This window comes from Saccopteryx leptura, chromosome 3, assembly GCF_036850995.1.
Source record: "Saccopteryx leptura isolate mSacLep1 chromosome 3, mSacLep1_pri_phased_curated, whole genome shotgun sequence".
Classification (NCBI taxonomy): domain Eukaryota; kingdom Metazoa; phylum Chordata; class Mammalia; order Chiroptera; family Emballonuridae; genus Saccopteryx; species Saccopteryx leptura.
The window spans coordinates 119,458,786-119,712,169 of NC_089505.1; the positions used below are offsets into that span (position 1 = coordinate 119,458,786).

A 253,384-nucleotide genomic window follows, 5' to 3' on the forward strand; every position below is an offset into this window, starting at 1 on the left:
CTTTTTAGCTTCCCCTGACAGAGGGTATTATTTCACCTGTATGGGGACAGCACTTGCGCTAAGCTGAACAACTACTGGGGCTTGATGCTTTGCAAGCCCCGGCGGGTTGGTTTCCACCCAAACTGAAGGGAATCTATGCTGTAGGTCTGTTAAATAGTCATTTGAAACTTCTTTTTCTTCCTTGGTATCTAAGTTTAATAGACATTCCTCTGACAAAGGGCAAGTAATCATAAACCGCACCTGGCTATCAGCCTCAGTGTGAAACTCTGCAGAGTTATGACTAAAAGAGATGGTAGCCTTTAGTTTCTTTAACAAGTATCTTCCAAGTAAAGGATAAGGACAGTCTGGAATGTCCAAAAAGGAATGGATGACAGTATTGTTTACTAAATTGACAGTCCACCACAAAGTCCATGGACAAAGAATCGAATTCCCAGTAGTACCTTGTATGGGTACTTGCTCCCCTGAGAGCGGTCCGAGGGGGACAGTGAGAACAGAGTGAGAAGCTCCAGTCTCAATGAGAAAGTCTGAGGTTTGTGGGGCCTTTGATTCTAGGAGAAACTGGAGAAGATTCTCCTGGTTGTGGAACCAGAGAATGCATCAGTGGCTTTGGGAGCCCTGTGTGTTTGCTCGTCATCCAGTACAAGACTTTAGTAAAGAAACTGCCTGACCTGCGGTGGCACAGTGGGTAAACCATCGACCTAGAATGCTGAGGTCACCGGTTCAAAACTCCGGGCTTGCCTGGTCAAGGCACATATGGGAGTTGATGCTTTCTGCTCCTCCCCCTCTTCTCTCTCTCTCTCTCTCTCTCTCTCTCTCTCTCTCTCCTGTCTCTAAAATGAATAAACAAAAATTTTTTTTAAAAAAAAGAAATGACCCACTATTTTTTGGCTCCACTGTTTATTTACCATCTTCTCAAATTCAATGAGAACCTACATGTGCATGGCTATGATGGTGGCAGCCACTGGCCATATAGTGCCTTTATATACGAATGGCTTATGTAAAGCCAGTAGCCACCATTGTGGCCATTCACATGCAGGTTTGCATTGGATTCGGACAGACGGTAATGAAACAACAGAGCCAAGAACTAGTAGGCCATTGTCTTTAATTCTAGCTTGCACACGGCAGGCAAGTAAAACACACACTGGGCCTGGCCTGGGGGTAGCGCAGTGGATAGAGCGTCGGACTGGGATGCCGAGGACCCAGGTTTGAGACCCTGGGGTCACCAGCATGAGCGTGGGCTCATCTGGTTTGAGCAAAGGCTCACCAGCTTGGACCCAGGGTCGCTGGCTCGAGCAAGGGGTTACTTGGTCTGCTGAGGGCCTGTGGTCAAGGCACATATGAAAGGGCAATCAATGAACAACTGGGATATCGCAATGCGCAACGAAAAACTGATGATTGATGCTTCTCATCTCTCTGTTCCTGTCTGTCCCTGTCTGTCCCTCTCTCTGTCTCTGTAAAAACAAAACAAAACAAAACCATAAAACACATACTGGGCTCCAAAACCCACTCATTCAGTGCTCACAAAGCTACTGACTTATCTGAGTTTCCTAGAATCAAAGGTTTCTAGCTCACCAGCCTTATTCACCTCTGTTCCCCATCTCCTTCTCTCTGCACAAACTAGCTTCTTCTTCAGCACTCCGCCATCTTGGCTGCTTCTTCTGGCCTCCTTCACGTGACCTTTCTCTGCTCTCCTCTCTGCTCTCTCTTCTAATGCTAATCTCAGGAACCGAGAGAGCAAGCTACCGGTCTGCCCAACTTTATAGTGCAGAAATCAAAACCTTTAATCCAATATACAAAATAGGGAAGTCTCTAACACAAAGTCACTTATCTGAGGCATGATGGGATTGTACCACCCCACATCAAAAAGGGCAGAAAAGGTTTAGTCCTAAAACCAAGCCCCAGGCTACAAGGATCCTGCCTGCCCACAGCCCGCCCCCAACACACATTAATATCACCTGGGCAACGGGCTTCCATGTGGGCAGCGCCATCTTTAACAAAGTGAGCATAATATATTTTATCTGCCCAACAGCTTAATAAAGACAGTTAGATCTTCAAAATAAATTTTGTTTTATTAAATCTTACTTAACAAAGCCCAAACTCTAACAGGCTACAAAATTTGCCTTATGATTATTACTCTCCCCTCCTATCCCACCCCTCCCCCCACCATCTTCTTCCAGATGCGCTGGCCTTTTATTATTATTATTATTATTTTTTTTTTTACAGGGACAGAGAGAGAGTCAGATAGAGGGATAGATAGGGACAGACAGACAGGAACGGAGAGAGATAAGAAGCATCAATCATCATTTTTTTGTTGCGACACCGTAGTTGTTCATTGATTGCTTTCTCATATGTGCCATGACCGCGGGCCTTCAGCAGACTGAGTAAACCCCCGCTTGAGCCATTGACCTTGGGTCTATGCTAGTGAGCTTTTTGCTCAAGCCAGATGAGCCCGCACTCAAGCTGGCAACCCCGGGGTCTTGAACCTGGGTCCTTCCGCATCCCCGTCTGACGCTCTATCCACTGCGCCACCGCCTGGTCAGGCACACTGGCCTTTTTTAAATCTAACACCCACTCTATTTCTGCCTTGGGGCCTTTACACTTTTCTTCTGGTTTTCTCACTTCCTTCAGGAATTAACTCAAAAGACACTTTCTTGAAATCTGATTATCTGCCTGAACATGGATGAACCTTGACGGCAGTAGTGAGATTCAAATAATTTAACAACTGGTTCTCTACCCTAATGACCATTTTAAGTATAAAAAAACGATATAACAAAAGGTAGTTTATTATTCATGCATTTAATACTTAAATAAGAACAATAAAAGAGGTCAAAACTAAAAGGGAGAAACCACAGGCCAAACTAAAACCATGAAGCTGGTGTGTTCCAAAAGGAAAGTTTATTTTAAAAGCGCCCAGGTGCAAAAGGGCTCAGTGCCACAAACCAGCTCGGCTAGCAATTCCAGGTCCTGAGGGAGAACGGTGGGGGATTAAGAAAGTAGACTCACCGAGAAAAGAGGATGGTATCGGGAGGCCTCTTCAATGCTGAAGGTAATATCAGAGAGAGCAAGCCCCCCCCCACCCCCATCTTTGCGTTATTATATAGAATAGACAATTAAAGCCTTTAATCCAATATACAAATAGGGAAGTCTCTGATACAAAGCCACTCATCTGAGGCGTAAATGGAATTCCTCATAAGAGTGCACCACCTGGCCCTGGCCGGTTGGCTCAGCGGTAGAGCGTCGGCCTGGCGTGTGGGGGACCCGGGTTCGATTCCCGGCCAGGGCACATAGGAGAAGCGCCCATTTGCTTCTCCACTCCCCCCCCCCTCGTTCCTCTCTGTCTCTCTCTTCCCCTCCCGCAGCCGAGGCTCCATTGGAGCAAAGATGGCCCGGGCGCTGGGGATGGCTCCTTGGCCTCTGCCCCAGGCGCTAGAGTGGCTCTGGTCGCAACAGAGCGACGCCCCGGAGGGGCAGAGCATCGCCCCCTGGTGGGCAGAGCATCCCCCCTGGTGGGCGTGCCGGGTGGATCCCGGTCGGGCGCCTGCGGGAGTCTGTCTGACTGTCTCTCCCTGTTTCCAGCTTCAGAAAAATACAAAAAAAAAAAAACAAAAAGAGTGCACCACCCTACATCATGCAACAGTCTAGGGTGTGGAGAAAAGCTTAGTGTTGAAAAGATCTTAGTATTAAGAGAGTGGGAAAGACTCAGTCCCAAACCAAGCCTTAGTCTACAATGACCCCGCCAGACTACAGCCTGTCTCCCACAGTTCAGACCAGCAAAGGGTGTCAGCCCTGAGCTGCAGGAGGGAGCAATAGAGATAGGGGTTACTGCAGGCATTTGCTGGCATGGGATTGCCTGCACCTGGACATGCCCAGATTAGCACATTCTGGTTTGTGGCTTTGGTTACAGACTGTCTGTCTCCCTATCTCAACCCTCAGGTCCCTCATGAAGGCTTTGTCCCAAGGACATTTCTCAGAGCCTTCCCAGGGTGGGGGAGTTGCTTGAGGGAAAGGGGAGGTTGGGTGAGGGGAGATGTTTACTGAAGAAGTTGCCCTAGTGGTAAGTTGGGTGAAGGGAATTTGAGTTTTAAAGGGGCTTTGGGTTTAAAGAGCCCTGAACCGCTTGACCTGTGGTGGCGCAGTGGATAGAGCGTCGACCTGGAAATGCTGAGGTCGCCGGTTCGAAACCCTGGGCTTGCCTGGTTAAGGCACATATGGGAGTTGATGCTTCCAGCTCCTCCCCTCCTTCTCTCTCTCTCTCTCTCTCTAAAATGAAATTTAAAAAAAGCACCTCTTACCTAAGAGTGTGCCTTAAAAAATAATTAATTAATTTAAAAATAAATAAATAAAGAGCCCTAAACCTAACAACAACTAGACTGTTATAATAAGGTGACCAATCATCCTCCCTTAGGGAGAACAGTCCTTCTTTTGTAAGGTCTATCCTCCCTTGAAAAGTGTCCTCCTACATGTTTGATACTGTTACAAGATAATACATTGACAAAAAATATTCATTTAATGACCTGACCAGGTGTTGGCACAGTAGATAGAGCATCAGATTGGGATGCTATGACCCAGGTTGGAGACCCCGAGGTCACGAGCTTGAGCACGGGCTCATCTGGTTTGAGGAAAAGCTCACCAGCTTGGACCCAAGGTCGCTGGCTCAAGCAAGGGGTTACTCGGTCTGCTGAAGGCCCATGGTCGAGGCACATATAAGAAAGCAATCAATGAACAACTAAGGTGTCGCAATGTGCAACGAAAAACTAATGATTGATGCTTCTCATCTCTCCGTTCCTGTCTGTCTGCCCCTGTCTATCTCTCTCTCTGTCTCTCTAAAAAATAAATAAATAAATAAATAAATAATAAAATAAAAAAAAATATTCATTCAATGAAAAAGTACTCATTTAGATAATATCTATAATAAATATCAAAAAGTTGGTCACCTTAGTTATAAGAGTTTTAGAATATTAATAAAAAAATTAAATAATACCAGACAAAAACAATAAAACTGGTATTTAAGATATTTCCATATTGTTTCTTCATTGGTGTCCTCACTTGCAATTTTTTTCACCTATGGACAGAATGAACATTATTACTACTGGAGCTTGGAATACGTTGTTGTGCAGATGAACATTAAAAAAGAGTAAGGAGCCTGACTAGGTGGTGGCGCAGTAGAAAGAACGTCGGACTGGGATGCAGAGGACCCAGGTTCGAGACCCCGAGGTCGCCAGCTTGAGCGCGGGCTCATCTGGTTTGAGCAAAAGCTCACCAGCTTGGACCTAAGGTTGCTGGCTCGAGCAAGGGGTTACTCAGTCTGCTGAAGGCCCGCGGTCAAGGCACATATGAGAAAGCAATCACTGAACAACTAAGGTGTTGCAATGTGCAATGAAAAACTAATGATTGATGCTTCTCATCTCTCTGTTCCTGTCTGTCTGTCCCTGTCTATCCCTCTCTCACTCTCTGTCTCTGTAAAATAAAATAAATAAATAAATAAATAAATAAATAAATAAATAAATAAATAAAATATTTTTAAAAAAGAAGAGTAAGGAGTGTAAATTAGTGATTTCCACAGTGGGAGGCTGCCCAGGCACCCACCTTAGAGAGATCCCTGATTACAAGCGCCATTTTAACAACCAGTTCGCCAAACTCAACAGAATTTAGGTCTTGGTTTTGCTGAATCCCACCACTGCTTGAAGACATTATTCTAAGTGAAATAAGCCAATCACAAAGAACACTAACTGTTTTCACTTATATGAGGTACCTTTCTAGAGTAGTCAACACCATAGAGACAGAAAGTAGAATAGTTGTTGCCAGGGTCTTGGGGTAAGGGAGAGTGCGGAGTTATCATTTCATTAAGGTGACCAACTTTTTTACAATGAAAAGGAAGACAAAAATAAATTGAAAAAAACAATATTGTAAATAAAAGAAACATTTTATTCATTGCAACAATAATACACTATAATATGATAAATGTATAATAAAAACATTTGTAATATTTTATATTGTAATTATGCTTAGAGCCTTTTTTTTTTTTTTACAGAGACAGAGAGAGTCAGAGAGAGGGATAGATAGAGACAGACAGGAATGGAGAGAGATGAGAAGCATCAATCAGTTTTTCGTTGTGACACCTTAGTTGTTCATTGATTGCTTTCTCATATGTGCCTTGACCGCGGGCCTTCAGCAGACCGAGTAACCCCTTGCTTGAGCCAGCGACCTTGGGTCCAAGCTGGTGAGCTTTTGCTCAAACCAGGTGAGCCTGTGCTCAAGTTGGCGACCTTGGGGTCTCGAACCTGAGTCTTCCGCATCCCAGTCCGATGCTCTATCCACTGTGCCACCGCCTGGTCAGGCCAGCCTATTAATTTTTAATAATAATTGTAAGAAATGAATGTTTTTCCATTGAATGAATATTTCTTATCAGTGTATCATCTTGTAACAATATATTGAAAATATCTAAACAGGAAATATTCTTCATATTGAATTTTACAGCAAGTGCTGCAGCTAGAGTATCAACATTCAATCTCGATTTCTCACTTGTCCAAAAATCATTAGCAATTGAAAACACTCTTTCAACTGCTGCATTAGTTCCAGGGCAGCACAATGTAAATTGAACAAGAATAAATTTTCACACGGAATATGTTCATTTTTGAAATGGCTGAATATTTCCACTCATCTTTTATCAATTCTGACGTGTTCATTTTCCCATTGTATTAATTTTTCAGAATTTAAATACACATTGTCTTCTAATTTCTTCAAAGAGACAATTGTCATCTATTTTTTTTCTTTTTTTCTTTTTTATTTATTCATTTTTACAGATTTTTATTTATTTATTTATTTTTAATTTTTTACAGAGACAGAGAGTGAGTCAGAGAGAGGGATAGACAGGGACAGAGAGAGATGAGAGGCATCAATCATTAGTTTTTCATTGCGCGTTGCAACACCTTATCGTTCATTGATTGCTTTCTCATATGTGCCTTGACCGCGAGCCTTCAGCAGACCGAGTAGCCCCTTGCTGGATCCAGCGACCCTGGGTTCAAGCTGGTGGGCTTTTGCTCAAACCAGATGAGCCCGCGCTCAAGCTGGCGACCTCGGGGTCTCGAACCTGGGTCCTCTGCATCCCAGTCCGACGCTCTATCCACTGCGCCACCGCCTGGTCAGGCTATTTATTCATTTTTAGAGAGGAGAGAGAGAGGGAGAGAGAGAGAGAGACAGAGAGAGAAAAGAGAGACAGAGAGAGAGAAGGAGGGAGGAGCTGGAAGCATCAACTCCCATATAGCAGGCAAGCCCAGGGGTTTGAACCGGCGACCTCAGCATTTCCAGGTTGACGCTTTATCCACTGCGCCACCACAGGTCAGGCTGTCATCTATTTTGATGTCTGGAATTTCTAGATAGACACTCAAGACAAGATTCAATATCTGTCCGATATACTTGCAATGAAATTAAAAAAACACTATTGAAAACTGTTATTTCCCGTGATGTTTGTTTCAGACCATTCTTCGATATATTGAAAACTTGTGTGGTAAAAATTCTGTACTTCTTTGATAAACTTTTCTGTTATGCCGGGATTTGATTCCTCTAAGTCTGACAATTTTCTTTTTATAATTAAAGGAAAAAAATTTTCTTCAAAATGAGGTTTATATTGAAGGATAAAGTCATTCAAAATAAGACTAACTTCCACCGATGAAATGTGTTCACCTTCACCTTCAATCTTTTGAATTGTTTTGTGAAAAATAGATGCTTGATTATATACAAAATACATTAATATCTCAGATATTTTATTACTGAAAAATGATTCCAGGATTTTAGGACATTTGTCTAAACTTAAATATATAAATGGAGAGGCTCAAATAATTGTAGAACACGCTCTATAGCAAGTGTTAGAGGAAGCCATCTAACTTTTGAATACCCTGAAAGTTTTTTGTATTCAACATTTGCTTCTTCACAAAATTGTTTAAAAGTAACAACATGAATGGTAAAATGACTAAAATGCAAATAAATTGTAGTTATTATTACTTCTACATCAATTGGCATGGCACATGATGCTGTGTTGATTGCATTTGACAAAATATGTGCATTACAACTTATTGCTAGTATTTTCTTTTGGAGTAACTCTTGCAGTTTTACATACACATTATTCACCCCTTTGCGTCTTCGCCCACCAAAATTTGTATTTGTATTATCAGCCATTAGTGCAACAACTTTGGATTTCAAATTGTTTTCATTTATTACTCTGTATAGATGGTTTGACAAAATTTCAGAAGTTTCGCCCTCAATGGATTCTAAATTTAAAATTTTTACTTGAATGCCCTTGATAACATTAAAGTATCTTACTATTATTGGATACAATTTAATTTTATTATGATTTGATGCATCAGATAAAATCATTACAAATGCTGCAGTTTCCAAGTCCTCTGTAAGTATTTTGTCACAGTAATTTTTAAATACAGTACTGATTTCAAAATAGCCTTGCATTTTGTCCTGGCACATGCAAATTTTGCATTGTGAAACTTTTTCAATAATTTAGTTGTACAATCCATACTACGAAAACTCTTATTGTGAATTATGGTATGAAATGCAAATGTTCCCTCCATTGCAGCCAACCGTTTTTTCATCTTCAGAATAATTTGAAGTTTAAAAAAAACCTGTTACTTTACAACTGAAAGCTGATGCATCTAGTGATTGCTTATGTTTGTTGGTGGTCAAGTGTTCCGTTATCGCTTCGCTGCTCTGCTCCCAACTGCAATACAATATTCTCCACTGCAAATATTGCAGAAAACAATGGTATCTTTCTTTGATATGAGGAACGGAAATTCCTTTTCAATTTGTCATTGAAATGGCATTTTCTCTTTTTTGACTTTCCATCCCTTAAATGAAATTAAAAATAAAATATAGAACTACATGAACGATGCAAGCACATTAGGAACTGAAAATGTTACATCATGGTAGGCGAATTTTCTGGAAGCTAAATTAAACAAAACCACTAATTTGGAGTGATATTTGGGTGTATTTATCATTTTCTAATTAAAAAACATGTTTTATGCAACTACTTAAAATGCATTATTAATAGGTATGGTTTAAGGTTAGATTTCCACTTTAAAACTCGAATTTTGGGAAAATACTTGTAAATAAAATTATACATAGTTGGAAATTATTAAATAGATAATGAATTAATAAAACGTGAGTTGTGCTTACCTGTCTATGATTGAATATTCCCTGAGAAAGAAATAATTGGTGAGTCTACAATGTTGTATGTGCCATGTCGTGTTTCAGTAAGAAGTACACAAAGCCATTTGCACAATCGGTATATTGCCCTCTCTCTCAAGGTCTCCCGAGCTGAATGTTGCATGCGTCTCATAATTGTGTCTTGCTGCACTGTACTAATCCTTGACGAATTGTCATGTCAAGTACAAATAGGATGGACGCAATGGATGGACTCTGCATTGATCGGATACAGTGGTACTTTGAGATACAAATTTAATTCATTCTGTAACCGAGCTCATAAGTCAGTCAACTTGTATATCAAACTGCCAATACTGGACCCGTGTGCCAACGCGCCAACTAGTGGCAGCTTCCCGAATCACAACTTGTATCTCGGAATTTCGCTCGAATCTCAAACAAAAATACGGACGAGTCGCAGCTCATATCTTAAAATTTTTTTTGGTATGTTGGTCTGTTCATATCTCAAGGTACCACTGTACAGACATTTACAGATTAGTCTTCCAATATCAAAAAGGAGAACATGTAGGAGGACACTTTTCAAGGGAGGACAGAACTTATAAAAGAAGGACTGTCCTCCCTAGAAGAGGACGATTGGTCACCTTAATTTCATGGGTACAGTTTCAGGTGGGGGAGATGAGGTCAGTGGTTGGATGACGGTGCTGTTAGCGCAACACTAGGAATGTACTTAATACCACTGACCTGTACACATAAAAATGGCTAAAACGGAAAATACTGTTATGTGTATTTTACCACCACAACAAAAAAATAAGTCACCCTTCACTGTGAGGTCTTCCGAGCCACATTTCGTAAAATGTTTACGCGTGAGCAGCTTGGGAGAAGGACGGAGTCACAGACAGGGAGAGCAAGGACAACGCCAGGAAGGCGAGAGCTTCCGGGGAGCTCGGGTGGAAAGGAAAGGGGAGGGAATTTGGAAAGGGCGGGGCCTGGGAGCCGCGGAGCCCGACGCGGAGTCTGACCCGCAGGAGTTCCCAGGCATTTTTGCTATCTGCCCCAGCAGGAGAGCACTCACAGCCAGGATCCGAGGCCCCATCTTTCAAACGTTTCACAGGGTCCTGACCTCAAGGGGACAGGGGTACTATGTTGTTCACTGCCAGATGCCAGCAGGGCTTCAGGAGATTGAGTCTGGCCAAGAAAAAGATCAACATCTACGACCACTTCTACCACCAACTGACCTCTTTATAGACCAGTCTGTGACCTGGGTCAAGATCCAGCACAGTGCCCTTGCAGGACAATGGTGCTCTTGCATCCCGGCCAAGAGGAGTCAGGGGATCTGTTTCAGTTCCTCCTGCCTAGGGCACTTGGTGGAAACCACTTTGGCTGGAGTAAAGGCCTGGAGGTACTAGAGGACCCACTAGAAGCTCACTTAGGACCCTGACCGTGAAAGCCTATTCTATCTTGAGGCCCTGATAATGACAGACTATTCCTCCCCAGCCCTCACAGAGCCCTATTTCCAGGTCCCCTTCCCCCTGAATTTACCTCCCAGTGCCTTCCCAGTGCTCAGGCCTAGGGAATAGCACTACTGTGCCTGTTATTCTGGGTGCTACTACAGCTCCTCTTCTTGTGACATGCCCCTCCACCTCCTGCCCCCACAGAACCAGGCCAGTTTCATAGGCTAAAACCTGGACCCCTTGCCAGGCTGCAGCATGTACTATCTCATTTAATCAAACAACCCTATAAAGTACTATTATTGTTGCCATTTTTACAGATCAGGATAGGCTCAGAGAAGATAAACAACTCAGTTCAAGTCATAAAGCTAGTGAGTGTTGAAGGTAGATTTCAAACCCAGATCTGCCTGGTTGGAAACCATGTTCTCAAATTATCTGGTCTGCAGAGAAGTACCAACTGCCTTTTGCTTTTCACCACCATTGACCAGCTTCTGGGTACTGACTGTCCTTCTGGCTGCAGGCCTAAACCCCCAGCCAAACTTGTTTTTTGTTGGTGTTTTTTTAAAGCCTCATCCTGCAATCACATCCTTTTCTCTCTTGCCAATGAAACTCAACTATAAGTTATTACATCAGGCTGCCTGACAATGAGTCTCTTTTGCAGTGACTGGGACCAAGTCATCCATCTCAAATGCTTCCCAAACCTTATGTTCCATTGCTCCTTTGAGGGCTTGGTTCACATGCCTCACTGACTTTTTACTTATTTCATTTGCACTTCTTGCAATACCTTTCCCAAACCACTCAAGAACACCAAATTAAGCCTAACCAGGCGTTGGCTCAGTGGATAGAGCATCGGACTGGGACGCAGAGGACCCAGGTTTGAAACCCCGAGGTCACCAGCTTGAGCCCGGGCTCATCTGGTTTGAGCAAGGCTCATCAGCTTGAGCCCAAGGTTGCTGGCTTGAGCATGAGGCCACTTGGTCTGCTGTAGCCCCCCACCCCCACCCCGTCAAGGCACATATAAGAAAGCAATCAATAAACAACTAAAGTGCCGCAATGAAGAGTTGATGCTTCTCATTTCTTTCCCTTCTGGTGTGTCTGTCCCTCTCTCTCTCTCCCTCTCTCCTTCTCTCTCTCTCTCTCTCTCCCTCTCTCTCTCATACACACACACACACACACACACACACACACACACACACACACAAAAGAACACCAGCTTAAGTCCCAGAAGACTGCTAATGTCCTCAATCCAGTTATTTCCCACAATTATGGTTCTCAATGCCAGAAACACCCCCAGTAAGCTCCTCTGGCCCAATACTCAGTCCAGAAGCTGTAAAGAACAAGGAAAGTGTGTGGTCTACTCTTAATAAGATTCAGAAGGGGAGAAAGGACACCAGCACAGCTCTTTCAGGCCCTGAACCATCAGTTTTTTCCTCCAAATCTTTTTTTTTTCCTGTATTTTTCTGAAGTTGGAAACCGGGAGGCAGTCAGACAGACTCCCGCATGAGCCTGACCGGGATCCATCCGGCATGCCCACCAGGGGGCGATGCTCTGCCCATCTGGGGCGTTGCTCTGCTGCAACCAGAGCCATTCTAGCGCCTGAGGCAGAGGCCACAGAGCCACCCCCAGCGCCCGGGCTAACTTTGCTCCAATGGAGCCTTGGCTGCGGGAGGGGAAGAGAGAGACAGAGAGGAAGGAGAGGGGGAGGGGTAAAGAAGCAGATGGGCGCTTCTCCTATGTGCCCTGGCTGAGAATCGAACCCAGGACTTCTGCACGCCAGGCCGACGCTCTACCACTGAGCCAACCGGCCAGGGCCTTCCTCCAAATCTTGTTTGGGAATAGGAGGTAAAAAGATGTTGAGAGAAGAGGGCTAATGAAAGAGACAGGCGCAGCATAGAGATTTCCCAAGAGAAAGAAGAGGTGTAGAAGTCATATATTAATAGATGGTCTATCTTCTTATAATATCAATTTCTCTGGGCTATTTTGGGAAGGGAATGAAAATATGAACCTAAAACATTTTTAAGTATCTTAAAATATTTTTAAAGTTTTAAAGGAACATTAGGATATAATAGCAAAATTCTCCAGAATTTTTAAGCTCAAACATAAAATTGCTTTAAAAAAATCACTTACGCCCTGGCCGGTTGGCTCAGAGGTAGAGCGTCGGCCTGGCGTGCGAGAGTCCCGGGTTCGATTCCCGGCCAGGGCACACAGGAGAAGCGCCCATCTGCTTCTCCACCCCTCCTCCTCTCCTTCCTCTCTGTCTCTCTCTTCCCCTCCCGCAGCCAAGGCTCCACTGGAGCAAAGTTTGCCCGGGCACTGAGGATGGCTCCGTGGCCTCTGCCTCAGCCACTAGAATGGCTCTGATTGCAGCAGAACGACGCCCCAGATGGGCAGAGCATCGCCCCCTGGTGGGCATGCCGGGTGGATCCCGGTCGGGCGCATGCGGGAGTCTGTTTGCCTCTCCGTTTCCAACTTTGGAAAAATACAAAAACAAAAACAAACAAACAAAAAAAACAAAAAAACACTTGCTTGTGGGGGAGAATTTTGGCTCCTCCCCCACCTGGGGCTAATTCCCTTCTATCTGAGGTTAGGGGATGAGAGCCCAACTCCTGGCACCGACTGAAGGCAGCTATTGTGACTTTGGAAGGCCGGGGAAGGGAGGCTCAGTGTCCAAGGGTATGACCCAGCCCGAGGCTCTGGGAAGGCGCAGCCCTACGTTCGCGCTGTACCTTCGGCTATAGCCTCTGGGGTGGGAGCGTGGAGTTTCAGTGGTGGCGTCACTGTCTCTGCCCCGTCTCTCCCGCTCCGCCCAGCACAGGCTCCGCGTGGTTTTCTAGTCACCGCGCAGACCCAGTGGTCCCGAGGTATCTTCACAGTGGGGTGGCTCGGCAGAGAGAGCCGCAAGCCTTCAAATGGTAGGCCTGTGACTTCTCCCCGGAAAAGTGCCAGGAACACGCCCCGCGGGCAAAATTGGACTCCACCGGCTTCCGACGACAAGCTAGGGATGGAGAGTCCGGAAGTCCTGAATGACAAGTGACCGGGCTCAAGGGCAGGACAATCCCGACCACCATGGCCGCTTCCGCCCGCCGTCTGTGCCATATCGCTTTCCACGTACCCGCGGGGCAGCCCCTTGCTCAGGATCTGCAGCGCTTCTTCGGCTTTCAGCCCTTGGCCACGCGGGAGGCAGACGGCTGGCGGCAGCTGGCCCTGCGCAGCGGCGATGCGGTCTTTTTAGTGAATGAAGGTGCCGGAACCCGGGAGCCGCTCTACGGCCTGGATCCGCGTTATGCCGTGCCCACCGCCACCAATCTGTGCTTTGATGTGACGGACGCGGGCAGAGCTGCCAGGACACTGGAGGCGCGGGGCTGCTGCGTGCTAGTGCCCCCTGTTAGCGTGCGGGATGCGCAGGGTGCTGCCACTTACACTGTAGTCAGATCTCCGGCTGGCAACCTCAGCCTGACGCTGCTGGAGCGCACCGACTACCGCGGACCCTTCCTACCTGGCTTCCAGCCCCTGTACTCCAAAACCGGCCCGGGCTGGATCAGCCATGTGGACCATCTGACCCTGGCCTGCACCCGTGGCAGCTCCCCCACACTGATGCGCTGGTTCCACGACTGTCTAGGCTTTTACCACCTACCACTGAGCCCAGGGGAGGATCCAGACCTGGGTCTTGAGGTGACAGTAGGGTCTGGGCGAGGGGGCCTAAGGCTCACTGCCCTGCAGACCCCATCCTGCAGTACTGTTCCCACCCTCGTGCTAGCCGAATCCCTGCTAGGGGCCGCCAGTGGACAGGACCAGGTGGAGCAGTTCCTGGCCCAGCACAGAGGGCCAGGCCTACAGCATGTGGGACTATACACACAAAACATAATAGAAGCCACTGAAGGGGTGACAGCGGCTGGAGGCCAGCTCCTGACTCCTCCTGAAGCTTACTACCAGCAGCCAGGCAAGGAAAATCAGATCCTAGCCGCAGGGCTTGAGCCCAGCCGGCTGGCCCAACAGGGAATCCTGCTAGATGGCGATAAAGACAAATTTTTGCTTCAAGTCTTCACCAAGTCTCTCTTTGCAGAGGACACTTTCTTCCTGGAGCTTATTCAGAGGCAGGGGGCCACAGGCTTTGGCCAGGGCAACATCCGAGCCCTGTGGCAGTCTGTGGAGGAGCAAGCTGCCAGGAGTCAGGAAGCCTGTGGATAGCTGGAGCTGGCAGCCATCTATCCTGGAGGTCTGGGAAGTCCAGCACAGGGTCTACAGAGAAACACCTAGAGGCCCAGAGTGAAAGGCTTTGTTTCTAGGGGCCGGGTGTGGCCTCCATCTCATCAATATCTGCCAGCAGTTGAACCTCTCATTGGGGTCCAAAGAGGTGGGTTTGTTTTTAACTATAAAACGTTTGTTACATAGACTACATCTAATATATTGTAAGTGGAAGATATAAAGAATAAAGAAGTGTTTCTCCTTTAGGAAATAGAACATAACCAATACTCTTGAAGACTTTTGTGTCCTTTTCTGACCCCATTTCCCTGTACCCACTTTTAATTTTAGGATTATTAACCCCTTGCTCTTCTGTATTGGGATACAGAATATATTCCAAATAATTTCTTGAGATAGGAATTTAAGGCAAAACAAGCCCTCCCCTGTGCTTCCCTCCTCTATAGGGAGCAGCCATGGCAGAAGGGGCAAGACCAAGCCAAACCATCTGCTCTCGAGCAGAGCAGTACACCTGCTCCAGAACTGACCATAGATCTGGATGAAAGTGTAGGGTGCCAACCACTGGGAGGGGCTCCCTACAGCTGCCTTCTCTCCTGGGTACAGAGGGAGGGCAGATTATTCTGGACAGAACCCACCCCACCTCCATCTGCCCAGGGCTGGCTGGGAGCTCAACCAGCGGAAGTCAAGACTAAGCAGGACTTTACCACTTTCTAGGACCCTCAGAGGTGAGGAAGAAGGGAGCTAGGGAGAGAATAGAAAGTCTCCAAAACAACTAAAAAAATAAGGACTTTATTTTTTATTTTTTTACAGAGAGAGAGTCGAAGAGAGGGATAGACAGGGACAGACAGGCAGGAACAACGAGAGATGAGAAGCATCAATTATCAGTTCTTCGTGGCGACACCTTAGCTGTTCATTGATTACTCTCTCATATGTATCCTGACCGTGGGCCTTCAGCAGACCGAGCAACACCTTGCTCAAGCCAGCGACCCTGGGTCCAAACTGGTGAGCCTTGCTCAAACCAGATGAACCCGCGCTCAAACTGGCGACCTTGGGGTCTCAAATCTGGGTCCTCCACATACCAGCTCGACGCTCTATCCACTGCGCCACCACCCAGTCAGGCAATAAGCACTTTATTAAACAACAGGATTCTCAAGGGGTGGGGGTTTCCAGGTGTCACTGGCCCACACTGTTGAGTGTAGGTGCACCAGTCGGGATGTGGGGCCGAAAGAAACAATCCAGGACTTGCTGGCCTGGGCTGGGTTTTTTCCGGCTGGATGGCACAGACGCCTGGGATCTTTTGGGACTCTGTTCAGAAGCAAAAGAAGGCACTGCCCTAGCCGGTTGGCTCAGTGGTAGAGCGTCGGCCTGGCGTGCAGAGGTCCCGGGTTCGATTCCCGGCCAGGGCACACAGGAGAAGCACCCATTTGCTTCTCCACCCCTCCCGCTCTCCTTCCTCTCTGTCTCTCTCTTCCCCTCCCGCAGCCGAGGCTCCATTGGAGCAAAGATGGCCCGGGCGCTGGGGATGGCTCCTTGGCCTCTGCCCCAGGCGCTAGAGTGGCTCTGGTCGCAACAGAGCGACACCCCTGGTGGGCGTGCCGGGTGGATCCCGGTCGGGCGCATGCGGGAGTCTGTCTGACTGTCTCTCCCGGTTTCCAGCTTCAGAAAAATACAAAAAAAAAAAGAAGGCACTGAGGGAGCTGCAAAAATATTCTTTCACCCCGAGCCACTGATCTAGCTCAGGCTCTAGCCTGACTGTAGTAAAGCTTCCAGTCTATCTCCAGGATCTGCCTCTTCAATCAGCTCTCTAAAAGGTAGTCTTGCACAATCTTCCACAAATATAAATCTGACTCTTCTCGCCACCTACAGTGCTTCAGTGGCCTGAAGTCCATGGCCCTGCTGACTGCTCCAGCTAAATCAAATGCTCAGAGTTCCTCACGCACTGCAGATTGTACTGTGTCCACCATTACAGTACTCTTGGGCCTGGAGAATATCCTTATTGGTGATTCCCTTCCCAAACCTAGAGAAAACGAATCATTTCTAGGACCCAGATTACCAGCCACTTCTTTCAAGCAGCTTTTTCTGATCGTTGCCTCCCAGACAAACTTAGAGCTCTACACTCATATCCCAAAAAATCTAGTACAAACATTTCACACATCTGACAGTACTATCTCTATCACTTGCTCTTGTCCCTTCTCAACCTGGACCCCAGACTATAAGGTCTTCAGGTCAACAATTCCTCTCCTCCTAGTAAAACCTGGAGCAGACAGTGTTCACCCAAACATGTATCACTTAACTCACTGAAAACATGGATTCAGGCCTAGGGAGAGAGGCTGGGTGAGGGCCAGGGGACTCACCTTGCAGGTCCTTGGCTGTTGGCCCTCATACACACGGAACACCTAGAAGGGGAGAATGCAGGGCTGGAATCTCCCCCAAAGGGCCAGAGCCCTGCGTTTGTCCTGAACTTCATGTTGCAGCACTTTGGTTTAATATAGCTTCCTTCCCCCCCACCCTACACCCACCCCCTCCGTTTACATAATCATAGGTTTATGCAGAACGTGTAGGAAACAACAAAGACAACACAGATAGTGCCTTTTTCATGGCGGTGGAGACAGCTGCGGTGTGAAACTCTTCCCGGGTCAGCCAGCGAGCACCAGGCGGTGTGGTCACAGGGGCCTGCCCTTCCAGGGCCAGACCGTATACTTGATAGGTCAGCTTGATGTGAGAGAAGGTGTGGACCACCTGGAGGGAGAACCAAGGGGCTGAAACAGGCCTGTGGATGTGGCCCCAAAAGCCATCATTCCTGGCCCCTCCCTGCTCACTCACCTGCCCAAGGTGCTGCAGGCGTGTGGCTGGGAGGGGCCCAGCCCAACTGTGCAGTTCCTGCAGCAGGGCCTGGCGCTGACACTGCCCTGAGGGCTCCACAGTCACAGACGGAAACTCCCACAATCCTGCCAGCAGACCTGAGACAGGTCAGCCAGAGGTCAGTCAGGCCTTAGTTGTTGGCTCCTCCATTTCTCCCCCTTTGCTCATGCCTCTGGCCTCCACTCCCAGGACCCAGTACCTGAGTTGGGCCTCTGCACCAGCAGAATTCGGGCACCCCCAAGGGCCCTGGGCTGCTCCAGAACACAGGTGGCAGAGCACTCTTCCCTGGGGGGCCTGCGGCTGGCCTTTCTAGGAAAGTTGGCCACTCCCAGGGCCAGGTCCCAAGGCTCTGTAGGAGGTGCACACAACTGGCACTGTCCAGTGCTGGGAGCTGGGAACAGAGATCCCCAAGCCCCGCTCAGGCCAGGTAGGCTTAGGGGCCAAGCCCAGAGAGCAGGCATCGGCCGAGCTCCGCAGACTCTTACTCAGGTTGTAGGATGAACTGAATGAGGTTTCCACAGGCAGCTCCTTGACAGTGCTGGGAAGGGCTGGGGCTGGGGTGGGCACTCACCACACTCCTCCACGTCAGGACTGCCTGGCAGGTTCTGTGAGGCTACAAGCTGTGCCCGCTCCACCTGAGAGACACAGCCAACGATGTCATGGGGCAGGGGCTACTTACTCCCTAGGCCCGATTGTCCCTTCCCCAGATGGCTCACCCTCTGGTGTGCCTGGCATAGGCTCTGCACAGGGCACTGGCTGCAGAATGGGTGCTGCGGGGTGCATACTGTGGCCCCCAGCTCCATGATTGCTTGGTTAAAATCTCCTGGCCGGGCTGGGTCAACCAGCTGCTGGGCTAGGCTCCTATCAGAAAGGAACATTTCTGTGAGCCAAAGACCCTTTGGAGGCACCCTTCCCAGTATCCCACATTACCCACCATCCTACCAGAGCTGCTGGGAGACAAGGGCACTACTGGGATCAGCACCAATGACTCGGACACGACACAGCACTCGCACGACATTGCCATCCACCACACCGGCTGCCTGGCAGAGAGGAGTCCAGGAGTCAGCCTGGTCTGGGAGGAAAGTGGCCATGCACAAAATGGGGGTGGGCTGTGGGCTCACCTGGCCAAAGGCAATGGAAGCAATGGCTCCAGCTGTGTACCGCCCTACACCAGGCAGGAGCCGCTGCAAGCTTTCTGCTGTACGTGGCATGCGTCCCCCTAGCTCCTCTACCACCTGATTGGGGTGGGACAGTTTGAGGTTAGGAGACACCTGAAGCCCTGGGGATTCCACTCTCTCTACCACCCCCTTACCTTCCGAGCTCCCTCCTGCAGCCTCCGGCCTCGAGAGTAATACCCCAGGCCAGCCCAGAGCTGGTTCACCTCCTGTGGGTGGAGTCAGGTCAGAGAGACCGTGGTCTGTCCTCTGTTGTCCCCACTTCCCCCTATCCTAGGATGGGTCTCACCTCCAGAGAAGCACTGGCCAGATCCTGCAATGTTGGCCACTTCTATAGCCAGAAGGTAGGCAAAAAAAGAAGAGGTCAAGGGTGAGAAAGGCAGAACAAGCCTATGCCCCCTCCCCAAAGGACAGGTTCTCCTCTGGGATCTAGCCCATGACCCTCCCCTTCCTTCCCTGAAGTCACCTGCATCCATTTGGTATAATAGTCGATCACCGTGGCAACCTGGGTCTGCTGCAGCATGACCTCTGAGACCCACACTGGGGGAGAGGGGTTGGCTTGAGGGCACTGCTGACCTGACCTGCTCCTAGCCCATAACCCCTGACCCTAGACCTGAGGGCACCCAGGCAAAGCAGCTCTGCTCTCAGGAGAGGTACTCACCAGCATATGCCCGCCTGTCCAGGTCCACCTCACCCTCTGCCTGCAATCCCAGATGGGGAGTTAGTGTGGAGACAGCTGGGCACTAGCCTCCCACCCACTGTCCCTGTCCTTCGCCTGCCTACCAGCCTTCTCCATGGTAGGTCCCGCTTCTCTCGGTCGTACCAGCTCAGCAGACTCTCCCGGAAGACTGTAACCTCAGCTGTATCTCTGAATTGATGGTACGGGGAGACAGAGGTCTGCAATACCACCTTCTCCTGCCGCTTGGCCAGGCCTGCTGGGTGCTCAGGAAACTCAGGAGCTGTGCCTGCACAAGCTGTGCACCAGGGACCTGGGGCACTGCAGCCTGGTTTCAGTCTGGTCCCACTCAGGGCTTCCCCACCTCCAACCCCTTCCTTAAGCCTTGGATCTGGAGTCAGACCAGAATTTTCTACTTGTGTAGCCTTAGCCAAGTTTCCAGCCTTAATTTTCCCGGAGTAGTACTGCTGGCTTCTTGTCTCTGGGTCACAATGAAAATCCAGCAGCTTCAGCCAAGCATGACATGTACCTGTGTAGAGCTTTCCCACTTACAAAATACCTTCAGGCTGATAAACTCTTTAGATCCCACAAAAGCCACATGAGGAAGACTACAGCTCTATATCACTAATAAGAAAGCAGCCATTCAGAACAATTATCCCAAAGTCACACAGTAAAGTCAGAATGAGATCCTTAATTAGTCCCTTATGCCTTGATATATACCAGGGGTCCCCAAACTACGGCCCGCGGGCCACATGCGGCCCCCAGAGGCCATTTATCCGGCCCCCGCCGCACTTCTGGAAGGGGCACCTCTTTCATTGGTGGTCAGTGAGAGGAGCATAGTTCCCACGGAAATACTGGTCAGTTTGTTGATTTAAATTTATTTGTTCTTTATTTTAAATATTGTATTTGTTCCCGTTTTGGTTTTTTACTTTAAAATAAGATATGTGCAGTGTGCATAGGGATTTGTTCATAGTTTTTTTTTTATAGTCCGGCCCTCCAACGGTCTGAGGGACAGTGAACTGGCCCCCTGTGTAAAAAGCTTGGGGACCCCTGATATATACCATGCTCCCTTCCTAGCCCAAGTCTGCCACCTTTTCATGGCCAACAAAACTAGCCTGTGTTTCTGACTAGGCCCAGGCTCCTCACCATCAGGGACAGAAGGCTTGGCCTGGCCGCTGCTGAGGGCATGCTTCTCTCTTCCCCCCTGGCTGGAGGCCTGCTTCCTGTGCCGACTTCCCACGGCTGCTCGTGGCTTCTTCATGATGGCCTAGAACACAAGGGCCCAGCCACAGTAGTCAGTCAAAATGAGGCTGAATCTTGAGCTACCTCCTTCCCTATGCCATTCACATGGATATTTACTTTTTCTCAAGAACTCTCCAGACACTCATGGGTTTGCTCTTGATGGGCGGTGACACTAAGGTCTGACCAGTAGTGCTGAGTTTCCCCAAACCTCAGAGGGACCAGCATTAGTATAGTCCTGGAGATATACTCTAAACAAGAGGCCAGAGCTAGGCTGGGTCAAGGATCAAAGCCTCCTGTGTAGGAGCACCTGCGTATTCCTAATGCTTATTGTGACCGTGTGTGTGAACAGAAGTTCTTTAGTTGTGTCTAGGAACACAGGCAGTAGGTAGGAGGTTTATTTGCTTAGAGATGAAGCACATTTTCAATGAAATGGTCTTTAATGGTCAACAAGTCCAAACCTTGGGAAATGAAAGCCTGGGTCTTCCAGTGGCTTATAGAAACTTTGGGAAAATCACTTCTCCCTCAGCATCACCATCTGTAGAAGAGGATGTTTGGACTAGATGATCTGTGTGAGGTTCTTTTTTCCCATGTCTTGCAGGGACTATTTGTTACCGCTGGAGGAGTTCAGTTCCTTTAATATCCCATCAGGCTCCATACTATTGTTTCCCTGGTGCCCTAGAAACCACAAGTGGCAGGAGCCTATACGCCCCAGAGCCTGTAAATAATGCCCCACACTAGGGCTCCCAATATGTCCCACTTCCTTTGGACCACAACTCCCAACCTGCCCCACAAAACAGAGCAATGAGCTCCAGACTACATCTCCCGACATGCCCCCACCTACCCTGACTAGGCTCCCAACACTCCACGCTTTTGCAGCCCGAGCCACGGTGCAAACTGAGACTTGAACTCTCCGTGTAGCTACGAGAAAGAAGAAACCAAGGATCAGAGAGGGAAAAAAAAATGCAGATGTCAAGTCAGAGGGGAAGAGAGATGAGCATTTTTTATTTGTAATCTTTTTCTGATCTAGAAAATCAGAGCTGGCCATTAGCAATGAGAAAATGCACCTGGTTGATCTTCACTGCTCCCTTACTGTATTTCTAGCTGCCTTTTCTCTGGTAGCAAATGTAGCTAAGCAGTTGGTGCTTTATCAGATTTCTCACTCAATCTCCTGATGATTCCATGAAGTATGGTCTATTACTACTTCCATTTTGGTTATTAAGAAACTGAGGCTTATAGAGATTAAATAACTTGTCCAATCAAACCCAAAAGTTTTGCTTCCAGAACCTATATTCTCGCACTTTGCTATACTGCTGAGCCTCTGGTTCAAACTCTCCTCAAACTTTTGACTTTATCTCCTTTTCATCAAAACAGCTTGCTTCCTTCTTGAGGAAAAAAAAAAAAGAATGCACAAACTTACTTCCTTCTGCTCTCTTCTTCTATGAAAGAGTGGTCCCTGCTCCTAAATTGTCTGAGCTCAGGGTCTTGCTATTTCAATCCCCTCAAGACCCACTCCCCTCCCCTTCACAGCCACATTTCCTTCACCAAACTCACGCCCATAATTAATTCTACAATCCATTCTCCATAGGGTAAAGCAATGTTTTAAGCCAGGGGTCAGGAACCTATGGCTCGTGAGCCAGATGTGGCTCTTTTGATGGCTGCATCTGGCTCGCAGACAAATCTTTAACATTAAAAATATAAAACACTCTCATATATTACAATCCATTCATTTCCTACCACTCATGTTCATGGTTGCGGGTTGCTGGAGCCAATCACAGCTGTCCTCCAGGACAACACCAAATATTTTTTTTTTTACACCAAATTTTTATTGGATAATGCTTAATGTACATGAGTCGTTGTATGACTCTTATGGAATTACATTTTAAAATATGTGGCGTTCATGGCTCTCTCAGCCAAAAAGGTTCCTGACCCCTGTTTTAAGACATAAGTATATCACTTTCTTACTTAAAACCTTCAATAGCTTCCCCCTAACTTGCTGAACAGATATTTATGGAGTGCCCAGTATATGTCAAGCACTTTTAGGTACTTGAACACTTCACTAAATAAAACATCAAAGGTTCCTGCCCTCACAGGGTTTATAATCTAATGGGGGCAGACAAATAATGTTAGCTGATAAATGCTAGCATAAAGAGAAAAAGTACACAGGAGACGGGGACAAGAAAAGAGGATAGGTACAGGAACAGACTGATGTTCTTCTCTCCCTCTTCCTTTCTAGCTAAAGTCAATAAATACAAAATTTAAAAAAAAAAGATTTTCTTATTGCTCACCCTGTTAAATTTAATTTTCTAAATAAAATTTTTTTTTAATTATAAAAAAAAAAGTCCTGGCCAGATAGCTCGGTTGGTTAGCATCATCCCAAAGTGCAGAGGTTGCTGGTTCGATCCCCGGTCAGGGCACATTCAGGAACAGATCAATGATCCTGTCTCTCTCTTTCCCTTTCTTTCTAAAATTAAAAAAAAAAAAGAAAGAAAGAAAGAAAGAAAGAAAAGGGGAGGGATGAAATGCTGCAATTTTAAAGAACGTGGTCATGGCCTGACCAGGAAGTGGTGAAGTGAATAGAGCGTTGGACTGGGACGCAGAGGACCCAGGTTTAAAACCCCAAGGTCTGGCCCTGGCTGGTTGGCTTAGCGGTAGAGCGTCGGCCTGGCGTGCAGGGGACCCGGGTTCGATTCCCGGCCAGGGCACATAGGAGAAGCGCCCATTTGCTTCTCCACCCCCCCCCCTCCTTCCTCTCTGTCTCTCTCTTCCCCTCCTGCAGCCAAGGCTCCATTGGAGCAAAGATGGCCTGGGCGCTGGGGATGGCTCCTTGACCTCTGCCGCAGGCGCTAGAGTGGCTCTGGTCACGGCAGAGCAACGCCCTGGAGGGGCAGAGCATCGCCCCTGGTGGGCGTGCCGGGTGGATCCCGGTCGGGCGCATGCGGGAGTCTGTCTGACTGTCTCTCCCCGTTTCCAACTTCAGAAAAATACAAAAATAATAAAAAATTAAAAAAAAATAAAACCCCAAGGTCGCCTGACCTGTGGTGGCACAGTGGATAAAGCGTCGACCTAGAAATGCTGAGGTCGCTGGTTCGAAACCCTGGGCTTGCCTGGTCAAGGCACATATGGGAGTTAATGCTTCCTGCTCCTCCCCCTTCTCTCTCTCTCCCTCTCTGTCTCCTCTCTAAAAATGAATAAAGAGCGCAGGCTTGCCGGCTTGAGTGTGGGATTGTAGACATGACCCCATGGTTGTTGGCTTGAGCCCAAAGGTCAATGGCTTGAGCAAGGGGTCACTCACTCTGCTGTAGCCCCCCCCCCCCATCAAGGCACATATGAGAAAGCAATCAATGAACTAAGGAGCCGCAACAAAGAATTGATCCGGCCTGACCGGGCGGTGGCGCAGTGGATAGAGCGTCGGACTGGGATGCGGAAGGACCCAGGTTCGAGACCCCGAGGTCGCCAGCTTGAGCGCGGGCTCATCTGGCTTGAGCAAAGAGCTCGCCAGCTTGGACCCAAGGTCGCTGGCTCCAGCAGGGGGTTACTCGGTCTGCTGAAGGCCCGCGGTCAAGGCACGTGTGAGAAAGCAATCAATGAACTAAGAAGTCGCAACGCGCAACAAGAAACTGATGATTGATGCTTCTCATCTCTCTCCGTTCCTGTCTGTCTGTCCCTGTTTATCTCTGCCTCTGTAAAAAAAAAAAAAAGAATTGATCCGTCTCATCTCTCCTCCTTCCTGTCTCTCTGTCCCTATCTATCTCTCTCTGTGTCTGTCACACACACACACACACACACACACACACACACACACACACAAGAGTGTGGTCATGGTGGGCCTTAATAAAGTGATATTTGACCAATGACTTCAAGCAATTAAAGAAATTAGCCATGTGGATACCTGTGGGAAAGGTATACTAAGGAGCTAGTGCAAAGGCTCTGAGGATGGTGCCTGCTGTGTTTGCAGAACAGTAAGGAGGAAGCAAGTGTGGTTAGAACAGAAAAAGGAGGGGGTGAGGAGTAGGAAATAAGATCAGAGAGGTAAAGATGGGGAGGCATGGGATCACAAAGTAGGCCACTAGAGGGCTTTTATTAAATTTTAAATTGATTTTAGAGAGAGAATCATCGATTTGTTGTCCTACTCATCACGCACTCTGTGGTTGATTCTTGTATGTGCCAAGTGGGACCAAACCCACAACCTTGGTGCATCCAACCAACCGAGCTACCAGGCCAGGGCAGCCACTGGAGGGCTTTGGCTGTCACACCCATTGCCCTCAAAAGCCAATCCTCTTAATATAGCCTTGTAGGCTCCGGCCTCACCCCCAGATCGTTATACTCCAGCCATGTTTGCCTGAAATAGATGCTTCAATACCCCAAGTGTGTGTCCACCTTGAGGCCTCACCCAATCCATTTCCTCTGCTTAGACAGCGCTTCAACTATGCTTTACTTAACATCTACTCATTCTTCAGGTCTTGACTTAAATGTCCAAATCAGGTCCCCCAGTCTTATCCTCTTGTGTACTTCTCCCTTGATACTCTTACACCAACTGCAATTTCGCATTTATTTGTAATTCTCTGATCAGCGTCCGCTTTCCTGACTTGACTATAAAAGACTATGAGAGCAAGTACTGGGTCTCTTTTGTTGACTGTTGTGTCCCCTAGAATGAGAAGTGCTAAGTAAGTTGTACACAGTAAATACTTGTTATGTTCATTAATGGGATGAGGGGATTTTCCTTCTTTTTAGAAAAAGAGAAATCTAAACAATCCTCAATAATGATTTAAACGACTCAGAGAGAAAGGTTGAAAATTCACTAGAAGCCGTGAATAACCAAGGAGAAGGGTTGAGACTCCTTGGTGGCTCGAGAGGATGGAAAAGGGCTGGCCCCTCTGGTAGGGAAACCTCTCTCACAGTAGCAGGAGTCACGTCCAATCACCCATAGGTCAACTGTACCTCCAACTGCTTACAATTTGTCCCTTCCTAATCGTCCCTACTGCTGGATCCTTGATCCAAGTCCTTATTATCATCTTCCTGGATTATTTCAAAAGATTCCCTGTCAGAGGGCCGCTCTAACCCCTCTGCAGCCTCGCCTCATACTCCCTCCCCGTCTCTGGAACGCAGTAAGTTCCATTCTTCCAGGGAACTTGCCCTTTCCTAGAATGTCCAGCTTTGCCTGACATTCTCCTGTCTTTGCCTCACTCCTACGCGCGCTTTAAGCTTAGCTCTGGCAGCACCACCTCCTCTGGGGACACCGATCCGTTTCCCGGAGCCGTGTCCCTAAAGACCGCGCAATACCCAAGCCCACGTTCCCGCTGGCTGCACGCGAAGAATTACCTGCCACTCTGTCCCGCGCCCGGCTACCCAATGGTTCCATGGGTACGGCTCCGGCCAATCCGGGCCGCAGGCCTCACGCGATAGCCAATAGGCTCCCATAACGCTCCGAACCCACTCCTCCGCGCCAGACCCGGGAGCTCTGAACGGAAATCCGACCCGTCAGCGACTTCCGGAGGCGAGGGCCTGCACCCCCGCCCCTGACAGAGAAGTCGCGCCAGGAGACAAAGCGGAACTATCTCTTACCCGCAGAGAGGGACGCGCGGTGTCATGGCCGCAGGCGGTGACGATGGCGCAGCCTCAGTTCCAGCGGTTTCTGACGGTGAGTGGCTTTTCAGGGGCTGCCTTAAAAGCCTGTGCGCTCCGGGGGTGGGGAAGGCCTCGGGCTTACCGTGCTAGAAACCGACCTCAAGTTTGGACTAGCTTCTTCCTTCCGAACCTGCCATGAGGAGACTACAAGTCCCGGTTTGCACCGCTGCTCGGGCCGCTAAAGCCTGGAGTGTTGGGAGCCTAGTCAGGGTAGGTGGGGGCATGTCGGGAGATGTAGTCTGGAGCTCATTGCTCTGTTTTGTGGGGCAGGTTGGGAGTTGTGGTCCAAAGGAAGTGGGACATATTGGGAGCCCTAGTGTGGGGCATTATTTACAGGCTCTGGGGCCTACAGGCTCCTGCCACTTATGGCTGCTAGGGCACCAGGGAAACAATAGTATGAAGCCTGATGGGATATTAAAGGAACTGAACTCCTCCAGCGGTAACAAATAGTCCCTGCAAGACATGGGAAAAAAGAACCTCACACAGATCATCTAGTCCAAACGACCTCTTCTACAGATGGGGATGCTGAGGGAGAAGTGATTTTCCCAAACTCTCAGATAAGCCACTGGAAGACCCAGCCTTTCTCTACCCAAATTCAGGGCACCGTTGCTCCAAGACCTGTGGGTAGAGCACGCTGATACAGAGGCTTGAGGGGAAAGCTGCTGTTTCTTGCCATCATGTAAAACGCCCCCAAACCATGGCCTAGCTTGGTGTCCTTTCCTGCAGCCCTTGCCTGAGCATTAATATCCATTGTCCTGTGTTCCTTACGCAGGTGGTGTCAGCAAAAGCACAAAATCTGGGGAGGAGCTAGTAGTCCAGGTTCCAGTGGTGGATGTGCAAAGTGACAACTTTAAGGAGATATGGCCATCCCTTCTGCTGGCCATAAAGACAGCTAGCTTCGTGGCTGTGGACACGGTGAGCGTTAGGAACGGGGAGTCAGGTGGTTGTGAAATGGCTAGTTCTGGGGACTTAACTCTCCTTTTACTCACCTATAGGAACTGAGTGGCCTTGGGGACAGGAAGAGTTTGTTAAACCAGTAAGTATAAGCCATGATCTCTTTATTTCCAGCTTTGACTGGGGTTAGGGTTGGGGCAGACCTTAACCCTGGAGTGGAGGTCACAGTCCTGGGTGATTTTGGGTCCTTCATGAAGCTAACTCCCAGATACAGCCACCTTGAAATCCAACCCCAAGGTGCATCGAGGAACGCTACAAGGCTGTGTGTCATGCTGCGAGGACCCGTTCTATCCTGTCCTTGGGCCTCGCCTGCTTCAAGCAGCAGCCAGACAAGGTATGGGCTTATTTTACCCCCTTCCCAGGTTTGTGGCTGGGGGAAGGCAGAGAGCTGACATCCGAGCAACATCATGTGTGAGGTTTTGATGTAACAGACCCTCTTTCTCTCCCAGGGTGAACATTCATACCTGACCCAGGTGTTCAATCTGACCTTGCTCTGCATGGAAGAGTATGTCATAGAACCAAAGTCTGTGCAGTTCCTAGTACAGCATGGCTTCAACTTCAACAAGCAGTATGCCCAGGGTATCCCGTACCACAAGGGCAATGACAAGGTAAGCCTCCAGCCTTGAGACTACCCTTTCTGTGACTTCATTTTCTTTCTACTTTAGGCTGGATGCATGGGGAGGATCTGCTTCTTAGGGAGAATGAAAAATCACTGTGTCAGGGCTGGGGAAACAAGACTAATACATGGGTGAATGGCACTGGGTTAGGCAGGGAGGGAGAACTTTCTAGGTTGGGGAATTTAGGATAAGTATCTTGTAAATGAGGCTCCCTAGAGGACTCTGTCCTTCCCGATGACCCCTTTCTTTCTACCCAGGGTGATGAGAGCCAGAGCCAGTCAGTGAGGACACTGTTCCTAGAGCTAATCCGGGCCCGCCGACCCCTGATTCTACACAATGGTCTCATAGACTTGGTGTTCCTGTACCAGAATTTCTATGCACACCTGCCTGAGAGCTTGGGAACCTTCACTACTGACCTGTGTGATATGTTCCCGGCTGGCATTTATGACACCAAATATGCTGCTGAGTTTCATGCCCGCTTTGTGGCCTCCTACCTAGAATATGCCTTTCGGAAATGGTGAGAGACTGGTTGAGGGAAAGGGTGAGGCCTAGTATAAACCAATTTCATTCATTTAAGATATTTATTGAGTACCTACATGTGCCAGGCACTGTTTTAGGTGCTGATGATTCAGCAGTGAACAAAACAGACAAATACCCCTGTTCTCATGGAGCTTATATACTAGTGGACCGATACCCTCTTGCGCTGTTACAGTGAGCGGGAAAATGGGAAGCAGCAGGCCGCTGGCAGCCCACACCTTATTCTGGAGTTCTGCAACTATCCTTCTAGCATGAGGGCCCATATAGACTATCGCTGCTGTATGCCCCTTGCAACCCACCGTCCTCATTCTGCCAGTGTCTGTGATAACTTCTCGGTAAGACCACCCACCCATTTCCTGGGGGAGGGGAGATTCTGATACCTGAAACCCCTTTCTAAGCCTCTTTCCTACCTCTAGGCCTATGGCTGGTGCCCTCTGGGATCACAGTGTCCTCGGTCCCACAATATTGACCTTATCATTGACACTGATGAAGCTGCTGTGGAGGATAAGCGGCGGCGGCGGCGACGAAAGGAAAGACGGCGGAGGGCTCTGTTGGGCCCGTCTGGGAAACGGACCTCTGGGGAAGCTGGGGATGGTCCTCCCACTAAGCAGGTCTGTGGGGATGTCCTCAAGGCTGATGAAATTGAGCAGGAGGTGGCTAAGGATGGGGATGTCCTCAAGGCTGATGAAATTGAGCAGGAGGTGGCTAAGGATGAGACTAGCAACCAGCCTGTCTCTGACCAAGTTCACATAAAAGACTTGGAGGTGGGACTTGAAGCTACAAGGCCTGAAACAGCTGACGTGGCTACCTTAGAAGCACCAGGGAGTCAAGCCAGTCCTAAGCCAGCGCCTGGAGACGGATTGCATCGGGCTGGTTTTGATGCCTTTATGACAGGTTATGTAATGGCCTACGTGGGAGTGAGCCAAAGACCTCAACCCTGTAGCTCTGGACCATGGCTCCCTGAATGCCACAACAAGATATACCTGAGTGGCAAAGCTGTACCCCTCACAGTGGCCAAGAGCCAGTTCTCCCGTTCCTCCAAGGCCCACAACCAGAAGATGAAGCTGGCTTGGGGCAGCAGCTGACCTAACTATATCTAGCACCGAGAGCCCAAGGAGAGAAGATGAGGGGTCTGGGTCCCTCTGGCCTGTGAATGTCCTACTCCTAACTACTTCCAGTTGGGGAGGAGGGACTCCTTACAGGGATACTACTGCATTGCTCCTGGACCTTCTCTACCCCAGAGGCTGAGGAAGGATGGCACAGGAAGGCTGACCAGCATCTGTAACACCAACTTTATTTTCAAATCTGAAAGTGTCTTGGGAAAGTTTTACCAAAAAAAATCATCAGAAACAAGTTATGAAAATATTTGACCAGCTTCGTCTTTGGTTATTTCTTATTGCGGCTCTATAAGGACAGACGGTTCCCGTAGCTCCAGCCATAGTGGGAAGGGAAGAAAATCAGTCCCATTATAAACCGTTTAACCAACTGGGTATATCACATGTTGACAAATACATAGAGCAGGCCCTAGGGCCTACAAAACCAGCCCCACTCCCAACCACAAGGTTGAAAGTCTTATAGGGCAGGACATTAAGATTCCTTCATAAATATGAAAATAGATTAATCAACTGGAAAAGATCTTTGAATAGGTTAGCTAAGAGCCATGACCACCACGCTGCCTTGCCCTCCCCTTGCATAGAAATGTAGTGACGTGGTCTGACTGTGCAATAAGTGCAAACAGCAATTATTCAAGTGTCTTAGACATACTGGCAAGAAGTACCCCGGGCTTCAGGTCTGAGAAATAGTCGTGCCCTTTACAGCCTCCTGGTTAGCTCCATCCAGTATCTTCTAGTCCTCAGGAAAGGGCAAGAGACAGACCTGGGGTGGAAGAAGAACCTGGGGTAATAGCTGCCTGCCAGTTTGAACTAGAATTAGGAGTCCTCTGGTCCTGTCTGCAGAAGTCCATTGGGGGGTCAGGTGGGAGCCAGGGCTCCTTGCTGGATTTCAGAGGCTTGGTATCAGCTGTTGACCCTAACTAGGAAGGCCTCTCACTGCTGTCTCCCCTCTCATATACAGCCATTGGTCACTGGGAGCCATAGTTAAGCCTGACTCTATCTCGCCTGCCTCCTGTGGGCGCCAGGGAAGAGTCAAGGCAGTGCACCAAGGAGGCCCTGTGGCTTCAGCTGAAGGTCCATCCCCAAGGTGAGCCAGGAATTAATCCTCTCACCCATCCTGCTCTCCCTGGGTTTTCAGACCTGTGCCTGAGACAGAGAATGGAGCCAAGCTTCTTGGCCTTTCTTCTTCTACCTCCATCTCCTCAGAGGCACCTGCAAGGCATGGAGCAGCCCCTTGAGGCCTAGGCCCAAAACCATTTTCTTCCTGGGGACTGGAGCAGTCCATGGCTTCATGGGCTGGAGCAGCTGGTAGGGCAGATGCTCGGAATGGCGGGATCTCTCTTACTTTGTACTTGAGACTACTGAGACGTGGTAGGGGCCCATCAGACAGTGATTCTTCTCGGCCTACAAATGGGCAGGCCTCTTGATGCAAGAACTCTGGTGAACCAGGCAAAGAACGCCACCGCCGAGCAGGTGGGGCCAAGGGTTCTTGCCAGTCAGCCACAGGCAAAGTTCCAGGTCCTGGTGCATCCAGGTCAAATACCAGGGAGATAACAGACTTGCTGGGCAGGTCAAAGAACTTGATCTTGCCACCTTTGAGGTCCTGGCGAGCAGTGAAAGGGTTGATTTTGGGGGTGCGGGCAGCAGCACCTCGTGGCCGGTAGTAGGGGTCCAGGACATTCACTGTACGTGGGGGTTTACGGGAGAAGATGTCTGACTGGCTTCGAGATAGCCAGATAGTACGTCTTGGGCGTGGAGACTTGGGAGGGATCTTGTCATCTAGTGAGCTCAGTCGCTTCACCCCAGGTCCTTTCTCCAAGAGTCCTGAAGAACAGTATATCAAGTCAGGGTTACTTTGACTAATCATAACAAATAGAAGCAGTGCACAAAATGTTCTTACTTGGGAAAACAGAGTAGCTACTGTTGTCCCCATTTCACCAGTGAGAAAACACTCAAAAAAAGAAGGTTCTATACCAAATCACACTTTTTTTTTTTTTAATGTTTATTGGTTTTAGTGAGAAGACGGGAGAGAGAGTGAGACAGGTACATCGATCTGCTCTGTATGTGCCCTGACAGGATTGAACCACCAACCTCTGTGCTTCCGAACGATGCTCTAACCAACTAAGCTATCCAGCCAGGGCACAACTCCTGGAGTTCAGTACTGATTTAATCTCTTACCCTTGGCTATGGGTTGCAGCTTCCTGTCCCTCTCCAGCTCTTCCTCTTCTAAGCGGCTCAGAATTTCCTCCAAGGTCTTCCCAATCTCCACAAAGGATGGGCGCAGTTTGGGGTCCATCTGTAGACATCCACAGCAGCCATTAGCCCTGCCCTATTACCTCTCACCCCAGAGATAGCATTTCAGTCTGTTTCTAGCATCTTTTAAGACTCAGATGTGCAGCTAAGAGATCTTTTCTGAAGACCATGAGGATGATTCCCAGAGCTAAGGTCAAGGGCTGTTGTGTAATACCCTCCCCTATCTCTGCACCCTTCCTGTGTCATCCCTTTATTTGGCAGAGAACCCTCCAAAAGGGTATGCTCACATTGGTTTGTTCTAATCTTTCTTCAGTTCTGCTGCTAATGTGTTTCTCAGCACTACCTAGACAAAACCCAGCTACTCCTTGGTCCTAACAGGTAGGTCCAGCCCCAGACCTGTAAAAAATGAAACCTAACAAGAGCCTTTCTCATCAGCCTTAGGACCATCTGAATCCACAGTCTAACAACCGACCAGAGCTCCACCAATATCCTAGGCAAGGGGTGGTGGGTCTTCCCAGCAGGCTGAGGATCGGATATTACAAAGCAATTTTCCTTTCCTTGGTCTAGGGTTCTGGAGAGCCTGGCAGGCCCAGAGAAGGAGATGTGGGCACTGTCATTCATCGGTGAAAATAAGGCCCCTCAAGAGGCTATTAGCAGCCATTCCCTACAGTTCTAACCAGGTGAACCCAGCCCCTGACCAAAGCCGAGTCCAGGGGAGACACTCACATTACAGCAGTTGAAGGTAAGCTGCAAAAAGTCTGGGGGACAGTCTCCCACCATGTGCTGGAAAGCGTCATAGTCCAGCCCAAAGTTCTGTGGATAGGGGAGGGAACAGAGGACAAGGGTAGACAGGTCATTAATCCCTCCCTCCGTCCTGGCCTGCTCAGAAGAGGCTGAGAATTGCCCCGAGAAGCAGCCACACAGACTAAGTTCCAGAAACTCCACCCCAAGAGCAAAACAGTTCCACAGCCTCAAAAGCAGCCCCACCTCAGTGGCACTGATCCTCGTGCCTGCAGCTCACCTCTGTGCGCGGAAGATAGTCCGGATCTGCCTGGATGCGAGCGATGATCTCACAGAGGATGATCCCATAAGAGAACACGTCCGCCTGGTGGGTAGTGAGACCTCAGTTTCCCTCACTGGAGTGAGACGTGGGGTTTCTGCCCCTCGTGTCCACCAGCCCAGGCCTGGGTCCTACTGCCCACATTTCATTCAATTCATTCACTGGGTAGCCAGGTACCTGCCCTGCTCTGAACATAAAGGGTGATCCTAGATGCTGCTAAAGATAGATTCTAAGAACAATGAAGCCTTGGGGTCCCCAGACTCACCTTCTCATTGTAGGTCTCACCTCGGAGAACTTCAGGTGCCATCCAGAAGGGTGAGCCCACCACAGCCAGCTTCTCACTCCCCATGCTGTGGGGTGAGATGATACAGAAAATGAGCTTGCCACTGGCTGGTACAATGGGATATGTGAATATTGGGAATTTTCTCCTGAACTAGAATAAGCTTGTGATTTCATCACACCCTCTCCTGCCCAGTTCTAGCCTGGGCACAGACTAGAACTAACCAAAATTTAGGAAGCCGAAGTTGAGCTGTGACCAAGTCCTGGTCTCTAGGGAGGAAGCTGTAGTTCTCCTTTTGCTGCAGTTCCCTCTGTCACCCCAGCAACCATTAAAGGCTACCCACCTGACATCAGGGATCTTCTCAGCCAGGCCAAAGTCAGCTACCACTGCAGAGTAACCGTTTTCGTCCCTCTTTATCAGGCAATTCTAGGATTCCCAAAGAAGAAGACAGTGTGGCTCAGCAGTGGGGCCAAGCGGCCCTAAAATTACCACCACCCCTCCTTGCCACGGGGCACCTTGCTCCTTGGAACCATACTCAGACTGACCCCAGTGGTTGGACTTCGGGGCTCTGGCAGCCATGTGAGATGAGTTAGGTTTGGATCTTGGGTGGCTGCTCTAGGATTCATATCATGCTCCAAATACGTACCTTTGCTTTCTATGTACTAGGCATGGTTCTAGCGCCAGAGATAACTCAATGACCAGAAACTCTTGTTCTCTTGGAACTATCTAGTGGAGGAAGACAGACTTTCAGACCCCTGGCCTCCCTTCCTCTCCTCAGAATATAGAGACCAAAAGCCAGGCCTGATCTTGCCAAGAAATGTAAGCACAGGACAAGTACCCAAGCTTATACTAACTTTCACTGCCCACAGGATCACAGATAACCTACTCTCTGGTATTCAAAGTCAATGAATGATCTGGCTCTAAACCTGGCTTATGCCCCCATTTGCTCCCCTCTGTCGCTGGTGCCCCTACGCACACATCTTCATCCAGACTTGCCCACAGACATGCTTGACTTGTGAAACCTGAACAGGCCCTTCAAGCCTTTGCCTTTGTCTATACTGTTCCCTTCCATTTGGAATGTTCTCCCAGTCCTTTTCACCTCAGAAAATTTCATGTGTTTTAAGGCAAGGTTCCTCCCAGCTCTCATCTTTATTTCTTTCATCACAACCCCTTTAACTCCTCCTCTATGCCACTTCCTCTTGCAGTTTAGCAGGCTGTCAGGTGCTCAGGAGCAACTGCTGGTTCTTCACAGTCTTCAGCTCATAAGAGAGGCTTAGGTCATACTCACTGAACAAACTCTACTGTCTCCAGAATAAAGGATGAACACAAACAGCTTGTAAATAAATACAAAGCAGCAAAGACCTCTCCCCACACAGCTGCATTCAAAAAAGCCCTGCACCACTCTGGCTCAGGAGCCACCTTGCTCTACCCTACTTCCTCCAGAGGCAGCGGAGAGTAGGGATCCTTGGCTCACAGAGACATTTCTGGGGCCAGCAAGACCCTATCTGACCCAGACCCACACCCCTCCTCCTCACCAGCCTTGGCATCCAGTTGCCAAGGCATTGCCAAGTCACCTGCTTACTCCACATTAGGTACAGATTAGTCCCTTCCTCTGGCCTTGACATGATCACACTATTCTCTTTTTCCCTGAACTAGAATAAGCTTGTGATTTCACCACACCCTCTCCTGCCCAGGATCCCAGGCAGACATCCATTGTCTCTGGCTTTCAATCAGGACCGTCCTGGTACTTGACCTGATATTAACCTTCCCATCAGTCCTGCTGGCTCAGCATCCTCCGAGCTCCTTGACTTTGAAGGGCTTTGGGGCCCTAGGCCCACTTGGTTATTAGTCAAAGTCCAGGCTTAGGGCACTGGCCTATGAGGCAGTGGCAGCTCAGATCTGTTAACTATTTTTCTCCTCTCCTCCTATTTCACTAACAACTCAGGCTCCTGGTCCCAAGGTTAAGTGTAAAGTCCTATTTATGATTTGCTTTATAGCCCTCAGAAACAATCTTGTTAAATTCAGCTTGGGAGCAGCAAGTAAGGAACACAGAATGGCTACAGTGCACTGCCTCGTTCATGAAAGCTGCTCAGTTTCTGCTCCGTCTTCACATTCAGGGAAACCTGCTCATTCACTGCAAACCACCCACTCGGGAGTAAATGACTTCACAGTAGCTTCTCTGAGCAGCTGAGAAATGGCTAAGTCGGGAATGACTAGAGCCCCACAACATGGGGCAAGGTGGCATCTGCCTCTGAATTGAACTGTGACCGCTGGTCCTCTTAAAGTATATCCATAGCCAATAACTGGGCATTAAAGCCAAAGACGAAGATGGGATACTGAAGACCAAAAGAGCCAAACTTTAGGGGTCTGTCTCTGAGGTGATAAGGAAAACAGGGAGGAACCCTAACCAGAATTCACCCCTGTAGAGCTTTCCAACAAACTCCTGAGCCTGTCCTTAACAGGGCCCAGGCTAGTGAGGTTTGTCTGGCAACACTTTCTGTTTTTACTTCCTTGTCCCTCGTTCATTCTTCACTGGCTTCTTACTGGAAGTATTACCATGGAAAATCCCAATGAGTTCCATGGCATTAAGCTAAATAGAATTAGTGCTTACATTACTTGATCTTTCTGCTGTTAACATTGCTGATTACATCTATCAGTGTTTTCAGGTATCATTCAGGAATTGTATTAATACTAAGCATGCGAAGAACAATCACTTTTGGTCGTGGAGCTAACAGATTAGCTATTAGAGGCTAGTTGGAGCTATTCCCATTCCTTTTTGATTCTTTCCTCCTGGTTTCTATAACAACTACAATTCTGATTTCCTTCTCTGCTTTTGTCTAGTCTGTAGACTTCAGTGCAGGCTCTTTTTCCCATCCAGTGAGGATGATACTCTTGGGGTTCCACCTTAGGCCTACAGCTCTTGTGCTCTTTTGTGGCGGCCATTCCACATTTCTTTCTTTCTTTTTTTTTAATTATTAAGTGAGAGGTGGGAAGGCAGAGAGACAGACTCCCACATGTGCCCTGACTGGGGTCTACCCAACAAGCCCACTAGGGAGCGATATTCTGCCCATCTGGGGCTTTTGCTCCATTGCTTGGCAAAAGAGCTATTTTAGCGCCTCAGGCAAGGCCATGGTGCCATCCTCAGCACCGGAAGCTAATTTGTTCAGATGAGCCATGCCTTGAGGGGAAAAGAGAAAGGAGCAGGGGAAAGGGGGGGAAAGAGGGGAAGTGGAGAAGCAGACAGTCGCTCCTCTTTGTATACCCTGGCTGGGAATCAAACCTGGGACTTCCCACGCCGGCTGATGCTCTACCACTGAGCCAACCATCCAAGGCCCCACACTTCTTTTCTAAAAACCACCTTTGTGCTGATGATTCCTAAATGTCTATGCTCAGCTCTGACCTTGATCCTTACGCTGCAGATTTGCACAGCCCATCTATTTCTGGACATATCCTGGATTACTCATATTGAACTCTATACATGGAAACCTGACCTCAACATTTTCTTCCAAAAGCGAAAACTCTAGTTGTAAGTTCCATCCAGTTTGCTAAGCTAGAAACTTAAGTGTTAGTCAAATAAGTTTGTAAATATGATATATATATATTTGATGTTTGCTTGCCTATAGTTTGCATTGGGTGTGGGAGACAGGCTGTAGGCTGGCAAGGTCCTTATAGCCTAAGGCTTGGTTTTAAGACTAAGCCTTTCCCACCCTTTTAATACTAAGATCTTCTCAAAACTGAGCTTTCCCCCATACCCCTGACTGTTGCATGATGTGGGATGGTGCACTCTTATGAGGAATCCCGTTTATGATTCAGATGAGTGGCTTTGTATCAGAGACTTCCTTATTTGTATATTGGCTTAAAGGCTTTAATTTCTACACTATAAAATGAGGCAGACCGGGGGCACTCTTGCTCAGATACTGCCATCAGCATTGCAGAGGAGAGGCAGCCAAGATGGCAGAGTGCTAAAGGAGAAGCCAGTTTGTGCAGAGTTTGTGCAGGAGAAGGAGATGGGGAACAGAGGTGAATAAGGCTGGTGAGGTAGAAACCTTTAATTCTAGGAAACTCAGATGAGTCAGTCAGTGGCTTTGGGAGCCCTGGATGGAAAGGGAAGTGTTTCCTCACTGTGTGTATTTCTCTCCCGCCAGGTACGAGCTAGGACTAAAGCTAATGGCCCACCAGTTCTTGGCTCCGTTGTTTCATTACCGTCTGTCTGAATCAAATGTGAACCTGCATGGGCCCAGCGGCTGTGATGGTGGCTGCAGCTACTGGCCTTACACTAAGATATATCGTATGTTTTTATTCTTACTCCAACTAATTTCAGCTTCTAGATGTTTTTCAGGTCATTCCCTCCCTCTTCATCCTTACTACCTCTGCTCAAGTCCCGGTCTTCATCATTCCTCCCCTGAATATTGCCATACTCTTCCAACTGGACTCTGTGGCTTGATCCAGGCTTGATCTCCATAATCCACCTTCCTCATTCCTGCCAGCATGATCTTTGTAAAATGCAAATCTAACTGTGTTACTGCCCTATTTAAAAGCCAGCAATAGCCTGACCTATGCAGTGAATAGAGTGTTGACCTGGAATGCTGAGGCCACCAGTTCAAAATTTCCGGCTTGCACGGTCAAGACACATAATGAGAAGCAACTACAAGATGGTGCTTCCCGCTCCTATACCCCTTCTCTCTCTCTCTCTCCCCTCTCTCTAAACTGAATAAATAAAATATTTTTTAAAAAAGCCAGCAATAACATATAATTCCATTTATATGAAATGTCCAGAATAAGCAAATCCATAAAAACTAAAAATAGATTAGTGGTTGCCAAGGGCTAACTGGAGAGGGGACTAGGATAAGAGGTTTTCTATTTAGAGTGATAAAAAGTTCTGAAATTAGTGGTGATAATTGAATATACTAAAAAAACCACTGAAATGTATACTTTGAGAGGGTGAATTTTATTTTATGTGAAAGCATATCTCAAAAAAGCTGTTGCCTGACCTGTGGTGGCGCAGTGGATAAAGCGTCGACCTGGAAATGCTGAGGTCGCCGGTTCGAAACCCTGGGCTTGCCTGGTCAAGGCACATATGGGAGTTGATGCTTCCAGCTCCTCCCCCCCTTCTCTCTCTCTGTCTCTCTCTCCTCTCTCTCCCTTCTATCTCTCTCTCTCTCCCTCTCTCCCTCTCTCTCTCTCCTCTCTAAAAATGAATAAAATAAAAAAATAAAAAAAATTTAAAAAGCTGTTATTTTTTTAAAAGCCAACAATAGTTTTTATTTCCTATCTACACTGCTCACAAAAACTAGGGGATATTTTATCACTTCATATTCATTTTGAAATATCCCCTAATTTTTGTAAGCACTATAAAATCCAAGTTTGTGTAATATGATCAGACTCCTCTCTTTTTAACTCTGAGCCCCTACCATTTCAACTTCACAGTCTGCACATCATACTGTTTATGCCTCTATGCCTTTGTCTATGCAATTCCTTTTGGTCTGGTCTGGAATATCACACACACACACACACACACACACACACACACACACACTACTTACTCAATAGAATTCAACTTTCTGCCTGACCAGGCGGTGGCGCAGTGGATAGAGTGTTGGACTGGGATGCGGAAGACTCAGGTTCGAGACCCCGAGGTCTCCAGCTTGAGCGCGGGCTCATCTGGTTTGAGCAAAAGCTCACCAGCTTGGACCCAAGGTCGCTGGCTCCAGCAAGGGGTTACTCGGCCTGCTGTAGCCCACGGTCAAGGCACATATGAGAAAGCAATCAATGAACAACTAAGGTGTTGCAGCGCGCAATGAAAAACTAATGATTTGACGCTTCTCATCTCTCTTCGTTCCTGTCTGTCTGTCCCTGTCTATCCCTCTCTCTGACTCACTCTCTGTCTCTGTTATAATTAATTAATTAATTTTTAAAAAGTGAAGATAAAATAAAAACTTATTAGAATTCAACTTTCAAGATTCAGCTTGGTCATCATCTCTTCCAAGAAAGAAACTTTCTCGATACCCTCAGGTTGGGTTCAATTATATCCTTTTTCAAAACATCCTATGCTTTCTCTTCTCTCTAATCTTAGCATTTCTCATATTATAATGAAGTATCTGCCTTCCTATAAGTATAGACTGTAAACTATAGACTATCAGCTTTAGGAAAGCAGGGATGTCTTAAGAGGAAAATGGCCTGGAAAATATGTCCTAGCCCTTCAACTAAGGGAAAGATTGCCTACTTCTGTCTGTGTGGTCCCCTAGAAATTATAAAACACTTTTCACAAACACAATCCAATGCTTCTTCAAAACAATACCTTCAGGTGGGCATATGAGATTTTTACATTTAAGATGAGAAAAGTGAAGCTTTCAACTATAAGTGGTAAAAACCCCAGGTCTCCTTAGCCCTGGCCAGTTGGCTCAGTGGTAGAGCGTTGGCCTGGCATGTGGAAGTCCTGGGTTCAATTCCCAGTCAGGGCCCAGGCTAGTGAGGTTTGTCTGGCAACGCTTTCTGTTTTTACTTCCTTGTCCCTCATTCATTCTTCACTGGCTTCTTACTGGAAGTATGATCATGGAAAATCCCAATGAGTTCCATGGCGTTAAGCTAAATAGAATTAGTGCTTACATTACTTAATCTTTCTGCTGTTGACATTGCTGATTACATCTATCAGTGTTTTTAGGTATTCAGAAGCGCCCATCTGCTTCTCCACCCTTCCCCCTCTCCTTCCTCTCTATCTCTCTCTTCCCCTCCCGCAGCCAAGGCTCCACTGGAGCAAAGTTGACCCTGGGCGCTGAGGACAGCTCCATGGCCTCTGCCTCAGGTGCTAGAATGGCTCCAGCCTCAACAGAGCAACATCCCAGATGGGCAGAGCATTGCCCCTGGTGGGTATGTCGTGTGGATCCCGGTCAGGCGCATGCAGGGATCTGATGGCCTCTCTGCTTCTAACTTCAGAAAAATTAAAAATTAAAAAAACACCCCCATAAAAGAACAATCCAGGTCTCCCATTCTAAAGGGCTCTCTCTACCTGACGATTTTGGACTCTCCAGAGGAACAGGCTGAAAAGCTTCCTACTGAAGACAGCAAGGCCATGGCAGGAGCAATGTAGTCTTAAGATAGCCGCAGTACCGGGGCCCAGGGAGGAGGGAGCACTGTTTGTGTCAGCAATACAACAAGACCCCTTCTTTTGGGATGCTAGCGCCTACCTCCAGTTGGGTTAATCCAAGGGTGTCTAGTGTAATGATTGCATGTCTCACCTACCTTGGACATGGCCCCTGTACAGACTATAGAGTATGAAGCTCAGACCACTGTGGAGTTCTGAAAAAGCCAGACCAATTTTCAGGTTGTGTGGGAAGCAAGGTCCATTACAGAAAGAATGAAAAATACTTTATTCAAAAGTATCTTTGTGTAGAGTAAGCAGCAGACATAATCTTAGACTTCCCTGAGGTGAGAGGTGACCTTTTCAGGTTCAAAATGGAGCCCAGGCATTGTTGCTGCCTGGTTCCTGTTCCTCTTTGTCCTCATACCTATTACCTATATATTTTCCTCTTCAGAGGCAGAGAAGGATCCCACTCATCTCTGTATCTCTAACCTAGCACAGACACTCAGAAAGAGCTTAGCAAAAGTTTGTTATGTGAAAGTTTGGACTATGACTCAAGCAACTGGACTTCTTTCAAAAGCATATGTCAGCCTGACCAGGCGGTGGCGCAGTGGATAGAGCGTCAAACTGGGATGCGGAGGACCCAGGTTCAAGACCCGCGAACTGGCTAGCTTGAACGCGGGCTCATCTGGCTTGAGCAAAGAGCTTACCAGCTTGGACCCAAGGTCGCTGGCTTGAGCAAGGGGTCACTCGGTCTGCTGAAGGCCCGCAGTCAAGGCACATATGAGAAAGCAATCAGTGAACAACTAAGATGTCACAATGCGCAACGAAAAACTAATGATTGATGCTTCTCATCTCTCCGTTCCTGTCTGTCTGTCCCTGTCTATCCCTCTCTATGACTCTCTCTCTCTCTGTCCCTGTAAAAAAAAAAAAAAAAAAGCATATGTCAAAGGCATACATAATCAAACATTCACTCTCCATAGTGGAGACTGAGCTGACAACAGACTCACAGGGTTAGTGACGAATGCATTTCTGGAGCCAACACAAATCCTTCAGAAATGGGCCAGAGTAGAGTAGACACCCAAGAGCACTGCCTGAGATCTCCTAGAACAACTGCGTGGTCGATATTGGTACTGAATAAAACCAACACAGCACAGGGAGATCGGAGGCTGATCTGCCCGCCTAAATGCCCCAGAGACTGTTAAAGACTCTTAGAAGAGGACCTGGTTTGCTGTCCCATCCCTTGCCCTCCATCCTACCATGTGCTCCCTTATCTTTACCATATCTCTTATGTACTAATCTGCTCACATATCTGTCTCCTCAACTAGTCTAAAAGCCCAAAGATGGTACAGAGTAGGTTTCAGTAATCTATGTCCCCAATACTATATCCTCTAATAACAGCACAGTATAAATGTTTCCCAAAAGCTATTGATGAATCTCATTAGAAAACATGACTACAGGGTGCCCTAACAGATACTCAGTACACCCTCCAGCACTCAACTGTGTTCCTAATTTATGCTCTCTTCAGTCTCTGAAAATGGGCATTTTCTGTTCCTAGCTGTTGTGTAGTACAGTCTAAGGCCATACTTGGGTAGGCTTTTTATTCTGATGAATTCACCAGAGCGGCTTCTTTGGAGTCAATTAAAAAAACACATCTATACAAAAACCAACAAACTAAGAATAGAGGTACAATTCATAATTCATACTCCTAGGGGTAACCAAACACAGTGGTACTTGCCTGATCCTGTGCAGTAATGGTAATAAGCAGAAACAAACTGCTCTCTCTGCTGCCCCTAAGAGCCAGGCCTTATGTGCAGTTGTACTAGCTACTCCTACAGTTACAGGTAAAGCCTGTGTGTGGTTATTGCCACTTTTTGATGGAGCTCATGAACTGAATATTTTTAAAGCCACATTACTTCCCCCTTCCTTCTAAGTTAACTGTCAGCATCATCACTGCACAAAGTTATATCAGGCTATTTCTTAGAAGTAATTACAAAATTAGACTGAAAAGCTGTCTCTGATAGACTTCTCACTCTTGAAAGCAGTAACACAGTAACCACTGACCTGTGACTCCTGCAAAGACAATACTACTTTCAGGAGGCACTCTGATAGGAAACTAGGGATCTTCTTTGCCTCAACCCAAAGGCTCAGGATCATTTGGAAAAAAAGCATCTGCTTCTCTGTCCTGGTTTACCCACCTGGAATGTGTTCCCACTTCTTTAAATCCCTCTTGTGAACTGTTTTTTATTGTTGTTGTTTTTGTGTTTTTGGTTTGTTTTAGTGAGAAAGAGACAGGAAGGGAGAGAGATGAGAAGCATCAACTTGTTGCAGCACTTAAGTTGTTCATTGTTTGCTTTCTCATATGTGCCTTGATGGGGGGGAGGCCTCCAGCTGAGCCACTGACCCCACGCACAAGCTGGCAACCCTGCACTCAAGCTGGATGAGCCTGTGTTTAAGCCAGCAACCTTGTGTTTTGAACCTGAGTCCTCAGTGTCCCAGATTGACACTCTACCCACTGCACTACCACCTGGTCACGCTGTTGTTTGGTTTTTTTCAGAGCTATGAGCTCTGGCCTGAGAAGTCCAGACTGATTGCTCCTGTGAGGTCAAGGACAGAATCTATTTTACAGACTGGGAACCTTGAGGCCCCAAGGGCATCTGAAGTCATTTGGAGGGATGGAACAAAACCGGGTCTGGGTCTCAAAATCTCAGCTCTCAAGCAGATATTTTGGCCTCTGTGCTATCAAGCAAATTTTCTGAAAGAGATCCAGGAAGCCCCTCTTCTGACAGGCTCTGTGCTAGGTGTGAGATACAACACAATAAAACAAATAATATGAAATAAACCTTCTATTGTACTTAAAGAAATTAAACTCAGACCCAAGGCTGGCAATGGGAGATAATTTGGAAACCTCAAAGCCCTATTCAGACCCTTTAGCCTTATTTCTCCCTGAGGCTTCTCATTCTTACGTCATTGTAACCACAATACAGGTCTTTTGGATGGGGCTGCTCTGGCTTAGGTGTGGACTCACTACCTTCTCCCTAATCCCTGCAACACAGTTACAATGAAGCTAAAACATTCAGACAAAAGGTCAGAGATAATAAAAGGGCAACAAACATAATCTCTCCTATTGGATGGTCTGTCTGGCTTGTAAAGTTCCTGTTTATCTTCAATTTGAGATTTCCTAAAATGCACATCCTAGCTTGTCTCCAGTTTTCAAAGTCATTTGTTTTTCCCTTGAGGCATCCTCAATACCTCCTTAAAGTTCAGACCCAAGCAAGCACAGCCAAGTGAGACAGTTCTTTCTCCTGAGTTCCTAATTTCTTGTTTCAAGCCACTGGCAGGCACCGAGAATGTCTACTCCCTCTTAGGAAAACCAAAACTACCCTATAGTTCCAAAAAAGTTATAGTCATTTTTACAACACAATAAGCCCAGAAAGAACCACACTTGGACAGGATCAAAATGGGACAAAATGCTATGGGAGCACAGAGGAGAATATTATGAGCTCTTAGAACTCAATGGGGAAGCTTTCCTCCAGAAAGCCTAGTGATATTTCTTTTCTCTGAAAACCTATTCAAACTGTGGCTGAACACTCAATTGTAAAATGCTGTGGACTGTTTCTTAATTATTTCCCAACAGGACTGTAATATCTCTAGGTCAGAAATTGTCCTTTTCTCATATTCCTTCATCCAGGGTGCCAGGCACAGGATATACTCATGTAGGTATGAAGGAAATATCTGTATGATACTTTGTCATGATCTCTCTCCACCCTGGAGGAAATGATGCTCTCTAAGTAGGAATCAAAGATTTGATTTTGGCTGCATGCCCAAGGTGAGACTAGGCTATCAATATAAGGCAGTATCTTAGTTGACATGACTCCACCCATTTGCCTGGAACAATTGCAGTTTTTCTAGTCTTGACTTTCTAAAACATTATAGGAGATGAGAAAAGGCTGATGAAGGGAAAAGATACCATCTTCCCCAACTGTCCAGTCCTTGCAGGTATTGACAAAGATAAAGGCCGCCTCACAACCAGGTCTCAGCTGGTCACCACATTCCACTGCCAGGCTTAATGCTCCTTCATTAACAGTGCAGCTGACTCACATGGCCCTGCCACATGCAGAGGCCCTACCATCCCCTCCCCCAGAGCTATTTTCTGTGCAATAGTTTATAAACCAATGGCTAGGGTCCTTCAGGGACATTACTACTGTTTGGAACACCAGAATCTAGTGTGAGGTAGCCAGAAACTGACTTCTCTAGTCCTTATTGGCTCTGAGAGTACAGCCTACTTTTGTTCCCTTTTCAAACTTTTTCTTTTTTTACAGGGACAGAGAGAGAGTCAGATAGAGGGATAGATAGAGACAGACAGACAGGAACGGAGAGAGATGAGAAGCATCAATCATCAGTTTTTCGTTGCGACACCATAGTTGTTCATTGATTGCTTTCTCATATGTGCCATGACCGCGGGCCTTCAGCAGACCGAGTAACCCCCTGCTCGAGCCAGTGACCTTGGGTCCATGCTAGTGAGCTTTTTTGCTCAAGCCAGATGAGCCCACGCTCAAGCTGGCTATCCCGGGGTCTCGAACCTGGGTCCTTCCACATCCCAGTCCAACGCTCTATCCACTGTGCCACCATCTGGTCAGGCTCAAACTTTTTCTTTTAACAGACTTCCTTACCCTTCATCCACGACAGAAGAGGTATAGGAGTATACATACACATGTATGCACGTATGTGTATGTACATGTGTATATGTTGAGGATGAGGGATAAAATGACAGCTATTCTTGGGCAGGTGCAAAACTCCCATATACCTCCCTAGAAGACTTTAAATCAGCTCTTGGACAGAAGTGATATTAGATGACTTATACATCCCACATCAATGATCAAACAGTATTATTTATATAAGCTTTGTCCCTGTGGCATCCTGGGCCACTTGGCCCTGAGGTGCCTGCCTGTAGCATGGCCAACTTCCTCTAAGAGCAACTCTTTTCTAATCTGGTCACGCAGCAATTTGGACAGCAAGAGAATACTACAGAGACCAGCTGACACCAAAGAGGAACTGGCAGAAACTCAATCACACAGACAGAAAATGGGTCAGTACATTATGGCCCTCAAAACCTACACTCAAGTAACTAAAAATCACTAACTCCTGCAGTCAGTTAAGAGCTACTTCCTGGAGGCCATGCAGGAGAACAGTAAAAGACCGGCTCCCACATGTCTTAACTGCTGTCATCGTGTTGAGCAAGAACCTCTTAACCCTCCTCATACCAACTGCTCCTACAATACATATATTCAGGAGATTAAAGTAAAGCATGAAGGTTCCCAGGAGATATGTGTTGCCTGGCTCAACAATGAGTTACCTGCCAAGATTGGTTTTCTAAGGGCTAGCTAAACAGAGGATTAAGTTGTATCCTCTGTGATTAAATGTCAAATCTATAAGAGAGCTCCATCATTTCAAAGCTTATTAATGATTGATTTCTTTCTTACTACATCTTTCTTGGTGATGGAGAACAATATCTCAAAGAGTTGCGCAAGCAAAGCCTTTGTACCTTAGATGTGAGGTCCCGATGGAAAATGCCTTTGAAGTGAAGGTAGCTGAGGCCCACTGCTATGTCATACGCCAGTTTCACCCTCACAGTCCAGGGCAAATGCAGGTTACTGTCTAGCAACTGTTCCAGGTTTCCAGAGTTGATATACTGCAAAACAGAAGGAAAACCCAGCTACCATTTGTCAGGAATATTGGGCTGGTGGTGAAACCACTGGAGAGTAAGTGCTTTGTTTGTTACTTTAAATGACTAAGGGCTTATTCTGCACCTGGACACTATGGTAGGTGCTACACACAAAGATACCTTTCTTTAAGGAGACCACACTCTATTAAGGTTTATAGAAAAACAATATCACTTGGTAAATGCTAAAATATAGCTTTGTACATGTACAACAGCACTGTGCAGCACCAAGAATAGTTACTTAGGCAATCTGAACATATCACAGAAAGCTGCACAAGGAACTAAGGAGTCAAACATAGAACCTAGGGGAGCAGGAAAGATAGTCCACACAAAGGGAGCAGCATATGCAAAGATATAGGTTAACTGCATGGTGCATAAAGAAAACTAATTTACTCAACATGGCCAGAAGAGGCAGGTGAGGCTGATATGCTTTGTTAAGATATATAAGCTTTACCTTGTCTGTAGGGAACAAAAGAAAGCCTTTTAAGCAGAAGAGTAACATGATCATATTTCCTTTTTAAAGAAAATATTGTTTTAGCGATGTTATAATAGATGGATTAGAGAAGATAACCTGGAGAAGGGGAAATAGGGTACAGTGGTAGGCAAACTCATCAGTCAACAGAGCCAAATATCAACAGTACGACGATTGAAATTTCTTTTGAGAGCCAAATTTTTGAAACTTAAACTATATAGGTAGGTACATTCCTTATCGAGGTAGCACTCGCATGTGGTCTTTTGTGGAAGAGCCACACTCAAGGGATCAAAGAGCCGCGTGTGGCTTGGGAGCCGCAGTTTGCCGACCAGGGGATAGAATATTATTGCAATGATTCTGGTGAGAGAAGAGTGTTAAGTGCCGAGCTAAGGCAATAGGGGAGGCAATGTAACAGAGCAAGATTCAAGATACGCTTAGATGGCAGAGTCAAAAACAATTTGATTAGTATCTGGATGGGGGAGATGAGGGCAATAAAAAGCTACAAGTTGATTCCAAGCTATTGGTCCCAGGATGCCATTATGAAATACCAGGAATAAAGGGAGAGAAGCTGGTTCTCAGAAGAAGAGGCAATGTTAAAAGACAGCAAGTTCAGCCTGAACATGTTGAGTTTAAAGGTTTCTGGGACAACGAAGGTGGAGATGTCCTATAGAGAGTTGTTTAAAGTTCCAGAACAAAGTCTGGGCTAGAGACTAACATTTAGGATGCAATAACATTGAGCTGAAGTAGTCACTGAGGTCAAGGAATGTATGAAATTGCCCAGGTGTTAACATGTAAGGTGGGAAACTACCATTTAAATGAGCAGGCAGAAAAGGAAATAAGCAAGAATATCAATCATCATAGAAGTCAAAGAAAGAGAATATGCCAGCCCTGGCCAGATGGTTCAATGGGTAGAGCACTGGCCTGGCGTGTGGTGTCCCAGGTTCTATACCCAGTCAGGACACACATGAGAAGCGACCATTTGCTTCTCTTCTCCTCCTTCTCCCCCTTCTCTCTCTTTTCCCCTCTCCAGCCAGTGGATTGATTGGTTTGGCCTTAGGCACTGAGGATAGCTTGGTTGATTGGAACATTGGCCCCAGATGGGGGTTGCCAAGTGGATCCTGGTCGGGGCTCATGTGGAAGTCTGTCTTACTATCTCCCCTCTTCTCACTTAAAAAAAAGAATATTCCAGCCTGACCAGGCAGTGGCGCTGTGGATAGAGCGTTGGACTGGGATGCGAAAGACCCAGGTTCGAGACCCCGAGGTTATCAGCTCGAGCATGGGCTCATCTGGTTTGAGCAAAGGCTCACCAGCTTGAGCCCAAGGTCGCTGGCTCAAGCAAGGGGTTACTTGGTTACTCAGTCTGCTGAAGGCCCACGGTCGAGGCACATATGAGAAAGCAATCAATGAACAACTAAGGTGTTGCAATGGGCAACGAAAACTAATGATTGATGCTTCTCATCTCTCCGTTCCTGTCTGTCTGTCCCTGTCTATCCCTCTCTCTGACTCTCTCTGTGTCTCTGTGAAAAAAAAAAAAAAAAAAAAAAAAAAAAAAAAAATTCCAAAGAGGAAAAGACCAAAAGTATCAATGCTATAGATCAAGTAAGATGAGCATTAAAAGTATCTACTGGCCTGACCTGTGGTGGCACAGTGGATAGAATGTTGACCTGGAATGCTAAGGTTGCCTGTTATTATGAGTTGATTCCCACACCTCTGCCTCTGACCCCCATCTCTCTCCTCTCTTTAAAATCAATAAATAAAATCTTTAAAAAAAAAAAAAAAAGAGGGAGGGAGGGAGGAAAACGGTGTCTACTCGCCTGACCTGTGGTGGCGCAGTGGATAAAGCGTCGACCTGGAAATGCTGAGGTCGCCGGTTCGAAACCCTGGGCTTGCCTGGTCAAGGCACATATGGGAGTTGATGCTTCCAGCTCCTCCCCCCCTTCTCTCTCTCTGTCTCTCCCTCTCCTCTCTAAAATGAATAAAAAAAAAAGAAAAGAAAAACAAAAAACGGTGTCTACTGAATTTGTAACGAGGAAGGTCACTGGCAGCCATGACCAGATCAGTTTCAGTAAAGTAGTAAAGACCAGAGTAAGAGCAAGGTGAACTGAGAAGTGAGTAGGAGATAAAGCTATGGAGAAATTATGTGAAGATGTACTCTTTTGAGAAATTTGGCTATCATTCCCATGAAGGGCTGCTTTGCTTTAAAAACAAAAAAGAGAGCAAATAAGCATATTTATTTAGAGATGATAATAATAACAGCAGCTAATATTTATTTAGAAAGTGCTTACGTACTTTGTGCCAGGCACTATTCTAGGAACTTTACATTAATAACCTCATTTAATCTGCACATACCCTGTTAGGAATCCTCATTTTACAAAAGGCATTTAGAGGTTAAGAAACTTAGGGGCTGGCCAATTGGCTCAGTGGTAAAACGTTGGCCCAGTGTGTGGAAGTCCCAGGTTTGGAAGCGACCATCTGCTTCTCCACCTTTCCACTTGCCCTTCTTTCTCTCTCTCTCTCATTCTCTCTTGTCCTCCCACAGCCATGGCTCAATTGGTTTGAGGGAGTTGGCCTCAGGTGCTAAAAAAAAAACCCCAAATAGCTTGGTTGCTGAGCAATGGAGCAAGTGCCCCAGGTGGGCAGAACATCACCCCCTAGTGGGCTTGCAGGGTGGATCCTGGTCAGGGTGCATGCGGGAGTCTATCTCTCTGCCTACCCTTACTCTCACTAAAAAAAAAAAAAAAAAGAGAAAAAGAAAAGAAGCTTGAGCAAGGTTATCCAATTATTAAGAAGCAGACCCTGTGTTCAAACCGAGGCGTTGTGACTCCAGCATCCATGCTCTTTACCAATTACGTTACACTGGAGAGTTAGAGGCTGCAGCATCTGAGCCACAGAGCCTCATGCAGACCAGGAGCTCAAAGTTTTTTCCCAATTAGGTTAATGAATTTATTCAAACTTTACATGATGTACTATTATCTCCCTCCTCCTTCCAAGGGAGAAAAAGGGGCAAATTCCTGTAAGCCTAAAATGTTAATACCTATTATGGAAGATATTATTGGATCTACAAAAGACTAGGGAACCTAATGGGATAGGAGGCAAGAGGTCTGTCTCCTGTTTAGTCCAATTCTGTCTCTTAATATAGTAGTCATTTACCTTTGAACAAATCAACTAATAAGGCTACCATACTGTTTTCCACCTATAAAGTAGATATGAATGATAATCTCTGATCCATGTAACTCACAATGTTATTGTGGGAATCTAATAAAAATATATGAAAGTGCTTAGAAAAAATTTAAATGCCATGTAACTTGAGATTTTTCTGTTGTGGTAACAAGCACCAAAAAGAACCAGTTGGGGGCAGCACGATACAGCACTTCAGATCCTTGGACAAGGTGGAGAATGGCTAAAAGTATACCTAACTTCTCAAAAGGGAAACCTGTCAATCTGCCTCATCCTGTTTGATAATCCATCTTTGGAAATCTCAAAAGGAGGCATAATGATGGCATTAACACAGTGCCTTCGTTTCTTCCTTCCAGTTCAATCTGTCCACGACTCACATATGAAGTACTCATTTGCTAAAAAGAAACTGAACCTGCAAATGCCAAGCTATATGGGAGCAATAAAGCTGAAACCTAATCATGGAGACAGATTTCTTTAGCTCTCAAAGTCAGAAAGATCTGAAGGGGTGGTGGTTCACTCCTTTGGCATGGTGACAATGTGAAAGTACTTTGGTGGGGCTGATAAGTCTCTGGGCCTTCAGAAACCACAATGTCTCAATGTCTCAAGATCTTTTGCATCTATGAAGAAAGGAAGTTTGAGATCTGCCAGCAAGGAAGATTTCTAGGTTGCTACATACTCTGTGTGCCCATTAGTTGGAACATTCACTTGCCCATAAACAACGCCCAGTGCAGACTCAGCTGGTGTGTCCTCTGAACAAATCCCTCTGCGGAAAGTGGAGGCAAGAGCAACTGTACTAGCACGTTCAGCTTTCTGGGATGAGGATAACAGCTGATTTGCTTTCTTTTTCTTCCAGACCACTCCCTTGGGCAGCCCTACAAAACAACCTAGGGCACTGGCAATACATTTACATAACTTATAAGAGAGAGTTTTTACATTTTCTATTTCTTGTTGTTCTTTTAAACTTTCAAGTTCAGAATACTATAATAGCCAATCAAATGTGTAACAGGAATTTCTTTTTTTTTTTCCCAGGGACAGAGAAAGAGACAGAGACAGGGACAGACAGACAGGTACCGAGAGAGATGAGAAGTATCAATCATCAGTTTTTCGTTGTGACACCTTAGTTGTTCATTGATTGCTTTCTCATATGTGTCTTGACCGTGGGCCTTCAGCACACCGAGTAACCCCTTGCTTGAGCCAGCAACCTTGGGTTCAAGCTGGTGAGCTTTTTTTGCTCACGCCAGATGAGCCCGTGCTCAAGCTGGCGACCTTGGGGTCTCGAACCTGGGTCCTCTGCATCCCAGTCTGACACTCTATCCACTGCGCCACCGCCTGGTCAGGCGGTAACAGGAATTTCAATATCCATTAGTAACTGTTCCCCAACTTTACCTACACCAAAATCTGTCCATCCCCTTCATGATCTAATAAAATATTACAAGAGTTTCTGCCATTTCATTTGTGTTTGTGATACTTGATTTCATTAAACTCTTTTCCTAGAAGGCACTCAATATATAAATGTATGTTGGTGACTAATCAATATTATATGTGCTATAAATCATAGGCCAACACCCTTTTAAAAGGGTACAGAGCAGTGGATACTCAGTTCTACACTCAGGAATATCAATTCAAGTTATTTCTACAAATGTGTATTGAGTAATCCTCACCCTCCTGCCACACCCATATAAAAGTAACACCCAGTCTATTTACATCAATATTATATCCCCCGGTGATTAGAAGAGTGCCTAGCACATAGTAAATATGGGTATATAAAGATGACTAACATATTATACTTTAAAGAAGTCCAGTAAAAGACATATAAGTAAGTAAATAATATGAATAGGCCTTTAACAGAGGTAAATATTAGGCAGTATGAAAGTAGAAACTGACTCGGCCTAAGGAGTTTGGAAAGTTCCAGAGAGGAAGTAACTTCTGAGTTGGATTCTAGAAGATAGTTGTCTAGGCTGAGAGTATGGTTCTTTCTATAAATCTCCTCTAGGCTCTGGTGGTACCAACTCAGGCAGAGATCGACACAAACATGTCCACACACAGCATACTCTGGAGCAGCACGAAGTAATACCCACCACTCACTACACCCAGAGCTCCTGTGCTCAAGTCTTGATCATTCTAGTCAGCTACAGTAGCCTCACCTGATCATTACCAGTAAGAAGAGTAAGACAGAACGGCTGCTTTTTTTTTTCCTTTGAATTATCAGTGTACTGATATCTGCAACCAGACAAGCTTATCCCTTAACAGTGGTTCAAACCCATATTCAGAGAGACTCTGAAGAAAATATGAACTGTAAAATACCTTTTTGAAAAATCTAACCAATTGGACTGGAGATGGAGCACTTACCCAAGGCAAATAAATGTGCTGCCACCAAACTAACTAACAAGATCATTAGTTGTCACCTAATCAATACAGTTGTCCTGAGGGAGACCCGTCCATCAAACAGTAAAAACCTACTATGTGAAAACACAAAGTGGGGCCCATCTCTGCCCTTAATTCACAGGCTAGTAGAGAGAACACATAATCAACAAGTCTTTTTCACACAAGACAGTAATATGATCAGATATGCTACATAGAAATATCATTCGAACAGTAATATATATGGGAAGGTCAGTAATTGAGACTTGGCGAATAGTTAGGAGGCTTCAGGTGGGAAGTAATAAAGGCCTGAATAAGACAATGGCAGCAAGAATGGAAAGGAGGTTAATATAGAGACATCTCAGAGGTAGAATCAAATCAAAGGCCAGTAATAATTAAAAGAGAGAAGGTATACAAAGTATGTCCAGTTGCTTACCTCATAGTACACAACTCATTCCCCCACTATCAATTCTTATCATTATCATTCCTTCCCTGGGTTACTCCATTAGCTTTCTAACTAGTCTTCTGGTCTCCTTCACACATCTTGAACACACTTAGCCCTCATTCCAATCCATTTTACATAATACAGCCAAGATAATCCTTCTGAAAATGACAACCTGAAGCACTCACCTGTTATAATTTTTCAATGAGCCCTTGGCCCGTTGGCTTAGTCAAACTGTGGCTCACAAGCCACATGCAGCTCTTTGGCCCCTTGAATGTGGCTCTTCCACAAAATACCACGTGCGGGCACTACCTTAATAAGGAATGTACCTACCTATATAGCTTAAGTTTAAAAAATTTGGCTCTCAAAAGAAATTTAAATAGTTGTACTGTTGATATTTGGCTCTGTTGACTAATGAGTTTGCTGACCACTGGCTTAGTGGTAGAGCGTCAGCCCAAGCAAAACCCGGCATGTGGAAGTCCCGGGTTCGATTCCTGGTCAGGTCACACAGGAGAAGCAAGCCACTGCTTCTCCACCCTCCCTTTCCCTCTCCCCCTCCTCTCTCTCTACCTTTTTTTTTTTTCTCTCTCTCTCTCTCTCCCTCCCTCTCTCCCGCAGCCATGGCTCAAATGGCTCCAGCAAGTTGGCCCCAGGAGCTAAAGATGGCTCCATGGCCTCGCCTCAGGTGCTAAAATAGCTCAGTTGGCGACCAACAAAGCAAGCCCTAGATAAGCAGAGCATTACCCCAAAGGGGGCTTGCCCGGTGGATCCCTGATCGGGGTGCTAGCATGAATCTGTCTCTTTGCCTCCCCACCTCCCATGCAATAAAAAAAAAATTCAGTGATGCCCTATTACTCTTAGGATAATAAAACCTACAATCAGCATGGCAAACAAACATTACTCCTGTTTATAAAGGTTTCGTTCCCTGCTTACCTGCCATTTGTACACATTGCCAATCCCTTTACTTGGATTACCCTTCCCCCACCTAGGCCTGGCTAATCACTCATTGTTGAAGATTTATTTCCAGTCCATGAATGCTCATATGCAGGATTGGGAGTAAAAAAGACATGCTATGCAAAAGGAACACAAATATAAAATGCAGGGAGTAGCACTTTTTTTTCTGTATAAAGTATAAGTAGGGAAGAAGGGATAAAGGGAGGGTACTACAACAGTCCACAGGAGAGATGACCAAATGCCTTATATATAGTGCTATTTTAGGCATGAAAAAGTTAGAATATGCAGAGGCAGAATCTAAAGAATTTAGTAACTGACCTGTGGTGGCACAATGGATAGGGCGTCAACCTGGAATGCTGAGGTTGCCTGTTGAAAACCTTGGGGTTACCTGGTCAAGGCACACATGGGAAGCAACTGCAAATTGATGTGTCCCCCCTCCCACTTTCTCCTCCTCTCTACTCTCTCTAAAATGAATAAAATAAAATAAAGAATTTAGCAAATGAGTGGTAGTTATGAGGACTGAGGAAAAAAGGAGTCAAAGGCAACTCAGAGATCCCAAACTGAGGTGTTCAGAATCAATGAGAAGAGATCCTGTAACTTTATATGCCATCAGTAAGTCGGAAACCAGCATCAGTGCCGAACAGCCAAATCAGTGGCTAGCTGAACCTCTGTTCTTTGGATGGGCCCTCTGCAGAGCAGGGCCTGGGGCCCGACCTACTTTCCACTGAAGCCCAACAATGCCATTGTGCTGGCCACTGTATGTTTGTTGGTCGGCTCCAAACACAAAGGCTAGCAGACACCCCATCCTGCTGGCTTGGTTTAAAGAAGAAAAGAAAGCTTTGTTACTGCCCTGGGTAATTCCAGGACAGGCATCCCAAGAGCACCCTGTGGGAGGCTTGTGCTCCAAAGGAGCCTCCTGTTCTCAGCTCGAGGTTCCACAGCCACTACAAGCATATTACATCTGCCAAGGCCCAAGTTTGCGACAGTTCAGCCTCCACTTCAGGAGGTCCACCAGTGCCTGCCTGACTGAAGCAGTCAGTAGTAATAAAGTGACTCAAGAGAAAAGAAACCCAAAATATGTTTCAGAATATTTAAATGTTTCACTCTCTCTGCTTTCATATATGCTCACCTATTGTCCAGAATCCTCTTCTTCCCTTTCATAGCTTTGCTAATTCTTATTCATCCTTGCCTGAGTCTCTTATTTTGGAAAGCATTTCATGATATCCCATCCCACACTTTGTGCCACCTTAGACCCCTGTATATATTTCTACTATTGCTTATCACATTGTACTATAACCTGGATGGCAGAGACCAGGTGTTTCTCAACTTTGTTAACCCAGTATTCAGTAAAGTGAACAATAAATTGTTGAATGAACAAATGAATAAGTACATTTTAATATATGGGGCAGGTTTTAACTTCCCTCTTTTATTGGAAACCCTCCCAAAGCAGTCATTAATGTAATTTAAGATCAAAAAGAGAAATATGCTTTTAGAAGAATTTTCTAATACCATGCAAAATAATGCCTACTATATGACAGACACTAAGACACTATAGCACTGGATATAAAATGTGATATAAAACAGTGTGTTTGGCCATTCAGTGATACGAAATTCTGAAAATCTTTTTTTTTTTTTCTTTAAGTGAAAAAGAGAGACAGACAGACAGGGATAGACAGACAGGAAGGGAGAAAGATGAGAAGCATCAACTCTTTGTTGTGGCCCCTTAGTTGTTCATTGATTGCTTTCTCATATTTGTCTAGATGGGGGAGGCTCCAGCCAAGCCAATGACCCCTTGCGCAAGCCAGCGACCTTTGGGCTCAAGCCAGAAACACCATAGGGTCATGTCTATGATCCCACACTCAAGCAAGCGACCCTGTGCTCAAGCCAGATGAGCCCAAGCTCAAGCCGGCAACCTCAGGGTTTCAAACCTGTGTCCTCAGCTTCCCAGGCTGATGCTCTTTATCCACTGTGCCACTGTCTGGTCAGGCCTGAGAATCCATTTACCATCATTATCAGCAAACTCCTTAAAATGGTCAGAATTACATGTACCTAAAAAATATAACTGAGATCTTCTTTTGGAAATCAAAGAAGATATTTCTTTTTTTTCTTTCTTTTCTTTTCCTTTTTTTTTTTTTTTTAAGCGAGAGAGAGGGACAGATAGGGATAGACAAGAAGGGAGAGAGATGAGAAGCATCAATTCTTCATTGTGGCATGTTAGCATGTTAGTTGTTCATTGATTGCTTAAAGAAGATATTTTATCAGCAACTGAAAGTCAAGTAAAAGAGGCCATAAAGATATCTTTCCGCATTTCCCTCACATTTTCCATAGATAGCCACTTACTATAAATCCACTCACCAGTTTAAAGAACACAGGCTTGGCCTGGCCTGTGGTGGTGCCGTGGATAGAGCATCAATCTGTAATGCTGAGGTCACTGGTTCAAAACCCTGGGCTTGCCCGGTCAAGGCACATACAACAAGCAATGAACAATTAAATTGAAGCAAACTATGAGCTGATACTTCTTATTCCACCCCCCTCTGTAAAATCAATAAATAAAACATTAAAAAAAAAAAAAAGACATGTTTGTTAACATATCTGAAGTAATACAAGTGTTTTTCTATGTAGGTAAGCAACTATAAACATTAAAACAATGTTTACCCACAGATTCAAAAAAGTATGATTAAGCTTCCCCCATAGATTTTTAACTCTTACATTAAACATCTCATAATCAAAATCAAATTTGTTTAAATAAAATAAACATTAAAAAGACAATCTGTAGAACAAATCTTTTCAAAGAAATAAACTAAGATAAGAAGACTGTTCCCTTTCTCCATGAAGCTCTACCAGCAATCAAGGGTCTCAGACATAATTTAAGATCAGGCTAGGGCTCCTGACCACTCCATTCAGTCTGCTTTCCTACTGAATATTCATAATAACTCTACCAGTGACAAGACATGCTATTAGGTCCATGTTTTAAAAGCATTCTTCCCTCCAGCTTGCTACCTCACATCTACTACAACCTCTCACTCTCCAGACCCAGACAAGAACCTTTGACATTCACCTGGTAACTGAGCTCTGAATGAATGGAGCTCAAAGCAATCTGTTAAGGAAGACAAAGAACCCTGCTCTCCCACCAGCTAGGAGGAGCAGGGGCTTAACAATGGACAAAATAAACATGAAAACGAAAGAAGTTATGTTTCTAATTAAGGTGACTTATATTAAAGGAAACTTGGTTCTCAGAAAGAACAGATTTGAGGTCTGGTGTACACATTAAGTATCTACAGCTTCAAAGAAAAAGGGAGAGCCTTTTCTTTTCCTTAATTTCAGACCGTCTCAAGTGTCAGAATAATGTGCCCTCTTCAATGAGAGAGTAAATGAGAAAAATCAGCCCTGGCCAGAAGCTCAGTTGGTTAGAGCATACTCCCGAAGCACAGAGGCTGCCGGTTCAATCCCCAGTCAAGGCACATACAGGAACAGATGTTCCTATTTCTATCCTGCTCTCTCCCTTCCTCTCTCTAAATATTCAATTAGATAAAACATTTTTAAAAAGAAAAAAAGAGAAAAATCAAATGTATAATCTCTTCTTTTTCTTTTTTTTAAAGATTTTATTTATTGACTTTGTTAGGTCAGGCAGGAAGCATCAACACATAGTGGTTGCTTCTCGTATGTACCTTGACCAGGCAAGCCTAGCATTTCGAACCAGCGACCTCAGGGTTCCAGGTCAACACTTTATCCACTACACCAGCACAGGCCAGGCCAGATGGTTAATCTTGAGGGAAGTAAGTCTAGATTTATTTCACTGACTTGTTCAAAATATCATCCCTCTGTCAGCCACTGGGATGCTATCAGAAACAACTAATGTTGGTCTAAGGCCAACTCTATTTTCTTTTTCTTTTTCTTTTTTTCCTGAAGTTAGAAGCAGGGAGGCAGTCAGATGGACTCCCACATGTGCCTGACCAGGATACACCCGGCATGCCCACCAGAGGGCTATGTTCTGCTCATCTGGGGCATTGCTCCACTAAGGCTGGAGCCATTCCAGCGCCTGAAGCAGAGGCCATAGAGCTGTCCTCAGCGCCTGGGCCAACCTTACTCCAATGGAGCCTTGGCTGCGGGAGGGGAAGAGAGAGACAGAGAGGAAGGAGAGGGGGAGGGGTGGAGAAGCAGATGGGCGCTTCTCCTGTGTGCCCTGACTGGGGATCAAACCTGGGACTTCCACACGCTGGGCCTACGCTCTATTGCTGAGCCAATCGGCCAGGGCTTTTTTGTTTTTTTTTAAGAGAGAGACAGAGGCAGGGAGAAAGACAGAGACAGAATCCTGTCTGTACCCTGACCAGGGATTGAACCGGCAACCACTGCGCTTCTGGGCGATGCTCGAATCAACTGAACTATCTTCTCAGGGCTAAGGTCAACTTTCAATTCAAGCAAAGCGGCAGACCTAGATATGATGTCACTCAGAAGAGTTTTGGAAATTCTAAATAGTAAAAAATTTTTCTAAAGGACGAGAAACAGAGAATAACCATAACACTGAATTCTGAACCCCTTTCCAAATAAATTCAGAAGGTCCTTACATACAATTAATTTCTTTTTTTAAAAGTACAGTAATTGGCCCTGGCCGGTTGGCTCAGCGGTAGAGCGTCGGCTTGGCATGCGGGGGACCCGGGTTCGATTCCCCGCCAGGGCACATAGGAGAAGCGCCCATTTGCTTCAAAAAAAAAAAAAAAAGTACAGTAATTAATTTCTTTTAATTTACTGATGAGAGAGGGAGAAAGAGAGAGACTGATTTGTTGTTCTACTTATTTATGCATTCATTGGTTGATTCTTATATGTGTGCTGACCAGGTATTGAACCCACAACCTTGGTGTAGTAGGATGATGCTTTAACCAACTAAATCTACACAGCCAAGACCCTGGCCGGTTGGCTCAGCGGTAGGGCGTCGGCCTGGCGTGCGGGGGGACCCAGGTTCGATTCCCGGCCAGGGCACATAGGAGAGGCGCCCATTTGCTTCTCCACACCCCCTCCCTCCTTCCTCTCTCTCTCTTCTCCTCCCGCAGCCAAGGCTCCATTGGAGCAAAGATGGCCTGGGCGCTGGGGATGGCTCCTTGGCCTCTGCCCCAGGCGTTGGAGTGGCTCTGGTTGCGGCAGAGCGACGCCCTGGAGGGGCAGAGCATCGCCCCCTGATGGGCGGAGTGTCGCCCCTGGTGGGCGTGCCGGGTGGATCCCGTTCGGGCGCATGCGGGAGTCTGTCTGACTGTCTCTCCCCGTTTCCAGCTTCAGAAATAAATAAATAAATAAATCTACATAGCCAAGGCTCAAAATTAATTTCATTTAATAAGTTCACTGAGAATAGGTGCAATGCCATACATAGATAAGGTGCCTGGCATTATAGGCCCCAATAAATACTTGTTAAATAAATTAAGTACCCTAATCATTACATGTCTCTAATCTACATATAGGGATCTCTTCTCTTCTCCACTCTCCAGGAATCAGTTCTCATCAGCTAACTCAGTTTCTGGAGCTTGCGGTCTTGCCCAAGGAAGAGCTTTAAAGATGCAATGGTATGCTATTCTTGAAAAGTTCAGACTGAGTCTAGTCTTATACAATGAAGAGACTACAGACAGTCCCCAACTTACAAGGGTTCAACTAGCAATTTTTCAATTTCGTAATGGCGCAAAAGCAATATACATTCAGTAGAAATCGTACTTTGAATTTGATCTTTTCCCAGGCTAGCGATATGCAGTGCAATACTCTCACATGGCAGTGGTTGTGAACCACAGCTCCCAGTCAGGCACACAATCAGGAGGGTCAACAACTGATACTCTACAGTGTACTGTGTTACCAGCATTTTTTGGATATTGTTTCCTGAGCAACTTTAAGGTAGGCTAGAATAAATTATCACATTCAGTAGGTTAAGTATATTAAATGCATTTTTGACAATGATATTTTTAGCTTAACCCCATCATAAGTTGAGGAGTATCTGTATGCCAATTACAGTGTTATGTTCAAAATTTTTTCCCCAGGCAGTAAACACACAGCTGAGGGAGGCAAAGTATTCCAGCTGTGTTCTCCAAGTTTTCCACATCTCAGTAAATGGTACCACCACTTACCTAGGAACTGGGTATCATTTGATTACTGACTCTTTTTTCTTTTTTTTTAAGTGAGAAAGAGAGAGAAACAGACAGGACAGACAGGAAGGGAGAGAAATGAGAAGCATCAAGTTGTGGCACTTTAGTTCACTGATTGCTTTCTCATACGTGCTTTGACTGGGGGTCTCCAGCTGAGCCAATGACCCCTTGCTCAAGCCAGTGACCTTGGGCTCATACCAGCAACCTTGGGCTCAAGCCAGTGACCCCACACTCAAGCTGGTGAGCTCGCGCTCAAGCCAGATGAGCCTATGCTCAAGCCAGTGACCTCAAGGTTTCGAACCTAGGTCCTCAGCATCCCAGGTCAACGCTCTATCTACTATGCCACCGTCTGGTCAGGTCTGACTCTCCTTCTTATCAAAGTCACCACCCAAGACCTTGTGTTTCTATCTCCAAAACCGACCTTTAAACGTCTTCACAGATACCACTCCAGTTCAAGTTACCTAAACCTCTCACATAGTCTTTAATGTAAGTTTCTCCTTACTGGTCTCCTAGCCCCCACTTTTGTCCCTCTACAATCTATTCTCCACAGAGCAGCCAAAGTGCTATTTTTAAAATGCAAATTGTGCCTGACTGGTGTGGTGCTCACCAGCTTGAGCACAGGGTCACTGGCTTGAGCCCAAGGACACTAACTTGAGCTAAGGGTCACTGGCTTGGCTTTAGCCAATTGGTCAAGGCACTTATAAGAAGCAATCAATGCACAACTAAAGTGAAAGCAACTATGAGTTGATGCTTCTCACCCTCTCTCTTGCTTTCTATTTCTCTCACTTACTCTCTGTCTTTCTCTCTCTCTCTCAAAACACACACACACAACAGACAATGGTCCCAGTTCTCATGGAACTGATACACGGGAGACAACCATAAACAAGCATTCAAACAAACAAAGAATTATATGTTATAAAATCCTGGCCGGATAGCTTAGTTGGTTAAAGCATCGTCTCATAGCGCAGAGGTTGCTCGTTCGATCCCCAGTCAGGGTGCATACAGGAATAGATCGATGTTCCTATCTTTCTCTCTCTCCCATTCTCCTTTCCTCTCTCTAAAATCAATACAATAATAAACATTTTTTTAAAAAGTAAAAGTATTAAAAAAAAAGAATTATAGTGTTATGCTACAATAAAAAAGGAAAGGGTGCTATTCAAGAGTATAATAAGTGAAGTCTCGATCTAGACGGGGTGGGGGGGGTATTTATTAGGAAAAGCCACTACAATGAAGTGAAAATTTAAACTAAGATTTGAAAATTGAGGAGTTAAGTAAAAACTGCAAAAACTGCTTTTCAAGTATTATTTAATCTAAGTCTCAGTTTCTTTTTACATAACACAGCAATAATAATGGCTATATCTTAGAGCAGGGGTTGGGAACCATTTTGGCTGAGAGAGCCATGAACGTCACATATTTTAAAATGTAATTCCGTGAGAGCCATACAATATGTTTAACACTAAATACAAGTAAATGTGTGCATTTTATGTAAGACCAACACTTTTAAAGTACAATAAGTCTCTGAATTCTTTTTAATAACGTTGTTATGCTGTTGCTAACCAATGATGAATAAAGTACTTCTTACCATTAATGCGACTTCTGGTGCTGCATGGTTTTGCTGATGGCTTTGTAGTCTGGTTGATACATGGTGAGGTTAAGCTACATGCAGGTGTTGAGACTTCCATCATTAAACGTGATCAAAGGTTGGTCTTAACATGTGAGAAAGACTGCTCCCATGCATACGTAGAGCCAAACATTGTCAGTACAGCAATACTCACATGCTGCAGTGTGTGGTATGTGAAGGGAAGCGCGTTCCAAGTTTTGACAATCAGCTGGTCCGCGGGTTGAAGTTTTTTCATTTCTCCCTACTTGTGTTTGCTCGCCAACTCTACTTGCTGTCGTGCAAGTCTTTCCAAATCTTCAGTGACTTGAACTTATTCACCCACATGTCTGAGGCCTTCAGGTCAGCAGCTTGTAGCTCAAAATCTCTGACGGAGACACCGGGGATGTAACTCAGGTCGGCACTGTCCACTGCACACTTATGTGGATGGGTGATGAACTTAAAAAGACGAGCGCGCTCAGGACATTTTCCGAAGCGCGCTTTGAATGACTGCAGGAGATTAGATGTGAAGCCTGCTAGCTGCTGGAATCAAGATGTTGAGCAGGGTCACTTGCTGTGCATGCATCTTTAAATTCTCTCAGTTTTTCAAAGTGTAGTAAACGACCTGTTTCAATGTTGGCGATGAAGAATTCCAGCTTGTTTTCAAATGCAAACACTGCTTGTTGAAGGGATAAGACTGTATTTCCAACACCTTGCATTTTCACATTGAGCTGGTTCAGATGTTCAGTCATGTCCACGAGATAGAACTTCAGGAGCCACTCAGTATTAGCTAACTCAGGATGCTTGACGTTTTTCATTTCAAGAAAAGTCCGGATTTCGCTCAGACAAGCTGCAAAACGGCTGAGCACCTTCCCTCTTGACAACAAACGCACATTGCTGTGCAGAAGCAGACCAGGATAATTATTCCCAACTTCATCCATCAGTGTTTTAAACTTGCAATCATTTAAAGTTTGGGCAACAATAAAGTTGACCACCCGAATGACCAGCAACATCACCTCACCAAGCTGCTTGCCACACATCTGAGCACAAAGCGCCTCCTGATGTAGGATGCAGTGAAAACTTAGAATGGGTCTCTTTTCATGTTCACAAAGAAGCGCTACGAATCCTCTGTTTTCCCCCACCATGTACAGAGCACCATCAGCACACACGAAATAAGTTTATCCATCTGTAGATTTTTTTCTTTAGCGACCTCAATGAAAGACTTGAATAAATCCTCTTCTCTTGTTGTCTCTTTCATAGGCAAAACAGCAAGACTTTCCTCATGCAGTGTGTCACCGACAGCATACCTTGCAATCACGCTGAACTGGGATGAGTGGCTTACGTCTGTTGACTCATCCAAAGAGAGAGAAAAGAATGGTGCTGCATTTATGTCCTTCACTTGTGTTGCCTCAATTTGATTTGCCATCATGATGGTACGATCGTGAACAGTTCTTGCCGACAGAGGCATATTTTTTATTCGTTTGATTATCTTGTCTTTATCTGAAAAGTCATCAAAAAGTTCATTGGCAACATCGAGCATGAATGTTTTGGCATACTCCCCATCTGTGAATGGCTTTGTTTCTCACAATTGCTAAAGCACCAGCAAAGCTAGCCGAATTCCAGTCACCTTGTTGGGTCCAAACACGGAGTTGCTGCTGACTAGCTTGCACTCTGCACAGTAGCTCTTTTTTTTATTTTTTTATACAGGGACAGAGAGAGAGTCAGAGAGAGGGATGGATGGGGACAGACAGACAGGAAGGGAGAGGGATGAGAAGCATCAATCATCAGATTTTCGTTGCAACACCTTAGTTGTTCATTGATTGCTTTCTCATATGTGCCTTGACCGTGGGCCTTCAGCAGACCAAGTAACCTCTTGCTCGAGCCAGCGACCCTGGGTCCAAGCGGTGAGCTTTTTATTTGCTCAAGCCAGATGAGCCTGCGCTCAAGCTGGCGACCTCAGGGTCTCGAACCTGGGTCCTCGGCATCCCAGTCCAAAGCTCTATCCACTGCGCCACCCCCTGGTCAGACTGCACAGTAGCTCTTGACATGCTTTCTTCCTGCTGTCCCCCCGCTGGATATTTCGAGCAAATGTAGTATGGCATGTGTCAAAGTGCCATTTTATATTTGACCGTTTCATCGATGCAATTTTATTATTGCATATTAGACACACTGCAGAACCTGCTCTCTCCACAAAGGCAAATTCCTCTGTCCATTCCTGCTGAAAAGTATGATACTCCTCATCTTTTTTTCTTTTAGCCATCTTCTTCATCAAAAGGGTTTCTGCAATTAGCTAGCGGACTACTTGATTAAAAGGAGGGAAGTTTACTTCCTGACCTCACAACGACTTGTGTACATTATGCATTATCCAATAAAAATTTGGTGTTGTCCCAGAGGACAGCTGTGATTGGCTCCAGCCACCCGCAACCATGAACATGAGTGGTAGGAAATGAATGGATTGTAATACATGAGAATGTTTTATATTTTTAATGTTTTTATTACTTTTTATTAAAGATTTGTCTGCGAGCCAGATGCAGCCATCAAAAGAGTCACATCTGGTCGCGAGCCATAGGTTCCCGACCCCTGTCTCAGAGGCTTAACATAATGATGAAAATAGAAAATGCACTTAACAGTCTAGAAATATGAGTTATTTCTTTAATGAGTACATATGATTTGATAACCAGAAAGAAAGTTTTTTTAGTGTCCTTGATACTGCCAAGTATAATAAATTAATGGTTAAAAAACATGAACATTTTTTACATGAAATATTTTTTTCATCCAAACATCTTAGTTGACTTAAAGTCTTATCAGGTAAGTAACGCATCTATTATTTTATTTGTATTTCCAAAAGTCCAATGCAGTTCTGTTCCTTCTGGGTGTACCTGAAATACATGTTTGACTAGTTGGATAGAAAATAAGCTATTGAACAAGTTAGTTACAAAGTCAAAGGATGACTGTGCAAGAGGTCTTACAATTGAACAGTGCAAAAGGCCATTTAGAAATGATCCCATTCATAAGACAAGAGTTCCAGCCATTCATATAGCTAAAATGTGTTAGAAAATTTACCTCTACTTCACTTTTTAGATGGCAAAAATGTTTACTTCCTTTCCTCCCTATTTAATTATCCAGCCAATACCCATAAAGTGTCTTTTAAACATAAGGTACTACCAAAAGATTAAAAGTACATAAGTAAGATACTATCCCTGATTAGAAGTGTACAAGTGAGTAAGACATTATCCCCGCCATCAGCAACAAATTGGTTTTACAAAGCACTTTCATAGTAGCCTCATTTGAACCTTTTAGCATTTTTAGACATTCTTGTCATCTTTTTTAATAAATGAAAAAACCAAGCCTAGAGAATTCAAATAACTTTTTATGGTTATTCAACTACTAATGGATTTGCACCTAAGCTGTTTGACCCTGATGTCTGGGTTCCTTCTATTCTAGAAGCTTACGCTTGTATAGGGAAACTAAAGCAAAAATAATTTAATGCACAGCAGAATATGTAATAAGAAAGGTAGAGAAAAACTATATAGGAAAATAAGGTCAGTGGAGGGAAACATTACAACCAAGTAAGGAAGGAGGGAAGCACAGTAGTAGCAGAGAAAAAAAATCAGAAAAGGTTTTATGGAGAAATAAGTGGACTTTGAGCCAAATCTTAAAGGGAGAGACTGTTTCTATAGGACAAAGGAAAAGAGTATACGCCAAGCTGAAGAAATACCATAAGAAGACAGGAAAACACAGACCATGTTTAATAAACACATAAAAACCAGTTTGCCTGAATTATAGAGTACTTGTTAAAGAAGAGGAGAACTGGGAGAAAAAAGGCAGAATGGTTCTAGAGAATAGAGGACCAGGATACCAGGCCAAGAGTTCATTCTACATTCCATGTTTTAACCCTAGTACTAGATCAAAATAACCTATGGAGCTTTGTGCATTTGTGGGGTTTTAAATTTTTTTTTTTAATTTTATTTATTCATTTTTATTGGAGAGAGAGAGAGAGAGAGAGAGAGAGAGAGAGAGAGAGAGAGAGAGTGGAGGAGGAGGAGAAAGAGAGGGAGAGAAGAGGGAAGGAGCAGGAAGCATCAACTCCCATATGTGCCTCGACCAGGCAAGCCCAGGGTTTCGAACCGGTGACCTCAACATTGCAGGTCAACGCTTTATCCACTGTGCCACCACAGGTCAGGCTGTGCATTTGTTTTTAAATACTACAAATGTCTGGGCCTCACCGAAGACTTTAGTTCATTCAATAGGTGTGAGGCCCTGGCATCTATACTTTCTAAACAGCTCCTGAACTATTCTGATAAGCAACTAAGGTTATTAGCCTGCACTGTAATCAATGAGAAAATCACTGAAGATTCTGAGCCAGAAAATGCCACTAATTTATTCAATCAACAAATATGGTAAGCAGTTATAGTTTGTCAGGCACTGTGCAGGAACCAATGGATACCGATATAAATAAAACAGTCAAAAAATTTAAAATCTGCATAACATACACAAACAGTGAATTAAAATCAATGATAGCCTAACCTGTGGTGGCGCAGTGGATACAGCATCAACCTGGAATGCTGAGGTTGCCAATTCAAAATACTGGGCTTGCTCAGTCAAGACACATACAAGTAGCAACTACTACTACAAGTTGATGCTTCTCGCTCTTCCTCCATCCCTTCCTCTCTCTCCTTTCTCTTAAAAAAATTTTTTTTTAAATCAGTAAATAAAATCAATGCTAAATATTACAACAAATACTATTGTATGATGGGAGCACACAGGAGAGTTACCTAACTAATCCTGGGAGATCATAAAAGGCTTCCCAGAGTAAGTAATATCTAACTAAACTGGGTCCTGAAGGTTAAGAAGGACTTGGCTAAGCCAATGGGAGATGGAGAGGTTGTGTTCTAGGCAGAGGGAAGAGCTGGTGTAGAGGCCCAAAGGTGGAAAGGGTCATGTCCTATTTGTGGAATTAATATAGTACAGCTGTAGTACTCAGCTGAGACAGGAGCAAAGAGGTCAGAGAAGTATAGACATAGTGTTTTGACTTTACCCTGAGGACTTTACCCGGAGGACAATGAGCAGTCATAAAAGGGTTTAGGCAGGGAGAAATAAAATTAGATTTGTATAAATACTGTGATGTTGGTATAAAGACAAATAGACCAATGGAATAGAATAGAAAGCCCAGAAATAAACCCTCATGTATTAAGGGGGAAAGGACAGTCTCTGTAACAAATAAGAAATGCTAATCAAAACCACAATGAGATACCACCTTATATCTATTAGGATGACTACTGGGAAAAAAAAACAACAGAAAATAACAAGTGTTGCTGAGGATATGGAGAAATTGGAACCCTTGTGCACTACTGGTGGGATTGTAAAATGGTACAAAAAAACAGTACAGTGTTTCTTCAGAAAATAAAAAATATAACTACCATATCAAGCAATCCCACTCTGGGTATATATCTAAAACAACTGAAAGCAGGGTCTCAAAGAGATATATGTTCAACCCAAATGTCCATCAAAAATGACTGGATAAGTAGAATGTGGTATAATATTATTCAGGAAGAAAATCTTGCCACATGTTACAATATGGAGGAGCCTTTAGAACATTATGGTAAGTGAAATAAGCCAGTCACAAAAAGACAAATACTATATGATTCCACTTCTCTGAGGTACCTAGAGTCATCAAAATCACAGGAATAGAAGGTAGAATAGGAGTCCCCAGGTACTGGAGGGTGGGGGGGAAATGGGGAGCTTTTTAATAGGTGTTGAGGTTTTTCTTAGATTTTTATTTATTGGTTTTTAGAGATAGGGAGAATGAGAAAGAAAGAGAAAGAAGGAAGAAGTGGGAAGCATCAACTTGTAGTAGTTGCTTCCTATATGTGCCTTGACCGGGCAAGCTCAGGGATTCAAACCAGCAACCTCCGAGTTCCAGGTCAACACTTTATCCACTGCGCCACCACAGATCAGGTCAGATATTGAGTTTTAATTTTGCAAGATGAAAAAGATCTAGATATCTATTACACAACAACATAAACACATTGAATACTATTAAATTGTACAATTAAAATGGTTAAGAAGGTTTACAAAATAGACTTGTATTTTAAAAGGACCATCCTAGCTGGCAATATGGACAACATGGATTTAAGACAGCAGTTCTCAACCTGTGGGTCGCAACCCCAGCGGGGGTCTAACGACCAAAACACAGGGGTCGCCTAAAGCCATCGGAAAATACATATTTATTATACAATACATTTTTAAATAAAATATGTATTTCCGATAAAATAAAATATGTATTTCCAATACATTTTTAAATAAAATATGTATTTCCAATAAAATAAAATATGTATTTCCGATACATTTTGTTTGTTTGTTTGTTTTTTGGGTTTTTTTTGTATTTTTCTGAAGCTGGAAACGGAGAGAGACAGTCAGACAGACTCCCGCATGCGCCCGACCGGGATCCACCTGGCACGGCCGCCAGGGGCGATGCTCTGCCCACCAGGGGCGATGCTCTGCCCCTCCGGGGCGTCGCTCTGCCGCGACCAGAGCCGCTCTAGCGCCTGGGGCAGAGGCCAAGGAGCCATTTCCAGCGCCCGGGCTGTCCCTGCTCCAATGGAGCCTTGGCTGCGGGAGGGGAAGAGAGAGACAGAGAGTTAGGAGGGGGTGTGGAGAAGCAAATGGGCGCTTCTCCTATGTGCCCTGGCCGGGAATCGAACCCGGGTCCCCCACACGCCAGGCCGACACTCTACTGCTGAGCCAACCAGCCAGGGCCCCGATACATTTTTAAATAAAATCTGTATTTCTGATAAAATAAAATATGTATTTCCGATACATTTTTAAATAAAATATGTATTTCCGATGGCTTTAGGTGACCTCTGTGTTTTGGTCGTTCGACCCCTGCCGGGGTCACAACCCACAGGTTGAGAACCGCTGATTTAAGGTGAGGAACAGGACAATAGGGAGACTGACTAATTATAAATTTGTGGCAAGAGATGGTAATGACAGAAGGAAATAGCGAAAAGATAAATAGAATTACCCTGGCCAGGTAGCTCAGTTGATTAGAGCATCATCCAATATGACAAGGTTGCAGGTTCTATCCCCCATCAGTGTACATACAAGAATCAACCAGACTGACCAGGTGGTGGCACAGTAGATAGAGTGTCGGCCTAACACACTGAGGACCCAGGTTTGAAAATCCAAGATCACTGATTTAAGTACAGGTTCATCCGGCTTGAGTGCACGCTCACCAGCTTGAGCATGGTGTTGTCGGCCTAAGCATGGGATCACAGACATGACCCCATGGTTTCTGGCTTGAGCCAAAAGGTCACTAGCTTGAAACCCAAGGTGGCTGGCTTGAGGAAGGGGTCACTGGCTGAGCTGGAGCCCCCTAGTCAAGGCACATATGAGAAAGCAATCAATGAACAACTAAGGTGCTGCAACTATCACTTGATGCTTCTTATCTCTCTCCCTTCCTGTCTGTCCCTGTCCCTCTCCATGTACCTGCTAAAAAAAAAAAAATCAACCAATGAATGCATAAATAAGTTGAACAACAAAGTGATCTGTCTCTCTCCCCCCTTTTCTTCTTTATCTAAAATTGATAAGTAAAAATTAAAAGCCCTAGCCAGGTATCTCAGTTGCTTGGAGCATTATCCCAATATTCCAAGGTTGTAGCTTTGATCCCCCGACAGCCCACATACAAGAATCAATCAATGAATACATAAATAAGCGGAATAGTAAATCAATGTTTCTCTCTCTCTCTCCCACCCTCTCTTTAAAAAAAAAAAAAAAAAAAGACTGATTTTAAAGAGAGGAAGGGAGAGAGGAAGGGCCCTGACCCAGGATAAATCAGCAACCTCTGCACTTTAGGATGATGCTCTAACCAACTGAGCTGAGCCATCCGGCTATTGTCCTTCCTCTCTTAAAATCAAGCAATAAATAAAAATTTTAATTTCAAAAAAAGAAAGAGGAATAGATTCAAGATAGTAAGGAGGTAAAATGGACAGGACATTGTGATAAGATGTAAATATAGGAGAGGTCAGGGATGAAGGAAAACAGAACTATTATTTACAGAGAAGCTAAGCACTATACTAATATTTTTGCAAGATATTAATTACTCCCTTGACACAAAGTGTCTGCTTAATTTGCTGAGTAGCAAACAGACACAAGCAGTTACAATGGGAAGGTGAAATGTGAATGTGATTCACTGATCTAAGAATCTACTATCTTAAAAAAAAAAAAAAGAATTCACTACCTAAGCAAACAATGGTGACCATGATAACACGATGAACATAAAGAGCAAGTAAATACAAAAAGTACAGACAGTGATTATGTTATCAGGTATAATAAAAATGCACTTAAAAGTAGTAAAAATGGCCTGGACAGGGGTGGCTCAGTGGATAGACCTTGACCTGGAGTTTTGTGGTTTCCAGTTGGAAACCTAAGGTTGCCAACTGGTGCCTGGGGCTATCAGTTTGATTCCAGGGTTCAATCCCTCCCTGGTCAAGGCATGTATGAGAGGTAATCAATGGATACACAACTAAAGTGGAGCAATGACTTAATGCTTCTCTCTCTCTCTCTCTTTCTCTCCTTTTCTCCCTTTCTCTTTTCTCTCTGTCTCCTTTTCCCTTACTCTCTCTGTCTTTCTCTCTCAAAAAAAAAGAAATGTAGTAAAAATGTGTGAGAGGTATATTGAGAGACCACCCTCCTTCTATTGTTCTACTTGCTACAGAATCCAAAGGAGAAATAGCTCTCAAGAGCCAACACAGACCCAATTCCTGTGAATGATAACACTTTTCTGTTTTAGTTTTTTTAAAGATTTTATTTATTCATTTTAGATAGATGAGAGAGAGAGAGAGAGAAAAGGGTGGGAAATGGGGGAAAGTGAAAACCCTCAATTTGTAGTTGCTTCCTGTATGTGCCTTGACCAGGTAAGCCTGGGGTTTTGAACCGGTGACCACAGCATTCCAGGCTGATGCTTTATCCACTGTACCACCACTGGTCAGGCTGATAGCACTTTTCAAGTTAAGAAAAATACAAAGTTGTCAAAACTTCTATTAGAAACAGGATTAGCCTAAACTCAAAAAGAGTTCTATGAATTCAACTGTCAGACTAGTTTCACAATCATGGAAAGGATTAGGAGAAATATTAGCTAGAAATCCCTGAAGTATTTGTAAATCCTTCTGCTATTTATCACTACCAACGCTGAAAAGATTCATCAAATAGATGGCCAAAACAACTGATAACCTAAACATAAAAGGCCTGTCAAAACGAGAAGCAACATGCATTTCCTTGAGGTTTAAAAAAAAAGAAGAAAAGAATGGGTATTCGAGAAGCACTTAGGCAGAAATCCAAATAGTGTTCCAAAAAGGGTATTTAAGAGAAAGGTAAAGGGAACATTACATCAATAGAAAAAAAGGTATTTCTATCGGTGTGCATAAGCTGACACCGTGATGCTAATTCTAAACAATGCTAATTTTCAGTCCAGTAGCCATCAGTCAAGAGTTATAATATCTGCTTTCTTGTTATCTTTGCAAACAGTTCTTCTGGACTCAAGGTTGCTTTAGGCCCAGTCCAAAGGTTATTTTGCCCTGTTTTAACATTCCAAAGGTTTAAGGGTTTGAGTCATAAGACATGCAAGGCAGCTCCCGAATGGCAGCTCAGGCTCCATTTGTATATATATGCACATATGTATGCACATTCCACAATCTTCAAAGAGGCAGGTGTCATTGTGGCTAACAGTTAAACTGCTGGAAGCTCAAGTATTGGGAAGAATTATTCATTTATTTATCCATTTATCTATTCACCCAATTAATATTTATCGTATGCCTTTATGTGCCAGTTAAGAAGACTTAGCACTAACAAAATGGCTAAGCCCAAAGAGCTTAAAGTCTAGTAAACACAATTATAGTCAGACAGAACTTGATTCAAATCCCAGCTTCACTGCTTAGCTGAGGTTTTAGATAATGTCTTTCTGAGCCCTCAGATATCTTCTCATCTGTAAAACAGAAAAAAATACCACCTATTTCAAACTAAACCTGTTCAGAACTGACCTCTTGGTCTTCTCCCATCATGTACTTCCTAAAGTCTTTCCCATATCCATTAACAGCAACTCTATCCTTAAGGTGTTCAGGCCCAAAACCTCCGAGTTATCCTTGACTTCTGGCATCTTCTTACACCCCCACACTGAATGCATCAGGAAAGCCTGTTTTCTCTACTTTCAAAATAGATCCAGAACCACCAACTCCACTACTACCACTCTGGTCCAAGTTACCGCTGCACATCTCTTACCTTTTTCACACAGTTTTTATTTATTGCACAGACTCTATTGCAATAGTCTCTTAACTAGTCTTCTTGCTTTCACCCTTGCCAATATGTATTTATAGGAATACTTTTAGCTATTTTTACAGGTATAAATGAAATAAGCAAATTTCTAATTGTGAAAGACTTGAAATGTGACATTTCACACTATTTTTTACTTCGGCTCTTTATACAGGGCTAATTCAGCTTTCTCAGAGCTAAAGCCTATACTAAACAATCAACTATAAACACATCCTAAACATATACAGTTGACCCTTGAACAATACAGAGGTTATGGGAGCCAACTCCTCTGTGCAATCGAAAATCCATAAGTAACTTTTGACTCCCCAAAAATTTAATTACTAATAACCTACTGTTGACTGGAAGCCTTATTCATAACAACTGTTGATTAACATATATTTTGTATGTTAAATATATATTACATACTGTATTCTTATAATGCAATAAGCGAAAGAAATGTTATTTTAAAACATAAGGCAAGGAAAATAGATTTACAGTATTTAATCTTAAAATTCTGTGTATAGCCTGACCAGTGGTGGCACAGTAAATAGAGTGTTGACCTGCGACGCTGAGGCCCCACGTTTGAAACCTTGAGGTTGCTGACTTAAGCGCAGGCTCATCCAGTTTGAGCACAGGCTCACCAGCTTGAGCATGGGGTTGCAGGTTTGAGCATAGAATCATTGACATGATCCCATGGTTGCTGGCTTGAGCTTGAAGATCACTGGCTTGAAGCCCAAACCCAAGGTTGCTGGCTTGAGCAAAGGGTCACTGGCTTGCTCCCAACAAGAAACATATGAGAAGGATTCTAAAGTGCCACAACTATGCATTGATGCTTCTTATCTCTCTCCCTGTCTCTCTCTCTCTCTCTCTCTCTCTCGTTCACTAAAATAAATAAATAAATAAATAGATAGATAGATAGATAGATAGATAGATAGATAGATAGATAAAATAAAATTCTATGTATAAGTTTAAATCTGTGTTGTTCAGGGGCCTCCTGTATTATGGGCACAGCCAAACAGGGCATTATTATAGGCCCTGTGTGACTTTGTAGGTCAGAAATGTAGGAGACTGAGCTCTATTAGAGAACCTGGGATTAGACATAACTTCAAAAGTAGGAGGGAAAACAGAAGAAAGTGCATTCTAGGTCCTAGAAGGTACATCTAAAGTCAGCATGTGTAGAAGGTAGCAAAAAGACCCACCTAACTAAAGGGAAGGATTTGTACTCTGAAATCAGATTAGATAGAGTCTAGAATGCTAAAACAGAAGATTTTTCTTTTTTCTTTTTTTTGAGTGAGAGAGACAGGAAGGGAGAGAGAGGTTGCGAAGCATCAACTTGTAATTGCTTTCATTTTAGTTATGCATTGATTGCTTCTAATACATGCCTTCACCAGGGCTGAACCAGTGCCCCTTTGCTCAAGCCAGCAACCTTGGGCTTTTCATGCCAGTGACCTTGGGCTTCACTGGCAAGCTTTGGGAGCATGTGGACAATTCCCCCAACTCAAGTTAGCAACCCTGCACTGATGAGTCTGCACTCAAAGCCAGCAACCTCGGGGTTTCAAACTGGTGACTTCAGCATTGTAGGTTTATGCTTTATCCACTGTGCCACCACCAGTCAGATAAGACAAAAGTTTTAAACAGAATGATCACATTATCAAAGTATACCTAGAAGATTATTTGAGTAGCAGCATATCCAACTGAAGCAAAGAAAGACTAGAGATACGAAAACCTGCCACAAAGTATTTGTAGGAATCCAGCCATGAAATAAGATTGTTGTTGTAGGAATGAAGAGAAAAAATAATCACATTGTCTTGATATGCCAAGGTTGCAGATCTGATCCCTGATTAGGGCACATTCAAGAATCAACCAACGAGCCCTGGCCAGAGGCACAGTGGATAAAGTAACGTCCAGGAGCACCAAGGTCACTGGTTTGATCCTGGGGTTGCTGGCTTGACCTCAAGGTCACTGAATGGAGCGCCAGTTAGCACATATGAGAAGCAATCAACAGGTACACAACTAAGTGAAACAACAAGTTGATGCTTCTTTCTCTTTCTCTCTCTCTCTCTCCCTCCCCTCTTCTCTCTTTTTCCCCCTCCCCTCTTCTTGCTAAAAAAAAAATTATTCAATCAATGAATGCATAAATAAGTAGAACAAGTCAACGTTTCCCTCTGTCCTCCTTCCTCTCTCTCTTTAAAATCAATAAATAAAAATTTTAAAACATCACTTTTTTATTTTCTTTAATTTTGTGACAGAGAGAGACAGACAGAGAGAGGTCAGATAGGGACGGACAGACAGACAGACAGGAAGGGAGAGAGATGAGAAGCATCAAGTCTTTGTTGAGGCTCCTGTAAAAAGTCTAACACTATCCTGAAATCACCACGCTCTGGGAAGCTCAGGCCATATGGAGATGACATAAGAAATGAGACACTATGTAGTAAAAAAGAGGGGCACAGGAGCACCCTGGCACCAGACAGGTGAATGAAGTAGCCATCTTGGAAGTGGATCCTCCAGCTCAGCCCCCCCAGCTGACACATGTAGATCAAACATTCAGCAAAGCCCTTCCAAACCTTCCTGACCTACAAAATCACAAGCAAAATAAAATGACTGTTAAGCCCCTAAATTTTAGGGTACTTTGTTCTGCAGCAGTAGAATGGGGAACAGCCTCTTTTTTATCCTGATAAGCCCAGAGTTTAGCAGAATGCTTTGTCTACAGCAGATTGGCTTAAAGTAGTAGGTATAAAGTGAATCTCTTTCTTCTCTTGTAGATGCTAATTCACATCTTTATCATTTCCCTACCCTCACCATTTCTTTAGGAAGTCCCGAGTCACAGAGTCCATCGTTGTTAGTACCTTTAGGATGTCCTCTTAATTACCATGTGGTAGTAACAGCCACCCCAAATCCACCCCATGCTTGAAAGAAAGGTATGCCTATGCTGCCAAAGTTTACCGAAGGCAGGCACCAGACGATTTCACATCTGCCTCAAGGTAAATAAGGCCAAGAGAAGAGTCTGCACTTGCACTAGGCCACACAAAAACAAGAAAAGAAGCAGGCACAAGTAATGGCAATATCATAGCACACCAAGAAACTGGAATCGGGGTCTGGCTGCTCAATTTTATAAATAATGCATGAGGTTGGTCACTGAACCCACAGAGTTTCCTTTCATTGTAAGCTCTCTGATTATATAAGGCTTCTTATGGGTCTGAAAACAACAACTGAGAAACAACACGTATCAACTCACATATGGAATTTCCAAAGTAACTATTCTTTAATAAAGAAAAGAGGTATATAATGGGGTTAGAAATGGTTAGTAAGAAGAAGATGAGGGCTATGTGAATAAAAATTCTCTTCAGTTGCCTTGCAGGGCCGATTCATTCCCTCACGAGCTAAAAGCATTTCTTTCCATACCAAGTATCTTTGCCAGACTGAGAAGACATTGCTGTAAAGAGGCTACATCACTTCGATAGGCCAAGTAATTGCTGTGCTTATACTTGGGAGGTTCTCAGTGCCACAGTGGAAAAACACAATACTTTCTCCATTGCAAAAAAGGCAAGAGAGCCCCCCCAAAATCCTAACTGCCAAGCAATTCTTTTGTTGACTCCTTTGACCAGAGAGTATTATTACTTGAGACCCCTACCCCACAACCTTACACCCTACTCATTCCCCAAATTCCCAGTCTTCTAAGCACTGAGAGTTTCTACACAATGAAGTTCCCCAGTTTAATTATGAAGATATTTTTCCCTCTGTACCTTTCTTAATAAGCTTAAAAAGAATAGCGTTATGCCTGCAGAGGCTCAGTGAATAAAGCATCGACCTGGCACACTATATATAGGTCATGGGTTCAACCCCCATCCCCAGATCAGAGCACGTACAAGAAGCAATCAATGAGTGCACAACTAAATGGAACAATTAAGTGAAACAAGTTGATGCTTCTCTCTCTCTCTCTCTCTCTCTCTTTCAAATCAATGGGAAAAGAACTGTGTTATGAGATAACACATAATCTGTCCAGAAGTATCTCTCTCTTCCTTCTTTCTTTCACCCACACCCTCCATCTTATATATGGAAGAGAAAACATACAGCATGTAAGTTGGTAGCAGCTATTTTTTTATTATGAATGACAGTCAACCTTAGGATGAAGCTGACAATGTAAAGACAGAGCAAAGAAATAGAAAAAAGTGAGGTCTCTGGATAACGTCTGTTTAGCTGCTGACTCAAACCAACTCTTAACCTAATAAACTGGAAATCAGGTATATGAGTCTTATTGTTTAAAGCCATTTAACTATTTTCTGTTACTTGCACCCAAACACATTCTAACATACCAAATAGCCAGCAAATAACCCAAAATATATATCAAGTTAGTCAGACTCAAATACACATACTACACATATAAGAACCTGTGCTTAGCACTGTGAGAAATACATAAATGAATTAAGGACAGCATTATAGCCTTTGAAGTCAGATGGACCTAGATCCAAATCCTACTTAGGGAAAGTCACCTAATTTCTCTAAGCCTTAGTTTTCTTGCCTATGAAATGGAGGAAATTGGACTACAGAATTGTGAGAATTATGCTAATATACAAAAGCACCAAGTATACCACTTAACTTATAATAGGTGTCTAATAACTGGTAGTTATGATTTTTGAAATGAGAGAAAGTCTTTAACCTCAAGTAGGGTAGAAAAGACAAATAATTATGATTTAAATATTGGCATATTTATAGGGTATAAACGAGTGTGACAATGGTTCCAATTCTTCCCCCCTTACTGAATCCATACCCTTTGACATGTAACTTCTCTCCCAGTGTAAACTCAAGCATATAACTTGCTTTATCCCATGGGATGCTAGCCAAGCAAATATGAACATAAGCAGAATAATGAAAAGCACCTGAGCAAATGGGCTGCATACTTTTGCTATTTTGGAATCATCTTTAAAAGTAGAGGCCCAAATCAATGAACTAAAATGCCGCAATTACAAGTTGATGCTTCTCATCTGTCTCCTTTCCCATCTTTCTCACTAAAAAAAAGAAAAATGAAAAAAAAAGTACATGCCCAGGCTAACCCACTGGTCCCAGAAGGAAAGATGAAAAACAGCTGGAGCAAAGTGCCCCAGTAAAGCTCAGTCTACAACCCGCTGATGCATGAGTCAGACCAACTAACTGCCCAAGCGGGCCCAGCTCAGCTCTGCTGTATCCTGCAGATTTATGAGAAATAAATGTTTATTGCTGTATGATTTTGAGTTTTGTGGTTGGATATTATATAGCTATAGCTAACTGATATATAGGATTATAAAACTGTCTTTAAAAACTGAAGATTTCTACTTCCTTTATATTCGTGAAAGACAAGTTCTTCTGATTCAAAGACATACTTAAGGAGCATTCCTATTCAAAAAAATATGAATTCTTAATTCAACTAATTAAACTTAAAAAAAAGGTTCTGTCCTATCTTTTGTCAAACTGTGTTATCTTTAATAAATATTTGTTTGCTTAAAAACTCAGAAGTCTACTCTGACTGTTAGTGGCACAGTGGATAGAATATCAACTTGGGATACTGAGACCCCAGGTTTAAAATCCCAAGGTTGCAGACTTCAGCGCAGGCTCATCCAGCTTGAGCGCAGACTTGTCAACTTGAGCGCAGATTCATCAATGTGATCCCAAGGTCACTGGCTTGAGACCAAAGGCCACAGGCTTGAAGCCCAAGGTCAGTGGTTTGAGCAAGGGGTCACTGACTCAGCTTGAGCCCCAGTCAAGGCACATATGAGAAGCAATCAATGAACAACTCAAGTGTCACAACTATAAGTTGATGCTTCTCATTTCTCTCCCTTCCTGTCTTTCTCTCTCTCTCAAAAAAACAAAAAAACAAAACAAAACCCTCAAAAAAGAGGAAAAAACCTCAGGAGTCTATCCATACTACAGCTGTTTTAAAAAAATACAACTAAGTGTCTGATTGCCCAAGTTCAACTAACGTCTACAATTCCAAAGAAGACTGGAAGTGATTCAAGCACAGAATAGTCCAGATTACTACTGGATGTGGGAAATATTCTTCCTAATAATGTCAATATTTTACAAACATTAACAAAATCTATGCTGTCTACTGTAATTATTGACAAACTGTTTAAGAGAAATAAGGAACAGTGCTCACATTACTGTAGAGAGCAGACATAGCACCAATCAATTATAATCCTTAGTGAAACCAACAACTGTGCTAACAAGTCAAAATTATAAGGCAATTAAGTGTAGTAGTTCCCAGAGATCTATGACATTATGGTCTTTGTTGATCGCCTTCTGAAAATGCCCAAGATTATTTGGGTATTTGGGCTTCGTGACCATCAGCCTATTAACATCATAATAAATAGTTCTAATATCATAAGCTATGTCAATAACTCATTAATGACACTAGAAATATACCCTCTTTCACAAAACACCCACCATATGTTGCATGTGGCTATAAACAAGCTAAAAAGCAACAGAAAACACTTAAGTGCAACATGGCCAAGGAATGCTATATTAAGATCATTTCTGTCATTTCCATTTTACCCCACTTCTAAATTTGTGACATGATCATAAATATTAAAGTATGTTCTTTGTCAGCAAAACCAATATACAAGCCCTTCCAATGAACTCACATTTCAGAGAACAGAGAGTATATCAAATAATTATACAATTATATGAGTTAAGAGTCCTGGCAGATAGAAGGTTTAAGAGAAGAGAGTTGTCTTTGAAGAATTTATAGATTCATTGCTGGGAAAAGAAATATACAGAAAATGTTTCTTTTTTTATGTTTATTTTATTGTTTTGTTTTGTTTTTTGTATTTTTCTGAAGCTGGAAATGGGGAGAGACAGTCAGACAGACTCCCACATACGCCCGACCGGGATCCACCCGGCACGCCCACCAGGGGCGAAGCTCTGCCCACCAGGGGGCGATGCTCTGCCCCTCCGGGGCATCGCTCTGCCGCGACCAGAGCCACTCTAGCGCCTGGGGCAGAGGCCAAGGAGCCATCCCCAGCGCCCGGGCCATCTTTGTTCCAATGGAGCCTTGGCTACGGGAGGGGAAGAGAGAGACAGAGAGGAAGGAGGGGGGGCGGTGGAGAAGCAAATGGGCGCTTCTCCTATGTGCCCTGGCCGGGAATCAACCCGGGTCCCCCACACGCCAAGCCGACGCTCTACCGCTGAGCCAACCGGCCAGGGCCATGTTTATTTTATTGACTTTAGAGAGTGGAAGGGAGAGAGCAGGAGAGAGACAGGAACATCTATTCCTGCACATGTCCTGACCTGGACCAAACTGCTAATACCTGCGTTACAGAATGACACTCCAACCAAGTGAGTCATCAAACCAGGGTAGAAAATGTTTCTTGATTTGGGATGGTTATGGGTGTGTTCATTTATAAAAATTTAGTGAGATGTACACTTTTGATGTGTGCTTTTTCTATTATGCTTTTCTGCAATAAAACATTTTTTAGCCCTGGCCAGCTGGCTCAGTGGTAGAGTGTCAGCCTGGCGTATAGAAGTCCTGCATTCAATTCCCAGCCAGGGCACACAGGAGAAGCGCCCATCTGCTTCTCCACTCTTCCCCCTCTCCTTCCTCTCTATCTCTCTCTTCCCCTCCCACACCCAAGGCTCCACTGGAGCAAGGTTGGCCTAGGCACAGAGGATGGCTCCATGGCCTCTGCCTCAGGTGCTAGGATGGCTCCAGTTGCAGTGAAGCAACACCTCAGATGGGCAAAGCATCATCCCCTGGTGGGCATGCCGGGTGGGTCACAGTTGGGCACATGCAAGAGTCTGTCTCTCTGCTTCCTCACTTCTCACTTCAGAAAAATAAAAAATAAAATATAATTTTTTAAAAAACCTTTAATGACACTACAACAGTATAGAAGTAAGTACCAAATCAAGGAGTTCAAGAGGTACTAGTCACTATTAATAATAAAAGCTATGGCCCTGGCCAGTTGGCTCAGCAGTAGAGCGTTGGCCCAGCATGTGGAAGTCCAGGGTTCAATTCCCAGTCAGGGCACACAGGAGAAGCGCCCATCTGCTTCTCCACCCTTCTCCCTCTCTCTCTCTTCCACTCCCGCAGCCAAGGCTCCATTGGAGCAAAGTTGCCCCGGGCACTGAGGATGGCTCCATGGCCACAACAGAGCGACGCCCCAGATGGGCACAGCATCGCCCCCTGGTGGGCATGCTGGGTGAATCCCAGTTGGGCACATGAGGGAGTCTGTCTGACTGCCTCCCAGCTTCTAACTTCCGAAAAATACAAAAAAAAAAAAAAAGGCTATGGCCCTGGCTAGCTGGCTCAGTGGATAGAGCACTGGCCTGGTGTGCAGACATCCTGAGTTCAATACCCAGTCAGGGCACACATGAGAAGCACCCATTTGTTTCTCTTCCCCTCCCCTCCCCCTTCTCTCTTCAGCCAGTGGCTCGATTAGAGTTTACTTTGCTCCAATCGATTGGCCAATTTTCCTCCAATGGAGCCTTGGGTGCAGGAGGGGAAGAGAGAGATAGAGAGAAAGGAAAGGGGGAAGAGTGGAGAAGCAGATAGGCGCGTCTCCTGTGTGCCCTGACCAGGAACTGAACCCAGGACTTCCACAGGCCAGGCTGACGCTCTACCACTGAGCCAGCTGGCCAGAGCTAAAAAATGTTTTATTGCAGAAAAGCATAATAGAAAAAGCACACATCAAAAGTGTACATCTCACTAAATTTTTATAAATGAACACACCTGTAACCGGCATCCCATATAAAGGTGCTTAGGATAGCTCAATTGACTCAAGTATCAGCCCCAATCGGGAATTGCCAGGTAGATTGGTTCAGGTGCATGCGGGAGTCTGTCTCTCTCTCTCTCTCTCTCTCTCTCCTCCTCTCAGTTAAAAATAATAATAATGATGATGATAATGAAAGCTATAAGAGATAAAATGTATTTAGCACTCTGGCTGGGTAGCTCAGTTAGTCTTAATACACCAACACTGCGGGTTCAATCTCCAGTCAGGGCACATATAAGAATCAACCAATGAATGCACAAGTGGAACAACAAATTGATGTTTCTCTCTCTCTCTCTCTCTTCTCTCTCTCTTTCCCCACCCCTCTAAAATCCATCAGTAAATTAAAAAATTTTTTTAAAGTATTTAGCAATTACTATCTATATGTCAAGCCCTGTGTTAAATAAGCATTTTACATTTGATCTTCACATTCCTGTGAGGTCATCATCATTTTAGCAGCAGAAGCATTTGCCACAGTTAATTATTCCCTTCTCCTTGAAACTACTTCTTCTTTACCATTCCAGGTTTTCTTCCTACTTCGCTGGCCACTCTTTATCTTTTTTTTTTTTTTACAGAGACAGAGAGAGAGTCAGAGAGAGGGATACGTAGGGACAGACAGACAGACAGGAACGGAGAGAGATGAAAAGCATCAATCACTAGTTTTTTGTTGTGACACCTCAGTTGTTCATTGATTGCTTTCTCATATGTGCCTTAACTGTGGGGCTACAGCAGACTGAGCAACCCCTTGCTCGAGCCAGGGACCTTGAGTCCAAGCTGGTGAGCTTTGCTCAAAGCATATGAGCCCGCACTCAAGCTGGTGACCTTGGGGTCTTGAACCTGGGTCCTCCGCATCTCAGTCGGAGACTCTATCCACTGTGCCACTACCTGGGTCAGGTGCTAGCCATTCTTTAATCTGCCCTTCTCCCAGACTTCAAATTGAAATACTCTTAGCTACTGGTCCTCTTCTCTACCAAGACTCCCCAGGGCAGGTACTGTTATTATTATTTCCATTTTACATATGAAAACATTGAGGTAAAGAGATGTTGAAACCTAAACAATCAAGTCTTCAGAGCCCAAGCTCTTAACCACCTCACTATTCCACCTTTTTTGGCCTTCCTTATAAAAGGCAGCACATAGCTACACATAGTTCTGGTGCCCTCAGTAACGGAGAAGAGAGATAGAGAGAAGCACATGGGATCTTGCTTTACAAGATATAAAAGACTAATAGCAGGCATCAAGCTAGCAGGAAACCAATAGTCTTCCTAATTCTGTTAAACAATTTTCCTTCCTAAGTTTCTTCACTTTGTATATTGGTACTTTCTTCTCAAGAGGGAATGTGAAAACATTCTAGAACAGATTCTAAAATCTAGATGCTCATTAGAATAATCTGGGGAGCTTTTATGAATACATATGGACCCTATGCAGATATACTAAACCTAAAAGACTCTAGCAATCTGTGTTTCTAAGAAGCACCAAGCAAATTCTTTTATTTTATTTTATTTTTTAGCGAGAAAGATGGAGGGGGGGGGATAAGAAGCATCAACTGTAGTTCTGTTACTTTAGTTGTACATTGACTGCTTTTCATACATGCCTTGACCAGGGGGCTCAAACTGAGCCAGTGACCCCTTGTTCAAGCCAGCAACGTTGGGCTTCAAGCCAGCAACCATGGGGTCATGGCTATGATCCTGCACTCAAGCTGGTGAGCCTGCGCTCAAGCTAGATGAGTCTGTGCTCAAGTTGGCAGCCTTGGGGTTTCAAACTTGGGACCTCAGTGTCCCAAGTTGACATTCTATATCTACTGTGCCACCACCAGTCAGGCCACCCAAACAAATTCTGAAGCTGATAATTCAGTACCTGAATTTGGGAAGCCTTTGTTCTAGAGAAGGTCTGCAATGACTATCACATATTTAGCTGCCTAGAAGAGATGAGAATGGAGATGTAAACTGATTTCAAGGAGTAATGAGACCAATCAGGAAACTAGAGCAGTGACAGTGGTATTCTAGATCAGGACACCAAATGTTTCACAGTAGTCTGGGAATTTGTTGCCATGATAGAGTCTGCAACAAGCGAAGCCATCCCTTAGCTTAGGAGCAAGAACCAAATTAACATTTGAGCACTCATATTCTCAGAGTATTTACAAAGTATTATGAGGGAATCCAAGAGTATTAGGAGATATGGTCATTATTCCCAGGAAACAGAAGAAAGCATTGTTAACCCTGCCATTTTTGTATAAACATAATTGCATACACAATCACTATGAACCATAAATTGCTGAAACTAAGGCAAAGAAGTCAGTCACCTTTTACACATTTATTGAAGTCTTACCTCTGTAAGTGCATGCAATTGTCCTTGATGTACACATACACCCATGAACCTATAAAACAAAAGCTTTTTTTAAAAACAAATGAAAAGGACATAAACATAATTCCCATATAGAGAAACTACACAGTTTATTTACCTATGCATTTGAAACAATCTAATATCTGTGGAATCTCCTGGGCTCTTGTACAACCCTATAGACTCTCAAACTTTGATACCAGGCTGGTAAATTTCTAAGTTTACATGAAACATCTAGTTGTGGCAAGACCTAGAGGTAAAAAAGCACTTAACCCCCACAGAGGTGGGGGTTAAGCCTTAAAAACAGGATTGTATAATGAAAAAAGCACCAAACTGGAAGTGAAAAAACCACACCTGATGCTGGTTTCAGCTCTGCCACACTATCTGACTACATGCTCACCACCCTCACCACCCATCCCAAAGAAGCCACTAACCCTAACTGTATTTGGGGCTCAGTTTCCTCAGCTTGAAAGTAAGCAGGTTGGACTACCCAATCCGAAGGTCTGTTATATACAAACTAGGGGGAAATAGTGCATAGCCCACATTTACTAAATGACAAAGAACTAACTTCCTTAACATAAAAAACTGTTTCAAATATGTAATAAAAAAGAAGCCAGTAGAGCCTGACCAGGCAGTGGCGCAGTGGATAGAGTGTCAAACTGGGATGCAGAGGACCCAGGTTCAAAGCCCCAAGGTCACAGGCTTGAGCATAGGCTCAACTGGCTTGAGCAAGTGCTCACCAGCTTGAGCACGGGGTCACTGTCTTGAGTGTGGGATCATAGACATGACCCCATGGTCACTGGCTTGAGCCCAAGGTCGCTGGCTTGAAGCCCAAGGTCACTCTCTCTGCTGTAGCCCCCAGGTCAAGGCACATATGAGAAAGCAATCAATGAACAACTAAGGAGACTAAGGAGCCACAACAAAAATTGATGCTTCTCATCTCTCTCCCTTCCTGCCTGTCTGTCCCTATCTGTCCCTCTCTCTGTCTCTGTCTCTGTCACCAAAAAAAGAACTTAGTAGAAAAATAAGCAAATGATATGTACATAATTCACAGAAAAATAAGTATAAATGACTAATAAAAATATAAAAATGTGCTTGAATTCACTCATAAATAAATGCACATTAAAACAAGGACATACTGCTTTTTAAATCTATCAAATGAACAAAGATTAAGATTAATAATGAGCCTGACCTGTGGTGGCGCAGTGGATAAAGTGTCAACCTGGAATGCTGAGGTCACCTGTTCGAAACCCCTGGCTTGCCTGGTCAAGGCACATGTGGGAGTTGATGCTTCCTGCTTCTTCCCCATTCTCTCTCTCTCTCTTTCTCTCTCTCTCTCTCTCTCTCTCTCTTTCTCTCTCCCTCCCCTCTCTAAAATGAATTTTTAAAAAAAGATTAATAATGCCACCTGACCCATGGTGGCACAGTGGATAGAACATTCACCTGGGACACTGAGGTCCCGGCTGTGAAACCCCAAGGTTACTGGCTTGAGCATGGGCTTGTCTAGCTAAAGTGCAGGATCACTGACATGATCCCACGGTTGTTGGCCTGAGCAAGGGCTCACTGACTTGGGCTGGAGTCCACAGGCACATATGAGAAAAAAATTAATGAACAACTAAAGTGTTGCAACTACAAGATGATACTTTTCATCTCTCTCCCTTTCTCTCTCTCTCTCACACACACACACACAAAAGTTTCATAATGCCCTGAAGGTGAGAAAACATAAAACAGGAAACGTTTAGTCCTTAATCTTTTTTTTTTTTTTAGTGAGAGAAGGGGAGGCAGAGAGACAGACTCACACATGTGCCCTGAATAGGATCCACCCAGCAAGCCCACTAGGGGATGATGCTCTGGCCATCTGGGGTCATTCTCCTTTGCAACCAGAGCCATTTTTTTAGTGCCTGAGGCGAAAACCATGAAGCCATTCTCAGCACCCAAGGCCAACTCACTCAAGCCAATCGAGCCATGGCTACAGGAGGGAGAGTCAGAGAGGGAAGGAGAGAGAGAGAGAGAGAGAAGAAGAAGGAGGAAGGGTGGAGAAGCAGATGGTTATTTCTCCCATGTGCCCTGACCGGGAATCAAACCAGGGACATCCAGATGCTGAGCTGATGCTCTACCACTGAGCCAACTGACCAGGGCCAGCACAACTTTTTAAAATGATAATTCATCATATTTAGCAAAAATTTTCATTGCTCCAAAATTTCCATTTCCAGGAATTTATCTTACAAATATACTCAAACTGGGTGAGAAAAATACATGTAAAAGGACATCTACTTCACCAGGATATATGAATTAAAGACCTACCAATAAAAAACTTGTTAAGTATTTGTGATATATTTCTAGACTAGAAAACTATACAGCCATTAAAAAGAATGAAGGAGGCCCTGGCCGGTTGGCTCAGCGGTAGAGCGTCGGCCTGGCGTGCGGGGGACCCAGGTTCGATTCCCGGCCAGGGCACATAGGAGAAGCGCCCATTTGCTTCTCCACCCCTCCCCCACTTCCTTCCTCTCTGTCTCTCTCTTCCCCTCCTGCAGCCAAGGCTCCATTGGAGCAAAGATGGCCCGAGCGCTGGGGATGGCTCCTTGGCCTCTGCCCCAGGCGCTAGAGTGGCTCTGGTCGCGGCAGAGCGACGCCCCGGAGGGGCAGAGCATCGCCCCCTGGTGGGCAGAGCGTCGCCCATGGTGGGCGTGCCGGGTGGATCCCGGTCGGGCGCATGCAGGAGTCTGTCTGTCTCTCCCCGTTTCCAGCTTCAGAAGAAAAAAAAAAAAAGAATGAAGGAGATCTTTATGCATTGATACGGGAAGGTACCCAAAATATACTGTAAAATGAAAATATCTCAAGTTACAAATCCCAGTGCGTAAAAAAAAGTTTGTATATTAATCAAAAATGTCTAAAAACATTAATAAGTGGTATTGCGGGGGTAAAAAGTGACTTTATTTTTAAGTGCACACACATATTATAGTTGAAGTATTTTTCAACTAACAGGTTATATTTATATATAAAAATTTTTAATAAAAACCATAAATAGCCTGACCAGGCAGTAGCGCAGTGGACAGAGCGTCAGACAGGGATGCAGAGGACTCAGGTTCGAGACCCCGAGGTCGCCAGCTTGAGCAGGCTCATCTGGTTTGAGCAAAAGCTCACCAGCTTGGACCCAAGGTCGCGGGCTCGAGCAAGGGGTTACTCGGTCTGCTGACGGCCCGCGGTCAAGGCACATATGAGAAAGCAATCAATGAACAACTAAGGTGTTGCAACGCACAACGAAAAACTAATGATTGATGCTTCTCATCTCTCCGTTCCTGTCTGTCTGTCCCTGTCTATCCCTCCCTCTGACTCTCTCTCTGTCTCTGTAAAGAAAAAAAAACAAAGGAAAAAAACCCATAAATAGATTATTATGACTGACGATCATAAAGTGGGAAAAAACAAATGTCATAAAGCCTGTGACAATCAGAATTTGGGTTGCCAAGAAGGAAGTCTCACTGATAATACCTATAAGCCTCAGTAACTTCTAGTTTAGAAAAGTAAAGAAAAGGCCCTGGCCAAGCGGTGGCGCAGTGGATAGAGTGTCGGACTGGGATGTGGAGGACCCAGGTTTGAAACCCTGAGGTCACCAGCTTGAGTGCAGGCTCATCTGCTTTGAGCAAGGCTCACCAGCTTGAGCCTAAGGTCGTTGGCTTGAGCAAAGGGTTACTCAGTCTGCTGTAGCCCACGGGTCAAGGCACATATGAGAAAGCAATCAATGAACAATTAAGGTGCCGCAATGAAGAATTGATGCTTCTCATCTCTCTCCCGTCCTGTCTGTCTGTCCCTATCTGTCCTTCTCTCTGTCTCTGTAACAAAAACAAAAGAAAGGAAGGAAGGGAAGGCAGAGAGACAGACTCACACATGTGCGAGGGGAGGGGAGGGGAGGGGAGGGGAGGGGAGGGGAGGGGAGGGGAGGGGAGGGGAGGGGAGGGGAGGGGAGGGGAGGGGAGGGGAGGGGAGGGGAGAGGGAAAAAGGAAGAGACTGCAAATAAGAATGTTGGCACAGCACGGGCTGTGCTGGAAAGGACCATAACGTTCCATGAAGCCAAAATTCAGGACATGTTCTTTCCTGTGATCACAGCACCTAACAAAGCCTAGCAAATAGTATGCACATTCAGTAAACAATTATTGAGTGAAAAGGAACTGAAGGAGAGAGAATGCCTGGTCATCTGTAAGAGCGGAGTTTTAAAGACATGCTGCTTCAACCAAAATTACTAATGTGAAAATTTCAGAGTTTCTCAAACAGGCAGTTTCTGAACTACTGGTTTTTTCTAAGTGCATCCAGAGACTTGATGGGAACCTGAGAAAGGAAGACCCTGGGGAAAGATCTAGACAGTACTGAAAATAGGTTGCAGGTTCCAATGACTAGTTGAAACTTACCTCTGACTTGGGAAGAAATGATAAGAGTGGTTAAAGGGGCTCTGAAATTAGAGAGTGTGGGTTCAAACCTCACCTCCACCCTTTACTTAGCAAGCATTAGTTTCCCTCTCTGTAAAATAGGATAATATCCCACATCACTCCTTTGTAACTTTCCTTACTGAGGAAAATTCAGAGTTTTCTTTATCTCTAAATTTCTAGTACCTAGTATAGCATCTGGCACACAATAAGCAAGCTCTCAGTTATGATTTGTTGAATGGCATGAGTAATTTTTACAACCTGAAAACTTAAGTTCAAGCTCCTCCCTGAGTTGAAAGATATTACTTACTGAAGCTTATCCTTCCGGAATCAGCTAAAATTTCTTCTCTGTAACAACCTCCTGGATATCCTCATCATTAATCTTGTCTCTTCCTCTCTCTCCCTCTCCTTCTCCCTCCACACCCTATACTGCTAGCACTTTTCACCCTTCTTTGAAAGACTTCTAATTAGCATAAGCAAAGTGGTCCAGGGTCTACAGTCAGACTGCTCTAATTTGAATCCTGGCTCTGCTACTTACTGTATTTCCCCATGTATAAGACACTTCCATGTATACGATGCACCTTAATTTTGGGGCCCAAAACTTGAAAATAAAAAGCATTAAATAAAGTTATTGAACTCAAGTTTTATTCATCATAAAATTCATACAACTCCTCATCCGCACAAAAAAGCAGGAAATGCAAGTTAAAAAACTACAACCACTGTATAAGACGCACCAGCTTTTAGATCCCAAATTTTTCAGAAAAGGGTGTGTCTTATACATGGGAAAATATAATAACTGATGACTTCTGTGTATTTCAGTTTCTTCACATGCAAAAGGATATATTAATATTATCTAACTTATATGGTTACTGTGAAAATGAAATGAGATAACTTGGGCTCCTGGAACATAATAAGCACTAGAAAATGTTAGCTATTCTTCCTCTTTTAACATTCTGACTCCCTCTCCAGACTGTAATATAAGAAAGGTTTTTAAGAGTACAGATCTCATCTCATCTGTTTCTATATACAGTGCCTGAAACACAATGCTTTGTACATAAGATGCTAAACAAGCATTTCTTGAAGGAAAAAGAACCATAATCAAGTTAGCTTCACAATATAAATTTATTTTATAAGAACACAAACTTAGAGGCAAGTACAAGGCTGGGAAGCCAAGAGGTATTTATTTTATTAAGTAAATCATTTATATAGAAGCTAGGCAGTAGGTTCTACTAGCAAAACAATGCTACTTTCTCAAGTAATGGGTCTCCTAGAAGCTGAAAAGACCTGGCTTCAGTGTGATACACCCCTGCTTCCCTTTCCTTCAGACCCATGGTCACTATAACTACATCATCACAGAGGTATCACAGACAGAACATTCAAAGAGGCACTGGCTTCATGTGACAATTTCCTGTCTGCCTTTTTCCACACCCCGTACTCACATCACCACATCGCAGTGGTATCACACAACTCTACTTCTATATTAAGCTTTTTTGCCTGACCTCTTCAACCTCATTTCCTTTTCCCCCCACCACATCCAAAGAGGTGTCACAGAGTTAGCAAGCTGAGACAGGCATTAGTTTTACCTTGAAAAGGGAGCTTGAGTAAAATTAATCATTCCAGTTGCTATACACAGAATATACTTTAAAAGGAAAATATTACTCATGCTTAACAGGGAAGTGCTCTAAGCCTAGAAAAGCATTTAATATTAAGTTTTCACTAAAGTTTTTATTGCTAATTATATCAAACTTTAAGTTGTGGATAAAACCTCAAACTTTTTTGGTATAAGACAGGACCTAAAAAAATCACATCTTAAATGATTTTTTTTTAACAGAGACAGAGAGAGAGTCAGAGAGAGGGATAGATAGAGACAGACAGACAGGAACGGAGAATGATGAGAAGCATCAATCATTAGTTTTTCATTGCGACACCTTAGTTGTTCATTGATTGCCCTCTCATATGTGCCTTGACCGCGGGCCTTCAGCAGACCGAGTAACCCCTTGCTTGAGCCAGTGACCTTGAGTCCAAGCTAGTGAGCTTTGCTCAAACCAGATGAGCCCGCACTCAAGCTGGTGACCTTGGGATCTCAAACCTGTGTCCTCTGCATCCCAGTCTGACGCTCTATCCACTGCGCCACCACCTGGTGAGGCCTAAATGATTCTTATTCCCCACTACCACCACCCGAAGTCATGTCAGCTAGAATTACTTAGTTCAAAAAGGGAGCACTTATTTTTTTTTAAGTGAGAAGAGGGGAGATAGACTCCCACATGCGTCTCAGCTGGGATCCACCCAGAAACCCCATCTAGGGCTGATGCTCGAGTACTGAGCTATTTTTAGTGCCCGAGGCTGACATGTGCTCAGACCAACCAAGCTATCCTCAGCACCCAGGACCATACTTGAACTAATGGAGTCAATGGTTATGGGAGGGGAAGAAAGAAAGAAGGGGGAGAGGAAGGAGGAGAGAAATAGATGGTCACTTCTCCTGGTGCCTTGAGCAGGAATCGAATCCAGGACATTCATATGCCAGGCCAATGCTCTATCCACTGAGCCCCCAGCCAGGACAAGGAGCACTTTCTTTTTTTTTTTTTTTTTTTCATTTTTCCGAAGCTGGAAACGGGAGGCAGTCAGACAGACTCCCGCATGCGCCCGACCGGGATCCACCCGGCATGCCCACCAGGGGGCGATGCTTCGCCCCTCTGGGGTGTCGCTCTGTTGCGTCCAGAGCCATTCTAGTGCCTGAGGCAGAGGCCACAGAGCCATCCCCAGCACCCGGGCCATCTTTGCTCCAATGGAGCCTCGCTGCGGGAGGGGAAGAGAGAGACAGAGAGGAAGGAGAGGGGGAGGGGTGAATAAGCAAATGGGCGCCTCTCCTGTGTGCCCTGGCCGGGAATCAAACCCGGGACTTCTGCATGCCAGGCCGACGCTCTACCGCTGAGCCAACCGGCCAGGGCCAAGGAGCACTTTCTTAATGCATATGCTTGAGAGGAAGTGATTATTCAACTTTGTTGATTTTAATTTCATATTACACACACATACACACATTCATGCTGATGAATAGGGAAAGTTGCTTTTGTTTTTTAGGTGCTCCATAAATTTTATTGTGGAAACAAATCACTTAGGAATCATGTAAATCGCAGACTCTGATTCTATAGGTTGGAGGTGGGGTGAATGGGTCTGAGTGTGAATTCTAATAAGCTCCCCGATGATACTGATGTTATTTTGTCCGTGGGCCATCCATTGAGCAACAAGGCTCAGTTTATACAAAAGACAGCTCATCTCTAAAGTTAGTAAGACTATAACAGGAAACTGTATGACAGTATCAACTCTGATACTACTACTAAATTCAGCTTTGACCAGAGACTTAATTTGCCTCAGTCTTTCCTGAAGCATGATTTACCATTTCCCATAAAATGTTATTACCATGCTTTTCCACATATTCACCTTTTCTCAGGCTGATCCCACCAGCTAGACTGCCCCTCCCCCCTTATTTCCACATAGAATCTACTCATCCTCAAAGCCCAGTTCAAATGCTTCCCTTCCTACAAACAAATTTGGTTCCCTTCTAAACTAACACGCTTCCAAACCACCAAGGCACTCCATCTACACCACTCTCCCATAGCATCACAATTTCCTACCTTTGACTATGTGTTTCTTAGATTTTATTTTATTGATTTTTAGAGAGAGGGAGAGAGAAAGACAGGAACATCAATCTGTTCCTGTTTGTGCCCGACCAGGGATAGAACCAACAACCTCTGTGCTTTGGGATGATGTTCTAACCAAGCTATTTGGCCAGGGTCTTTGACTATGTTCTATTGCCTTATATCTCCACCACTAGACCATAAGCTTCTTAACAGCATTCTCTTGCTTGGCATACAACAGTATATAACACTTGCTGAGTAAATTTAAAACAACTCTGACCACCAAAAATTATTCAGCCTTGGCTGGTTGCACAGTGGATAGAGCATCGTCCTGGAGCCATGGTTGCCAGTTGGATCCTAGTGTCACCTGCTCAATCCTGCCAGTGCCAGCTAGCTCAACCCCGATGTTACTGGGTCGAGCCCCGGTCAGGGCGCGTATGAGAAGCAATCAATGGGGCCTGACCAGGTGGTGGCGCAGTGGATAAAGCGCTGGACTGGGACATGGAGGACCCAGGTTCAAAACCCCGAGGTCACTGGCTTGAGTGTGGAATCATAGACATGACCCCACGGTTACTGGCTTGAGCCCAAAGGTCACTGGCTTGAGTAAGGGGCCACTTGCTCTGCTGTAGCCCCCCAGTCAAGGCACATATGAGAAAGCAATCAGTGAACAACTAAGATGCTGCAACAAAGAATTGATGCTTCTCATCTCTCTCCCTTCCTGTCTGTCCCTATCTGTCCCTCTGACTCTCTGTCAAAAAAAAAAAAAAAGAAGCAATCAATGGGTGCACAACTAAGTGGAACAATGAGCTGATGCTCTTCTATCTCTTTTTCTCTTCCTCCACACTCCCTTTCTCTCGCAAAAATCAATGAAAAAAAAATTATTCAGTGCCTGCCAAATGCCAGGCATTGGTAATGCTTATTATGATTATGGTACCAACTATCTCTTGAGGAGCACTTATTATGCAAGCATTATTCTAAACACTTTACATTATATTCATTTAATTCTCACAACAACCCAGTGAAATAGTACTTTTATTATCCCAATCATATTGATAAAGAAACTCAAGAGAAATTAAGTAACTTGCCCAGAGTCATACAGCTGGTAAGTGATACAGCCAGGAATCAAACCTAAAGAGTGGGTTCCAGTGTCTGTGCTCTTAATCACAGTGTTGTATTATCTCTTCATATAGTTATAAAAGGGATATAAAAATGAACAAAATGAAATCCCTTTCCTTAGAAGCTATTGGTTACTCAAAAACTTCCTGTTGCAGCTCATAGCTCCTGATCAAAGTCCAAATTCCTGAGCATGTTATTCAAGAGTCTGAATGGTCTGACTCAAGTCTCTCTTCCTTATCTACTATTACATCCACCTGCATTCTCCATGGTTTAGTTATATAATCTGCCACTCCTAAATATGTTCTGAATTCCATATTGTTACTAGAGTAAGTCTGTTTGGAATTCCTTTTTTCAAAGCTCTACCAATCCTTAAAAACTCAGTTCAAGAATATCTCTATTTTGTTCATCAGCAAAGGGAGGGGTGGCAATGGGGACGGAAAGAGACTTTGCTTGGGGCAGAGCGTGCACAATGCAGTGTGCAGATGGTGTTATATTGAGTTGTACACTTGAAACCAGTATGGTTTTGTGAACTAATGTCATCCCAATAAATTCAATTTTAAAAAAAGAAAGAAAAGAAATCACCTAAGCATATAAAAATAAATAAGTAATTTTAAAATCTGGCTTCTGCCTGACCAATGGTGGCACAGTGGGTAAAGGGGATAAAGCATCGACCTGGAACACCGAGGTTGTTGGTTCAAAATCCCAAGGTTGCTGGCTCTGAGCACAGGGTCATCGGTGCAGGGTCGCTGGCTTGAACAGGGGATCATCCAGACGATCCCAAAGCTCTCCAGCTTGAGCCCAAAGGCTGCTGGCATAAAGCCAAGGTCGCTGGCTTGAGCAAGGGGACACAGGCATGCCTCAGTCAAGGCACATGTAAGAAGCTCAATATACAACTAATGGGAAAGCAACTATGAGTTGATGGCTTCTCACTCTCTCTTCCTGTCTCTCTCTCTCAAAAAAAAAAAGGCTTCTTACACTCAGTAAAAAAAGAATATCTCCAAATAATAATAACAGCACCAAACATTTATATACCATTTAGTATGCCAGGCGTGGCCACATTATTTTTTTGTTTTTATTTTAGTGAGAGACAGAGAGAGAGAAACAGACAGACAGAGACAGACAGGAAAGGAGAGAAAGATGAGAAGCATGAACTCGTAGTTGTGGCACTTCAGTTGATCATTGATTGCTTTCTTATATGTGCCTTGACCGGGGTGGGGGACTCCAGCTGAACCAGTGACCCCTTGCTCAAGCCAGAGATCTTGGGCTAAAACCAGTGACCATGGGGTTATGTCTATGATCCCAACTTGAAGCTGGCAACCTCAGGGTTTCAAATCTGTGTCTTCAGCGTCCTAGGTCAATGTCCTATCCATTGTGCCACCACCTGGTCAGGCCTAAGTCATTTAATTCTTAAAATGGTTCTTGGAGGAGAGATAGAATAATTCCTATCTTAGAGACATAATTTCAAATATTTCTCTTTCTAATGAAAAATTAATCTTTCTCTTCCCTTTACATTTATATCACTCCATATAAACCTCTGTTGTAACACTTATCAGGCCTGCCTTCTACATCAAGTTTTATCTATGTCTGTTTCTTCCACTAAATTAAAAGGTTCTTGAGGGCAGGTTGCTTCCCTTTTCCACCTGAAGTAGACTACATGTCTATTAACAGTTGGTTAGGACCACAATACTGAGTTCTGGCCAGTGGTAGAGGGACAGAAGTGATTACGTCATCTCTAGCCCTGTCCCATAAAAACCTCAACACTATTCTCCACACTTTATTCTTTCATCTGCCAGCAACACCGCCTTGTTCATTGTTAGTGCTCAGTAAATATTTAGTGAATTCAATTAAAACGTAAAATTCTTATTCCAGGGCAGGACTTTCTTTGGGCCCTCTTGTTAGTTACCAACCTCCAAAATGGGAAATGAGCAAGATTATTTTATGAGAAGAAAATTAGAATTTTTACTTGTTTTTATATAAAGAAGAAATTCTTAAAATAGGAGAAATTGAGTTTTACTAATATTTAATATGAATTAATAGTAGCACCTAGGAATGTGTTTAAAAATATTTTCTGGCCTTGGCCAGGTAGCTCAATGAATAGAGCATCAGGCAGGCATACAGACATACTGGGTTTGAGCCCTGGTCAGGGCACACATGAGAAGCAACCATCTGCTTCTGTTCCCCTTACTCTCACCTTCTCTATCTCTTCCCCTCTACAGCCAGTGGCTCCTCGATTGGTTCGAGCATCAGCCCCGGGCACAGAGGATAATTCGGTTGATTTGAACATAGGTCTCAGATGGGGGTTGCCGGGTAGATCCCTGTTGGATCCCAATTGGGGTGCATGTGGGAGTATGTCTATCTCCCCTCCTTTCATTTAAAAAATATATATATATATATTCCTAATGGGCCCTGGCTGGGTAGCTCAGTTGGAGCACTGTCCCGAAGGAAGCACAGAGGTTGGTGGTTTGATCCCTGGTCAGGGCACATACAGGAACAGATCAATGTCCCTGTCTCTCTCTCCCTTCCTCTCTCTTTAAATCAATAAAGTAAAAAAAAATTTAATTAAAAAAATGTATTTTCCAAATGGGACACTATGTTAGGCAGAAGATGTACAAAGATGTCTATGTCCTAATTCTCAGAACCTGTGAATATGTTATATTGCAAGGGGAATTAATTAAAACTGCAGATGGAATTAAGACTGTTAATCAGCTGATTTTCCCCCCTTTTTACTGAAAAGGTTTCACATGCACAGTTCTACAACACATCATCTGGACACGATTTTGTGTGTTCACCACTGCAAGTCAAATCTCCGTCCATCATCACCATTTATCCCCCATACCCTCCCCTCCATCTCCCCCTACCCCCCACCCCCAGCAATTACCACACTTGTCCATATCCAGTTTTTCTTTCCGAGTTTTTGTGGTTTTTTTGTATTTTTCTGAAGCTGGAAACGGGGAGAGACAGTCAGACAGACTCCCGCATGCGCCTGACTGGGATCCACCGGGCACGCCCACCAGGGGCAACGCTCTGCCCACCAGGGGGCGATGCTCTGCCCCTCCGGGGCGTCGCTCTGCCGCGACCAGAGCCACTCCAGCGCCTGGGGCAGAGGCCAAGGAGCCATCCCCAGCGCCCAGGCCATCTTTGCTCCAATGGAGCCTCGGCTGCGGGAGGGGAAGAGAGAGACAGAGAGGAAGGAGGGGGGGGGTGGAGAAGCAAATGGGCGCTTCTCCTATGTGCCCTGGCTGGGAATCGAACCCGGGTCCCCCGCACGCCAGGCCAACGCTCTACCGCTGAGCCAACCGGCCAGGGCCCTTTCTGAGTTTTTTATTCAATGTCTCACCTACCCAACAGCTGTCAGCCTGCTCTCTACCTGATTCTGTCTCTATTTTGCTTGTTAGTTAGTTCATTTTGTTCATTAGACTCCACATATGAGTGAAATCATATGGTACTATCTTTCTCTGACTGACTTATTTCACTTAGAAAAATGCTTTCCAGACCCTGGCCAATTGACTCAGTGGTAGAACACTGCCTGGCGTGCCAAACTCCTGGGTTCAATTCCTGGCCGGGGCACACAGGAGAAGCGCCCATCTGCTTCTCCACCCCTCCCCCTCTCCTTCCTCTCTCTGTCTCTCTCTTCCCCTCCCGCAGCCAAGGCTCCATTGGAGCAAAGTTGGTCCAGGAGCTGAGGATGGCTCCATGGCCTCTGCCTCAGGTGCTTAGAATGGCTCCGGTTGAAACGGAGCAACACCCCAGATGGGCAGAGCATCGCTCCCTAGTGGGCATGCGGGTGGATCCTGGTCAGGCACATACAGGAGTCTGTCTCTCTGCCTCCCCACTCTCACTTCAGAAAAATACAAAATAAATTAAAAATTAAAAAAATAATAATGCTCTCCAGGTCCAGGTCATCCATGCTGTCACAAAGGGTAAGATTTTCTTCTTTTTTTTTTTACTTTTATTTATTGATGTGAGAGAGAGAGAGAGAGAGAGAGCAAGAACCATCAACTCGCCTGACCTCTGGTGGCGCAGTGGATAACGTGTTGACCTGGAATGCTGAGGTCGCCGGTTCAAAACCCTGGGCTTGTCTGGTCAAGGCATGTATGGGAGTTGATGCTTCTTGCTCCTACCCCTACACTCTCTCTCTTTCTTTCTCTCTCTCTCTCTATAAAAATGAATGAATAAAATCTTTAAAAAAAAAAAAAAAAAAAGAACCATCAACTCATAGTTGCTTCACTTTAAGTTGTTTATTGGCTGCTTCTGAAATGTGCCTTGACCAGGCAAGCCCAGGGCTTTGAACCAGTGACCTTCAGTGTTGCAGGTTGCCACTCTATTCACTATACTACCACCAGTCAGACACATTTCTTTCTTTTTTAAGGCTGAGTAATGTTCCACTGTGTAAATGTACCATAGTTTTGTTTTTTTGGAGAGGAGGGAGGAAAAAAGAAAGGAGAGAGAGAGAGAAGGGGGAGAAGGAGCAGGAAGCATTCACTCCCATATGTGCCTCGATTGGGCAAGCCAAAGGTTTCGAACTGGCGACCTCAGCATTCCAGGTCGACACTTTTATCCACTGTGCCACCACAGCTCAAGCTACCATAGCTTTTTTATCCACTCATCTATGATGAACACTTGGACTACTTCTGAATCTTGGCTATTGTAAATAAGACTGCAATGAACAAAAGTGTGCGTATATTCTTTCAAATTAATGTTTTGGCTTTCTTCAGATAAATTCCCAGAAGTAGAATCACTGAATCATAAGGTAGTTCTATTTTTAATTTTCTGAGGTTACTCCATTCTGCTTTCCACAGTGGTTGCACTAATCTGCATTCCCACCAACAATGCATGAGAGTTCGCTTTTCTCCACACTCTCACCAGCACTTGTTATTTGTTGATTTATTGATGATAGCCATCCTGAAGGTGTGAGGTGATATAACATTGTGGTTTTAATTTGCATTTCTCTGGCGATTAGTGATGTTAAACAATTTTTCATATCTCTACTGGTCATCTGTATGTCCTCTTTGAAGAAGTGTCTATTCAGGTCCTTCACCCATTTTTTAATTGGATTGTTTCTGGGGTTTCTTTTTTTTTTGGTGTTCAGCTGACTTTAAAATAGGGAGATTATCCTGGATTATCAAGGTAGGTACAAATAGAATCAAAATGGTCCTCAAAGGTGGAATAGGGAGGCAGAAGAGTCAGTGTCAGAGGGATACAATGAGAAAAAGATTGAATCAGTCATTGTCAGTTTTGAAGATGGAAGAGGGGTACAAGCTAGGGAATGCAAGGAACACTAGCTGAGAAAAGTGAGGAAACTGACTCTCCCCAAACCCTCTCAAATCTTGATTTTACCCCAGTAAGACCCAAGTCAGATTTCTGACCTATAGACTTGTAAAATAATAATTTTGTGTTGTTTTAAGCCAGTTGTGGTATTTGATATGGCAGCCACAGAAAATTAATAGAGACATAATCAAAAAATATATGAGTCACTATCCTATGTCAAAATGTTCACAAATCTTGGATAGATTTTGGGCTTCATGCCTTTCTAACCAAGCATAAGGAAAATAATATTATGTTCCTTTGTGGTATTTACCTCTGGTCAGTCAAATATTTATTGAGCGCACAGTTCCATATATAAAGCTCAGAGCTAAACATTAAAGTTTAAATGCTGTCCCTCCTCATACGTTTATTATGTAAACAGAAAAGTGAGGAAGAGGTATGACAGCAGTTTAAAACATACCTAGCTTTTCTCATTCTGGAGAGAAAAAAAAATGATACTACCGCCTGACCAGGTGGTGGTGCATCGGCCTGGGACGCAAAGGACCCAGTTTTGAAACCCCAAGATCACTGGCTTGAGCTTGGGCTCGCTGGCTTGAGCCCAAAGGTTGCTGGCATGAAGCCCAAGATTGCTGGCTTCAGCTGAAGGTTACTGGCTTGAGCAAGTGGTCACTGGCTCAGCTGGAGCCCCCCTCCCCCTGTGAAGACACATGCAAGAAAGCAATGAACAACTAAGGTGCCACAATGAAGAATTGATGCTTATCTCTCTCCCTTCCTGTCTGTCTGTTCCTGTCTATCCCACCCACCCCCTCACTAAAAAAAAACTAAAAAAACCCCCCAAAAATGATAGATTACTGTCACACTTGGATTACTTCAATACTGCATAACAGAACTGAGTAAGAGTTCTGTGGCCATTATATCACAGCTGTCAAGAAAATTACTACTACCTGACCAGGCAGTGGTGCAGTGGATAGAGCATTGGGCTAGGATGCAGAGGACCCAGGTTCGAAACCCCGAGGTTGCCGACTTGAGCACAGGCTCACCAGCTTGAGCACAGGGTTGCTGGCTTAAGCAAGGGGTCACTTGCTCCACTGTAGCCCTCCGGTCAATGTACATATGAGAAAGCAATCAATGAATAACTAAGGTGATGCAACGAAGAATTAATGCTTCTCATCTCTCTCCCTTCCTGTCTGTCAGTCCCTCTCTCTCTGACTCTCTATCTCTGTCAAAAAAAAAAAGAAAATAAAATTATTACTGATTGCTTACCTACAATATACCTAGAAACTGTGCTGGGTGTTTTATATGTATTACCTGAGATGAAATTACCCCCATTTTATCATCTAGGACAGTGGTCAGCAAACTCATTAGTCAACAGAGCCAAATATCAACGGTACAACTATTGAAATTTATTTTGAGAGCCAAATTTTTGAAACTTAAACTATATAGGTAGGTACATTCCTTATCAAAGTAGCGCCCGCGTGTGGTATTTTGTGGAAGAGCCACACTCAAGGGGCCAAAGAGCTGCATGTGGCTCATGAGCCGCGGTTTGCTGACCAGGGATCCGGGAAAATGAGGTTGAGAGCATTTAGTGACTTGACAAAGGTTGGAGAGGGTCCCAGAATCTGGATCTGTTGGGCTCCAAAGCCCATATTTTGTTCTGTGACAATGGGTATGGAAGAAAAAAGGCCAGTGGTTCAATAATAACTTCATTTTTTTTCCATAAAGAAAACCTGCCTAGCCTGACCAGATGGTGGAGCAGTGGAGAGAGCACTGACCTGGGACGCTGAGGACCCAGCTTTGAAACCCTAAGGTCGCCAGCTTGAGCATGGGCTCATCCAGCTTGAGCGTGTGAGCTCACCAGCTTGAGCATGGGGTTGTTGGCTTGAGCCTGGGATCACAGACATAACCCCATGGCACTGGCTTGAAGCCTAAGGTCATACTGGTTTAGGCCCAAAGTCACTGGATTGAGCAAGGGGTTACTGGCTCAGCTAGAGCCCTCAGGCACATATGAGAAGCAATCAATGAACAACTAAACCGCTGTAACTACAAGTTGAGGCTTCTCATCTCTCTCCCTTCCAGTCTGTCTGGGGAAGGAAGAAAGGAGAAAAGAAGGAAGGAAGGAAGGAAGGAAGGAAGGGAGGGAGAGAGGGAGGGAGGGAGGGAGGGAGGGAGGGAGGGAGGGAGGGAGGGAAGAAAAGAACTGCCTATCTGTAAGAACCATACATATTGCAGGAGTCTTTGGACTTGTACTAATCTTTCCATAAAAAATGCCTGACTCCAAAGTTATGGTAAAAAAACAATTAAGAGGCCTGAAATAAGAAAATATTAAAATATGAGCATGATTTGGCCCTGGCCGGTTGGCTCAGAGGTAGAGCGTCGGCCCGGTGTGTGGAAGTTCTGGGTTCAATTCCCGGCCAGGGCACACAGGAAAAGCATCCATCTGCTTCTCCACTCTTCCCCCTCTCCTTTCTTTCTCTCTATCTCTCTCTCTCTTCCCCTCCCGCAGCCAAGGCTCCATTGGAGCAAAGTTGTCCCAGGCGCTGAGGACGGCTCCATGGCCTCCCCCTCAGGCACTAGAATGGCTCCAAGCCGCAATGGAGCAATGCCCCAGATGGACAGAGCATCGCCCCCTGGTGGGAATGCTGGGTGGATCCCAGTCGGGCACATGTGGAAGTCTGTCTGACTGCCTCCCCACTTCTAACTTTGGAAAAATACAAAAAAATAAAAAATAAAAATATAAGCATGATTTTTATATTAATGTTTTCTAAAAGGCATACATCTGAGACCATTTTTTAAAAAAAATTATTTCCAGAAGTTATGATATATTTTTATTTGATTTCCTCCCATAATTTTGGAAGGAAAGGTCCTATAACATACACTACCAGATTCAACTAAGCTTTAACATGTGGCACTAGAAGGAACTGCTTTGCATTTTACTCTCAAATAAAGCAAAGATACCACCCCTCTCTTGGAGTAGAAAAATTACCAATAACCTAAAAGGAGAAGAGAGAGCAATGGCTCAGATCTCAAGTCCCAAGAGAGCTATGAATCTAGGCCCATTAAAAAAGCAATAATATCCTTGGGTAAGGTCTGCTGCGGTTGAAACGTGTTTTAGAGATATTACACCATGGAAAGCTGATTGTGCTAGGTCCTAGATGTGACGACTCCTAGGAAAAACTCAACTGAACGGACATTAACCACCAGAGCCTCACATCAGGTGACACTAAACAGAGCTGGTTCAGTCTGGCTTTCTCTTTTCTGTCCCTGGTTTTTATGGTCCAAATTTAAGACAGCTAAAGGCAGAATAAATATTGCTCAGCAATCAACTGATCATGTCAATAGTACTACATATAATAAAAAGAGGACCAATCAAGTTTGTAGTCTAATTTTACTTTTTTTTTAAATGAAACAAAATAAAAATCTAACATTTTAAATTAGATCTGCTTGCTTATATATATTAAACCAGTTTAATAAATACAAAAATATCTTAGATTTCTGGAATATCCTCTATCTTGAATAACCTGAAGGTAAACTGTTCATTCTGTATTTTTTCTTTCCACAGAAAATTTTAGACCTTGTTACTCAAAACTGCCATGCAAGCAGCAAAATACCAGGCAGAACTCCTGACAAAGGCAGAACTATTAATACATATATATCCAGTGGCTTCAAATGTTCCTGAAATAATTTTTATTTTACTGCATTTTTTTAATTGCTTGATTTTAGAGAGAGGGAGAGAGAGCGAGAGAAGCATTCATTTGTTGCTCCACTTAGTTGTGCATTCATTGTTCACTTTCCAACACCAATGTTTTCAGCTTTTTTACACTTGGGACCAGTGAAAATAAAAAAATTATTTTGGGGGCCACTAAGGCAGAAATCACCCTAAATATAAGTGAATTCAAGTAAGATCATTGGGTCTATAATCTTCATGCAACATTGGAGTGGTTAACTCTTTTGTGGACCGGCACGAAATTTCTGGCAAATGGGTCCATACCGGGGGTTGAAAAACACATGACGTGCCCCGACCAGAAATCAAACCCACAACCTTGTCATTTCTGGACGATATTCTAACCAATTGAGCTAACCAGCCAGGGCTCCAAAATGCTCTTTAAAAAGAACACCCAGAAAGTTTATATTCTAAGCATAGTGCCAGAAAAGGGTTAAGATTAAGTAGGGAATATAAAAAATAACATCATGGTCCCATATTCAGAGATTTCAAAATAAAGGAGTTCACAGACAAATTATAATAATGGATAACATTTATTGTGCACTTACAATGTGTCACACTGTTCTAAATACTTTATACAAATTTACTTCATTTAACCCTTATAAAAACATTATGTGGTAGGTACTATTATTTTTTTAAGATTTTATTTATTGATTTGTAGAGAGAAGAGGGGGGGGAAGATGGGGTGAATGAGAGTGGGAAGCATCAACTTGTAGTTGCTTCTCATATGTGCCCTTGGATTTCAAACCAGCAACCTAAGCATTCCAGGTTGATACCCTATCCACTGCTACCACAGGTCAGGCTGGCAGGTATTATTACTATGTCCATTTTACATTTTTATCAACTGAAGAGAGATTAAGTGGCTTGCCCAAGGTCACACAACTAGCAAATAGCAGAGTCAAGGTGGGATCCTTACCTTAAGTTTTATGCTTATACAGACTCAATATATGATGCTTAAGATGATTATAATATATATTAACAATAAAAGTACTAACAGTTAAGTCTGGCCTATGGTGGTGCAGAGAACAAAACTTCGACCTGGAATGCTGAGGTCACTGGTTTGAAACTCTGGGCTTGCCTGGTCAAGGCACTTACTTATGACAAGCAACGAATGAACAACTAAAGTGAAGCAACTATGAGTAGATACTTCTTGCTCCACCCCCGCCCCTGTGAAATCAATAAATAGAATTTTTTAAAGTGGTTTCATTTGTCATATTTTTTAACTTCCAAGAATCTTTGTGGTTCTCTAATTATCCCCATTTTAGAGTTGCTTCATAGGTGTAGTATCTTCTCTTTATCTCCTAGAAAAAAAATAATTATAAGGTGTTTTGGTGGTTACTTTTTAAAATTTTCTTGTTACTTGGGGCTATTCAATTTCTCTAAATCCACCAATTTCCTGGAAGGTAGCGGGGGTGCAGGTGGGCCGGGGAGGATTCCTGAGAGCTAAGTGATAAAGACTAGAAGTACTGACAGCCTCAATAGGCCGTATGCAGACTCTCTTTATACTCGCCTCTTCTCAGTAAAGCACTCCTTCCCAATCTTGTCACATTACATGCTTACCTAGTAAAGAGTACTTCTGGTTCAATTTTTCTCCAGAATTAAAACTCACTGTAATAGGATGGATGAGAGTTAACTTATTAGCTGCAATGATTGGGGATAGTGACCTCTAAGCCCGATTTCCCCCTTAAAAGACTGAATAGTCCTATTTTTGAACTATGCCTGATACCCATCTTCAGTTCCTACGCTTTTGTAGGTTTCTATGGTGCAAAATGACTTACTTCAAATTGATACCCTTTCTATAGATACTGTTTTATAGACACTGGAAATATAGTAGTGAAAAAGATAAAGTTCAAGGAATTCACCCTATACTGAAGGCTACAAACAATAAATAAAAAAATAAATGAACAAGATATTTTCAGAAATGATATGAGCTAAGAAGACAAAGCAGAGGAAAGGGATAAATAGTGATATGAATGGCTATTTTAGGCAGATTGGTCAACAAAGGTCTCTTTGAAGAGGAATTATCTCAGAAAAAGCATGTCATATGATTCTGGGATAAAGACAGTATAGAGCCGGACTAGCGGTGGTGCAGTGGATGGAGCGTCGGACTGGGATGTGGAGGACCCAGGTTCGAGACCCCAAGGTCGCCAGCTTGAGCGCGGGCTCATCTGGCTTGAGCAAAAAGCTCACCAGCTTGGACCCAAGGTCACTGGCTCGAGCAAGCGGTTACTCATCTGCTGAAGGCCTGAGGTCAAGGCACATACGAGAAAGCAATCAATGAACAACTAAGGTGTCGCAACAAAAAACTGATGATTGATGCTTCTCATCTCTCTCTCCGTTCCTGTCTGTCTATCCCTATCTATCCCTCTCTCTGACTCTTTCTCTGTCCCTGTTAAAAAAAAAAAAAAAAAAGACAGTATAGGCAAAGGGGAAATTAAGTACAAAATCATAATATGGGAAAGAGGTTGGTGTAGTTGAGAAACAAAAGGCCAGCAAGGAGGTTAAAATGGTGTAATATAAAGGAAGAGTGATCAGAAATAAGGTCAGAGAGAGACAGGTAGATCAAATCATTCATTTAAGGTCTTGTAATGTCGCCTGACCTGTGGTGGCGCAGTGGATAAAGCGTCAACCTGGAACACTGAGGTCGCCGGTTCAAAACCCTGGGCTTGCCCAGTCAAGGCACATATGGGAGTTGAATCTTCCTGCTCCTCCCCCCCCTTCTCTCTCTCTCTCTCTAAAAATAAATAAAATAAATAAATAAGGTCTTGTATGTCAAAGCCCAGAATTTGTATTTTACTTGAAGGGCGACAAAAAGTCACAGAAGAAAATTCAGCAGCGGGGATGGTATGACCTGATTTACCTTTTTAAAGTTCAATCTGGCTATTTGGGGTAAGGAGGGAATCTAGGAGGTCAATGAGGAGGGTGGGCCTACGATCACAGCTGTGGAGATGACAAAAACTAGTCAGACCAAGGACATATTTTAAAGATAATGTTGAACTCATGACAGTTTAAAATACAGTGTGAAGAAAAGATATGAAGAATAACACTTAGGTTTTTATTTTATTTTGTTTTATTTTTAGTATGTGCGCATCCATAAAAGAGAGACAGAAAGGGAGAGAGATAAGCATCAACTCCTGGTTGCATTACTTTAGTTGCTTATTGATTGCTTCTCATATGGGCCTTGCCCAAGGTCCTCAAGCCAAGCCAGTGATCCCTTGCTCAAGCTAGTGACCATGGGCGCAAGCCAAAGACCTTGGGCTTCAAGCCAGCAACCTTCAGGCTCAACCCAATAAATATGGAATCATGTAGATGATCCCACGCTCAAGCCAATGACCCCGCACTCAAGCTGGTAAGCCTGTGCTCAAGCTGGATGAGCCCATGCTCAAACTAACAACTTCAGGGTTTCAAACCTGGGCCCTCTACATCCCAGGTCAATGCTCTATCCACTGAACCACCACTGGTCAGGCAACTCTTAAGTTTTTAGTCTAAGTCTAAGTAACAGATAAATGATGGTTTCCAATTGCTGAGAAAAATGATTAGTAGTAGTCCATAACAAGTACTCAATAAATGGTTGCCACTGTTTATATTAAAAATCATTTTCTAAAAAATAAAAAATAGCCTGCCCTGTGGTGGCGCAGTGGATAAAGTATTGACCTGGAACACTGAGGTCGCTGGTTGGAATCCCTGGGCTTGCTCTGTCAAGGCACATACAGGAAACAAGTACTATGAATAGATGCTTCCTGCTTCTCGTCCCTCTCTCTCACTTTCCCCTTCCTTTTTTCTCTCTCTCTCCCCACCTCTCCCAAAATCAATCAATAAAAATAATCCCCAAAATAAGTCATTTTCCATTACATGTCAATTATATTTTATTAACATTCTTTATAATTATTTAGCTTCTGAGGTGGTACTACTCCACTACCTATAGACAATGACAGAAATATTAGTGAAGCTTATTCCATGTTTTATTTAAAAATTTTTCTGGTTATATGAAATTAGAACTTAGACTCAAGTCCTAAGTCATTACACTTTTTTTTTTGTCATTAGACTTTCTACCTTGGTACAGAGAGGAGAAAAAATGTTAAGACCCCTTAAAAATAGTGCTAGTGCTATAAAATTGGCATTGAGGACTATACAGACTCTTTCACCTAGTTACTCAGTAGAATTACAATGATAAAATCAGAAAGATCCACTTTAGCCCATCATTTTTATTAAAAAAATTTTAATCCATCCTTTTTAAAAACTTTCCACTTACTATAGAACACACACATATATGAGATAATATATTTTTTAAACCTGATCATTTAAAAATTATTCAACGCTAATTCAATTCTAACCATTGATTTGGTCTATTTCCTAGTTTAAAAGGAATAACCAAAGGTCAAATAACTTATCCAAGAGAACACAATTAGTAAATCATGGAGTTGGTTAGGCACATAAGAGGAATGGTGTAAGGTAGGGCTGGAAAAACAGATCAGACTTTAACTGTGAGTCTCAAGACTCAATTCTGAAATCAATGGAGGCCACAAAAATTTCTTAAATAAATTTTACAGCCTAATCAGGCAGTGGCACAGTGGACAGAGCATCAGCCTGGGATGCTGAGGACCCAGGTTCAAAGCCCCAAGGTTGCCAGTTTGAGCACTGAGTTGCCGGCTTGAGCGTAGGATCATACATATGACCCTATGGTCACTGGCTTGAGCAAAGGGGTCACTGGCTCAGCACACATATGGTCCAGGCACATATGAGAAAGCAACCAATGAACAACTAGGTGCCATAACTACGAGTTGATGCTTCTCATCTTTCTCTCTTCTTGTCTGTCCCTCTCTCTCTAAACAAAAACAAACAAAAAAAAAGTAAAGAAAAAGTACAGCAAATAAATTTTAGAAACAAAATAGAAACAGCACAGATACATACAACAGTCTGACAGCTGTCAGAGGTAAGGGGGGGTTAAGGTGAGGTGAAAAAAGGTGAAGGAATTAAGCAGAAAATATATATAAATACATGTATGACACACAGACATGGACAACAGTATGGTGACAACCAGAGGGAAAGGGGGTGGGGGGAAGTGGAAGTGAGCAAAGGGGGGATAAACGAGGATGGAAAGAGACTTAACTTTGGGTGGTGAGCGCCCAATGCAATATGCAGATGATGTTTTCATTTTTAATGTATTGATTTTAGAGAGAATGGAGGAAGAGAAGGGGAAGGTAAAAGAGAGAGAGAAACATCTATCTGTGCCTGTATGTGTCCTGACCAGAGATCGAACTGGCAACCTTTATGCATTAGGACAATGTCTAACCACCAAAGCTATCTGGCCAGGACTGCAGATGATGTTTCATTGAGTTGTACACTTAAAACCTGTATGATATAATGAACCAATGTCATGCCAATAAATTCAATTAAATAATAAAAAATAAATAAAATATATTACAGTAAATAAATAATAAGTAAATAAAACAGAGGCAGAACTCAGATGAACATATCTATAGACTTAAAACACTGCCACCTGAGCATAACTATTCTCCCCAGACCCAAGACTTGGGCACCATAAAATGTACATCCTGTGCTCCCAGGCTAAAAAGTAGTCGATGCCAAGCATATTTCACTTACTTCCTATATATACCAAAATGTGTAGTGGGATATTTTCTAGATCCTCTGCATATCATAAATAAAATATCTAAAGTTAAATAAAAAGAAAGGAAGTTTACAATTAGAGCTGTGTATCAGAAAGAGCAAGAGAGGTTGGGGGGAGATAGAGAAAATAATTCACTACAGGCAAAAGTGAAGAGAGCTGAACTGATGGATGTATAAGGAACAGATGCAAAAGGCTTTGAAGATTTAGAATCAAGAGCTTAGTTTCTGATTAAAAGCAAGAAATAAAAGAAATAACTAAATATGGTTGAGGGATTTTCAAAATGAGTAACTGAAAGATAGCAATCTTAATAACTGAGATTAGGAAAATATAGTGCTATATCTTCATAGAATTAGCTGATACTAGTCTGTTTCCTATATGTACAGTTTGCTTACTAAGGAGACAACAGCCCGCTACTTCGATTGTTTTCATCATGACATTACTGGCACGGGACTGGACTGAGTATGAGTAGCTCCAAATAAATATTTGGAGAATTGAAAGCATATTCTCTATTTTAACAAAATGACAATCAGCCCGGCCTGTGGTGGTGCAATGGATAAAGCATCGACCTGGAATGCTGAGGTTGCCGGTTTGAAACCCTGGGCTTGCCTGGTCAAGGCACATATGGGAACTGATACTTCTTGCTCCTCCCCTGCCTCACTTTCTGCTCTAAAGTGAATAAATAAAATCTTAAAAAAAAACCAAAATGCAGCGGTAGAGCGTCGGCCTAGCGTGCGGAGGACCCGGGTTCGATTCCCGGCCAGGGCACACAGGAGAAGCGCCCATTTGCTTCTCCACCCCTCCGCCGCGCTTTCCTCTCTGTCTCTCTCTTCCCCTCCCGCAGCCAAGGCTCCATTGGAGCAAAGATGGCCCGGGCGCTGGGGATGGCTCTGTGGCCTCTGCCCCAGGCGCTAGAGTGGCTCTGGTCGCAATATGGCGACGCCCAGGATGGGCAGAGCATCGCCCCCTGGTGGGCAGAGCGTCGTGCCGGGTGGATCCCGGTCGGGCGCATGCGGGAGTCTGTCTGACTGTCTCTCCCCGTTTCCAGCTTCAGAAAAATGAAAAAAAAAAAAAAAAAAAAAAAAAAAAACCAAAATGACAATCATAGTGTTGTAAATGAATTTTGAGATAAAAATTCTGAACAAAAATTAGTAGATAAAAAAAAATAAATTCAGACTGTGGCCTTAAAAAAGTAAGCATGAGAATGTGAATGAGGAGTCTAAAAGAAATATTAAATTTCTCATGGCATGAAGAATAACAAAGAGGTATGAGAACAAATCTTAGTACAAGTCCTCAGAATGGCCATTGGGGAGTGGAAGTGAGCAGGGCATGGAGTTGGGTTACAGATCTTGAGCACAAGACTTCCTGGCATAAACAACCTTATTCACAAGAGGACCAAATAATCAGTCCCTGCACTCAACAAAGTACTTTATTGTTCCTTTTTTTTACTGATAACTTTGGCCAACTGATGATAAATCAACACCAATCTTAACTGTATCCATGTACTGAAATATACATATATAGATACACAAATAAAATATATACACCTACCGCTTCTATGACTTACCAAGCTCATTCTTTTTCTTCCAACTAGAAATCTTAGGAGGGAGAAAGATAAAAGGAAAAGAGGAAGTAGAGAGGTTGGGGTCAAGAAAAAGACAGAAATAAAAATGTGAAAGTTCAACTCACTCCCTCCTGCTGGGCACAAAACAGCTGTGCCAGCAGAGAACCAAAGCGTGCGCAGAGGATTAGATACCCAGCAGTGAGCACTTTATGCAGATAGCCTTTGTCTCCAAGTGGGACTTTCCAAATCACTAATTCAGTGATTTTCTATCTTTCTTTGCTTTTAAGCAGGGGAATCCTTTCTTCAAAACTTTTATATAGCCTGACCAGACAGTGGTGCAGTGGATAGAGTGTCGGACTGGGATGCGGAGGACCCAGGTTCAAGACCCCGAGGTCGCCAGCTTGAGCGCGGGTTCATCTGGTTTGAGCAAAAGCTCACCAGCTTGAACCAAGGTCGCTGGCTCAAGCAAGGGGTCACTCGGTCTGCTGAAGGCCCACGGTCAAGGCACATATGAGAAAGCAATCAGTGAATAACTAAGGCAGAGGTCCCCAAACTTTTAACACAGGGGGCCAGTTCACTGTCCCTCAGACCGTTGGAGGGCCGGACTATAAAAAAAGCTATGAACAAATCCCTATGCACACTGCACATATCTTATTTTAAAGTAAAAAAACGGGAACAAATAAAATATTTAAAATAAAGAGCAAGTAAATTTAAATCAACAAACTGACCAGTATTTCAATGGGAACTATGCTCCTCTCACTGACCACCAATGAAAGAGGTACCCCTTCTGGAAGTGAGGCGAGGGCCGGATAAATGGCCTCAGGGGGCTGCATGCGGCCTGCGGGGCCATAGTTTGGGGACCCCTGAGCTAAGGTGTTGCTACAAAAAACTGATGATTGATGCTTCTCATCTCTCTCTCCGTTCCTGTCTGTCTGTCCCTATCTACCCAACTCTCTGTCTCTGTAAAAAAAAAAACTTTTATATAGAAGTTCAATATAAAACAGATGAAAGTAGAGATACTCAAGCTAGAAAAAGAGAGCTGCAAGCCTCAACTGCTCATCCTGGGGTTGGCCCTGAGGAGGCACAGCTGCAAAAATCCTAGGGTTCCAAGAGACAGATTCTTCCTCATTTAAATCTAATCATCTCAATTTGAGGGAAAACTTTAGTTCATACTTCTCAGTTTCTGCACCTATAAAAAGAACTTATAGTATTTACAGCTTGAAAACAGACTATGAGCCATGTTAACAAATAGTCACAAAAATGTTTAATTGTGGCCTGACCTGTAGTGGCACAGTGGATAAAACGTTGACCTGGAATGCTGAGGTTGCCGGTTCAAAACCCTGGGCTTGCCTGGTCAAGGCACATATGGGAGTTGATGCTTCCTGCTCCTCCCCTTGTTCTCTCTATCTCCTCCCCCCTCCAATAAAAATGGATAAATAAATCTTTAAAAAAATGTTTAATTGTAAAAAATACAAAGTATTAGTAAATTTCTAAGACAACTAGAAAAGCATTTAGAAAATAACTTCCAAGAATTTTGAGACTGGAACATAGTCATGCTTAGATTAATATTTATGACATCCTAGGGAAGTATAATATATATTCCTATGTTCTAGTACTCCTCTAAGAAAAGCCAACAGCAAAAAGGATGCTGCTTGCTTTAGGCCATTCGTAGGATAATTTCCTTTCACTATGTTCAAAATACACAATTAAAATGAAGAGACAAGAACACAGAAGATATAAACAACTAGAAGCTTCTTTTTTTTTTTTTTTCTGAAGCCAGAAACGGGGAGAGACAGTTAGACAGACTCCCGCATGTACCCGACCGGGATCCACCCGGCACGCCCACCAGGGGGCGACGCTTTGCCCACCAGGGGGCGATGCTCTGCCCCTCCGGGGCGTCGCTGTGTTGCGACCAGAGCCACTCTAGTGCCTGGGGCACAGGCCAAGGAGCCATCCCCAGCGCCCGGGCCATCTTTGCTCCAATGGAGCCTCGCTGCGGGAGGGGAAGAGAGAGACAGAGAGGAAGGAGAGGGGAAGGGGTGGAGAAGCAGATGGGCGCTTCTCCTGTGTGCCCTGGCCGGGAATCGAACCCGAGACTTCTGCACGCCAGGCCGACGCTCTACCACTGAGCCAACTGGCCAGGGCCGTAGAAGCTTCTTTTTAAGAGTAATCTATTCCCAGCCTTTTAACCACAGTATATGTGAGACAGGTGGCTTATGCAGAACAAAAGAAGTCACCATTAGCCTGACCAGGTGGTGGGAAAGTGGAAAGAGTGTCGAACTGGGGTTCAGAGGACCCAGGTTCAAAATCCTAAGGTTGCGAGCATGAGCGCGAGCTCATCGGGCTTGAGGGCAGGCTCACCAGCTTGAGTGCAGGGTCACTGGCTTAAGTGTGGGATCATAGACATGACCCATGGTCTCTGGCTTGAGACCAAAGGTTGCTGGCTTGAAGCTCAAGATCGCTGGCTTGAGTCCAAGGTCGCTGGCTTGAGCAAGGGGTCACTTTCTCTGCTGTAGCCCCATGGTCAAAGCACATATAAAAAAGCAATAAAAGAACAACTAAAGTACCACAATGAAGAACTGATGCTTCTCATCTCTTTTCCTTCCTGTCTGTCCCTATCTGTCCCTCTCCCTGTCACACACACATACACACAAAAGTAGTCACCATTAGAGTACAAAACCAATATGGTTAAAATTAAAATAATTTTCATGTATTATGAACGTACTCACTATGAATTATAAAAGATCTATAGGCTTTACATACATTATCTCATTTGCTGGCTTATTGTGAATATCAAGGTAGAGTTAACACTAGTTTTTATATATTAGAGAACTTAGCTGAGTACAAGAATATTAACTCTTGTAAGTTAAAAGGGAGGGTGTATCATTCTTGAGCAATGGGACCAAAAAAATTGGCTAAGAAAGTAGATCAAGGAGATACCAGAACAGTAATGGTATCATTGGCCTCATCACACCATGTTTCTAGGCTGGAATACATATATTTAGCAAAACAAGAGCAAAGATGTAGGTAGACTCTAACCCAATATTGTCATATACAGCACTGGTCCCCAACCTTTTTTGGGTCACGGACCAGTTTAATGTCAGAAAATATTTTCATGTACAGGCCTTTAGGGTGGGACGGATAAATGTATCACGTGACCGAGACAAGCGTCAAGAGTGAGTCTTAGATGGATGTAACAGAGGAAATCTGGTCATATTTTAAAAATAAAACATCGTTCAGACTTAAATATAAATAAAACGGAAATAATGTAAGTTATTTATTCTTTCTCTGCAGACCGGAACCAAATGGCCCACAGACCAGTACCGGTCCGTGGCCGGGGGTTTGGGGACCACTGATATACAGGAGCCACTAGATTCATGTGGTGATTTAAATCAAATCAAATAAAAAAATTAGTGCCTTGTTCATTCCAGCTATATTTCAATTCTCATTAGCCATATGTGGCTATTAGAGAGCATGATAAAAAAAATATTTCTATCACAGCCCTGGACAGTTAGCTTAGTCAATTAGACTGTTATCCTAAACACCAAGGTTGCAGGTTCAATCCCTGGTCAGGGTACATTAAGGAAGCAACTAACAGATATACAACTAAGTGAAAGAACAAATGAATGCTTCCCTCTCTCCCTTCCTCGCACTGTCTCTCTAAAATCAACCAATAAATAATAAAAGAAATATTTCCATCACTGCGGAAAGTTCTTTTTTTTTTTTTTTGTATTTTTCTGAAGCTGGAAACGGGGAGAGACAGACAGACTCCCGCATGCGCCCGACCGGGATCCACCCGGCACACCCACCAGGGGCGACGCTCTGCCCACCAGGGGGCGATGCTCTGCCCCTCCAGGGCGTCGCTCTGCAGCGACCAGAGCCACTCTAGCGCCTGGGACAGAGGCCAAGGAGCCATCCCCAGCGCCGGGGCCATCTCTGCTCCAATGGAGCCTTGGCTGCGGGAGGGGAAGAGAGAGACAGAGAGGAAGGAGTGGGGGGGAGAAGCAAATGGGCGCTTCTCCTATGTGCCCTGGCCAGGAATCAAACCCGGGTACCCCGCACGCCAGGCCAATGCTCTACCGCTGAGCCAACCGGCCAGGGCCGGAAAGTTCTTTTTTTTTTTTTGGACAGAGACAGAGTCAGAGAGAGGGACAGCAGGGACAGACAGACAGGTAGGGAGAGAGATGAGAAGCATCAATTCTTCATTGCGGCATCTTAGTTGTTCATTGATTGCTTTCTCATATGTGCCTTAACCAGGGGGCTACAAAAGAGCAAGTGATCCCTTGCTCAAGCCTTGAGTTCAAACCATCAACCTTGGGCTTCAAGCCAGCAACCACTGGTCTCAAGCCAGAGACTATGGGGTCATGTCCATGATCCTCTGCTCAAGCCAGAATCCCATGCTCAAGCTGGTAAGCCCACATTCAAGCCAGCGACCTCGGAGTTTCAAGCCTGGGTCCTCCATGTCCCAGTCTGACAGTCCATCCACTACACTACCACCTGGTCAGGCAATACAGAAAGTTCTATTCACCAGCATTACTCTAGCATAAATATATTAAGAACAATAGCAGACACATAACAAACATTTGATGAGTGAATGAATGATAAAAGATAGACAGGTGGCCCTGGCCGGTTGGCTCAGCGGTAGAGCGTCGGCCTGGCGTGCAGGGGACCCAGGTTCGATTCCCAGCCAGGGCACATAGGAGAAGCGCCCATTTGCTTCTCCACCTCCCCCCCTTCCTCTCTGTCTCTCTCTTCCCCTCCCGCAGCCAAGGCTCCATTGGAGCAAAAGATGGCCCAGGTGCTGGGGATGGCTCCTTGGCCTCTGCCCCAGGTGCTAGAGTGGCTCTGGTCGCGGCAGAGCGACGCCCCGGAGGGGCAGAGCATCGCCCCCTGGTGGGCAGAGCGTCGCCCCCTGGTGGGCGTGCCAGGTGGATCCCGGTCGGGCGCATGTGGGAGTCTGTCTGACTGTCTCTCCCTGTTTCCAGCTTCAGAAAAATACAAAAAAAAAAAAAAAGATAGACAGGTTTCAGACACATCTCCCAGGAAGAAATACAAATGGCCAACAGATATATGAAAAGATGCTTATCTTCATTAGTTATTAGAGAAATGCAAATCAAAACTACAATGAGATACCACCTCACACCTGTTAGATTAGCTATTATCAACAAGACAGGTAATAGCAAATGTTGGAAAGGCTGTGGAGAAAAAGGAACCCTCATTCACTGTTGGTGGGAATGTAAAGTAGTACAACCATTATGGAAGAAAGTATGGTGGTTCCTCAAAAAATTAAGAATAGAGCTACCATATAACCCAGCAATCCCTTTACTAGGTATATACCCCCAAAACTCAAAAACATTGGTACGTAAAGACATGCAACTCCATATTCATTGCATTGTTCACAGTGGGCAAGACATGGAAACAACCAAAAAGCCCTTCAATAGATAATTGGATAAAGAAGATGTGGTACATATATACTATGGAATACTACTCAGCCATAAAAATGATGACATCGGATCATTTACAACTACATGGATGGACCTCGATAACATTATACTGAGTGAAATAAGTAAATCAGAAAAAACTAAGAACTATATGATTCCATACATAGGTGGGACACAAAAATGAGACTCAGAGAGATGGACAAGAGTGTGGTGGTTACCAGAGGGAGGGGAAGGGAAGAGAGGAAAGGGGTAGAGTGAGGGGAGGGGCACAAAATAACCAAATAGAAGGTGATAGAAGACAATTTGACTTTGGGTGATGGGTAGGCAACATAATCAAATGTCAAAATAACCTGGAGATGTTTTCTCTGAATCTATGTACCCTAATTAATCAATGTCACCCCATTAAAATTAATTTAAAAAATAGATAGACAGGTTTCAATGGGCCATTTAAAGAACTAGCCACGCCTGACCTGTTGTGGTGAAGTGGGTAAAAGCGTTGACCTGGAACGCTGAGGTCGCTGGTTCAAAACTCCAGGCTTGCCTGGTCAAAGCACATATGGGAGTTGATGCTTTCTGCTCCTCCCCCCTTCTCTCTCTCTGTCTCTCTCTTTCTGTTTCCTCTCTCTAAAAATGAATAAAAAATCTAAAATAGTTTAAAAAAATAAAGAAATAGCCACAGGAAAAGAAAAGATGATAATAATAACTAATATTTATTTAATGGGTACTTAAAACAAGCCAGGTACTATTCTATGTGCTTTAAATGTACTCATTTAATTAATGCTCAATAACAATTCTATGAGGTATTCATTGTTATTACCCCCATTCTACAGATATGAAAACTAAGGAAAGGGAGGTTAAATAATTTTCCAAAAATCCAGGCAACTTGATTTAGAATCTAAAGCCTTCATTTCTAATCATTATACTATACTACTTCTATCACTTCTCGGCCTTTTGGCTAAGATCAAGTGTACACTATACTACTTCTATTATAATAATTATTATTTTTTAATTTTGCTGTGATGGAATAAAATTTATTTAAAGTCAGTCTTCTCATACATTCCCAAGTCAAGTTCACAGTCAAGACAGTAAGAAAAGGCCTAATCAGGCGGTGGTAATCCCGAGGTTGCCAGCTTGAGCGCAGGCTCATCAGGTTTGAGCAAGGCTCACCAGCTTGGACCCAAGGTTGCTGGCTTGAGCTTCTCATCTCTCTCCCTTCCTGTCTGTCTCTCTCTGTCACTGTCACACACACACAAAAAAAAAGACAGTAAGAAAAGAAGTGATGAAATAAAAAAAAAATACTGGCAGGAAATACACAAAATGGTAATATTAGTTTGATTCCTAGGTGCTGAGCTTAAGGGCAATTTTTTTTCTTGTTTTTGCTAACTCTATTTCCTAAATGTTCTATAGTATGATATATCACTTTTACAATAGTAATAAAAACCATAAAAATATTATTTTTAAAGATGAAAATATGATCATCTTAAAAATTCCTAAGATTATCAAATCAAGACTCCTCCAAATCACTCTCAAACATTGTAGAGGCCCCCTAACTAATCTCTTAGCCACCAGTCTCCCCAACACCAAACAGCCATTTTGAGTTTGCCATAAGTTACCCTCTACTATGGTAGTCCTTGCTCAGACTCTAATACATAGAGCATTAAATATAATCTTGGCTTTATGCAGAGTATTTCTGAATAATTTGGTCCAATTCATCCTTTCCACCTTTATCTACCAATTCTACCCTATCAAATCCTCAGCTCTCCTAGACCTAGGAGAAGCATGGTAAAAAAATCCAGGTCTCAGAGTCAAAACCCTTAGCCAACACATAATCTCTTGGTCTCAGTTCCTTCCATGGAGAATACTTGTGAAGATTAAATCTTTAAATAGGTAATGACAGACCGAGCAAGTCAGTCTCATACTATTCATCACCAGAACGCTGCAGCCCGGTGTAAACAGTTTTAACTTTCTCGGGAAGCAGTATGGCAGATTGGGAAATTCTGTCCAAGGGGTCCTATACTGCCCCTTCATTTGGAGTTAATCCTCAAGGACCCCTACCAGGACAACTTTGGCAGATGGATGTTACTCATATACCTTCATTTGGCAAACAGTCGTATGTCCACATTACAGTGGATACATATTCTGGATCTATAGTAACCTCTGTCAGAACAGGAGAGGCTGCTAAGCATGTTATAGCTCATTGTCTGTATGCATTGTTCTATTATTGGATTTCCTAAACTGGCTAAACTGAAAATGCTCCTGCATATGGAGCAAAAGCATTTACTGTATTTTGTCATGCTTACAATCTTTAAAGTTAAGGTATTATTAAAGTGTACTCAGCAAACATTTTAAGGTCAATTTAAAAAAAAAAATTTAAAAGGGGGTAGTCATATCTTGGAATTCCTACGGGTCTACCATATCATGCTTTTTACTTAAAAAAAAAAAAAAAATTTACATTTCTTTTGAATGCTGATGAACAGGAGATGCCAAATCTTTTTCGCCTGCAAACTACTACCTTCTTTACTTGATCCAGCTAATAACACTGTTTTGTCTTTTTCCAAATAGCTCCAGATATATGGAAAAGATTTATATAGGTGGATGGGGATCCTCAAACCCCCCAGCGAGATCTTCTGAGCATGGCTTTTAAGATACCTAGAGGCAGAAAAAGCCCAATAGAGATCAGGGGAACTACCAGCTTTTAGGATACACCCTTAAAGGCTCCAACGCCCCAAAGGGGTCTCATAGGATGCCATCTGGGTCCTGCTTCAATAGTGGAAAGGAAGGTCATTGAGCTAAAGCCTGCCAGACTGACATGCCTCTGCTGTGAGAAAACAGGGACACTGGAAGGTAGGCTTCCCTCTCGCTCCTCTAAGGGAGAGTTCAGTCTCTTCCAGCCCTGCTCCAGCCACCTATGACCTAACCTTGCCCAGAAAGCTGGGGTTTGCCACTGAAGGCTGAAGGTGCCCAGGGCCGTCGGCCCCATCTACGACACTGTGGACGAGCCTAGGGTATTTCTTCCAAGAAGCAGGTAAACTGATCTCATTTGCACAAGGGCCACTTAACTATGTTTTGCCTGAATAGTCACGTTTTTTATTCTTCCCTCAAAGATCTCTGTTGTGGGTGTTGATAGTCCTATTTTCTGCTGCTTTGTTTAATATAGAGTGTTTCCTCTATCCCTCCTACCTCAATGCCCCACTCATATATCAGGCTGGGACCTACTCCTAATTTAGAGCTCTCTTTCCCCCTTTTGCCAACTTCTATTATGAATCTACCTTTGCCACCCAGCTTAGTGTATCCCAAGGTTCTCTTTACCATGACACAGTCGCAGAGCTCCAGGGAAAAGCAACCTGCTCTCATCTCTCCAAGCAGAGGAGAACAGAAACTCCATATCCACGCATGCTGCAAATGGCTTTTCCAGTCTACCTGAATCATTACCAGCTAGAAGGAGCGGTCATTGGGACTTGGACATGAGCTGCAAAGTATAAAATGGTAACAACAATTTCAATGCCATGCGGACTTTTCCTGGATGTGGACTTTTCCTGGACTCCTGCTCCCTGTGACAGCTCCTAACAGACTGAACTGTGGTTGGGTTGCATTTTTCAGGGATTTGGCATGGTGATGGGGCCAACTTGGACTTGGTGAACATGTTAAGGACACTACTCTTTTATGGATTCTTGCTATATTGGCCAAGAGTTTGCTTAAAGGCTTTTAATCACTGTAAAAAAAAATAGAAGACTGGATAAAGAAGATGGGGCACATATACACCATGGTATACTATTCAGCTAGAAGAAATGATGACATCGGATCACTTACAGCAGAATGGTGGAATCTTGATAACATTATGCGGAGTGAAATAAGTGACTCAGAAAAAAAACAAGAACTGCAGGATTCCTTACATTGGTGGGACATAAAAGCGAGACTAAGAGACATGGACAGGAGTGTGGTGGTTACGGGGGGTGGGGGGAGGGAAGGAGGGAGAGGGGGAGGGGGAGGGGTACAGAGAGAACTGGATGGAGGGTGGCGGAGGACGATCTCTCTTCGGGTGATGGGTATGCAACAGAACTAAATGACAAGACAACCTGGAAATGTTTTCTTTGAATATATGTACCCTGATTTATTGATGTCACCCCATTAAAATAAATATTTATAAAAAAAATCTTTAAATAGGTAAAACATCCACACACAACAAGCCTTCAATAAGTGATAGTTTTGCATTATTATTATTAGCCAGTGGATTTTTAATTAACTGATTCCTCAAAAAGCTTTGTACTTTTACCTCTGTGCTTTATTACTATTTTGCTCCTTTCTGAGTTCCTTCCCTACCTTCTAAAATCTTATTAAAATTCAAGTTCCAGTCGAGTCAACCTCTTCCAAGAAAGCTTTCCTGATTCTACCAAGCTATTATTATCTCTCACTCCTATGCAATTCTATAGCACTTAGAGTTACCCAAGTGGTGGGGTCCTCGCTGATTTTATTAATTCTCTTTTCATGTATATGAGTCCTAGGTCTCCAATTAGGGTGCAAATTCCTTGTCATGAGACATTGCCTTTATATTTCACTTTTATACCTTTCTGATGTCTGACATATCACCAGGCATATACTAGATGCTCAAAAACATGATGATCTGATTTTTGGATTGGGAAGAAAGTAATCAGAATAAAAATACTGGCTGAACATTTTTTGTAGTGGACTAGGAAGCCAATAATTCTACATAAAGAAAGAAAGTTTCAAGTAAGCAGTATAATCTAATTTCATAATTTATTACCACTGACCAAATATGTAAATCATACATACTCAAGCTATCTGATTTCTCTGTGGTCCAAAATAAATATTAGCAATAAGTGACACTAAGTAAATAGCACTTTTAACTTTTAGAGTCTTACACATAAACTATACTTAAATATGTATTGACTTAAATTGTCTTATTTGGTTTTGCAGGGGTTCAGAACAAGTCACCTCAAGAAATGCCTCTGTGGTATGTAAATTATTTTGAGCTAAAGGCAACCTAGACCCTGTACACTCAAGACAAACTTCTGCCCTACTACTCCCCCCCTTAAACTACCTAGAATAATTTGAATTAGGGGCCTTGCCCATAATAAGAGATTATCAGAGGCCTAACCTGTGGTGGTGCAGTGGATAAGGCATCGACCTGGAATGCTGAAGTCTCCAGTTTGAAACCTTGGGCTTGCCTGGTCAGAGTACATATGGGAGTTGGGGCTTCCTGCTCCTCCCTTCTCTCTCTCACTCTCTCTCTCTCTCCTCTCTAAAAAAATGAAGAAAGTCTTTAAAAAAAAAAAAAAAGAGCCCCTTACGTTGTTAAAAAAAAAAGAAAGAGAGCCTGACCAGGCGGTGGCACAGTGGATAGAGCGTTGGACTGGGATGTGGAAGGACCCAGGTTCGAGACCCCGAGGTTGCCAGCTTGAGCACGGGCTCATCTGGCTTGAGCAAAAAAAAGCTCACCAGCTTGGACCCAGGGCCCCTGGCTCCAGCAAGGGGTTACTCAGTCTGCTGAAGGCCCACAGTCAAGGCACATATGAGAAAGCAATCAATGAACAACTAAGAAGTCACAACGCGCAACAAAAAACTAATGATTGATGCTTCTCATCTCTCCGTTCCTGTCTGTCTATCCCTCTCTCTGACTCTGTCTCAAAAAAACCCCCCCCCAAAAAAAAACAAAACAAAAAAAAAGAGATTATCAGAGATAAATTTTTTTGTCCTATCTATATGGCAGGGCAAACTACTAATTACTGAACATCTGTTCTTCTTATGTTCCTGCAGTGACCTTCTGAAGCCCCAAGGTGCCTTGCCTTATCCTTAAATCAAAATGTCATATACAGGGGGACCTCGGGTTACAATACAGTTCCATTCCTACAACAGTGACGTAACCCGAATTTTGGTGTAAGTCAAAACACACCCTAGTCAAAGTTACTTACCTAATAGTTGTAAAATCATAATTACAACATAAAAACACAACTAAGCCACAGAAAAAGGAAAAGGACATAAATATACTGTACTGTACTGTAGTAACAGAAGAAATGACAAAAAATGAGTAAGCCGAAACACTCATGTCTCAATTGTTTAAAGTTTTTATGGGAATGAGCACCATACACTTGAAATATCATCTGTCGAGACTGTCATAACCCTCAGACACCCGTTTATGTCATTTTCTTGTCTGTCTCTGAACCTCTCGTGTATGTGGGGGTCTTTGTCTCATGTATGTGGAGTTCCCATGCACACATATGTAATTAAATTTAATTATTTTCTCTTGTTAATCTGTCTCATATGTAGATTTAATTATTATACCAGCCAAAAGAACCTGGGAGCATAAAGGAAAGTCTCTACAACTCCCCCATAGTTTCACTGGGAAACATACTTACCTCGCTAAAAAAAAAAAAAAAAAAAATCAAGATAATTACGATAAGGAAGATACAGCTACTGATTACTAGAAAGTGATGATTACATAAGCTTATTATATATAAAAATAATTCTCCCTGACTTGGCCAGTGGCTCAGTGGATGAAGCATGACCCAGTGTGCCAGAGGTCATGGGTTCGAACCCAGTCAGGGCACGTACAAGAAGCAATCAATGAGTATACAACTAAATGGAACTAAGTGAAACAAGTTAATGCTTCTCTCTGTCTCTCTGTCTCTCTCTCTCTCTGTCTCTCTCTCTCTCTCTCCTTTCCCCTTCTCTCCCTTTCTCTCTCAAATCAATGAAAAAACAATAAAAAAATAATTCTCCTTTAAAAAGGTAAACTATATTATTTCAAGTGAGAGCTAAAAGTTAAGGGTAGACAGCATGGAGTATAAGTTAATTTTTATTTTCCTTCCCTGATTTAATTACAACTCCTCATAAAGCAATTAAGAAGATTAAATAACCGTATAAAGACTAAAATCTTTTCTCTTTCATAAATTACTAATTCAGCAGTAGGAAACAACTGTTCTAATGAGCTGCTACTAAGAGTAAATAAATTTGAGAGACAGAAGGAAGCTGCTTTACTAAATGAAGTTAATTACCAGAAATTAAGTCTCAATAGGTAGAAAAAGGCCTATAGTACAGCTAAACCGCGACACGACAGACTCAGCAGGGAATCCTGAATCCCTCTTTTTAGCTGTTAATGCTATTCTAATAAGTTTCCAATAATGTTTCAAATCTCTCACTGACCCCCATTAGGAAAGAAAAGCCATTACCTAAGGATGTTGGGATGGGAGAGTCTATTCATAAGCTGCACCTCCTTGAGCATATTTGCCCGGTTACTGCTCAATGTGTTCATCTTAAGAGCCATCACCTGACCAGAAGCTCGGTGGCGCACCTAGGAAATAAAATAGAACAAGAAAAGTCTCAAGAGCAGCAGGCATATACGAGGTCAAATTCTCCACATGCAGAACATGCCAAAGGTATTTTAGTGCCAGTTTCAATAAAATAGATATGGTGGGGGATGTTTTCCTGTAAACTCTGTGATTATATTAGAGTGTCACTTTCATTAATAAAGATGAATTTAGCCAGACCAGGTGGCTGCGCAGTGGGTAGAGCGTTGGCCTGGGATGCTGAGAACCCAGGTTTGAAACCCCAAGGTCACTGGCTTGAGCACGTGCTCATCCGGCTTGAGTGTGGGCTCGCCAGCTTAAGCACAGAGTTGCCTGCTTGAGCAAGAGGTCACTGGCTCAGCTGGAGTCCCTCAGTCAAGGCACATATGAGAAAGCAATCAATGAAAAATTAAGGTGCCACAACTATGCATATCGGGTTGATGCTCCAACCAACTGAGCTATCTGGCCAGTGCCTGAAGGTGACACAACTATGAGTTGATGCTACTCATCTCTCTCCTTTCCAGTCTGTTTTTTCCTGTCTGTCTGTTTCTGTCTCCCTCTCTCTTTCTCACTCACTCTCTCTGTCACACACACACACACACACACACACACACACACACACAAATAAATTTATTCCATCCAAGACCAAAGTTGTTTCATTAAGCTGGCCAGGAAAACATTGTTAATAATGTTTTTATTATTATTTTATTATTATATATAAAAAGCCTGTCTTTTTATTCTCCTCTTCTTTTCCAAGTGATAGGAGAGACAGAGAGACAGATTCCTGCATGCACTCCAACCAGGATTCACTCAGCAACCCTCGTCTGACACTGATGCTCTGCCCATCTGGAGCCATGCTCCCAATGGAGCTATTTTTAGTGCCTGAGGCAGAGGTTCCTCGGATCTATCCTCAGCACCCACACCGATGCACTCGAACCAATTGAGCCATGGCTATGGGAGAGGAAGAGAAGGTGAGAGAGAGAAGGGAGAGGAGGAGGGGTGGAGAAGCAGATGGTTGCTTCTCCTGTGTGCCCTGACCGGGACTTCCACATGCCGGGCTGATGCTCTACCACTGAACCAACAAAGCCATTTCCTTCCTTCTTTCCCTCCCTCTTTCTCTCCCTCCCTCTTTTGCTTCTTCCCTCCCTCCCTCCCTTCCTTTCCTTCCCTTCCTTCCCTCCCTTCCTCTTCCCCCCTCCCTTCCTTCCCTCTTTTCTTTCTTTCTTTCCTTCCTTTCTTTCTCTCTTTTTGTTTAATACCTTACAGAAAATGAGAGAAATTTATTAGGCTGGAAAAAGTCCCTTTTGTGGAATTTTAAGTGTCCACAGAGAAGATATATGCACAACCCTTAAATAACAATGAACAATAAAACTATCTCTACAGGACACTAAAGACTCATACTAAAAATCTCTCCCAAGCACTATTAAAAAAATACCTATCTAGAGCGTCGGCCTAGCGTGCGGAGGACCCGGGTTCGATTCCCGGCCAGGGCACACAGGAGAAGCGCCCATCTGCTTCTCCACCCCTCCGCCGCGCTTTCCTCTCTGTCTCTCTCTTCCCCTCCCGCAGCCAAGGCTCCATTGGAGCAAAGATGGCCCGGGCGCTGGGGATGGCTCTGTGGCCTCTGCCTCAGGCGCTAGAGTGGCTCTGGTCGCAACATGGCGACACCCAGGATGGGCAGAGCATCGCCCCCTGGTGGGCAGAGCGTCGCCCCCTGGTGGGCGTGCCGGGTGGATCCCGGTCGGGTGCATGCGGGAGTCTGTCTGACTGTCTCTCCCTGTTTCCAGCTTCAGAAAAATGAAAAAAAAAAAAAAAAATACCTATCTATAAGGAAAAAAAGCATTTTGTGTTAAATATAGAAAGAAGTTGGTGAACCTTTCAAAGCTAATATTATAGTAACCCAACCCAAGGTACTTTATAAATAATTTATTCACACTCAAGTCAGATACAAAAAACATGACCATACAATATAACTACTACCCACAAACACAGAGGAAAGTTTACTTTTAAAACATTCACCCGAGTGACGTCAGAGAAATGGTGCCATAAGGAGCGATACCGATAAATCTCCCAAAAAATTCAACAAGATCTTCAACCAGAGACAGAAAAATCTATCCTTGGAGCCTCCAGCAGTTCCACACTAAACGCAAAGTACTATCAACAAAACCACCCTCAGATGCCATTAAGGAAAAGGAAATCGAATATCATGGATACAAAAGACAGAGAGGTAGCACAGATAAATGAGGAAAAATCTATGGAGAAAAAATTTAATATATTAGAAACCTTGGAGCTAAATGACAGAGAATTTAAAATAGAAATCCTAAAAATACTCAGAGATATACAAGAAAACACAGAAAGGCAATTTAGGGAGCTCAGAAAACAACTCAACGAACACAAAGAATATATTACCAAGGAAATTAAAACTATAAAAACAAATCAAGCAGAGATAAAAAACTCAATTCATAAGCTGAAAAACGAGGTAATAAGCTTATCTAATAGAACAGGCCAGATAGAAGGTAGGATTAGTGAAATCGAAGACAAGAAACTTGAGGCACAACAGAGAGAAGAAGAAAGAGACTCAAAAATTAAAAAAAAATGAGAAAGCCCTACAGGAACTGTCTGACTCCATCAAAAAGAATAACATAAGACTAATAGGTATATCAGAGGGAGAAGAGAGAGAAAATGGAATGGAGAATATATTCAAATATATAATAGATGAGAACTTTCCAAGCCTGTGGAAAGAACTAAAGCCTCAAATTCAAGAAGCAAACAGAACTCCGAGTTTTCTTAACCCCAACAAACCTACTCCAAGACACATCATAATGAAATTGGCACAAACCAACGACAAAGAAAAAATTCTCAAGGCAGCCAGGGAAAAGAAGAATACAACATATAAAGGAAGGCCCATTAGATTATTATCGGATTTCTCAACAGAAACTCTACAAGCTAGAAGAGAGTGGACCCCAATATTTAAAGTCCTGAAAGAGAAGAACTTTCAGCCAAGAATACTATACCCATCAAAGCTATCCTTTAAATACAAAGGAGAAATAAAAACATTCACAGATGCAGAAAAGATGAGGGAATTTATCATCAGAAAACCCCCACTCCAGGAATTACTAAAGGGGGTTTTCCAACCAGATACAAAGAACAAAACAAAACAAAACCACAAGTAAAAGCTCCACCAAGAAAACAATAAAACCTTCCAGTCTACCTGAATCATTACCAGCTAGAAGCAGCGGTCATTGGGACTTGGACATGAGCTGCAAAGTATAAAATGGTGACAACAATTCCAGTGCCATGAGGACTTTTCCTGGATGTGGACTTTTCCTGGACTCCTGCTCCCTGTGACAGCTCCTAACAGACTGAACTGTGGTTGGGTTGCATTTTTCAGGAATTTGGCATGGTGATGGGGCCAACTTGGACTTGGTGAACATGTTAAGGACACTACTCTTTTATGGATTCTTGCTATATTGGCCAAGAGTTTGCTTAAAGGCTTTTAATCACTGTAAAAAAAAATAGAGGACTGGATAAAGAGGATGGGGCACATATACGCCATGGTATACTATTCAGCTAGAAGAAATGATGACATCAGATCACTTACAGCAGAATGGTGGAATCTTGATAACGGTATGCGGAGTGAAATAAGTGAATCAGAAAAAAACAAGAACTGCAGGATTCCATACACTGGTGGGACATAAAAACGAGACTAAGAGACATGGACAGGAGTAGGGTGGTTATGGGGGGTGGGGGGAGGGAATGAGGGAGAGGGGGAGGGGTACAAAGAAAACTGGATAGAGGGTGATGGAGGACGATCTCTCTTTGGGTGATGGGTATGCAACAGAACTAAATGACAAGATAACCTGGAAATGTTTTCTTTGAAAAAAAAAAGAAAGAAAGAAAACAATAAAACCAAATTTAAACTGTGACAACAAAAAAAAGAAAGAAAGGGGGGGGAGAGGATGGAAATTAACAGTAGCAAAGAACGATGGAGTAAAGAAGCACTCAAAAGAAACTGCATTACAATGAACAGGGTAGAAAACCTTTTCATTACTTAATGGTAACCACCCTTGAAAAAACCACCACAGAAGTACATGACTTAAAAAGGATAGCAACAGAGGAAAGAAGTATGGAATACAAATAAACCAAAACAAAGGATAGAAAAACAAAAGAGAAGAATCAAACAAGACACAAAACTGACAGAAAGCAATGTATAAAATGGCAATAGGGAACCCACAAGTGTCAATAGTTACACTAAATGTAAACGGATTAAACTCACCAATAAAAAGGCACAGAGTAGCAGAATGGATTAAAAAAGAAAATCCAACTGTATGCTGCCTACAAGAAACACATCTAAGCAACAAGGATAAAAACAAATTCAAAGTGAAAGGCTGGAAAACAATATTCCAAGCAAATAACATCCAAATAAAAGCAGGCATAGCAATACTCATATCTGATAATGCTGACTACAAGACAGCAAAAGTACTCAGAGACAAAAATGGTCATTTCATAATGATTAAGGGGACGCTGAATCAAGAAGACATAACAATTCTTAATATATAAGCACCAAACCAAGGAGCACCAAAATATATAAGATAGCTACTTATTGACCTTAAAAAAAAACCTGACAAAAATACAATCATACTTGGAGACCTCAATACACCGCTGACGGCTCTAGATCGTTCATCCAAACAGAGAATCAATAAAGATATATTGGCCTTAAACAAAAGACTAGAGCAACTGGATATGATAGACATCTACAGGACATTTCATCTTAATGTGACAGAGTATACATTTTTCTCCAGTGCACATGGATCATTCTTAAGAATTGACCATATGTTGGGCCACAAAAATAACATCAGCAAATTCAGAAAAATCGAAGTTGTATCGAGCATATTTTCTGATCATAAAGCCTTGAGACTAGAATTCAACTGCAAAAAAGGGGGAAAACCCCACAAAACTATGGAAACTAAACAACATACTTCTAAAAAATGAATGGGTCAAAGAAGAAATAAGTGCAGAGATCAAAAGATATATACAGACAAATGAAAATGACAATACAACATATCAGAATCTATGGGATGCAGCAAAAGCAGTGATAAGAGGGAAGTTCATATCACTTCAGGCCTCTATGAACAAACAAGAGAGAGCCCAAGTGAACCATTTAACTTCACACCTTAAGGAACTGGAAAAAGAAGAACAAAGACAACCCAAAACCAGCTGAAGAAAGGAGATAATAAAAATCAGAGCAGAAATAAATGAAATAGAGAACAGAAAAACTATAGAAAAAATTAATACAAGGAGCTGGTTCTTTGAAAAGATCAACAAAATTGACAAACCCTTGGCAAGACTTACCAAGGAAAAAAGAGAAAGGACTCATATAAACAAAATCCAAAATGAAAGAGGAGAAATCACCACGGATATCATAGATATACAAAGAATTATTGTAGAATACTATGAAAAACTTTATGCCACTAAATTCAACAATCTATTATAGAAGAAATGGATAAATTCCTAGAACAATACAACCTTTCTAGACTGAGTCAAGAAGCAGCAGAAAGCCTAAACAGACACATTAGTAGGGAAGAAATAGAAAAAACTATTAAAAACCTCCCCAAAAATAAAAGTCCAGGCCCAGACGATTATACTAGTGAATTCTATCAAACATTCAAAGAAGACTTGGTTCCTATTCTACTCAAAGTCTTCCAAAAAATTGAAGAAGCAATACTTCCAAACACATTTTATGAGGCCAACATAACCCTCATACTGAAACAGGGCAAGGACAGCACAAAAAAAGAAAACTACAGACCAATATCTCTAATGAATACAGATGCTAAAATACTAAACAAAATACTAGCAAATTGAATACAACAACATATTAAAAAAATAATACATCATGATCAAGTGGGATTCATCCCAGAATCTCAAGGATGGTTCAACATACGTAAAACGGTTAACATAATACACCATATCAACAAAAGAGAGAACAAAAACCACATGATCTTATCAATAGATGCAGAAAAGGCATTCGATAAAATACAACACAATTTTATGTTTAAGACTCTTAACAAAATGGGTATAGAAGGAAAATATCTCAACATGATAACGGCCATATATGATAAACCATCAGCTAACATCATATTAAATGGCACTAAACTGAAGGCTTTCCCCCTTAAATCAGGAACAAGACAGGGTTGTCCACTCTTATTTAATGTGGTGCTAGAGGTTCTAGCCAGAGCAATCAGACAAGACAAAGAAATGAAAGGCATCCATATAGGAAAAGAAGAAGTAAAGGTATCACTTTTTGCAGATGACATGATCCTATACATCGAAAACCCCAAAGAATCTACAAAAAGACAACTAGAAACTAAGCCAATACAGTAAGGTCGCAGGATACAAAATTAACATACAAAAGTCCATAGCCTTTCTATATGCCAACAATGAAACATTTGAGAACGAACTCAAAAAAATAATCCCCTTCACGACTGCAACAAAAAAAAATAAATACCTAGGAATAAACATAACAAAGAATGTAAAGGACCTATATAATGAAAACTACAAAGCATTGTTAAGGGAAATCGAAAAAGATACAATGAGATGGAAGAATATTCCTTGTTCTTGGATAGGAAGAATAAATATAATCAAGATGGCCATATTGGCCCTGGCCGGTTGGCTCAGCGGTAGAGCATCGGCCTGGCGTGCGGGGGACCCAGGTTTGATTCCCGGCCAGGACACATAGGAGAAGTGCCCATTTGCTTCTCCACCCCCTCCCTCCTTCCTCTCTGTCTCTCTCTTCCCCTCCCGCAGCCAAGGCTCCATTGGAGCAAAGATGGCCCGGACGCTGGGGATGGCTCCTTGGCCTCTGCCCCAGGCGCTAGAGTGGCTCTGGTCGCAGCAGAGCGAAGCCCTGGAGGGGCAGAGCATTGCCCCCTGGTGGGCAGAGCGTCGCCCCCTGGTGGGCGTGCCGGGTGGATCCTGGTCGGGCACATGCGGGAGTCTGTCTGTCTCTCCCCATTTCCAGCTTCAGAATAAAAAAAAAAAAAAAAAAAAGATGGCCATATTACCCAAAGCAATATACAAATTTAATGCAATTCCCATCAAAATTCCAATGACATTTTTTAAAGAAATGGAACAAAAAATCATCAGATTTATATGGAACTATAAAAAACCCCGAATAGCCAAAGCAATCCTAAAGAAAAAGAATGAAGCTGGAGGCATTACAATACCTGACTTCAAACTATATCATAGAGCCACGACAACAAAAACAGCATGGTATTGGCAGAAAAATAGACATTCAGACCAATGGAACAGAATAGAAAGTCCAGAAATAAAACCAAATATATATGGTCAAATAATTTTTGATAAAGGGGCCAACACACAATGGAGAAAAGAAAGCCTCTTCAACAAATGGTGCTGGGAAAACTGGAAAGCTACATGCAAAAGAATGAAACTTGACTATAGTTTGTCCCCTTGTACTAAAATTAATTCAAAATGGATCAAAGACCTAAATATAAGACCTAAAACAATAAAGTACATAGAAGAAGACATAAGTTCTAAACTCATGGACCTTGGTTTTAAAGAGCATTTTATGAATTTGACTCCAAAGGCAAGGGAAGTGAAGGCAAAAATAAATGAATGGGACTACATCAGACTAAGAAGTTTTTGCTCAGCAAGAGAAACTGACAACAAAATAAACAGACAGCCAACTAAGTGGGAAATGATATTTTCAAACAACAGCTCAGATAAGGACCTAATATCCAAAATATACAAAGAACTCATAAAACTCAACAACAAACAAACAAACAATCCAATAAAAAAATGGGAAGAGGACATGAACAGACACTTCTCCCAGGAAGAAATACAAACGGCCAACAGATATATGAAAAGATGCTCATCTTCATTAGTTATTAGAGAAATGCAAATCAAAACTGCAATGAGATTCCACCTCACACCTGTTAGATTAGCTATTATTAACAAGACAGGTAATAGCAAATGTTGAAGAGGCTGTGGAGAAAAAGGAACCCTCATTCACTGTTGGTGGGAATGTAAAGTAGTACAACCATTATGGAAGAAAGTATGGTGGTTCCTCAAAAAACTGAAAATAGAACTACCTTATGACCCAGCAATCCCTCTACTGGGTATATACCCAAAAAACTCAGAAACATTGATACGTAAAGACACATGCAGCCCCATGTTCATTGCAGCATTGTTCACAGTGGCCAAGACATGGAAACAACCAAAAAGCCCTTCAATAGAAGACTGGATGAAGAAGATGTGGCACATATACACTATGGAATACTACTCAGCCATAAGAAATGATGACTTCGGATCATTTACAACAAAATGGTGGGATCTTGATAACATTATACGGGGTGAAATAAGTAAATCAGAAAAAAACAAGAACTGCATTATTCCATACGTAGGTGGGACATAAAAACAAGTCTAAGAGACATTGACAAGAGTGTGGTGGTTAGGGGGGGGGAGGAGCACAAAGAAAACTAGATAGAAGGTGACAGAAGACAATCTGACTTTGGGTGATGGGTATGCAACATAATTGATCAAGATAACCTGGACATGTTTTCTTTGAACATATGTACCCTGATTTATTGATGTCACCCTAGTAAAATTAATAAAAATTAAAAATTTTTTAAAAAGCAGAAAAATAAATAAATAAATAAATAAATAAATAAATAAAACATTCATCCTTTGGCCCTGGCTGCTTGTCTCAGTGGTAGAGCATCGGTCTGGTGTGCATTAGTCCCAGGCACACAGGAGAAGCGCCCATCTGCTTCTCCACCCCTCCCCCTCTCCTTCCTCTCTGTCTCTCTCTTCCCCTCCCACAGCCAAGGCTCCATTGGAGCAAAGTTGGTCCAGGCACTGAGGATGGCACCATGGCCTCTGCCTCAGGCACTAGAATGGCTCTGGTTGCAACAGAGCAACGCCCCAGATGGGCAGAGCATCGCCCCCTGGTGGGCATGCCGGGTGGATCCCGGCTGGGCGCATGTAGGAGTCTGTCTGACTGCCTCCCCATTTCCAGCTTCAGAAAAACACACACACACACACACACACACACATACACACACAAAATTCATCCTTTATAGAATTCAATTTATTTTACATGAAAAAATGTTTCATAATTTCAATCCATATTTCACAGGTTTCAAAACCCACAATTCTTTATTTACAACAAGTAATTACGTTTTTTCTCTCTAAATGTGGTCTTAGTAGTAGCAAAACAAAACTATCAGAAAAAGTAGGTTGTCTTTCCCAAAAGAAGCTCAATTTTTTTTTTTTTTTTTTGTATTTTTCTGAAGCTGGAAACGGGGAGAGACAGACAGACTCCCGCATGTGCCCGACCGGGATCCACCCGGCACGCCCACCAGGGGGCAACGCTCTGCCCACCAGGGGGCGATGCTCTGCCACTCCGGGGCATCGCTCTGTCGCGACCAGAGCCACTCTAGCGCCTGGGGCAGAGGCCAAGGAGCCATCCCCAGCGCCCGGGCCAACTTTGCTCCAATGGAGCCTCGCTGCGGGAGGGGAAGAGAGAGACAGAGAGGAAGGAGAGGGGGAGGGGTGGAGAAGCAGATGGGCGCTTCTCCTGTGTGCCCTGGCCAGGAATCGAACCCGGGACTTCTGCAAGCCAGGCCGACGCTCTACCACTGAGCCAACCGGCCAGGGCTCAATTATTATTTTTGTTTTGTTGTTGTTTTTGTTTTGTGCATTAGTGAAAAAGAGGGACAGACAGGAAGGGAGAGAGATAAGAAACAACTCATAGTTGCGGCATCGTAGTTGTTCATTGATTGCTTTCTCTTATGTGCCTTGACTGGGGCAATCCAGCTGAGCCAATGACCCCACGCTCAATCCAACAACCTTGGGCTCAAGCCAGCAACCATGGGATCATGTCCATAATCCCACACTCAAGCCGGCAACTCCATGCTCAAACTGGTGAGCCAGTGCTCAAGCTAGTGACCTTGGGGTTTTGAACCTGGGTTGTCAGCATCCCAGGCCAATTCTCTATCCACTGTGCCACAGCCTCTTCAGGCTAGAAGCTCAATTATTCACTAAGATGTGTGTTTCCTATTGAGAAATTATGAATAAGGCAATAGAAAAATGAAGTACTAAGGACCTAATTACTCTCTAGTTTAAAATTTTCAGATCTTGCGCAACAGGGACTAACTATGCAAAAATGTCATCATCCTATGGACTTTAAGAGTATTATTTCAGTATGTTACACTTGATTAAGTGGAAATTCCAACAAAAGACATGACAATCTACTTAACTCTTCAATCTCCAAAAATTCCTTGAATTGACAATAGCCCAGAAGTTTAGCATATCTACTTATACAGGACAGACATCTCAGCTTATAGTAAAATTCAAAGAAACAATGTTTCAGAAAGTCCAGACAGAAGAGGGAGGAGGAAGGAAAACACTGAGAGCCACAGCAACCCTGATCAAAAAACTGAGGCAGAACATTGGCTGTCTCTCCCCTCTTCTAGATCACTTAGTGAGATTTGGAACCCAACTCTCTTCCTAGTGCATCAATGATTCTGTTGTCATGTACCTCGTGATTGATAAAAGAGAACTGGCTTTCCTTTTCAGATCCTGCATGGATAAGTTAAAAGAGACATTTATATACAAAGAACACACTGACAGTATTTTTCCAACTCTATTTACAGAAGACATTTGTGTTTTAATAAGAGCTCTCCATTCTGAAAGTCAATCTTTTTTCCATCAACTGAAAACTATCACTCTGCATTTTTAACAAAATGTCTGCCTTTAAGAAAGTCTGATAGTAAAATAGAGTGTGAAATTCAAGGATAAACAATCTGTGTTTCACACTAATCAGAAATAACCCTACCCTACTTCCTTAGACAAGTGGACAAGATGATGACCATGCTCATAACTCATTGTATTTTGCCTCTCATTTCTATATAATATTTTTCTCCTTTCTTCTAGCTCCTCAAATTTTACTTATCTTTCAAGTTACACTCAAATATCCCATCCTTGCTGAAGTCTTCTTTGACTCTCTCTGGAAATTATTTGTGGCGTCCTTCTTTATACTACCTCAGAACAACATTTGTAATACCAGTATACCACTTATCACATAGTTTTGTATATAAATATCTCCTTACTAGGCTATAAAGCATCTTGAGACCAGGAAGTATATTATATTCATTCTTGTCTTACAATGCCTTGAGAGCCTGGCACATCACAAGGGCACAGTGAAAATAACAGCAACAACAGTTAAATGACATTTCTAATATAATTTTTAAGGACCAGTGAATCATTTTATATAGGTGATTTCTTTGGGGTGGGCGGTAAGGAAAAGAGTGCTTTTCTTTTTTGCTTTTTATTTCTTCTTCTTTTTTTTTTCTTTTTTTTTTTTTGGTGGCAGTAGTTGGGGGAAGAATGGAAACAGAAAAGTAGTGTAAGATTCAGTCAAAAATTTCTAAAATAGCCTAACCAGGCAGTGGCGCAGTGGATAGAGCATCGGACTAGGATGCAGAGGACCCAGGTTCGAGACCCCAAGGTCCCCAGCTTGAATGCGGACTCATCTGGCTTGAGCAAAGCTCACCAGCTTGGACCCAAGGTCGCTGGCTTGAGCAAGGGGTTACTCGGTCTGCTAAAGGGCCATGGTCAAGGCACATATGAGAAAGCAATCAATGAACTAAGGTGTCACAACGAAAAACTAATGATTGATGCTTCTCATCTCCCTCCGTTCCTATCTGTCCCTATCTATCCCTCTCTCTGACTCTCTCTCTGTCTCTGTAAAAAGATAAATAAATAAAAAATAAAAAACTAAAAAATTAAATTTAAAAAATTTATAAAAAAATCTAAAATTAAAAAAATATTTCTCTGAACTTTACCACTTAAAAAAGGACAAACAATAAACTATATGGGTAATCAGATAAGAAAGAGAATAAAGATTCAAATATAGAACAAGAGGTATTTATTTATATAGATATTGATGGATGAGTACTTAGAGGAAAATATAATGAGATTTAGTAAAATCTCAAAGGATTAAAAGATTTAAATAGTTTTTTGTTTTTTATTGTTGTTTTTTCTTTTTAGTGAGAGAAAGAGAATAAAGAAGAAAGGGAGTCAGAAAGGGAGATGAGAAGCATCAACTCATAGTTGCAGCACTTTAATTGCTAATTGATTGCTTCTCATGTATGCCTTGACTGAGGGAGCTCCAGCTGAGCCAGTGACCTTGGGCTCAAGCTAGAGACTTTGGGCTTCAAACCAAACCAGTGACCACTGGATCATGTCGATGATTCCATGCTCAAGCCAGCAACCCCACACTCAAGCTGGATGAGCCCACGCTCAAGCCAGCAAACTCAGGGTTTTGACCCTGGGACTATAGCATCCCAGATCAACGCTCTATCTACTGCACCACAACCATTCAGACTGGAGAGATTTTTTTAAAGTTCATAATAGACTACAAGTGGTAAAGAAAGAAAAAACTATCATCAAATAAAGAGGTCCACAAAATATGGAGAACCTGGCCTGATCTGTGATGGCACAGTGCATAAAGCATTGACCTGGAACGCTGAGGTTGCCGGTTCAAAACCCCAGGTTTGCCTGGTCAAGGCACATATGGGAGTTGATGGTTCTTGCTCCTTTCCCTGCCCTTCTCTCCTTTTCTCTCTCTCCCCCCCCCCCACCTCTCTGAAATGAATAAATAAAACATATATATAATACAAAATATGGAAAACAAAATATGGATAACCTGCCTAAATGCAGGAGGATCTTCATTTCAAGTTATCAAAACCACAAAAATTGATTAGTCCTCAAATCTGCTTAGATTCTCAGAGTAAAGGAAAGATCTAGTTCTGCTTAAATATGTCCTCTAAACACAGATCATTGTTACTATTAATAGGAGGATTTCCAAGAGATTGATATATTTTTTTAACTGATTGATTTTAGAGAGACAAAGAGAAGGGAGAAAGAAAAGCATTTATTTTTTGTTTTACTTAGTTGTGCACTCATTGGTCGCTTCCCATGTGTGCCCTGAACAGGGATTGAACCTGCAACCTGGTGTTTCTGGACAATACTCTAACCAACTGAGCTAATGGACCAAGGCTGAGATTGATATCTTTAAATATTTTTTAAATAAAGTTAAGGCCTGACCGGTGGTGGCACAGTGGATAAAGCATTGACCTGGAACGCTGAGGTCGCTGGTTCAAAACCCTGGGCTTGCCTGGTTAAGGCATATATAGGAGTTGATGCTTCCTGCTCTTCCCCCTTTCTCTATCTCTCTCCTCTCTGAATAAATAAATAAGTAAAGAAAAAATTAAAAAAAAATAAAATAAAATAAAGGTAAGACCTCGAAAAATTAATAACAGAATTGCCATATGATGCAGTGATTTTACTTCTGGTTTATACTCAAAAGAATTGAAAGCAGGGTCTCAAAAAAAATTTTATACACCTATGTTCATAGCAGCATTATTCACAACAGTCAAAGGTAGAAGCAACCTAAGTGTCCATCAACAGATGAATGGATAAATAAAATGTGGTATATACATACAATGGAATATTACTCAGCCTTAAAAAAAAGGAAAGAAATTCTACAATATGGATGAACTTCAAAGATATGCTAAGTGAAATAAGCCAGTCACAAAAGACAAATACCGTATGATTCCACTTATATGAGGTACCTAGGATAGTCAAATTCATACAGCCAGAATGTAGAATGGTTTTTGCCAAGTGCTATGGGGAGGGTAGGAATTTGCAGTTGTTTAATGGGTACACAGAGTTTTAGCATTGCAAGAAGAGTTTTGGAGACTGCTAGCACAAAGATGTGAACTGAATTGTACACTTAAAAATGGTTGAGATAAGCCTGACCAGGTGGTGATGTAGTGGATAGAGCATTGGACTGGGACACGGAGGACCCAGGTTCGAAACCCCAAGGTCGCCAGCCTAAGCATAGGCTCGCCAGCTTAAACGTGGGGTCACTGGCTTCAGCGTGGGATAATAGACATGACCCCATGGTCGCTGGCTTGAGCTCAAAGGTTACTGGCTTGAAGTCCAAGGTCGCTGGCTTGAGCAAGGGGTCACTCGCTCTGCTGTAGCCCCCAAGTCAAGGCACATATGAAAAAGTAATCAATGAACAACTAAGGTGCCACAACGAAGACTTGATGCTTCTCATCTCTCTCCCTTCTTGTCTGTCCCTATCTATCCCTCTCTCTCTCTCCCTGTCTCTGTCCAAAAAAAAAATGGTTAAGATATAAATTTTATGTTAGGTAAATTTTACCATAATTATGAAAGAAGGATTGAAGGAAAGAGCAGAGCAGTCAAAAAGTCACAGTGAGTATACAGTAAACTGGTATAGCAATATTAATATTAAGCAAACAGAGTTTAAAACAGTAGTTTTCAACTGAGGCTATACCACCTCCTTTTGAAGGTGTTTTAAAGTTTTCAAGTGAAACATTTTGGGTATAACAATGAGTAGGGGCAAGGATGTTGCTGATCAGAGACATTAGACATCCTGCTAGGTACAGGACAGTATTGCAGAAGGCAGTATTGGCCCATGTGCTGTGTAAAATTCATATGTCTTGCTAGACATTCAGGTAAATGAAGAACATATTTATTATTACCCGAGCTTAGATTCTAACTCCATTTTACATAAAAACAGAATCATCCTGCATGGTTTTAACATATACTGAATTTTCTAGGCTGAATGCGATGGCCTTACAAATTGAGGAAAATTTGCTTATTGGTTTTGTTTAGAACATCATTAAGAATTGATGAACATTTCAGAAAACTAGACAGCCAATGGAATGCTCTTCCTGGTATGTGAATACCAACTCAACATATATGTATCAGAATCTATTTATAGTTTTTATATTATGGTGATTTAGCCTTTTTTTCAAAATATCAAATATAAGGAAAAAATTTATTTTTGCTCTGCCCATAAAGTTATCAATGTGCCTACTCTGCCAGCTTTTTCCCTAACAAAAGAATGAGACATTTCAGATTAAATGAACATTTTACAAGGAAACACTAATAATGTTGGCAAAGATAGATCATATCTCCTTGTTTTCCCTCCGTCAACCTATAATCTGTCTTGGCGTGCTATCCCTGTTTCAGTTGAGTTTGCTTCCCTTTTCTCCCTTATCACATCCAAACGAGTCAGGTTGGTTGTTACACTTTTATTTCAATATTGACTGGTATTTCTAATCTTTAATTTTTCTTCATGCATGGAGTGGCTTCTGATTGTGTCCTCTTAAATCTAAAATTAGTATCTGACTACTTCATTATGTTTTCTAGAATGGTCAGGCCCCAAATTTTGCATATTGAAATCTTTATTTTTAACTAACTTAATTTTCTTTTATCATAGAGTTAGGGTATCATTGTGATGTTTTATACTTATGAGCAACAGTAACCTTAATTACCTATTAATTTCATTTCAAGGTCATTAAAAGTTATGTTTTTAAAAAATTTGTTAATAGCTTTTCATGAAGATGGTACCAAAAGCAAAGGAAGGCCCTGCCACTCCCAAAGTGAAAGGCAAAGCAAAGGCTTTCAAGATCAAGAAAGCAGGGCTGAGAGGAGTCCACAGCCACAAAAAAACAAAATCTGCACAACACCCACCTTCCCGTAGCCCAAGACACAGCAGCTCTGAAGGCAGCCCAAAGATCCTCGGAAGAGCGACCCCAGGAGAAGTAAGATAGACACTATTCCCCCTGACTACTGAGTCAGCCATGAAGAAGACAGGAGACAACAACACATTTGTGTTCATTTGTGGATGTCAAGGCCAACAAGCACAAGATCAAACAGGATGTGAAGCAGCACTATGAAACTGATGCTGCCAAAGTCAAAACCTGATCAGGCCTGATGTAGAAAAGAAGGCATATATTCAGCTAGCTTCTGACTGTGATGCTTTCAATGTTGCCAACAAAACTAAGGTCACCTAAACTGAGTCCAGCTGGCTAATTCTAAATATAAAGATTTTTTTTCACCATAAAAAATTCTTATAATAGCAATAATATAGGGAACATTTATAGCACTTGCTACATACTAGGTTCTGCTGTGTAACTGCTTTATATATATTAACTCATTTAACCCTCAAAATAATTCTATGAGATAGGTATTGTTAATACCCCCCCATTTCACAGCAATGGAAACTGAGACACAGAGGGTTTAAATGACTTTCGCAAGATCATACATCTAGCAAATAGCAGAGCCATAATTTGAACCTAGATAATGCAAAGAACACTGGACCTAAATGGTTGAGACTAATCTAAGGGGAAAAGCATTGTGTGCAAACTACATAATAATTACTATGCCAAGAAATAATAATCATTACCCTGGCCAGGTACCTCAGTTGGTTGGAGCATCATCCTGATAAGCCAAGGTTGCAGGTCCAATCACTCGTCAGGGCATATACAAGAGTCAACCAATGAATGCATAACTAAGTGGAACAATAAATCAATGTTTCTCTCTCTCCCTTCTCTCTCTCTCTAAAAATCAATAAATAATAATAAAAGTGTTTTTAAAAGAAAGAAATATTCGATTCCCGGCCAGGGCACACAGGAGAAGCGCCCATTTGCTTCTCCACCCCTCCGCCGCGCTTTCCTCTCTGTCTCTCTCTTCCCCTCCCGCAGCCAAGGCTCCATTGGAGCAAAGATGGCCCGGGCGCTGGGGATGGCTCCTCGGCCTCTGCCCCATGCGCTAGAGTGGCTCTGGTCGCAATATGGCGACGCCCAGGATGGGCAGAGCATCGCCCCCTGGTGGGCAGAGCGCCGCCCCATGGTGGGCGTGCCGGGTGGATCCCGGTCGGGCGCATGCGGGAGTCTGTCTGACTGTGTCTCTCCCTGTTTCCAGCTTCAGAAAAATGAAAAAAAAAAAAAAAAAAAAAGAAAGAAATATCATGGTCTTATATGTATCTAACAACTTAGCTTTGTAATATATCCAACAAAAACTGACAAAAATTAAGGCAAATTTGCCAAATCTGTAATCTCCCTGGGATATCTTAACCTACCTCTTAAGAGAGTAAAAGTTCAAGCAGACAAGAAATGAGTATGGATATGGTACATATTAACAAAATTGACATGCTTGATCTAATCCTGTCCCCAACAAAGACAGGTTTTTGTTTTTTGTTTCTCAAGTCTACATGAAAAAACTTAGCAAAATACATGGGTACTCCAACATAAAGAAATTATCAAAGAATTAATGTAGTTCAAAAACCATATTCCTAGACTACTATGAAATAAAATTAGAAATCAACAATAAAAAGATAATTAGCCTGACTGGTGGTGGTACAATGGATAGAGCCTTGACCTGAGACACTGAGTCACTGGCTTGAGCAACTCAACATGATCCTATAGTCACTGGCTGAGCAAGGGGTCACTGGCTCAGCTTGAGCCTAAAGGTCGCTGGGTTGAAGCCCAAGGCACATATAAGAATCAATAAATGAGGCCCTGGCCGGTTGGCTCAGTGGTAGAGCGTCGGCCTGGCGTGCGAGAGTCCAGGGTTCGATTCCCTGCCAGGGCACACAGGAGAAGCGCCCATCTGCTTCTCCATCCCTCCCCCTCTCCTTCCTCTCTGTCTCTCTCTTACCCTCCCGCAGCCAAGGCTCCACTGGAGCAAAGTTGGCCCGGGCGCTGAGGATGGCTCTATGGCCTCTGCCTCAGGCGCTAGAATGGCCCTGGTCGCAACAGAGCAACGCCCCAGATGGGCAGAGCATCGCCCCCTGGTGGGCATACTGGGTGGATCCCGGCCGGGCGCATGCAGGAGTCTGTCTGACTGCCTCCCCGTTTCCAGCTTCAGAAAAATACAAAAAATAAAATAAAATAAAATAAATGAACGACTAAAGTGATGCAACTATGAGTTGTTGCTTCTCATCTCTCTTCCTTCCAATTTATCTTTGTCTCTCTCTCAAAAGAAAGATAATTAAAAACAAGAATAGTAGATAATACTAATTATTCATCCAACATCTTTTTTTTTTAATTCAGTGAGAGGAGGAGAGGCAGAGACAGACTCCCACATGTGCCCCAACACCTGGCAAGCCCATTAGGGGGTGATGCTCTGCCCATCTGGGGTACTACTCCATCACTCAGTAACTAAGCTCTTATTAACGCCTGAGGTGGAGGCCATGGAACCATCCTCAGCGCCTGGGGCTCACTGGTTCCAATCGAGCCAGGGCTGCAGAAGGGGAAGAGAGAGAGAAAAGCGAGATGGGGGAGAGGTGGAGAAGCAGATGAGCACTTCTCCTGTGTGCCCTAATCAGGAATTGAACCCAAGCCACATCCACATGCCAGACCCATACTGTACTACTGTGCCAACTGGCCACAGCCTACCCAACATCTTAGATGGTAATGTTCTCAGCTAAAACATTCAATCTGGAAATCTTCCTTGTATCTAGGGTAGGCCAGGTAACTGAGTTCTAGTAAGGAGATCAAAAGTGTGAATTGCTTGCTGGGGATTCTGAGAATGGTACTGTTGTTCTGATGATATTATCCTTTATCCTTCCACTTTTTTATAGACGGAAGCAAAGATGTGTGGTGCTTGCAATAAAAGCAACTATTTTTGAAACCAAAAGGACAAAAGCCACACACTACAGAGGAAGCTAGAAGAAGACTGGGTTGTTGATGACTTCCTCAAGCAGATACACAGCAAAAGAATTTCTCAAGATTTCTTGAGAAAAATTGATCCCTTATTTGAATAAACCACTATGTTCACGTTTCTGTTACATATTGCCAAAGACGATCCTAACTGATCTGCAAAGGATTAAAAAATGAGTTACAGTTCAAATAAAAATGCTAGAAACAAGAAAGTATAATGAAGATAAAAGTGAAAACTAACGAAAGAGAGCCTAACCAGGCAGTGGCTCAGTGGATAGTGTTGATCTAGGATGCTGAGGACTCCACGTTTGAGACCTCAAGGTCGCCGGCTTAAGCATGGGCTCACGAGCTTGAGCGTGGGATCACTGGCTTGAGTGTGGGATCATAGTCATGACCCCATGGTTGCTGGCTTGAGCCTAAAGGTCGCTGGGTTGAAGCCCAAGGTCAATGGCTTGAGCAAGGGGTCACTGGCTCAGCTGAAGCCCCCTGGTCAAGGCACATAAGAGAAAGCAATCAATGAACAACTAAGGTGCCACAACTATAAGTTGATGCTTCTCATCTCTTTCCCTGTCTGTCTGTCCCTGTCTGTCCTCTCTCTCCTTCACTTAAAAAAAAGTAATGAAATATAAAACAATGAAACAAACAATAGAGAGGATTAACAAAGCAAAAGCTGAACTGGGGGAGGAAAAAGACTAATAAAATGAAGAAACAAAGTTCCAGTGACTCTGGATCAAAAAAATACCTTTATTTTTCTGGTCCCTGTCTACCATTCAAGATTCATCACAGGCTTGCTTTACATGTACCCATCAGGCTTGAAACAAACCCAGTTTCTCACCATTCCTAAAATATTCCATGTTCATATTTCTCTGTTCCTCCACACATGCTTTTCCTCCTGCTTGAAATGCCCTTTCCCTGCTTGTCCACCTGATATACTCCCTATTCCTTCAAGAAAACTCAAGGGGGACCGTCTCTGGGAAGCCTTCTCTGAATCTTTCAAATAAGGTTTGTACTGGTGTCCAGTATTATATTCCTTTGCACTTCAAGCATACTTTCCACATTTATGAACTATGTATTGACCAATTTCAGACTCTTGCTAAAGGCTCAACTTTAGCAAATACTGTGTTTTAAATCCATTTCCTGTCTTCCACCCTAAGCAAAGAGCTCTTTTAAGAGCTCAAATTTTATTCATTTCTGTATCCTTAGTATCTAACTCAAAGTTCTACACCTAAGGAGCATTAACTAAACATCAGTTGAGTAAATAAATAAATGATTAAGATAGCAAATAATCCCAATGTTTATTGCATGCTGAAACAGAAGTACCAGCAGAGTGCTATGAGATTACAAACAGGAAGCAACCAACCTTCTCACTCTCCTCACTGCAAAACACACTCTAGAATCAGCTTTTTGTAATAACTTTCACATGCTTTCACATGTATCATATTTACAGAAATACTTCTATGTACAGAGTGAGTCCAAGTGCTTCCAGTTTTTGTTTTTCCAGCTGGATTACCAATTAAAGTAAAGGATCTTGGGAGATATTTTTGCATAGCAATGTGCACACAGTAACATTTGCTACCTGATAAATTATCCCTTGGTGTAAGCTAGTGCTGACTTCAGCCCACAGAGACATCTGCAAAATTCTTTACTAATTAGCAGCCTAACTTTCCACATCAGTTCTGGAAGAAATATCAAACATACTGAATAAGGCCAAGAGCTACAATCATACATTGTTATGTGTGAACCTTAAGTATACATGTAATACAAATACAGAGCTTCTTTTAAAACACATTTCACACACCCCAAACCTGAACCTCCCCATGGGAGTTCCCTCCTGTACCTCAAACACTTTGCAAAACCAGATAAATGCAACAAGAAAAACAATAGGAAATTTAGCAAGAAGCTGTTTTGACAGACAATAGAATATGTAACAAAGACCATTTTCAAGGTGCAGAGTTCTATGAAGCATTGGACTGCTATCATCCTCTTTCTGCCAGGCTTTTCAAAGCTAAACTCCATGAAAAGGGGTGGTGGGAGATGACGAGGGAAGTTCTATTTCCTCTTTATTCTTTCTTTTGTAAACCTCTGTAATATGGTATCAGCCCCTTGGAATTTGTGTTTGGTAAATGTGGCAGCTTCCCTGACCTTTAGGAACCTATTTCTGACTGCTGCTTGTCTCTTTTTGTTTTCTTCCCTGTACTGTCCCCAAATAAAGGTACTTCTCAAGACTTAATCCTTGCTGCTCTGGTCTTCTCTGTCTGCACTTTCCTTGACTGTTTTTGACATTGAAAACATTTTCCTGATGGTTAAAAATATGCTCAATTCCTACATAACACTGCTTTCATCCCAGAGTAATATTGTACAATTAAGAGTTTTTCTCTATAGTCATTCTTCCTTAATACCATTCTTGATTTTAAGGGTTACCTTAATTCTCTGACTACCTGGGGCAGTTTAATTCTAAAGTGGCTGGTTTAATATGAAGAAACAGACAAGCAGACAAACACACACACACACACACACACACACACACACACACACACACACCACGTCGTTTCGTGGATGTATTGGAGTTGGGTTGGTTCAGCTCACACCAAGAACTCACTATTTGTTTTCCAAATGGCCTGGGTATAAACTGACTTCTCAGTCAGAGCAAAAACTGAAAACTGGTATGTCAGAAATGCCTGATAGACCTGACCAGGCAGTGGCACAGTGGATAGAGTATCAGACTGGGATGCGGAGGACCCAGGTTCGAGACCCCAAGGTCGCCAGTTTGAGCGCGGGCTCATCTGGTTTGAGCAAAGCTCACCAGCTTGGACCCAAGGTCGCTGGCTTGAGCAAGAGGTCACTCGGTTTGCTGAAGGCCCACGGTCAAGGCACATATGTGAGAAAGCAATCAATGAACAACTAAGGTGTCGCAATGAAAAATTTATGATTGATGTTTCTCATCTCTCTCCGTTCCTATCTGTCTGTCCCTATCTATCCCTCTCTCTGACTCTCACTCTTGTCTCTAAAAAAAAAAAAAAAAAAAAAAAAAAGAAATGCCTAATAGGCTTTCTCATAACCCTCACCCCCAAATAAAACATGTACTACCTCACATCTTCCTCACTGTCCAGTTCTTAGACATCTTACAAAAGCTTCCTTTATACACCTCCAAAACATACTCTTTTTTGACTCAGTAGTTAACAAAACATGCAGGTATTAATTACATCTTGTTAGAACAGGACCACCTGGTATTGATGAAAATACTTCTTACATTGAGGTCTCAAAGAAGCATATAGAGATGGACAAACACAACCATGAAGTAAAAACAGACAAGTAGAGAAAAATCCCTGAGTATTTGTAAATCCAGGCTGTAACATGACCACGTTTTAAAGAAAAAAGATTCACTCTCTTATAAACTTCACAAGTTATAGTTTGAGAAGCTAAAAAATTAGTTGAGATACTGAGATCACCTGTGGCAACACTAGAATTTTGAGACCCAGGATCTTATTTCTTAAAGCAGACAAGGCTACCAAAGAACAAAAAACCTTTACCTTCCCAAGCACAAAAATAAAACATCCCAGAACAAAATACCATTCACATACTGAAATGTTCCTCTTACTTTCCTTATACTACAACTGTTAACACTGCTACAGATTAGAGTTTGCATGACAAACTCTATGGCACTAAATAATAAATGTATAACAATGAAGGTGAATAAATCAATTTTTCAGGACCAAACAGATGGCAGATATCTGGCTCTTTTGGATTATAAGTTTATCATTTCTTACAAAAAAAATACCAAGGGGAGAAAGTAGAAACTTAAGCTTTTATATTATATAAATATATATACATATACACACACACTTTATTTATATATATCCTATATTTTTGGAAAATATATAGTATACACATGCTATATTCAAAAATATAGTTAAAGAATGTAAAAGTTAAAATAATCTATTTATACTGAATCAAAATTAGATGTACTGTTTTATTTATCAATTAGGTAGATAGAAATTCAAATTCTAGATGTACTATTTACTTACTGTGATATATTTGGCAAGATACTAAACATTTCTGGTACATTTTTTTTATTAAGTGAGAGGTAGGGAGGCAGAGACAGACTCCCACATGCGCCCCAACCAGGATCCACCCAGCAAGCCCACACAGGGCGATGCTCTGCCCATATAGGGCCACTGCTTCATTGTGTGGCAACTGAGCTATTTTAAGGCCTGAGGTGTGGCCATAGAGTCATCTTCAGCACCTGGGGCCAACTTGCTCAAACCATTCAAGCCATGGCTGCAGGAGAGGAAGGAGGGGGTGGAGAAGCAGATGGTCACTTCTCCTGTGTGTCCTGACCAGGGATACTAAACATTTTTGAACCTCAGTTTCATTTTAATAATGGAAGTGTAACTACTTACAGGATTGTTGTGGTAATATAAAAAGATAAAATGTATTTCTCTTCTGATAAAAGTCTGTACATGGTATATAGGAGGTATAAAAAGGAACAATCACACTATGAAAAATATAATGGTAAGACAGAAGGCATCATATTTCACATAGCCATTAAAAATGAAATTACAGCCTGACCAGGCAGTGGCGCAGTGGATAGAGCGTCAGACTGGGATGCCGAGGACCCAGGTTCGAGACCCCAAGGTCGCCAACTTGAGCGCGGGCTCATCTGGTTTGAGCAAAAGTTCACCAGCTTGGACCCAAGGTCGCTGGCCTTGAGCAAGGGGTTAGTTGGTCTGCTGAAGGTCCGTGGACAAGACACATATGACAGCAATCAATGAACAACTAAGGTGTCGCAATGAGCAACAAAAAACTAATGATTGATGCTTCTCATCTCTCCATTCCTGTCTGTCTGTCCCCGTCTAACCCTCTCTCTGACTCTCTGTCTCTGTAAAAAAAAAAAAAAAAAAATGAAATTACATCAGCCCTGGCCAGGTAGCTACTAGCTCAGTTGGTTAGAACACCATCACAATATACCAAGGTTGTGGGTTTGATTCCTGGTCAGGGCACATACAAGAAGCAACCAATGCAAGCACAACTAAGTAGAACAACAAATTGATATACCCCCTTAAAATAAATAAGGAGGCCTGGCCGGTTGGCTCAGTGGTAGAGCGTCGGTCTGGTGTGCAGGAGTCCCAGTTTCGATTACCAGCCAGGGCACACAGGAGAAGCGCCCATCTGCTTCTCCACCCTTCCCCCTCTCCTTCCTCTCTGTCTCTCTCTTCCCCTCCCGCAGCCAAAGCTACATTGGAGCAAAGTTGGCCCAGGCGCTGAGGATGGCTCCATGGCCTCTGCCTCAAGCGCTACAATGGCTCTGGTTGCAACAGAGCAACGCCCCAGATGGGCAGAGCATCACCCCCTGGTGGGCATGCCGGGTGGATCCCAGTCGGGCGCATGCAGGAGTCTGACTCCCTCCCTGTTTCCAACTTCAGAAAAATACAAAAAATAATAATAATAAATAAATAAGGAAATAATTATTTTTTAATTCAGTGAGATGAGAGGAGGCAAACAGATTCCCACATGCACCTCGACCAGGATCCACCTGGCAAGCCCACCAGGGGGCTATGCTCTGCCCATCTGGGGCGTTGCTCCATTGCTCAGCAACCCAGCTCTTCTTAGCTCCTGAGGCAGAGGCCCTGGAGCCATCCTCAGTGCCCAGGGCCAACTCACTCCAATAGAGCCATGGCTGCAGGAGAGGAAGAGGAAGGGAGAGGGGGAAAGAGAGAGAGAGAGAGAGAGAAAAAAAAAGAGAATGAAAGAGAGAGGCTGGGAGGGGTGTAGAAAAGCAGATGGGCACTTTTCCTGACCGGGAATCGAGCCTGGGACATCCACACACCGAGCTGACACTCTACCACTAAGCCAACCTGTCAGGGCCAAAACAAAATTTTTTTTTAATGAAATAATATCCAGAATGAATGGGCTGATGTACATCAAATTTGAACTGTTAGATTAACACTGATACAGAGAAAATAACATCAAAGATATAAACTGTTTGCTTGATGGACTAGGTATTGTACAAGATGCTCTATATATTTCATTTGATACTTCCAACACTACAAGGTAGGCATTGTTATACAGGGTACAGTGAAAAGAACAAACTTTGTACTCATCTCAGGTTAAAATTTCATCAAGTCTCTCTCTTTCACTCACTAACACAGATACACATACACATACTGATTCTCTTACCTCTCTTGCTACTCCTATTCAGGCTCTTTTATCAGCTCTTCCTTCCTCTACTCAACCCTTAAATACTGGAGTTCCTTAATGTTTGGTCCCACACCTGCTTTTATTCTATTTACAGTCCCTGTATAATCTCATTCATACCCATGGCTTTCATTACTTTATGTTAATGGCTCTTAAATCAACATTTCAGGGTCATGTCTGTCTTCTGAACTCCATATCTTTATGAACTACATATTGATCATTTCTATGTATAGGTCTCATAAGCACCTCACACTCTAATCCAAATCTAAAATTATCAAATGTGCTCCTCCTTCAGGGTTCAAACATCCAGCTGCTAGTAATTAAAATAATCTTTGGCCTGACCAGGCGGTGGTGCAGTGGATAGAGCGTCGGACTGGGATGCAGAGGACCCAGGTTCGAGACCCCGAGGTCGCCAGCTTGAGCGCGGGCTCATCTGGTTTGAGGAAAAGCCCACCAGCTTGAACCCAAGGTCGCTGGCTCCAGCAAGGGGTTACTTGGTCTGGTGAAGGCCCGCGGTCAAGGCACGTATGAGAGAGCAATCAATGAACAACTAAGGTGTTGCAATGCGCAATGAAAAACTAATGATTGATGCTTCTCATCTCTCTCCGTTCCTGTCTGTCTGTCCCTGTCTATCCCTCTCTCTGACTCTCTCTCTGTCTCTGTAATAAATAAATAAATAAATAAAAATTTTTTTAAAGTCTAAAATTCTAATAATAATAATCTTTGATTCCTCCTTCCTTTCACTATCACCTCCAACCATACATCAAATGCTATAATAATACCTTCTAAATACCTCAATATTTTATAAGCATACTTAAGTTCATTTCACTCTTCTCCATCCTCATTGCCAACACACACACTTCCACCACAAATTACACATCATCTTCTTGGACCATTGCTAAACTGAATCTAGTCTTATCTTCTCCAATTGATTGGATAACTTGTAGTCAGAGTAATCTTTTTATTATAATTCATATTAGAATATATTACAGCCTTGTTTAAAAGCAAGTCTCTTAAAAGAAAGTCCAAAATCCTCATCCTTGAAGACCTCTACAGATGAGGCTCTGAATAAATCCCTGCTTACCTCTGCAACATCGTTTCAGCTCTTACCAATCTCCTCTTGATCCTCTCTGCACTAGCCATTATAGACTTCTTTCAGATCCTCAACTGCACCTCAAACTTCACTCATCTAGGCCTGTGAACAGACTGTTCCTTCTCCTTTGGAATGCTCATCTCTAACCAACTCCTTCACTTAGCTAATTTCTTCAAAGTCTCAATTCAAACCTCACTTTCTCAAGAAAATCATCCTCCCTCTCCAAATTAGATTACAGCTTTTTCAAACTCCCACTGCAATCTGTATGTGGCAACAGATTCTAGGTTGACCCTCATGCTGTCCATGTCATTGTGTGGTCCTTTCCCCTTGAACCTGGGTAGGACTTGTGACTTACTTCTAATCAATACAACATGGCAAAGGTAACCATAATCTAAATTTAAAACGTTAAAAAGAATTATCTTCTACTTAAATCTAATGATGTTATACAAGACTGTAACCCACCTTGTTAGAAAAACTCACTTGCTGGCTTTGAAAAAGCAAGCTGCCATTGGAAAGGGACACATGGCAAGGAACTGAAAGCAGCCACTAACGAGAACCTGAGGCCCTCAGTTCAGCAGTCTGCAAGAAAACAAATGCTACCAACAACCACATAAGCTTAGTAGCACATCCTTAGCCAGTTGAACCTCAGTAAGATGGTAGCCCCAGATGACACCTTATTGTAGTTTTGTGAAATCCTGAAGCAGGACCCAGGTAAGTAATACCTGTACTCTTGAACCATAGAAACAGATATAATAAATATCTTTTAAACCACTGCACTGTGGTAATACCGTTATGTACCAATAGGTAACTATTGTTTTGGGGGTTTTTTTGTTTGTTTTTTAGCAAGAGAGAGACAGGAAGGGAGAGAGAGGAGAAGCATCAATGTTTCATTGCAGCACCTTAGTTGTTCATTGATTGCTTCACATATGTGCCTTGACCAGGGGGCTCCAGCCATGCCAATGATCCCTGCTCAAGCCAGTAACCTTGGGCTTCAAGCCATTGACCTTTGGCTCAAGCCAGCAATCACGGGGGTCATGTCTATGATCCCACACTCAAGCCAGTAACCCCGTGCTCAGGCTGGTAAGCCCAGGCTCAAGCTGGTGACCTCAGGGTTTTGTACTTGGGTCCTCTGCATCCCAGGCCAATGCTCTATCCACTGCACCACCACCTGGTCAGGCAGAAAATTCTAAAAAAAGAAATCCACACCACAGAAACTATTAGAACTAATAAAAGAGCTCAGCAAGGTTACAGGATACAATATAAATATATAAAAATCAACTATATTTTTCTATACCAGCTACAATCAATCTGAAAATGAAATTAAGGAAATAATTCCACCTACAACAAAAGTGCTACAAATTGCTACCCCTAGAATTCAGAGTAGCCGGGGCATTCTGCTTACATAAAGTTCTCTTCTGAGGCAAAAAGGTTGCACCTCTGCTTGCGTTTTTCCAAGCAGTATGGCCTGCTGTCACTTTGGAGAACACCAACTGGCTTTGGCCTAACATTGGCATTCTTTACCCAGCATGATCTTAGCTATTGCCTCCTTCCAACACTCCCACTGCTGAAGTAAAAGAAAGAATCCTCCCAAAGCAAAGATCATTCTCTCAGTTTCTTGTACAAACCCTTTCATTATAGTCTCTTTTGTTTCAAAATGTTTTTTCCTTTTTCAAAACCTAAAAAGAGAAAGAAAAAAAACCCTCTATTTACAATAGCATCAAACTTAACAGATACAACAGAACTCTTAAGAGAAAAACATTGGGGAAAATCTTCGTAACCCTGAAGTTGGCAACAATTTCATGGCTATGACACCAAAAGCACAAACAACAATAGAAAAAAATAGATAAACTGGACTCCATCAAAAAAAGAGATAAGGCCCTGGCCGGTTGGCTCAGCAGTAGAGCATTGGCCTGGCGTGCGGGGGACCCGGGTTTGATTCCCGGCCAGGGCACATAAGAGAAGCGCCCATTTGCTTCTCTACCCCCCCTCCTCTCTGTCTCTCTCTTACCCTCCTGCAGCCAAGGCTCCATTGGAGCAAAGATGGCCCGGGCGCTGGGGATGGCTCCTTGGCCTCTGCCCCAGGCGCTAGAGTGGCTCTGGTCGTGGCAGAGCGACGCCCCTGAGGGGCAGAGCATCGCCCCCTGGTGGGCAGAGCGTCGCCCCTGGTGGGCGTGCCGGGTGGATCCCAGTCAGGCACATGCAGGAGTCTGTCTGACTGTCTCTCCCCGTTTCCAGCTTCAGAAAAATACAAAAAAAAAAAAAGAGAGATAAACCAGACTTCATCAAAATAAGAACTTTTGTGCATCAAAAAACACTATATAGCCTGACCAGGAGGTGGCGCAGTGGATGGAGCGTCGGACTGGGATGCAGAGGACCCAGGTTCAAGACCCCGAGGTAGCCAGCTTGAGTGAGAACTCATCTGGTTTGAGCAAAGCTCACCAGCTTGGACCCAAGGTCGCTGGCTTGAGCAAGGGGTCACTAGGTCTGCTGAAGGCCCGTGGTCAAGGCACATATGAGAAATCAATCAATGAACAACTAAGGTGTCACAACGAAAAACTGATGATTGATGCTTCTCATCTCTCTCCATTTCTGTCTGTCTGTCCCTATCTATCCCTCTCTCTGTCTCTGTAAAACAAAAAAACAAACAAACAAACTATATAAAGAACTACATCTAAACAAAAAGAAACAACCCAATTCAATAATGAGCAAGAGATTTCTGGTCAAGATGGCGGCATAGGTAATCATAGTACTTGTATCCTCCCACAACCACATCAAAATTACAACTACACTACAGAACCATCATTCAGAATTGTCTGAAATATAGCTGAATGGAAGTCCTACAACTAGAGAATGAAGAAAAGACAAGCAGGAGGAGTGGAGACACAGAACAAGATAGTCCCATACCAACGTGTAATGGTTAAAAACCGGGAAGGCTATCTCAGCTGAGAAGATCCCCCCCCCCCCCCGAGAGTGACAAATCCCAGCCCCACACACACCAGGCCTGCCTACTCAAGGTTTCCAGTTCCAGGAAGAGAAGTCCCCACAATTTCTGGCTGTAAAAACCAACTGAGACTGTGGCTGAGTGAGATGGAGAGCTGTGGGAGTCCCAGGCAATGCCTCTTCTTTTTTTTTTTTCCAGGCAGTAACTCTTCATTTTTTTTCCAGGCAATGACCCTTAAAGAGCCCACATATAGACTTATTCAAATTCACTCCCTCTAAGCTCCAGCACTGGGGCAACAGCTTGAAAGAAACCAGGAACATATGGGGAGGAACTAGATTGTCTGGGATCAGGGCAGGAACTTGGGGCAGCTTTCCGCCAGTTAAAGGTGCTGGCAGAGGCCATTGATCCTTTTCTGAGACACCCCCTCCCACACAGAGCTGGCAGGCCAGTGCCATATCGGAGTCTCCATCAACCTAGCTCACACTGTTTGCCCAGCCCAGGTGATTCCGAGATGCCGCCCTGCCCAACTTGCATGCCCACCCAAGCCATTTCTAGTGGTTTTTCCATACAACTGGCCTCACTTGCCTCATGCTTCAGACTTTCCTAAAATCTCTCAAACAAGCAGCATCTGGCCTCTGTTTACCCTGTACCTCTTGCTAAGTTGCCCCAGGCCTGTCACTAGTGGCAGCTGGCATTGGTTCAGTAGCTAGGCCTCTCCTGGTCACCTCCAAGCCCAGCACCAGTAACAGCCATTGGCACATTGCTCTGTAGCTCATGCTGGGTGGCCCCAGCAGAGTATACTTGGTGAACGCCAAAGCCCCACTGAAGCAAGTCCTGCTCTGTATGGTTGACTCCTGCGCAGCAGCATCTCCACTGTGGGTGTACCTGGTCTTCACAGCTGACTGGCCTGGGGAATCAATGCCTCCAGTGACACCAACAGCAATCAACACTCAACTACAGCAGAACAGTGCATACAGCCCACAGAGAGGCACACCTATAGTATCCAGTTAGGGTGACTGGGGAGGCTGTGTCACTGGTCCCTACAGAACACCTATTACACAAGGCCATTCTACCAAATCTGGGGGACATAGCAGCTCTACCTAACATAGAAACAAACATAGGAAAACAGTCAAAATGCAGAGACAAAGAAACATGTCCCAAATGAAGGAACAGGAAAAATCTCCAGAAAAAGAATGAAACAAAATGGAGGCAAGCAGACTATCAGAGAGTTCAAAACAATGGTTATAAGAATGTGCAAGGAACTTAGCAGAGACATAGAAACCATAAAGAAGATCAAGTCAGAAATGAAGGATACACAAACTGAAATGAAGAATGATCTACAGGAAATCAACAGTAGAGTAGATGAAACCAAAAATCAAATCAGTGATTAGGAATATAAGGAGACAAAAAACACAATCAGAACAGCAAAAGAATAAAGAATCCAAAAAAAAATGGATTTACTGTTAGGAATCTCTGAAACAACTTCAAGCATACCAACATTCACATCATGGGGGTGTCAAAAGAAGAAGAAGAGAGCAAGAAATTCAAAACTTATTGGAGAAAATAATAACAGAAAATTTACCTAACCTGATTAAGGAAATAGACATACAAGTTCAGGAAGCACAGAGAGTTCCAGACAAGATGAACCCAAAGAGGTCCACACCATAATTAAAATGCAAAAGAGTAAAGACAAAGAGAGAGGATCTTAAAAGCAGCAAGAGAAAGCAGTTAGTTAACTACAAGGGAGCTCCCATAAGACTCTCAGCTGATTCTCCAACAGAAACTTTGCAGGCCAGAAGGAGGAGGCAAGAAATATTCAAAGTGATGAAAAGGATGAACCTACAACCAAGATTCCTCTACCCAGAAAAACTGTCATTGAGAATCGATGGTCATATAAAGAGCTTCCTAGACAAGAAAAAGCAAAAGGAATTCATCACCACCAAACCAGCATTATGTTAAAGGGTCTTCTTAAGAAGAAGCAGCAGCCCTGGTCAGATAGCTCGGTCAGTTAGAGCATCATCCTTAAGTGCAGAGGTTGCCAGTTCAATCCCCAGTCAGGGCATATACAGAAATAGCTCAATGTTTCTATCTCTCTCTCTCTCTCTCTCTTTATCCTCCCCTTCCTCTCATGCTGAAATCAACTTAAAAAAAAAAAAAGGTCAAAAGTATGAACAATAAAATGCAATAAATACAGCCTGACCAGGCAGTGGTGCAGTGGATAGAGTGTTGGACTGGGATGCAGAGGACCCAGGTTCAAGACCCCAAGGTTGCCAGTTTGAGCATGGGCTCATCTGGTTTGAGCAAAGCTCATCAGCTTGGACCCAAGGCTGCTGACTTGAGCAGGGGTTACTTGGTCTGCTGTAGCCCCACGGTCAAATCACATATGAGAAAGCAATCAATGAACAACTAAGGTGTCGCAACAAAAAACTAATGATTGATGCTTCTCATCTCTCTCCATTCCTGTCTGTCTGTCCCTATCTATCCCTCTCTCTGATTCTCTCTCTGTCTCTGTAAAACAAAAATGCAATAAATACATATTTATGAACAAATAATCTAAAAACAAAATAAACAAGCAGACAGAAACAGACCCAAGCAGACTCATTGATACAGAGAACATTTTGACAGTTGCCAGATAGGAGGCGGGTTGGGTGAAAAAAGTGAAGGGAAAAAGGTGAAGTACAAAATGATTGTTAATGAATAGTCATAGAGATGTAAAGTACAGCAGAAGGAATATAGTCAATAATCTAATAACTATGTATGGTGTCAGATGGGTAAGAGAGTTATTAGAATGATCACTTAGTAAATTATATAATGTCTACTCACTGAGTTGTACACCTGAAACTAATATAATATTGCTGTCAACTGTAATTGAAAAATAAAAAAAATGATTCTTAAAAAATGGGCAAAGAACTTGAATAGACATTTCTCTAAAGAAGATACAGAAATGTCCAGTAAGCACTGAAAAAATGCTCAACATCACTACTCACTAGGGAAATGTAAATCAAAACCAAAATGAGATCAATAGGATGGTTATAATAATTTCAAAAAGAAGAAAAAAAGAAAGAAAGGTGTTGGAGAGGTTGTACAGAGAAATTAATGAGCACAGGGTTTCTTTTTAGGATGATAAAAAATGTTCTAAAATTAGAAGGTAATAGATGCACAACCTTGTATACTAAAAATCATGAATTGTATTTTTAAAAAGAATTTTATGGTTTGTAATTTTTTTTCTCAGTAAAATTGTTATATAAAGAGGAAAAATTACATTGATACTTTTCTCTAGAATGGTACTCCAGGTTTTATAGTTTTAACAATATACACTAAAATACAGTTATCTCTGCCTGACCTGTGGTGGCACAATGGATAGAGCGCTGACCTGAAACACTGAGGTCCCAGGTTTGAAACCACAAAATAGCAGGCTAGAGTACAGGTTTACCAGCTTGAGCAAGGTGGGGAGAAGCATCACCGGCTTGAGTGTGGAATCATTGACAGGGTCTCAAGGTCACTCACTGGCTTGAGTCCAAGGTTGCTGGCTTAAGCAAGGGGTCACTGACTCAGCTGGAGCCCCCCAGTCAAGGTACATATGAGAAAGCAATCAATGAACAACTAAGGTGCTGCAATGAAGAACTGATGCTTTTCATCTCTCCTCCTTTACTGTCTGTCCCTGTCTCTCTCTCTCCCACTAAAAAAAAAGAGAGAGAACTTTTATGTTCAAAACTTTCTACTTCTACCATTCTAATCTGTAGAACAATGACATTAATTGCAATCTAAAACACACAATGCCCAACAACAATTTAAAAATTTTTTGAGGTCCTAAGACATTTACAATCCAAAAACATAGCCCAAGTTTAACCAATGAAATTACCAGGTTAACTAATTTTAAAAATGCACTGTGCCTCTGACAGTCACAATCAAAAGGAGCCTAAGTTCCTTTCAAACCAACTGCTAGAACAGATCTTTTAACACCTAAACAATTACATAGACTACTTAAGACAAGATAATTTTTAAAATAATTTTTGGGGCCCTGGCCAGTTGGCTCAGTGACAGCACATCGGCCTGGCATGTGGATGTCTCGGGTTCGATTTCCAGTCAGGGCACACAGGAGAAGCGCCCATCTGCTTCTTCACCCCTCCCCCTCTCGCTTCTCTTTCTTTCTCTCTCTCTCTCTCTCTCTCTCTCTCTCTCTCTTCCCCTCCTGCAGCCATGGCTCAACTGAAGCAAGTTGGCCTGGGCACTGAGGATGGCTCCACAGTATCTGCCTCAGGCCTAAGAAGAGCTTCCTTGCTGAGCAACAGAGCAACACCCCAGATGGCCAGAGCATCACCCCCTAGTAGGCTTGCCGGGTGGATCCTTGTCGGGGCGCATGCAGGAGTCTGTCTCTGCCTCCCCTTCTCTCACTGAATTTAAAAAAAACAAAAAACAAAAAACCGAACTCAATGAAAAATAGTGTACATTGAACAGAAAACATGAGTAATATCTATATTAAGGATGAATAACTAGAAGGTCCTAAATTCTAAACTTAATTATTTTAAAGAAATATAAACAAAAAGCAGCATAAATCCACATTTCTCAATGTGAAGTCATCTATCAACCAGTCTTTATCTATCTAAGGCAACTAAAAGTCCTTAAGTTATCTGCTTAATTTATATCTCCTACATCGGAAGTCAAATATTTCCTTTTATTACCATGAATATACTTTTTATTTAACCTGACCTTTAAAGATCTGTAATCATCTGTACTTTGTAATCAAAGATAAAAACTAACCATCACCCAGCTGTGTACTATAGTTATCAGACCAGAGATTGGCTAACTTTTTCTGTAAAGGGGTTAGATAGTAAATATCTTAGGCTTTGAGGGCCATACAGTCACTGTTGCAACTACTCAACTCTGTCACTGTAGCACAAACATACATTAACAAATGAGTGTGGGTGTGTTCCGATAAAACTTTATTTACAAAAACAAAGGGCAGGCTAAATTTGGTACAAGGCTATAGTTTGCCAAACCTTATATCAGACTATTACATGTAAGAAGAAATAAAAATATCTATTCCTTTCTTTTCCAAAGATAACGTTCTCACCACAATATTAACTAATTACTTCCTAAAATACAATTAAATAGCTTTCTCCTATTTGGTAATGGGCATTCACAGTGAAATAATACTAGATTCTACTGCTTTTAATGAGGAACAAGAGCTAACTATAAGAATCAGGTTCAGGACTGTGATTTGTACTATAAACACTGCACAAAAAGCCTGAGCCAAGAAATAAAAACAAAGCCTTTAAGATCAGATCCAGAACCTGTATGATCTAAACAGAGGCAAATGTGAGACCACTATACAACCTAGAACACAAGAACCCCAAGGAGAAAAATTTCTCCTGATGATAGGTTTTCAATTAAAAAAATTACAAATCACAGGAGAAATGAAAAATCATGAAAAGAACCAGCAGACCAAACAGCAATAAGACCCACACTTCAAGTAACTAATATGAAAGGGACTTAAAATAAACACACAAAAAACTTATAATGGTCAAAACTCACTCATGTCTAGGCAAGTATATTAGAAAACCTATCAAATATAATTTCCTAGTAAAAATAATCTACCAAAATTGACTTAGAATAAACAATAATCTAAATAAGCCAATTACTCTAGAAGAATAAAAAAAGTTTTCAAAGTAACTGACCAGCATTTCACAAGGGAATTATCAAATACTTTAGAAATAAATTATTCCAATATTATTTCAATTATTTCAAAGCACTGGGAAGAAAAAAAATTTCCAAATTATTTTTTATGAGGCAAGCATAACATTGTTACCAAAACCTAACAATGAAAGCATAAAAGAAAAAACCTACACACCATTCTCACAAATATCAAGGCTAAAACACCTCAGCTAAAAGAAGTTAGCAGCACATTAAAGAATCGCCCAACCAGGCAGTGGCGCAGTAGATTGTGTCAGCCTGGGACACTAAGGACCCAGGTTCAATACCTGAGGTCACCGACTTGAGCTTTGGATCATAGACAGGACCCCATGGTACCTGGCTTGAGCCCAAAGGTTGCTGGCTTGAAGCCCAAGGTCACTGGCTTGAAGCCAAATCGCTGGCTTGAGCTAGGGGTCACTGGCTCAGTTGGAGCACCCTAGTCAAGGCACATATGAGAAAGCAATAAATGAACAACTAAAGTGAAACAACTATGAGTTGATACTTCTCACTCCCCGTCCCTCTCTCTCCTCTCTCTGTAAAATCAATAAATAAAATCTTTAAAATAAAAAATAATACATTAGGAATGCTAAGATGGCTCACTATTAGAATACCTACTAATATAATTTACTTTACTAAGAAATCAAAATAAAAAAACACTTTTATCACCATATATATTCAAGTTTCCCAGAGAAATAGAACTAAAAGGATATATACAGATAGAAAGAGATTTATTATAAGAATTTGGCTCACACAATTATGAATACTGACAAGTCCCAAGATTTACAGTTAGCAAGCTCGAGACCCAGGAGCCCAAAGGTATAGTTCTAGTCTGAGTTCAAAGCCCTGAGAACCAGGAGAGCCAATGGTGTAAGTTTCAGCCCAAAAGTTGGCAGGCTTAAGGCCCAAGAAGGGCCAATATTTCAGTTCCAACCAAAAGGCAGAAGCAGAATGATGTCCCATCTCAAGCAAATAGGCAGAAGTTCCCTCATAATCATAGAAGGGTCAAGCCTTTTTGTTATATTCAGGCCTTCAAATGATTGGATGAGGGCAACCCACATTAGGGAGGGCAATCTGCTTTACCTAGTCTACTGACTCTAATGTTAATCTAATCAACCCAATCTTTCTGACATCCACAATAATGTTTGACCAAACATCTAGGCACTCCATACCCCAGCCAAGTTGACATATAAAATGAACCATCATCCCATCGATTCTGAAAGGACATATAGTAGAATTTTTTTTTTTTTTGTATTTTTCTGAAGCTGGAAACGGGGAGAGACAGACAGACTCCCGCATGCGCCCGACCGGGATCCACCCGGCACGCCCACCAGGGACAACGCTCTGCCCACCAGGGGGCGATGCTCTGCCCCTCTGGGGCGTCGCTCTGTTGCGACCAGAGCCACTCTAGCGCCTAGGGCAGAGGCCAAGGAGCCATCCCCAGCGCCCGGGCCATCTTTGCTCCAATGGAGCCTTGGCTGCGGGAGGGGAAGAGAGAGACAGAGAGGAAGGAGAGGGGGAGGGGCGGAGAAGCAGATGGGCGCCTCTCCTGTGTGCCCTGGCCGGGAATCGAACCCGGGACCTCTACACGCCAGGCCGACGCTCTACCACTGAGCCAACCGGCCAGGGCCAAGTAGAATTTAACATCTATTCTTCATAACAATAAACCTTAAAAGAGCAGATATTTTTGCAAGAATTTGAAAACCTGATAAAATAAAAGATATCTATTTCAGCCCCCAAATCATACCATGTTTAATTAGAGAACACCACTAGTATTCCCAGTCAGGAACAAGAAAAAGATGTCAAATAGCATTATTATTTAACATTTTAGGAAGTATTAGTCAAGAAATTTGTTGAAAAAATATAAGTAAGGTGTAAAAATGGGAAATAAATTTATCATCATTCATAGCTGATATGATAATATACCACTGAAAGCAAATCAAATAAACTGAAAAATTTACTATAAATATTTTAAAAATTCAGTATGCCAGCTGCATCAAATATCAATATATAAAAATTAATATTAACAGAAACAACAGAAAATAAAATGGAAGCAGAGTTCCCATTTACAACTGCAACAGAAAAGAGAAAAATCTAAGAATAAACATTGCAAGAAATGTGCAAGAAACATATATTTTTCTTTTTAATTTTTAATGTCTAACAAGGGACACAAAATACTTGAATAGATGTAAAGGAATGCCATGTGCTTAAAATAAACACTCAGTATAATAAAGATATCAAATCTCCCTAAATTAATCTATAAATTTAATGTCAATAGAAATGGCAATAATTACATTTTTGGAAACTGGCAAACTCATTTTAAAATTCACATAAAAAATAAGGAAGAAACATCAAGAAAATTCTGAAAAGAAAAAAAGAAAAGAGCCTGGCCTGTAGTGGTGCAGTGGATAGAACAATGACCTGGAATGCTGAGGTTGCTGGTTTGAAACCCTGGGCTTGCCTGGTCAAGGCACATACAAGAAGCAACCAATGAACAGCTAGAATGAAGCAACTACTTCTCATCCCCTCACACACACCCTCTGTAAAATAAAATAATAAAATCTTTAAAAAACATTCTGGCCTGACCTGTGGTGGCGCAGTGGATATAGCGTCGACCTGGAAATGCTGAGGTCGCCGGTTCAAAACCCTGGGCTTGCCTAATCAAGGCACATATGGGAGTTGATGCTTCCAGCTCCTCCCCCCTTCTCCCTCTCTCTGTCTCTCTCTCCTCTCTGTCTCTCTCTCCTTTCTAAAAATGAATAAATAAAATAAAAATAAATTTTAAAAAAAAAGTTTTAAAAAATAAAAAAATAAAAATAAAAAAAAAACATTCTGAAAAGGAAGAATAATAATGGGTAACTAGACTAACCATATATTAAAATAAAGCCACAATGATTAAATTATAACAGTGTATACTGGTATATGAATAGACAGGTCAATGCAATAGAATAAAGTCTAGAAACAGACTAAAATACTTAGAAAAATTCAGTATGGAATAAAGATAACATTTCCAGTCAGTGAGAAAAATACTAACTATATAACAAATGTTACTAATACAAATGAGCAGCCACCTAAAAAATAAATTCCAGGGGGACTAAATATCTAAATATAAGTAGCAAAATCTTAAAGTAATTTTAAAATGATCATTTTATTTATAATACAGGAGTGTAGAGAGCCTTTCTAAATAATAAAAAAAAACAGAAGTCAGAAATGAAAAGATTAAAACAATAAACAATTAAATGAACTATTTCTACATTGCAAAAATAGTTACAAGTTAGTTTTAAAAACATTACAAGCTTGAAAAATATGTATAATCATGGTATAGATATAAAGGAGTCCTATAAATCATTACTATACAACAAAAATAACCTTATAGAAAAAGGGGAACTATGTGCCATGTAGAATTCCAGGCAGTGAGATAAAGCAGTGCACAAATTGATAAACACAAAGAAAAATCCCTGCTTTCACTGAACTTACACTCTAGTGGTCTTCAATCTTGAAGTAGGTAAATAAATAAATAATAGCTAATTGATATAAATATACACACATTTACACCATCACAAACACATATACAGACATAATATATAGTTGCTTATCCATGCACAGAATTCTCTCCAGAAGGATACATAAGAAACTGTTAAACACTGGTTGCCTCCAGGGAGGAAAACTGCATCAGAAGAAAGTAAATAGGCCCTGGCCAATAGGTTCAATAGTAGAGCTTCAGCCTGGCTGCAGAAGTCCCTGGTTTGATTCCCAGTCAGGGAACATAGGAGAAGTGGCCATCTGCTTCTCACCCCTCCCCCTTCTCTCTCTCTCTCTCTTTCTCTCCTGCAGCCATGGCTTGAATGGTTTGAGCAAGTTGGACCTGAGCACTGAGGATGGCTACATAGCGTCACCTCAGGTGCTAAATAAAACAGCTCAATTGCCTATCAATGGAGCAGTGACACCAGATGGGCAGAGTATTGACCCCTAGTGGGCTTGCTGTATGGATCCAGGTAGGGTGCATGTGGGAATCTGTCTCTCTGCCTCCCCGCCTGTAACATAATAAAAAAAAAAAGGAAGAAAAAGAAAGTAAATAATTTTTCACTGAATAACCTTTTATACCTTTTAAGTTTGTATCATGATTTTTTAAAAAGATTTTATTTATTCACTTCTAAGAGAGGGGAAAGAGAGAGGAAAAAAAGGGGGTGGGAGGAGCAGGAAGCATCAATTCCCATATGTGCCTTGACCAGGCAAGCCCAGGTTTTCAAACCGGCAACCTCAGCATTCCAGGTTGATGCTTTATCCACTGCACTACCAGAGGTCAGGCAGTACCATGTGATTTTAAAAGAAAATTCAGCCTGACCAGGCAGTGGCACAGTAGATAGAGCGTTGGCCTGAGGCACTGAAGACATAGGTCTGAAACTCTGAGGTCACTGGCTTGAGCTTGGGCTCATCCAGCTTGAGTGTGGGCTCATCCAGCTTGAGTGTGGGCTCACCAGCATAAGTGCAGGGTTGCCAGCTTGAGTGTAGGATCACCAGCTTGAGTGTGGGGTTGTCAGCTTGGGTGTGGGATCATAGTTATAACCCCATGGCCGCTAGCTTGAGCTCAAAGGTTTCTGGCTTGAATCCAAAGGTCGCTGGCTGGAACCCAAGGTCACTGGCTTGAGCAAGGGTCACACACTCAGCTGGAGCCCCCCGGTCAAGGCACATATGAGAAAGGAATCAGTGAACAACTAAAGTGCTGCAACTATGAGTTGATGCTTCTCATCTCTCTCTCCCTTCCTGTCTGTCCGTTTGTCTCTCTCTCACTTGCTTGTTAAAAAAAAAAAATGCAAATTCAATTAGCCTGGCCTATAGTGGTGTACTGGATAAAGTGTCAACCTAGAATGCTGAGGTTGCAGGTTTAAAACCCTGGTTTGCTCGGTCAAGGCACATACAACAAGCAGTCAATGAGTAACTAAAGTGAAGCAACTATGAGGTGATACTTTGTGCTCTACGTCCACTCTCCCTCCTCTCTCTGTAAAATTAATTTTTTAAAAATCTTTAAAAAAAAAAAGTACCCTGGCCAGGTGGTGGTACAACCAATAGAGCGTTAGCCTGGTACGATGAGGACCCAGGTCCAAAACTAACGTTGCCGGCTTGAGCATGGGCTCAACTGGCTTGAGTGCAGGATTACCAGCATGGGATCATAGACATGACGCCATGGTCACTGGCTTGAGCCCAAAGGTCGCTGGCTTGAAGCCCAAGGTCCCTGGCTTGAGCAAGGGGCCACTGGCTTGGCTGGAGCCCCCTGGTCAAGGCACATAGGAGAAAGCAATCAATTAACTAAGGTGCTACAACTATGAGTTGATGCTTCTCATCTCTCTCTCATCCTGTCTGTCTGTCCCTGTCTGTCCCCCCCATTCTCTCACTAAAAAAAAAAAAAAATTGTTACACTTTAATTGGCAACAAGCACATCTTTTTTTAATTATTAATTTTAGGGAGAGAGGAAGGGAGAGAAGAGAGAGAGAGAGAGAGAACATCGATTTGCTGCTCCACATTGGATACTTCTTGTATATGTCCTGATTGGGAATCAAACCTGCAACCTTGGTCTATAGGGATGATGCTCTAACCAGCGGAACTATCTGGCCAGGGTGCAACAAGTGCATCTTATAACCAATAGTATCTTAAATTCAATGAAATATGTCATAGAAGCATAGTAGAAACATAGCATAATATTTTCAAAACCTTGCATTGGGAAGGCTCTCAAATTATTATCAGGGCCCTGGCCAGTTGGCTCAGTGGTAGAGTGTCGGCTGGTATGTGGATGTCCTAGGTTCAATTCCTGGTCAGGACACACAAAAGAAACCATCTGCTTTTCCCCCTTCCCCTTCCTCCTCTATCTCTATCTCTCTTTCTTCTCTTCTCACACATCAGTCCCAGGCACTGAGGGTCCATCTCAGGCACTAAAACTAGCTCAGCTGTGAGCATGGCCCCAGATGGGCAAAGTATTGGCCCCATATAGAGGTGGCCAGGTGGATCCCATCCAGGGGACACGTGGGAGTCTGTATCTCTATCTCCCCTCCTCTCACTTGGAAAAGAAGAAGGAAAGAAAAAAAAATAAGAGCCTGACAAGGCAGTAGTACAGTGGATAGAGTGACAGACTGGGACACAGAGGACCCAGGTTAGAAACCCTGAGGTTGCTGGCTTGAGCGCTGGCTCACCAGCTTGAGTGCAGGGTTGCTGGCTCGAGTGTGGGATCATAGACATGACCCCATGGTCACTGGCTTGAGTCCAAAGGTCACTGGCTTGAAGCCCAAGGTCGCTGGCTTGAGCCCAAGGTCCCTGGCTTGAGCAAGGGGTCACTCACTCTGCTTTACCCCCAGGGTCAAGGCACATAGAAGAAAGCAGTCAATGAACAACTAAGGAGCCACAAAAAAGAATTGATGCTTCTCATCTCTCTACTTTCCTGTCTATCTGTCCCTCTCTCTGTCTCTCTCTCTGTCTCTGTCACACACACACACACACAAAAATTATTATCAGGATTGATAAAGAACTACAAAAAAAATTAACACAATAATAAAATACAAGTAAAAATATAAGCAAATTATATAAATGACCAATAAACAAAAAATTTATCATTGGTAGTTGGAGCACACAAATTAAAATGAGTCAATAACCCTGGCACATATAATCAACTGATTTTCAACAGGATGCCAAGACCATTCAATGGGGAAAAAAGAGTCTTTTCAACAAAAGGTGATGGGAAAACTAAATATTCACGTGCAAAAGAATGAAGTTAGACCCTTACCAGTGGTCGGCAAACTTATTAGTCAACAGAGCCAAATATCAACAGTACAACAATTGAAATTTCTTTTGAGAGCCAAATTTTTGAAACTTAAACTATATAGGTAGGTACATTCCTTACTGAGGTAGCGCCCACACGTGGTATTTTGTGAAGGAGCCGCATTCAAGGGGCCAAAGAGCCACATGTGGCTCGCAAGCCGCAATTTGCCAACCACTGCCTTATACCATTTATAAAAATAAACTTAACTAAAACTGTAAAACTCTTAGAATGAAACATTAAGAAAAATCTTCATAATATTGAATTTACCATAATTTCTGGGATATGACAACAAAAGAAAAAATAGATATATTGAACTTAATTAGAGTTAAAAACTTGTACGCATCAAAGGAACTATCAAGAAGGTGAAAAGACAACTGATAGACTAGGAGAAAATATTCTCAAATCATATCTGACAAGGGATCTATATACCTTATATACAAATAAAACTTAATTCAATAATGGGCAAATGACTTGAATAGGCATTTCTCCAAAATTACACAAAAAGCCAATAAGCACATGAAAATTTGCTCAACATCACTAGTCATTAGAGAAATATAAATCAAAGACAAATGAGGTATCACTTCGCACCTATCAAGATTGCTACTATTATAAAAGAAAAATAACACCCTGGCCCAGTAACTCAGTTGGTTAGAGCATTGTCCTGATACACCAAGGTTGTGGGTTTGATCCGGGTCAGGGCACATACAAGAATCAACCAATGGCCTGACCAGGTGGTGGCACAGTGGATAGAGCATAGGACTGGGATGCAGATGACCCAGGTTCAAGACCCCGAGGTCGCCAGCTTGAGCGCGGGCTCATCTGGTTTGAGCAAAGCTCACCAGCTTGGACCCAAAGTCGCTGGCTTGAGCAAGGGGTTACTCGGTCTGCTGAAGGCCCACAGTCAAGGCACATATAAGAAAGCAGTCAGCCTGACCAGGCGGTGGTGCAGGGGATAGAGCGTCGGACTGGGATGCAGAGGACCCGGGTTTGAGACCCCGAGGTCGCCAGCTTGAGTGCGGGCTCATCTGGTTTGAGGAAAAGCCCACCAGCTTGAACCCAAGGTCGCTGGCTCCAGCAAGGGGTTACTCAGTCTGCTGAAGGCCCGTGGTCAAGGCACGTATGAGAGAGCAACCAATGAACAACTAAGGTGTTGCAATGCGCAATGAAAAACTAATTATTAATGCTTCTCATCTCTTTCCGTTCCTGTCTGTCTGTCCCTCCTATCTATCCCTCTCTCTGACTCTCTCTCTGTCTTTGTAAAAAATAAATAAAAATTAAAAAAAGAAAGAAGTCAATGAACAACTAAAGTGTCGCAACGAAACTGATGATTGATGCTTCTCATCTCTCTCCGTTCCTGTGTGTCCCTATCTATCCCTCTCTCTGACTCTCTGTCTCTGTAAAAAAAAAAAAAGAATCAACCAATGAATGCATCAGTAAGTGAAATAACAAACCTATCTCTCTTTCCCTTCCTCCCTCTCTCTAATAACCAATTAAAAAAAACAAAAAAAAAGAGATTCTCATGTTTAAAAATAAAATTTTAAATAGAAAGAAAAATAACATGTGTTGGTTAGAATATGGAGACATTGGAACCCTTGTGCATTGCTAGTAGGAATATAAAATGATACAGCCACTGTGGAAAATAGCGTGATGGTCTCTTAAAAAGTTAAACATAAACTAAGTGAAATAAGGCAGTCACAAAAAGGCAAATACTACATGATTTCATTTATATACGGTATCTAGAGTAGTCAAGATTCACAGAAACAGAAAGTAGAATAGTAGTTGCCAGGATCTAAGGGAAACAAAGGTGAATTGTTTAATGGGTTTAGAGTTTCAGTTTTGCAAGATTAAAAAGTTCTAGAGTTAGTAACACAATAATGTGAATATATTGATACTTAACGTTACTTAACTGTTCACTTAAAAATGGTTGATACTTGCCCTGGCCGGTTGGCTCAGCGGTAGAGCGTCGGCCTGGCGTGCGGGGGACCCAGGTTTGATTCCCGGCCAGGGCACATAGGAGAAGCGCCCATTTGCTTCTCCACCCCCCCCCCCCTTCCTCTCTGTCTCTCTCTTGCCCTCCCGCAGCCGAGGCTCCATTGGAGCAAAGATGGACTGGGCGCTGGGGATGGCTCCTTGGCCTTTGCCCCAGGCGCTAAAGTGGCTCTGGTCGCGGCAAAGCGACGCCCTGGAGGGGCACAACATCACCCCCTGGTGGGCAGAGCGTCACCCCTGGTGGGCTTGCTGGGTGGATCCCGGTTGGGCGCATGCTGGAGTCTGTCTGACTGTCTCTCCCCGTTTCCAGCTTCAGAAAAATACAAAAAAAAAAAAAAAATGGTTGATACTTAACGTTACTTAACTGTTCACTTAAAAACGGTTAAGACAGCCTGACCAGGTGGGGGCGCAAGGGGATAGAGCGTCAGACTGGGATGCCGAGGACCCAGGTTCGAGACCCCGAGGTTGCCAGCTTGAGCAAAAAGCTCACCAGCTTAGACCCAAGGTCGCTGGCTCGAGCAAGGGGTTACTCGGTCTGCTGAAGGCCCGCGGTCAAGGCACATATGAGAAAGCAGTCAATGAACAACTAAGGTGTCGCAACGAAAAACTGATGATTGATGCTTCTCATCTCTCTCCATTCCTGTCTGTCTGTCCCTATCTATCCCTCTCTCTGACACTTTCTGTCTCTGTAAAAAAAAAAAAGAATGGTTAAGACAGTAAATTTTATATGTATACTTTATCATTACTTTTTTTAAAGTTCAACATATAATTACTATATAACTGAATAATTCCACCTATTGGTAAATATGCAAAAAATAGAAAGCCTGACCAGGTGGTGGCACAGTTGACAGAGTGTTGGCCTGGGGCACTGAGGACCCAGGTTCAAAACCCTGAGGTCACTGGCTTGAGCATGGGCTCACCAGTTTGAGCACGTAATCATAGACATGACCCTATGGTTGCTGGCTTAAGACCAAAGGTCACTGGCTTGAAGCCCAAGGTCACTGGTTTGAGCAAGGGATCACTGGCTGGAGCCCCCCCGGTCAAGGCACATACAAGAAAGCAATCAATGAACTAAAGGTGCCACAACTATGAGTTGATGCTTCTCATCTCTCTCCCTTCCTATTTGTCTCTCTCTCTGAAAAAAAAAAAAAAAAAAAAACCACAACCAGGGACTCAAACAAATACTTGTACACCAAAGTTCATGCAGTCATTATTCACAATAACCAAAAGGTAGAAACAACCCAATTGTTTATTAACAGATAAATGGATAACTAAAATGTGATATACACACACAATGGAATAATATAATATTCATCTATGAAAAAGAATGAAATTCTGATATATTCTACAACATGGATGTAATTTGAGAACATTCTAAGTGAAATTAGACACAAAACGACAAATATCGTATGATTCCACTAATATGAGGTACCTAGAATAGGCAAATTCATAGAGACAGAAAATAAAACAGTTAAGAGGGGCTGAGGGTAGGAGAAGAAAGAGCTGTTGTTTGAAGAGTACAAATTTTCTATTTGAAATGATGAAAAAGTTCTGGAAACAGATAATGCAGAACACTGTAAATGTACTCTATACCACTGAACTATACACATGGTTAAAATGCTACATTTGTATCACATATATTTTGCCATATTAAAAAAAGAGAAAGAGAGTTGCTGGTGATGGCACAGTGGATAGAGTGTTGACCTGGGACACTAAGGTCCCAGGTTCAAAACCCCAAGGTCGCCGGCTTGAACATGGATTTATCCAGCTTGAGTGCAGGTTTACCAGCTTGAGCATGGGGATGCTGGTTTGAGCATAGGATCATTAACATGATCCCATGGTCACTGGCTTGAGCCCAATGGTCGCTGGTTGAAGCCCAAGGTCACCTGCTTGAGTCCAGGGTCACTGGCTCAGCTGGTGTTCCCCAGTCAAGGCACATATGAAAAAGCAATCAATGAACAACTAAAAAGTGACACAACTAGGAATTTATGCTTCTCATCTCTCTCCATTCCTGTCTCTGTCTCTCAAAAAAAATAAAGTAAAAATAAAAACTTTATAAAGAAAGAGAGAACAGAAGAAAAGAAAAAGGAAATGGTGAGTAGAGATAATTCTGTGGAGGTATTTGAGTATATGACATGAGTGTAGCAACAAGAGACGATTTTCTCTCCTTTAAAGAAAAAATCTTTTTAAGGTGAGAAAAGTAACAGAATGTTTACATACTGATAGAAGAAATTATTTAATACAGAGTGAAATATGAATTAGGAAAAGGGAGAATTTTTTAGGTAATGTCTTTGAGTAGGCAAATGGAAATAGGATATACCATACAAATAGAAATATGGCTTAGATTAGATCATGGATAGTTCATCCATAGTGACAGGTATAAAGACCAAGTAAGTGGGTAGAGATGTGGGTGAGCCGTGTGTGGTAATGTGAAGCTGTGGAAGTTCTCTTCAGCTTGCTTCAGTTTTCTCATGAATTAGAAAGCAAGCTCATCACTGAGAATGAGAACTGGAGAAGTTCTAAGAGTTTGATGAGAGAAAAAAAGTATGAAATAATCTTCTAGGCGAGTAAATGAACTAGGGAAATATGATTGCTTGGGAGAATTAAAGGCTCAATTTTATTAAAAGTAAGCAAACAAACACTGTATGTTGTGGTATGTGTATATATATCTTCATATATATATAAATTTTCATATATGTATATAAGATGTACGTTTAATATATGCATAAGCACAGAAAAGGGTCCAAAGGACACATACCAAATTTTTAATGTTACTTACTACTGGGGAGATAGATAGATAGATAGATAGATAGATAGATGAGCAGGGGAAGAGAGAAGTGGAAGAAATTCCTACATTATTTGGATTTTTGACAAGCATGCATTATTTTATAACTAAAACAATAAAATGTGTCACAAGTTAATAAATAGCTTGAGGCCTATGTCCTAATTAAATACAACTATCAATTCTGCAATGATGCTGACCATCAACAAGACAATGAGAAAAGCTGAGGCATCACTCACCTTGAACACTTCAGAGAAGAAACCAGACCCTATTTTTTCACAGGTGAAGTCATCTAAACGTGTCAGTCTGGAAAAGGCACTTATAAGAGCTCGATATGAAGATGGCCAAACCCTTCCCACCTGGGTCATATTCCCATCACTTCCACCACCTCCATCAAAATCTTCAAGACGCTCGACACGTGGAGGAAATCCTGCAATTGAATTTCGTTTGCTCCGATCCATAGTTGCAATAGTCACTTTTTCCTTCTTTTAAGAAGGAACTCCACACATAATAAATTTTTGTTGAGCTTCGTTTCTCTTCCAGTTTGACACTAAATAAAGAGATAAGAAAGATACTTCATTAAAATCATTAATAAATAAATACATATAAACTAATAAACATCAATGTAAAAATATTTCTTCTTCACATTCTAGTTTCTGATTTTCAGAACTAAAAAATACCTTATGACTTTACCTTCAAAAAACACTGATATATTTAAAAATCAAGATGTATTCAGTCTTTAACATGAACAGAATACTATAAAGATCACCAATTACATTCTAAAAATAAAGTAACAATGATAGTATCTCTCATTCAATGAACACTACCTAGGAAACACAGTATAAAAGCCAAAAAGGCCCTTGCCAGGTAGCTCAGTTAATTACAGCATTATCCTGATACACCAAGGTTATGGGTTCTATCCCCGATCAGGGCACATACAGGATTCAAACAATAAGTGCAGTAATAAGTGAACCAGAAGTAAATGTCTCTCTCCCTCTCTCTCTCTCATTTTTTTTTCTTCTTTTCCAAGTGAGAGGAGGGGAAATAGTGAAACAGACTCCTACATGTGCCCCAACCGGGATCTACCTGGCAACTCCCGTCTGGGGCCAATTCTCTGCCCATCTGGGGCCATATTCACAACCAAGCTAGTTTTAGTGCCTGAGGCAGAGGCTCCACAGAGCCATCCTCAGCGCTTGGGGCTGATGAACTCAAACCAGTTGAGCCATGGCTGTGGGAGAAGAAGAGAGAGGAGAGTGGCAGGGGTGGAGAAGCAGATGGTCACTTTTCCTGTGTGCCCTGGCCAGGAATCAAACCTGGGACAACCACACACTGGGCCAATGCTCTACCACTGAGCAACTGATCAGGACCTCAAATCAATTTTTTTAAGCCAAAAATATGTTATTTGATTCTCAAATAATCCATGACATAAGGATTATTCATTTCACAGAGCAGTCAAGTAATCATATAGTCACTAAATGGCAGAGATAATGTAAAAATGCAAGACTATCTGGTTCGCCTGACCAGGCAGTGGCGCAGTGGATAGAGCCTCAAACTGGAATGCGGAAGACCCAGGTTCAAAACCTTGCAGTCGCCAGCTCGTGCGTGGGTTCATCTGGTTTGAGCAAGGCTCACCAGCTTGAGCCCAAGGTTGCTGGCTTGAGCAAGGGGTCACTCAGTCTGCTGTAGCCCCCCGGCCAAGGCACATATATGAAAGCAATCAATGAACAACTAAGGAACTGCAACGAAGAATTGATGCTTCTCATCTCTCTCCTTTCCTGTCTGTCTGTCCCTATCTGTCCCTCTCTCTTATCTCTATCACGAAAAAAAAAAAAAAAAAAAAGACTATCTGGTTCAAAAGCCCGTGCTCCTATAAATGCCCTGCATAGCCTCACATAATTTTTCTTTTTTTTTTTTTTTTAGATTTTATTTATTCATTTTAGAGACAGGAGACAGAGAGAGAGAAAGGGGGAGGAGCAGAAAGCATCAACTCCCATATGTGCCTTGACTAGGCAAGCCCAGGGTTTTGAACCAGTAACCTCAGCATTCCAGGTCGACGCTTTACCCATTGCACCACCACAGGTCAGGTTCTATTCATTTTTTTTAAATTATTGATTGATTTTAGTGAGAGAGGAAGGGAGGGAGAGAGGGAGAGAGGCAGGAACATCATTCCTGTAGGTGCCCTGACCAGAGATCAAACTGGCAACTTCTGTACTTCAGGATGATGCTCTAACCAACCAAGCTATCCAGCCAGAACTAATTTTCTCTTCATTTGAAAAATTATTAAGTCTAAATATATAAAACAAATATGACAATGATTTTTTACTATAAAATTATATAATTTTAAAAGAAGAAAACTATATTCAAAAGCCACTTTAAAAAAAAATCAGTGTTGGCTATTGTATCAGTGAGTAAAGCTTTGACCTAGTATACAGACATCCCAGGTTTGATCCCTGGTCAGGGCACACATGAGAAGTGAACATCTGCTTTTCTTCCCCTCCCGCTCCCCCTTATTGAACGTTGGCCCCAGCAACTGAGGATAACTCAGTTGGTCCAAGCGTTGGCCTCAGGTGCTGAAGATAGCTTGGTTGATTCAAGCATCAGCCCCAGACAGGGGTTGCTGGGTGGATACTGGTTGGGGCACATGCAGGAGTCTGTCTCTCTATCTCCCCTTCTCTTACTTAAAAAAAAATGCAGTGCTGATTAAACAGCACAGTCCAGCCTGACCTGTGGTGGCGTAGTGGATAACGCGTCGACCTGGAAATGCTGAGGTAGCCGGTTCGAAACCCTGGGCTTGCCTGTTCAAGGCACATATAGGAGTTGATGCTACCAGCTCCTCCCCCCTTCTCTCTCTGTCTCTTTCTCTCCCTCTCTCTCTCCTCTCTAAAAATGAATTAAAAAGAAAAAGAAAAAGAAATATTTAAACAGCACAGTCCAGCAGAAGTGACTGTAGAAGTCTCTGCCCTATCTGTACATAAGTAAGAATGAAAACACAAGCCTACTTTTTCTTTTAGCCTATCTCTCCCTGCTTCTATTTTTTCCATGAGAATTTATTTTAAGGGTCTTATGCAAAGTACAACAATGTGACTCTTCAATTAGTGAAATGCTTTCATAAATGTGGCAAATACATAATCCAGACTACCTTTACCATCTCCAACCAGGGAGAATAATGTCAGGGCTCCCAAGGCCATCCTTACAATATGACCCTAATTCTAGCAATAGCCAGATGTTGGTACCACTCTACCCAATATGAACCAATCACAGTTGCATTCCTAGCAATTGGAATTTTTTTTTTTTTTTATTCATTTTAGAGAGGAGAGAGAAAGGGAGAGATAGACAGAGAGGCAGAGAGAGAGGACAGAGAGACAGAGAGAGAAGGTGGGAGGAGCTGGAAGCATCAACTCTCATATGTGTCTTGACCAGGCAAGCCCAGGGTTTCGAACCGGCAACCTCAGCATTTCCAGGTCGACGCTTTATCCACTGCACCACCACAGGTCAGGCTAGCAATTGGAATTTGAATTAAGATATTCCAGCCTCAGTCTGACTGCTTTCTAAAAAGGAAGTCATGTCAACTCAGGAGTGTTGGCCATGGCCATTTTGTATCATGCCGCCTAGAAGACAGAAAAAGACAAAAGTCTGAGGCCAATTTGCAAAGGAAAAAAAAAAAACAAAAAAAAAAAAACAAAGAGAGAACTTGATTTTCCTAATGTACACTAGGCCCAGATTCCTGAGTCCCAACTGCATCTTGGCTTAAGGCCAAATTGCATCCTGGTTTAAAATAATTTTTCAAATGAAAAGACACCTGTATCTTCAAAAAGAGATTATATTTGCTTAAGCTATACTGAACACAAAATTAGGGGATACTTTAAAAGTGAATATGAAGCGATAGAGTATCCCCTAATTTTTGTGAGCAGCATAGTTTCACCAGAGCTTTCAGAGAAGGAAGAATAATCTGAGTTCCCAAAGAGTGAAGCCTTTAAGTGCCACTACTGAACCTCTGCCAAAGAGTGGCAACAGATCATTGGCTCAAAAATTTAGGACTACAAGATCAAAAAATATTTTAGTTTTACAATCAATAGTAGAGACCATAAAGTTTCAGTCCTTCATTTGATACTTGAGAAAACAAGGTTCAGAGAGTGGAAATAATTTGCCCATAATTATATGCTATTTACTAATAAAGATAGACTTGGAACCAAGGATAGTGCATTTCTAAAAGTGTGCCTACTAATCATCTGCTTCAAAATTACCCAAGGATCTTGTTTAAAACTCTGATTCGTGGGTCTCAACCTTGACCTACTAAATCAGAATCTCTTGGAGTGAGACCTGGAAATTTTACCAAGCTCCCCAGTGATTCTTAAGTGCACTAAAGAGTTGAAGATACTCTACAGTCAGGGAAGGGAAGGGAATTTTACAAGCATTTTTTCATTTATTCCTCAAAACATATCATCAAGGTGTGATCCCCATTTTACAGGGGAAAAAATGCAGGCTCAGGAGGTTAAGTAACTTGCCTAAGGATACAGAGAGGGTAGAACCAGAACCAAGGTCCATCCAACACCAAAGCTCAAGCTTTTCCCATATTATTAGGGATCCCCAAAAATTAGGGGATCAGGGAACGTGCAGATACTCCAGTACTTTCAGCCTTTTGTATAGTGCCTTTTCACCAATAACATAAAAGTTGGTTTTGCATCTTATTTGCATAATCGAACAACTTTCTTTGACTTGTCATTTGCTTTTCTGATGTTCTTAATAATAAAAAAAATCAACGAAAAACTGATGATTGATGCTTCTCATCTCTCTCCGTTCCTGTCTGTCCCTATCTATCCCTCTCTCTGACTCTCTCTCTGTCTCTGTAAAAAAAAAAAAAAAAAAAAAAATCAAATGCTTCTTTTTTTTATCGCTTCATATTCATTTTGAAATATCCCCTAATGTTTGTGAGCATGTATTTAGTTCAGTGTTTTCCCACTATGAGAGTTGTAAGAAATTAAGGTAGTTATCTGGGTAGAAAGGAGGACCAGGACCGAGTACAGAGGAAAGTCAAGCTACTTGTAATTTGGATAGAGGTAGAAGAGAAGGGAAAAAAAACCTTAACTTTAGGAAAATAAAATACAAGATACTGAAAAGTTAAAATAATATATAAAACATAGTAGCCTCCTAAATTAAACAATTTCATAGGCTTGCCATCCATTGACTTTTCCATTTTTTAGATAAATTTCATTTTGTGAATAAAAAAATTTTTTTTTAATTTATTGATTTCAGTGAGAGAAGAAGAAAGAGAAAGAAAGACAGGAACATCAACCTGCTCCTGTATGCCCTCAATCAGGATTCAACTGGCAACCTCTGCAATTCGGGATGATATTCTACCCAAGCAAACTATCCAGCTAGGGCTGACTTTTTTTTTTCTTTTTTTCAAGACAGAGAAAAACAGGAGAGAGAGTGAGAAGCATCAATTCATAGTTAATTGACTTTAGTTGTTCACTGATTGCTTCTCGTACATGCCTTGACAGGGGGGCTCAAGCAGAGTCAGTCAGTGACTCCTTGCTCAAGCCAGTGACCTTGGGGTTCATGTCAGTGATCCTGCACTCAAGCCAGTGACCCTGTACTCAACTTAGCAAGCCCATGCCCAAGCTGGCAACTTCAGGGTTTCCAATCAGGGACCTCAGAGTTCCAAGTTGACGCTATATCCGCTGCACAACCACTAGTCAGGCAAGATAAATTTCATTTTGAATGAAATACATTGTTAACCTCCACAGGGACATCAGGAATAGACTCTGACCTGGGGTTGACAGATTCCATTCTCTACAGTCTATACTAAGGGAACTGCTCATTCCAACTGAGCTGGTTTAGGTGGAGTCTATTACAAGTATGCTTTCTCTAATCTTTATGACAACCTTGCAAGGTATGTATTATCATCTCCAATTTAAAGAGGGAGAAATTAAGACACTAAGAGTTTAAATCACTTGCCCAAATTCAAACACCAAATGACAAAACCAAGGATTCAAAGTCAATAGTTTTAAACCCAAAAACTTCTCACTATGAAGTTTTTGTATGGTATATAACTCTTCCATACACAGCTAAATTTCTGTGAAAAGTGATTTGAATCTTAGCTAAATAGAATGCTACTATTATCCTCCACCTTACCTTCTTCACACTGGACTAAAGAGTATACAGATGACAGCTCCACCAGCCTCTGGAGCAAACAGCCTTCAGTCATTCAATAACATTCATAGACATAAAAATTAATATTGGGGTGGTTTTTTTTTTAAGTGAGACCGACAGACAGACAGACAGACAGATAGGAAGGGAGAGAGATGAGAAGCATCAACTCGTAGTTGTGGCATTTCAGTTGTTCATCGATTGTTTTCTCATATGAGCTTTGACCAGAGGGGCTCCAGCCAAGCCAGTTACCCCTTGCTCAAGCCAGAGACCTTGAGCTCAAGCCAGCAACCTTGGGGTTTCAAACCTGGGTCCTCAGCGTCCCAGGTCGATGCTCTATGCACTGCAACACCACCAATCAGGCACTTCTTACTTTTTCATTTCACAGGAACAAAATAGATGAAACTTCACAATAGTGTAGATACAAATAAAATCTTGCAGTGCCCTGAACAGCTATCAACCAACAGGTAGCAGATATAGCAAAGTATTAGCCAGCAGCCAAAATCCTTCAATACCCATACAAATATGAAATCATGTGTGCACAAAGTTGAAAATGAATTCCACAAAGTGGGGAAAAGGGATTTATGAGAATTCTGTGGACTTATACACCCTGTGCATAAACAGTACAGAAAGAATGGAAACATGATATCCTAATCATATTTTGCTTTCTCTCAATAATCATAAAAAGGCCTAGCTAATCTGAAATTATTTGTTATAGATTAGATATAGCCACATCTCTTTTTGGCCTTTTAGCTAAGATCAAATGTGGCCTGACCAGGTGGTGGCACAGTGGACAGAGCATCAAACTGGGATGCAGAGGACCCAGGTTCAAAACCCCAAGGTTGCGGGCTTGAGTGTGGGCTCATCTGGCTTGAGCGCAGGCTCACCAGCTTGAGCACAGGGTCGCTGACTTGAGCATGGAATAATAGACATGACCTCATGGTCGCTGGCTTGAGCCCAAAGGTTGCAGGTTTGAGCAAGGGGTCACTTGCTCTGCTGTAGCCCCCTAGTCAAGGCACATATGAGAAAGCAATCAATGAAGAACTAAGGAGCCACAACGAAGAACTGATGCTTCTCATTTCTCTCCCTTCCTGTCTGTCTGTTCCTCTCTCTGTCTCTCTTTCTGTCTCTGTCACTAAAAAAAAAAAAAGATCAAATGTGAAGATATAGCCCAGAAAATCAGCCATCTTTCAGCATAGGAATACTGACAAGTATTTCAGCTCTGTGTATCAAGACACAACCACATGGCACATCTACATGACAGGTCTGCTCAGTTGCTATCCTTTCTTTTTTTTTTTTTTTTTTTTTTAGATAAGAGAGAGATAAAAGGCAGGAAGGAGCAGGAAGCATCAACTCCCAGATGTGCCTTGACCAGGCAAGTCCAGGGTTTTGAACCAGCGACCTCAGCATTACAGGTGGACGCTTTACTCATTGCGCCACACAGGTCAAGCTCAGCTGCTATCCTTTCTATGGACCAACATAGCAAATACAGACACATTTCAGGATGACTGCCTAATTAAAAATAAAAGCTATACTGCTGAACTTGCCATTCTACTATGAAATAATGAGTTGCAGTTTCCATTCAAACCAAAGGCAAGCTAACATAAAAACTGGCATCCCTATTTAATTGGCCACAAATATACACAATGGCATATATTAGTGACAGATAGAGCAAAAGCCAGGTCTTAAAACTGTATTATCTCTTTTAGATCTGTATTATCTCTTTTAGATAGGCATCTTATTTGCTGTTATAACTACACTAGACCAGACCCTCGGTCATGACATAAAACAAACTTATATTGTAAGCATTTGGAGGTCCACTAGTCCAATCTTTTGGTCAATTAAGAAATCCTCTCTATTAATGGATGCAAATGTTAACCGGGTTCCCACTAGGTACAAAGCATTATGATAGGTACTGTTATTTATTGAGCATTTACAATATAAGCCACACACTTTTCCAAGTGCTTTATATTTAATATTCATAAAAATCCTAAAAAATATACTGTTACTATATGTTTTACAAATGTGAAAAAAAAAGATGAAGGAAGTAGTTAACTTGTCCAAGCTCTCTCAGACAAGAAGTGGTAGAGCCAGAATTCAAATCCAGACAATACTCTTTTTTTTTTTAGAAATATAATGGGCAGACATTGATCAATAACAGTACATAGGTTTCAGGTAAACATTTCTAAAGCATTTGAACTGCTAATTATGTTATGTACCCATAACCCAAACCAGATACTACTCTTTTTTTTTAAATATTTTTATTTATTAATTTTAGAGAGGGGAGAGAGAGAGAGAAGGGGGGAGGAGTAGGAAGCATCAACTCCCATATGTGCCTTGACCTGGCAAGCTCAGGGTTTCAAACCGGCAACCTCAGAGTTCCAAGTCAATGCTTTATCCACTGTGCCACCACAGGTCAGGCCAGACCAGGGGTCTCAAACTCAACTCAGCATGTGGGCCGCAGAGCAAGATCACAGCCGTTCGGCAAATACAAGTAGGCCCCTAGGCTTACTTAATTTTATCCAAAATATTTTGAACTTCGTGGATTAGTCTGCGGGCCGCACAAAATTGTTCGGCGGGCCACATGCGGCCTGCGGGCCGCGAGTTTGAGACCCCTGGGCCAGACACTACACTTAATCACTATACTAACACAGTACTGTCTCTCTCGGAGAAGGATATAGAAAACCAAATGAAACATTACTCCACCCTTCCAAGAAGCTTAGCCTCATGGGGAAGACATATGTACATCTATGAGTACAATTCAGTGTGATAATTGCTAGTGACAGATTAGAAGTAAGGAGGGTGGTGACCCTGGCTGGATAGCTAAATTGGTTAGAGCATTGTTCCAATATGCCAAGGTTAGGGATTCAATCTCTGGTCAGGGCACATACAAGAATCAACCAATGAGTGCATAAATAAATGGAACAACAAATCAACATTTCTCTCTCTCCCCCTTCCTGTCTCTTAAAAAAATAAATAAATAAAAAGTAAGAAGGGCTTAATTAAGGCACTGGCAGTAAGACAAAGACGTAGAAAAAAAGTGAGCAAAATGCCCAGGCCAGATAACTGGGTTGTTTAAAGCATCATCCTGAATCATGGAACTTGGCCATTCAATCCTAGGTCAGGGAACATACAGGAATGGATCAATGTTCCTGTCTGTCTATCTGTTTGTCTCTCTCTCTTTCCTCTCAACCCTTTCTCTCTCTCTTAAAAAAAAAAAATCACTAAATAAAAAAAACTTTTACTAGCCCTGGCCAGTTGGTTCAATGGATAGAGAGCATCAGCCCAGCATGCAGAGGTCTATCCCAGGTCAGAGCACACATGAGAAGTGACCATCTGTTTCTTTCCCGTTCCCTCTCTCCCTTCTCTCTCTTCCCCTCTCATAGTCAGTGGCTCAGTTGGTCCAAGCATCAGCTTCAGGCGCTGAGGATAGCTTGGCTGATTCAAGCATTGGCCCCCATGGGGGTTGACGGTTGGATCCCAGTTGGGGCACATGCAGGAGTCTCTCTACCACCCCTCTCCTCATTTAAAAAAACAAACTAACACCTTTTGTTTTTTTAAAAAAAGAAAGTGAACCTGACTAGGTGATGGCAGAGTGGATAGAGCATTGGCCTGGGACACTCAGAATCCAGGCTTGAAACCCAGAGGTGGCCAGCTTGAGCACAGGCTCACCAGCTTGAGTGTGGGGTCACCAGCTTGAGCATGGGGTCACCAGCTTGAGTATGGATCATAGACATGATCCCATGATCACTGGCTTGAGCCCAAGGTCGTTGGCTCGAGCAAGGGGTCACTGGCTCGCCTGGAGTCCCCCAGTCAAGGCACATGTGAGAAAGCAATCAATAAACAACTAAGGTGCTGCAACTACAAGTTGATGCTTCTCATCTCTCTCTCCCTTCCTGTCTGTCCCTGTCTGCCCCCCCCCCCCCCCGTCTGTGCACACACACAGACAAAAAAAATGAGCAAATGGATATAGTAGGTACAAGAAGTACCTATGATGATTCCCAGTTTAACTAGAATCCTTCCTGTGTTTCTGGTTTGGGTGATTGGGGAAATGACTAGGTATTCACCAAAAGGTAAAAATTTATAAAGAGACAGTAACTTCTTTGCTGATCTTCTGAGTGAGGTGCCGGAATAAAAACCAAGTAACAACATTTAGAAAGCAGCTGAGAGACACCACACTTGAAGCTCAGGAGAAAAGATTAAGACTAAAGATGCAGATTTGAAAATCATTAGCATTTATACATATTCTAAAGAGTTTCTCAAAGTAGAAAATATAAATAATAGGTAATATTTACTGAGCTGTTACTATGTGCCAAAGCCAAGCCTCCTCATTATGTCCTTAGGTGAGATCAGATAAGAGGCCAAGAGAACATCAACATACACACAACAAAAAAGAAACAACAGAGATAAGAATAAACCAAGAGAAAGTATGTCACACAAACTAAAGGTGGAAACAATGAATACATCAAATGCTACAAAATATCAATAGTCAAATATAATAAAGTGTCTACTGCAGGGGTCCCCAAACTTTTTACACAGGGGCCAGTTCACTGGCCCTCAGACCGTTGGAGGGCCGGACTAAAAAAACTATGAAAATCTCTATGCACACCACACACATCTTATTTTAAAGTAAAAGAAAACAAAACAGGAACAAATACAATATTTAAAATAGAGAACAAGTAAATTTAAATCAACAAGCTGACCAGTATTTCAATGGCAACTATGGGCCTGCTTTTGGCTAATGAGATGGTCAATGTCCCATTCCATATTTGTCACTGCTAGCCGCAACAAATGATGCAAGTGTTCATCGGTTAGTCTAGATAGGGTTGGACATTTTAAATTTTTCATCCTAGAAATGTCTGTTTGCAGACATAAGTGCTGCCAAAAATTGTTGACATTTTAAGAGCATGGTTCCTGATATTAGGATATGTCTCTGATGAGAGAGAGGCATAGAAATTAGGCAAGTTGTTTGACTTGAATGCGTCTTTCAGAGAGTCACAATTCTGCAGTTCAGCCAGTTTCATTTGGTAAATTGAATCCACATTTTCAATGTCAATAGAAAATGGGTTACGGAAAAGCTGAATGTCCTGTTCATGGAGATGAAGCTCTTTAAATCTAAATTGGAACTTCTTTTGCAACTTTTCCAGTGAATCCACACATACTTCTTTTGGGAATGCAATCAGGGTTTTTCCGCTAACAGATTTTGAGTTAAGGGGAGATGGCAGAAATTTTCCTCCTTCACTTGTTTAATAAGGAGGCCTAATTTTACTTCAAATGCTTTTACATGTGATTGCATATCACAGATGAGCTTCCCTTTTCCTTGAAGTTGCACATTGAAACTGTTGAGTAGCTCTGTTACATCTGTCAGAAAGGCGAGGTGCCATTTCCATTCTGCATCATTGAGCTCTGGTACTTCTTTGTTTTTTGAAAGCATAAAAGCTGTAATCTGTGGAAGTAAGTCATAGAAATGTCTCAAAACTCTCCCTCGACTCAGCCAACGGACTTCGGTGTAGTACAGAACATCTTCATAGGCCACATTTAGCTCAGACAGAAATTCCTGAAATTGCCTGTGGTTTAGTGCATTAGTTCTAATGAAGTTAACACAACGTACCACAATTTTCATAACAGAGTCCCACTTCAGTGATTTACTACATAACGCTTGTTGGTGGATGAGGCAGTGTATGACTATTGGATGAGAATGGTTAAGTTTGTCCATCTCTAGGTTAATGCGCTTTCTTAGGCCCCACCATACTAGGCGCACCATCAGTTGTCACACTGGATAGTTTAGCCCAGTCCAGCTCCAAATCCTTCACAGTTTGGGAAACCTTTTCATAGATATCCTCTCCCGTAGTTGTTCCTTTGATGCTTTGCAGTGCAGCAAGCTCTTCTGTGACTTCGAAATTGTCATTCATCCCACGAATAAAAATTAGAAGTTGTGCAGAATCATGAACATCATTGCTCTCGTCGAGTGCCAAGGAAAAATAAGAGAGTTTTCTCGCAGAGTTTTGCAAATGCTGATGCAAATTGTCCCCCATTTCTTCAATCCTTCGTGTTATTGTAGATCCTGAAAGACTAATTGTACTAAATAAGTCTGCCTTTTCTGGATACATCTCTTTGGCAACAGAAAGAAGGCACTCTTTAACAAATTCTCCCTCCACGAATGGTCTGCCAGCGCACGCTATTAGCTTGGCAACTTGAAAACTTGCTCGCAGTGATGAAATATTTAGCTGCTTCTGCTTCACAAAAGTATTTTGCTGAGTTGACAATAAATTTTTCAGTTTTAATATTTTATCTTTTCTCACATCTCCAACCAAACAATCATATTTATCTTTATGTTGAGTTTGATAGTGTTGACGCAAATTATACTCTTTGAACAGACACTATATTCTGACATATCAAACACACAGCTCTTTCCTTGTACTGCATGAAAAAGTAATCATAAGTCCACTGTTCTTTGAATATCCTACACTCTGAGTCAATTTTTCTCTTTCTTGACGTCATTGTTTCCTAGGGATTCCAAATTGATAATAGTTAAATACCAATATATATATGCTCTCTGCCCCTCCATATAGGTCCCATGCTCTCTGCCCTTCATGTAGGTCCAGGCCTCTGCCTCCCATGTAGGTCCAGGTTTCTGCCCACAATGTAGGTCCATGCCCTTTGCCCCCCATGTAGGTCCAGGCCTCTGCCCTCATGTAGATCCAGGTCTCTGCCTCCCATGTAGGTCCATGCCCTCTGCCCCTCATGTAGGTCCATGCCCTCTGCCCCCTATGTAGGTCCATGCCCTCTGTCCCCATATAGGTCCAGGTCTCTGCCCCCCATGTAGATCTAGGTCTCTGCCCCTCATGTAGGTCCAGTTCTCTGCCTCCCATGTAGGTCCAGGTCTCTGCCTCCCATGTAGGTCCAGGTCTCTGCCCCCCATGTAGATCCAGGTCTCTGCCTCCCATGTAGGTTCAGGTCTCTGCCCACAATGTAGGTCCATTTTTAAAATCCAATTAAAAATAAATAAAAAATATACTTACCTAGTGCGGCAGCCGCTGCCGCGCTGTGGACCCGGCGCCTCGGTCTTCAGTCTGTCAGGCCTAGATACGCACATTGCGCGCTACAACGTCGCGACGTGATCATCTAGGTAGGCCAGCGAGCGCCGAGTGCAATACAGGAAAGAGAGTTCCTGTATAGCAGCGGGCGCATTATTTCAATTGTAAGCGCCAGTGCGCTTACAATTGAAATGAATCAGGGAACCAGCTGAATCCCCATAAGTGTGACGGGGGCCGGGTAAAAGGCCGTCGCGGGCCGCATACGGCCCGCGGGCCGTAGTTTGGGGACCCCTGGTCTACTGGATTAGACATTACAGAGACCTGAATCAGTTCAGCCTACTATACCACTACACTTACTACACAAAAGAGTTCACTAATTCCTCCAGCAGCCCAAGTTTTGAATGTTACAAAGCTTTTTCTTTCCAAGGAAACAAAAACATAGGAAAAGCACGGTATTATGTTCAAATTCTGATTCTGAAGGCGAATTAAGAGTTATAACAATTAGCTTGACCAGGCAGTGGTGCAGTGGATACAGTATCGGCCTGAAACACAGGGGACCCAGGCTCAAAACCCTGAGGTTGCCGGCTTGAGCATGGGCTCACCAGTTTGAGCACAGGGTCACCGACTTAAGCATGAAATTGTGGACATGACCCCATGGTCGTTGACTTGAGCTCAAAGGTTACTGGCTTGAAGCCCAAGGTTGCTGGCTAAAGCACAAGGTCACTGGTTTGAGCCCAAAGTCGCTGGCTTGAGCAAGGGGTCACTGGCTCAGCTACAGCCCCCGGGCCAAGGCACATATGAGAAAGCAATCAATGAATAACTAAGGTGCCACAACTATGAGTTGATTCTTCTCATCTCTCTCCCTTCCTGTCTGTCCTCCTCCTTCTCTCCCTCCCCCCTCTCTCTCTTTCAATCACGCGTACACATGTACACGCACGCTAAACAAAAATAAGAGCAAGTTATAATAATTACATATAATAAAGATATTTGATTGGATCCTAATTTAAACAAATAGGTACACAAAGGACAACTGGGGAAATCTTAACAAGGCTTACTATTAGAGGATAGTAGAAAATTATTATTAATTTTGTTAAATGTAATAATAATAAGATTGTATAAGACTTATTTGGAGGCCCTGCCCTAGTAGCTCAGTTGGTTAGAGCATTGTCCCAACATGCCAGGGTTGCAGGTTCAACCCCTGGTCAGGGCACATACAGGAATCAAGCAATGACAGCATGAATAAGTAGAACAAATCAATGTTTCTCCCTCTCATTTTCTCTCGGCCTTCCTCTATCTAAAATCCAATAAGTAAACAAGTTTTAAACACACTTATTTGGAGGCACATATAGAAACACAGGTAAGCCTGACCTGTAGAGGTGCAGTGGATAGTGTCAACCTAGGGTGCTGAGGTCCCACGTTCGAAACCCCAAGGTTGCCAGCAAGAGTGCAGGGTCAGGGTCATTGGCTTCAGCGTGGGATCATCTGATCCCATGGTCACTGGCTTGAAGCCCAAGGTCGCTGGCTTGCGCAAGGGGTCACTGGCTCGGCTGGAGCCCCTAGTCAAGACACATATCAGAAGTAATCGATGAAAAACTAAAGTGCTGCAACTACAAGTTGATGCTTCTCATGTTTTTCCTTTCCTGTTTCTCTCTCTCGCTCCCCTTCTTTCTCTCCCTTTCTCACTAAAAAAAAAAATAATAATAATAATAAATAGAAAAAAACTGGAAATAATCCAGATGTCCATCAATAGGAATAGGTTAAATTAATTGTAGTACATCTATATATAATTTAACATTATATAGTCATTAAAGGAATAAGGTAAATTACATGCATACTAACATGAAAAGATGTCCAAATTTCACTTTTTTTATGTTTTTTTTATTAGATTTAATGCAGTGACATTATAAATCAGGGTATATATGTTGAGAGAAAACATCTCCAGATTATTTTGACATTTGATTGTGCTGTATACCCCTCACCCAAAGTCAAATTGTCTTCTGTCACCTTCTATCTGGTTTTCTTTGTGCCCCTCCCCTCCCCACCCCCTCTCTCCTTCCTCGCCCCATCCCCCCTCCCCCACCCCTCTACCCCCATTGCCATCACATTCTTGTTCATGTCTCTGAGTCTCATTTTTATGTCCCATCTATATATGGATTCATATAGTTCTTAGTTTTTTCTGATTTACTTATTTCACTCCGTATAATGTTATCAAGGTCCATCCATGTTATTGTAAATGATCCGATGTCATCATTTCTTATGGCTGAGTAGTATTCCATAGTATATATGTACCAAAGCTTTTTAATCCACTCGTCCTCTGATGGACATTTGGGCTGTTTCCAGATCTTCGCTATTGTGAACAATGCTGCCACAAACATGGGGGTGCATTTCTCCTTTTGGAGCCATTCTATGGTGTTCTTGGGGTATATTCCTAAAAGTGAAATAGCTGGGTCAAAAGGCAGTTCGATTTTCAGTTTTTTGAGGAATCTCCATACTGTTTTCCACAGTGGCTGCACCAGTCTGCATTCCCACCAGCAGTGCAGGAGGGTTCCCTTTTCTCCACATCCTCGCCAGCACTTATTCTGTGTTGTTTTGTTGATGAGCGCCATTCTGACTGGTGTGAAGTGATATCTCATTGTGGTTTTAATTTGCATTTCTCTAATGATTAGTGATGTTGAGCATTTTTTCATATGCCTACTGGCCATCTGTGTGTCCTCTTTGGAAAAGTGTCTATTCATTTCTTTTTCCCATTTTTGATTGGATTGTTTGTCTTCCTGGTGTTGAGATTTACAAGTTCTTTATAAATTTTGGTTATTAACCCCTTATCAGACGTATTGTCAAATATGTTCTCCCATTGTGTAGTTTGTCTTTTTATTCTGTTCTTGTTGTCTTTAGCTGTGCAAAAGCTTTTTAGTTTGATACAGTCCCATTTGTTTATCCTGTCTTTTATTTCACTTCCCCGTGGAGATAAATCAGCAAATATATTGCTCCGAGAGATGTCGGAGAGCTTACAGACTATGTTTTCTTCTAAGATGCTTATGGTTTCACGGCCTACATTTAAGTCTTTTATCCATTTTGAGTTTATTTTTGTGAGTGGTGTAAGCTGGTGATCTAGTTTCATTTTTTTGCAGGTAGCTGTCCAATTTTCCCAACACCATTTGTTAAAGAGGCTGTCTTTACTCCATTGTATTTCCTTACCTCCTTTGTCAAATATTAGTTGTCCATAGAGCTGTGGGTTTATTTCTGGGTTCTCTGTTCTGTTCTATTGATCTATATGCCTGTTCTTATGCCAGTACCAGGCTGTTTTGAGTACAATGGCCTTGTAGTATAACTTGATATCAGGAAGTGTGATACCTCCCACTTTATTCTTCTTTTTTAAGATTGCTGAGGCTATTCGTGTTCTTTTTAGGTTCCATATAAATTTTTGTAATGTGTGAACTATATCTTTGAAGTATGTCATTGGTATTTTAATTGGTATTGCATTGAATTTATAGATTGCTTTGGGTAATAGACATTTTAATGATGTTTATTCTTCCTAACCATGAGCACGATATATGCTTCCACTTGTTTGTATCTTCCTTGATTTCTTTTATCAATGTTTTATAATTTTCCAAGTACAAGTCTTTAGTCTCCTTGGTTAAGTTTACTCCTAGGTACTTTCCAAATTTCACTTTTAAGTGACAACAGCAAGTTGTGAAATAGAATGCATAGTGTGATTTTTCTAATTTTTAAAATATAATATTAGTATACTGTATACCTAGGAAATAATGCAGAAAAATATACTACATATAGTACTAAGCTGTAATCTTGGAGGAGGTAATTATAAGAAACACTCATGTTTTATTGAATACATTTCTGTAAGTTGCTTTTTATAATGAGCATGTATTACTCTTGTTTAAAAAATGAAAATTAAAAAGGTTAGAACTAAAATCCATCCTTTCATCCCTTCCTTAATAGTAGCTTAAACAACAAAAGATAAAACTTATGATACATGTTAATGAAGAGAAGGGCAAACGATGTAAAATTAAGTAATTACTGATTATACTTACATGTAATTATGCATTGGAAAAAATAAAATAATTATACCAAAGTCATAACTTATTTTGGAGTAGTAGGATTATGACTTATTCTTTACTCTTATTCTAACCTTTCTATAATGTTATACTGCTCCTACAATTATAAAATAGACTTCAATTTATTGACATAATAAATGTAGCAAAGTGCAATTTTTTTTTTTTTTTCTGAAGCTGGAAACGGGGAGAGACAGTCAGACAGACTCCCGCATGCGCCCGACCGGGATCCACCGGGCACACCCACTAGGGGCGATGCTCTGCCCACCAGGGGGCGACGCTCTGCCGCGACCAGAGCCACTCTAGCGCCTGGGGCAGAGGCCAAGGAGCCATCCCCAGCGCCCAGGCTATCTTTGCTCCAATGGAGCCTCGGCTGCGGGAGGGGAAGAGAGAGACAGAGAGGAAGGGGGGGGTGGAGAAGCAAATGGGCGCCTCTCCTATGTGCCCTGGCCAGGAATCGAACCCGGGTCCCCCGCACACCAGGCCGACGCTCTACCGCTGAGCCAACCGGCCAGGGCCGCAAAGTGCATATTATTTCACAATTAATGTACAATGAACCTGGGTCTTTTATTTATTTATTTATTTTAGATTTTATTTCTTCATTTTGGAGAGAGTAGAGAGAGAGAATTGGGGGAGGAGCAGGAAACATCAACTCCCATTTGTGCCTTGACCAGGCAAGCCCAGGGTTTCAAACCACCGACTCAGCGTTCTAGGTTGATGCTTTATCCACTCCACCACAGGTCAGGAGAACCTGAGTCTCTTAAATTGTTCAATTTTGAATGTACAAAAATACAAATACAAAAGATGTAGTCATTGCCCTGGCCAGATAGCTTGGTTGGTTAGAGTTTTATCCTAAAGCACAGAGATTGCCGGTTTGATCTCTGGTCAGGGCACATACAAGAATGAATCAATGTTTCTGTTTCGCTCTCTCTCTCTCTCTCTCCCTTCATCTCTCACTAAAATAAAATAAAAAATTTTAATTAGGAAAAAGATGTAGTCATTAAACTGTGTTCATACTAACTACATCATATTACCTGGCATTTCTTTTTTTATTTATCATTATTTTTAGCAAGACAGACAGCAACAGAGATGATGTGTTAATTATTCATTGTGGCACTTTAGTTGTTTGATTGCTTTCTCACATGTGCCTTGACTGGGGGACTCCAGCTGAGCCAGTGACGCCTTGCTCAAGCCAGCGACCTTGGGCTTAAGCCAGTGACCTTTGGCCTCAAGCCAGCAACCACGAGGTCATATCTACTATCCCACACCTAGGCCAGCAACCCTGTACTCAAGCCACCAACCTCAGGGTTTCGAACCTTGGTCCTCTGCATCCTAGGCCTATGCTCTATCCACTGTGCCACCACCTGATCAGGCTACCTGGCATTTCTTTAAATTTCTCATAAGGGTTTACTTCCTTGAAATATTTCCTTTCTGATTTAAGTTCAGAAAAAAATCCAGTTCCAGTTAAAAATGTACTCACTAATGTAATTATGAAGCTTTAAGGGGACTTATAATTTTCTTAAACTTGTTGTGAAGCTTCAACAAGACCAGAGCTTGTCTCTCGCTGGTTAGCTCATTCAGTTATAGCATCGTTCCAAAACGACAAGGTTGCAGGTTCAATCCCTAGTCAGGGTACATACAGGAAGCAACCAATGAATGCACAACTAAGTGGAATAACAAATCAATGCCACTTTCTCTCTCCATCTATCTCTCTCTCTAAAATCAATAAAAAATAAGTTTGCTGTTAATTCTAGCTAAATTTTCATACCCTGCTAAGAATACCTTTAAAAAAAATACAGGGCTTTAGCATGCTAGAATCTGAAGAGAAAGCATATAACTAGGTATTAAAAAAGCCATTTTCAGCTTGACCTGTGGTGGTACAATAGATAAAGTGTCAACTTGGAATGCTGAGGTCGCTTGTTCAAAACCCTGGACTGGCCTGGGCAAGGCACAAATGGGAGTGATGTTTCCAGCTCCTCCCCCCTTCTCTCTCTCTCTCTCTCTCTCTCTAAAAAGAAAGAAAATGAAAGAAAGAAAGAAAGAAAGAAAGAAAGAAAGAAAGAAAGAAAGAAAGAAAGAAAGAAAAAAAGAAGCAAAGGCATTTTTACATAAGGGTATTTTCATGAGTCTTTATAAATATATTTCTTTTCAAATAAAAGGTAATTTTTCAGTCCAAAATTTTATTCCTATTTAAATACAATTGTCTTTGATAATATTTCTACTATTTCATAGGCATGAAAGATTTCAACATCATTTCAGACTAGCTAGAAGGAAGCAAACTGTAACCTGTAACAGTTCACATAACACATAAGACAGTTAAAAATCTTTGACATGTGTTGCATATAAAATTCCTTAAGCTTAGCCCTGGCCGGTTGGCTCAGCGGTAGAGCGTCGGCCTGGTGTGCGGGGGACCCGGGTTCGATTCCCAGCTAGGGCACATAGGAGAAGCGCCCATCTGCTTCTCCACCCCCTCCCCCTCCTTCCTCTCTGTCTCTCTCTTCCCCTCCCGCAGCCAAGGCTCCATTGGAGCAAAGATGGCCCGGGCGCTGGGGATGGCTCCTTGGCCTCTGCCCCAGGTGCTAGAGTGGCTCTGGTCGCGGCAAAGCGACGCCCCAGAGGGGCAGAGCATCGCCCACTGGTGGGCAGAGCGTCACCCCTGGTGGGCGTGTCAGGTGGATCCCGGGCAGGCGCATGCTGGAGTCTGTCTGACTGTCTCTCCCCGTTTCCAGCTTCAGAAAAATACAAAAAAAAAAAAAAAAATTCCTTAAGCTTAGCCCTGGCCAGTTGGCTCAGTGGATAAAGTGTCGGCCCAGTGTATGGATATTCCAGGTTCAATTCCCAGTCAGGGCACACATGAGAAGTGACCACTTGCTTCTCTCCTCCTCCTTCTCCCCCTTCTTTCCCTCTTCTCCTCCCACAGCCAGTTTGGTTTGACCATTAGCCCCACACGGAGTTGCTGGGTAAATCCCAGTCAGGGCACATGCAGAAGTCTGTTCACTATCTCACCTCCTATCACTTAAAAAAAAAAAAAAGAAAATTCCTTAGCTAGGCATTCAAATACTATGCTCTACTAAAACTGGCCTAATCATTATCCCCTAGACTTAACCCACCTTTTGAGTATAGCCTTCCCTTGCAATCTCACCTTAGGTCATGTTCCCCTCATTCTAGCTGTTGTATTCAGTGTCTTCTTGGTCTTGATTTCATCTCCACTCTCACACATTTTTCAATCTATTCTCCAAGGTGAGTAAACTTTTGAGAACTCTTTATGTGTGGTACAAGGCTCTTTTTTATTTGGCCCCTATTCACATGTCTACCCTTATCAATCTGTATACCTTTACCCACAGACACAATTTGCTCCAAACATAGAGAACTATTTGTAGAGCCTTACTCACACCACTTCAATACCTATGTATGTAATATTCTTTCTCCCTGGAATTTTCTTTTGTGTTTTTATTTTTTTTTATTTTGTTTATTTATTTATTTTAACTGAGCACTTTTTTTTTTTTTTTTTTTTTTTCTTTTCTGAAGCTGGAAATGGGGAGAGACAGTCAGACAGACTCCCGCATACGCCCGACCGGGATCCACCCGGCACGCCCACCAGGGGCAACGCTCTGCCGCAACCAGAGCCACTCTAGCGCCTGGGGCAGAGGCCAAGGAGCCATCCCCAGCGCCCGGGCCATCTTTGCTCCAATGGAGCCTTGGCTGTGGGAGGGGAAGAGAGAGACAGAGAGGAAGGAGGGGGGGGTGGAGAAGCAAATGGGCGCTTCTCCTATGTGCCCTGGCCGGGAATCGAACCCGGGTCCTCCGCACGCCAGGCCGACGCTCTACCGCTGAGCCAACCGGCCAGGGCCTATTTATTTATTTTGAGAAAGAAACATCTATCTGTTTTTCCACTTATCCATGCATTCATTAGTTGATTCTTTTTTTTTTTTTTTAATTAGTTGATTCTTGTATGTGACCCTGGCCGGGATTGAACCCATAACCATAGTGTATGGGGACAACGCTCTACCCAACTGTGCTACCCAATAGGGGCTGAAATTTTCTTTTCTTTTTTTTAAATTTATTTTTCATTTACAGTTAACATACATTATATTAGTTTCTGGCATACAACATAGTGATTAGACAGTTATAATGCCTTACAAAGTGATCACTCTGGTAAGTCTAGTACCTATCTGGCACAATACTGGTATGTTCTTTCTGACCTCTTCTGCATGGCTCTGTTAGTAACCATCTTGGGTGAGAAGTGTCCTCTGACCTCTTCTTCTATGCTTAGGTTATGCCTTACACAAACTTCTGTTACTACAATTATCACACAGTAGTTTAACTGTTGCTTATCTCTCCCTTTTACTGAACTCTGATCTCCATGAGGGCTTAGACTCAAACTTATCTCCAAATAAAATGTGACACACAAAGTTTAATACTACTCTATGAATCACAATTTACAGTGGAGAAAAAAAACAGGACAATGAGATCCACAGTTTCTATGTAAAAACATATTCAATCTTTCATTCACTCAGTCAACACACATTTATTTAGGGACCACGCACTATGCCAAGCCTTAGAGAGCTGGTGATGACAATGCAGACATATATACAAAAAGAATATAATCCAAAATGTTAACATTGGCTATTCACTCTTTGAATCTTGGGAAGATTTGAAAAAGTATTATCTTCTCCTTTATTATTATTAAGAGAGAGGTAGGGAGGCAAACAGACTCCAGCATGCACCCCGACAGGGACCCACCCAGCAAGCCCCACTATGGGGCAATGCTCTGCCCATCTGGGGCCATTGCTCTGTTGTTTGGCAACTGAGATGTTCTAGCGCCTGAAGTGAGGCCACGGTGCCATCCTCAGAACCCAGGGCCAACCTGCTTGAATGAGCCATGGCTGCAGAAGGGGGAGAGAGAGAGAGAGAAAGGGGAGGGGTGGAGAAGCAGATGGTCACTTCTCCTGTGTGCCCTGACTGAGAATCGAACCCAGGACTTCCATACGCCAGGTCAACACTACCGCTGAGCCAACCAGCCAGGGCTCCTCTGTGTGTGTGTGTGTGTGTGTGTGTGTGTGTGTGTGTGTGTGTGTGTGTGTGGCAGAGACAGAGAGTCAGATAGGGACAGACAGACAGGAAAGGAGAGAGAAAAGAAACATCAATACTTCGTTGCAGTTCCTTAGTTGTTTACTGATTGATTTCTCATATGTGCCTTGACGGGGGGGGGGGGGGGGGGGCCTACAGCAGACCGAGTTACCCCTTGCTCAAGCCAGCGACCTTGGGCCCAAGCTGGTGAGCCTTGCTCAAACTGATGAGCCCGCACTCAAGCTGGCGACCTCAGGGTCTCGAATCTGGGTCCTCTGCATCCCAGTCCGACACTCTATACACTGCGCCACCACCTGGTCAGGCTTTTATTATTATTTTTGTTTATTTTATTGATTTTAGAGAGAGAAGAAGGGAGAGCAGGAGAGAGAGACAAGAACATCAATCTGTTCTTGTATGTGCCCTGACTGAGGATCAAACCAGAAACCTCTGAGCTTTGGACAATGCTTTAACCAAGTGAACTATACAGCCAGGGCTCTTCTCCTTTAAAATCATCTCTTTTCCAGGCTCTGGCAGGTTAGCTCACTCGATTAGAGCATTGTCCTGAAACAACAAGGTTGTGGCACATTCAGGAAGCAATCAATGAATGCACAACTGGCCCTGGCCATTGGCTCAGTAGTCGAGTGTCGGCACAGCATGTGGATGTCCTAGGTCCAATTCCTGATCAGGGCACACAGGAAAAGTGCCCATCTTCTTCTCCCCCCTCCCCCCTCTCACTTCTCTCTCTCTCTCTCTCTCTCTCTCTCTCTCTCTCCCTCCTGCAGCCATGGCTCAGTTGGAGCAAGCTGGTCCCTGGTGCTGAGGATGGCTCCATGGCCTCCACCTCAGGTACTAAAGAGATCAGCTGCTGAGCAATGGAGCAATGCCCCAGATGGGCAGAGCAGCAGCCCCTAGTGGGCATGCTGGGTGGATCCCAGATGGGACACATACCAAAGTCTGTCTCTCTGCCTCCCCTCCTCTCACTGAATAAAAAAAATAAAAATAAATTAAATAAAATAAATGAATGCACAACTAATTGGAGCAAGGAATGAATGCTTCTCTCATTCTCTCTCTCCCTTCCTCTGTCTCTCTAAACTAAAAATCATCTCTATTTCCCAATTCTTCTTTAATCAACAGGCATTAATTTTATAATCACAACAAAAATGCCCTGGCTGGTGAGCTCAGTTGGTTAGAGCATTGGTCCAGACATGACAAGGTTGCAGGTTCAATCCCCAGTCAGGGCACATATAAGAATCAAACAATGACAGCATGAATAAGTGGAGCAAGTCAATGTTTCTTTATCTCTCTGTCTCTCTCCCTTCCTTCCCCTCTAAAAAGTAATTTTAAAAATGTAAGGGGACCTCCCAAATTACAAATTTCTACCCATCATTACAAATACAATACTCAAAGTAAATAATGTGTATTTTAATGAACCATGGCTAACCTGAGAGCAAAACAATTTTTGGGAACTTTTAGTCAGATTCTAATTATACCTAATACAAAGAACAACAAGACTAAAGATGCAAAAATACTTCACGATTTCCATAGTCCCTACTTTTGAAAAAGATCCCGCCTGGCCTGTGGTGGCGCAGTGGATAAATCCTAGACCTGAAACACTGAGGTCGCTGGATCAAAACCCCTGGCTTGCCCTGTCAAGGCACATATGAGAAGCAACTACTATAGGTTGATGCTTCCCGCTCCTGCCCCCCACCTTTCTCGCTCTCTCTTTCTCTCTCTCTCTCCCCTTTCTCTAAAATCAATAAATAAAAATTTAAAACGAAAAAAAAAAAAGAAAAAGATCCCATGGAAATTGTTCAAGAAAACACTATCACAAGATCAATAACATCCTAGTTTTCCACACTACAGAAAGAAAATGACGTCATTCTATCACATTTAATGTATAAGGAGATAACAGCCTTTATACAACTTGTTCAGAAGACAAATTAATAAATAACACCATATTGCATCTGTATAATGACTTACAGTTTACAGTTAACAAAGCACTTTGACCTTCACAATTAACTTTTCTTGTTCCTATTGGGCAGATATAAAAAAATAAGGATTGGCCCTGGCCGGTTGGCTCAGCGGTAGAGCGTCGGCCTGGCGTGCGGGGGACCCGGGTTCGATTCCCAGCCAGGACACACAGGAGAGGCACCCATCTGCTTCTCCACCCCTCCCCTTCTCCTTCCTCTCTGTCTCTCTCTTCCCCTCCCGCAGCCAAGGCTCCATTGGAGCAAAGATGGCCCAGGCGCTGGGGATGGCTCCTTGGCCTCTGCCCCAGGCGCTAGAGTGGCTCTGGTCGCGGCAGAGCGACCCCCGGAAGGGCAGAGCATCGCCCCCTAGTGGGCAGAGCCTTGCCCCTGGTGGGCGTGCCGGGTGGATCCCGGTCGGGCGCATGCGGGAGTCTGTCTGTCTCTCCCCATTTCCAGCTTCAGAAAAATACAAAAAAAAAAAAAAAAAAAGGATTCAAATAAGGATTCAAACCTTCTTATGACTCAAAATTCAAAAGGTATAAAGAAAGGAAAAGATTGAGAAGGTTGTCTACATAAATCTCTAAAAGTTCTACATGGGAATAAAATTAAAATAGCCAGAAGACTATTAAAATGGAAAAATATTTTGCCATACCACGGACAAAAAATATATCTTATATGAAAGATACTTATATATCATATATAGAGACACCTAGAAATGAATAGGAAAGAGCCTGGCCAGGAGGTGAAGCAGTGGATAGAGCATAGGCCTGGGACGCAGAGGACCCAGGTTCGAAACCCCAAGGTTGAAGACTTGAGCATGGACTCTTCCAGTTTGAGCACGGGCTCACCAACTTGAGCAGGGCGTCGCCAGCATGAGCATGGGGGTTGCCAGCTTGAGCACAGGGTCGCCAGCTTGAGTACAGGATCAACAACTTGAACACATGGTCACTGGCTTGAGTGTAGGCCTATAGACATGACCCCATGGTCGCTGGCTTGAGCCTAAAGGTCACTGGATTGAGCAAGGGGTCAATGGCTAAGCTGGAGCCCCCTGGTCAAGACACATATGAGAAAGCAATCAATGAACAACTAAAGTGCCTCAACAAAGAATTAATGCTTTTTATCTCTTTCCCATCCCGTCTGCCTGTCCCTGTATGTCCTACTCTTTGTCTCTCTGTCTCTGTCCCTCACTAAAAAAAAAAATGAAAGAGAACTCAACATAAAAAGATAGTTAAACTTAACATAATTTTTAAAACTACTCTGAGGTATCATTTTTATCTGTAAGACTGGCAAAATTTAAAGTTTAATAACAGTAAAGAATAACATTAACAACACTGATTCTGAAGCCACAGTGCTTAATTTAAATTTCTGCCACATTAGCTATGTGATTTGGGTAAGTCACTTAAATTCTCTATTTCTCAATTTTTCATCTGAAAAATGGAGATAACAGTAGTACCTACCTCAAAGAAATGTTAAGGGGTGAATGTATATTGAAACAATCACTAGGGAAAGCAATTTGGCAATATTTCAGTTATATATATATCCTTTGACTTAGAAAGCACATTTTCTGCAAATTTATCACCCTTGCACACATGTAAAATGACTCCTCTTTAAGAGTCTTCATTATAGCCTAACCAGGCGGTGGCACAGTGAATAGAGAGTCAGACTGGGACGTGGAGGACCCAAGTTCGTGACCCCGAGGTTGCCAGCTTGAGTGCAGGTTAATCGGGTTTGAGCAAAGCTCACCAGGTGAGCTTGGGCCCAATATCGCTGGCTTGAGCAAGGGGTTACTCGGCAAGGCACATATGAAAAAGATATCAATGAACAATTAAAGTGCCACAACGGGCCCTGGCCGGTTGGCTCAGCGGTAGAGCGTCAGCCTGGCGTGCGGGGGACCCGGGTTCGATTCTCGGACAGGGCACATAGGAGAAGCGCCCATTTGCTTCTCCACCCCCCCCCCTTCCTCTCTGTCTCTCTCTTCCCCTCCTGCAGCCAAGGCTCCATTGGAGCAAAGATGGCCCGGGCGCTGGGGATGGCTCCTTGGCCTCTGCCCCAGGCGCTAGAGTGGCTCTGGTCGGGGCAGAGCGATGCCCCGGAGGGGCAGAGCATCGCCCCCTGGTGGGCAGAGCGTCTTGCCGGGTGGATCCCAGTCGGGCGCATGCGGGAGTCTGTCTGACTGTCTCTCCCCGTTTCCAGCTTCAGAAAAATAAAAAAATAAAATAAAATAAAATAAAATAAATTAAATAAAGTGCCACAACGAAAAATTAATGCTTCTTGACTCTCTCCTTTCCTGTCTGTCTGTCCCTATCTATCCCTCTCTCTGACTCCCTCTCTGTCTCTGTTAAAAAAAGAAAATCTGGGCCTGACCTGTGGTGGTGCAGTGGATAGAGTGTCGACCTGGAAATGCTGAGGTCACCAGTTCGGAGCCCTGGGCTTGCCTGGTCAAGGCACATATGGGAGTTGATGCTTCCGGTTCCTCCCCCCTGTCTCTCTCTTCTCTCTCTCTCTCTCTCCCCTCTCTAAAATGAGTAAATAAAAAAATTTTAAAAAAAAATCTTCATTATAAAATTGCTTATAATATCAAAAGACTAAAAATAATATAATAAGAAAATAGTTAAATTATGATACATGCATCCAATGGAATACTGTGTAGGTGTTTTTTAAAGCAGAAGATCTTTCTATACTAATTTAGAAAGGTTTCTAAGATATATGAAGTGAAAAAGCATATGGTAGTTAGAAAGAGAGAAGGTGCAGAATGGGGGGAGCTGTGGGCTAACTTTTGCATGAAAATTGAAAAAAATAAGGCAATATGTCAGCATTTGCCCAAATAAAGTCCAAAAGAATATAAAGAAACTAGTAAAAGTGGTTGGGAGTTAGCTTGGAACTAGGTAATTGGGAGACAGGCATAGGAGTGACACTTCCACCATTTATATAAAACATAAATATGCAAGTATTTATTTAACCATTTGAATGTGTTACCTAGCCAAAGATAAAAAACAAACAAACTAGCCTGACCAGGTGGTGGCACAGTGGATAGAGCATAGGACTGAGACACAGAGGACCCAGGTTTGAAACCCCGAGGTTGCCTGCTTGAGCGAGGGCTCATCAGCTTGAGTGCTGGGTCGCTGGCTTGAGCGTGGGATCATAAACATGACCCTATGGTCGCTGGCTTGACCCCAAGGTTGCTGGCTTGAAGCCCAAGGTCCCAGACTTGAGAAAGGGGTCATTAGCTATGCTGTGCCCCCCCCCCTTGTCAAGGCACATATGAGAAAGCAATCAATGAACAACTTAGGAGACTAAGGCGCCGCAATGAAGAATTGATACTTCTCATCTCTCTCCATTCCTGCCTGTCTGTCCCTATCTGTCCCTCTCTCTGACTCTATGTCAAAACAAAAACAAAACAAAAAAAAAAACAACAACTAAAGCTTAGAGAGGCTAATAAATTTGCCTTCCATCATATAGGTAACAAGAGTTGATTATAGTTAGGATTTCCACTGCTTTTCCTTGTATGATACTGATTTTCTGAAATTTTCAGAAATGGAAGACTTAAAAATTATCACAAGTAGACTCTTCTCTGAAACACCCATTCCCTCTTGATGCTCAGCAAAAATAATCCAGTGAAGTCATCTCTATATGATGACTTGGAAAATAATATACTGTATTTCCCCATGTATAGGACACACCCTTTTTTGAAAAATTTGGGGTCTAAAAACTGGGTGCATCTTATACAGTGGCTGTACATTTTTTTTACTCACATTTCCCACTTTTTCACGCTTTTTTTTTTGCACTCATTGTTGAAGACAGTGATTTGTCATCAGACACAGATGAGGACAAGCTAATGGATGGGAGTTTCAACAGTGATGAGTTGTATGAATTTTATGGTGAATAAAATTGAATTCAATAACTTTATATGATACATTTTTTTCTTCAAATTTCAGGCCCCCAAAATTAAGATGCGTCTTATACATGGGAGCATTTTATACTTGGAGAATACAATAATACTCATTGTTGGTCTGAAACATTCACTATCATCCACACTATACAATGTCATTTACTGAAAGGAGACAAAAATTTTCATAAAAGTCTTTCTCATAGGTTTTAAATTCCAATACAACTCTCATTTGGCAGAATAATAAAGTATACATCAATAAGAATATGTCTATAAACACTTCCATGAATTGTACAACACTAAACGTAACTATAAACACTTTCACACAGGGAAAAAAGCATTAAAGCAAGTCAGCTTTCTAGTCTAAATAAGACAGAGAATTAGTACATTTAAATATATATTTCTGTTTACAATTAGCATAAGTACAAAGTGTTATTGGGGATCCTTGAATGGTGAATCCCTGCCTCGCCTCACAAAACATATACTTTTAAACAGAATTAAACAGGCTCATCATGTGCCAAATACAAAGGATTAGTGTTTGAGATCATCCCAATATACACCTGTATGAGAGAATAATACATCACACAACCAGGGCACCAAGTATCTGAGGATCTTGACATTAAGTTACAAACAGTTATATATCTACATCACCTAGTACTACTTTCTAATCTGTACCACGGAACTTCCAACTCAATTCTAAGCCCCTTAAATCTGAACAGCCCCACCTATAGGACCCAATATCTCCTCTGTTTCATTTACTGCTCATACTGGGTAACTATGACATTCATACTAAAGACATATTCAACATATTTAGCCCCTTTACCCCCCACTATTTCAATAAACTACCGTGTTTCCCTGAAAATAAGACAGTGGCTTATATTAATTTTTGCTCCTAAAGATGCGCTAGGTCTTATTTTCAGGGGATGTCTTATATTTCCATGAACAAGAATTCACATTATTGTTGAACAAAAAAATCAACATTTATTAATATACATGTCATCACAAACATCAGCATAACCAGTCAAACTCTGAATTCTATCAAAAATTTCTTTTTTTGGCCCTGGTCGGCCTGGCGTGCAGGAGTCCCGGGTTCGATTCCCGGCCGGGGCACACAGGGGAAGTGCCCATCTGCTTCTCCACCCCTCCCCCTCTCCTTCCTCTCTGTCTCTCTCTTCCCCTCCCGCAGCTGAGGCTCCATTGGAGCAAAAGATGGCCCGGGCACTGGGGATGGCTCCTTGGCCTCTGCCCCAGGTGCTAGGGTGGCTCCGGTCACGACAGAGCATCGCCCCCTGGTGGGCGTGCCGGGTGGATCCCGGTCGGGCGCATGCGGGAGTCTGTCTGACTGCCTCCCAGTTTCCAGCTTCAGAAAAATACAAAAAAAAAGGGGGGGGGGTTTTATATATATTTTAATTTTTTTTAATTCATTTTAGAGAGGAGAGGGAGAGACAGAGAGAGAGAGAGAGAGAGAAAGAGAGAGAGAGGAGAGACAAAGAGAGAGAGAAGGGGGAGAGGAGCAGGAAGCATCAACTCCCATATGTGCCTTGACCAGGCAAGCCCAGGGTTTCGAACTGGCGACCTCAGCATTTCCAGGTCGATGCTTTTATCCACTGCGCCACCACAGGTCAGGCCAATCAAGAATTTCTTGTGAGCCTGACCTGTGGTGGCGCAGTGGGATAAGGCATCGACCTGGAACACTGAGGTCGCCAGTTCAAAACCTTGGGCTTGCCTGGTCAAGGCACATATGGGAGTTGATGCTTCCTGCTCCTCCCCCTTCTCTCTCTCTCTCTCTCTCTCTCACACACACACACACACACACTCCTCTCTAAAAATCAATAAATAAAATATTTAAAAAAAAAAAAAAAAAGAATTTCTTGTGACTCTATTTCCATGTACAACAATCTACTCGTTTCCCTAACAATAAGACAGTGTCTTATATTAATTTTTGCTCCCAAAGATGCACTAGGTCTTATTTTCAGGGAAGGGCTTATATTTCTAAGCTTGAAAAAAATTGCACAAGTTCTTTTTTATTTTCAGGGGATGTCTTATTTTCGGGGAAACAAGGTATACCTCCATTCCCCTTAAACAGCACTCAGACAGTTACACCCTGTTTTTTCTTACCTTGAAATATTGAACTCTCAGCTTTCCCATTCTGTTTCATAGAAAACCTGGTCTTCAATCACATTTCTGTTTGTGTCCTTATTCTCTAAGTACACCAGCCCCTCTAAAGGTTTTACTCAGGGTCCATCTTATCTCCCACACTATCACTAACAGTATAAAACTACTCTCCTTTTTATCTTTTTTTCTTGTAAATTCCAATTCTGGATTAACCCAACAACCTTTTTCTTGCTCTCCTGCTCATAGGCTGCTGGAGATAGGGTAAAATCCATGCTAGTGAGCCCCATTACAAATATATTATTTCTAATTTTAACTGGGCCCTCAATATGGTCAGCAATCGTTTTTTAAAACTCCTTAATCTAGCCTGACCAGGCAGTGGCACAGTGGATAGAGCGTCGGACTGGGATGCAGAGGACCCGGGTTCGAGACCCCAAAGTCGCCAGCTTGAGTGCGGGCTCATCTGGTTTGAGGAAAAGCCCACCAGCTTGAACCCACGGTCTCTGGCTCCAGCAAGGGGTTACTCGGTCTGCTGAAGGCCTGCAGTCAAGGCACATATGAGAGAGCAGTCAATGAACAACTAAGGCGTTGCAACGCGCAATGAAAAACTAATGATTGATGCTTCTCATCTCTCTCTGTTCCTGTCTGTCTGTCCCTGTCTATCCCTCTCTCTGACTCACTTTCTGGTTCTGTAAAAAATAAATAAATAAATAAATAAAAATTAAAACTCCTTAATCTAGCCTGACCCGTGGTGGCACAGTGGATGGGGTGCTGACCTACAATGCTGAGGTCTCCAGTTCGAAACCCTGGGTTTGCCCGTTCAAGGTACATACGAGAAGCAATCAATGAACAGCTAGAGTGAAGCAACTACTTCTCATCCCCATCCTTCCTTTGTAACATCAATAATAAAAAAATAAAAATAATAAATAATAAAAAAATCTAAAAAAACAACAAAAAAACTCCTTAATCTATTCCTCTCTCATTTTCCATTGAAGATTTCCATGGCTATAATCATAATACTCAACCCAGAAACTTGTCATATCTGTCTCCAGAGATAACTGATTTCACAGATAATTGATCACACCAAGAAGATAAGACCTGGCCTGACCTGTGGTGGCGCAGTGGATAAAGCATCGACCTGGAACACTGAGATTGCTGGTTCGAAACCTTGGGCTTGCCTGGTCAAGGCACATATGGGAGTTGATGCTTCCTGCTCCTCCCCCCTTCTCTCTCTTTCTCTCTAAAATGAATAAATAACTTTTTTTTACAAAAGAAGATAAGGGCCTGACCAGGCGATGGCGCAGTGGATAGAGCATCCGACTGGGACGTGGAGGAACCAGGTTCGAGACCATGAGGTCGCCAGCTTGAGCGCGGGCTCATCTGGTTTGAGCAAAGCTCACCAGCTTGGACCCAAGGTCACTGGCTCGAGCAAGGGGTTGCTTGGTCTGCTGAAGGCCCACGGTCAAGGCACATATGAGAAAGCAATCAAAGAACAACTAAGGTGTCACAATGAAAAACTGATGATTGATGCTTCTTATCTCCGTTCCTGTCTGTCTGTCCCTATCTGTCCCTCTTTCGACTCTGTCTCTGTAAAATTAAAAAATTAAAAAATTAAAAATAAAAAAAAAAGAAGATAAGGCCTGACCTGTGGTGGCACAATGGATATAGTGCTGACCTAGATTGCAGAGGTTGCCAAGTTTGGAATTCTGGACATGCCTGCTCAAGGCATATATGGGAACCAACTACTATGAGTTGATGCTTCTCACTTCTCTCTCCCCTCTATCTAAAAAAAATCAATAAATAGCCTGACCTGTGGTGGTGCAGTGGATAAAGCGTCGACCTGGAAATGCTGAGGTCGCCAGTTCGAAACCCTGGGCTTGTCTGGCCAAGGCACATACATATGGGAGTTGATGCTTCCAGCTCCTCCCCCCTTCTCTCTCTCTGTCTCTCTCTCCTCTCTAAAATGAATAAATAAAATAAAATAAAAATGTTTTTAAAATTAAACAAAAAAATCAATAAATAAAATTTTAAAAATAATAAAAAGATAAGGCCATCTGTCAAACTCCCTCACCTTCTTTCCCTTCTATCACATCATTATCTACCTTGACTTCTACTCTTTTGGTATCAAATAATGAAATGCCTGGCCCTGGCCAGTTTGCTCAGTGGTAGAACATTGGCCCAGGTAGTGGATGTACCAGATTCAATTTCCAGTCCAGTCAGGACACACAGGAAAAGTGACCATCTGCTTCTCCACCCCTCCCCCTTTTGCTTCTCTCTTTTTCTCCTTTATCTTTTCCTCTCCTCCTGCAGCCATGGCTCAATTGGAGTAAGCTGGCCTCTGGTGCTAAGGATAGCCCCATGGCCTCCATCTCAGATGCTAAAAAATGGCTCCAGCTACAATGGAGCAAGGGCCCCAAATAAGCAGAGCATCACTCCCTAGTGGGCTTGCCAGGTGAATCTCAGGGCGCATGGGGAGTCTGTCTCTGACTCCCCATCTTCTCATTAAATAAAAAATAAAAATAGTCCTGACCTGTGGTGGCACAGTGGATAAAGCGTCGACCTGGAAATGCTGAGGTCGCCGGTTTGAAACCCTGGGCTTGCCTGGTCAAGGCACATATGGGAGTTGATGCTTCCAGCTCCTCCCCCCCCTTCTCTCTCTCTCTCTCTCCTCTCTAAAATGAATAAATAAAATAAAAATTTATAAATAAATAAATAAATAAAAATAATGAAATGCCTGCCTAATCTGTGGTGGCATAGTGGATAAAGCATTGACCTCGAATGCTTAAGTTGCTGGTTCGAAACCCTGGGCTTGCCCAGTCAAGGCACATACAGGAAGCAACTACTACAAGTAGATGCTTCCTGCTTCTCCCACCTCCACCCCTCCCCTCTATCTAAAAAAAATTTTTTTAATCAATAAATTAAAGTTTTTAAAAAAAATTTGTAAAGAAATTTTACTCACTGCCTCCCACTTACTCTTCAATCCATTATGATCTGACTACTGCTATCATTGCCATCATCATGCTAACTAAAGTGCCTTTCAAAGGAAACAAGTGATCTCCTAATTGTTAAATTCAAGTTTCTTCCTAATTCTCATTCCACTTGACCTCTAGAGTACCTGACACTGATGGTTACTCCCTCCCTTCTTGAAACTCTCTTCCTTTGGCTGCTTATTATAATGCCATTCTGTTCTAGTTCTTGTCCCATTCTTTTAAACCTCTCTTTCTCAGTGTCTGTTACCCTTCAAACAATAATGTTCCTTCTGATCCACAGCCCTTCTCTTCTTTCAGTATTTCCATCCATACTAAGGCTTCAAATATCATGCATATATTCTGTGCTGATTCCTCAAATTTACGTATTCAGTTCTAACCTTTCTCCCAATTTTCAGATCAAAGTTTCCAACTACACACAATGATATCTGAAAAACACCTCATACTGAATTTGTCCAAAACCACATTCATTACTTTCCCTCAAAATTGTTTATAGTCCACACTTCAATTAACACTACCAATCCATCCCACCAGCCAAGTAATTCTGTCAAATCGATTTTGAAACCTCATAAAATTGCACACCATTCTCTTCATTTTCCTACTACTATTCCAGTTCATTCCCTCTGATATGATTAGCACACTAGTTTCCTGCCTACCTAGGCTTTCTGTCTCCACACTGTCCTCATTTTAAATTCTTCCTCCACATTGTTATCAGAGATAATCAATCATACCAAACTCCTGCTTACAAAACAGTCAATGGCTCCCACACCTACAGAATAAAGTCCAAATTTTTCAGCAAGGTTTTCTGAAGTATAAGTTGAAAACTTTAAAATCAGACAAGCCTGCCCCAACCTGGTAGCTTAGTTGGTCAGAGCATCACTCAGATACACAAAGGTTGCCAGTTCAATCACCAGTCAGGGCACATACAAGAATCAACCAATGAATGTGTAAATAAGTGGAACAACAAAAATCTCTTTCAAATCAACAAATAATTTTTTTTTTAATCAGACCAATCTGATTTTCATTTCTAGCTAAGTCTGAATACTGGCTTAGTCCAGAGTCTTCAAAGTGAAGGGTAACAGGATGAGGAGGGAAAAGGAGAGATGCCGAGAAGAGGAATGACGGGGAAAAAGAGATGGAAGCAGTAGTGTCTGGGGAGAGGGAAGTATCTTTCAAGGGTAGAAATGGATGTTTTCGAGGTTAGAGTATGTTTGAGGGGAAGTAAAGTGAAGGAGACCAGCTCGGAGAGAGGAGAGTGTAACTGAGCCGAGGAGGCTCTCAGTGTCAAGTTGTAGGTCTCAGAAACAGTTCTCCGAGGAAATAAAGGATTCCTGAGTCTCTGAACTGAGGAAAGTCCCTGAGAGGACCAAGGCCAGATCCATGAAATGAAGGAACTTCTAATCGGTTCCAGGCCTCCGGGGCTGCGAGGACTGAGGGCTTGGTGTGGAGGTAGTCCTGGGACCTTGAAAGAAATGAAAAGGGAAAGGGACGGGGTCCAGGAGTGCCCCCAACCTCTGAGGGGAGCACCTCTGGGAAGAGAAGAGGTCCCGTCGGGGCCGAGAGACGCGAGCGCCAATGCTCCAAAGCCGAAGCGGGCGTAGCAGCCGCGCGCGGGCCGGGGTGCCCGGGATTTGCGCCCCACGCGCTCTCTTGGCGTTACCTGATGCGGGACTGAGCAGCCAGAGAGTTGCCTGAGCGAGCGGGAGAGGGAAGCAGCGGCAAAGAGGGAACATAGTAGCCCTCAGAGCTCGGAGGCAGCAACGGCTCTTAGCCTGCGGAGGCGGTGGGGGTCCCTCGCGCAGTAGCCGGCGATTCCGCGGAACTAGCAGAGGCGGAGGACAAGGACTCTACTGCCATGGCCCCACAGTCGGGGCGGCTCCCCCCGCCGGTTTGGCAGGGCAGGATAACCTGGCCCGCGAGCCAAAGAGGGCAGATGAAAGATCCGCTGGGCTCTTCAGCAGCCAGCGACTGAAACGACTGCCCAGCCGGCCAGAGGAGCTGAAGGCGGGGCTTCAGGTGGCCACGCCCCTCTCAAGCCCTCCCTCACAACAGCCAATCAACAGTCAACCCTTAATCAACGAGCCTTATGGAATTGCCCAATTAGCGTCAGTATTGCCACGTGGTGTAAGGTTGGGCATCATGGGTGTCTAGAAAGCCAATCAACAGCCCTAGGCGCCAACTCGGAGAACGAAGGGAACCAATAGAAAGAAAGTGGAGGTAAAAACAGAAGAGGCTGTGTATTGGGAGGAGGAACCGAAACGGAGGAACCAAAGCGGAGGAAATACACCTGGGGGAAACCCAAGTCCTGGAACCTCGCAGAAGGCGGGACAGTAAACACAAAATGGACCAATCAAAATTCCAAACAGGTAAGCGAGTGGTAATTGACAAACCCAAAAGAAGATGGATTCGACTGGCGCGGCTTTTGGGTTGGTAAAGTTATAGCTGAGTAAGATTGAGTAAGGAAAAGTCAGTAAGAACGCAGTGTCCTCAGTATAGTGTTGGGAAAATACTGTTACATAAACAATTACTGTACTAATGATTTGATATACTATAGTAACAGCAGCTGGTTATTCACTTAGTAGCCATCACCATTATCAGATTGACTCTGCTTGTATCAATGCTTATATTCAAGTAACCCTTAATAGTGTCTCGTTCACTTCATCTCTCACATAGGCATTTTATCATCTCACATCACAAAAAGGGTGAGTACAATACAATATTTTGAGATCACATTCATATTTTAATTACAGTATGTCATAATTGTCCTATTTTATTATTAGTTCTTAATCTTTTACTGTGCCTAATTTATAAATTAAGCTTAATTATAAGTATGTATGTATAAGAAAAAACATAGTATTTATAGAATTCAGTACTTGCCGTGGTCCCAGCCATCTCTCAGTCTTGGAACATATTCCCCATGGGTATGGGAAGACTACTGTAGTTGGAGTACAGATGGTGTGCATTTCCAGTAACAATAAAGTTGTCTTTTGTTTGTTTGTTTTTTAAGTGAGAGGAGGGGAGATAGACTCCCACATGCGTCCCAACCAGGATCCATGTGGCAACCCCCATCTGGGGGCAAATCAACTGAATTTCCTCAGTGCCAAGGCTGACACTTGACCAATCAAGTCACTGGCTGTAAGAGGAGAGAGGGAGAGGAAGAGAAGCAGATGGTCACTTCTTATGTGTGCCCTGTACAGGGATCAAACCTGGGATGTCTACATACCAGGCCAACGCTCTATCCACTATGCAAACCAGCTAGGGCCACAATCAAGTTTTAAAAGGATGTGTAGTAGGCCTGACCGTAGTGGCACAATGGATAAAGGAACAACTTGGAATGCTGAGGTCACCAGTTCAAAAACCCCAGGGTTGTCCAGTCCAGGAGCATACAAGAAGCAACTACTATGAGTTTATGCTTCCCTCTTTCCTCTCTCCAGTCTCTAAAATCAATAAATAAGATCTTTAAAAAAAAATGTAGCCTGACCTGTGGTGGCACAGTGGATAATGCATTGACCTGGAATGATGAGGTCACCAGTTTGAAACCCTGGGCTTGCCTGGTCAAGGCACATATAGGAGTTGATGCTTCCAGCTCCTCCCCCTTTCTCTCTCTCTCTCTTTCTCCTCTCTCTCTAAAAATGAATAAATTTTTAAAAGGATGTGTAGGCCCTGGCCGGTTGGCTCAGCGGTAGAGCGTCGGCCTGGAGTGCAGGAGTCCCGGGTTCAATTCCCGGCCAGGGCACACAGAAGAAGCGCCCATCTACTTCTCCACCCCTCCCCCTCTCTTTCCTCTCTGTCTCTCTTTTCCCCTCCTGCAGCCAAGGCTGCATTGGAGCAAAGTTGGCCCGGGCGCTGAGGATGGTTCCATGGCCTCTGCCTTAGGCATTAGAATGGCTCTGATTGCAACAGAGCGACACCCCAGATGGGCAGAGCATCGCCCCCTGGTGGGCGTGCCGGGTGGATCCCCGTCGGGTGCATGCGGGAGTCTGCCTGCCTCCCCGTTTCTAACTTCAGAAAAATACAAAAAAAAAATTGCTGTTTCTCTCTCCTTCTTTCCCCCTTTATTATTTTTTTAAGCCAGTCAAATCTTCTTTCCCCCTTTAAAAAAAGAAAAAAATATATTAAAAAGATGTGTAGTAGGAGATAAGAGTAGAAAGATAAGAGTTTAAATATAGGTTGGGCTTCAGTGACAAATTTGTCCTTTGTTTTTTATTCTGTGTATAATAGATTTCTGAGCAGAAAAGAAGCCTTAACAGGACCCTTAATTGTTAGCTCACAGGATCTCTGAAGGGCAAAAGGAGCACCCTAGCCCAGTCCCTTTGGCCCAAAGCCTTTTCTTTCTGTTATCAATCTTCTGGAATCACCTGACCAGGCAGTGGTGCAATGGATAGAGCGTCAGACTGGGACACAGAGGACCCAGGTTCTAAACACCAATATCTCCGGCTTGAGCATGGGCTCACCAGCTTGAGCGCAGGGTCGCTGGCTTGAGCATGGGATCATAGACATGACCCCATGGTTGCTGGCTTGAGCAAGGGGTCACTCACTCTGCTGTAGCCACCCCCTTCCCGTCAAGGCACATATGAAAAAGCAATTAATGAACAACTAAGGTGCCGCAACAAAGAATTGATGCTTCTCATCTCTCTCCTTTCCTGCCTGTCTGTCCTTCTCTCTGTCTCTGTCTCTGTCGCTTAAAGAAAAAGAAAATCTTCTGGAAACAAAGTCATGTGCTGCCACCTGGTGACAGTTCAAATACCACTGTTCAATATTACTATTAAATGTTCCTGCTGTTAGACCTCTGGTACCCTTGCAAACCCTATCTCCCACAGGGCCTGCTGCAAAGTAGTTGATAAATAAGTAGTACACTGATAGCAAGTAGAATTGAATAACGCCACCATGCCAGATGTATCAAAAGATTTAAAAATCAAGCCTGGCCAGGCAGTGGCAAAGTGGATAGAGCATCGGACTGGGATGTGGAGGACCCGTGTTCGAAACGCCAAGGTCTCCGGCTTGAGTGCAGGCTCATCTGGTTTGAGCACATCTCACCAGCTTGAGCCCAAGGTCACTGGCTTGAGCAAGGGGTCACTCGGTCTGCTGTAGCCCCTAGTCAAGGCACATAAGAGAAAGCAATCAATGAAAAACTAAGGTGCCGCAATGAAGAATTAATGCTTCTCATCTCTCTCCCTTCCTGTCTGTCCCTCTCTGTCTCTCTCACAAAAAAATAAAAATAAAAAAAAGAAATTAAAAATCAGGATTTCCTTACACCTGGTTTAGCAAAAAGATGAGCCTTGCCTAACCTGTGGTGGCGCAGTGGATAAAGCGTCGACCTGGAAATGCTGAGGTCGCCGGTTCGAAACCCTGGGCTTGCCTGGTCAGGGCACATATGGGAGTTGATGCTTCCAGCTCCTCCCCCCCTTCTCTCTCTCTCTCTCTCCCTCTCCTCTCTAAAATGAATAAATAAAAAAAAATTGCCCTGGCCGGTTGGCTCAGCGGTAGAGCGTTGGCCTAGCGTGCGGAGGACCTGGGTTCGATTCCCGGCCAGGGCACACAGGAGAAGCGCCCATTTGCTTCTCCACCCCTACGCCGCGCCTTCCTCTCTGTCTCTCTTCCCCTCCCGCAGCCAAGGCTCCATTGGAGCAAAGATGGCCCGGGCGCTGGGGATGGCTCTGTGGCCTCTGCCTCAGGCGCTAGAGTGGCTCTGGTCGCAACATGGCGACGCCCAGGATGGGCAGAGCACCGCCCCCTGGTGGGCAGAGCTTCGCCCCATGGTGGGCGTGCCGGGTGGATCCCGGTCGGGCGCATGCGGGAGTCTGTCTGACTGTCTCTCCCTGTTTCCAGCTTCAGAAAGAAAAAAAAAAAAAATTAAAAAAATTAAAAAAAGATGAGCCTTGATGGGAAGTTCTTTGCTTGTGTTTTGAACAGGTTCTATTTCACAAAGACCTGATCTCTATCATTCCACTCTCAGCAACCTCCCTAATGCTGACGGGTAAGAACCAAGGATTGCCTTATTCAGGTGTCAAAGACCACTCTTCATGACCTGTCTGCTTGTTATGCCAGGGCCTTGAATGCTCCCCATAAAGGAAGTAATTCCTGATATCAGCCTTTTATGATGCTTTTATTTCAGATAACTGTCTCCTCTTCCCAGCTGGACTGAGCTAAGAGCTGTGGCCTCTACATGAACCCACTGCCCATTTTAGCACAGGATAAATATATATCAGGACTGGTATATATTATGCTCAATAAACATATACTAGGTGGATGAATGGCATTATCTTTTGGCTATATTTAGCAATGGAAGAGATCTCATGAGACCTCAGTGATGCTGTTGCTTCTCAGGAAATTCTGGACTACACTGTCTAGAATACAAAGCACAGCTAAGGAGAAAGTAATGCTTCCCTTAGTCTACCTAGGAAGATATATTTTCCAGAGATCAACCAAATGGTGGAAGGATCAGAGCCAATAGCCACAATGCACTTTTTAATTAGGAAATATCAGAGTGCATCACTCCTAGTATTTTTTTTATCTTTTTTTAAAATTTTTATTTTATTTATTCATTTTAGAGAGAAAGAGAGCGAGAGAGAGAGAGAAAGAGAGGAGCAGGAAGCATCAACTCCCATATGTGCCTTGACCAAGCAAGCCCAGGGTTTCGAACCAGCAACCTCAGCATTCCAGTTCGATGCTTTATCCACTGCGCCACCACAGGTCAGGCCCTAGTAAGCATAAGTACTGAATCATTCAATATATTTCAGTTTAAATAAATATATATATACGTGTGTGTGTATGTATTCACTAAGCTATAATGTAAACTATTTCTTACTGGAGGTCATACTCAAAAAATTCTAAAAGCCACTGAATTAGAGGCAGAGAAACTGAAAGAACAGTGACCAGGGAGTAGACTGCTATGGAAATGTAGGCTGGATTGCTAAGGATGAGGAGGTGTGGAAGGGCTAGAGTGAGCCTCAAAAGCAGAAACTAGAGACCAGGAGATAAAGCCTCCTATTGCCAAGGTCCAGGGCCCGCCAGAATGTCTCACCCTCCTCTGCATCCACAACAGTGCTGTCCCAGAACATTGTCCTACCTCATTCTACTTGCCAGAATGGGAGTAGTTCTCACCCCAAGTTCCACTAAAGACAGCATTTAAGCTCAGAATGTACAAGTATAAATGTCTACGAACTTGGATTTCAGAGAGAAATGTGGCAGGAAGCACTTATGTTATAGAAAGAAGAAATGGTACAGCTGTGTCTATCCCACATGGGTGCTGATTCACAGGAAAACACATCAGGGAGGGTCAAACCATTTTACTGCAGTTGGTGGGAAAGTGGACAGGCAATGATAAGCCTCAGTAGAGAGGGCAGATGCCAACTGATCAAGAGGGGAGGCGCAGGGAGTCCAGAAACAGGGTCCTCCTGGAGAGGAAGGCGAGCAAAGAAGACTTTATCCTACTACTCTTACAAGGTGATGCAAGAGTATCTTGGGGCCTTTAAATGACAGGTCCTCCTGCTCAAGGCTCTGGGCTTGCAGCTGAAAGTAGCTGGGTTCCAGGTTAGAAAGGTGCTCTTCTGGAAATCTAAGAGGAGAGAGAAAAGAGAAGATAAACCATCAGCAAGCACTGTGATACACAGAACTAGGCCCTGGACCTGTCTGATGGGGAGGGACATACAGGCCTCACCTGGGATAAGTAGCAACAGAGGTCGATGGATTCACTAAGAAAAAGGCAGAGACTCCATTCTACCTAGTGCCAAATTATCAGGCAGGTGGCAATCGGGCAACATTTAGATTCAGCCTCCCCAGAACTGGGATCCCTGCCCTTACCCCTCACCTAACTTCCTTAAAAGTTTTCAGCTACTGTTATTGTCCTGATGACTGACTTCAGAGCTAAATGAAGAGTCATGGCAAACATGGCGGCCAGGGGTAGCTTAGACTGGAGGATGTGAACAGAGGTTCTGAAAAGGGAAACAGAATTAGAGGCAGAAATGGTGATAGAAGGTCAAAGGGGCCCTTCAAGCATAGAACTGTCCTCCTTCCTGAGACACGAACTCCCCTTTTATCCTCCAAACATTATAAAGATACCTCAGTGACTTCATATCAAGTAAAGAATGCCCAGGCCTGACCAAGCGGTGGTACAGTGGATAGAGCGTCGGACTGAAACGCGGAGGACCCAGGTTCAAGACCCCGAGGTCACCAGCTTGAGCGTGGGCTCATCTGGCTTGAGCAAAAAGCTCACCAGAATGGACCCAAGGTCACTGGCTTAAGCAAGGGGTTACTTGGTCTGCTGAAGGCCCGCGGTCAAGGCACATATGAGAGAGCAATCAATGAACAACTAAGGTGTCACAAGGGCAACAAAAACTGATGAGATGATTGGTGCTTCTCATTTCTCTCCGTTCCTGTCTGTCTGTCCCTATTCTATTTATCCCTCTCTCTGACCCCCTCTGTGTCCCTGTAAAAAAAAAAAAAAAAAAAGAATGCCCAGTATTGTCTTTATGGGCTATAACTCAGATACTCATACTGCCCCTACTGGCCCATATGAAATACAGGAGAGCTGAACTTTGGTCCCCAGTGCCTGGCCTCTGTGAGACAAACCCCTTCCACTGCCACAGGCACCCATACCCCCTGACCTGAGGAGGTCATGCTCCTGCTGGGCATCTTAGGCCTCTGTCCTAGGATCCTTGGCCTCTGTCCTGGCAGCCTCTTTGCCCACCTGGCCTTTCTGCAGCTGCTCCAATTCTGCCAGATTATGGTCCCAGGTAGAACCAAACTTTGCTCTCTCCAAAAGAAACCCCTCAACCCATAACTGGCCTCTTCAGCACACTTGGAACCCTCAGTAGGCAAGAATAGTTTCTCATGGCCTGGAGTAGAGTTTCTCATGGCCAGGAAGAAGAGCTTTGAAGGGAGGTAGAGTCATCACAGAGAAGAGAAAGAGATAGGGGTGAGAGAGGGTATCCTGGCCTGCCTGCACAACAGGATAGACAGAGAAAGGAAAGGGCCTCCACAGGGAGATATTAAGGGATAGATCCAATCCTGGCCCTACCTTTCAGCTGAGGGCCTGAGCTTGCCACCTCTCAGCCTTCTGTTTCAGCATCAGCTCCTGATGCTGAGCTGCAGATGAGAGAAAATGTAAAAGGCTATTCTCCAACTTCTTTCCTTCACCCTCCCTGCCTTTTGTCTATTTTGGTGCTGAAAACTGAAACAGAAGCATTCTAGTCCAGCTGACAGGAAGCTTCCCAGCTGACTAGGGAAAGTAGACATACCTTTGGAGGCAAGACAAAAAAAAATAATAAAAAAATAATAATAATAAATAGCCTGACCAGGTGCTGGCACAGTGGATAAAATGTCAGACTGGAGCGCAGAGGACCCAGGTTCGAAACCCCAAGGTCGCCGCTTGAGCACAGGCTCACCAGCTTGAGTCCAAAGGTCACTGGCCTGAAGCCCAAGGTTGCTGGCTTGAACAAGGGGTCACTCACTCTGCTGGAGCCCCTGGTCAAAGCACATAGGAGAAAGCAATCAATGAACAATTAAGGTGCCACACAAAGAATTGATGCTTCTCATCTCTCTCCCTTCCTCTCTATCCCTATCTGTCCCTCTCTTTGACTCTCTCTCTGTCTCTGTCAAAAAAAAAAAGAAAAAAGAAAAAAAATACTTGGCCAGAATTCTGAGTAGCTCAAGTTCCTAGAGCTATGGTCACTTACTGGGAGAACCAGAAGGCTTTCCAGAAAATGGGACAGGTGAACTCATTCCCTCCCCCAGTCTTTTACTCACTTAGCTGGTCCCACATCAACTTCAGTTCCTCCCTGAGAATCTCTGACTCCTCCCGCAGAGGTTGCCTCCTGCAAGGATAATAGCAATGTCATTCTAAAGTCAGTAAGCCCAGAGGAGGCTACCAGAGTACCGGGAGTTCAAGGACCTTACTCTTGCTTCCCATCACTTGACAATCACTTACTCATTCTGCAGCTCTTGGTGAAGGCCACTGGCAAGCACTACATTTTTGTGGTCCTTGTATTGATATTTGGGCTTGGGCCTGTTCCTGCACCTGGCTTCAAAGGCCCTGCAGTTCTCTTCTCAGCCTGTCCAGGTTTGCTCCAGAAAAAGAGCCTTCTGCTCTGGGCCTCGCTGCAGCAACCTTAGTGATGCTATAATGGGACAAGTTGGGAGTCAGCCCCTCTAAAAGCTTCACACATGGGCCTAGGGATTCCACTTATGAATCAAGATACAAATGCACACAACAGGTGTTCAACAAAATTGTTTGCATATATGAGGCTTTGTGTATGAAGAAAATAACTGGCCAGATCCTTCCAGGGCACAGATTTGGGACTTCTGCTGCTGTTGCTCTTCCAGTAGGCCCTGCACAGCTTGCCTTAGTGCCCTGATCACCTACCCAGGCAGAAAACCACAGTTACTATATAAGGGGCTCCCCAAACCCCTGGTATCCTCGTCTCACACAAACACCACACATACACACCTAGGATTCCGAGCCTCTCCTGAGTCTGGGATCGAAGCTGGGATCTGAGAATAGTAACTTCCTCCTCAGCCCAACTCAGCCTCTCTGGAACAATAGGAGTCTTTGGAGCCCAAATCAGCTGAGTTTGGGCTCCTGATTGGGGAAGAAAATGATCAGAGGGAATCCCGGTCCCAGTCAGGTCTCCTGCTGAGGAAATAAAGAGGGAACAAGTGCAAGAGTTAGTGGGGTGGAAGGTGTAGGAGGGAACAGATGTTTAATAGTTAGACACTTGAAAGGAATAGTGGATGGTAAAGGTACTGGAAAAGGAAGATCCTGAAAGACATCTTCCTAAAAGGGGAAAAGAGATCCTGAAAGTGGGTAGATAGATAAAGGGACAATATTTACCTGCAGCAGGGATGCAAAGGGATACAACCTCTGCAACAAAAGAAACAAGCGTATGTTTCTTGAGAACTGTCTGGGTCCTTTAACCCAGTGGTCCCCAACCTTTTTTGGGCCACGGACCCGTTTAATGTCAGAAAATATTTTCACGGACCAGCCTTTAGGGTGGGACGGATAAATGTATCAGGTGACCGAGACAAGCGTCAAGAGTGAATCTTAGACAGATGTAACAGAGGGAATCTGGTCATTTTTTAAAAATAAAACATCGTTCAGACTTTATAAATATAAATAAAACGGAAATAATCTAAGTTATTTATTCTTTCTCTGCGGACCGGTACCAAATGGCCCACGGACTGGTACCGGTCCGCGGCCCGGGGGCTGGGGACCACTGCTTTAACCTACATTCCCAAACCAGGGGCCTCACTTCCCTTTACCTTAATCCTAGCCACATTTCAGTCAGTAGCATTGAGAAGCTAGTCGAGCTGCTCAGACCAGCTTAGGCTCTTATTCATAGCCTGCAGGAAAAGTCTTATCCCCCTGGCGTCATTTGCTCTTGCTCTCTCAGCACAAGACAACCTACCTACGGCCTAGGGAAGGCCACAATAACAGACTGAAAGAAGGAATCCTAGGGTAAGAATGCAATATCAGACAAAATCTGCGCCTTTGAGACTAGTCAGAGAAGAGGCGTTCTTGGGAACTGGGGGAAAGCGGGATACCCTGACATGCACATATCAGGAGGGAGCTGAAGGTGCCAAATCTTTGTCAAGACCTCCGAAGACACAGGATACTCTAACGCCATCACGCCGAACCTAAGCTACTACTGCCGCCATCGTGTTCAAAACCCCCTAGTGTCCAGGAAAGTTCTATTTCAGACTAGATGTCGCAGGGCTACTTGGGAAACTGAGTTCGCTTCCCACTGGGACAACCCGCGATGGAGGCTGCCGAACTACGTTTCCCTAAAGGCAATATGTGCATTCACACCTCCACCGTGGAGCTTGCCGGGAAACCGAGTCTTTCTGATTATATAGTGGTTGTTTCCGAAAACAAACTAAACTACATATCCCAGGATGCATCGCGCAAAGTCAACCGTGACACATGCGGGTCCCATATGTTCTTGGGAAATGGAGTCCAAGCTACCCTGAAAATTAATAGCACCCGTTAATTTTGAGACTCCATTCCCCAAGAAGCTCAGCGTGTAGCATGCAGTATGGAGTCGAAAGTCGCAGAGCTGAAGCAGAAGATTGAGGACACGTTGTGCCCTTTTGGCTTCGAGGTTTACCCTTTCCAGGTTGGTTCTCTCTCCTGCGGTGCTAGGCGAGGTGTATGATTGGGGCTACCGGCGGTGTGAGGCCCGGAAGCCTTCTTATCCTTCCCGAGCTCCTCTGGTCTCGTGTCCGTCTGACCTAGCGGGACAGAGTGTCAATGAGAGCTTGGGAAGGTAGGATCTGTTCCAATTTTTCCTTTTGTCCCCGTATAATGCCAGACTGATAAATGGGAGACATCATATGTTCCAGTAACCTGTGGTTCTGTCACTTACATAATTTAGGGGAAGAAAGGCACCCTTGAGGTCAGAGTTACTTTGGAAGCTTCCTAGAGAAGTTAGGAGAGGGAAAGGCCTGAAAGGTTTGCATGGCTAGGAATTAGGTCATGTAACAAGAGAAGGGCGCGTGACCAGGCGGTGGCGCAGTGGCTAGAGTGTCCGACTGGGATGCGGAGGTCCCATGTTTGAGACTCTGAGGTCTCCAGCTTGAGCGCGGGCTCATCTGGTTTGAGCAAAGCTCACCAGCTTGGACCCAAGGTCGCTGGGTTGAGCAAGGGGTCACTCGGTCTGCTGAAGGCCCACGGCCAAGGCACATATGAGAAAGCAATCAATGAACAACTAAAGTGTCGCAACGAAAAACTGATGACTGATGCTTCTCATCTCCTTTTCTGTCTGTCCCTATCTATCCCTCTCTCTGACTCTGTTAAAAAAAAAAAAAAAAGCCTGACCTGTGGTGGCACAGTAGATAAAGCGTCGACCTGGAAATGCTGAGGTTGCCGGTTCGAAACCCTGGGCTTGCCTGGTCAAGGCACATATGGGAGTTGATGCTTCCAGCTCCTCCCCCCCTGTCTCTCTCTCTCTCTGACTCCCTCTCTCTCCTCTCTAAAATGAATAAATAATAAAAAAAAAATTAAAAAAAAAAAAAAAAGGCCCTGGCCGGTTGGCTCAGTGGTAGAGCGTTGGCCTCGCGTGCAGAAGTCCCGGGTTCGATTCCCGCCAGAGCACACAGGAGAAGCACCCATCTGCTTCTCCACCCCTCCCCCTCTCCTTCCTCTCTGTCTCTCTCTTCCCCTCCTGCAGCCAAGGCTCCATTGGAGCAAAGATGGCCCGGGCGCTGGGGATGGCTCCTTGGCCTCTGCCCCAGGCACTGGAGTGGCTCTGGTGGCGGCAGAGCGAGGCCCCAGAGGGGCAGAGCATCGCCCCCTGGTGGGCAGAGCGTCGCCCCTGGTGGGAGTGCCGGGTGGATCCCGGTTGGGTGCATGCTGGAGTCTGTCTGACTGTCTCTCCCCATTTCTAGCTTCAGAAAAAAAAAAAAAAAAAAGAGAAGAGCATTCTTGGTGTTGAACAAACAACTGGTTGCTTTTGTCCCTCCACCAACAGAATAATAATTCATGATGTTGCCAATCACCAGCTCTGAACTGGGAATAGCAAGTCTGCACCTAACTGACAAAAGTCTGGCACCACCACCTTAGATACAAAGCTAAATCAACTCAGCTTGAGCCCTTTGCCTGATGCTTAAGAGACAGCCCACTCTCTCCTCTAACACTAAGTGGGCCACAGCAGTGCTGGGAGAGGATTTAGAGTAGTTTGAGAGAGAGAGGACTTTGCAGAAAAAATGGAGTTGAGTTTTATATGAAAAGATAGATTGGAACAGCTTGAGTAAAGGCGTGGAGGTGATGGGTAGCAAGTATGAGGGACAATAAGGATGCCTATCTGGTGGGTCAGGTCGACTCAGGCAGTTAGTTAGAGTTATTATACTGAAGCCCTGCTGGTCATTCTAGGCTCCTACTTCTCTCACCTTCCCATCCCCACACCCAATCAGCCACCAGAACCTTTAGGAATCTGTCTCCTGAATCTCCCAAATCCAACCCTTCCATCTAATACATCTGTGTTCTGGTCCAGGACATTTCTCATTTGGACTTCCTGCAGTAGTCTCCTTGCTGTCATTTTGCCTCCAATCCACCCTCCACACTGCAGCCAGATTGACCTTTCTAAAAACTGATCATGTTAGTTTACTCAAATCTTCGATGGCCCTTCATTATTACCAAATTAGACCTATATTTCTTAGGTTGGTGGTTAAGGCTAGTCACAACCTCACTACTACTGATCTTTTTAGCCGTCTCTCTCTGCTCCCCTCTATACACCCTTCACTTCTCTCAAACTGGACAGTTTGCTATTCTCCAAATATGCCCTGTACTTTTTGCCTTTAGGCTGTCACCTCCATTTAGAGGGTCGTCAAACTTTTTATAAAAACCGCCCACTTTTGCAGTGCTGGTCAACATGGTCCCTACCGCCCACTAGTGGGCGGTCCAGCTTTCATGGTGGGCCAATCACAGCGCTGTTTGGTTGCGCGGTAGGGACCAGGTTGACCAGCAATGCAAAAGTGGGCGGTTTTTTATAAAAAGTTTGAAGACCCCCTCCGAGACTTAAAAGACTCAGCTTCCAAGAAGCCTTTTTTAATTTCAGAGAACCTTCACCTGGCCCTGTCATTGTGCCAATCTCAGTATATTTTTTTGTTTCTAACTGTTCATGAATTCTCTGCCTCTCCATTCTAAACACCCTGTCAAATTCAGAAAAGTCCCTCATCACAGAGCATCAGCAGAAATTCAATGTTTGAATAAATGAGATCGATGCTGGGGCAAGATATGAGGCTTTGAATGCCAGGTTAAGGTATGAATTTTCGCCTGACCTGTGGTGGCACAGTGGAAAAAACCTCAACCTGGAACACTGAGGTTGCCAGTTTGAAACCCTGAGCTTGCCTGGTCAAGGTACATATGGGATTTGGTAGTTCCTGCTCCTCCCCTCTTCTCTCTCTCCTCTCTAAAGTGAATAAATAAAATCTTTAAAAAAAAAAAAAAAAAAAGTAAGAATTTTCTCTGTTCCAGGTGGCATGGTACAATGCACTCCTGCCCACAGCTTTCCACCTGCCCCTGCCGGGACCTACCCTGGCCTTCCTAGTACTCAGCACACCTGCCATGTTTGACCGGGCCCTCAAACCCTTCCTGCATGGCTGTCAACTCCAACCACTGACTGACCCTGTGGACCAGTGTGTGGCCTACCACCTGGGTCGCGTTAGAGAGGTGAGCAACATTCATATCCTCTCCCAGCTCCCAAACCTGCAACTGCTGTGAATTCCTCCAAGCTCATTGAAGGATCTAGCTAGGAGCCACTTCCCAAGTAGGATGATAACCTAAAGCCAATCTTGACATTGTGATCTCTCCCCATTCTGCCCTCTCAATCCAGGCTCAGCCACCTTCCTCTAGCAGCCCCCAAGGTCTGAAATCAACCTCTCACCCTCACTGATGGGCAATCAGATCACACTTCCTTGACCTCCAAATGAAACAGGAATAAGCCCAACAACCCCCAGGCATCTCTCACCTGTCTTTGCCCTAGACCTAAAAGCTTTATACTGTCTTTGGGACCTTTTGAAGACAAAATATTTCCCCACCACACTCACATTTACATACTTACATACATACATACACATACACTGGGACTCTGGAGGGCACGGCCAAGTTATCCTTCATAATGGAGGTTTCTGAGCAAGACCTTCAAGCATGGGCCCTCCTGGACAGAGTATCATTTTCTTCACACTGGAGCCCCTTCACCCGAAGTTTATGATTTCCCTTCAAACAACTTCTAAGGACAGGACCTTTGTTAACACAAATTAGGGCCAAGACAAGGTCATGATTCCTCTCATGCTGAAAGGAGCCTCTATCCTGTCCTGTATCCCAGAGCCTACCAGAGCTGCAGATGGATGTCATCGCTGACTACGAGGTACATCCCAACCGGCGCCCGAAGATTCTGGCCCAGACAGCAGCCCATGTGGCAGGGGCTGCTTACTACTACCAACGACAGGATGTAGAGGCTGACCCCTGGGGGACCCAGGTCAGAGGGCAAGTATGACTAGAAACAAAAAATGGTAAAGGCCCATCAGATACCGTGTCTCAGATTCCTCCACCTCCCATGGTAAAGGAGTTTGTAGACCTAATCCAGGAAAGGGGTGTTCCCTTCCCAGGGTGGACCTTTCTTAAATCCACCTGGAAATATATCATGTTTGAGAACCCAGTGTGTTCATAAGACTGTTACAGAATGGAGAGGTGAGTGGTGAGACTTTGAAGTTGAAGCTCAGCTTAAGAAACCCTCACTTGACCAGGCAGTGGCGCAGTGAACAGAGTGTAGGACTGGGATATAAAGGACCCAGGTTCAAATCCCCAAGGTTGCCGCCTTGAGCATGGAGCCACTGGCTTGAAGCACAAGATCACTGGCTTGAACAAGGTGTCACTCACTCTGCTATAGCCCCCTGGTCAGGGCACATATGAGAAATCAATCAACTAAGGTGCCGCAACAAAGAACTGATGTTTCTCATCTCTCTCCCTTCCTGTCTGTCCATATCCGTCCCTGTCACCAAAAAAAGAAAAAAGAAAACCCTTCATCATAGCCAGAGTGAGCCCATAAAAAGGGTCGCCCAGGTAGAATGGGAGAGCAAAGCTACAAGAGTGACAGAGGAGAGGCTCACATGTGGAATCAGTGTCCAGTGATTAAGAAATAAGTGAATATGCCTGACCTGTGGTGGCGCAGTGGATAAAGTGTCGACCTGGAAATGCTGAGGTCGCCGGTTCGAAACCCTGGGCTTGCCTGGTCAAGGCACATATGGGAGTTGATGCTTCCAGCTCCTCCCCCCCTTCTCTGTCGCTCCTCTCTCTCGCTCTGTCTCCCTCTCTTCTCTAAAATGAATAAATAAATTTAAAAAAAAAGAAATAAGTGAGACTAGCTGTGGAAATGGTAGTTCAACTTGGTGCCAAACATAGTGTCCATAACCTTGCTTTTCTTTACTCTCCTCAGCATATATCAGGTGTATGCATACATCCCCGATTTGGGGGCTGGTTTGCCATCCGAGGGGTAGTGCTGCTGCCAGGAATAGAAGTGCCAGATTTGCCACCCACTAAACCCATTGACTGTGTACCAACAAGAACTGAGCGAATCACCCTGCTTGAAGGCTTCAATTTTCATTGGCGTGACTGGACTTACCGGGACATTGTGACACCCCAGGAGCGCTATTCAGAAGAGCAGAAGGCGTACTTTTCCACTCCACCTACCCAACGTTTGGCCTTGTTGGGCTTGGCCCAACCATCAGAAGAACCTAGTTCCACATCCTCTGAGCTTCTCTTTACCACACTCATACCCAAGAGGCCTAAGAACCCCAGCAGAGCCCCAGGGTGGCTCCACCCCAGAGTCTCACCGCCTGTGTCCCCTGGCCCTTGATACCCTCCCTCTCTTGTGGGATCCCCATTTACACCAATAGTACTTGCTAAGACATATTGGGCTTTGGTAAAACAAAGGCTTTATTTTGGGTAGAAGAGGATTACTTTCTTTTTTATTTATTCATCTTAGAGAGAAGGAGGGGGAGGAGCAGGAAGCACCAACTCTCATATGTGCCTTGACAGGCAAGCCTGGGGTTTTAAAACTGCGACCTCAGTATTCCAGGTCTACGCTTTATCCACTGCACCACCACAGGTCAGGCCAACAGGATTACTTTTGTGTTTTTCGTTTTTTTTACAGAGCCAGAGAGAGTGATAGATAGGAACGGAGAGATGAGAAGCATCAATCATCAGTTTTTCGTTGCAACACCTTAGTTGTTTATTGTTTCTCATATGTGCCTTGACCTTGACCGTGGGCCTTCAGCAGACGGGGCAACCCCTTGCTCAAACCAGCGACCTTGGGTCCAAGCTGGTGAGCCTGCTCAAACCAGATGAGCCCACGCCCAAGCTGGCAACCTCAGTCTCGAACCTGGGTCCTCCGCATCCCAGTCCAACACTCTATCCACTGCGCCACCGCTTGGTCAGGCCAAGAGGATTCCTTTTGATAAAATTATAGTAGAGATCGGCCCTGGCCAGTTGGCTCAGTGGTAGAGCGTCGGCCTGGCGTGCCAAAGTCCCGGGTTCAATTCCCGGCCAGGGCACACAGGAGCAGCACCCATCTGTCTCTCCACCCCTCACCCTCTCCTTCCTCTCTCTCTTCCCCTCCCGCAGCCAAGGCTCCATTGGAGCAAAGATGGCCCGGGTGCTGAGGATGGCTCTGTGGCCTCTGCCTCAGGCACTAGAATGGCTCTGGATGCAACAGAGCAACGCCCCAGATGGGCAGATTATGACCCCCTGGTGGGCTTGCCAGGTGGATCCCGGTCCAACTTGAGAAAAATACAAACAAAAAAAAAATTATAGAGATCTTCAATGAAGATAGCCATTATTGCCTGTTAGTATTTCTTGGCAGTGCCCCAACAATCTCCTAAGTAATGGTATAAATAAGTAAAATGTCTCATACTGGTGTGGAGACTGAATACTTACAAACCCGTTAAGCATTTGTTGTTTTTTAAGCATGGAAAGACGTACTGGAAGAGCCATGAGAAGCATTAAATCAGTTGTGGCACTTTTAGTTGTTCATTTGATTGCCTTTTATACATCTTGATGGGGGTGGGCATTCCAGGCAAGCTAGCTACCACAAGTTAGTACATCCATGCTCAAGCCAGCAACCTTGGGGTTTTGAACCTGGGTCCTCTGCATCCCAGGTTGATGGTCTATTCACTCTATCCCCACCTGGTCAGGCAAGAATTTCTTAAAGTGCCTAGCATACAGTAAGCAGTGTCAGCTTGTACTGAAGGCCTGGGAATTCTGTACTGCTGCTCACAGGCCATGCTGTCTGAACACTGGAGGGATAGGTAAGCTGGAGTAGCTGAAAAATATTTATACAAGTGTATGGTAGGTCACCATAGTAAAATATATCCTTAGTTCTGTTATCTGTCCTAAAAGGCCTCTGAAGAAGCCTAAACCTCTATTAGTTACCTTCCATCAGGACAATATGAATGAGGGCCCCCAAAAAAGGACTGCCCTCAAATCAAGGCTAGAATCCAGGGAAGGTAAAATGTTTTAAATACTATGCTTTTCATTCCAAAGGTTCTCTCCTACAAACAGCCCTGTGCTTTTTTCCTTCCCCATGCCCCTTTTTTTGGCAGAGACAGTGTGATAAAGGATAGACAAGGGAGATGTGAAGCATCAATTCTTTGTTGCACTTTAGTTCATTGATTATTCTCATTATTGCCTTGATGGGGGGGGGGGGGGGTACAGCAGATTGAATGACCCCTTGCTCAAGACGTGACCTCAGGGTTTCAAACCTGGGACCTCTGCATCCCAGTCCAACGTCATATCCACTGTGCCATTGCCTGGTCAGGCTCTTCTCCCCTTTGGTGCCAAAGGTACAGAGCCACTAAGTGACTTTTTTTAAGTGAGAGAGAGTGCGCCCCCCACACACACACACAGAGGCAGACAGACAGGAAGGGATAAAGATTAGAAGCGTCAAGTCATACTTGCAGCACCTTAAGTGTTCATTGATTTCTTTCTCTTATGTGCCTAGACAGGGGGGCTCCAGTTGAGTCAATGTCCCCTTGCTCAAGCCAGCAACCATGGAATCATGTCTATGATCCCCCACTCAAGCCAGTGACCTCAGGGTTTCGAACCAGAGTCCTTAGCATCCCAGGCCAACGCTCGCTCTACTACATTACCACCTGGTCAGGCTAATTCTGATCTTTTACAGAATCAGTAGCAAGCTTTTATTAGACAAAGCAAATATTCAGCCCTCCCTATAATGTAAAGCATAAATGTCCAAGTAATAAATGTCACTGGGACCTTAACCTACAATGCAGCCTATAACAGAAACTCAAGTATAGCTTGGCCAACACACCACACCAGGTCTTGATCTCCTTTTCAAATACAGTCAAATAAAATGTTAACAACTTGGCTGACCTGTGGTGGCACAATGAATAGGGTATTGACCTGGGAACACTGAGGTTGCCAGTTCAAAGCCCCAGGCTTGCCAGGTCAAGACACATACAAGAAACAACTATGCATTGCTTCTCTCCTTACCTTTCTCTAAAATAAATAAATAAAAGACTCTTTTTTTTAGTATTTTTGTTTTAAATTTTTATTTATTGATTTCAGCAAGGGGGGAGGGAGGGAGAGGGACAGAAGTATCAAGCTGTTCTTTTATGTGTCCTGACCAGGATTTTTATGTCCTCAAGTGCAAACAGGCAACCTTTGCACTTGAGGACATAAAAATCTTTAACAAAACATTTTAAGTATTAACACCTTGGTTCAGTTCCACTCCCTGTGTCTACTTGCATTTTTCCTCTAATTTCCTGATTCTGAGGCAGCTCTCAATTCTCATTTTCTCATAGGGAAGGAAAGAAAAGAATAAATCAAGGCTTCTGCCCCCAAAAATGAAGAAACAACAAGATTTCAGTTCAAGTTTAATAGAAACTACAGAAGATCAAAAGCAATGCCCCAACTACTCTGCATCAGTTGGCCTGCTCCATAAGTTCACACAATTTACTCCAGAGGAAGAAAGGCTGGCCTCCCCAAACCCAGCAGGAAAGGCTAGTACTGTCACATACCACATCTGGGCTAAGTTTAAGATCTTGTGCTTTATGCATGACAACAGTAAGAAAGGTTTTGTTCTCATGGCTATACACTGCCACATGACCCAAAATGGCCTGGTGCTCACTTCTGCTTAGAGAAATATTCTTTGCTCTTCTGGACATCAGGCTTGATGGTATCACTGCCAGGTTTCCAGCCAGCTGGACACACTGCAAGAGAAAGTTATCAGTAATTAATAATAATTGGCTCAGTGGTGAGCTCCAACCTTTCCATGGACAAATGGTTGCCTCAAAACCAAATCTGTGCCTGTCCAGGTAGTAGCGCATTGGACTGGGATGCGGAGGACCCAGGTTCAAAACCCCAAGGTTGCTGGCTTGAGCGTGGGCTCATCTGGTTTGAGCAAGGGGGTCACTTACTCTGCTGGACAGTCAAGGCACATATGAGTAAGCAATCAATGAACAACTAAGGTGCCCCAATAAAGAATTGGTGCTTTAAAAAAAAAAAAAAAAGATGGTGCTTCTCATCTCTCCCTTCCTGTCTGTCTGTACCTATCTGTCCCTCTCTGGCGCGCGCGCGCGCACACACACACACACACACAAACAAATCTGAGCCCTAAAAAGTCTGAAACACTCAAGCACCTAACAACATGCAATTTAATTCTCACATAGCCCTATTTCTATTACACCTAATTTATTCATTTAGCATCGGATACGTAATTTTAAAATATTAAGCAACAGGCCCTGGATGGCTGGCTCAGTGGTAGAGCGTCGGCCTGGCGTGCAGGAGTCCCAGGTTCAATTCCCGGCCAAGGCACACAGGAGAAGCGCCCATCTGCTTCTCCACCCTTCCCCCTCTCCTTCTCTCTGTCTCTCTTCCCCTCCCGCAGCCAAGTCTCCACTGGAGCAAAGTTGGCCCGAGCACTGAGGATGGCTCTGTGGCCTCTGCCTCAGGCACTAGAATGGCTCTGATTGCGGCAGAGCGATGCCCCAGATGGGCAGAGAATCGCCCATTGGTGGGCGTGCCGGGTGGATCCTGGTCAGGCGCATGTGGGAGGCAGACTCCTGGTTTCCAACTTCAGAAAAATACAAACGAACAAACAAAAAAACAACTCGGCCCTGGCCGGTTGGCTCAGCGGTAGAGCATCGGCCTGGCGTGCGGGGGACCCGGGTTCGATTCCCGGCCAGGGCACATAGGAGAAGCGCCCATTTGCTTCTCCACCCCCCCCCTCTCCTTCCTCTCTGTCTCTCTCTTCCCCTCCCGCAGCCAAGGCTCCATTGGAGCAAAGATGGCCCGGGCGCTGGGGATGGCTCCTTGGCCTCTGCCCCAGGCGCTAGAGTGGCTCTGGTCACGGATAAGAGTGACGCCCCGGAGGGGCAGAGCATCGCCCCCTGGTGGGCAGAGCGTAGCCCCTGGTGGGCGTGCCGGGTGAATCCCGGTCGGGCGCATGCGGGAGTCTGTCTGACTGTCTCTCCCCATTTCCAGCTTCAGAAAAATACAAAAAACAAAACAAAACAAAACAAAAAACTCAACTCTTAGTTGGGCTTAGGTTGTCACATTTCAGCAACAGCTGCACTTGGGGAGTTGGGGAGTCAAAAAGCTACAGTGTTACAAACTCAAAAGCTGGGAACAACTAGTTCAGTACTTGCAATCAGAATACTTTAGAAGTACTAGTGCCAGAACAGTGAGAAAAGGGCCTACATTCTTAGCAAATGATAGGTTAAAAACTGTTAGGTTTGAGTCCAGGACTCCTTACAAATATTCTCAACTATCCAGGTTGAACTTTAGGCGACCTGATGGTAAGGCAGTTACCACAGCTCTCCACCTGAGCAACCCGATTGATGCATTAACCTCCACCTGACCCTTAAACATTCTGTCAGCTAGTCACCCCCCCTTTCCCTTACTGAACATTCTGTTGCTTGCCCATTAATCACGATGCCCTCCACTGTTTAAACCTTCCATTGTTTAACCGCCACAGGTCACAGAAGTTTTCCCCATGCAGTGAGAAATACAGCCAAACTCAATCCTACATAGGCTGAAGTTTTTCATCCTCTTGCTGCTGACGCCACTAGGGTCACAGCCCATCTGTTTGCAGATACAGGGGGTCCTTAGGTTACAACAGTCACAACATGTTTCAAGTTTCTAACACTCCCATAAAAACTGAGACGTATTCTGGCTCGCATCACACTTACCGACATGGGTGAACTAGTTTGGATGCATGGGGCGGAAGAATACACAGTATTCTTTTTCTGTGGGTAGTTGTGTTTTTATGTTCTACATTATGATTTTACAACTGTGTTAAGATACGTAAGTGACTTAGGCAAGAGTTTGTTTCAACTTACACCAAAATTTGGGTTACATCACTGACACAGGAACGAAACTGTGTTGTAACACAAGGACAACCCGCATATAAATAAATTTCTGATAAAACTCTCAGGATTTGTGCGCCCCTTTTTCGGCAACCTAAACAAAAACCTTAAATTTAATCTGCTCAGTCAAATTTAGATTTTACAAGGTCAACTCACAAATATATTATCTTTGATCTTGAAACTTCTAAATGAAGAAACTTGATTTTTCATCCAAAGCTCCCTAAGCCCTAACTTCTCAAATACTTTTATTTTGAAAAATTTTTGTGCCTGATCATGTAATGGCACAGTGGATAGAGCATCAAACTGGGATGCAGAGGACTCAGGGACAAACCCCGAGGTCGCCAACTTGAGCACGAACTCATCCGGCTCGAACAAGGGGTCACTCACTCTGCTATAGCCCCCCAGGTCAAGGAACATATGAGAAAGCAATCAATGAAAAACTAAGGTGCCACAGGCCCTGGCCGGTTGGCTCAGCGGTAGAGCGTCGGCCTGGCGTGCGGGGGACCCGGATTCGATTCCCGGCCAGGGCACACAGGAGAAGCGCCCATTTGCTTCTCCACCCCCCCTCCTTCCTCTCTGTCTCTCTCTTCCCCTCCCGCAGCCAAGGCTCCATTGGAGCAAAGATGGCCCAGGCGCTGGGGATGGCTCCTTGGCCCCTGCCCCAGGTGCTAGAGTGGCTCTGGTCGCGGCAGAGCGACACCCCGGAGGGGCAGAGCATCGCCCCCTGTTGGGCATGCCGGGTGGTTCCCGGTCAGGCGCATGCGGGAGTCTGTCTGACTGTCTCTCCCCTTTTCCAGCTTCAGAAAAATAAAAATAAAAAATAAAAAACTAAGGTGCCACAACGAAGAACTGATGCTTCTCATCTCTCTCCCTACTTGCCTTGTCTCTATCTGCCCCTCCCTGACTCTGTCAAAAAAAAAAATATATATATATATATATATATATATTTTTTTTTGTAAAGCCTGACCAGGCGGTAGCAAAGTGGATAGAGTGTCAGCCTGGGATGCTAAGGACTCAAGTTCAAAACCCCAGGCTTGCCTGGTCCAGGAACATATGGGAAATGATGCTTCCTGCTCCTACCCCTCTTCTTTATCTCTATCTCTTTTTCTCTCCGCCCTTTTTAAAATTAACACTTTTTTAAAAAAAATTAAAACACCTTGTAGAAGTCCTGGGTTTAATTCTTGGCCAAGGCACACAGAAGTGCCCATCTGTATCCTGCAGCCAAGGCTGCATGGGAGCAAAAGTTGGCCCAGGCACTGAGGATGGGTCCATGGCCTCCATCTCAGGTGCTAGAATGACTCCGGTTGCAATAGAGCAACGCCCCAGATGGGCAGAGCATCCACCCCTAGTGGGCATGCTGGGTGGATCCCAGTAGGGCACATGCAGGAGTCTCTCTGCCACCCTGCTTCTCACTTCTGAAAAATACAAAAACTAAAATAAAATAAAAAATTAAAATACTCTAATTTTTTTTTTTTTTGCATTTCTCCGAAGCAAAAAACGGGGAGAGACAGCCAGACAGACTCCCGCATGCGCCCGACCGGGATCCACCCGGCACGCCCACCAGGGGGCGATGCTCTGCCCATCCGGGGCGTCACTCTTTCGCGACCAGAGCCACTCTAGCACCTGGGCCAGAGGCCAAGGAGCCATCCCCAGCGCCCGGGGCCATCTTTGCTCCAATGGAGCCTCGGCTGCGGGAGGGGAAGAGAGAGAGAAGAAGGAGAAGGGGAGGGGTGGGGAAGCAGATGGGAGCTTTTCCTGTGTGCCCTGGCCGGGAATTGAACCCGGGACTTCTGCACGCCAGGCCGACGCTCTACCACTGAGCCAACCAGCCAGGGCTAAAAAGAATTTTGTAATTAAACTTATTGGGGTGATACTGGTTAACCCTCAAATATAAAATATAATTTTCAAAGATAGAAATAAATTAGCTGTAACTTCACCAATAGAGGCATAGTAGATAAAGCCTTGACCTAGAATGCCAAGGGTGCCCCTTCAAAACCCTGGGCTTCCCTGGCAGGTTGGCTCAGTGGTAGAGCGTCGGCCTGGCATGCGGAAGTCCCGGGTTCAATTCCCGGCCAGGGCACACAGGAAGAGGTGCCCATCTGCTTCTCCATCCCTCCCCCTCCCTCTCCTTCCTCTCTCTCTCTTCCCCTCCCGCAGCCGAAGCTCCATTGGAGCAAAAGATGGCCCGGGCGCTGGGGATGGCTCTGCGGCCTCTGCCCCAGGCGCTAGAGTGGCTCTGGTCGCGAAAGAGTGACGCCCCGGATGGGCAGAACATCGCCCCCTGGTGGGCGTGCCAGGTGGATCCCGGTCAGGCACATGCGGGAGTCTGTCTGACTGCCTCCCCGTTTCCAGCTTCAGAAAAATACAAATAATAATAATAATAATAAAATTTAAAAAAAAAACAAAAACAAAACCCAAAACCCTGGGCTTGCCCAGTTAAGGGACTTACAATAAGCAACTACTATGAGTTGATGCTTCTCCCTTCTACCCTCCTACTGTACCTTTCACTCTTTGTTTCTTTCTCTCCAGTCTCTCTAAAATCAATGAATAAAATCTTTTGAAAAAGGTATTAGCTGTATCTACCTACTGCTTTCAGGTAAGCTGTCTTAATCCTACTTTATTTTTCAAATTTCAAAACTGGTTCTATATTACTTTTTTTTTTTTTAGTGAGAGAGTAAGAGAGGGACAAACAGAAAAAAGAGAGATGAGAAGCATCAATTCTTTGTTGCAGCGCCTTAGTTGTTTATTGATTGCTTTCTCAACTGTGAGAGGGGGGAGGGGGGTACAGCTGAGTCAGTGACCCCTTGCTCAAGCCAACTACCTCAGGCTTTTAAACCTGGGTCCTCAGCATACCAGGCCAACACTCTATCCACTGCAACACTGCCTGGTCAGGCTATTACCTTCATGTTATAAAACCCCAATAAAACACATATGAACTAGAGGGACTCTTCTCCCAATAAACATCTGTCAAGAAGAGCATGCTTTATATCTAGATTCTCGCCTGACCAGGCGGTGGCACAGTGGATAGAGCGTCAGACTGGGATGCGGAAGACCCAGGTTCGAGACCCCAAGGTCGCCAGCTTGAACGTGGGCTCATCTGGTTTGAGCAAAAATTCACCAGCTTGGACCCAAGGTCGCTGGCTCAAGCAAGGGGTTACTCGGTCCGCTGAAGGCCCATGGTCAAGGCACATATGAGAAAGCAATCAATGAACAACTAAGGTGTCGCAATATGCAATGAAAAACTGATTGATGCTTCTCATCTCTCCATTCCTGTCTGTCCCTGTCTATCCCTCACTCTAACTCTGTCTCTGTAAAAAAATAAAAAAATATATATATCTAGATTCTCAACCTTTTGTTTTACCATCATACACCTATGAGATCCTGCTACACTCATTTAAAAGGTTAAATGTGCAACAGTGAGTAATTTTAAATGAGCAGAGCAGAAGCTGGGAATGTACAGTTGGAATTAAAAGCCTTTATATTCTTTCTCCTCCCTGAACTTTCCCATTATCCAACCCACTATAATCCAGGGACTTTAATTTCTTTTTTTTCCTAAGTGAGAGGAGATAAAGAGACAAACTCCCGCATGCACCCTGACCTCGATCCACCTGGCAATGCCTCTTTCTGAAGCCAATGCCCTGCCCACCTGGAGCCAAGTTCACAATTGAACACCTGAGGCAGAGGCTCCAGGGAGTCATCCTGAGCACCAGAAATCAACTGAGCCAAGGCTGTGGGGAGGGAGAGAGAGGGGGGAGAGAAAGAGGGAGAAAAAGAAAAGGATGGAGAGGGGGAGAGGTAGGAGAGGGGAAGGAGAGGAAGGGAGAGCGCACCAGGAGAGGCAGGGGGGAGAAACAGATGATCCCCTCTTCTGTGTGCCCTGACCCATCCCCCCAAGACTTCCACAGGGCACGTCGACACTCGACCAAACTGGCCAAAGCCGGGACTTCAATTTCTTCAAGAGACATAATCAGTCCTTTTTGTTTGGTATACAGTCGTCCATTGCCATTCGCAGTTCCCTTTTCACTGTATCACTGTATCGCAGATTTTTATATTATATATATCTAATTTTGTATCACAGATTTTTTGCTATATAAGTATTTTTACAAATTTATTATTTTAACTATTTTTGCAGTAAAATAAGCATTTTCTAGCCTGAAAAATTGAAAACAATATCCCTTCCTGTCTGTATGTCCCTATCTGGTCCCTCTCTGACTCTGTTTCTGCCACACACAAAAAAAAAAAAATTAAAAGAATATTACTGTATATTCACTGGTGAGTACGCATATAGAATTTTATATGTTGTTAAAATTACGTAGGTTTAAGAGTGTAGAAAGTGTTTAAGAGCATAGGAAGTGTTTATAAGAGTGGAAAGGAAGTGTTTATAAGAGAGGAAAAGGTTAGTAACAGTGTGGGAAAGGTTTATAGAAGTGTGGGGAAGGTTTATAAAGCCTTAAAATATATATAAATAATAAAGTAAACATAAGGTTGCTACTTCGCAGATTTTTGCCTATAATGGGGGGTTCTGGAATCTAACCCCCACAACAGACAACGGACTACTGTATTGTTCCTAACACCAGTCCCACCCTACCAACATTCCGGTGTCTTATCTCCAAGCAAACTGAATTACCTTCCCCATGTTTGTCAGTGAACTGGAAAGCCTGAACTAGTCTCAGAGTCTCATCCACAGAGCGGCCAACAGGAAGGTCGTTTACGGTGATCTGGCGAAGAATACCTTTATCATCAATTATAAAGAGGCCCCTGGGGAAAAGAAATTGAAAGTTTGAGAAAGAAGTAGTACACATTTAAAATCTGCTGTGTTAGAGGCCTTCGCCAATAGCTTATTTGGTTCAAGCATCATCCCAATGCACCGAGGTATGGATATGATCCCCCATTAGGGCACTTTCACAGATCATCCAATAGATGCATAAATAGATGGAACAGCATATCAATGGTTCTCTCCCACCTCCTTCTCTCTCTCTGAAATCAATAAAAAAAATTTATTGGTAGCACAGTGGATAATCATCAACCTGGAACGCTAGGTTACCAATTCAAAATCCTGGACTTGCCCAGTCAAGGCACATTCCAGTAGCAGTTAAGAATTGTTGCTTCCTAATACCTCCCCCTACCACCTAGCTCTCTCTCTTTCCTCTAAAATCAATATGTAAAATCTTTTTCCATTTTTATTTCTTTTTCTTAAGTGAGAAGCAGGGAGGCTGAGAAACAGACTCCTTCATGCACCCTGACCAGGATCCACCCGGGAAGCCCACTGGGGGCAATACTCTGCCCATCTGGGGCCATTGCTCACCAACAAGCTATTTTAGTGCCTGAGGAGAGGCCATGGAGCCATCCTCAGCACTCGGGGTCAACTTGTTCCAAACAAGCCATGGCTGCAGGAGGGAAAGGGAAAGAGAGAGAGAAGGGAAAAGGGAGAAAGTAAAGGGTGAAGAAGCAGATGAGCACTTCTCCTGTGTGCCCTGGCCAGGAATCAAACCAAAGACATCGACACACCAGGCTGATGCTCTATCACTAAGCCAATTGGCCACGGCAAATAAATAAAATTTTAAAATAATAAATTTTTTTTTTCTCTTTAAACCAGTGGTTCTCAACCTGTGGGTCATGACCCTGGCAGGGGTCGAACGACCAAAACACAGGGGTCGCCTAAAGCCATCGGAAAATACATATTTATTATACTTTTTTTTTTTTTTTTAACAGAGACAGAGTGAGTCAGAGACAGGGACAGACAGACAGGAATGAAGAGAGACCAGAAGTATCAATCATTAGTTTTTCATTGCGCGTTGCAACACCTTAGTTGTTCACTGATTGCTTTCTCATATGTGCCTTGACCGCGGACCTTCAGCAGACTGAGTAGCCCCTTGTTGGAGCCAGCGACCTTGGGACCAAGCCGGTGGGCTTTTGCTCAAACCAGATGAGCCCGCGCTCAAGCTGGCGACCTTGGGGGGTCTCGAACCTGGGTCCTCTGCATCCCAGTCCGTCGCTCTTTCCACTGCGCCACCGCCTGGCCAGGTTATACAATACATTTTTAAATAAAATATGTATTTCCCAGCTTGAGTGCAGGCTCATCTGATTTGAGCAAAGCTCACCAGCTTGGACCCAAGGTCGCTGGCTTGAGCAAGGGGTTACTCGATCTACTTAAGGCCCACAGTCAAGGCACATATGAGAAAGCAATCAATGAACAACTAAGGTGTCACAACGAAAAACTGATGAGTGATGCTTCTCATCTCTCTCCGTTTCTGTCTGTCTGTCCCTATCTATCCCCCTCTCTGACTCAGTGTCTCTGTAAAAACAAAAAAAAACAAAAAAAAAACAGCCCTGGCTGATTGGCTCAGTAGTAGAGCGTCGGCCTGGCATGCAGAAGTCCCGGGTTCAATTCCCGGCCAGGGCACAAAGGAAAAGCGCCCACCTGCTTCTCCACCCCTCCCCCTCTCCTTCCTCTCTGTCTCTCTCTTCCCCTCCTGCAGCGAGGCTCCATTGGAGCAAAGATGGCCTGGGCACTGGGGATGGCTCCTTGGCCTCTGCCCCAGGCGCTGGAGTGGCTCTGTTCGCAACAGAGCAATGCCCTGAAGGGGCAGAGCATCGCCCCTGGTGGGCGTGCCGGGTGGATCCCGGTCGGGCGCATGCAGGAGTCTGTCTGTCTCTCCCCGTTTCCAGCTTCAGAAAAATACAAAAAAAAAAACAAAACAAAGTGAGACCATGATGCTGTATACCTTAAACTTAATGGAATGTATGTCAGTAATGTAATTATTTCTGAATAAAACTGAAAACAATCCTGGCCAGATAGCTCAGTTAGTTAGAGCACAATCCCAAAGTGCAAGAAGTTGCTGGTTCAATCCTTGTCAGGGCACATACAGAAATAGATGGGATGTTTCTGTCTGTCTGTCTCTCTCTCATTAAAATAAACAAAAATTTTTAAAAAATCTATCAATAAATTTTTCAGTGGTAAAAGAAAAAATAAATGAAATGAGAAAGGAGTATGTATAGATCAGGGCTCTCTCTACCTTTTTCTCTAAAAAAAGGCCCTCAGCCAATCATATCTTTCCCAATGGATGGCAGTGTCCCATCTTCTATCCCCCCAACCCCGCCTATCACACAGGTATATACCTGAATGAGATGCCTTCATCAGCCTTTAAGACCCCATAGTCCTGAGCAATGGTACGCTTGGGGTCTGACACCAGGGGAATGTTCATGGGTCCCAGTCCTCCTTGTTTCCTGGGTGTGTTGATCCTATAGCAAAAGGCACATATAAATCATAAACTTTCAAACTTTGTATCTATACCCTGCCCCCTTTCCAACATTCCTAACCTCACTTCCCCCAAAACTTCAAACTTTTCCCAGCAGTAATGTGAATGGCTAAGGACAGTTAAGGTCACCAGGGTATATTCAGCTGAAACCCGAGTGCTTCTCCTCTGCTCCCACGTAATAAAGCAACAGGAGGAAGTAGAGCCTTTGCATTCCCTTCCATAAGACAGAAGCCGCCTGACCTGTGGTGGCGCAGTGGATAGAGCATTGACCTGGAATGCTGAGGTCCCCGGTTCAAGGCCCTGCACTTGCCCTGTCAAGGCACGTATGGGAGTTGATGCTTCCTGCTCCTCCCCCTTCTCTCTCTCTCTCTCTCTCTCCCCCTCCCTCCCTCCCCCCCTGCCCTTCTCTAAAATGAATAAATATCTTTAAAACAAAAAATTAAAAAAAAAAAAAAGACAGAAGCCAATACTTGAGGAAGTCTATTGAAAAAACCTCCAAGTCCCAGTTGTTGCTTCAAAACTCCACATGTGAAATGGAACAACAGATTTACCATGCCAGGTGACAGAAGTGAGAATCCACAGAAGCACCAATCACTTGGCAGTTGAGTTTCTTAAATTCTTCTGCCCTATCACTGAAAGCAACGATCTCCGTGGGGCACACAAAGGTAAAGTCAAGAGGATAAAAGAAGAATACCACATATTTCCCTGGAAGGGAAAAAACAAACTCCAAGTTAGCCTTTGAAACAGACATCCCTGCTTTCCAAAGAAAAAACTAAACAATTTTTCCTATAGAAAGAGAGGCCTTTTTAAGTTAATGCCAGAAATAGTAATTCCTAGATGCCAAGATGCTCACAGATGTCTCCAAGAGCTGCTTTCAGAACCTCTTGCAGCAGGAGGACCTGCATGAAAAAAGGTTCATTCCAGTTCATGCTTTATTTTTCTGCCTCATTAGCTGTCAACCACAGAACAGTGTTCAATATAAATCTGAACAGGGGGCCTGATCGAGCAGTGATGCAGTGGATAGAGCGCCGGACTGGGACACAGAAGACCCAAGTTTGAAACTTTGAGGTCACCAGCTTGAGCGTGGGATCATAGACATGACCCTATGGTCGCTGACTTGAGTAACGGGTCACTTGCTCTGCTGGAGCCCTCCAGTCAAGGCACATATGAGAAAGCAATCAATGAACAACTAAGGTGCTGTAACGAAGAATTGATGTTTCTCATCTCTCTCCCTTCCTGTCTATCTGTCCCTATCTGCCCCTGTCTCTCTTACTAAAAAAAATAAAAAATTTAACAGGGTAGTTAAAATTAGCACAGACAGCCCTCGCCAGTTGGCTCAGTGGTAGAGCATCGGCCTGGCGTGCAGGAGTCCCGGGTTCGATTCGCGGCCAGGGCACACAGGAGAAGCGCCCATCTGCTTCTCCATCCCTCCCCCTCTCCTTCCTCTCTGTCTCTCTCTTCTCCTCCTGCAGCCAAGGCTCCACTGGAGCAAAGTTGGCCCGGGCGCTGAGGATGGCTCTATGGCAGGGGTCTCAAACTCGCGGCCCGCAGACTAATCCACGAAGTTCAAAATATTTTGGATAAAATTAAGTAAGCCCGTGGATTAGTCTGCGGGCCGCGAGTTTGAGACCCCTGCTCTATGGCCTCTGCCTCAGGCGCTGGAATGGCTCTGGTTGCAACAGAGCGATGCCCCAGATGAGCAGAGAATCGCCCCCTGGTGGGCATGCCGGGTGGATCCCGGTCGGGCGCATGCGGGAGTCTGTCTGACTGCCTCCCCGTTTCCAACTTCAGAAAAATACAAAAAAATAAAATAAAATTAGCACAGACACCACATTCTGCATGAAGAAAAGCAAGAATGCAGTTATCTTTCATTCTGGCCAGGTAGCTCCGTTGTTTAAAGCATCACCCCAATAATCAAAAGGGCCTGACCGGGTAGTGGCGCAGTGGATAGTGTTGGACTGGGATGCAGAGGACCCAGGTTCGAGACCCCAAGGTCACCAGCTTGAGTGCGGGCTCATCTAGTTTGAGCAAAAGCTCACCAACTTGGACCCAAGGTTGCTGGCTTGAGCAAGGGTCTGCTGAAGGCCCTCAGTCAAGGCACATATGAGAAAGCAATCAATGAACAACTAAGGTGTCGCAAGGAAAAACTGATGATTGATGCTTCTCATCTCTCTCCGTTCCTGTCTGTCTGTCCCTCTCTCTGTAAAAAAAAATGATTGCAGTTATTTACTGGCTAGCCCAATGCCAATGCTTACAATCAGTGCCTAATAAAAGCTGAAATGCTGCAGGGTAGTAAGAGACCAACAAGGAAAATCAGAGTCTTTGCACTTCTTTCACAATGAACCACAGTAATATAATGAGTAAGGTTTAGTGATCACCTGAATCATCACGAACAAGTTCCTAAGAAGCCTGATAAGAAAAAAGTTAAATAGTAGACAATCCAAAAGTCCTGATGAAACAGGACTTTTAATTGGAATTTTACTGAAGTCCCTTAGATTACCAACTGAGTAGATCTTCAACTGGCCAGGTAGCCTCTCACACTTAACAGGCTGAGCTATTGGAACAGTTCCAAGTACTCACTTCCAGGCAGCAGCAATGTTTGAGAATCAAAGTAAATTGCTCCTCAGACATTCACTTTGAAAATTACATTCACATCTTGGCCAGTTAGCTCAGTCAGTTAAGAGCATCATCCCGAAACAAGATTGTGGGTTCAATCCCCAGGGCACACACAGGAAATATCCAAAAAATTGCACTACTGAATGAAAAATCAAATGCTTCCCTTCCTCCCCTTTCTCCCTCTCTCTCTCTCTCTCTCTCTAAAAATTAGTAAAAATTAAGCCCCAGCCAGAGAGCTTGGTTGGAGTCAGCCCAGAGTACAAAGGTTGCCCGTTCAATTCCTCAGTCAGGGTATATATAGGAGCAGTCTGATGTTTCTTTTTCCAAAAAAAAAAAAAAAATTTTTTTACAATCACTAGAAAATCCAACCTCTCCAGGGCTTTGCCTGACAAGCACTTTGAAGCCTCAGCAGATCAAACCCCAAAGGCAAAGAGAGGTCCTGCCTTTACCCTTGGGCCAGGATCATTCCAACCAACAAACGTGTTAGGAAACCTAGTCACATGTTTACCCAAAAGCTGACTCCAGAGCTGATTACTACATATCACTAAAAAAAACTATAATTGCCTGACCAGGCGGTGGCACAGTGATAGAGCGTCAGACTGAGTTGTGGAGGACCCAGGTTCGAGACTCCAAGGTCGCCAGCTTGAGTGCGGGCTCATCTGGTTTGAGCAAGGCTCACCAGCTTGAGCCCAAGGTCGCTGGCTCAAGCAAGGGGTCACTTGGTCTGCTGTAGTTCCCCCCCCCCCCCCCCCCCGTCAAGGCATATATGAGAAATCAATCAATGAACTACTAAGGAGCCTCAACGAAGAATTGATGTTTCTCATCTCTCCCTTCCTGTCTGTCCCTATCTGACCCTCTCTGTCTCTGCCACTATACACACACAAAAAAAGCTATAGACATGAGTTTCAGATTTACACTGTAAGTAATCTATATGTTCAATTGTCCCAGAAGACCCAGCTGCTCCCAACTGCAACGTTCAAAAGAGCAGTATTATAACTTCACAAGTGCCTTATCAGTGGTGGCACAGTGCATAGAGCGTCAACCTGGAATTCTGAGGTTGCTGGTTCGAAATCCAAGGCTTGCCTAGTCATGGCACATACAGAAAGCAACTACTATGAGTTGATGCTTCCTGCCCCTCCCCTTTTGCTCTCTCTCCTCTCTCTAAAATTAATAAGGTCTTTAAAATAAAAAGTATTTGACAAGTGTCTGCATGAAGCTATAACAGAAAGCAGAGCTGTTCTAATGGCAACATCAACTCTCCTCTGGGGGCAACAAGTCAAGGGACTGTGCCTAAACCCTTTGCCTAATAATACAGTAGCTATGACGCATACTTCATAAACTGAACAAGCAGTGTCACAGCTCCAAACACAAGATCTGAGAAGTTATTTTGCTAACAGCTTAAAGTAATACTCATTTATCAGCACACAGTACAGTTTTGTAGGTCAGAGGTTTTCCACAGCATGGCTGGGTTCCTTGCTCCGGTATCACAAGGCTGAAATCAATGTGTCAGCCAAGCTGAGTTCTTGTCTAAAGGCTCTGGAGAAAAATTCATGTCCAAACTCATTCTATTTGTTGGCAGAATGCAATTCCTTTTGACTGTAAAACAAAGTCCTGGCTTCCTTGCTGACTATCAGCTGGGGGCTGCTCTTAGCATCTAGATGTTACCGGTGTGCTTGCCACCTTCAAGTCAGAAAGGTCCATCAAATCCTTTATATGCCTCAGACTTCTGATTTTCCCTTCTGTTCAAGCTCTGAAACTTGAAATTATTGAGACTATCTTCAGTAATACAATTGATGAGTACTGAGAAAAAAACTGAGCTAATATGTTCAGGCATAATGAAGCATGTGCTTTCTCCAAAAGCAATCTAGACCTAAGGTAACTATCCTGTGAAAACTGTTGATAATGACATGAAAGCAACAGTCTACCACCTTAAATACCTTGACCCAGGAGACATAAATCATTTTACAATCAAACATACAGATATAAAAATCAAACAAGCCATCCCTAGATAAAAAAATAACTGCATTTCAATGAACCTAATGTAATTTCTCTTACCTCTGTATTCAGATAGGCTGATATCTTTGAACTGACCATCTGGCATCACAGCTGTGGCTTTGAAGTTGGGGGCAGGGTATCCAATTTTAGCATTTCCTGAAGACATCTTGCTATCAGCTGGAAAAGATGAAAGAGGAAATGAATTTGAAATAAGTCTTTTTCTTTTCTAAATGTATTTGTTGATTTTTGAGAGAAGGGATAGAGGGAGAGATAAAAAACTTCTATATCTGTGTTTTTATGTGCCCTGACAGGGAAATCAAACCAGCTACCACTGCATATTGAGAACAATGCTCTAACCAACTGAGCAATCCTGACAGAGCAAGTCTTCCTTTCCTAGATACCCAGCACTCCTCTTCTACTTAGACTTAGCTATAGAATAATGTCTGGTGGCCCTGAATATATACATTAATTTTGATATTAGTAAGAAGCAGCCTGACCAGGCGGTGGCGCAGAGGATAGAGCGTCAGACTGAGATGGAGAGGACCCAGGTTCGAGACCCCGAGCTCACCAGCTTGAGCACGGGCTCATCTGGTTTGAGCAAAAGCTCACCAGCTTGGACTCAAGGTCGCTGGCTCCAGCAAGGAGTTACTCGGTCTGCTGAAGGCCCGCTGTCAAAGCACATATGAGAAAACAATCAATGAACAACTAAGGTGCTGCAATGCAAAATGAAAATCTGATGATTGAGGCTTCTCATCTCTCCATTCCTGTCTGTCTGTCCCTGTCTATCCCTCTCTCTGACTCTATCTCTGTCCCTGAAAAAAATTTTTTTTAAAAAACCCCAGCAATTTCTTTGTAAATTGAAGTAACCTCTATTACTTTTAAAGAACCATTCATCTATGCAATGGCACCTGCACTTTATTTTCATTATGCAGAAGCAGGAAAGGGGGGAGGAGACTATCAAACCTAACCCCAAATGCACAATGCAAGAGTGCCTGACACCCAAAAGCTGGTAATGTTGCCCTTTCCCTTGACTACACCTGCATCTGTATTCATAATGTGGGGAGCACACTTGATATTCTCCAGGTAGATCTGCCAAGCACACCCAACTGGCTGGTTAGCTTAGTTGATTAGAGTCATCACAAAACACCAAGGTTGACGGTTTGATCCCCACTCAGCATGTAGGGGAAGCAACCAATGAGCACACAACTAAGTGGAACAGCAAATGAATGCTTCTCTCTCTAAAATCTATCAATTAAAAAAAAAAAAAAGAGTTAAGAGGCAAGACCAGGACTCTGCAACCGCTCAGTTTCAAAACATTAGGCACTGTGTACCCATTTAGAAGTCCTTTCAGCCTGACCTGTGGTGGCGCAGTGGATAAAGCGTCAACCTGGAAATGCTGAGGTCGCCGGTTCGAAACCCTGGGCTTGCCTGGTCAAGGCACATATGGGAGTTGATGTTTCCGGCTCTTCCCCCCTTCTCTCTGTCTCTCTTTCCTCTCTCTTTCTCTCTCTCTCTCTCCTCTCTAAAAATGAATAAAATTTAAAAAATTTTAAAAAATTTGTGTAAAAAAAAAAAAGTCCTTTCAAAAATGGGTCTAGCCTGACCATGCTGTGGGTACTGGGACACAGGGGACCCAGGTTTGAAACCCTGATGTCTCCGGTTTGAGCACAGGCTCACCAGCTTGAGTGCAGGGTCGCTGGCTTTGAGCATGGGATCAAAGACATGACCCCATCTATGGTCGCTGGCTTGAGCCCAAAGGTCACTGGCTTGAACAAGGGGTCACTCATTCCGCTGTAGTCCCCACACCCCGTCAAGGCACATATTAAGAAAGCAATCAATGAACAACTAAGGTGCCACAAGCGAAGACTTGATGCTTCTCATCTCTCTCCCTCCTATCTGTCCCTCTCTTTGTCGCTCAAAAATAAATAAATAAATAAATAAATGGGTCTATGACCTCGGGGCCAAAATCCGAGGCAATGAGTCAAGTTATTGGCAAAAAGCAGCAGATACATCAGATTCACCCAGTTCAACAATAAGAAGTTCAGATTTAGATGCATCAGTTTGAAAGCTCCAAAAAGCTAATTTTCATTAAGTTTTTGGTTTCTGTTCATACTACCACAATGGAAAGAAACCTTGTGAGCACTGATCTCTAACTTTTTACTCTAAATACCTTTAGTAACAACCACAATAATAAAAACCACCAGTACGGGGCATTGCAACTTGATGACCAAATACAGGTGTAACCCTAACACAAATAGACTTGTTCAAACCTGCTATTCCTACCGGCTCCCCTGTCCACTAAAGCCCAACCCTTCCGGGAAAAACCTGCTGGACTTCCACACCATGTGAGTCTCCCTCAGGAGATCTAACCAAGAACTTCACGGCCCCAAAACCCATCTAAGGTACCCTCCTGCCACTGCCACTCCTATCATCACCCCCACGCTAGAACTTCAGAAAGAACTAGCAGAAAAGAGAAGTCTTCAATGAGGGTATTTGGGATCACCAAAACCACCACTGTGCAGATGGCAAAATAAAGGCAGGAAAAGGAATCTTTTTCTTTATAGTTTTAGATTAGGTTTTATTCATAAACTACACAAAGTGACATCATTATCCTACAAGAACTGCCAAACAGAACTATCACCTGCTCTGTAGACTAATCCCAGCAGGTTTTTACACTATCAAATTTGGTATTTAAATCCACATTAAAAATGTTACTGTATCACAGGTCTTCATTACCATGTCAGAAAATCCTGACATTTCTTCAAAAATAATTCATTCTGATAAAGACAACATCAATATCTTAAGCACATGAACAGACACTATTTGTTCTATTAAATTGAAAAGTCACTGGTCATGCAAACCATGTCAAATCTCAACTTTATCTGACTTTACCATTCCACTGGGGTTATCAAAAACCAGTCAGAACAAGTAAAGCTTTTTGACAGCAAAACTATTCCTCAACCAATACTGCATATCTGAGTCATTTTCCAGGAAGATTAACTGGGGTTAGGATATTGACAGATCTTCTGAGAAGTGTGTGTGTCTGTCTCTCTCGTCTTCCATCTTCCTCATTAAGGTGACCAATTTTTTGACAATGAAAAGGACAAAAATAAATTGAAAATATCGTAAATGAAAGAAACACTTTATTCATTGCAACAATAACTATAAAACGATAAATGCATAATAAAAACATTTGTAATATTTTATATTATAATTATGCTTACATGCCTATTAATTTTTAATAGTAATTGTAAGAAAAAAGTACTCATTTAGATACACGTCACATCACACACAATGGATCAACTCTGCATCGATCATATACATTTACAGACTAGTCTTCCTATATCAAAAAGGAGGACATGTACCACACCTTTCAGGGGAGGACAAAACTTACAAAAGGACTGTCCTCCCTAAAGGAGGACAATTGGTCACCTAATCATTATGTTTAAACTGCTAATCTTGCAAATAGGGAACAGAGTCTTAATCTACAAAGCTTCACAGCTAAGGACCAGGAACAGCCTTTACCTCTACCACATGACGGCTGGGTGGCCTCGGGTAAGTTTCCAGGTCTTTCTAGAAGCTTCTCGAACCGTCTGGCAGGAGACTAATCGGAGGGACAACATCCACCCCAACCCCCACCCCACCGCCACCGCCACTTCCAGCCTGCCCCTACAAGCCAATAAGCGCCCTCTGTCTGGGTTGCCTGGGGGGAGAGGAGCCTCGAGCCGACCTTAGCCCCGGGGTTCACTCATACTCCCGGGGGGGGGGGGGGGGGGGCACGTGAAAGTGCGCGAACCGCCTGACCACTCTAAGGCGGCCGGTCCCGGTCCACCACCGCGACTTACGCCTGGGAAGGAGGAAAAGGCGACCAGCCGGAGGTGGGAAGCTAGGCTTAGCTAGGCAGCAATGCCCAAATACTCACCAGCTCAGTAACACAAAAAGAAGATCAGGAAGAAGCCTCACAAAGCGCGCGTTCGGGCGAGGCGCTACCTTTATAGCCTATAGGGCTCTCGCGAGAGTCAGAGCGGGTCGGGGGTGCGCGAGGAGGAGGAGAGAGGAGGGGGATCTGGCCCGAGCCCCGCCCGGAACCAACGCACCCAGCGGGAATGACTCGGCGCTTTTCTTCGCTAGGGGTGGGCTGGGTTGCTGAACGTCCGAAGCCCCACACTCGCTACCCACGATTCTGGTCGGAGAGTAAGGCACACTGTTGATCGACTCCAAACCCCAACGCCTCGGCTACCCGGGATCTCTTAGAGAACTGGGTGGAGGGGGTGCACGCCTTGAAATCACAACCCAAACCAGGGTAGGGGGTCCTCGCTGCTGTCCACGTAGGATCACATTTAACCACACCGAGCCCAGCAAGCGATCGAATCAAATATTCCCATTGGGTCCCTAGGTTCTCTGCCTGAGTGCTAATACCCAGTACCCTTCAGTGGACTTAGCCTCGTTCATCATTCTATTAATAATTACGGGATTTCTGCTTTCCGTTTCCTATCCCATTCCTTCCACTGTGCCTGAAGGGAAGCTTTTTGAAATCTGAGCGAGTCACTCCTTTGATTTGTGGTTTAAAAAACTGGGTCAAACCTGACCAGTGGCGGCGCAGTGGATAGAGCCTCCACCTGGGACGCTGAGGTCCCAGGTTTGAAACGTAGAGGTAGCAGGCTTGAGAGTAGGGTCATCCACATAATCCCATGGTGGCTGGCTTGAAGCACAAGGTCGCTGGTTTGAGCAAGGTTTGACTGGCTCAGCTGGAGCGCCCCCCCCCCCCCCAAAGCACCTATAAAAAGCAATAAACAACTGAAGTGCTGCCACCAGGAGTTGATGCTTCTCATCATTCTCCCTTCCTCTCTCCTCTCAAAAATAAAAAAAAATAAAAATTTAAAAATAACTGGGTCAATTCCCTGAATTAAAACTCCTCACTGTCATTCTATGTGTGGCCTTCAGGCAATAGTCTTAATTCCTTAGCCTTTTCTTGTAAAATGGGAATACCATTACTTCTTTGTTAAACTCATCTATGTCGCTTATTTAGCACAGTACCCAGTTCTTACTACCCATTAGAAATGTTAGCTATTATTACTATAATTCTTTTACAGTATTTTATTTTATTTTATTTTTTAGTGAAAGGAGGGGAGGAAAAAAGAGACTCCCACATGCGCTTTACCGGGGTCCACCCCGCAAGCCCACTAGGGGCAATGTTCTGCCCAACTTCCACCCTTTCTCCATTGCAACCTGAGCCATTTTTTAGTGCCTGAGGCGAAGACCAGGAAGCCATCCTCAGTGCCCCAGGCTAAATCGCTCCAATGGAGGCATGGCTGCAGGAGTGGAAGAGGGAGCGAGAGAGAGGATAAGCAAGAAGGGTAGGGTTGGAGAGGCAGATTAGCACTCCTACTGTGTGCCCTGGCAGGGAATCAAACCCAGAAAATCCACACAACAGGACGATGCTCTACCACTGAACCAACCAGCCAGGGCCTACAGGTTTTTTTGTTTTTAATTTTTATTCATTTTAGAGAGGAGAGAGAGAGAAGGGGGAGGAACAGGAAGCATCAACTCCCAACTGTGCCTTGACCAGGCAAGCCCAGGCTTTCAAACTGGAGACCTCAGCTACAGTTGTTGTTTTTTTAATTGATTGATTTTAAAGAGACAGGACAGAGAGGGAAAAAGACGAGAGAGAGAGAGAGAGAGAGAGAGAGAGAGAGAGAGAGAGAGAGATTGATTTGTTCCACTTAGTTGTGATTCACTGGTCGTTTCTGTTAGGTTTGGGTCCAGAACCCCTTTAAATGCAAACTCCCCTCACTCAACCTCCCACTAGGGCAACTTCCTCATTAAGTATCTTCCTCATCTGACCTCCCCTCCCTTTAAGCTGAGGAGGGAGCAAGCCTCCCTTCTGCTTTGAGAGGGGAGAAACCAAAAGAATACAAGGGTAAGGAGCCAGCAAGGATAACTGAGTCAGCCAGTCATAAATTAACTGTATCTCATAGTTCTTTAAACGGTTGCTTAGAGCCACTTGCAACACAAAGCAAGAAAAGCAGGAAGCAGGATCTGTATGTAGCTCCAACCAGTAATCTGGAAACCTCTTCTCCCTTGCTGACCCCACTGAAACTCCTCCTCCCCTCTGCTTGAGTCCTTGGGAAACCTTAAACAAAGGAATCGTGTGCCCATTGCTTGGATACTATAAAGGTATTTAACCTGTAAGAAAATGTAATTCGAGGAGCTTGTGCTTTGGGTGCTACTATCCTCACGTGCTCCCTCAGCTACTAATAAATTCTTCTTCGTCTATTAAATTGTCTGAGTATTCTGTCCTCTCTTGGCTGTTGTTTCCTGCATCAAAGCAAATATCCTCATCCCAGGAGGATCTGGGAAGTGTCCTTGGGGCAGAGCATTCAGTAGAAGCCTGAGGGTTGGAAAAACAGAAACAGTCTGTGACCAAGGCCATAAACCAGGATATGCTGATCTGAGCAGGTCCAAGTGCACCAACCCCCATGCCCCCATGCCAGCAGTTACCTGCAGTAGTCCCTGTATCAGACACCCCCTGCCTGCAGCTCTCCATTGATACCACTAAGGTCTGAGCCCATCTGTTTGCAGATGTATAAACTTAGAAAACTCATCAGGGGCCCTGGCTGGATTGTTCAGTTGGTTAGAGCATCAACCCCATACACAAAGGTTGTGGGTTCGATCCTTGGTCAGGGCACATACAGGAACAGATTGATGTTTCTGTCTGTCTTTCTCTAAGATCAATAAATAAAAATATATTTTAAAAATAGAAACGGCCTGGCCTGACCTGTGGTGGTGCAGTGGATAAAGCATCGACCTGGAAATGCTGAGGTCGCCAGTTCGAAACCCTGGGCTTGCCTGGTCAAGGCACATGTGGGAGTTGATGTTTCCAGCTCCTCCCCCCTTCTCTCTCTCTCTGTCTCTCTCTCTCTCCCTCTCTCTCTCCTCTCTAAAAAAAAAATGAATAAATAAAATAAAAATAAAAATAAAAATAAAAAAAAAAGATTAAAAAAAAAAAATAGAAACAGCCTGACCTGTGGTGGCACAGTGGATAAAGCGTCAACCTGTAAATGCTGAGGTTGCCGGTTCAAAACCCTGGGCTTGCCTGGTCAAGGCACATATGAGAGTTGATACTTCCAGCTCTTCCCCTTCTCTCTCTCTCTCTCTCTCTCTCTATCTCTCTCTATCTCTCTCTCCCCCCTCTCTAAAATAAATAAAATAAATAAATAAAATCTTTTTAAAAAAAAAACCAGAAACAAAAAACTCACCAGGCCTTATGCATTCCTGCTTTGTCTGCGCCTCACAGCTTCCTGCTTTTATCTGCCCTGACCTGGGATCCAATCACAGGTGTTTCCAGAGGACACTCTAACCTACTGAGCTAACCAGCCAGAGCCTGTTACTATTACTATAACTCTTGCTTCTCCATTGTAACACTCAGAACAGTGTATAGCTGTTTCAAGCCATCAGGCTTTTTGTTCAAGCATGAAGAAATGTTACCCTCATTGAAGTTCTTGGGTTCCCCAAAATAGAAATCAAGAGGAAACCCCAAAGAAAGTTCCAGACAGGCTTAATAACCTATGCTGGAGCACAAAGGAGGCAGCATAGACAAAAGAAAGGTCCTCTGAACTGGCCAGGAAGCTGACTCTGCCTGGTTGCTTTTATAAGCTGGGGACAAAGCAGACTTGTGTTGAAAAGGCAAGCTTTTGGGGGGAGGGGAAGTGGGCTTGTGAAATTTTGTTTGTCAGTGTATGAGAAGCAAGCCTTTAGAAGAAAGAAAAGACATTTTTTGTAGGGAGAGGAGGGCTAGCTGCATTCTTGTGGTGGGCTTATCCTGTGTTCTTTTTCTGGCCATTTGAAATCCTTGGGATCTCTGTGAGTAGAGTGGCGCCAGTTCTGTGATTTTTCTTATCTATTGTCCTGGGAATCCCTGGGCCAGTTCCCTATGCTGTCTCAGAAACTGTTACCTCCTGGCCCTGGTAGGTTGGCTAAGTGGTAAAGCGTCGGCCTGGCGTGCAGGAGTCCCGGGTTCGATTCCTGGCCAGGGCACACAGGAGAAGTGCCCATCTGCTTCTCCACCCCTCCCCCTCTCCTTCCTCTCTGTCTCTCTCTTCCCCTCCCGCAGCCAAGACTCCATTGGAGCAAAGAAGGCCCGGGCGCTGAGGATGGCTCTGTGGCCTCTGCCTCAGGTGCTAGAATGGCTCTGGTTGCAACTGAGCAACGCCCCAGATGGGCAGAGCATCATCGCCCCCTGGTGGGCGTGCCGGGTGGATCCCGGTAGGGCGCATGCGGGAGTCTGTCTGACTGCCTCCCCGTTTCCAACTTCAGAAAAAATACAAAAAAAAAAAAGAAACTGTTACCTCCTAGTTGGCCTAGAAAAACCACCTCTGGTCAGTTGGTTGGTGTCTAATTTAAAATGTAGGAATCGCCTGACCTGTGGTGGTGCAGAGGGTAAACCGTCGACCTGGAATGCTGAGGTCACTGGTTCGAAACCCCGGGCTTGCCTGTTCAAGGCATATATGGGAGTTGATGCTTTCTGCTCCTCCCTCTCTTCTCTCTCTCTCTCTCTCTCTCTCTCTCTCTCTGTCTCCTCTCTCTAAACTGAATAAACTAAAAAAAAAAAAAAAATTAATGTAGGAATTGAAGCCTGACCAGGTGGTGGCGCAGTAGATAAGAGTGTCAGACTGGGACACAGAAGACCCAGATTTGAAACCCAGAGGTCGTTGGCTTGAGTGTGGGCTCATCCTTCTTGAGTCGGGGCTCACCAACTTGAGCACGGGGTTGCTGGTTTGAGCAACCTGGTTTGGTCTCCTGTAGGCCCCCACGCCACCCGGTTAAGGTATATATGAGAAAGCAATCAGTGAACAACTAAGGTACAGCAAAGAAGAATTGATACAGACACCAGCCTTAAATTCAAGTATGATTTGGTAGCTGTTATTCTGTCGTCCTGTTTTATACTGAGCTGCTATTCAAAATTAAATAGGCCATGCATTTGGGGTATTAAACGCTTAATTTTAGGCTCAAGGGTACATCCTCCCACATCTTACTAGAAACAAAATCAAAGTGTTGATTTCTCCTCTTTTACTCCATCTTTCTTCCCTTCAAATTTTAGAAGAGATAGAATAAATGCAGATACAGTCCAGATCAGAGCAGTAAAGGGGAAGTACCCAAACTGAATCAACCATAGCATAGTTATAAACTAGACTAGCAGGAGACTTGCAGTCTATGTTTATAGAACAAAACTTGGTTTTTACCTATAGCCATCTGATGATACCTCAGGCACTAATGCTCAAATCTCCCCACCCCCAACCAAAACTTTATATTCATTAACATTTATCAGTTAGCTCTCAACCCCAGTGTTATGAACATTTTTAGTCTGATAATTCTTTGAGCTATACTGTGCAAAATAGCATGTTTAGCAATATTCTGCCTTCTAAATGCCAGTAGTATACATATATTGCTAAATGTCCCCTGGGAACAAAAGTGCCACAGGTTGAGGACCTCTGAGCTAGAGAGAGTCAAATAAATGACTCAAAAACTCCTAGCCTATCTAACCTTCTAGTCCATTTATCCTGGCTGGTAGAATCTTCTTTGCCTGGAAGCAATGGGAAAAAAATGTCTTCACTTCTTTCATAATTCATACTTCCCTTCTAAACATTTTGGCCAAAGCTTCCAGAAAAGATTGCCTTGCTTGTCAGAAACACTGCAATTAGAAAAGTGATGATGCCTGGGCCAGGCGGTGGAACAGTAGATAGAGCGTCAGACTGGGATGTGGATGTGGAGGAACATGGTTCGAGACCCCGGGGTCACCGGCTTGGGCACGGCTCATCTGGTTTGAGTAAAGCTCACCAGCTTGGACCCAAGGTCACTGGCTTGAGCAAGGGGTTACTCAGTCTGCTGAAGGCCTACGGTCAGGGCACATGTGAAAGAGCAATCAATGAACAACTAAGATGTCGCAAGGAAAAAAACTGATGATTGATGCTTCTCATCTCTCCGTCCGTTCCTGTCTGTCTATCCCTCTCTCGGACTCTCTGTCTCTGTAAAAAAAAAAAAAAAAAAGCCTGACCTGTGCTGGCGCAGTGGATAAAGCGTCGACCTGGAAATGCTGAGTTCACCTGTTTGAAACCCTGGGCTTGCCTGGTCAAGGCACATGGGAGTTGATGCTTCCAGCTCCTCCCCCCTTCTCTCTCTCTGTCTCTCCTCTCTCTCTCTCTCTCTCTCTGTCTCTCCCTCTCCTCTCTAAAATGAATAAATAAAAAATTAAAAAAAAAAAAAAAGAAGAATGATGATGTAGGAACTAGAAAGACTCACACCCATTTTTTTCTTTTAAATTTTACTTTTTCAGCCCTGGCCGGTTGGCTCAGTGGTAGAGCATCGACCTGGCGTGCAGAAGTCCCGGGTTCGATTCCCGGCCAGGGCACACAGGAGAAGCGCCCATCTGTTTCTCCACCCCTCCCCCTCTCCTTCCTCTCTGTCTCTCTCTTCCCCTCCCGCAGCGGAGGCTCCATTGGAGCAAAGGATGGCCCGGGCGCTGGGGATGGCTCCTTGGCCTCTGCCCCAGGCGCTAGAGTGGCTCTGGTCGCAACAGAGCAAAGCCCCAGAGGGGCAGAGCATTGCCCCCTGGTGGGCAGAGCGTCGCCCCCTGGTGGGCGCGCCGGGTGGATCCCGGTAGGGCGCATGCGGGAGTCTGTCTGACTGTCTCTCCCGGTTTCCAGCTTCAGAAAAAAAAAAAGAAAAAAAAATTTTACTTATTCATTTCACAGGGCTGAGGAGAGGGAGTCAGGGAGGAGCAGGAAGCATCAACTCCCATACATGCCATGACCAGTCAACCCCAGGGTTTTGAACCAGCAAACTCAGCATTGCAGGTACACAGACACTTTATCCACTGTGTCACCACAGGTCAGGTGACTCATGACCATTGTAGTGACTCTCTGGCTTGTTCTTTTTAGAGCTACTCTGATACTGACAGATGAGAGAGAAAGGGAGACAAAGGACAAAAGGTTCTAAGAAAACAAACAGGTAGAAAAAGAGAGTTTTACCTCTGGGCAAGAAGGATTCACTGACTCATTCCTAACCTCAACCACACCTCTAACTACAAGCTGGGAACCTGCCTTCTATGGTGTCCTTAGTTATGTTGCCTTGGCCCTCTGTAAGCCATAGTTTTGCAACTAGAAGCTTCTCTACATTCTCTCCTTTCACCTTCTCCAGAGGAACTTCAGGGCAAAAAAGTGGACCCTAATCAGGCCCTGGCCGGTTGGCTCAATGGTAGAGCATCAGCCTGGCATGCAGGAGTTCCGGGTTCGATTCCCGGCCAGGGCACACAGGAGAGGCACCCATTTGCTTCTCCACCCCTCCCCCTCTCCTTCCTCTCTGTCTCTCTCATCCCCTCCCACAGCCAAGGCTCCATTGGAGCAAAGTTGGCCCGGGCGCTGGGGATGGCTCTGTGGCCTCTGCCTCAGGCGCTAGAATGGCTCTGGTTGCAACAGAGCAACGCCCCAGATGGACAGAGCATCGCCCCCTGGTGGGCATGCCAGGTGGATCTCGGTTGGGCGCATGCGGGAGTCTGTCTGACTGCCTCCCTGTTTCCAACTTCAGAAAAATACAATGCCTGACCTGTGGTGGCGCAGTGGATAAAGCGTCAACCTGGAAACGCTGAGGTCGCCGGTTCAAAACCCTGGGCTTGCCTGGTCAGGGCACATATGGGAGTTGATGCTTCCTGCTCCTCCCCCTTCTCTCTCTCTCTCTCTCTCTCCTCTCTATAATGAATAAATAAAATCTTTTTTAAAAAAAAGAAAGAAAAAAAAAAAAAAAAAGAAAAATACAAAAAAAAAAAAAAAAGTGGACCCCAATCTGAAAACTCTAAGACCAGAGTGAAATAGGATCCAGGGCCATCCCATACGGTTGAACAGTTTGGGCACCTGACCAAAAGGATAATAGAGTTCTGGTAACTAGTCCCTAACTGGCTCATTATGTATGATTTGCCAAGCCAGCATAAAAATTGGCCCTTTTTAATTCTTTTATACTTTTTTTTTTTTACAGAGACAGAGATAGAGAGAGGGATAGACAGGGACAGACAGACAGGAATGGACAGATGAGAAGCATCAATCATTAGTTTTTCATTGAGCATTGCAACACCTTAGCTGTTCATTGATTGCCTTTTTTTTTTTTTTTTTTCTGAAGGTGGAAACAGGGAGAGACAGTCAGACAGACTCCCGCATGCGCCCGACCGGGATCCACCCGGCACGCCCACCAGGGGGCGTCGCTCTGTCGCGACCAGAGCCACTCTAGCGCCTGGGGCAGAGGCCACAGAGCCATCCCCAGCGCCAGGCCATCTTTGCTCCAATGGAGCCTTGGCTGTGGGAGGGGAAGAGAGAGACAGAGAGGAAGGAGAGGGGGAGGGGTGGAGAAGCAGATGGGCGCTTCTCTTGTGTGCCCTGGCCGGGAATCGAACCCGGGACTTCTGTACGCCAGGCCGACGCTCTACCACTGAGCAAGCCGGCCAGGGCCGGCTTTTTCTTTTTCTTTTTTTTAATTTTAATTTTAATTTTTTATTTTTGTATTTTTTCTGAAGTTGGAAACGGGGAGGCAGTCAGACAGACTCCTGCATGCGCCCGACCAGGATCCACCTGGCATGCCCACCAGGGGGCGATGCTCTGCCCATCTGGGGTGTCGCTCTATTGCAACCAGAGCCATTCTAGCACCTGAGGCAGAGGCCATAGAGCCATCCTCAGCGCCCGGGCCATCATTGTTCCAATGGAGCCTTGGCTGCAGGAGGGGAAGAGAGAGACAGAGAGGAAGGAGAGGAGGAGGGGCGAAGAAGAAATGGGCGCTTCTCCTGTGTGCCCTGGCCGGGAATCCAACCTGGAACTCCTGCACCCCAGGCCGACACTCTACCACTGAGCAAACCAGCCAGGGCCTCTTTTTTTTTTTAAGTTTATTTTTTTCTTGTTTTCTTTACAGGAACAGAGAGAGTGTCAGAGAGAGAGAGAGAGATAGGGACAGACAGAGAGGAATGGAGAGAGATGAGAAGCATCAATGATCAGTCTTTCGTTGGGACACCCTAGTTGTTCATTGATTGCTTCCTCATATGTGCCTTGACCACGGGCCTTCAGCAAACCGAGTAACCCCTTGCTCAAGCCAGCGACCTTAGTCCAAGCTAATGAGCTTGTGCTCAAACCAGATGAGCCCGACCTCAGGGTCTCGAACCTGGGTCCTCCACATCCCAGTCCAACTCTCTATCCACTGTGCCACCACCTGGTCAGGCAACCCTTTTTAATTCTGAAGCAACATAGAATAAAAACTGTGCATGTTACAAACTGGAAGAATTTTATTCCCTAAATTTTCTCTTTTTCAACCATGTTTTTTGTTTTTCGTTTTTGTTTTTTTTTTTATTTTTCTGAAGTTGGAAACGGGGAGGCAGTCAGACAGACTCCCACATGCGCCCGACTGGGATCTACTCAGCATGCCCACCAGCGGCGATGCTCTGCCCATCTTGGGCATTGCTCTGTCGCAACCAGAGCCATTCTAGCACCTGAGGCACAGGCCATGGAGCCATCCTCAGCACCCGGGCCAACTGTGCTCCAATGAAGCCTTGGCCTGGGAGGGGAAGAGAGAGAGGAAGGAGAGGGGGAGAGGTGGAGAAGCAGATGGGCGCTTCTCCTGTGTGCCCTGGCCGGGAATCGAACCCGGGACTCTTGCACGCCAGGCCGACGCTCTACCACTGAGCCAACCGGCCAGGGCCTGTTTTTGTTTTTTATTGTTTGTCTTGTTTTGTTTTTAGAGCAAGAGAAAAGGAGAGAGACAGAGACAAAGAGAGAAACATCAACCAGTTGCTCCACTTATTCATGCCATCATTGGTCGGACAACACTCAAACCAACTCAAAGCCACCCAGTCAGGGCTTTCTAAACAGCTCCATTTCCACAACTGTTCCTTATGTGACATGATTTCCAAACTCCTTGCTGATATCTTCCCCATAGCATTTAGCTTAGCATAATGTTCAACATTATCTTCCTTCTCTTGACACACAGGCCACAGGCTCTTCACCATCTGACATCTTGTCCTTCTTCCCTCACATACACCTTATACTGCTCTAACAGTCAAGCTCTGCCTGTGATCCTTGGGTATATCATGATATTATGGATCTCCCACATCCTGTTTGCATACTCTTTTTTTTTTTGCCTAATTCCTGCTTGTCTCTCAAAACTGGGCTCAAGGGTCACCATTCCAGAATACCTTTCCCGATAACCTCCCCATTTCCAATCTGATGTTCAGTATTCCTTCCTCTGTATATCCACTATACCCTGTGTTTATTTATATCAATGATAGCACTTATATCATTCTATAATTACTAATTAGTTTTCTATTCCCTAGAAGAACCTTGATCTTATTAATTAATCAATGTTACGGTAAGTACTTCATATCATTGATGAGAAAACAGACTGAGAATAAGTGCATTAAGACTATCCATTCCAGCCTGACCAGGCAGTGGTGCAGTGGAAAGAATGTCGGACTGGGATTCAGAGGACCCAGGTTAGAGACCCCGAGGTCGCCAGCTTGAGCACAGGCTCATCTGGTTTGAGCAAAAGCCCACCAGCTTGAACCCAAGGTTGCTGGCTCCAACAAGGGGCTACTTGGTTTGCTGAAGGCCCGTGGTCAAGGCACATATGAGAAAGCAATCAATGAACAACTAAGGTGTTGCAATGCACAATGAAAAACTAATGATTGATGCTTCTCATCTCTCTCCGTTCCTGTCTGTCTGTCCCTGTCTATTCCTCTCTCTGACTCACTCTCTGTCTCTGTAAAAAAAAAACCCAAAAAACAAAACAGAAGACTATCCATTCCTGAGGGCAGGGCCACATCTTTACCTCAACATCTCCAGTGTCTAGCACTTGGCCTTCAAGCAGTTGGTACTCAGCGAATGTAGAATAAATGCATGAATGCATCAGGCATTTCTCTCAGGGGGCTAGCCACACATTTGGTGATTACATTTTTAAAATATTTTTTATTTATTTATTTTTTTAAGACTTTATTTATTCATTTTAGAGAGGAGAGAAGGAGGAGAGAGAGAGAGAGAGAAAAGGGGAGGAGCAGGAAGCATCAATTCCCATATGTGCCTTGACCAGGTAATCCCAGGGTTTTGAACCGGCAACCTCAGCTTTCCAGGTCGACGCTTTATCCACTGCGCCACCATAGGTCAGGTGGTGATTGTATTTTTGAGGGTCATGAAGATACAGAGAGGAACCACTTGGAGCCAGGAGGATGATTGGATCCTGCCCTCACCTTGTTCACTTGTACTGATTCGGTCGTTAGTATGCAAGTCCCTTATTCATATCAGGAGCAGAGAAAGTACTAAACAGGTATTCGCTGAATTAATGTCTCAATTTTCCCCATTTTCAAGAACTGAGGTTCCTGCTGACTTCCACTATAAGCTAGCAAGAAGACTAATTACAAAATTAAAAACAGCCTTTGTGGAATGGATAGAAAGCACTATGGGTCAGCTCCACTAAAACTGAGACAAACACAGCCACCCTGGACTGAATGGTGGCCTGGACTTGTTAACTAGAGGGAACTTTAATTACATAGCACTAATCTGGGCCTGAGAATCACACCATGACTTCTGTCTTCCTCATTTCTGGGGGGGGGGGGGGGGGGGGGGGGGGGGGAATACTGCAGGCATTTTTTAAGTGTTTAAGAATTGGGCCCCTAGTACCTTAGGTGAGAAAAGCCACTGTGGGGATTGTCACTGGAGAACATTTTTCATCAGTAAGTGTTATAAACTAGTTTTACTACTTCAGTCCCAAAAGTATTTCCAGAAAGGGCCTGACCAGAAAATTCCAGAACTCTAATTTGCTACTAGTTGGCCATTTAAGTAATAATACCTTAGTCTGTCCAGTGTTCAGATCCCAAAATACTTCATAGAATGAAGAAACGATTTTGCTTCCTAGAATCTCCACTAAAGCCCGAGACTATGTGAAGCTTAATCAATGTTTATCAATAGCCTACTATTTTATTTCTAGGGACTCTGAAATCTCATGATCATCTCCCCCCCACACACCTTTTTTTCCAAGTGAGAGAAAGGAAGATAAAGAGACAAACTCCCCCCTGTGCCCCAATCAGGATCCCCATCTGGGGCTGAAGCTTGGGCCATCTGGGGCCATGCTTACAACCGAGTTATTTTTAGTGCCTGGGACAGAGGCTCCTCAAAGCCATCCTCAGTGGCGGGGGGGGGGGGGGGAGATTTGCACTCAAACCAATCAAGCCATGGCTATGGGAAGGGAAGAGAGAGAGAGAGAGAGAGAGAGCAGGGAGAAGGGTGGAGAAGCAAATGGTTGCTTCTCTGGTGTTCCCTGACTGGGAATCAAACCTAAACCTGAGGCCTGACCTGTGGTGGCGCAGTGGATAAAGCATCGACCTGGAATGCTGAGGTTGCTGGTTCAAAACCCTGCACTTGCCTGGTCAAGGCACATATGGAAGTTGAAGCTTCCTGCTCCTCCCCCCTTTCTCTCTCTCTCTCTCTCTCTCTCTCTCACTCTCTCTCTCACTCTCTCTCTCTCACTTTCTCTCTCCTCTTGAAAATGAATAAAAAAAAAACACAAGAAAAGAAACAAACCTGAACCTGAGACATCTACACGCTGGGCTGACGCTTTACCACTGAACCAACAGGCCAGGGCTCATTTCATGATCCTCTTGCCCTTCAGAAACGGACTCAAATATCTTTCCTCTACTAGAACATGATCAAGACAAGTAGTTTGGCTATAGTTGGTCTATGAGTATGACTGAAAGAGCAGCCTTATGGCAAAGGCTTATCTGCTAGATTTCCTATTAAGAGGAAATAGATACTCAAAGCCCAGCACTAGCAGAACTCAGAGAAGTGACCTTCTTACTCTAATGAAATGGAAAGGGCACCAGTACCTACACAAGGCTTTAACCCACACCCATGTTCTGCCTAGAGAAGGAAATCCAGGCAGAGATCTGGCTCTTGGGCTCTGTAATGGTCATAGAAGCTGGAGAAGAAATCCCTACCCCTACTGCAGGGCTCAGGGCCAGCCTCCTCCTTCAGGTTGCCCAACCTTGATCCAGAGGCAGGAACTAGCACCCCAGCCTTTTGAAGCCCTAGGACTTTGATCTTTGAAACTAAATGAGCTGAACACAGCTAATACCAAACCTGCTTTTCATAACCTTTTGTGTTTTTTCCTACTTAACAACATATCATGGACATTTTCCAACTATAATACATAGATCTACTTTATCCTTGTGACCGTATAGTTTTTATTGTATAAGTACACAATAATTTATTTTGTTAATTCTTTTCATAAGATTATTTGGGCCTGCCCTGGCCGGTTGGCTCAGCGGTAGAGCGTCGGCCTGGCGTACAGGAGTCCCGGGTTCGATTCCCGGACAGGGCACATAGGAGAAGCGCCCATTTGCTTGTCCACCCCGCCCCCCTCCTTCCTCTCTGTCTCTCTCTTCCCCTCCCGCAGCCAAGGCTCCATTGGAGCAAAGATGGCCCGGGCGCTGGGGATGGCTCCTTGGTCTCTGCCACCGGCGCTAGAGTGGCTCTGGTCACGGCAGAGTGACGCCCCAGAGGGGCAGAGCATCGCCCCTGGTGGGCGTGCCGGGTGGATCCCGGTCCGGCGCATGCGGGAGTCTGTCTGACTGTCTCTCCCCGTTTCCAGCTTCAGAAAAATACAAAAAATACAAAAAAAAAAAAAAAGATTATTTGGGCCTGACCAGGCGGTGGCGCAGTAGATAGAGCGTCGGACTGGGATGCAGAAGGATCCAGGTTCAAGATCCTGAGGTCTCCAGCTTGAGCACGGGTTCATCTGGCTTGAGCAAAAGCTCACCAGCTTGGACCCAAGGTCGCTGGTTTGAGCAAGGGGTTACTAGGTCTGCTGAAGACCCGTGGTCAAGGCACGTATGAGAAAGCAATCAATGAACAACTAAGGTGTCGCAACGAAAAAACTGATGATTGATGCTTCTCATCTCTCTCCATTCCTGTCTGTCCATGTCTATCCCTCTCTCTGACTATCTCTCTGTCTCTGTAAAAAATAATAATAATAAAAAACAAAAACAAAAAATACCCTGGGCTTACCTGGTCAAGGCACATATGAGAGTTGATGCTTCCTGGTCCTCCCCTTCTCTCTTGCTCTCTCTCTCTCCCCTCTCTAAAATGAATAAAAATCTAAAAAAAAAAAAAAGATTATTTGGTAATTTTTCTCTCCTATAAACAACTCAGTAACTATTATCACATTTTTATTATTTCCTCTGGTTAAATTCCTTAAAATTGCCTGACCAGGCGGTGGCGCAGTAGATAGAGCATTGGACTGGGATGTGGAGGACCCAGGTTCGAGACCCCGAGGTCAACAGCTTAAGTGTGAGCTCATCTGGTTTAGCAAGGCTCACAGCCCAAGGTCGCTGGCTCAAGCAAGGGGTTACTTGGTCTGCTGTAGCCCCTTGGTCAAGGCACATATGAAAAATCAATGACCAACTAAGGAGCCCCAACAAAGAATTGATGTTTCTCATCTCTCTCCCTTCCTGTCTGTCCTATCTGTCTGTCTCTTTCTGTCTTGCCTAAAAAAAAAAATTATTGATGTTAGAGAAAAAAAAAGAGAAAAATACCAATTTGTTGTTCCACTTATTTATGAATTCATTGGTTGATTCTTGCATGGGTCCTGATCTGGGACTGAACCACACAGAACCTTAGTGTATTG

At 43.7% G+C, this 253,384-nt stretch overlaps 6 protein-coding genes, 2 long non-coding RNA genes and 1 pseudogene across 14 annotated transcripts; 5 read left to right on the top strand and 4 right to left on the bottom strand.

Annotated features, from left to right (window-relative positions):
- Nucleotides 1-13,416: 13,416 nt before the first annotated feature.
- Nucleotides 13,417-15,083, top strand: HPDL (4-hydroxyphenylpyruvate dioxygenase like). The gene has a single exon (XM_066376173.1). The coding sequence runs from the start codon at nt 13,680-13,682 to the stop codon at nt 14,799-14,801; it is 1,122 nt and encodes a 373-aa protein (XP_066232270.1). The 5' UTR covers nt 13,417-13,679; the 3' UTR covers nt 14,802-15,083.
- Nucleotides 15,084-15,652: 569 nt separating this feature from the next.
- On the bottom strand, nt 15,653-26,464 carry MUTYH (mutY DNA glycosylase). 4 transcript variants are annotated; one of them, XM_066376144.1, is made up of 17 exons: nt 26,331-26,464; nt 21,610-21,686; nt 20,673-20,793; nt 19,634-19,839; nt 19,512-19,551; nt 19,317-19,390; nt 19,140-19,181; nt 18,988-19,059; nt 18,797-18,910; nt 18,618-18,715; nt 18,392-18,536; nt 18,247-18,310; nt 17,875-18,066; nt 17,637-17,773; nt 17,403-17,552; nt 17,168-17,209; nt 15,653-16,118 (listed from the first exon to the last, which is right to left on the bottom strand). In XM_066376144.1, exons 3-17 carry the CDS (start codon nt 20,785-20,787, stop codon nt 15,987-15,989), a joined length of 1,623 nt encoding a protein of 540 aa, XP_066232241.1. In that variant the 5' UTR covers nt 20,788-20,793; nt 21,610-21,686; nt 26,331-26,464; the 3' UTR covers nt 15,653-15,986. The 4 variants fall into 4 exon arrangements, with proteins under 4 accessions (XP_066232241.1, XP_066232237.1, XP_066232238.1 ...); XM_066376140.1 differs by lacking the exon at nt 26,331-26,464 and adding an exon at nt 26,088-26,215 and having other exon boundaries at nt 15,654-16,118; XM_066376141.1 differs by lacking the exon at nt 21,610-21,686 and adding an exon at nt 26,088-26,226 and having other exon boundaries at nt 15,656-16,118; nt 19,634-19,782; nt 26,331-26,409.
- TOE1 (target of EGR1, exonuclease) lies at nt 26,271-29,866 on the top strand. 2 transcript variants are annotated; one of them, XM_066376153.1, is made up of 8 exons: nt 26,271-26,406; nt 27,166-27,308; nt 27,389-27,429; nt 27,585-27,681; nt 27,797-27,955; nt 28,222-28,481; nt 28,677-28,836; nt 28,918-29,866. In XM_066376153.1, exons 1-8 carry the CDS (start codon nt 26,355-26,357, stop codon nt 29,584-29,586), a joined length of 1,581 nt encoding a protein of 526 aa, XP_066232250.1. In that variant the 5' UTR covers nt 26,271-26,354; the 3' UTR covers nt 29,587-29,866. The 2 variants fall into 2 exon arrangements, with proteins under 2 accessions (XP_066232250.1, XP_066232251.1); XM_066376154.1 differs by lacking the exon at nt 26,271-26,406 and adding an exon at nt 26,694-26,832.
- Nucleotides 29,867-29,994: 128 nt separating this feature from the next.
- On the bottom strand, nt 29,995-201,915 carry TESK2 (testis associated actin remodelling kinase 2). Its single transcript, XM_066376151.1, has 11 exons — nt 201,598-201,915; nt 166,898-167,208; nt 120,480-120,601; nt 82,494-82,542; nt 45,830-45,976; nt 33,550-33,632; nt 33,192-33,276; nt 32,888-32,971; nt 32,593-32,679; nt 31,792-31,909; nt 29,995-31,437 (listed from the first exon to the last, which is right to left on the bottom strand). The coding sequence occupies exons 2-11, from the start codon at nt 167,117-167,119 to the stop codon at nt 30,722-30,724; spliced, it is 1,713 nt and encodes a 570-aa protein (XP_066232248.1). The 5' UTR covers nt 167,120-167,208; nt 201,598-201,915; the 3' UTR covers nt 29,995-30,721.
- LOC136401792 (U2 spliceosomal RNA) lies at nt 114,228-114,398 on the top strand (annotated as a pseudogene).
- Nucleotides 201,916-202,217: 302 nt separating the features above from the next.
- On the top strand, nt 202,218-205,955 carry LOC136397646 (uncharacterized). Its single transcript, XR_010749889.1, has 3 exons — nt 202,218-202,303; nt 202,611-202,639; nt 205,851-205,955. It is a non-coding gene; the product is annotated as an uncharacterized lncRNA (long non-coding RNA).
- Nucleotides 205,956-207,220: 1,265 nt separating this feature from the next.
- Nucleotides 207,221-211,592, bottom strand: LOC136400102 (uncharacterized). Of its 2 annotated transcripts, XR_010750251.1 has the most exons (5): nt 210,769-210,794; nt 210,385-210,570; nt 209,866-210,055; nt 209,685-209,752; nt 207,221-207,495 (listed from the first exon to the last, which is right to left on the bottom strand). It is a non-coding gene; the product is annotated as an uncharacterized lncRNA (long non-coding RNA). The 2 variants fall into 2 exon arrangements; XR_010750252.1 differs by lacking the exons at nt 210,385-210,570; nt 210,769-210,794 and adding an exon at nt 211,424-211,592.
- A 319-nt stretch (nt 211,593-211,911) lies between these two features.
- MMACHC (metabolism of cobalamin associated C) lies at nt 211,912-220,547 on the top strand. Of its 2 annotated transcripts, none has more exons than XM_066376184.1 (4): nt 211,912-212,050; nt 214,909-215,103; nt 215,759-215,911; nt 216,869-220,547. In XM_066376184.1, the coding sequence occupies exons 1-4, from the start codon at nt 211,970-211,972 to the stop codon at nt 217,286-217,288; spliced, it is 849 nt and encodes a 282-aa protein (XP_066232281.1). In that variant the 5' UTR covers nt 211,912-211,969; the 3' UTR covers nt 217,289-220,547. The 2 variants fall into 2 exon arrangements, with proteins under 2 accessions (XP_066232281.1, XP_066232282.1); XM_066376185.1 differs by having other exon boundaries at nt 215,759-215,800.
- On the bottom strand, nt 220,310-238,689 carry PRDX1 (peroxiredoxin 1). Its single transcript, XM_066376194.1, has 6 exons — nt 238,608-238,689; nt 234,746-234,862; nt 230,626-230,779; nt 229,935-230,057; nt 227,443-227,573; nt 220,310-220,658 (listed from the first exon to the last, which is right to left on the bottom strand). Exons 2-6 carry the CDS (start codon nt 234,849-234,851, stop codon nt 220,573-220,575), a joined length of 600 nt encoding a protein of 199 aa, XP_066232291.1. The 5' UTR covers nt 234,852-234,862; nt 238,608-238,689; the 3' UTR covers nt 220,310-220,572.
- Nucleotides 238,690-253,384: the final 14,695 nt, after the last annotated feature.

Excerpts from the sequence above, each read along its gene's own strand:
- HPDL (XM_066376173.1), top strand. The coding sequence starts at position 13,680 with ATGGCCGCTTCCGCCCGCCGTCTGTGCCATATCGCTTTCCACGTACCC.
- MUTYH (XM_066376140.1), bottom strand. The coding sequence starts at position 26,127 with ATGGAACCATTGGGTAGCCGGGCGCGGGACAGAGTGGCAG. Across the intron at positions 17,774-17,874 it reads GGTGCAGAGGCCCAACTCAG|GTCTGCTGGCAGGATTGTGG; the intron begins GTACTGGGTCCT and ends GACCTGTCTCAG. Across the intron at positions 17,210-17,402 it reads TCTCCACCGCCATGAAAAAG|GTGTTCCGTGTGTATGAGGG; the intron begins GCACTATCTGTG and ends CTCCCCTTCTAG.
- TOE1 (XM_066376153.1), top strand. The coding sequence starts at position 26,355 with ATGGCCGCAGGCGGTGACGATGGCGCAGCCTCAGTTCCAGCGGTTTCT. Across the intron at positions 26,407-27,165 it reads AGTTCCAGCGGTTTCTGACG|GTGGTGTCAGCAAAAGCACA; the intron begins GTGAGTGGCTTT and ends TTCCTTACGCAG. Across the intron at positions 28,837-28,917 it reads GTGTCTGTGATAACTTCTCG|GCCTATGGCTGGTGCCCTCT; the intron begins GTAAGACCACCC and ends TCCTACCTCTAG.
- TESK2 (XM_066376151.1), bottom strand. The coding sequence starts at position 167,119 with ATGGATCGGAGCAAACGAAATTCAATTGCAGGATTTCCTCCACGTGTC. Across the intron at positions 32,972-33,191 it reads GTGAGACCTACAATGAGAAG|GCGGACGTGTTCTCTTATGG; the intron begins GTGAGTCTGGGG and ends ACTACCCACCAG. Across the intron at positions 31,438-31,791 it reads GCTGCAACCCATAGCCAAGG|GACTCTTGGAGAAAGGACCT; the intron begins GTAAGAGATTAA and ends ACTGTTCTTCAG.
- MMACHC (XM_066376184.1), top strand. The coding sequence starts at position 211,970 with ATGGAGTCGAAAGTCGCAGAGCTGAAGCAGAAGATTGAGGACACGTTG. Across the intron at positions 212,051-214,908 it reads TCGAGGTTTACCCTTTCCAG|GTGGCATGGTACAATGCACT; the intron begins GTTGGTTCTCTC and ends TCTCTGTTCCAG. Across the intron at positions 215,912-216,868 it reads CTGACCCCTGGGGGACCCAG|CATATATCAGGTGTATGCAT; the intron begins GTCAGAGGGCAA and ends TACTCTCCTCAG.
- PRDX1 (XM_066376194.1), bottom strand. The coding sequence starts at position 234,851 with ATGTCTTCAGGAAATGCTAAAATTGGATACCCTGCCCCCAACTTCAAA. Across the intron at positions 227,574-229,934 it reads GATGAAGGCATCTCATTCAG|GGGCCTCTTTATAATTGATG; the intron begins GTATATACCTGT and ends TCTTTTCCCCAG. Across the intron at positions 220,659-227,442 it reads CACTGACAAACATGGGGAAG|TGTGTCCAGCTGGCTGGAAA; the intron begins GTAATTCAGTTT and ends TTTCTCTTGCAG.